Here is a 218,774-nt window from a genome sequence, read left to right on the forward strand (position 1 = left end):
ATCATGGGAGGGGAAGGAAGGGACAAGCAGGGAATGTAAAGGCTCTGGGTCCCGAAGACAGGAATCACAGGTATCTGATGTTTTGATCTTTCAAATCATCTTTAATTAGTTTGTGTAACTGGTATTATCCTTAATAAGCCTTGATCAGTTCAGAATGCCTGCTCACCTGCTTTAAGATAGAGACACACCTCAGAGGTTGGCAAGACCAAGGCCTACTCTGCTAGATTTTCAAAGCTATAGCCAAGGAGCAGCTGGGAAGAGCTCTAAGAGAAGTATTCCTACATGGCAGGCATATTTATTTATTTTTCTCCAGTTATGGCAGCCTGCTGCCTGCTTGCTGGATTTGATGGTTCAGGCACTTGGCTTGCCTGTCTCTTTGTGTTGTGGGTATGCACTGGCAAGAGGTGAGAGATGCTCCAGCCTCAGCTTCCTTGAGTGGCAATAGATCTTTATCCAACTTTGTTCTTGTAGCACAGGTCACTTTCTGGTTCCACAGAGATCCTCTGAGAGGTGTCACTCCTGGAAGGGTGGGGACAGCAGGGGCACACAGGGACCCAAGGAGTGTCAGGAAAATGCTCTTCCATCCAGCCTGGCTGTTTGTTTTCCATGTGAGCCAAGAGAACCTGCTAATGGCTGTTTTCAGAAAATGCAAGAAGGGCCAAATGATGGAGGCTTGGGTTTTTCTCTACACAAACAGCAGTGACATTTTCCAGGCTACCTTGGACCATGGGTGTCAATGGTTTGTGGGCTGACAGGTCCAAAAGCTGGGAAATAAGGATTCTGTGAGTCTTCTGTTGGCTTTATCTAACAGGTACAAAGGAGAGCAGTTCATTTTCTAGGCAATGGTTGCATATTTTCCACAGGAACAGTGGAGCTGCACACCCAGGTCAGGCACTTAGGCTAACCTCTTGCTCTAAAGGCCCTGTAACAGGCAGGTATGGCTCCCTTGTCCCCACACCAATGTTAATTTTGAAGAGAAAAGTTCCCCTGTAACCCTTTTGGACTTTGCCATTTGTTACTTTGAATGTTCTCATTGTTGATATACACATTAAATTCCTTCAGTGTCTCCAAAACTTTAGCCTGAGGACAGACTGTCACCTTGTATTGAGGTTAGACTGGATGCCCACTTCTCCACGTGTTACCATTTGTGCACTTTGCACATGATAGTTCTGGCTGCCATGGCAGAAGTCAGGCAGAAATGTCGATGCAACCCAAGGAGACGGACACATTCCTGTGAAATTGGCTCTGCCCAGGAGCCAGGTCTTATCAGGAAGCCTTAATGAAATCACTGGAAAGAAGACTGCAAAGTCAGTGGCTCCGGGACACAGCTACCCCGGGGTGGAAGGAGAACCCAACTTTCCAGCCTGCCAGCCCAGAAGTGGGTCTCTGGCAGGCTCCTACCTGGGCTCATGGCACCGGGACCACACATGGCTATCCCGGGATAACCAGGCCCTTTCTCCGAACGTGCCCAAAGCCCCAGAGCAGCCAGAGGTCACCATCCCAAACACGGCGCACCCCCGAGGATCCCCAGGAGCCGCTCCCCGCCTCATCCCAGCGCCCGGTGCTCTCCTCTCCTGCCGCCGGCCCCCAGCCCGGCGCATCTCCCCGGGGACCGGCCGTGGGGAGGGCGGCTCGGCGGCGGCAGCCCTCGCTGGCAGGCAGCGGCCGGGGCCGCCGGCAGCCCGGAGCGCCGATCCCGGCCGGTTGCGCGGCCCCGGGGCGGGGCGGGCGGGCGGGGCGCTGCGGGCCGGCCGGGGGAGCCGGCGCTGCTGGAATCGCAGGCTGCCGAGCGGAGCGCAGTGAGGGCAGCGCCGTGTCCCGGAGCCCTCGGGAGTCGCCGGGCTGCGGCCCCGCTCATCGCCATGGAGAAGTACAAAGGTGAGGGGAGAGGGGCGTCACGCGTGTCCGTGTCCCGCGGCTGCCCCGCTCGGGGACCGCCGGGGGCGGCGGTCTTTGCGGGTGACAGACCCGCTGACACGGGCCCCGCGGAATGCTGTCCCTGTCCCCCCCCGTGGGATAAGCGGCGGTGGGATGCGGGGGCAGCTCCCGGGGCGATGTTTCCCGAGAGTGGGAGCGGGATCAGCTGCGGGGAAGGGGGTCCCTGCGAGCGCGGCCCGAGCCCAGTTCCTGCGGCTGTCCCGCCGGTGGGACCGCGCGGTGAGGGCGGGGGTCCCGCTCCGCGGAGGGGAAGGCGGACGGATCGTGGGGACGGGAACTGGCTGCCGGGGGAGGCGATCTCCGCGAGTGGGGCCAGGGATCGGGGTCCCGGCGAGAGGGGCCGGGGTCAGCTCGGGGATGGAGGGGAAGCGCTGCCCGCCAGTGGGGCCGGGTGCGGGGAGCCATGGGGAAGGTGCGGGGCAGAGCGGGCAGGTCCCACCCGGACTTGTGGAGTCCCTGCGTACCTGCCCCGGGCACCGGGTAGGAAGGGAAGGAGAAGGAGGGAGATGTGGGAAAATGTCACGGTTTATCCGATCCGGAGATCGGGACCTTTTTTTTTTTGCCACTTAAAAGCAGCGGCTTGTTGAGTTTCCTGCAGCCGCTCAGTTGTCTGACATTGCCAGCTCCGTCTTTTCGTCCTAAACCGCCCCATCTGCGCGGGCTTCCACCCTCCCAGGCTGAACGGGCACGACACTGAGTGATGTCCTGTGTTCTAAACGCAAAGAGTTTTGGTGGTTAGGGAGAGGGTAGGTGAGCAGCTCCCAGCTTTTTCCCTGGCAGGTCTCATCCGGGCTGGCTGTCACCCACAGCCCATTTATTTCCCCTCAATCAATGGCTCTGGCGCTTCCTGTGTGATGCTGCTCGGTCATGAGCACCGGGACTGGCACATCTCAGGTCCGTGCTGCTGTGGGCACTCTTGGACATTTTTCAAACATGAGCTCTCCTTGCCAGCTGAGGGGGCAGGCGGTGGGATGAGGTGCCCGGGCACGGAGCGCTCGGATGTGTGCGGGTGCTCTGAGATTTCTGCTCCTGCTGATGTGTAAAAACCTCCCCTGGAGGAGGCGGATCCACCACTTGTGCAGCCGCACGGAGTAAATCTGCGGTCAATTTTACCTGTTGAGAGGAAATGTGACTCTCCTTGTAAAATTGTTGTCCTCCTCATGGAACTCGAACATATAAGTGGGGAACTTGGTACTAAACAAATGTATTTCTGCCAGACCCCGTTTAAACTTATTACTGTCAAACTAGAAAGGTTTGCTTAGACCTCAGTAGATGCATTTGAGCTAATAGCTCATTTCCTAATCCTGCTTTGGTGGGGGCTCCATATGTTGAGGTATCATATTGTGTGATGTTAACTTTTGCCAGGACTGTGTGGGTTTTTTTCACTGTGCAATACTTTAGCATTCTGACAAGGCTGGCGCTGTGCTGCCTGTTGCATTTTGATCCTTTTCCTCCTTACAACTGGTGCTTTACAGGCCTGATAAGCACAATAATAACACACTGCAAAAGTGATCTTAAGGATTATACTACAAATCAAATATTGTGTAGTTGGTTTGGGTTTTTTGGGGTCTTTTTTCCATCCTGGCAGGGTCTGCACAATTCCATTCAGTTCCAGTAGCAAAGCAGTAGATTCATTAAGATTCAGCTATGTTTTGTATATTGTCTTTTTAAATATGCACACTGCTCCCTCAGAGCAGCGGGGATGTTCTGCACATGTGTGATGAATAAATAGCGAGCACAACTGACGGCGGAGCCCTGCCAGTGCTTTTTTGTGTTGGTGCTGAGGGTGGGAGCGGGGGTGGTAATGAGGCACTGCCAGCCCTCCGGGGCAGCCACGGGCAATGGCACAGCTGGGTCAGTGCCTGGGAGGTGTCCCCAGTGTGGAGGGTGACTGGAGTCTCCTGGAGAAGGGCTGGGCATGTGGGAGCTGGGAGCCTTGAGGAGCAAAGTGGAGAGGGCAGACAAGTGGGTTGTTATTAATAAGCACGGAGGATTTGTGCCCATTCCGGTGGGGATAACTCGTTGATGCCTTGCTATGGGAAGTCTTCATCCTTGCCACTAGCCAGGCAGAGTGCTCGTGCAGGGAAATCCTGTAATGATAGAGGTGGATGGACTCGAGGAGGGCTGTTGAGCAATGAATTGGTGTTCCGGGAAAACGAATTTGACTACGAGATCTGTCCTACTACTTACGAAATTAAGTTTGCAAGCCTCAGCAAACAGCAGCATCTTTCCTTTAAACATGGGCAGGGATGTGAAATAATCCAGGCTCTAAGATGGCACGTGCAAGAGTCTCTCCTGTTTCAATGGCAGGTGAAGCAGCCACAGGAATCAGGTTGGGTGGAGCATGCAGAGCCAGGTGGAGTGTGAGGCTGGGGCTGGTGGCTGCCAGGGTGGCACCCATGGAGTGGGAAGAGCTCGGGTTGTTGGACTTGCATGGTGGGAAGTAGTGAAGGAGAGATTGTGAAACTCTCCTGGGAATGGGTTTCCTTTCCCAGCCACTGCAAATGAGGTTGCAAGGCCAGCTGCATAGGAGGACACTGCCTCTTGACTCCTCTTAGGCTTTTGAAGCTCTGAAGGGTAATCTTGATGCGCAGCAGGGTTTGTTGTTTTGGGTTTTTTTTTCTCTGCCAGGCCTCCCTAAAGAATGTGAAGATGCTGTTTTAAAAGGCACCTTCTCCCTGTGATTAGGGAGTGTGTGTGAGGTATAAAGAGCAACAGACCCAACAGCCCAAGGAGACAAGAGGGAGACCTGCAGAGAGCAAGTGTGACTGAAGGTGGTCACTGTATCCACAGCTGCGCAGTGACAAGGACAGAGCTGCTGGTCTCTTGCTCTTGCTCCTCCTCTGTTTCCTGTGAGTGCTCTCACCCCCTTCTCATGTGTTCTGCCTTTGAATATGACAACTGTCCCAACTTGTGCTCCCTGCTCTAGGGGCATTGTGGCTTCTTGCCTACTCCTTACCACTCTTGTCTGACATGTCTGGCTGGTCCATGATCAACCATCTGCAGACCCTGGGAGGGGAAGAGGTGCTGAGTGCACTGTTACGATGAGGGATGTGTTGGTGACACCTTCATTTACCTGCCATCTCTGTCAATTCCTCTCAGACTGACGCCCTTGTCACTGCAGTCATGGGTGATGCAGCCCTATGCTCATAGTCTAAAGTGTCAGGTGATGTGAGCCTGGAGGGTTTTGTAAGATTATTACTGTATTTTAAATGTGTTAGAGGTCTGTAATGGAAATCAGAGCAACTTTCAGCCCCGTTCTTCTAAGAGAAGTGTTTGGCATTCATGTTTTACTATCTCTGTTGAGCAAAGATTCAAGCTTCACATTCCTTGTCAGAGGGTCCTTGGAAGTGTTTGCAGTGCTCCCCCAAGGAGATGAACGTTGTTTGCCCATGAAGGAGAGATTGTCTTCTCAACAGAAGCTAACAGTTTAGCATTGATAAGGAGTAAAATGGTGACTTGGTAGAAAGAAGTGTTTGCTTGCTAAGTTAACATGTTTTAACTGGGAGGGGAAAGGGGGTGGGTCTGTTTAGGATTAGGGCATGTGTTCTTTTCCACGTGTTCTTGCACATACTAAGGGATGTGCTTGGGGTTAGACTGAAAAGTGGAGACATGAATGAAAGACATGAGCCCTGGTAACAACCTGAGGTGCTTTATAAACTATTGTTAATCAGAGTTGGAAATGGATTGATTCATATGAACAAGATCTCTGCAGTCATATGTGGTTTCTCCTCAGCTGATTGTCCACACAGCTGTTGTGTTTAACTCATTGTCTTGGTGTGGCAACTGGAGAAAGCAGGGCAGTGTACTGCTCTGTGCCAAATCCACAACTTTCAGCTGCTGGGCTCAGCCTTCTTTAAGTGAAGATGAAAATTAGTGTCATGCATAACCTCATAACACACACAGTAACTCTCACTTATGTGAGAGGGACCCTGGTTGGTTTTGGAGGATGGAACAGGCTCTGTTGGGGAATAGGCAGTAGGAGTGCAAAGTTATTTACTCTGCAGGGCTTGAGGACATGAAACCTTTGTTCTGTGACTGAAACCACAGCCTATCTCAAACATCTGCCATGCCCACTCTTCCAAGCCATCCCACCTGTGCCAGTATAGTACTTCTGTCTCTTCCAGCACAGCTGCATTTCTTGTTTGAACAGGGCACATGAGGATGCTCTGAGTTGTATTACACTCACACAAGGCTCTCCAGTGCTCTCCACGCCAGGACAGGCTCATTGCAGACAGGCTGTAGGGCTGCTGGCTTCAGCCCCATTTCATGAGCAGTGATGGCTCTTGGGAGGTGCGTGTCTAACTGCCAGGTTTGTGCTCCTTTTGCGACCCCCAAAATGATCACTGGGGCTGGCTCTGTCTCTTGAGAGTAAGGGGCAGGGGGACAGTACTCCTGCAGGCCTGCTGCTTTGGGGTCTGTACCCCATCTGTGTCACTACCAAAATTGCCAAGAGCCCTTCTCCTAAAGCCAGGAGAGAAGCTTTCTTCCTAAAAGAAGAAAAGAAAAAACAACAACAAAAAAAAGGAGGATAAAAGCTAGCTCACAAGCTCTGAGCCTTTGGGCATCTGGTTTTGGAATGCTCTAGACAGGGCACAAGCCCTTCCTTTACCTTTGTGTGTAAGCAAGTCTCGTTCCCCTTGCTCCCCACACCTTCACCTCTCCTCGAAGCTGGCTCTGTGTGCCCGGCTGGGGATGGGAGACACTGCCTGAATGAGTTTATTGTTCCTGGGCTCTCGCTGATGGCTTTCACTGAACGCCCACAGCCAGCAGCACAGGGAGTGTCTATGCAAAAATGCTTGTACTGCTTTATGCTGGAGCATGGCTGGCTCTTTCAGCTCCCAGCAGCAGTGGTGGGCTGGGGGCAAGCAGGGAACTGGGCAGCTCGTGTCACCCAGGCTGTGCAGGGCTTTAAAATCGGAATTCTGGACACCTGCTCAGCTGCAATACTTGGTCCTCAATGTTTTCATCCCAACATACAGTACGTATGAAAGATTTAGTGATTTGATTGAATTCCTTAAGATTTCATGTTAAATTCACGACCTGAATCCCAAGCTCCTTCACCAGTGGCCAATGCTGTCCTTGCAACCATCCTCCCTAGATCAAGGGAAATTAGGGATGCTGTTCTTTTGAGAAGTCTTTGTAAACTCTAATTTGCTGTAGCCTCTGGGAAGGCAGGATCTGTGTAATGCAGGGAAGTGCATCTTCAGGCAATAGCAACCAGAGAGCCCAGAGCTGTAGGGGACCTCTTAGGGAACCAAAAATAAGAGGTGCACCTATCATCAAAGGGGATGCAGAGCATGTGCACCCAGGGCACAGGTGTTCCTCTTTGAAGCTGTCTGGCTGAAGCACAGATCCAGAGCCAACAAGTGAATTGGGATCCCACAGTCACACAGCCAGTTGGATGACCTGCATATTATTGTTTACTTCATCTTGGAAGTTGAGTCATTTGTGCTTTTCTTTTGGGTCAACAGACAAGACAGACTGGTCCAGTCTGTGCTGCAGCCTGTCAGCACAGCTCTGTGGGTCAGAGATGTGTCTGACAGGGCCTTGTTCTAAGGAGCTGCTGGTGCAGGTGTTCATACAGCCACTTCCTGGGCTGGAGCTGCTGGGTTGGTGATGGATTGGGAAGGAGTGTCAGTGAACTGGCAAATTCCCTGGCAGTAGCTGAGAGAGGGCATTTCCATTGTAAGAGCTGTGCTGCCCTGTGAAGAAGAGGGGTTAAATTTGGGAACTTCTTGCTGTGTGCTATGGTGCATGGCTAAAAACCCTTGTGTGAGCTGGAGGAATGACTGTAGAAGTTCACAAACCAAAAAAAATCTGCTCAGCAGCGTTTAGTAGGAAGCCCCCAGTCTCCTGGTACCCGACGTCCTTATTTTTATTTTTTTTTTAAACAAATAAAATTACTAAATTTACATGAATCCAGGGAGTGGAGCTTGAGGAGGGAAAAGCCTCCAAAACAAACAGGAGTTGCTAAGGGTGGCCAGAGGAGCTGAGGCTTTGGTGAAAAGCTCTCCAAACCCGGCCGGGGCAGGGGGCAGTCAGGGCTGCAGCCCCCCAGAGTGCTCTGCCTTGGGGCTGTTGTGCCAGGCTGGGAGGTCAGCCCTTGCTGGGGGAGCTGAGAGCAGTTCCTGCCACAGGGAGGGATTGTGTCCCCATCCAGAGGGCCTGTGGTGTGTCAGGGTGCTGCGAGTGCCTGGGAAATGTGTTGGGTTGGTCTGAAGTTCAAAGGACAAGGGCCAGGATTTATTAAAATATGTTTCCCCTCTGCCCGTCCACTGACCTGTCACTTTCTCCATGGGCAAAATTCCATAGAAAGCAAGCCTGAGGATGGATTGGAGCATGGTAACATTGTCTTGGACTGTAAACAGCTCTGTCTGGAAGTAAATATCTCAGAATTATGGGATCAGACTGAAACCCCCACGTAACATACAGACTTGGACACTTGCAATTTAATAAAAGTATTTCCCCTCCTTGGGTGGACTGTGCTCTGTGTTGAATAAAGATTTTCTTTTTTTTTTTTCTTTTTCTTCTTTTTTTTCTTTTTTTATGCTTTGGCTCTGATTAGGATAGAAGTAGAGCACAAAGTGTAGAAAAAGCCTGGGAAATAGGGATTCACAAGTCTCAGCTGGCAGTTTAGCCTGTGGGCTTCTTATTTCTGAGTGTAGGAATCTCCTCCAGAGATAACCAGAAACAGTAGCTACCCCCAGCATTGGTGTGATGCGTGTGGGGTTTTTTTACTTCCTTTTGTGTTATAGGGGACTGAATCTTTTAAGAAATATCTTTAGATTCCTGATCTTCCTAATAATAATGCGGCTTTCCAGAGCTGGCAGTGAGTTTGGGGTGTAGAGGTGGGCAGCTAAGCAGTTGGGATGCTTTTTGAAGAAGTTTGCATAACACTTTGGCAGCAGTGCTTTGAAAGAGGTGGGTCTGAGCCAGGAGATTCTTACAGTTTGTGCTCAAGTTGTGGCTCGAGCCCTTCCCTCTTGGACTGAGTGAGATGGGGAGCGAGTCTTGGTCTGCTGCAAGGAGGGGATCTCTGTCCTGCAGCCTGTGTGTGTTCTGAGGCAGCCAGCCCAGGCAGGTGCTGAGGGGAAACATGTGTGCAGCTCCTGTGAGATGAGATAAGGTATCTGCAGAGAGATCTCTGATCCAAAGTCACTCTGCAGATCTCATCATTGCTGTTTGTCACTGCAAAGTATGACAGCTATTAAGGCTGGGGAGAAAGAGCTGGCTCACAGCTCTCAGTTTCTCTGAGAACTTGAGTTGCACAAGGTTACGTGATGTCACAAGTGGCTTTTGCTGAAAGTCCTCCACAAGTGTGTGTGAAATTTGGGGCTTTCTCCTGCTGAGGAATGCAACCAAGCCAGCTGCAGCCCCACAGCCTTCCAGTAGCACTGTCAGTCTGTCATCTCTGGAAGGAACCCACGTATTTGTTCAGACAGTCCCAGTGCCAAACAGCTCTGACTTCTGATGGTCCCGCTGTGAGTGAGCTGAAATCAGGAGAATGCAGACAGACCTTTTGGTGCCTGCTGGTAACAGGTACGTGGTTGCAGCAGTTAGGGGGCCAACACTTGTGGCAGCAAAATATCACAAGTCTGGAACCTGGGACTGACTTTAAAAGTGGAGATGTGGCCAGCCCAGACTTGTGCAGTGGCCTGTGACAGCTGGAGGCCGTCTGCTGCATCCATCCCATCAGCAGCTTCATCCAGGCTGCTTGGCTGGGGAGCACGTCCTGTCTCCTTTGTATAAATCCAGCATCTTCAAGGATCTTTTGTGTTCTACTGCAGTCTCTAAAAATGTGCCACGTAGTCTCGAACGGTGGGAACGTCTGGTCTTTTTACTGTCATACTTTTCAGACTTCTCCGTGGCTCTGGGGAATGCAGCATCAGGCAGAGAGCTGGGATTGTAGTGTACATACAGTTCCACATCTGCTAAAGGTTTGCCTGATCTTGGTAGCTGCTGAAATGTGGCAAAGAAGAAGAGAACACTCAGGCTAGTTGAGCTCAGTTAGCAAAGAGCTAATTGTTCGTTAGCTGTCTTTACCTTGCTGTGGTTACGTAGGCAGGGGGGTGGGATGCTCATTCATGTCACCCAACCACAGCCAGGTTTTTGGTCCCTGTTGGGAATTCAGTGCACATGCACTGGGGTGCATTTCTTTGCCTAAGATATGAGCTGTGTGTGAAGTTGCATAAACTATGTCCAAGTGGAGAGGCCAGGAAAAGGCAGGGAAGGCTGGCTGATTCCCGTGGTCAGGAGCCCTCCTCCCCCAGCCTGAGGTCACAGACAGCTGGGGGCACACTGGGCAGGGTGGCCCTGGCTTCACCATCCAGTGCTGCAGGGTCTGGAATCTGCAGGGCAGCACGGTGGCTACGTGCTTTTTCTCCTGGATTTTTTTCAGTCCATGTGGGTTGTTTACCTCATCTGGGGCACGTTGCACTTGGTGCCTGGGGCTCCAGGTGTAGCCAGTGCTGGGCCTGCAGGTGCTTTTGGAGTTCAGCAACCTCACCTGTCTCGTTGGAAGATGGTCACAAGTGCCCCAGAGCTGTGAAGTCACCAGTGAAGTGTGCATGTGACTGTTCTGGGTGGTTTTGGGTTTCTCCCACACCAGTGTTTGTGCTCCACACTTACTTGTGTCTTGCTCCTCTGAGCAGCAGTGTCAGGGCTGAATATAGTTTTTGGTGAGCCTGTGCAGGATCACAGTGATCTGAAAGCCAGTGACCTCTGGAATAGGTCAGTCATGTCTGCAGAGCAGCTTCTTCACCCTTCACCCACCAATTCATCCAGCAATACCTCCCTTAGCCAGGCTGTGAGAAAGCTGTAGGAAAACATGAGCACTAAACTTCTCATGATGCTCCTAATCAAGGGATACTGGCTTCTGTCTATAACTTCGGTAATCACAGCACTAAAGAGTTAATAATATAATCAGTTTCTGCTAGCAAGGGCCTGTCTTGTTTCAACGGAAGTCAGCTACCAAACTATTTAGCAAAGCAACACTTGTAAATTATTTACTCTACAGTTAAGCATGGTATTATTTTATATAAACAGAGGTTTTCATAACTGCTTCAACTTTATTCCATTTTCTCTCTAGTAGTCGTGTTACGGGATACACACACATATCCATGCACAGTGTCTCTTGCCTTTCTCTAATGAGCAGTGCTAGCTGATTATGTTATCTAGTTGCCTACATGCCACATCAGTTTAATCTGCTGTAGCTAGAGCTTTGAAATTGTCCCCCTCATGAGATGAAGCGTCTTGAAAACTAAGTTGTCTTCCAGGTATTGAAAGGAATTACTGACTTGTTTGGTGCTGGCTGCCCTGATGCAGTCCTGGACAGACCCTGGAACTGAGTAAAGCGTGTCAGAATATTACCAATGCTCCAAGTGTGGTTTAGCTTATGCTTGAGTCCGTGTGAACTCCAAGGTCTAGGAAAATTCACCAGTAAATCAGTCACAAAGTGTGTTAATTATGCCAACATACACTCTTGACTTCTGGGATATTGAACTGTAATTCTGTCTCTGACTGTGATATGCAGCTCTGGAGACACTGCTGATGTGGTCTGTCATCTGAGCACTTGGATCATGGTGGCTTGTCACGCTCTAAACTCAGTGGTCTCTTGCTTTAATCACCTGTATATTCCAACACACTGATTGAATCTGTTTATATGGGTTACACTGGTCTACACTGAGCCAGTGTAAGCTGGCAATGTGTGAAGCCAGAGCTGGCAAGGATTCTTGAAGCCTGTGCCTGTTGTCATCCTGCACTAGTTAACTTCAGTGAGTGTAGTTTTCCTATCAGGTTATTCAAACAGATGCTCTCTGAGTGTAGAAGAGATCTATTTCTGGAAATTGAAGTGGGAGTTGGCAGAGTGGGGGGAAGTGAAATGGCAATCAAAATTCCCATACTTTATCCTAAAGGCTGATTTCCCACGTCTGGCTGAGAGGAGAAACAAATGCTTTCTAGACCCAGGAGGCTCAACATTCCCTGAAACAGAATGATTTATTTTTAATTCTGATAGTTCACTGCAGCTCTTAAACCGAAAGAGCAGTGACAGTTTTATTATACTACTTAGAAATAAAGGCAGCAAGCTCTGGGCAATGCTGAGGCTGAAAAACTTGGAGTGCTGTAGGAAGGGAGGGCAGGTTAATCCAGACATTTAAGCCCTGCTGAGTCCAGCCCAGCCAGAGCGTGGCCTGAATTGGAGGGGCAGCACCCAGAGGGGCAAGATTTGACTCTGGCTGGAAATCTGTGTTAAACAGCACAGCATTTCACATTAGCGTTTCTTTGGATTGGCTACGTCAGCCTTCCTTCAATTCTTTGGCCTAAATAATGGCATCCCCTAAGCTTATATGCTGGGGTGTTTGTTGGTGGTTTTTTTTCATTTGCTGCTGATGCCATTTCAGCTGTGGTCAGTCTTTTATTCTTGTGATGGTCAGTTCCAGCTCCCACAGGAATGCCAAAGCCATGGGGACTGACAGGAGCACAGATGGTTGTTGAGCACAGAGAACAGTACTTGTGTGAGACGGATTGAAGATCATAAATAGGGCATCCTATTAGTGAGTGCAGGGGATAAATTGGACCATCCTTGTAGTTAACACAGGCTGCTGGCTGTCCCTTTGAAACTGGCATTGCCCCAAAACCAGAATAAGAACCATGGGCTGTTGGGTACCACTTCCAGATCACACATTCTTATACCTTTGGCTGCTCGGTGTCACCATTAAAAAATGTGTAGGTCTGGATGATGCTCCAGTGCTTTCTTTAAGGTATTCTTCTAACATTTAACCCTGATCAGACAATCTCACTCTGACATTCTGATTAGCTACAAAATCTTTGCAGTTTTCTTTTGTTCCCATCCTGGGTTGAGGTTTTTGTTGGAAATGCTCTGTTTCCAGCATATGTTCTTGTTTTTCCTGATAAACATGCATGTCTGTTGGCCCACATTTAGATGAAGTGGGAAGGGCCAAATTAATTCCTGGTGTCGTTCCAGCATAGTCAATGGGCTGACCACAAATTTCAGACTGGGTCTGAAATTTACACTGGATTGACTGCAAATTTTACTCGTTTTTCTGATACATCACTTAACTGTATTTCTGGTGCAGTTGGTAAAGATGCCTTTGAATTTAGTATAATTAAAGGTGATTTGTGATAGAGGAGGGATGTAGAGCTGACTACTCCTTAGCCAAGCAGACATGCTCAGAATTCCAGTTGCCAATAGCACTGACGTGGCTGACCCTTGCTCCAGACCAGGGTCTGGACTGTGTTAGCTATTTGGACCATGAAAGATGAGGAGATTCTACTACACTGGAGGATGCTTTATGAAAATGCAGCCAAATCATCTATGGACAGTTCAGCAAGGACATCTTCACCTTCTCTGATCATCTAGGCTGAAGCCTTTCCAGCTCCTGATGAAATGGTGCTCCTGGGACTACTTGCTTATCCCAGATTCTGGGATGGAATTTCAAATTCTCTTTCACCCGTTGATTTTACGATTGCCTTTCCTCATTCATGCAGTTTCTTTTTGTTGCTTACTGACAAATGTGCAGGCCTGCTCTGCCATCATACTGCCAGAAGGAAGGAAAATGTTCCATTTTGAATATGGAAAGGGAGTTGCTGCTTAGCACAGACAGAACTGGCTTCTAGATGAAAGAGTCAAATACCAAACTGTTTTGTTTCAGTTTGAGCAGGACAGGCTTTGATCTAGAGGAGGTGACTCAGTCAGGAGCAGGGAGCAATTCTTTATAGTGCATTTAGAAATAAAACCTGAAGATTTAGGCTATGATAGCTTTGACACGTCAGTCATAGCATATATTATGTGAAAATGAAAACCATAAACATCTGAAATGAAGTGTGGAGACTTTTCTGAAGAGAGAGAGATAAAAAATAACATTTCTGGTATTGGTTGCCAAGAGTTTTCCTCAAGTCAAAAAGGACTGGGGGTAGGGTAAGATCATTCCTATTGCGATAGGAATAATGAGCAATGCGGACAAAGCAGGAAGGGGAAAGACTTCCTGCAGTGCAGCTCAAGCCAGCGGTGGGGCCAGGATGAAAATTGGGATCTCCTGGCCTCAAGTCAGGCTCCATAATCCATCTCTGCTGCCTGCTCTTCACCCCGCCTCGATGCATCATCCCCTCTGTCACCTTCCACAGCGCTCTGGATCAGAAGGCGGCCGCGGTCAGACCCCGCTCGGTCACTGGGCTGGCTCCACTTGCACAGAGCAGGGATGGGCCAGATTCCTGCTACTGAGCTGCTTTTATCTGGAGCCAGGTGACCGGCCCTGATCAATGCAGCTGTGTTTTGTGGCACTGCAGCTGGCCAAACAAACACAGCTGGAGCACGGCTGGGTCCCTGCGCCTGCTGCACACACACGCGTGGAGCGAGGGCCGTGTGGCGTGGCCAGTGTCCTGGGGATGGGGTGAAACACATCTGGCTCCACACAACAGGCTGCTGGCAGTCCCCAGTGTGAAAGCAAAGTGTCACTGGTGCTCATTATTTCTGCAGCTTTATTCTACATCCAGCCCCTGACCTTCATTTTGTTCTGTGCCAGTGTCCTGTGTAGGCTGAGAGCAAATGGGTCTCTGCCTGAAGAATGTTCCTTGGTTCTTTTTGAAGGCTGCATGCAGGAGATGATGGAAGCTTCTTTGGCACAGTTGCCTTGTGAAGTATCCTGCTGCTAACAGTGTGTTTCTGCTGAGGCTGAAGAGTTTATTTCTCCTCAGTCTCACAATACGACCTCCTCACCTGCACCATCTCTGGCATTAGTTCCCCTTCTCACCAGCAGACAGCTCTTGACTTTTCACGAGGTTATTATTCTGCTGGCTTGACTTGACAGTCTGGACAGTGATGGAGCAGGAGCAGGGTGCAGGGCAGGGAGACAGTCTGTTGGGTAGCAAAGCTCTGTCAGGTGGGCTCACTTGGGATGCTGAAGAAGTGCAGGTCCTTCAGTGATGCCTGGGAGCAGGGCTCACCTGGTCTGTCTTGTACCCCTGGTTACAAAATTTGTTACAAAATAGGAGCCTGATTAGGTGGCCCAGGCTCTGCAGGTTTGGCCTCCTAGAGAGAGAAAAGATCCTTTATGTCATCTAGTTCATCCCATGGTCTGGGAAGCGTACATCTCCTGGTGTTCTCCCAATTTGAATGCAAAATGTTCCCAATGAGGTGACTTATCTCAGTTCTTCTAAGGATTATTCCATGGTCTGGGAGATCCTATTACTCTTATGGGTGTGATGTATAAGGGCATCAGATTCCTCACATTGGATGTATATAATGGAAGAATCAGATAATTTCCTTGCTTGGCATGGCAAACAAAAAGCCTTTTTCACTGATGCCATGGAACAGCCAGTGCTGTGATGTGAGAGCTGGAGACAGCGTGTCTGTATCAGGAGATGTGCTGAGGATGCAGCTACCCACATTGCCTGCTGTCACCAAATCAGAGCTGTCCTGGCTCTGGCTCACAGCCAACCTGCACTCAGCAGGCAGTGGCTGTCCCACTGGAATGTCATCCTGCAGTTTGTCAAGCTGGTGTGAGGGCAGAGGTTGTGCTTGGAGAGGGGTCAGAAGCTCAAGGCTTGAAAACAGAAAGTGCTGAGAGTGTGGCTGGAGGGCAGCAAGGTGCTGGCCTGGCACTGGCTGAGCTTCAGGCAGGCACCAGGGACTACCCATGGCAGGAGGGCTCTCTGCTCCCTGCAGCTCCTGGGGATGCATCCAGGGCAGCTCCTCCAGCCTCTGGCAGGGTGTGCAGGTGAGGGACTGACCTCTGGCAGGTGTGGAAAAGGGCTGTGCCCCCTCCTCCAGGAGGAAGGAGCAGGGTCACAGGTGCTTTCATCCTGGGCTGTGTGGGAGGGACATGGCACCTGCTGTTCATCCTGCAGTAGGGAGGGCTGCAAGCTCCCACATGTCACCACATCCTTCTCTTCCTCTCCAACTTCCCTTTGCACATACCATTATGATGATTTGTTTCGCTGATGCATTTCCAGGAACTAAAACCCATTTTCAAAGACCTGAAGAGGCAGGAGTTCCTTTCTATGACGGAGCAGATGGTTAATTTTATATTTTAATAGTCTTACTCTGAACAGTGGATCTCCTGCCCCAGAAAAGATTTCTTCAACCCAGGGATCCTTCTTTTAGATTGTGTCTTTCCCCTGAGTCCCAGTCGTTTCAATGGAATAGTTTAAAATGTGTTTTTGATGTTCCATTGTTCCAGTTTACTCCTGTCTTGAGTGCATAGAACTGCCTTTACTATAAAAGAAGATTGTGAAAATTAATGGCTTTACCCAGTGGCATTGCACGAATGTTAAAGGAGAAACATTTTCCTGTGAGTAGCACTGGAAATGTGTATGTTCTCCAAGAGACTGGAAATGTGGGCTCCAGTCCTCCAGGAAATGGACTGAACCAGAGATGTTACTGGGGTTTTTTTGAGTGAAGCTGCTGAGGGACCATGCTAGTTTTACAGAGATTCCTCTCTGTTGGGTGGGACACATGCAGTGAGAATTTTCATCTGCAGCCATGAAACTATAACCTTTCCAATCAGCTGGGGTTTTTGGACAACATTCAACTCTCATAAAATTGACATTTATGAATTATAAATAACAGTAAATGTACCTAAATACTTGGGTGCCATAAATGTTATTAGCTACTCTTAATGTATGTTGTAACAGAATGTAACTTCACTCCAGAATTGGTGGCAATCCTTGAAGCTATAAGGGGTGTCCGTACTGCAGTATGGTCATGGAGGTCTCTTAGACAGAAGGAAATTGATTTGATAAACATATCAGGAAACAAAAAACCAAAACATCTATGGAAATTTCTGCTTGCAGCAAAGGCCATATTTCTTAAGCAGAGGACAAAGAGATAATAAACTATAAATTCAGTGGGGAACAAGGAAGTCATGTAGCAACTGCAAAAGATCCAAACATATGGAAAATTCAATTCTGTGGAGAATTAAGTCACTCTTATGTAATCAGGATCAATGGAAATGAGCTGATGTCAGTATTGGACTGGTTTAATGCATGGGTGGAAAATTGTGTTGTCTCAGAGAGACCTGCTAATAGGAGTGGAAGCTCCATGTATGTCGCATGTCCATTAGCTGTTGGGTTTTTTCACCTAAGAGAGGCCTGATCCAAACCCAGCAGAAGTAAATAAGCTTTCCACTAATCTGAAACTCATTTGGGGTCTGAAGGCAGAAGATCTGTATGAGGTGGCAAACAGTAAGAGCCTGGGATGCACATGTACCTCTCATACTGGTGGTTCAGGGTGAAACTTACCCCTTTTTTTCCCATCTGTCTGAACCTTTTGCACTGCAGGTTATCTGTCTGTCCCTCCAGGCTGGGCCACAGAGGCCTTACAGCCTTGGAAAGGCCCTGCCCAGGTAGGGGCCCAAGCCTCCCCGCTTGGTTGGAAGGGGCTCCACCTGGCAGGAGGAGAGAGGGGTGTCCCCTGTGCCCAGGGCAGGGACTCCAGACGTGATGGACACCAACAGCATTGCAAGACTGCCCAAAGACCCTCCTGACCTTCCTGTGGCATGACTGTGATCCTGTGAGACACAGCATGTGGTGGGGAAGGGATCCAGAGCAGAAGAAAAGCTCCTGAAGGAGGGCAGGCAGCCAAAGCACCTGGCAGGGTCCTGTGCTTGAAGATCTGTTGTGACAGGGCTTGGCAGCAGCAGGAGCAGCTGAGCTTGGAGCTTGTCCCTGAAAATATGCCATCGTTAGCCTGGCAGCTGTGCAGGGAACAGCAGAAGCTGCTCCTTGGCAGGAGCATGCTCTAGTTGGTGTCACTGTCCTTGGGAAGGAGGGGCAGCAGTGCATCCTCCTGGGTGTGCACAGGTGTGCTCTGGGCAGCGTGAGGGAATTGGCAGCACAGGAGTGCACCCTGCCAAGGAGCCTCCCTCCTGGAAAAGCTGTCTGGGTTCAGCAGGAGCATTCTTTCTTTGGCCACTGGCTGTTGGGCACTTCGCTGGTCCTGAGAATCCAGCCAAGCATCCTTGCTCCTGGTTTGAGAGCCAGGAGGAAGTTTTGGGGAGGTTCTGAGTGTGGTGGTTTTGTGGGGATTTTTTTAATGGTTGCTTGGGTTTTGATGGCTTTCTCTTCTGGCTTGTAAGTGAGGATAATGGGGAGGACACAGCATGCAAGGGTTTAGTGAGATGTGCATGCTCTGGTACCTTGGACACTGGCAGTGGTCAGGATACTGCACCAGGACTTACTGAAGGTGTGTTTGAGTGATGAGCATCAAGCACATGTTAACTAGAAGAGACCTTCTGCTGGGAAGCAAAAAGGCTTCATGAGAGACTTTTCCCCACATGAAATAGGTTTGGTACTGTGGAGTGTTACTGTGTATGGAAACATGCCTCTGAATTAACAGATTAGGGGAAAAGTCAGCTGTTAAACGTTAGTGGATGGAGCTGTCACATGAACTGAGTGTGTGGGTGGTTTCCAATTAGGAGATGCCAGAGGTAGGGAGAGTAATGAGGTAAAAAGTGGTGGGAAAGTCTGACCTTGACAGTTTCCAGTCCAGTGAGAGCCTGAAGGGCAGGCTGAAGCGAGTGAGGTCTCTAAGTGGGTCAACAGAGTGGAGGACCTGAGTTGCTAAACACTTCTCAAGCACTGGAAAGGGGTGCTGCAGTACCTGCTCTTCCCTGGCCAGGCACTGCTGCTGGTTGCTCTGTGCTGGCTCTGACAGTCAGACCACCCTCTGAGATGATTCATCTGGCCAACCTGATGGGGGAAAAAACACCCACAAAACAAAACCCAAATCCTTTTGTTGCTGCATATATCTTCCCCTGAAGGAGAATTGATGTGGCTCATCATCAGCTCATGGGGGACACCGCTGTAAGTGCAAGGAAGGGCTGAAGCAGTGTAACCGAAGGCAGGGAAAAAGAAGAGGACAGTAGGATCTCACTAGCTCTATGGGTTCCTTGTTTGGAAGGTTTATGGGTCTGTGAAATAACTTTGATGTTTCCCAGAGTGAATTTATTGAAAAGATAGAGGGGACTACGACATGAAGAGACCAAACAGTTCCTTAGACATTTCTTTGGCATTTCTAGAAAACCTGTTGATCTTGACTGAAGAAATATTCTCTGTGATATGGAATAATCCCTCCTAAAATGATGTTAGAGAGGTGAAGACATCCCTGGGGTTGTGAGCAAAGTTAGTGATAGTGTCTACTTCCTGCCCAGCAGCTTTACAGATTCACTGAAAGTGGCCAGTGTCTTTCCTGAGAAACAGCTGCTCAGAATTTTGGGAGGAAAAATATTTTATTCCTCACATTTTGATGGATTTGAGGCTCACCAGCTGTTTGAGAAGCCTGCCAAGGCTCCACACTGTTGTGGAAATGTACAGTAACCGGGCATAAATAGCTCTAAGTCCTTTTTTGGAGCGAGGAGTGAAAATGTCTTAATGCTGGGAAGCTGTTGAATGTCTTTTTCAATGTAGAAATAAATCAGAAGGGAATTGTTCTGCCTTTGCCAACAAATAAACATTTTGAGGAATTCACTGTCCCTGTTACTATAGGACCTCTTGTGCTCTACCCATCGGCTGGAGCTGTCCAAGCCCTCCAAGGCCCTCATGATCTTAATGTCTGTGTTTGAAATACAATTTTCAACCTGAAAAAATGCTTCTTAAATTACAATTTTGGACTGATATATATATATAATCTGTGCTATTTTCATCTGAGAACCAAATTCTCAGAATATTGATAGAAATCTCTCATTGACTTCAAGGAAACTAGGCCCTTGATCTGTCAGTCTGGGTTAAACCAGGAAAGACAAACAGAAGATCTCTGTCAAAATGACTTTGTGCTAGCAAATGCAATTTCTGTGTTTCCCTGAGTAAACTATTCTGATTTGCTTTTTTTTTCAGCTCTCTTCCTATCCCACAACATGGAGAAAAGATTATATGAAGTATTTTGACTGCTGTCAAAGCAAGGAAATTGTTGGCTGTAAATTGAAAAGAAATATGTTTGCCCCAATCTTAAAGCCTGTCTCTGGATGGAAAACGGGATATTTCCTGGCTTAGGATGCAGTTCAGCTGTGGGGAAGGTCTTGTCCAGCTCAAATGTGTGCCCAGACTGGGATGTTATGGTCCAAGGGGGTGGGCTGTGGATGGCTGGCCTAGTAGATAGGTAAAGAACTGGATACGTTTTGGGGATGAAGAAAAAAAAGATTGTGGTTTGTGTTCTACCTGAACTCCTGCCTTCGGGGTGTGCAGAAAAGGCCCTCGCCTAGGGGGGATGGTTGGAGGCCATGTGAGCTCTGTTTAGCCATTTTGTGAGTCCTCCATGCACATCAGGACACAAAGTCCAAGACTGCTCTTTTCTGTCGCCAGGAGCTGCTCATGTGTGGCTCTCACAGTGGGATAAGGATTGAGGGGACTGTCAGTACAGCAAGAGCTCTCCAAGCTGACTTCCTTCCTCTGGTTGGAATAGGTCAGTCTGCTTGTAGCAGCCCTGTCCATCGGTGAGACTCAGAAAGGCTTCTTTAATGTGGAGTGAATTGTCCTCTTGGGATGAAGCTCAGGCAAGAGGCCAAGAGCCCAAGACTTTAACAAAGAAGCATCAACCTGTTTGTATGATTTTTGTATACACTATACAAATCTTCTGAACAAGATGTTCTTCTAACCCCATGAAAAGGAAGGCCAAGAGAGAAAGTCTGATGCATTAGTGGGAGGCATTCAGATGCTGCCAAAATGGTGTGATGTAACTTGACACAGTGCCAGTGTTTCTGCTGTAAACTGAATGCAGGTGAATGCTGATTAAAATGAGCCTGCACAGTACCTATCTGTGCATGTGTTGTTTGATTTAAGGCAGCATCTAGAAATACAGGTGAGGAAACCAGATTCTGTCTGTCTGATGATACATGGGCATTCTTATCTCTGTATTTCCATCCTGAAACAGAAATACAAACGACCCACAGATACACAATGTTACTTGCTCTAAATAGCCCCAAACACACCTTATTGCTTATGTTTGGGTTTTGATGAGTAGACAGCTTGGGAAACTGTTGGCTTTATTTATTACATATTATCATGTCACACTCTTGATGTGTGTAAAACTCCAACAACAAGCTTGGTAAATGAAGAGAGAGCAAGTGGGTGTTTATTGACTTCATTTCAACACTCTCCCATAACATCCTCCTAGGCAAACTGGTGAAGTACAAGCCCAAGGAGTGGATGGTGAGGTGAGGCAAAAACTGGCTGAACTGCCGTGCTCCATGGATTGTGACTGGGGACACAAAATCCAGCTGCAAGCCAGTCACTTCTCCACCTGCATTAGTGACCTGGTTGAGGGGGCAGTTTGTAGATAACACCAAACTAGGAGTGGCTGATGCACCAGATGGTTGTACCGCAGTTAGGAAGGGCCTCACTAGCCTGAAGGAATGAGCCAGCAGGGATCTCCTGAAGTCCCAGAAAGGAGGGCAAAGTCCTGCCCTTGAGGAGGGATAACCCCAGGGATAATGTGCTGGGCCAACCAGCTGGAATGCACCTTTGCAAAAACCCTCTTGGTGGACACCAAGACGAACACCAGTGTGCCTTCATGGCAACAGGCCAACAGCCTCAGGGGAGCATGCATTAATCTGGGAGCACACATCAGTCCAGTCCTGACACATGCTGGTGTTTGATACACCCTTGGTAACAGAGGAGGAATTTTTAAACAAATTTGGCACAAGCCATCCTAAAATGCTTCTCCACAGTGGCACAATCTGTGTCAGTCAAGGGAGTTTTAGCTTCTTGGAGCAGGGCCAGTGTTCCTGTAACACATGGCACAGCTGTGTGGATGAACAGCCATCCCATTCTGCTGCATCTGCTTTTGAAACACTCCAGGTATCTGTGAATTTGTGCCTCTAAAGCTATTTTACAGATGAAAATCTTGAGTGTTGACAGTGTGCTGTCAGGGCTGGAAGATGAGGCTTTTCTGTGCTAATGGATTTGCTGCCTCCCTGATTTTCTCGAAGCACTGCTAAATGTGTCATGCAGAAAGGTGGTTTCGTTAGCAGTTCTGCTTGGCTGGGGGAAAATCACTCTCTTTATTTATTTACTTGCTTCAGCGTGAAGTCTCACTTGGCAGGGCAGTCACTTCCCAGGCCCTCCCAAGCTGCTGTTTTCCATCCCTGTGCTATGAACGAAAGGTGGGCTCCCACCCCTGGCCAGCTGTGGTTGATGTGGGCAGAGCTGCTGGCCAGGTTGTGCTCCAGTCCAGCCAAGCACAGTGTTTGCCATGTTGATCCTCCTTGGCTGCCCTCTGCTTTTGTAGGTCTGGATGTGTCCCTGGGATGCTCCTCACAAGAGTATCTGGCACATTAGGTCTCCTACATGCACTGGAGGTCAGCTGGGAGGGAAGGACTTCTAGTGGAAAGGAACATCTGTTACTCCTTATGTGTGACCACTGTCAAGGTTTCCATCCCTCCAGCTGAGCAGTTCTTCGCCAAAGGCCTGGTAATCTGATTTTTTTGAGGAGGAGAGGGAAAGCTAATCTTCAGGATGATTCTTTCTTTTAGCTGAAAAGAGATCAGTTTTGTTTTAAATTACAGTACATTGAGTCAGTGTCTTTGACACCCAGAGCTGTGTTGGTGGAAAGCTGCTGAAGGGCCTGGCCAGGCAGGATCCCACGTGTCTGCTGTGGCTTTGTGCAGGGTGCACCTTGCAAGGGGCCTTGCACAGCCACTGGTGCAGGATGGTCCGTGCTCGGCTTTGCTTCTCCGGCTGGAGCGTTCCTGCTGGAGGGTGTGCCCAGCAAAACAAATGACATTGTTTTCACATGGTGTAAAGCCACTCCCTGCACCTTCCCCTGCAACAGTGCCCTTGTCCTGGCTCTAAATCCTGAGGGGAAGCAGGGCTGAGTCATCTGGCACTGAATGTATTTATAAATCAGCAAGGCTGGAGCACTGCAGAGCCTGCCAGGAGAGGCCAGCACTTGGAAGATCTTGGCCAGTGATGGTGGGTTCCCCCCACACCCCGTTCCTGTCCTCAGGTTTGGTTATTGACCCAGATCACCAGGTTTTGGCTGTGAGGTGAGCAGTAGGAGCTGGTTCAAGGAAACCATTGATGAGGCATCAAACTGCTGGGCTAATTTGCTTTTTTTTCCCTTACAAAACCTCACATGTGAGCTCGGGGCAGAAACAGGAGCACGGAAAAAGGCTTGCACAGGGGAAGAGCTTTGAAGGTTTGTGATGCTCACAGCTAAGCTGAGCTGGCTGTTTGCACTCCCCCTACAGCACCCAAGGTGCTGGTGGGGGATGCCTGTGCTGTTCTGGCCATGCTGGCTGGTTCTTGCCTTGGCTACAGTCTGCAGCAAGGTGACTTTGATCTCACTTGCATAAGGGTAAGCCAGAGGGAGCACCAGGGCTGCTCCTGGGGGCACTTTGGAGTGGAGAAGCCTGAGCTGTGGCACAGGGAGGCTGAGCCCAGCCTGGTTCTGTGCTCAGGGTTAAGTGGCTCTTTTTCAGCTTCCTCACATTCTCTTCCATCCCCTTTCCTCCCGGAATAACAAAATCAGAGCAGGGAGGTTTGGTTTATTGTGCTGGGTCTCTCCTTCCTCCACCTGCTCTGGCAGCTGATCTCCTCTTAATGAACAAAGTTGCCTGGGGATGCCATTTACCCAGGGGAGGCAGTTCCCCCTGCACAATTGATTTTTTTTTTTTTTGTGCAAACTGCGTGTCCAGCCTTGCTTGCGGGTGCTGTTAGTTCTGTCCATGCTTTCTCTGGAAAAGGTGGTTTTCGACAGAAGGCCTGTGTTTGCAAATCTTCCCCTCTTTCTGGAAGGAGCAGGGTGAAACAGTTCATGATTCTGATGTGATGGAGAAGTAGAGACAGTGGAGGGGAGAAGTACAGAGGAGAGGGATTGCTCCTTCCCTCTCCATATATCCCACGTACGCTATGAGAACAGGGAGTTTGCTGCTGGAACAAATGGGCAGGAAGTGGGAAGTGAATAAAGGAAAGGGCTCCTTCACGTGCTCTGAGTGTGACTGTGGGATGTGCTGCTCAGGCCAAAGGATCCCTGCTGTTAACCTTGCTGGTGAAAAGGGCCAGCCAACTGGATGTGACCTAAATCTGAGCTCAAAGCAGTCAGTCTGCATCATGCCTTGTGACTGGGCAAAATCAACCTGTACGTTGTGCTGTGCTGAGACTCAGGAATTTCTGTGCCGAGACCCCAAAATGCAGACCCTGTGCCCCGGTGGCTGTTTCACTGGTGCTGCCTGTGAATCCACTCTGCTGTGGAACGCTAGGTATTGATTCAGGCTTCTGGCCCAATGGTTTCCACCACTGCTGCCTTGCTCTGGCTCCTCAGGGTCCTGGTTGGGGATTTGAGGCTAGGGGATTTCTGTTTGTTTGTGTAAGAATGTTTTATTCATTTATCCCTAATCAGATACAGTTCTCATCATTGCTTAGCTTTCAGCTATCTTGAAATGAAAAGAAAATACATGTTTGTCTTCCAGCACCTTGGGAGCCAAGGGAAGCCTTAACCAGAGCCAAGATGTAACGTGGCAGTACAAGCACTAATATCCGATGTTCCCCCAGATTTGTAATTAAAAGCCGATGATTTTCCCAAGGTTACCAGAAGGACACCAGCCTACAGGACCCAGTTGTCTGGCTGCCATAACACTAAACCTGTTCCTGTGGCAATAAGCTGATTGCTTTTGGGGTTTGTGCTGATTTTAGGCCTTTTTTTTGGCGTGGTTTTTTTGTTTTTTTTTTTTTTTTTTTTTTGAATGAGTGCTGCTGCACATCTCCCTTCTTCCTGATGCAACCAGGATCTCAGCACAATTTCTTGGCACTGCAGCATCATCCCGTAGAGGCTGCAGGCAGTGCCAGGCGCTCTGCAGGGATGTCGTGAGAAGCAGCCCTGTTCCCAGGGGTCCCTGAGTCCTGATACCCTCCCAGAGATGCACGGGGCCAGTGCAGCTCCAGCGGCTTCTGCAGGGGGCTGGTGCTGCCTCTAGGTCGTTTTTTCTCATAGTATTTTTGTCGGAGGAATGCACCTCCTGACCCACTGCTCGCTCAGCCTGGGAGAGCGGAGTGCTGGGAGGGAGGGCCAGCCCTGCTCCAGCTGGGAGTCGCCAAGCTGCTCCTATTTTGGGAACGGCTGGGTGTTTCCAGGTCCCCTGGGTACGTGCTGGGTTTGCCTTCTTGCCTTTGTTAGTGCTGCTTGGACAAAGACCTAGAAACCAGCTGTGATTTATGATGTTTTTTATTAGGTAGGCAAGTGACGAAATACAAAGCAAGAGACCCAGCTCTCCCCTTTTTGCAGGAGGGATGCCTGTTTGAATGGGAAGTGTGCAGAGTGGGCTGTGTGGGTGCAAGTACCAGCTGGTTTTTTCAGCTGGTTGGTGCTCCTAAGCCTGTGTAGCAAGGGAAAGAAAAGATATTTTTGTTCTATTGAAAATTTGGATCCTGCTTCCTGCCTGTACTGGAAAGGTGAAATATGCTAGGAATGAGCAATGTGTTCTTCTCAGGAGCTCCTCTCCTCTCTGTAGCTGGGTTGGATGCTTTGGGAGGTTTTAAACTGACTAAGCACAGGCATGCTCCTGCCTGCTCTGCTGCTGAGACATCCCTCGCCCTGCCTCAGCATGGGCTCAGAACCCACCACAGAGTGGTGAATTGCTTCAGAGTGAATTCAAGGATGTGCTATGAAGGGATGGAGGTAACCATGTGCTTGACATCTTTAGTTGGACCAGCGCCATCAATAAGTCAGTCACACCAGTGCTTTGTACAGCTCTGCCCGTCTGAGTTGCCAGAAGATGGGCTTGTTAGTGATGGATGATTAGGGGAAATAGATGAGTTGAACACAGCCTCCACATCACCCACACACTGTACTTGGTACATGCAGGGACTAGAGGACTTCTCTTGAAGTTATGTCCAAGTCCCTGCTGAGCAGGGGTAGCCATGGGAATTGTCCCTTTGGGGCTCTCTAACTCCAGCTCCTGGTCTTTCCTGCTGAAAGACTGTCCCAGGCTCCTCATTTCCCACTTCTCGTGGCATCCTGAAAAGTTTTAGTCCAGCACAGCTCCCAGCTGAAGTCCTTCTGGAAACCAGATGTGTCAGCTCAGCAAGACATCCTGCTTAAATATTTCCAAAAAGAAGTTCAAGGTTGCCTTGTGATTCTTGGTTTGGGTGTTGTTTGTTTTTCAACATTGATTTTCAATCTTGTGGCTATCCCTGGTAATTCCCAGCTGCTTTGGACTTTTTGGGCTGATGCAAAAGGGCCAAAAACTCAGTCTGCTAGTGCAGTTAACAGGAGCTGTAAGGGCTTTGTAGCACTCCTCTGGGATGGAGTTGCTGGAGCTGCCCTGATGAATCTCATCCAGAGGAAATCTACTGGGCATGAGGAAGTCTGATCCCAGTATTCCCTCACACAAGTGGATTTTTCTGCATCCTGACCCATCAGGACAGTGTGGGTTTTTCTTTTATTTTTTCTTAGTGAAGCTGCACAGAAGTATTTTTCCTGAAAGTTCCTCGGGTCCTGGCTGGTATTTCTGATCAAAACCAGCCTTTGTGGTGATGGTAGTGCTCAGGAAACCCAGGTCCCCAGGCCTGAGCCTCAGAGGTCGCTGCCTGTGTTTTGCAGGAACTCCTACTCTGAGGAACACTAGCAGCATGTGTACATGTATGTATAGGAAATTACTTAAATGGGAGAAAATGGGAGAGAGCAGCTCCAGAGGTGTTAAGTGTTCAGAGGAGCAGCCTGCGGTGCTGCCCAGTGTGAGCTTGGTTTTGGTCCTCAGTCTCTCCCACCCTTGAGGAGGGCTCTCCTGGTGGGGTTTATTGTTCAAAACAAACAGAATCCCAAAGTCTGGGCTTCCCATTGAACGTGGAGCGGTTTGCGGTTTCCTGTTTCAATGAAGAGCAGCTTGCATTTGTTTTACTTTCATCTTGGTTTTTCTCTGGTGTTTTGGAATCCCCAGAGCTGGACATCTGCATCTAATGTGAGCTGGGAAATTTCTGCACTGTCCATTTGTGCCTGCATAAACCTGGAGTTTCCCTATAAAAGAGTACTCTTCTCTGGGCTTAAGTTCAAGCTCTGAAAAGCTTCAGTGGGGCTGCACAGATCTGTATGAGATGAAGGTACAGCTCCAGTAGATATCTGTGGTGGTTGCACAGCTATACACCCAGACTTGTGTATCCTCCAGGCATTTCTGTGTTCTCAAAGGAGTGTTCTAAACGCCACCTTCCAACTTCCAGTGCAAGTCCAAGAGCCCAGGAAGACCAGCTCAGCTGTCAGCCAAGTCCTGGCACTGACTGCAGAGGTGAGCAGGGGGAGCTGCGTGTCCAATTGCCTTTGACTCATGGCTCAAACACCCATGTGGCTGCCTCTGTTTGGGCCAGGCTCATGGTGCCACTGATACCTCCTGGAGCAAATTTTGAAGTGGTGTCTTTGCTTCTGTATCAAGAAGCTTTGCCGGTCTGCTGCTGTGTCTCAAAATGTGGCACCCTTTGTAGACCTGCTTGTGAGGAGTAGCTGCATTCCTACAAAGATTGTTCTTTTTCCCTCAAAACTGAGTCAGGAGCTTGGGAAACAAAGTCCCCATGAGACCTGTGGGCATAAGTGACATCATAGGGTAAAAACCTTTATTCCTTTGAGATTATGGTTGCCCCCAAAAGCCTGAGGCAGATGGAATCCAATGCAGCTTGAACTAAATACATGAAGAACATTTGAATGCCTAGACGATTTTCAGTAAATACTTCGTGTCATGACATCCTGTGAGCTTCCTCAGAGTGTTACTGGAAGCCTGTTTAAGCTTGCCAAACTCCCAGCAATCTTTTTTTCTTGCCCACTTGACAGATGAGCAATTTGAGATCCTTAACTGCAGTGACCCACCGAGCTGGGAATGGGGCGGGAGGAAGGGACTGGCTGTGCCAGGTGCTGCTGCTGGAGCTCATTCCTCTAACCTGAGTCACCACATCTCACCTGCACCTGGTGAGACAACAGTGCACTGTCTGGCTTTGGAGAGCTGTTGACTCATTTTTGTTGTCTCTGTCACTGTTGAAAATGAACTGTTGAGTCTCTACTGTAGGGAAAAAAAGTGCAAGAAAACGGGCGTAAATGTCTTCAGGTAGAGAACAGATGTTGGGAAGAAATGGCCCTGGTGGAGCACCAACTTTGGCCTCACTCCAAAGCTGCACTTCTTCTGCCCTAGGATTTTATTGCAGATCTCTAGCTTTGGCCTTTGCCTTCCTGGAATTGTTGAGACCTCCTGGTGTAAGGGGCTAAATGCTGAGTTTGTTGTGAGCTGCTTCAGCTTTTTGGGCAAAACTAGAAAAGACATTTCTGCTGTGGCTCTGCTGTTGCAGCCTCGCATTTGTTTGAATCACCAGTTCAAAGCCTCCGTAGCAGAGATCTCGAAGCAGCAGAAATGTAGCAATGATCCTCGGTGACTGGAAACCACTGAGTTCTGTGTGCAGTTTGATCTCTTGACTAACATCACACTTTTCCACTTGGAGCAGTGCTCTTGACCTGGCAGGTCACTCACTCACCAGCAGAGCAGACATCAGTGCTCACTGAGCCTGCAAGCCTTTGAAGCCTTTGCTTAAAAAAAAAAAATCCAACCCTGCAATGAAGGAAGATAAACTGTGCTGTATACAAAACCCCTTGTCTAAGAAATGTCTTATCTCTGAGGGGTTTGCACAAGCCCTCTCTTCTTTGGGAATGATGAAAGCAAGACAGGTATTAATAAGCTGAAAAGAGAAATGGGTGCAGGAGGGATCTAGCTTTTGATGGTAGCATCTTTCTCATGTTTTCAACAACTGCAAGGTTTTTCTGTAAAAATGTTTTGAGACAGAGATATTCATGAAACTGCATTTCTAATGTGGGCTAGAGAGAGCTGGGAAAGCTAAAGAAACTTTTTTGGCAGCAGTTCATCTTTCTTAGCCTAGTGTACTTGTCCAATCTGTGTCCCTTTTAAATTCTAATTACTTCCTCAGGCACCACAAACACTCTGGCCTTGTCACTTCTCCTTTTGAAGTTTGCTTCTCATAATGCAGCCTCTTCTGAAGCGCTCATGCTGTCGGTCAGCTAACTAGTGCAAAACATTCCACTGCTTCAAAATCACTTAATTCTTTTTCAAGTACAAAGAACGGCTTCCCTGCTGCTGCCTGCTGACTCAGGAGAGACAGGTAGTGTGCCTTGTGTCAGCCAGGAGAGCAAGCTCCTGCAGGCTCCTCACACAGGGCGGAAAATGTGCAAAGTGTGAGGGCCGAGGTGGCAAGCAGAGGTCTGGATGCAGAGAGGTGTGTGAAGGGAAAAATACATCTTGGTGAAACTAGTCTGAGCATCAGGGAGTGCTGAGTGTGTATCTTTGCCAAGGCTTAGATTATCAGCCCCATCGCTTGGGTCACGTGCTTTGGCCTGAAAGGCTGCCTGTGGTGAAGGGCAAACGAAGAAAGTGGACTTTTGCAAAATCTCTGGAATATTTAACACAGAGTAGCCTTTCTCAGGTTTGCAGGACAAACTTACCAAGCATTGCCCAAGCTGAGTGTGCAGTTTGATGGAGATCTGATATTTTTGGGGCTCTGATCCGGGACAATCGGACTCCTTTGAGTTTCCCCAGGACCCTGCCCCGATGGAGACTTGATAGAGAGAGGCAGCCTTGATCCAATCGCCAGAAACAGAATTTTAATAAAGCAAAAATAACAAACAAGAAGGCATACACTACATTTGGAACAAACTGGGAAAAGACAGTAACAAGTGGCAAAAAGTAGGGTCCGGGGTCAGACAGGGTTATGTATACATTTCAGTGTGGGGAGGAGTTAAGGCAGGGTCTGAGGGAAGGGGCCCATAGGGGAGAATGATTTGGAATATTAAAATTTCTGCACCAAAAATCAACCTATGGTAACACAAAGAACGAGGAACTTTCTAGCAACAATTTGCATACTTGAACTGAGGGGCCATGTGAGTAAGCCTCCTACTGTACTTAGAACGGGGTTTTCCAGGGCATTAAGCCGAGTTTTTCCTCCTCTCTGGGGAAACCACTCTTTGCAGAGATCCTCAGAGTAGCAGAGAAGAGCGAGAAGAGCTCCTGAGGACTGTGCTGTGCTGAGATGCTGTTTCCAGCACCTGAGCATGGTCTCTGCGTGGTGCTGCATTGTGTGAGCACACCAGCCGGCCCAGGACGAGGTGGATTATGTGGCATTGAGGGTTGTAGCCGTCAAATGAATTTTTCTTGCCTGCTCTTTCCTTCCACTCCCTTTATCCCCCATCACATCTGCCTGCAGCTTGCCAGGGATGGGCTCCCTGGTCCTCAGTGAGGGCTCTTGGCCTGTGCCAGGGATTTCTGCTGCTTTATACCGACACCCAACATTCAGCCTCAAATGCCCCTTTGATGTGCTACTCTGAGCCAGGCACAAAAAGGATGTGGGTGACATGTGCTGGAGCACTGCCTCCAAAGAACTCTAGATAAGGATGGATAATCATGGGTAGGGAAAATGAAATGGACTGTTTTGTTGCTGAGAGGGTCCTATAGGTCCAGTTTGTCTCCTGCGTCTCTGAAACAGTTTCCTGCACTTTCCTTGTCCCTCCGGAGGGGGAAATTGTAGAAGCATAAGTTGTCTTGTCCCACATCGAAATTTCAGACAAATGTTGCTCAAAATGAAGAGGAAATTGAGAGTGAACATTGCTTGAATGCCATGGTGAAGAAGTTTGATGGCCTGAACAGCCCTTGAGAGCTTGGCAGTTCTTGTGCCTGTGTTTTTTGCCTGCAGTTTCTGCAGTGTATGACCTGTTTAGCAGCTTAGCCAGGTGGCTGTGACAGATGTCCCTGCTGAAGGCTGAGATGGAGCTAATCACTGCTCCCTGCCCTTTCCACCTGGCTGCCAGGCCAAGCACTTTCCCCCTTTGGGTAGTTTTTCACACAGGTGCCTGTGAGGTGGTAGCAAACTCCTCCTGGTGTCAGTGTGAGAGAAAGTGCTGTTCTAGGGTGAGTACCTGAAAGAAACCTTGTTTTGGGAGAAACAAAAGATTGTCTGTTTTTCTTTGTAACCGAAGGTAAGTGATGAAGGATGTGGTAGTTACATCCCAATTGCTCTTTGAGGTGGGACTCTCTAGGTGGGAGAGCCGGTGCTTTTTACCCTCTGTAGCAACATAAAGAGGTGAAGCAGCCTCCAGAGAAGATGAATTGAAATCCCTTCAGTTAAGGATCCGCCACCTTGGAAGTGAGGATTAGAGGACAACTGCCCCAGGGATCTAGCCTCCTCCTGCCCCCTCTATTTATTGACTCTTTCCCTGAAACAAATGAGTTAAATCAGTAGTTTTGGTACTTCATCTTATAAACACCCACACTTCTTACTGTTTTCACTGTCTTCTGCAACAAAATATGCCTAGTCCTAGGAATGGGGAGAGTTTTCCCAGTCATTTGTCTTTCCTTCCCCTGCCTGTTTCTTTCTTAGAAGGGCTGGGCAAACAGTTAGCAATAAGGCAAAGGAAATTGCAGCAAACCACAATAGAAACAATCCTTGTGTTTTTCTGAAAGGCTCTGTGGCTTTACCTTTGGGGCTGGGGCTTAAACTCAGAATTGGTGGAAGGAAAGACAGAAGGTTGAGTAGAGGTTTGCAGTGGCAGCCTGTGATCTCTCTTGAGCCATGTCCAAGATGTACTGCTTCTCTTTTCCTCTGGGCCCTCAAGCTGAGTGGCCAGCAGTTTTCTCTGCAAAGCAGGAAGGCTGCTGGGCTGGCTGTGCCTTACCAGCTGGCACTAGTGAGGATATGCATCTCTTTTTGCCTGTGAGCGTTAGAAAACTGTCTTGAGGGCAGTTCCTGCACGCAGGATGCTCCTCGTGTCCTGAATTGCTTCCAGCACTGCAGGCAGAGGGGTGGACTGGCCAGGCTGCACTTAGCACTGAGTAAACAGAGTTCCTTCAAGTTATTACTCTCATTAAAGGTTATTAATTCACTCGTGCCAACGCTGAACTATATTCCATTCATTTTCTGGATGGAAAGCACAGCAGTGTGGTTTGGAGTGAGTGCCCCAACCACAGGGAGCCAGGCACGAGCTGCCGATCCCAAACCACTGCTCCACAAAGGATCCTCAGGTACCAAGGATGAGGACATAAGTGTTTATCAGCATGTAATGCTGAGAAAAGAGAAGTGCCAGCCCGGGTAGGCTATGGCCAAACTACAGGGATGCCTCCAAAGTGTGTTAAGAGGGGGATGAAGGAGTCAAAAGTGCATTTAGAAAAGCTCCAAGGAAGCTGGATTTGCTGGAAAGACTTGAATGCGTTCATCAGCAGTTTCTTGTCAGAAATTTTCTGCTGAATGATGGCAAATGAAAATAATGATCTGACTTTTAAATCTGTGATAGGATTAGTGATACCTTTGGCATATTTATGTAATAGGTTTCAGAGGTTTAACTCTGAGTATTGTTCCCAGTCTGGATAACTGGCTCTCATTCATGTAAACAAAGTGCAAGACAAAGTAAGAAAATCTTTCTTATCCTGTAAATGGTTGTTTTGCTGGTTTAAGAGCTGTCTTTCATTTCCCGTGCCTCACAGTCAGGATAGAAAGGGAAAAGTTTTCCAATTCACATGAAAAAAAATAGAAATGCAGATCTTTGTCCTGGTTTTGCACTGCATCAGCCCCCCTGGGCTCATGCCAGTCTCTGCTGGGGAGGGTGGCAGAGGTGCCATGGGGTGCTCTTGTCCTGAGCCTCCTCTTCCCCCAGGGCTCTGTGAGCCTGACTTGCTGCTGCTCAGAGATGAGCTCAAGTTCATGGTGCAGATGGTAAACCAAGGTTTATTGCTCAGTCTTGGCAGAATTTTGGGTGCTTACCTCTACCTTACCTTATCAGAGGTTCCCCCATGCAGTCAAGCGTCCATGGGTGGTGGGGCAGGGCTGTCACCATGAGTCAAACCAGGAGCCCTCCATTTGGCCACTGCAGAAGTTGTTCATCTCAGTAGGTGAATGTCTCTGGCTTCTCTGGTCCATGAGTCAGATCACACCATGTGGGGCCTGGGTCTGTAGGGAGACAAGTGGGAGCTCACATATCTCCTCCTGCCAGTTGTGGTGTGCAGCTCCAAGTAATGCCACCTGTGTTTTAGTAGGACACGTTTCTGTCACGTGGATGGGCCTGTGTTGGAACATTAATGTTTGCGCAGCCACTGCATAAATGAGGTGGCCTGGGAGAGGTTCTCTTCTGAGCATCCTCTCCAGGAGTGACACTTGTTTTTCCCAAGGCCATCAGTATTTGTTTTTATGAGTGTTGGACAAAGAAGCTTTGCGGAGAAAATGTATTTGGGAGCTTCTTGGCAGCAGGAATTAATAACACAGATGACAAATGGCACCAAAGACTTGAATCCAAATTGAAAACCTGCTGAGTGATGAAAGTGATGTTTGGGATATGAATCAGGGCAGAGCCTCTCTTTCTCTGGACATTGCTTCAGCATTAGGACAAGACTGGTGTTTCCTAACAGGGCACACGTGTCTTGAAACAGCTCATGTGGTGCCCAGCTGCCTTGGTAATCCATAGCAAACAGGGGAGCTGCCTGTCCCTGGGGTGCTGCTCTGCCACCCTGACTTAGTGAAATATCATTTTGGAGGTGTGGGAGAGGAATAAAGGTGGCATCTCTTGAAAACAAGAGTGAGGAATGTCCTCAGGTCACCTGGCAGGTGTGCCTTCCCCTCACAGGTGGGAGAGTGGTGGGTGGGAGCTGTGGCCTGCTTTGGTGGCAGATGTTGGATCCCTGTTGGGAGGTACTGAGTCACTGAGCAGTAGTGACTCATGGCAGGACAGGGTTTGTGATTTGACCTCTTTGTAGTATTACTAAAGCTCATCTTTCTATGCTTGCTAACCCTAAACTGAAGTATAGTGAACATTGGTTTTCTTTGAATCTTGTTAGGAAGGAGAGTGAGCTGTGGTCCTTAGTGATGTCTACAGATGGGGGAATTTGTGGGGGGGGGGGGGGGGGGGATTTTTTCTGAGGGGAACATTGGTTTTGGGGATTTTAGCACTTTTCTCTGCTGATGATTCAGACTTCCAGAGAAAATACTTCTGGTTTGCACGTTGCTGCATCAACGCTGCTCAGTGACTCAGCTTCATCATCCTCCCTCTTGGTGTTTAGGCTTCCAGATTACCTTGAGGAGGATGGATAAGGACTGTATGCAGTGTCTGGACAAGGGATTGAGCAAGATAATTAAGAAAGAAATCTAGCAATCAATAATGATGTTGCTGTAAGCTCTGCCAGCCTACCCTGATACACTCAGGATACTTAAAAAACCTGCTCTGCCCCTGCATTAGTGCAATAGCCTGGTGTGGTCGTTCTGCTTTTCAGCTGTAGGCACAGAGGCCCAGCCCTGGCTCCTGTGGGCAGTGTGGCTTGAAAAGCCCTTTCTGCAGAGGAAACAGCAAGGAAAGACTGGGGACTCCAGGGCTGTGTGTCTTTCTCTCTGACCCCAGAGCTCTTGCTTTTGCTTTCTCAAACATAATTGCTTTCCCCTTGTGCTGTGTTCCTATTGTTTGTTGGAGAAATGATGCCATTAAATCAACAGAGAATGGTGGGAAAATGCTTTGATATGAGGCCTTAGGGCGTGTGCATGTGTGTGTGCTTGTCCTCTCTCAAAAAAACCAACACAACCCTATGTGTATCTGGCAGCTTCCTTCAATTCGTGTCTTGCCTGCGAGAGAGAAATCTATCTCAAAACATATTTGGCAGTGAACCTCCTTTCTTTGTATTGAAGTGGCACAGACTGTGGCTGTTGTTCCAGGGCTGCCGTTCACCATCATTGGGACAGTTCATCTCTCCTTGCATTTTCTCACTTGCTGTTTTGGCAGTGAGGTATCCCAGGCTTCCTTTTTCATGGGGAAGAAGGGATCCTGTGGCTGTGGGCTCAGCAGGCATTAAGGACTGTTGTGTGTCTCTATTCTGCTGCTGCTGTGTAATGTGGACAGGGGTGGAAATGTGCTTTCCTCTGGATTCAGCCGTGGAGAGTGATGAGGCAAAGTCTGCCACAGCATTTTGACTAAAACCACGCTCCAGGAGCCTTGGCAAAGACCTGAGGCGAGGTTCGGGGAGCACGTTTCCCAATCATGGAGCAAAGGCGGCATTAAGGCAGAGGAGAGCGAGGCTGTGCTGAGCAGGCAGCTGTGGGATGCCTTCTTGCACAAGGTTCCAGCGGAGTCCTGTGTGTTTGTGCCGTTTGGTTGAGTGTTTTGTGTGTTTCTTTTTCTTGAAGGCAGCTGTTCTATCCGGTCAGACACCTCTTGGTAGCCCCTTCCTGGGTACAGCTGTGCATTGCATTAGGCAGCAAACAGCAGATGTGCTTTAAGTTGCAGGTCAGATGGTCACCAACCCCTCCAGTGAAGTCAGCCCTGTAGAGTGATGGAGAGGAGAGCAACCCTTTCTGCACAAGGCAGAAATAAACCAAACCAACCAACCACCAATTTTAGCTGGAATCTGAAGGAGTAACGAGGAAAATCAGCAGAAAAGACTCTGGGGACAGAAGGAAATCAGTGGTGGCAGCTTCACAGGAAATGGTGTCTCTGTCATGCCACTCCAGGATTCAGCTCTGGGGCTTGGCAGCAAACGTGACTTCTGCTTTGTAAAAACTGTTGGGATTGTTTTTCTCCCCACTGGGAAAGGAGCCCATCAGGCCCTGCTCTTGGGGATATTTACCTTAAAAACAGTGTTGTCTTTAAAGTCCTGCCCTGCCTGACTTGGTCCAACTTTTTTTAGCTGACATCTTAATTTGAATTGATCATTGCTTACTCTCTTGACTACTGCACTGGTGTTTCTTTAGTTTCTTCCTTTCTGTTTTCCTAGCTGGGTTCTGTCCCAGCAGGAGTTACTGTGTTATACAACTTGTATGTGACCTGGTGCCCTGCACAGTGAGGATGTGGCACTTCTCTGATCCACCCCAGGTCCCCAGCACAGTTTTCCATGGTCTTCTGTGATATGTTGCCATCTGCTGAGGCTTTGAGCATCACCGAGCACCTGAGCACAGACCTGCAGTTTGTAGCCTGGTACAGCTGTGGGGATCTTGTGAGTTTGATGGGCAGCCTGCTAAGATGGCCTGCTCCAAAGGAAGAGGTGCCAGCATCTCCTGGAGTCATCCAACAAATCTGTTTGGCAGTGGGTGACCTCCAGTGACTCACCAGTTGCTGTCATGGAAAGGCTGAGACCCTTTGCAAAGAAGCACATCACTGTGAAGTGTCAAACAGACACCCTCCATTGCATACCAGATGATCTTTAAGGTCCCTTCCAATCCAAACTTTTCTATGATAAAATAGAGCAATATAACACTAAAATGCAAGAGTGCTCAGTAAAGTCTTCTTGTGACATGATACTTTTCATGTTTTGCTTCTCTTCTCTCTTCCTTTTTTTCTTTTTTTTTCTCCTTAATTTTTCTTGGATGCTGTTTCCCACCTTCCAGTGCAGGGAAGAGGAGTCTGTTGTTTGCTCAGCTAACTGAAAAAAGCTTTGTGTGCATTTTCTGCTGCCGTTTTGTTAAAGTTCAGAGTTCCTGGGTTAGAGCTGCCCCTTCTCAATACGAGTCTTGTTCGAACTTCCAGAGCAGCCCACGCAGAGCTGCTTGGGTTCATCTGCTCAGTTCACAGCCCACAGCCAGCCAAACACATTGTTTGCCTCTGTCCTTCCATGAATCATACTTTGCAACAAAGACCAGCCCAGTGCTCCCAACCAGAGTGTGAATCCAAGCGGTGCTGGATTTTAGGTACATTAATAGAACAGTCTGGGTGGGTTTTTTTCCTTTCCTTCTTCCCTGTGAGCACTCATTGTGTCTAAAAATCAGACAGCTTTGTGACAGTGGTCATAACTGTCTGACACTTGTCTGGCTTATTAGGAAGACTCTGATGGGAGTTCTCCAGTTTGACAGTTTTCTTATTTTGAAGGATTTTAGCTTGTCTCGGGATTATGAATTTCGCCTTTTGTTTTGTTTAATCTAGCAGTGATTCTCCAATGAGGAAGTTCATTGTTTGCCAGAAGCTTAAGAGGGGGTTTTTGTGGGTTTTCCTCTGATAAACACAGCACTTCTCATTTTGCTGTGGGGAGATTTCTTTTTTCTACAAGTCATAATTATTTTTTTGTGGGCAAAAAAAAAAAGACTCTTTTCAACAGGACAACAATGGGCTGAGCTTTTTTTTCCTCTTCCCATGAAAAGCAAGAAGATGGAAGGCTGGCCAGTCATTACAGGTGCAAGTGTGAGAAGTAAATAATTGTTTCTGATGGTCAAAACCAAGGTGGTAAACCTGGTCTCAATATGAGTGCCTTAGTGTGCACTCACCTGATTTGTTCTGCTCATCACCCTGGGTGAATGCTGGTGGGGTTTCAGTGTGGTGGGGATGCTTTTCAGAGGAGCAGCTTTCTGGGATCCAGCAGAGACGTTGCTGCTTCCCAGTGTATTTGGATGAACCCTCTACCACCTGCCCTTCCCTGCATTGCCCTGCCAAAGCCAGCAGCATCTGGAGCAGGGCAGAGAAGCTGCATCCCCTGCAGAGGAGCCAAAGCATTGCTGTTCCCTTTTCCTCACTGCTCCTCTGCACGGCCCTGCAGCAGGCAGGGTGAGAAGGGTTGGTTTGTCTGAGGAAGGATCTGCTTTGCTGTTTTGGAAGGTGGCCCGGTGTGGGGGTCATCCAGCTGTTACAGCTGTCACCATCCACACATCTGCCTTTCCTCACAGCTGGGGAGAATGGCCTTCTCTAGCTGTAACCGTGGGTGACTTTTCCCTCTTGCAAAGCCCAACTGTTACTGTAAGACTCCAGATTAGCCAAGGAGGCCTGGGCTGGGTCCTCCTGCTCTTCTGACAGCACTTGCTATTCAGCAGCCTGAATACTGCCTCTGTGCCTGCCTGTCCTCTCTGCACGCTCCTCAGCTGCCCTATTCATGAAAAAAAGAAAGCAGGACTAGAAAGGAGCTGCTTTCTGCCAAAGCAGCCCCTGGGGAATCCCAGTGCTGCCAGCCAGGGCTGGTCAGTGGGAAATGGGGGCTGAAAGGCTGCCATGGGATGTAGTGCATGGTGGAGGCAGTCTGGGGAGGCTGGGCATGGGCAGGTACCTCAAGATCCTCCTCAGGAACCCCTCTGCTCCTGGGGGCTGGCTCTTTCATGATTCACAATGCTGTTATCAGTTCTGCTATCTCTGGAGTTTCCAAGATTTTTGAAGCAGGAAGCTTGGCATGTCACAGACTGCAGGTATTTACTTGGTGCCTGAATGGAGTTGTTTTGTCAGCAGTTAGCCCAGCTCCTTCTTGGAAGGAAGGGTGAAGCCCAAAGTGCCAAACCCAGACTCTGCTTTGGGCAGGAGGGTGGAATATCTCTCAGCACTTCAGGATCCATGGATGAGGGGTTGGAAACAGAATCTCCAGGCTGGGATGTGGGAAGGCTAGTTTATACTCCTGATCTGCTGAAGAATATGCCCATATCCTTGGACAAATCACTTAATCTTCCAATGCCTTAGTTTCCTGTGAGCAAATGATACTCCTTATCTTTCACCTCTCATCTCAGCAGAGGAAAGAGTTTGTCTTTTAGTACATATCTCATTACAGTTCTTTGTCCGGTGGCTGGGGCCCCTCTACCTTGATAAAATAAGTAATTGAATTTAGATTAAATGGTCTAATACAATCCTGCCCAGTGGTTACTGAAACACTTGAATGAAAGTTCATTCAGAGCCTGTCTTCCCATTTCCTCATAAGGCCAAGACATGAAGTAATTAGATGTAGACGTTGGTTGTTATTGTAGCACTCTGACAGAGATCAGTGGTTATTGGTAGGAATGGCTTTTATAATCTAGTTTAGTGGTCATTTACCTTTCAGTGACCCTGGTGTCAGGCAAAACTGGCAGCTCTTTTGCGAGGAATGTGCTTCCTCAATGAGGGCTTTGCTAGCTGTTTCGTTTTTGGCTCCAGCTTCACGTGAGCTAGGATGGACACTGCTTCAATGCAAGAGACTTTCAGTCTGCAAAGAAAGGCACAGACTCCTGCCAAAAGAAGCCCTTTTCAGGGCTGTCCTGCTGCCACTGAATTGCTGTTGGAACAGATCAGTTGTGTTTAAAGCACCTCTTTGCTTATTGCTGGGACCAAAGTTGCAGCCTTCAAACTGAGAGAGCCTGTGGTGGTCAGGGGCAGCCCAGGAGTTTCTGTAAAATGGGTTGCATTGTCTTGGAGTAAAAGAAAGGAGAACAAATCTCATCATCCAGTTAAGTGCATGCAAGAAGAAGAAGCTGGTAATTCTGACTGTAACCCCCACCCTGAAAGTCCTTATTAAATCAGTAAAGATGTGATATGTCTACATCTTTCAAAGTACCATCCTTCCAGGGATGATCATCCACTCACTGCAGATGCAAATCACTCAGGTTTCCCATTGACTGTGATGCTCCTATACCTCTCTCCATCATGTGTTGAGAAATTCCTGCAAGTTTTATCCAGTTGCTGATGTCTGTTGCCATGGAGAAGGATATGACATGAGCTGAGCTGTGATTTCTAATGGTACCCCAGGTCTGTGGCTTTGTAGGGAAGTGGAGTAGGTCATATCCTGGTGCTTGAGGGGACTGGATTCAGCGCAGGTATTCACAGTGACCTTGGCCAAACCTCTTAATTTTTCTGACAATCTGAACCTTACAGGCAATCCCTGTTTTCTGTGAAGGGGGCTGAATTTTTGTAAGATCTGTGAAGCTCTTTGTTTGAGGTGGTGCCAGAAATATTACTCGAGTCACAAAGAAGTGCTATGAGAGTTGAGAGGAGCAATATAGCAGTGGAAAAAAGTTTCAGAAAAGCATCTGAGAATTTCTGTGCCTTATGACTTGGGCTTCTGTCTACTTCTGATCTCTCATCCTGCTGCTCACAGCCATACGATTTTGCAAATACATTCCTTGCATCTCTAACTATTGCTCTGCAGAGCAGGAATCATCTCTTTATGTGCTCTCATTTCTGAACTGCTAAGACAAGGAGAGCAAAACCATGCAGTTTGGAGGGAGAGCTGTTTGTTTCAGGCGGCTTTGAAAAGCCACCAGCTTGGTTTTACCACGAGTGTGCTCCATACATCACCAGCACAGCATGATAGGTCTGTAGCTGAGATCAAGCAGTGACTTCCAGCACTCAGAATCCTGAGATGGTTTAATGCACAAGGGCTCTCAATTGTTTAAGTCCTATTGACCTGCTGTGATAGTGGCTTGCACAGAGGATCTTAGAGACCCTCATTGTATTAATTCATTTTACTTCTCACATTCATCAGTCTCTGATAAGTGTTAGCTTGTTCTCCCTCTGAAAGAATGAATGGTCGGTGGAGGTTATTTTTGCAGGTATCAGGTCTGGGTTGGGAATGTCCAGCTGAGTTCAGAGAGATACTTGCATAGAAGCAGATGGTTTATATACTGCTTCTTGCAGAAGAAGAGCAAAATTAATCTCTCTGGAGTCCCTGAAGTCTGAATCCATTGAGGCCTGACAGAGTCTTTCCACTGACCTCTGTGGCCCCAGGATCACATCCTAAATGAGCTGCTTTGAGTCACTGGAAGCCTGAGTTCAGCTTTGGTGGGCTGGAAAATGTAACCTACTGTATGGGCTGTGCTATTCATAAGAGCTCAACCCTGTGTGTGTGCTAGCTGTGGATGCCTGGGAGAAGAATAAAGTCATTTTCTGCAGTCTGGGCGTGGAGGAGGGAATGGGAATTGTGCCCCCTTCCCCTGCAAACCCACTGTTGTGACATCCATGTGGGCAGCTGTTGGGAGATTACCTCCTCCTGAAGCTTCAGATTAAGTTTAAGGTACCCTTGGTGCTGTTTTTTCTGATATCATCCCTGACACATGAATGTCCTGTGCAGCTGGCCTGACCAGCAGGACCTGACCTCAGTTTGAATTTTCTGATGTGGGCCACTGAAGCAGATGAGTATGGCAAGGCTGTGATTTACCCTGAGGGGTTTCCTTAAACTTGAAAGAAGCAGGGTCCCTGATGCTTTAGAGAAACCAGTTGTGGGTAGGTTTGACACCATTCATGGCTTATTGGCATCCAGTATTATTATCAGCAAATGCTACCTATTTCCTCACAGCTTATGGAAAAAAACCAACCACTTACTGTTTCTTAAAGTGATTCTTGTTTTCACTGGGCTAAACAGAAGCTAGTAAAGACATTTGAGTTAACACAGCATGATGCAGGTGTTTTCTATTCCCTACTGGTCCTAAATCAGACCAGAAGAGAATTAATTTGGTGTTGAGGGTATAGTATAAAGTGTGAATACCTACAAGTTGGTTGGATCCTGTGGAGCTGTTATTGATTGATCTGGAGTCATTAGGCTGTTTTACAGTCAGTTCGGTGGAGATTAATTCAGTAGCAAGTTTTTTCAATTAACAGCTAGCACCATAAACCTTTAAAGTGTAATTTATTTATCAGTCTTTACCCCAGGAAGGTTGCCTGCTGGCTGAAGATAGGTGAGTAGGAAGGTGATGGCTTTCTCCTGCCTTTAAGAAAGTGTCCTTTGTGACCTTAAATGTGGCAGCTCTTTAAGTAGAACTGCTCCGATGCTTGGTATTATGAGTCCAAAATCCACAAGTTAACACTTTTCTAGTTCATGGGTGTGAACTGCGGCTCACCGGGGTTCCATGGGTTCACCCAGTGTGGGAATGCTGTAAGAAAAGGGACAGGAGCGCTGCCCCACTCAAGTTATCCCTCAGTTCCCTGGCGGAGTGCTGAGGAGTCAGTGCCTGGCTTGCTGGTGGCAAACCCAGGCTTCACTGCCCACGTCCTCTGCGGATGCCCAGCCCCAGGGAGCGATGGAGAGAGGTGACCGGGGAGCCTCCAAAGGGGAGCAGCAGTCCCAGCTGGCTTTGGCACGTTTTTCCCACACGCTCTCGTTCTCGCCCGGCGCTTCCTCTCTCCACATAATACTCTGTTATTTCCTCCTCCCGCCCCTGCTGCTAATTAGCCCGCGATAAACTCTGGTGTGAACAAAAGCGAGCAATTAAGAGGCTGGTGCTTCAGCGTGGGCCCTGTCAGAGCAGTGATTTGTTGGTGGCAGGGTGTGCAGCACCTCCTCGGGAGGAAAACAAACCCATTCGCCTGGCTGGGGCTGGGGCTGGGGAGTGGTGTGTCCCAGCTGCTTGCTTTGGGATGCAGGGATGTCTTGGGTACTGCAGGGCTTCCTGAGGCACTGAGAGATGCTGCTGAGTCTGGTGGCTTCAGTTTCACTCGCTACAGCGGTCTCTGTGGTCTTGAGAAATTTGAATTGTGATCTGTGTATGTGAGGAGGTGAGGTTTTGTTTTTGTTTTTCGTTTTTGGTTGTTTTTTTCTTTTCTTTTCTTTTTGGAATACACACATAAGCATTTTCAAATTAGTACACACAAAGGAATAATGGTAGAATGAAACATAAAATTGTTGAGTGGTTTGTGCTGGAGGGGACCTTAGAGATCATCTAGTTCCAACTTCCTTACCATGGGCAAGGGCACCTCCCACTAGACCGGATTGCCAGGGCCCCATCTCTCACAAATAAGGAGGAGGCTTAGAAAAAGGAAGCAGAACCCAGGAGTTTTGGTAGGTCCCAAGCCAAATGAGGTTTGAATGATATTTACCAGGACTCTACTCTAGGTGCATGCATCAAGACCTTGCAAGCTGCCTTCGTGTAATCTCAGCCCTAATGCTCAAAATCTCTTCAGGTTGTCTTTGCTTGAGCCAGAAGTCCTAATGGAAGAATAGGTATTTACATGGGATTTCACTGATGTGTGAACAGGCTAAGGGAAGTTGGAGATTTTTTGGTTTGAGACTCACTTTCTTTCCAAAGCTAGAGGCAGGGTTCAAGCTGGAAAATTAAATATGAACTATTCCTGGGCAGAGAAAGCAAAGGATTTTGGAAAGCATGGAATTAACAGATGTCCTCTTCTGACACACCACCCAGCTGCTTTGCCAACAGTTGTCTCTGTTTCTGTTGTAGCTCTCGAGCAGCTGCTCACAGAACTCGAAGATTTTCTGAGGATACTGGACAAGGAGAATTTGAGCAGCACTGCTGTGGTGAAGAAGAGCTTCCTCTCTGACCTTCTGAAAGTCTACACCAAGTCCAGTGGTACAGATGAGGAAAACCAAGGATGGGGTGGTGGGCTGCCATGGGAATGGCTACGGGGTCTTGAGGCAACATTTTCCTGGCGGCTGGTGGGAAGAGGAGACATGAAAATTAGAAGGAGAAAATGAAACTGAGTTTATTTTTGCAGTGACCTCTAATTGTTTGTGTGAAATTACTGTAGTTATGTGTCCAGCTTTACAAGCAAAGGATTCCCAAGATTCCTGATCCTTTCTGTTTTCCTTATTAAACCTTAAGTTTATTTAATCCACTTTGTAAGATACACAGGATGTACTCTTTGGCCAAGTTAATGTTTAAGTAGAAATTTTAACTTACGGAATTTCCTGACCATAAAGCACTTAATTTTTCTGCTTTTTATTATTGCTTGGGTTTTTTTCCTGCACGTTGCCTCAACCAACGGGCTCTCTCCAAATGTGCTCAGCAGAGACACTTTTTACATCTGCCTTTGTGGAAAAACTTAGCAGCGTGCAAGCAGCATGTGGGTAAAGAGTTCACTTTTCCCTTTGTTTGCAGGTGGTGATGAGGAGTATATTTATATGAACAAAGTGACAGTCCATAAACAGCAGGGTGACCAAGAGAAACAAGACAAAGGTAGGGAGCTGAAGATTAATGGTTTCATCGTGTCTCATGGGATGATGAAGGCACACAAGGTTAGAGCCTTGCTCTGGCAGCTCTGAGGGCTGAAGCAGCTGCTGGTGCAGAAGGGCCATTTTCATAACATTCCCTTGGAAATAGTGGTCCTTGCCAACACTGCAAAGTTATTCCTGGAAGTAGCACTTTGGAGGTCTTTATTTTGGGATAAAAACGTTGCCTTCTAAGGCTTGAAGCTCCAGTGCCTGAAATATTCAAGGAAGCCTTCATGCTTTCTTTGGCCACAAAACAAGTCACTTTTTGCATCTTTGAGACCTTGAAAGTGTATTTGTTGTTTGCTGTGTTGCTCTGCTCTGGCCCAGAGGGTCTGTGTTGTCACAGCCTTGTGAGGCTCACCATCTGCACAGACAGAGCACCTTCATCTCCCAGGGATGTGAGAGTTCTGCAGAGTAAAAGCCAAGAAATTAAACCTAGATAAAATATTCCTTTCCAATTTAGCTTTCCCAGGTTTTGAATTTTTAACACGGCAAAGAACATAATTGTCTAAAAATGTTCTTCCTCTTTGAAGTTCACCATGAAAGAGGTTGCTGATAATTGCATGGAGTGAGAGTATTAGTGACACACATTTTTTAAATGCACACCTAGTCAGGGGCTGGTCCTACCCCAGGCTTTCCAATGCAGAGGGATGAAACAAGGACTCACCAGTGCAGCCTGCTGCCGATGTGCTGGTCCTGCAATAGTCGGGATTGTTAAACTTCCAGGGTTGTTTGTTTTCGGTTTATTTCTTTCTGGTGGGTTTTTTTGTTTATTTGGTTTGATTTGTTCTTTAAACTACCTGCAGCCAAACTTGGCCTAACTTCAAATGCCTCTGAAGACAGGATGTCCTCCCAGTGCAGCCCCAGTGTGACCTTCAGACAGGGCCCTCTGGGTGATGCTGTAATGCTCTATAATAGGATCATACAGCCTCCCAGTAGCTCCCAGCAGCTGAGCAGCAACAGAAACATCTCTTTATGTAAGTTCTCATTTGGGTGGATATAGCAAAGCATCCACCATGCTCAAACACAGGGAAAATTTCATACAATTTATTTTTAGAGGTGGTTCTTTTATTTCAGACTTTTCCCTATCAAGGCCAGGACCCTGCCCACTCAGTCACTCCCTGCAGGACCTGGCACTTCTCTCTTTCTGTTTCAACAACTTCCCTATTCCAAGTAAAACTTCTGAGTTATTTGGAAATGCTGAAGTTAGTGAGACGTGTAGGATCTTAGCCATAGCTGCAGCTGGGTGTAGAGCCCTGATCCTGCCCCTGTGACTGGATGGAGAGGTGCCTGCAGGTTCAGGTTTAGTGGATGGAGGGGATACTGGTGTGGTATTGATCTTCCAGTGATTATGCAACTCCCTCTGTCCCTTTTATCTACTGCAATTCTGTGCCTGTAATGGGATTAGGGACTACACTTTTGTGTCTGAGCTGACAGGACCTCTCATGCTCTGCAGAATTTCTTCCCCACAACAGCTGTGCTCAAGCATGCGCCAGCAGCACAGGATGAATTGCTTTCCAAAGTCCATCAGCTCCAAAAGTCACCCCTCCAAACTTTAAAATATGTGATTTCTGCACAAAAAAATGTATTTCCCTGCTCCTTTTATCTACTTGCAATTTCAGCGGTAAGGATTTAAGTGGAACAGACGCCGCTTTTGAGATGCCTTCCTGTGGCCCAGTAATTGAATTCCCTGCACTGGGTGATGAAGGCACTGTAATTTACTGGATCTCATTTACCTGAGAGATGCTGCAAGTCTCTACCCTGCAAGTCCACAGGGCTCTTCAGTGAGCCAAATGCCATCTCCTTCTGGAAGTGAGCACAAAGGGGCAGGAGTCTGGGAGGTGGGACTGACGGGAAGGGCTCCTGCTGTGGCCACTGTGATCCTCTTAGCCCAAATGCCAGGTGACATTCACTTTTACAAGGAACAGAGAGCACAGATAAGTAAAAGTACAGATGTGAATTTCAGCAGGATTTTGAATGGTTTTTCTTTTTCCTCCCTTCTTCTAAATCCTCTTCAAGCTGCAGGTTTTAGAGAGGCATCTTTATCAGAGGACACCTGCAAAATGTTAATGCTTGTCTAGGGAAAAACGTTCCTTCCCTCCCACCCCAGTAAGGAAACAGTCTGCGATTTGTGATGCTGGAGAAGGAAGGGGTACATCCATCATTGCACTATCTCAGAGGTCATGGGATTTGGGCACTCGTTGAGGCCACCCAGGAGTTCTGTGGTAGGAGAAGAGGGGGACTGAACACAAGTTTTCTGAGCCTTCAGTGTACTCTCCAGATACTAAATCACTCTGCTTTCATCTGCTTGGAAAATCTGACTCTGCAGAGGCAGACACAGATCACCTGGAGGAGTTCTGCTGCCATATGCCTGTACATGTGTTTGTCCTGGGCTGCTTTGGGCGCAGCCCTCCCTTGAGCAGTGATTACACTACTGGTCATGGCTGGCTGTGGTGAGCCACTGTGCACTCAGCTAAGCAGCCACCTTGCAGTTTCCCCTGGGAGGAGGCTGGTGCTGGATCCATTTTTTTGCGAAGGGTAGCAGAGGAACAGACAGTCACTGGCCTGTCTGCTCGCAGCAGCAGGGATCAGAGCCAGCAAGGACTAAAGTGCCATGGGTTTCCAGACACTGTGTAGTGTCTGCCCCTGCTGCTTCTCAAGACCCTTTAAAGTCTCACCAGTGGATCTGGCCTTCACAATTTTCCTTCCAGAATGAAAAACATGCCCTAAAACCAGAGGTCAGCTCTTCTGCTGGGTCTCCCAGTGCCACATTCCTGGCTATGGCCTGAAATGATGTGGTGGCCCTGCAGCCCTGCCTGTAATTGTCACTCTGCTGCCCCCTGAAATAGCATCTTGCTGCTCCAGCACAGCCCAGGGCAGCAAGTGCTCTGCTGGGAGATGCCACATGTCATCTGTGTAATTGTTTCTGCCTTGCAGTGCTGGATAGGAAGAACTCCCTGACCAATGGAGACTCAGGGCTGCATTTGTCACCTCCTCAGAAGGGCCTGCCAGACCTCCCCCCTCCAAAGGTAAGTTTTTCACACCCTTTGCTTTTCACTGCCTCAGCCTGGGGCTCTGGACCCGTTGGGGCTTCCCTTTTTTCACATCCTGTGCAGTACGGCTGGGTGCAAAGACCTGTGCCTGTGTATGATAGTGAGGCAAAGAGTCCTGGTGAGCTTTATTTTAAAAATAATAACAAAACATTGAACTAGGGATTGAACCAGCTGTATATTTCATGTTTGCAAAGACTGTGAGTCAGTATGTGGTTGACCTACTGACAGCCAGGAACCCCTGTGGTTCCCAAGGTGGAGCAGGCAGCTGTGGGAGCTCTCCATGAGTGTGCAAATTGGGCTGTGCTCCCTGCCAGGAGACCCACACTCACTGCACGGCACTCCAGGCTTAAGGAAGGAGAAGTGAGGTTTTCAAAGAAACAGAGGTTGTGATGACTCTCAGCTGTTGCTTTGGAATTATCTCCTGAGTTGTAAATCAGCTGTGGCTGGGCTGCTGACATGATCTTAGAAAAGCCAGGAATTGTTCTGCTGTGGGGTGGTGGGGAGGTCCCCGAGCAGTACCAGGACCTCCCTTGCTGCCAGAGCCTTTCTCAGTTTGGCCATTACCAGAGGTTTGCTCACAGCTGGAGCACCTGGTGGTGTCTGTGCACCGTGTGCTGGTGTAGTTCTGGTTGTGCAGCCCACAGGTCCGTGAGGAGGAGTTGCTGGCTCTGTAGATTTTTCTGCAGGGCAGCTCTAAGTCAGTTAACCACCATCAGCTCTCAGTGGGATGTTGTCTCTGCCAGCAAGCCAGCCCAGCTGCCCTAGACACCTCGAGACCCTGAATGTTGCTGTTCAGTAGTTGATGCAATGTGGGAATTGCTGTTAGCTGGGACTTCAGGATGTGAAAGGAAAGGAGGGCAGGGAGCATGCATGGGGAGGAGGAGGAGGCATGGAGGAGGATGGGGTGGTGCATCCATCAACCATGAAGGAGGATCTGTTCTTTTCCCAGGAAGGAGGATGCAGGGTGAGGCCCCAGGACTTTTGCCCAGGGATCTGTGTGGCTCAGCTGGAGTTAGCTGGAGGAGCTGGGAAAACAAGGGATAGGATGGGATGCAGCTGGCAAACCCTCGGATGCAGTGGGATTGCCTGCAGGGAGCTGCTCCAGCCCCAGAGGGCTCTGCCCACGCAGATGGCTGGAGCTGGAGTGCCTGGTAGCAGTGGCCAGAGCAGGAATCTCTGTTCGGCTCTGTATTTCACAGTGGGCAGGAGGTGGATTGAAGGCACCACTGGGGAAGCAGCAGCTGAGTGTCCCCAAGGTATTTCTCTTGAGCTTGGTGCAGCCCAGCTTTCTGATGAGCAATCAGCAAGTTAAATGAGGGAATTAGAAAAAAATAATCTTCGATTTTAGCTGAGAAGGGCACCTGTCTTCTCTCAGATCTGTGCTTGGGAATTACCTTCTCCCACCTGCTTACTACTGGAGTTAACCTCCCTTGGATGCAGCAGTCAAGTAGCTCCTCCCAGTGAGCATCTGAGTGTCAGTGAGCTTTGGCAGCAAAGATTTCTGAGTGTCCTTCAAGGAGTGGGGCTGGGGAGAGCTTTAATGAGTGGAAATTTCTGTTAGGGGGAAATGGATCTTCCCTTTCTGCATTTGCAGTGCAGGCAGGAGCCACAGCCACCTGGGCAGTGGAGGATGGAGCACAACTCCTTGCACAGAAACTGGGAGGTTAGGAGAGGAATTCAGATTTGATCTATTTTAGTTCTGCAGAGTCTTCTGTGGTTTGGTGACACTCGGGCATCCTGTGCTGTTGCTCTGCACTTGCCTTTGAGGCACAGAAGAAATATGGTGATAAAACTCTGCACAGATTGTCCCTGGCACCCACAGACACCAGCATCCCAACAGGGGTGGCCCACCTGGTTCCCACTGATTCCTTTGGATTTGTCCCAAAACAACCTTTAAACGATGAGTTCTGCAGGCTGTGGCTCAGACATTGGTGACCTCTCCTCTGCTGCAGCCCTGGCACTCTCCCTCTTCCCACAGCCATCCACAGGAAAAGTCCTGTGGTACGGATGCAGATGGCCAAGGTGGTTATATTTGCATGCTCGTTGTGCCATAATGCAACAGGCAAATGATCTGTGAGGGCCAGCATGATTAAGTAACACAATATATAGCCTTTGACTTAAGTTAGAGAGTAAACCACTCCATGTCTCTAGGGAAAGAGGAGACAAAACAAATACGGTCTGGGGCAGCCAAGGTGCACCCTGTTGGCTTTCATCGTCTGTAGGAAACAAAACAGAGCAGCCCCTTCCCTGACAGTTGTGGGATGGTGTCAAAAAAACCCCACAGCATTTCTTTGTGTAGGCAAAGTGAGCTGGCTACACGCAGGAGGCCACCACAGATGGCAATTACAGACACATTTCCTAGCCAGGGAAGGGATTAAGTAAAGCTCTGGAGTGACTGGGTTTGTTTTGGTTTCTTTAATGTAACACATTAGGACAAGAAGTTCCTAAACCTTTTAAGTGTTTAGAGGGCAACTGTTTTCCAGCAGTGCTCTACCTGCCTCTGGAAGGAAAGTTCAGTCTGCTCACAGCATCTGGCAGACCCACGTGAGAAGGAGTTTTAGCTCTGGGGAAGTTTGGGAGGTTGGCAGAGCCATGGGCAGCTCGCCCAAGTGGGAAGAGCCATGTGACTTTGATGTGGTCAGGGTTCCTCGCTCCCACAGGCCCAAGCTTCCCTTTGTGGGCAGCTGTTGGCCAGAAAATCTTTTCCTTCAGAGCTTCCTTTCTGCTTCTGGGCACCGGGAGCTGCTGGTGGAAACATCTGGGGCGGGATGGATGGACAGCTTTGCACCTGCGCTTGATGACGTTGGCATGACCTGTAAATGGACTGATCTTGCCTTAGGCTGCTCTGCAGTGCTGATGCACAACTGGCCCCTCTTCCCCAGGGAGCAATCCTGGGCTGGCACAGTGCATGATTTGTGACCTTCAGCATTGCTGTCCCTGCAGAGAGACCTGTTTTTGTGCCTCTCCTCCTGGGGGGAGAGGGGCTTTAACCCTGGGCATCCTGTCAGGGTTAGCACAGCCCCAATCAGGTCAGCTGAAGCATTGTAAGACAGAGCATCCTGGTTTTTAGATTGCTGGGGGTGGTTTGACCCCGGTGAAGAGCTGGGACACCTCACTGGGGAGCAGGGGAGTGCTACTGTCAGGTCAGGGTGGGAGATGGGATGCCAGGAATTTGGGAAGAACATAAGCTCTGTGCTTATCCTACTGATCATCTGTTCTTGCTGCTGCTCTGCCATCTCATGTCCAACAACATCTGTGTGAATCACCTGAAAAGTAAAAAGTTTGTTTCTTAACTTGAATTTTTTTTCCCCTCATGTATTGATATTTCTAAAGGATCAAGGCATGTTTTTCCTGCCAGCCCTTGCTTATGTTTAGGGAAGGGTTTGGCAGGCACCACAGGGATTTTCCAGCACTTGGACTCTTTTCAAAGGCTTATTTTCCATTGGTGTTGTTTATCCATTTCCTTCATTTTTTGTTAAGAGCACAATAAAGATTCCCAATATAGTTCCTGAAGCAGAGATTTTTAGCTGTTGGTTTCTATCAGTCAGGGACTTGGAGACATGACCAGAGACTGCTCAGGGTATGTTTTCATTGTTCAAGCCAGGGTTGCACCAATTGTCCTCCCTTCTGGTTCCTTGATAAGACAATCCGTAGCACAGAGGGCCATCCCCAGTTACAGTGGGCATCTTAGGGGGGGTCAGTGCAGCAGGCAGAAATCTCAGTTCAGGGTAAGGCTGATGGCTTGCAGTTGCTGCTATGAGTTGATCTTCCCAGGGCTTTCAGCAACATGAGAGAAAGTAATATTTATGGTGCAATTATACAGTAGTTTCAATTTATATTTGAGCTAACTGTACCACATCTAAAAGATTTCATCCACTGGGATGCACTTGAGTGCTTTAAAAGAAAAGGGGAAAGGACACCTCGTTGTTTTGAAGGATCTGTTTTTACCTTAGATCATGTTTCTTTTTTGTGTTTATTCTGCAGATTCTCGAAACAAAACAACCTCCGGTCCCCAAGATTGAATCCCCAGAGGGATATTACGAAGAGGCTGAGCCCTATGACATCTCTGTAAATGGTATATCCCAGCTAAGGGGGTTCTTGTGGGTGGGGGTTCATGTGGGAGATGGAGGACATGAGGTTCATGAGAATCAGTAAATGGAAGCACAGATATTTCGTACAGCTTTTGGGACAAATTTGTTTTCTGCTGCTCGTCACACTTGATATTACAGACCTAATGCTAGCTGGAAATCAAAGACTACTGGATTACTCCAATTTTTACCTTTCCTGTAGAAGTTAGTAACATACTTGGGTCAACATAGCATCGGTGTAAAATGCCAGAAACCACTGTGGGTTCTCTTTGTCTTGGTGGTTTTCTGGCAGATAGACTGCAGTCAAACACAAGTTTCTATTCAGGACTGAGCAGTGAAGCTGTGGTGGCTTGCATTCCTGTCCTGGCACTCTAATTGTCCCCTTGGGGCTCAAAATCCATGGCTCTGCTGGTCTGTTAGGAGTGATAACCATTTTTATAATTGGCTCTTTATTCAGCTCTGTCTCTTGTGGCAGTTTAACTATCTGTGAAGCTTGATTAGAAAGCCACTCTTGGCGTGAGGGGAAAGTGTGTGGGTTCCCTTGCACACACCCACTGCCTGGGGCAGCACCCAGCCGTGTCCTGGAGCAGTGCCACCCATGCCTGTCCCCTGTGGGCTTCCCACCCCTCTGGGAGGAAGCTGCTGCATGCTGAGCTCCCACACTCTCACTTTTTACCATGTATTCCTGCATCCTTTTGTTGAACACCCTTCACTGAGAGATTGCCTTCCTCTGATCTGATAGCAGAGCTGATCTTGTCATCACTTTATAATCCATTTAAGCCCTTATGAGACAGATTATATCACCCCACTGCAGAAGCAGATCTCTGCTCATCAGCCTTGGCTGCAGCAGAGTGTGTGTCATGGACAGAGCTGAGTGGCAAGAGTCGAGGCAAGCAAAGAAGTGAGAGTTAAGGGTGAAAGACTTGGATCTAAACCCTTGGCTGTTGAATCTGAGCTTCACTAGGGAGAAGCTGGGTCCTCTCCAGCCCCAGTGTGAGCTACCAGGCTTTGAAGCTCCATGCCAGTGAACAGGAAGAGGGTGCCCAGCTCAGATGGGAAAAGGTTCAGGCTCATCATGGCCAGGGTGAAAGGTGCTGTTTAGTGCAGAGGAGAGGCCCCTCTGGCTCTGCCCTGTGTTTTGCTGAAAGGCTCTGGGTGATTTGGCTGAGGTGAGGGCTGGGACGCCCTGTGAAGCCCTGCTGCAGCTGGGGCAGCCCAGGATGCTGCAGCCTCATCCCCATGCCTGCAATGTAAGATAAAAGAGATTTTTTTTTCCCCCTGCTGCCATTGGGAAAGTGGATAAATTGTTAAGAGCCACGGCACAAAAAGGCATATGCAGGATTAGCTGCAATACAGCCATGGATCCATGTGCTGAGATACCCAGCTTGTGTTATCCGGGAGCTCCATAAACTCGCCCTCAGTTCAGAGACTTGGCTGGCAGGAGTGATAAGTGCACAGCCAGCTCCCACCTCTGCTTTTCCTTGGTAACCTGCCGCTCCAAGATGCAAATACACCCACCACCCACCAAAATCTAGGTCACTCAGATGCCTAAGGAAATGAGAGATGAGAGCTCTGGAAAAAAAAAAAAAAAAAAAAAAAAAAAAAAAAAAAAAAAAAAAAGGCGAAAAGCACAAATGATGGGAGCCTTGTCCAAATGGGGCAGCTCTGGGTGGCTGGCTGTGGCTGCTGTGATCAGCTGTTGCACCAGCAGGCTCAGTGTTCTACTGAGCACTGTCACAGCTCTAAGTGGAGATAGGAGCCTGTGAAGCCAGCAGAGATGGGACAGAGGATTCCAGTGATTCCTCACCAGTGATGTGTGTGGTGCCTTTGCATCCTGTGATTGCTCAGCCACCAGTCCCCTCTGCAGAGCCCACCACATCCCTTCCACACAAACCTCCTGGTGAGCTACAAAGTGTGTTTTGTGTGAGGAGGAAGGAAGCATCATGAGAATCTCTGTGCTTTTGACAACCTCGTGTTGGAGGTGGTTCCTTGTGGGGTGAGCCAGAAGGCAGAGCAGGGGGAGATGTGGAGCAGCAGGTATGTGGCAGGAGAGCCTGCAGGGGCTCAGAAGGTGAAGAGTGGTGTGCTGTGCAGTGGGGAGCTGGGCAGCGATGCTGCTGCCCTGGTTTGCCTCAAGAGATCAGGCTGCAGCTTGTGGGCAAACCTGCAGGTCCGTGTCTTGCCCTTTGTTTCATCCAGCACAAGCTCCCCATCCCTTCCCCCTGCCCCACCCTGTGCGCTATCAGATGTCAGTAGCACTTTGTCCCTGTCCTACACAGTGATGCTCACTGCTAGCAAATGACCTGGGATCTTGGTGTGACTGCTGTTCTAAAGTCTGGACGTGCATGGCTTTGCCCTGGCCCCAGTCACCCCCCGAACTCTCTATGCCTTTCCCCACAAGCTGGATAGGGAGAGGGTGGCAGTCCAGGAAGCTGCTGGTGGTCTTTCATAGAATCATAGGGACTTTAAAAATCATCTCATTGCAACCCCCCTGCCATGTGCAGGAACACCTTTCACTAGACCAGGTTGCTCAGAGCTCCAACCAGCCTTGCCTTGAACACTTCCAGGGCTGGGGCATCCACAGCCTCTCTGAGCAACCTGTGCCAGTTCCCCAACAAGTTTGCAGTATTGAATTGTTTCCTAAAACCTAAGCTAATCCTACACTCTCTCAGTTTGAATCCATTTCCCCTTGTCCTGTCACTATGAGCTCCTGTGAAAAGTCCCTCTGCTATACTGTTTCTGACACTGTTACAGCATGAGCCTTGGAAGACACCCATGTGTCCCCAAACAAATGGGCGTAGTGAAATCAGACAAAAATAGGAACACCGCTAAAATAAGTGGGTGCACTGCCAAGAAAGGACATCAAAGCAAGCCTCCAGATGGGCTGAGGAGATAGAGGTTTGTGCACCATCAGAGGTGGGACTGCGAGGCGCTGTAGCAAACCGTGGGTGAATTAATTAACACGAAGCAAGCGGGAGAGTCCGCTGCGTGTCGGGGCCCATCTTTCATCAGCAGCATTCCCAACCCTCCGCTGGGGACGCTCTGCCTTTCATTTTCCAGCTCCAGCAGAGGCTGCTGCTTCCCTTCCCTCTTGGGCTGAAATGTGTTAAACCCTTATCGGCAGCCTTTGCATAATTGGAGGGTGCGATAAGGAGCGGAGTGAAAACGGAGAGGACCGACGTGGCTGCCAGCTGAGCAATAATTATTCTGGCTGAAACAGCTCATCGGCCCTGGCTGCTTTTAATTACGATGACGATTCGGTTTTAAAGGGAATTGCCTCGTTTGAGGGGATGGGTTGAAAATGCTGTCCCTGGTTGAAGTCCCAGCCTAGTACGGCATGCAGGGATGGGACAGCCTCACTGGCCCAGGGGATTGATGCCCTTGTTCTCTGCATTTGCTTATCTGTGGCTTTCTCTCTTTGTCTCCCTTTCTCTTTCTTTTTGACTGTGCAGGTCTTTTTGGTAGGCTTGCTGCGGCTGGACCCAGGCCAGGGTTGCAGGTTACTGAGGGCGTTATTTATGCCACAATAACTATGGGTATGGCATGCTTTCCAAACCTGAAGTGCCTATTTTAAACAACAACAACAAAAAAAACCTCCCCCCCAAAAACCCCCAAACCTCAGTTTTAGCAAAGATTGTCAGGTACCTCCCCCTGGATTTGCCTGTTACATGCATGGAGGGTAACCACCTCTCCCTGTCTGTTTCGCACAAAGCATTGTTTTTGTGGCTTTCCCTGTGCTCAGGATGACAATGAAGAGAACTTCCCTAGCTTTTATTCACCTGGTTCTGTCACTGGTGTGGAGCTGATGTGTGGTAATACTGACAAGTGGCTGTTCGGTGAACGATTGAAGGTGCTCCACTGAGGCAAAGGCAGAGTGGGGTGATGATGGTCTGAGCTTCCTGCATCATGGCATTGATTTAGCTCCCTGGGAGCTCATGGGAGGACCCACAGGAAAGCAGAGGCGGATTTAGATAAAGACATCCAAGATTGTGGCTGCCACCAATGACTGAGCTATACAGTTTGGGACTGAGTGAACCTTAGCAGTGACCACAGGGTTGTCACAAGCCACCAGGCAAGTCTTGTCCCAGTTTGCCAGCTGCACCGCCTGGTAAATGCCTTTCCTTTGTGAGCCTGTAGCAGTGTCACCAGCCCAGCAGTTGCTGCAGCTCTTCAAGTAGGGAAGAGCTCATCTCATGAGGAGCCACACTTGTGGTTGTGGTTGATGCACAGAAGAGCATCTAGGGCTTCTCAGGAGTAAGGTGGCAGCCTGAAGCCTGCTGCTTAGGGGGGCACCAGAGACCTCCAAAGAAGGCCAGAGGGGTGGTTAGTAATACCCCAGTGTGGATGAGGAGGGAGTTTTGGAACATGAGGCTCCCTTAGGTATCCTTGCTGCTGCATATGGAAGGGTCCTGTAGCAGTGGAAAGGTTCAGCTTCTTGGTGTTTGTAGGATTGAGAAACACCTACACTTTTACTCCATCTGAATTTCTGCCCAGGGTGCCTGTGGACAAGGTCTGCATAGTGAGAATGCACTGAGGGGGGTAAAGTTTTCCCACAAAAAATGGACAGTTTGATATGTTGAGGCCATGGAGATGATGGGGCAGTAGTATGTTCCATTCAGAGACTTTGAAAGGGAGTGTTTTTCTTTTAAAAAGCTTGTTTAATTGCTGCAGTTTTGATCACTTGAGGGAGGTTGTAGAGTGAAATTTCACTGGGGGTAAGAGTGTAGCTTTGTTACTGCCTCTCAGTTCCTTTTATTTAAAGAACAAATAAACCCAACTGAAACATTCTTCAGTGAAGCTCCTGATGCCTTTTTTCTTCTCTTTCCTGATTGCTTTTCTTTTAATTTGCACCAATCTGATAATGTTAATGTTTATGTAGATAGTAAGATTCAATGAGAATCCAAATTAGATTAAATTCCAGTGAAACTCAACAATATTCCTCCATGCTGTTTGGTAGGACAAGAATGCCAAACCCTACACAAATATTGCTCCAATCTTACCATCTTGCTCTGTGAGCTTATCTTGTGACTTAGAGCTCTAAATGCCAGGAGAGCACTGCAAATCCCTCTGCAGTCAGGGAAAGCATTTTCAGTGTTTTTGATGAGCCTGGTACCAGTGATCAGCTGAAAACTCCAATAATCTGCAATGCCTTAGAGCTGAGTATTGAAAATTCCAACTCATCCTAGTAACATAGCAATCCATTTAAGAGTGGACATTAAAAATGTTGTTACTGCCACTCACATTTGCCACTTATGAGTAATTTTTGGTGCTGCAATGTTTACTTCAAAGCCCCTTGCTGTCCCTTAGATGCTGCGTAGAGAAAGGGACCTGTTGGACCAGAGAGGGAAAGTGAACAACATCTCAAATACAATAGATCATTGCTTGCTGCATGGCCTTGCAAATACCATTTTTACTTCTGTCATTTAGAGGACAAGGGCTGATTTTAGCTTGCTGTTGCCTTAAAAATTGTGCGTGTTTGGCTTGAAGTGGAAAGTAATAAAAGCGTCTTTGGGGGGAAAGCATCAGACATCAGGAAATGTCTAAGGGAATGTTCTCAATTTTGTGGTCAGCTGAGAAGTGTCTTTTGAGTGTTTGCTAACAGAGGCTATTAAACACAAAATACTGCAATGAGATTCATATTGGGCTAGAAAAAAAAAAAAAAAAGGATCTATGAGGGTAATTTTCCTACTAATTATCCACCTGTATTGTAGTAGAGCCTCAAAAGACATGTCCCTGCACTGGAAGCTTGTGCATGTGTGAGCATGGCTGAGGGAAGCGTTGGACTCAGAGTTATTCTAAAAATGGATTTAATGATAGAGCTTTGCTTTTGTTATAGAAGATGGTGAGGCTGTTAGTAGTTCCTATGAATCTTACGATGAGGAAGAGAGCAGCAAAGGGAAGTCTGCAACCCACCAGTGGCCATCCCCAGAGGCCACCATTGAGCTGATGAAGGATGCCCGCATCTGTGCCTTCCTGTGGAGAAAGAAGTGGCTGGGACAGTGGGCAAAACAGCTGTGTGTTATCAAGGACACCAGGTTGCTGGTAAGCAGATCCTCTACTCTCTGTCTGAGATAATCTGGGTTTATGAGCTGAGGAAGCAAGTGGCACCTCAGACCATGTTAATAAGCTGGCATAAAACAAAGTACCCATAGAAGCAATGCTTCAAAAACCGTGTCCTGGAGACTGGGGATCTTATGCCATTTTCAGAAAGAACGTGGGCGTAGGATTGCTGAAGGGGGTACAAGGACACATTTGTGACCAAAATCCCAATCCCCCAAAATGTCTAGGGATACTTTTTGAGGAAACTTTCTGAGGTGGTTGAACAGAAGGGACACTTACCCCAGAGGCTAATCCCATACTTGATCCTGTGTCAGTAAAAGGTATTTCAGACTATATATGCATGCAGTCAGATGCATGTGTACATACAGGGATCTCCTGTGTGTGTTCTGTGCAGACTTTTTAGAACTGTGGGACCTTCTTATGTGCAGTGAACTTAATGCATGTGGCTACATGAGTCAGTCATGGGGTTGAGTTCATGCCAGTGAGCAGGAAGGTTCCTCCTCTGCCTCTCACCTGTTCCCATCCTCCTTCCCCAGTGCTACAAGAGCTCCAAAGACCACAACCCCCAGCTCGACGTGAATTTGCTGGGTTGCACTGTCATTCACAAGGAAAAGCAAGTGAGGAAGAAAGAGCACAAGCTGAAGATCATCCCCACAAACGCTGATGTCATCGTGCTGGGGCTGCAGAGCAAAGACCAGGCAGAGCAGTGGCTCAGGGTCAGTGACACCTTCAGGACTCGTCCCACTGGTGCTCCCATGCTTTGCTGGGAGACCAGATCTTATCTCAGCCCTGTCCTTGTGTGCTTTGGCTCCCTTCCTCACTGCAAGCCTTTATACAAATATACCACTTCATTTTCATGTTGTGGGATGGATTCTTCCTGCATCTTCCTCCTGCCTTCAGTGTGCTGGAGGCCACATGGGGACCTCCCAGCCCAGCTGGTTTGGCAAGGGGGGAAATGTCTGGGGTGGGTCTCCAGCATGAATTGGCTGAGGGCAGGGGTAAATGTAGCGCTTCCCCTGAGACAGCAGCAGGAGGAGGAGGCTCCTGGAGCCCAGGACAGTCACGGGGCTGTGAGACGCCAGGGCTGCCTTTGCTGGCAGCCTCTCCCAGTGACTTGGATCCAGCAATTTCTGCTGGAGGCCTGATGTAACACCAGGACAGTCCCCAGGCTCACAGGGACAGTAAACCATGGGTCTCCCAGGCTGATGTGGTTTTGCCTGTCCTAGCTTGGGGAGGTTAATTGATCCTGTTACTGCAGCTCTCTCACAGACTTTGGCTTCCCCTTCTGCACAGGTAATCCAAGAGACCAGTGGTCTGCTCTGTGAAGGAGGCAGTGAAGGCAACCAGTACATCCCAGACTCGCAGCGTCTCAGTTACCCAAAGGTACATCTTGTCTCTACACACAGAACTGGCACTCAGACTTTCCAGCCCTATTCCTTCAATAGATAGTAGTGTAGGTGCCTTAATTTTAGGTAAACAAAGACTGATTCGAGTGAGACCAGACAGACCCCTGTGCTGCTGAAAAGGAGCATTCTTGGAGCCATCTTTATTATCCTTTGCATCTTAATTTTGTTGCCAGATCTTCCCTCCCAGACTAACTCAGCATTTGGCTACCCATTATCTAGGACAGCAGCTGCTGTCTCATCCAGTGGGATGGTTGTGTTCACCAAGAACTTTGCGGGGGACACAGACCCTTGGATGCCAGGGCATAGGCCGTCTCTAGTCCAGATTTAGGTGACACTCCCCTGGGACCAGCTTGTTCCAAAACAGTGGAGGACAAAGAGACTTTCCTAAGTCTCTCATGGATACCCAAAATGGACCTGTTTGGGCACCTGAGTGGTTCCTATGCCCATGCCCCCTACAGGGATTGACAATTGCCCCCACCAGCCAGGCTGCAGGGTAGGAGGCTGTAGGGTGGCACCAGTGGTGCCACTGTGTCTCCTCAGAGGTGAGCCGGCTGGGGTGAGGATGTTCAGGAACAATGGGAAGGGCACAGTGTGAGTGAGCTGGCTGGGGATGTCTGGGTGAAAGCATCTGCTACAGAGAGAGTGGGACCTCATAATATGGGAGAAGGGGGAAAAGGTCCTTGCAGCACGTTCTGGCTGGAAGAATGGGTCACCTGCATCTGTGGAGCTTGTTCCTGGTGCTTGTTGACAGGTGGAGGTTTCTGAGAGATACTCTGCAGCCTCCGAGAGCGGGAGCAGCACCGACGGCCACACCGAGACAGCTGAGACAAAAGATGGTAAAACTTTGTCCTGGGAATAACAGGGAAAACAGGCCCTTGACCCTGCATGGGGCCAGGGCTTCTGCAGCTCCTGCCACTGCCACCTCAAACAGACCTGATGAAAGCTGTGTATGCCTGGGAATTTGATATTCTTATCAGGATTACCTGTTGATTCCATAAGCTTATTCACACACTGACTGATGTGCTCAGTAGGAGAATGTTTAAGATGCACGTAAGAATGTTGATCAGAATGTTGAAGAGGCTCTTTGGACATAAACTTTCCTCCCTCCCACCTTGTGTCCCTGTTTTAGAGAGGAAAAGACTTGAATACAGTAAATGTTTATGGATAATGGTTCTTAATTGAATTTTTCGTGGTGTAGGAAAGGGAAGGGAGTTTGGTACCTGCCCAGCAAGAGCTGTGCAAACACCTGCCACTGCTCCTGCAGTGACTGGCCTTTGGTCAGAGCCAACCCACGTGTAAAGCATTACAGATTAGCATCTTCCACAAATCCCTAACTGATCTTACTGGTGCCGTCTTGCTCCTGAACTCCCTGGGCTCTGGACTTTTCCAGCCTGTCCCTGAGTCTCAGGTTTGTCCTCTGCAAGGGATGTGTGTGAGGTGGGGGCAGGACCCCCAGCTGAGACAGCAGACTGGGAGCTGGGAAAGCCATGCAAGTGTCTTTTTCATTTCTGGTAGTTAAGAAGAAGGGCACAACTGGCCTGAAACTCAGCAACCTCATGAACCTTGGGAGGAAGAAGTCCAGCTCCCTGGATAGCCCAGAGAGATCCCTGGAGACTTCAAGTAAGTGGCAGCCTGAGTTCCTCTGCAGGGATTTGTCGCAGGGCTGGATCTCAGTGTGCAGGGCAGAATGAACACGAGGCATCTTCCTCCTCAAACATGCCTGTGCCAGCTGGTCCTGCCAGTAAACCCATGCAGACTGTGGTGACTGTGGCTCTCAGGGTGGTCCAAGAGGAAGGGTGGGTAATACCAGACAAGTGCACACAGGGCATTTGTGCTGACCAGGGTGTGGGAGCCTGCAGGGAGAGTTGTGAGGGTCAGCTTGTATTTACCACCTGGGACCAACTTTGTCCAACCATCTGCAGCCAACTTGCTGCTCCAAACCTATCCTGAATTTCAAGGGTCTCATTTTCAAGATTTTTACCCTTCTCACTCTGTTTTGGATGGATAGGACAGCTTGTCTGTGTGCTTTTGCTCTTTATTGGTGTCTGTGGTTTTGAGTTGCGTGGTGATCTCATAACTTACCCATTAAAAATCCCCAGGCACACAAATTAATATGGATTAAATGGAAAATGTGGCTAAGTAAGCTGTGCTTACTTGCAGGTTACCTGAATGTGCTGGTGAACAGCCAGTGGAAGTCACGGTGGTGTCAGATAAAAGACGGGCACCTCCATTTCTACCAGGACAAGAACAGAAGCAAGCTGGCTCAGCAGCCCCTGAGTCTGGCAGGTTGTGAAATCATCCCAGAGCCGAGCCCTGATCATCTTTACTCCTTCCGCATCCTGCACAATGGGGAAGAACGGGTTGTTTTGGAGGTAGGGTGTATATCTCCGAGAAAGCTCTGCTTAAAATTGTCAGCTTGGGTACCTCAGGGGGTCTAAATCCCAGCGAGTTCTCCAGAGGAACCTCAGTCAAACAAAACAGAACCTGAAGAGCTGGACTTTGGTTCATCTGCCTGTGGTCACCTAGGATGTGTCCCACCTCGCTGGTAATCCAGGCTGTGTCTGATGCTGGCACCTCCAGAGGGACCATTCAACCTTCATCTTCATCAGGCACTCACCTGAGGGTGGGACTTGAGGTTCTCTGGAGATTCCCATCTCTCTCCCCTGACTGCAGGATAACCTTGGATAATTAAGTTCTGTGGAGTGCATTGCACATGCGTGAAGAATGCACTTTAGGGATTTAAGGCTGTGGTTAGAAGGAACAGAGAACTTCATCTTTTGACAACAGAGCCCCAAAGCCATGGGTCACACATCCCAAGTAAGCCTATCACAGATCTGCCCCTGAAAGTGCAAGTGAATTCATCTCCATCTGTTACTTTCCTTTGCCTGCATCCAGAACTGTTTATCTCTAATCTTACTTCTCTCTGACGACAGCATGATTATAGTAGGAGGTGGACAATGTGAGCAATTTCCTGTATTTTTCCAGTGGGTGGAATATTTATAGCTAAACAACTGACTTCGAGGGCATGCCATGAAATTGGGAGATGTTTTTCTTTAGTTTCTGGTTCAGGTTATGTCTGTATATAAGAATTTTTGCCCAATTACAGATGTGAAGAAGAGGTGCTGGGAAAATTTACATTTTGTGAATGGAAGAGTCTGTACTTTGTTGGGATGTCAGACTCAATGTCAGACTCCATGTAGGGACTGGCTGGCTGGCAGGCTTCCCGGGGACTGAAGTCTCTGCTAAATAAAACAGACTGAAAGCTTAAAATATACTTTCCAGTTTGGAAAGTGTATATATATTCACTTGCCCTGAATTTTGCTTTGTGGTTACTGCTCTGACTCCTCAAATCAATGCAAAAAGTGGCTGCATCAGCCAACTTCTTCTTGCTTCAGGTGGAGCCCCCTGCACTGGGAGGTGCATGTGGCAATTTGCTAGAGCTGACTTCACGGCACAGAATTTAACTCTTCATGTTGCAAAATGTCAGACTGCTCACTGCAGCTGGGAGTTGGGTACTGACCATGTTAAAGCAGCAGACTGTTGCTCTTCCCTTCTCCTATCCCCTCTGCAAAAAACCTTGCAAGGGGTTTGTGCTTTGGCAACGGGACCTCGCAGGCTCGGGTCTCCTTGCCTCTGTTTGGCAATCTCATTGCTGCACTCTGCTGGCGCAAAATAAAACCCACACTCTTTCCTCACCCAAAGCTGCTCCCTGCCAGCATCTCTGACTCCAGGGACTTCTCTTACTCTTGTAGACAGCTGAGTCAGACCACTGAAAGGAAAATGCAGACTGACTAGAAATTTTAGGAAGGAGCAGAGCAAAGGACTGCATTTATGTAGCTGCCAAATTTTTGAATCAATCCATACATAGAACTGTACTTTTAACGCAGCCTCAGGTTTATCATAAATACCCAGCAGTTCATCTTTCCCCTTGGAAGCCCAGGGGATTGCCAGCATGCTTGCCTACCCAATCTAAGCCAGCATCAGCCCTGTGAGTGCAGAGGAACCACTGCTGCAACCTGTCCTGTCTGTCTGCTCACCCTGCAGGCAAAGTCCTCAGAGGAAATGGGCCACTGGCTGGGCCTCCTCTTGTCGGAGTCAGGCTCGAAAACAGACCCAGAGGAGTTTACCTACGATTACGTGGACGCAGACAGGGTTTCCTGCATTGTGAGCGCTGCAAAGAATTCCTTCTTGTATGTCACTGGTAATGGGTCTGGGCTGGGTGGGGCTGGTAGAGGGAGAGCAGGCCAGATCAGGGGGCTCTGCACTTGTGGGAGGTTGGCTCTCGTGGAAATAGGTGTTAAATTCACAGCTGCAGCTCAGTCACTTTATTTTGGGACAGGAGAGCACTTCCTGTCCCACCAGGGTGCATCTGGCCTGAGCTGCAGCTTGCCACGGGGCACCTGCCTGAGTGACTGTTGCAGAAGCAGGTTGGGCTCTCAGCCACACAGTCCATGATACCACTGGGGCAGGGTGACTGAGCTGCTGTGTCTGAGGGCTGGGCAAGAAAGGAAAGAGCCAAAGGGAAATACAGCCCCACTCTGGTGGGTGCTGCTTAACAGGCAGCAGCAGCAGTGACCACACTGCTTTGTGTGGCTCTGCCTTCTCCTCTCCTGCATCTGGCTGCCTGGCCTTGCCCAGACATCAGGACTGCTGTTCTCAGATGTCTAAAAAATGCAGCGCTGCAGAGCCATGCAGCAAATCCAGTCCCCCTGATGGGATGTCCTGGTGCCTGTCCACAGCCTGATGCAGAGGAAATACTCCGAGCCCAACGCCTACATCGACAACCTGCCCAAGGGCAGGGTGCAGCAGGACGAGCTGTACGACGATGTGGATCTGCCAGACCTGCCTGTGGTAAGACAGATGCCCTGCTGCAGGGAGCTCTGGGGGGGCCATGGCAAACGTCTGGCCATGGAGAGTCTCCAGAAGTTAAAGGGGGGGCGGGAGTTTCCCAGCAGTGGTGAAGTAGATTCCCAGCCCCTGGAGAAATCCTGGCCTTTGCAATGGAGCAGAACCAAGTGGTGGAAAGGAGTTGCTAAAGGAATGGGAGAGAGGTTTCCAGAAAGAGGCTCTAGAGATCCTCAGGCAGCTGGGATAAAATTCCAGTTTTCATCAGCAAACAGCATGGATTATTTGGTGATAGTGGGGTTTTTGGAGCCTAGCCTTTCAAAATTCCATTTTATGCCTGTAAGAACAAGTCCTGTGTGAAAGGACAGGAACAATGGGTCATGCTGGGAATGGGACTGTTACCTCAGGAAAGGCAAATAGTGTGACAAGGGTTGCTGGATGTTGAACAGTGTGATCTCCTTGCATGGGGCTGCTGCTACCATCAGAGAGACCTATTGAAGGAAAACAGGAAGGGCTTTTCCTTCAGTACTTCAAAAAGCCCCCTGTGGAATGATGCAGAGACTGGCATTTTAGTTCCTCTAAGATTTTTGGAAAGTACTCCAAATTGCCTGAGATAGTGCTGCTGTGCGGGGAGATGTTTCTTGTACTTCTGGTTGCAGCAGATGGTCTCTTTTTCAGGAGGAAGTACCCAAGAGTGAGAGCAAACTGGAGGGGGACCAAGACAGAGTGTATCTGGATCTCACCCCAGTGAAGTCCTTACTACACTGTGCTGGCAAGATGTCGTGCCAGTCTTCACCCCTCAGCTCACCATCTCTAGAAAGGGCAGCCAACAAGGCTGCCCCAGAGAGCACAGCTGAGACAGCCCCCGCGGCTAAGGAAGCTGAGCCCTGTACTAAGGCAACAGAGACCTCAGAGCAGGTACTGTCCAAACCTTGATGCCAAGCCAGGCTTCATCACTGAGCCAGTTCCCTACACCTCATCATCCCACTTCATTTCTCCTTTCCAGAAACAACCAGAGAAGCCAGAGCCTGAGGAGGATCTGCCACAGGTGCCTGCTGTCAAAATCCAGACCCAGCCGCAGAACACTGCCTTGCCCCAGGTGGCCCCTGAGGTGCCAGCAGGCAGAGTACCAGTGGGCAGCCCCCAGCTGGTGCCTGCACACCGGCCCAAGATGCCACTGCCAGGTGAGTGTGCTGCTCAGGTGGCCCAAGGGCACATAAAGAGAGGTGGTACCCTGTGGTTTGACTTCTGTGTGCTGACTCTAGTGGTTGGTGACTTTTCAGACCTCCCCTTGTTTCCTTTCCAAGCACCTGAAAAGGTTTTCTCCCTCCTGCTTTTTTCCCCTGACTGAGTTGCTTGTTGGTGGGCTGTGTTTCCAGCGGCAGCAGTGGAAACCAAGCTGGGCAAGAACAGGACAGAGGCAGAGGTGAAACGGTTCACAGAGGAGAAGGAACGGCTGGAGAAGGAGAAGGATGAAATCCGAGCTCAGCTCACCCAGCTGCGCAAGGAGAGACGGGAGCTGAAGGAAATGCTTGGTGGCAGCACAGGTAGAGGAGCAGGGCAAGGTGGGATGTGTGGAAATGGGCCAAGGTGGGGCCATGGAGAAAGAGGGGGCAATGAACCTGGTCCTCCTGGGACCACAAGAGGTGGGGGGAACCTGGTGCTTTGAGCCAAACCACGTAACCCAGACTGCACAAGGCAAGAGCCACAGTCGCTCTTGGGGCAAAACACAAGGAAAGCGTACAGGACATGCCCTGATCCCTGCTCCCCTCAGGAGCTCCCCAGGTTCCCAGCAGGCACCAAGATGCCTCTCCCTTCACAGACAAGAGCCTGGAGCAGAGGCTGAAGGAGATAGATGAAGAATGCAAAAGGAAGGAAAGCCAGAGGGTGGACCTGGAGCTGAGCCTGGTGGAAGTGAAAGAGAACCTGAAGAAGGCAGAGTCTGGCCCAGTGACACTGGGGACAGCAGTGGACACCACACACCTGGAGAACACAGCCCCACGGGTATGTGGGGCACCCCTGGCATGCCCAGCAGCTTTCTGGCAGCTAGGCAGTCACACAGTCTCAGCCTGCTTAAAAATGTAATAACTAATAATAGCATCATTAGTGTAACATGCAATCTTGTATAAATGTATAGCTTATATGTATTTATTAATTATTACATATCATATAATAATGTAATAATAATCTAATGAGGTAATAGCAGTAATGGGGAAGTGAAAGGTGGATGGGGCTTAGGAGAGTGGTTGTTTTAACCTGGGGGACCTTGAGCAACACCCTCCAGAGCCATGCAGGTCTGGACTCGGATCCTTCTGCACTTGGCTGAGCTAAGGGATGGTTTTTGCAGGAGATTCAAGCATCTAAATTCCTTCTTGGGAACTTGTTTCCTGTGAAATTGAGATCTCCACAACCTGCACCCTGCTCTGTATCTCTAGTTCTAGAGTCCTCAAAACCCAAACACACCACAAAACCCCCCTGGTGTTTTTTTTTTTTTAAATTGACATGTCACAGAAGGAATGTGCCTCGGTGGGAATGGGGTGACACTGTGACTAGGAGATGGTGAGAAAAGGCAGCAATCCCTCTCAGTAGTCTGTAGTCATAACTGTTTCTATCATTTTTGTTGTAGGTTCAGGCAAAAAGTGCCAGTCCAGCAAACAGCGCAGAGAACTCACCGGTCAATTCAGCAACAGCTTTGAAAAACCGGCCTTTATCTGTTATGGTCACAGGGAAGGGAACAGTCCTACAGAAAGCTAAGGTAAAGTACAGCAGAAAAATCCATCTGGGACAGCCACTGCTTTTCCTTTCTGGCAGTGGAGCAAACTGGCTGTGGGGGGGTCTCATGTCTGGAAAACACCCCTGACCAACACAAGAGCATGTCAGCCTGGTTTTCCTCCAGTCTTTTCACCTGCGTTTGCCTTGCCTACAATTTAAATGAATAAATATATGCATTGTTTATAACTTAAAGATATAACCCACCCTGCAGCCAAAAGCACTTGGGGACCAGAGGATCACGTTGATCCCGTGCATATTATGGCTATTGTGCCTTGCCTGATTTGCATTTCGACTAATTTGCCTTTATTCCTTGGCAGGAATGGGAGAAGAAGGGAGCTAGTTAGAAGCACGTTGTTCAGAGATGGACTAAAGACTCGAATTGCCCACGCATGGCCCAGGGGATTCAACCATCTGTCAGTGGAGGTTGGGTGTTCAACACCACCACACACCAAGTGCCTCCTCCACGTCGCGGCTCAGACGCAGCACTGGGGTCACCAGCTGCTGACACGAGTTATCCCAAATGAACTTGCTCTTTCCAGACAAATCCCAATCACGTAGCTAAAACAATAACAACCAGTGGCAATCCTTCCATCAAAGTCCTAACCCAGTTGATGTAAACAAGAGTTGTTACTGTACATAGGGGTGTTTTGTGTATTTCTACTCTGAAGGTTTATCAATGAGTTATTAAGGTTTCTATATTAGTGACTGTAGTGGATTCAGAAGGGACCTCTACTATTCCTCAGCCTGGTGAGTTTGTACCTGTCCTGATAAATTGGAGTCGACTAAAGTCTCACCTGTCTTGCTGCCAGTCATCACTCAGTTGCATTTCATCCATCTTTCAGTCAAGGGCTATCCCCACATGTGAGCAATGCTTCAAACACGAATGAGAAGCACACAGCAGCCTGTCCAGGGCTTTAATCAGTGTCCTGATGCATTCCAGCATTTCCTACCAGCTGCAGGTTGGCTAGAATATTGAGCTGCTCACCTTCTCCTGCCGTAAGCTTTGTTAAAGACTGGCAGCACCAAGAGCGCTGGGCAATGAAGATCTGCCAGGCAGATTCAGTTAACTTTCTTGAAAATCTTATTTCACCTGAGGAGTTCTGGGAAAAAAAAAAAAAAAAAAGTCATATTTGAGGGCTTGCTCAGATGTTTCATGGGAAAGCTGGATCCCACTGTATCCTTCAGGGTTTGCCCTTTCTCAAGAGAGGGGAGGTAAAACAGTCCCCATGCTCCTGCCCCAGCTGTGATGGTGTCTGATCCTCACAGAGCTGCAGCTGAAGACATCCCTATGCCCCTGTGTCCCTCCCCACAGGAGGGCTGAGCAGCCTGCCCTGCAGTAGGGCTGCCCTGCCAGGGCTCTGCTGAGCTGCTGGCCATCTTGGTGCTGTCACCCTTATTTCCTGATCATTAATACTGCATTTGGGCCCTGGCAGTATGGCCCACAAAGCCCAGCCCTTCTCTACCCTAGCCAAGCTTTCTAATGAAAGATGTTGGATATTTGGAACTGCTAAACTTAGAGACTGAAATTTGGAGGGTGGTAGTGGGTTGGCAGAAATCTATGCACTCCTCCCCTCCCTGTGACCTGCTGACATGTCTGATGACCTGGAGACACCTCTTTCTGTGTCCTCTGATGGCCCTTCCGAGCCCAGGCTCAGTAACTGGGTTGACTGAATGAGGCTGGGGCTGTTTTCCCACCTTACAAAGTTAAAACAGCACCAGTTCCCAGGATGGGTTCTCCCTGGGGTCCCGTGGCTAAACCAAAGCTGAGGTAAAGGCAGACAGGGAAGATGTTCTACCTTCCTCACCCTTGAAAATATTTGACAGGCCTGAGACCACCTCAGGGCTGTTCTTTCTTCACACAAAGGCCAAACAGCCAGTGGGATGCACAAGACTGTGATACCCAGAGCTGGTTCTGGGCTTGCTTGCCCCCACTATAGAGCCAGGGTGCAGCAAAACACTTGGTCAGGGTGTCCTGGAAGAAAGAGAGGTGACTGTGCTCCCATTTTTTTTACTCTTTAGTTTCCACTGTGGTGCAGATGGAGGAATTGCTAATGCCAGGCCTCTGGAGCCCTGGCTCAGGTTATCCCTGTGCAAGGTTTTGCACATAGGAAAAAATCATGCAAATAAACTGCTGACTCTTCTGGTTCTTCCTGGGGACTTCCTTCTCCAGAGCACCAGAAGGCCACAGACTCCACGAAGCTTTTGTTTTTGCCCCTGATGAGCTGGCAGGAGCCCCTCTGCATACCCTAAATATGCGTGTAGTGCCATGCCCTCACTGTACACCCCACTGTCATCCTCCAGGAGTTGTCCAGACATTTCACAGTGGTGCTGAGACAGCGATGGACAAGAGCAACTCTGCTTTCCCCTTCACAGCCCAGTGAGCTTCAGTGCTCCTGCTGGGATGCCTCCATGAGGGAGTGGTAAACATAGGCAAGTTCTGAACAACACACTTTCCCCAAACAAGAAATGTTAAACAATGTCTCTGTGTCCCCATTGTTTTCCTAACTCGAGGCATTTCCTTTGTTGTAACTGTGACCTATAAAGTGGCGCTTTAGAGGGTTTTATAATAAAATGTTGAGTATATTATGTTACCAGTCGTTTTTTCTCAGAAATGGGGCTTATCCCTGCTCTACTTTCCAATAGATTTCAAGTACATCAAATCACCGGCACCATTAGTCACTACAAAACCTTAGCTATGCAGTCTACAACTGCAGTGAACTATAGCTTAAACAGTAGCGATTGCACCATCAAGCAGAACAATTTTCAGAGATCTAACCCATTGAAAAATAGCAGCAACCCCGACAGTTTACATTAATACCTGGAAGAGATTCCTGCCTGTATCTCTGCAGCAGTCCTCTTGCACAGAAACAGCAGTGAAAAACCTTCCATTGCCTTCCTCTGGCCACTAGATAGCAACTGTGTGCAGGCTTACTGCCTGCTGCAGTCTCCGGGGGAAGTCCAGGATGGGCTTCAGCTGGAAAGGAAGGAAAAAAGTTATTAAAGAAAACAGCTGAGGCCTTTACAGAATGGACACCGAAACAGACACATCTGTGAAATATCTCTTGGTGGCTCCACTCCCACAGAAGGCTTGGGGAGGCACTGTAGCTGCAGCACAAATTCCTGGGCAATTCCCACTGCCTGCTCTCTCCTAGCTCACCCCTTGACACAAACCTGCCAATGAGCTCTTTAGTGTCCTGTCAGCCTCTGAGCCCAGGAATCCCCAAATAAATCGATTTGGGAGAGCTGGTTTTGTTTACTGAATGCACAGCAGCTGCAGCTGCTTTTGTCCTGCCCCATCATGGTTGCCCCTTTGCCTATGGCTGCTTTAGAACACCCCTCTATCAGCTCCAGCTGATAAAGTTACTGCTTTGTCAGTCATTCCAGTGCAATCCTGTGCACACTGCAGCCAGGCCACCCTGGGCCCTGAAGTGTCCCAAGTGTCCCAAATGTTCTTCTGGAGGGACATTTCCTGCTGAAACCATTTTTCTTAGCGAATTTCTCGCTGAGGTACCTCCACATTTCTTGCTTTGGATACACAGAACAGCCCGACAAAAGCTCCTGGGTGTTCCTGACTAGCACACCAAGGTTGCTAGTGGGCGTGTTGATTTTCCAGTAAGACAGATGTCACAGATTTTAAAGGAAGGAAAAAAAAATTACCTCGTCCCAGTAAAGTTGGCCTGAATATTTATGTAAGATGTCCCAGGTATGAATCAAATTAATTTACTTCTACTGCAGGGTGAGATTGCAGGGGGTTTTGAAGCTGGAGAAGCCAGCTGGTTTTACAGGGAGCATCAGCAGATCTCTCACAGGCTGACCTTGGTATGCAGGGAGAACGGCACAGTGGGATCAAACCCCAGCTTCCCTGCTGCAGTCTTTAGAGCACAGGTGCCATCCAACATTTACTTACCACAAACAGGCATGGTTTTGCTTGCTAAGGGAATGTAAGGCTAAAGGGGGTGAAAATCGCGGCACTTACTTTAATCCCTTTTTTTTAAAGGAGAAACAAGCTCTCTCCTGGAGTCAGCACTGGCCCAGGACCAGCCAAAGCTCACCCAGCAATCCTCCAGAGTGAAAGTAATTCACAGCTCCATTAGTAACAGCAGCCCAGACACTAATGACAAGCTGGCACAGACTGCATCCTCTGAGCTCCTCTGATGCCAGACAGGATTAGTGCTGGCTTTGCAAGGACCCCACCTCCTCAGTGCCTGTGCCAGCCTCAAATATTGACCCAGCCTGAAGGGAATTAGCTCCCATCAGGTAAAGTCTCATTAAATATTTCTGATTGAATCAAGGCAAGTCTTTGAGAGTGAATTTAATAAGGGATCATGTCAGAGATCCAAGCCACTTACCTACTTACTTTTTTTTTTAAATTAAAATTTATAAGAGAAAGGGCCTAGAAATTAGCCAGGAACTTCAAGTCAAATTTTCAAAAGAAAAATAAAACAGCTCCAAAAAATGTCCAGCAGTGTTCTGCTTGCCTGTGGGATCAGCAGATCTCTCCAAGACCATCCCATATATCCGAATTATCAGGCTGGCTTTCCCCGTCTCCTCCCAATGCCCCATGACCTTCTTACCTTGCAAAGTGCTTTGTCTCATGCAAAAGGAGAGCTGGTGGGTGCTGCTGCAGAGAGAGAATGTCTGAGCATCTATGCAAGGGTTCAGGAATCACCTACTTTCAAGAGGAATGTCAGGAAGAAGGTCACAGTTGCAGCACATGTAGATCCCTGGCATGTGGGGTTCCCTGGGTCACTCTGGGCATTGAGACCTCAGTCAGGTGTACCCAGAGCCCAAAAACTGGGTTTAGAAACCAGCTTTCCTGAGCTACTCCGTGAGTTTTCAATCTCTCGATTCATCTCTACTTGACAAACTGATGCACAGGGATAGATAAATCCTGTCCAGCATTAAAATGTTGTCTCCAGCATGAGATTTTGCAGTCTGTGCTTCCTGAATCACACAGAGATGTTTGTGTATCTGTAAGTGCTTAAAACCATTAGCCACAAGATAAAGTACTCAGCAGCAGCACTGTACAAACTGCCCTGCAAATAGCCAAGGAAAAGGCTTTAAGCACTTTTAGAAGGCCAGGAACGCATGTCCCAGCTCCAGAGCTGTGTCCCAGGCAATGTAAATACACTGCAGTTGGAGAGGGCAGAGGACAAATGCTCGTGAGGAGTGAGCTAATGATGCTGTTAGGCAAACGATTGCAGAGAAACCCCCAGGGAGCTGCACACTCACCAGGACAGCAGGGTGAGGAGTCCCTCGGACCCCTCACACAAACAAGGATGCACAAGGAGGTCAGGGAGACTTTTGAGAGCAGCCTGGCTGGAATCCAGCCAGCTCTACAGGCACTTCTGCACCATACCAAGAACCACGTCTTTGGTGTGAGTCTGATCAAGCCTCTTCTCCACACGTGAAGAGAAGACTGACAGGTTAACAGCAGAGGCAATGCTGAACTACAGCCATGCCTAAGCAACATTAATAGATTCGTTTCCCTTTGTATCCTAAATACAGCCCTTCAACTAAGCCTCTATTCTGCTGTGCCTTAGGACACAGACAATCTACCAAAGTGACAGTGAAAGGAAAGCAGAATTTCCTCTTTCTCCCAGCCTGGTTTCTCCCACAAGGCATGACAGTGCTTCTCCTGTCTCAGTGCCAGCTTTCATCCCTGAGAGTGCTTTCAGACCATTCTTCTTTTGACAACAAACCTGCTGAGCAATTTGTGTCTCTCTTTGTCCATCTAATGTTACTATTCAAACACGGGGCCAGGGCATCTGGGTGAAGGGATTTTTCTCCTGCTGGGAACAACAGACACTATTCTCATGAGCACTGGCAGTCACAGTCCATATCTCTGCCTTGGCTCTCTGCAGACCTGGCTGTGCTCTCCTGAGGTGACAGACACCATGGGAAAGTCAGCAGACAGCAAGTAACACATGGCTCCCAACACTGGGAACCATGGGCTTTGGGGGAGCAGTTATGTAAATTTTATGGGTTTGGGGGAAAATTGACCCAGTGATGAGGTGAGGCTGATGCTCCAAAGGATGCAGGCATGTGGCCAAACTGTCTTTATAGACATGAACCAGCACAGCCCAATGAATTTGGGGAAGAAAGCAGCATGAACAATATATGAAACAGAATAAAGAACTTGTAATCAGTTCTCCTTCCTCTTCCTCTGTCTTCCTGCATGTAATGAGCAACTCACTCCAGCACCTGGCACCATCTGTGTTATACCCCTTCAGCAGGAGCTCCAGAATTGCTCAGATTTCTACATATTTTTAGATAAACTCACCGATCTCTCAAAATCTGTTTAAAAAAAATCTCAAAACAATCACGACCTTAAGACCTGGATGAGGAAATGCAAAATGCCATAAAGAAATACTTAAACACAAATATTTACTTCAATTATAAAAGAAAGAGAGTGCTGGGAAGCCCAGTTTGTGCAATGCAGGAATTGGGAATGGTGTTAACACAGTCCCTGTGCTGGAGCAACTCCATCACTGCCAAGGGCAGTGCAGGACAGTGCCTGTGAGTGGCAGAAAGTGTTTCTGGATGGAGAACTGGAGCACTTGGCACATCTGTGTCAATGCCTCTGATCCATATGCCTTTTGCTGTGCTGGAGGGCTCTGGAGAAGTGCTGCGAACCCCTTGGATTCCACTGCACATGGGAACGTGGAGGCAGGGCTGGAGATCTCGGAGAATCACCCCGGACAACTCCTGTGGCAGAAGAGAAGCACAGATGTGGGATGAGGGCTTTAGCACCAAGGGATAAGGTCACATACAGTCCACAGCAACCAAAGAAGCATTCCCTTAGCCTGAGCTGACAGATGTTAGAGGCCGAAGACTGGAAGTCAGAATTCCTGGGCTCAGGTAAAAAGCAAAATATTGGGCAAGGGAAAAATCTACTTAAATTGAGAACTTCATGGTTTGGGCACAGGGTCACCTCTAGGGAGCCAGAGACTCCCCACCTCCTGGCCATTGCTCCCCTGCTGAAGAGAAGGAAGGCAATGGGGTGGCTTTTACACCATGGACAGCATTGAAAGGAATAGCAAGGGGGTCGGCTCCAACAGAAACAGCTCCCTCCCATGAAAAGAGAGTCAAATCTTTCCACTTGGGGAACCTAGGAAAGATTGTTTCTTCTAGCAGGGCAGAGGGAAAAGGGGAACAGAACAGAGTGGACAATTTCCAGAATTATTAGACCTTCTTGGGCCCCCCTCACAGCCAAATCACTTAGTGAAGGAATAAAAGTGCACAGCTTCTTGAGAGAAGCCCTTGCTCCCCTCAGCAGCCCAAACCTCTCCACTTTCCTTAAGACAGAGACCACATCAGCACCAAACAGCTGTCCAAGAGTTACAGCCACTTCTCTGCTCCAGGGAGAGGTGGAGATGTGGGATCAGTTGGGAGGGGCTGCTGATCTTACTGGTCTCGCAGTGGGGCCCTTCCCAGCCGTGGCACTGGCAGCGGTAACTCCCTGGCCCGAGGATGCACACGCCCTGGTTCATGCAGGGGTTGGGCTTGCACAGGTTCACGGGGCTCCGCGCTTCTGCAACAGACACAAGCACAAGAGCAGCCTGAGGCACAGCTGCATTATCACTAGCTAAGACCCACATCCATCAGGAATGCTACAGAAAATGTCACCAAGGGCTAATGGGACTGGAACAACATATAAACATGGCAGAGGTTGCAACTCTGTCTTGATACTTTAATCTAGAGAACAGAATGGCTTTTCTAGGTGTCATAATCTGGAGGAGAACATTCTAGTAAAGCTTAAAAGAGTAACTTAATGATAGGCTGGGTATCACAGAAAAGTAAAATAGAGCATCTACAGAGCTGTGAGCACCCCCAAACTCCCCACACCCAGGCATGGACAATACAGAGCAAGACACATGCCCTGCTCTAACAAGTTCACAATCCCAAATGCCACTGAAGTTTAAACCTCACTTTGCCCCAGAGAGGATAAAAGTTTCCACTAGAGAGGAATAAGGAGAAGTTGCCAGTTGGGAAGCGAGGATGGCAAGAATGGAAAACAACACAGGGAAAATTTCTGGGCTTCTTCTCTCGGGGGTTTGAGAGAAGCCTGCAAGCACAGCCCAAGTTATTAGCCCTGTTGTTATGAAGTATGTGACAGCTTTCCCAACCCTCTCAACACAACAGAGTCCAGCTGTCAGCAGGGCTGGCAGTGTTCCACACTGCCTTGCTGCCAATACATTAGGTTAAGTAGCAGCATCCCAGAGGAATTTGCTTCCAGTCTGCTGGCAACACCACTGCGGTGCTGGTGAGGGTGTGAAATTCCTCTGCTCAAAAACTAAGTGGTGTAGAGCTTCTTGCCTTACTTTTTAGAAAAATCACAGAGAAAACAGAAAAAGGAGGAGAAGAAAGAATACAAACATTATCCCCTATCTATCAGGGAGCTTTCTACAGCTTAACAGATGTTGTGCTCATTCTCCCTCTGCACATCAAGTCTCAACCTATACCTAACACTGCCAAATTATAACTGATTTTTTTTTTTTTGACAGTCCTAGACCTGAGATATATCAGTCTTTCACTTCAGTTGATTTTATGGGGAACCAAGCCAGGTTCAAAAACATTTCTGTCATCATGGTATTTCTGAAATGGGGTCCTGCCTGGTAGAGTATTCACAGGGATGGACACTTCTGCCTTCATTGGGCTGGAAGAGCCTCTGGCTATGAAAGCTGGATCTCTTGGACACACCACTCATCTTCCAGGTGCTGCTGTTCCCCAGGGAGCTGTTTCATGGTGCATGTGTCCACCTCATCCCTCCAGGGATGCTGCACAGAATAACCTCACAGTCCCTGCTTTGGGGAATCATTCTGCCACAAAACCATTTCTCTGAACTCAAGCCTGCTGTTAACATACCTTAACCAAGGTTCTTGCACTTTGACGATCCCAATAACTTGTATTTCCATTAATCTTGTTCATATATATTTCATGCTTGGGAACTTTTCTCCTGAACTCTGGATCCTTTTTCTCTGGACTCTTTACAGGTGAGCCTCAGAACTAATACCATATATCAGGTATACAGAAGCAGGGTCTGTTTCCCAAATACTTTTATAATGAATCATATTTTTTTTAAAGTCCTTTCACAGACAATGATTCTGTTATTAAGCCTTGGACTTGGGAGTAGAAGACTGAGTGAAGGGCTTATCTTTACATCACCCTTGGTCCCTATGTAGTACAAAGTGTGATTTACCTGCACATGAAATGAAAGCAGCAATTCAGTCTCAGGAAATGATATGTTATTACTCTGACTCATTGAACCTTGTCTCTTCCCCTTCACCCCTGGCGTCTTAGTTAATTTCAAGGTACAGTACATTGCTTTTGTAATAACACAGCTGAAAGTACCACTGCAACAGAAACAAACTGAAAAGCTCCAGGTAGAAACCATCTGCAGGGCCTTCCAGGAGGGCACCTCCTCACCCTAAAGAGATGATGCTGGAGCTCTTTCTAAGCCTGAAGGAGACACAGGCATGCCCAGAGATGAAAAGGACCTCTGTGCTGAAGCTCAAACATGCTGCTTTTGATCTTATAAACATGTTAAAACATAACAAAAGTGAACAGGTAGCTGCTAAACTTAGGCTATTCTGAATGAGAAAACAAGGCATGATATTTTAATGAGGAGCATTTTCATCACTGCTGTCTGAAAACTAGGGCTGCTGTCCTTTCTGAAAAGCTGATTTCTAGACAACATGCAAGTGTTTCTAACTTAGTGTTAGAGCCATATTTTTTCCCAGCTGAGGACTGGCACTCATGACTCAAAGTTTTGAAGAAATTTCACCTTTTTTTTCAACCCTCAAACATGAGTTTTTACACAAATATTTGAAAATTCTTCCCTTCCACTTTGAAGATAAGGATTTGATCCTACAAATAAGATTAATCATAATTTGTCTGAAGGCCTAGTTTAACCATCTCAATGCTTCAAAATGGACAGATTCTGATTTTAAGATTAAACACAGTGCAACACAAAATCTCGAAAGCCCACATCATAATTTCAGTAATGGAATATTAAGGATGAACAGGAGTGATCAGGTTGCAGACTCACCACTTTACAAACACATAGTCACAAACCAGTTGAACAAGAGAGCAGAGACATCACTCAGGGACCAGCACAAAAAAGGGGTCCCTTAAGCCACCCACCCAGCAACACTGAAGGGGTACAGTAACACACAGCAAATTCCACAGATTTAAAGGAACATCAGAAAAAGAGCAAACTTCTTTTTCTTTCAGAGAAAGCAGAACCTAGATCTAGCAGGGCTGGAAAGTATGGAGAGTATGCCCACTCTCACCCAGAATCTTAGGAAAGTTGGTTACTAATTCCTCCAGGATTGCTCAGGGCAGTCATGAGATCTCTGTGTCGTAATTTCCCCATCCATAAAATGCAAATGATAGTATCAAGTTCAGTCAGTAAAACATCTGAAAACCTACAAGAGCAGCAGCTGGTGGCACTGACATAGAGAGTGATGACTGGAGGCTCTCCTACCTTCACAGATCCTTTCGATGATAAGGCCTTGGTAAAACTGCAGGTCTCCATAGGAGGAGATGTGGACCAGGTAGGTGGGAGACCCAGCAACTCTCAGCAGCATGTCCCTCTCCGTGTCCCCAATGACAACCACAAACACCAAGATGCCATTGTGCCTCAGCTGCTGAGCTGGGGCAGCTGCATCCTGCATGCCACCTCCATTGGTGAGCAGCACCACCACCTTGTTGACACCAGGCCTTGCTCCCCTCTGCACGGTCATTACATCGCTATAAACATGCAGCAAGGCACTGCCGGCAGAGGCTGAGTCCCCGAGGAAAGGCACCTGGTCGATGGCCTGGAGAACGGCAGAGCTGCTTGTGTGGGTGTCCAAAGCAAACACAGTGTGAGCTTTGCTGCCATAGACCACCAGGGCAATTTGGGTGACATCCCGGTTGATAACGAAGTGCAGGCAGCTGCTCCTGACAAAATGCCTCAGACGCAGAAAGTTCTCCAGGCCAACTCCAGATGAGGCATCCACAGCAAATGCCAAATCAAGAGACTGAGCCTGGCAGCCTGCGGAAAGGAGCACAAACATGGCATCTCTCAGAATATGTATCTATTCCTTTCTGACTGACAAACAGCAGTGACAGGAAATCATGGGCAAAATTCAACACTGCTGATCACCGATTGTGAAGGGTGGTCTATGTCTCTTTCACACCCATAGGTAGAGACTCATCACAAAAGTCATTCTTGGAAGGTTAGTCTCTGGATCTGTGACTGACAAACAAAAACAAGGACGTTCATCCTTCTGTCCTTCCCTCCTCCCTGATGGAATTCAGGACACACCTCTGCACGGTTTGGCAAACTTGTCCCACAATGCCCATACCACAGTCTTACCTTCAGGATTGCCCACACTGCAGATTTTTCTCTGCAGTTCTGGCATCCTGTTGAGCAGGTCCTGAGGATCCGAGTAGACAATGGTCTGCTGTGGATTGCCAGTCACTGTGGTCAGCTCTGACCTCATAAAGCTGCTGCCTATGCCAATCAAGAAGAGATTTTGGTCCTTTGCATACTTAGTGGCTTCTGCCACCGAATCCTGGGACTTGGAGTCAGTGAGCAGGACAACCACACGCGGGAGATCATCCTGCACATCTGCAAAGACTGGGGTACTCCTAAAACCGTGCTGTGCAATGTATTGCAGGGCTCTGCCTGTCAGGGTTCTTCCTCCACTGAAATTCAAGGCATCAATACTCTTCATGAGACTGAATGCATCCTTGTGTGGGCCCAGTTCTATGGGTATCTTGACATCGTCGTCATACTGGGCCACCCCCACGCTCATAGGTGAGTCCTGGCCCACCATGGCCTGGAGGAATCTCTTGAGGAAGGCCTTGAAGCGCAGGAACCCTTCCAGCGTGACCCCTGCTGAGCTGTCCACCAGGAAAAGGAGATCCACGCCACACTCGAGGCTCAGCTTTGCTGCTGGAAAGGGAGAAGGCAATTAGTCATTTGCAGGGCAACCCCAGCAAGGGCCTGCTGGAAGCCTTGTGGAGAGGGGACGTTGTGTCCAGTAACCCAAACATTTTGCCATTCATATCATGAGCTGGAGGACAAAGGAGCCGGGAGCAGGCTTTGTTTTGGTTGGATGCCATATAAGCCTTTAGAGACAAGAAATATCTATGGGAGTTCGTGAACTTTTGGATGGCAAACTTCAAATCAGAAATTACAACTCCACTCTCTTAGTGCTGTGGGCAAAACACTCTGAATGACAAGACCTCATACTGGAGAAAGGAGACAGTCCAAGCACCAGATCCTCATGACACGCTAAGACACTTTGAAGTCAGAACCTTGGTTCTAGGGGAAGTAAATACAAGGTGCTTTCTAACGATCAGGATGATTTTTTACATTGAACCCCCAAAACCAGGAGCTCCTGCTGCACCCACATGCGCTGGGAGGGAACCAACAGACACATCTATGTCTCTCCAAGTGACTCTGCTCTCCTGATCCCATGGCATCTGCATTTAGACACAAAGGCAGCCGTGCCAGAGTGGGACTGTCAATACTGGTGCTCTTCACATCCACATGGTGTCTGAACAGCAGGACCCAGTCACTGAGTCTGACACAGTCATGATCATCATGAGAGTAAACTCGGCCTGCCTTTTGGAGAAAAACCCAAAGACTGTGTCCCCACCCCTGCTGTCCCCAGGGTGGCACAAAGGGCATCACAAAGGCAGGACTCAATCAAGAGGGAAGGAGACAGAGCACAGGTTCACACCTACCACAGTGGGCATCTCCTCCATACCCCAGCAGGCAGAGGCAGTGGTATCTGTCCAGTCCCTCTGGGACACACGTGCCACCATTCTGGCACGGCTGGGAGTCACAAGGGTCTAAACAGGACAGGGAAGAAAAGAACAGGTAGTCAGCAGGGAGCCTGACCCTCCCCATCCTCTGCCAGCATGAGCATCACTGTTAGTGGAAAAAGGGTCACAGCTCTGCCCCTCTTGCTAGAGTTTGAACTAACACAGGGCCTTGTGTACTCTCACCTCCATGGCAATTTCCATTTGGGATTGCTCTCCAACAGGCTGTGACAAGAAAACAAACCAGACTCTGACTTCATTTGATTTGGAATAATGCCAGTGACACCATATTTGTATAAACAGAGAATTGCTAAAGGTCCTGCAGCCCTGACAGATTTTCAGCAGCCACGAAAGGGTCAGGGTCTGGCCTGCTGCTTGGACACTGTTGTACTGATAAAATAAAGCCACTGTCACCTGAACTTGCTAAAAGGACTGAAGGACCACAGCTATTTTAGCAGTCACAGAAATAGGCTGGCAATCAACACATGCCGGGCTCCCCACTAATGCTGCTTATGGTGCCAAGTATATGACTGGAGGCATCACTGCATGCTCCCCTGCCCGGAGAACAGTGACTCCCTGCAGGCACTGGGAAGCAGTGCAAGACTCAGCCCCCAGGACATGAACAAATAAGGATTCACTAGCTCCTCAAGTGGAGGAGAAATTACTGGGAGACATTTTAATCCAAAAGAACTCTAGTCACAGATACCCATGAGATACAAAAAAATGGATTAAATATTTACTGATCACAGTCTCTCACTCAGAACAAAATTTTTGAGAAGTGAAAGCAAACCCTCGTCTTTTTGTTCTTTAGTTATTCTCTTTCCTGCTTCAAAAATTAAAGTTTTGGAGAGGAAAATCCCACCTGGACACACAGTTCGGAAGCATCTGGATGGGTGTTTAATCAAGACTCGTTTCCACCTGAAACAGGAAGAATAAGACCTGCCATGAATTTAAATATTAACAAGGTGCCTTCAAGGTGGACCTTGCTGTGTTTTCAATGGAATGAATTTTCCTTTGAAAAAGCAGGTTTTTGAAACAAGTATTTAAAAAGAATCACAGAATCACGGAATCACTAGTTTGGAAGAGACCTTCAAGATCGTTGAATCCAACCCAGCCCTAAACCTCAACTAAACCATGGCACCAAGTGCCACATCCAGTTTTTTTTTAAACACATCCAGGGATGGTGACTCCACCACCTCTCCAGGCAGACCATTCCAATACTTTATCACTCTTGCTGTAAAAAAGTCTCCTAATATCCAACCTATATTTCCCTTGGCGCAGCTTGAGACTCTGTCCTCTCATTCTGTCAGCTGCTGCCTGGAGAAAGAGACCAACCCCACCTGACCACTGCCGCCTTTCAGGAAGCTGTAGAGAGTGATCAGGTCACCTCTGTGTCTCCTTATCTCCAGGCTAAACAACCCCAGCTCCCTCGGTCGTTCCTCACAAGGTTTGTGTTCCCAGCCCCTCACCAGCCTGGTTGCCTCCTCTGGACACGCTCAAGCGTCTCAACGTCCTTCCTAAACTGAGGGCCCAGAGCTGGACACAGCACTCAAGGTGCGGCCTCACCAGTGCAAAGTACAGGGGAGTAATGACCTCCCTGCTCCTGCTGGCCACACCATTCCTGATCCAGGCCAGGATGCCATTGGCCCTCTTGGCTACCAGGGCACACTGCTGGCTCATGTTCAGCTGCTGTCCCCAGTACCCCCAGCCTATAGCACTGCTGGGGGTTCTTGTGGCCAAAATGCAGGACTCAGCACTTGGACTTGTTAAACTTCACCTTACTAGACTCTGCCCATCCATCCAACCATTCCAGGTCTCTCTGCAGAGCCCTCCTCCCTTCCAACAGATTGACACATGCTCCTAGCTTAGAGCTGTCTGCAAATTTACTGATGAAAGACTCAACACCCTCATCCATGTCATCAATAAAAATACTGAACAGAACTGGCCCCAGCACAAACCCCTGAGGGACAACACTAGTGACTTGCTGCCAGCTGGCCAGTCTAAATTAGATGGTAAAAGAAAAAGCATAATTTCATCAAATCTACCCTTTTGGTTTTGAATTCAACTGCAATTTTTACATTTTAAGATTATTATTTTTAAGACTCAAAAAATGACTTTGTTTGCTTGCTTCTCAGCCAATGATCAGAGCAGAGACTCTTCCTAGGACTAGAGGAAGTTTGCATGAGCCTTCTGAGGGACCTTCATCCCAGTAAAGAGTCAAGGTCAGATAAAAGCCTCATTACTGTATTTGTTGTCTCTCAGCCCCACTCATATTTAGAGATGTGGGTGCCCAGCTCACCTGATGAAAGGACACAATGAAGCCTGCACTGCATTGGGCTGCTTTGAGCCTTTCCAACACACATAATTGCCGGCCACCTCTTTCACAGTCTCCAGGGTCCTGCGTTCACAAGGGTGGGACTCAACTTTGCAGCCTGTAGCAAAGTAAAAGGCAAACTAGCATCAATTACCTGAAAATACAAAGGCTGTAAGAGAAGAGAACCGTTTTCAACTACCTGACAACAGACTGGGCAGAGCTTCCAAGAGCCTCTGTGAGACCCCAGAGAAGAAATTTCCTGTTGAAAAGACCACCAGCCTACTCCACTTTCTGGGGACCTCAATATTCAGCCTCCATTGCTTTGCTGTAAACTCACACTGCTGAGTTCATGGTTCAACTACAGCTTTTCAGCCCCTTTGGTGCCTTTATCATTCATGTGTTTGATTTTCTGCTACCTCTGGACCACTCTGGTTCTAGCCTTTCTAATTCCTGCAAGCCCCAGGTGCCTCCCCTTAACACACAGCCAAGTCCATTAGAAAATGTAACACAACTGTGTTTATCCCTCTATCCCCCGTCACATGAGCAAAAGCCATTTTCAGAGGTGAACCAGGATGCAGAAAGATTTAGGATCCTGCAGCTTGGAGGTATTTGGAGAGCATGCCATCCAGTTTGGGCACCAGAAGCAAGTTACCTCGAACTGCAACACATGTCAATTCCCCTGTATGCTTCCTGAAACTGCCTTATCTTCTTCACTCAGTGCCATGTCCAGGCTAAAAGCACGGGCATGGAGGTGGGGCCAGCAGGGTCACCTGGAGCAGTGGCAGTGCAGACAGGGTCACTCAAGGTGCTGTACAGGCCGTTGGCAGCATCGTCAGCATCTCCAGCAAAGAGCAGGTGCCGCTCAGGAGGCTCGCTGGCCAGCACGTGCAGCTCCTCCCACCTGCCGAGCAAGGCATGGGTCAGCTGCTCAGTCTGCCCCACAAAGAATTAAGAGTCAAATCCAACCCTATGCAACAAACAGAGGGTTGATGCAAAACCATGACACTTCAGCTTCCAAGATCCTGGCGTGTTTAGTCTCAGCCAGCAGCATAGCTCTAAGTGGAAAGGTTTCCTTCATCAACTCTGATGCTCCTTCTACATCAACCACCAAGTCAATGTTTCCCCCATGCCAGCATTACCCTGCAAATTCCTTTTTCTCATGGTTTAAGTATCGTATTCCCCAATTTAGTGCTCTCACTGAAACCAGGCTCACACTTGTTTTCCCTCTCGCCTCCAGCTGGAAATGCAAAAGGCAAAGATCATGAACTAAGAACAATTTACTGGGAACAGAAATGAGATGAGAAATCAAGCAGTAACAGCAGCAAGAAAAATATTAATAACAAAAGGTATAAGACAAAATCAGTTTATTTGGAAAGCCTGTCCCAATACTGACTGTTTTGTCCACCACACTTCCTCCCCTCCTCGGAAGGAAGACCCTTGCTCTCTGAAGGGAGAAAGTTCCAATCCCCCACCCCTGGCAATGATAAAGTTGTGTAGATTATCTCCTAGATACATCCACAGCTACAGCCCCTCAGTTGCAGGAAAAAAAAAAAAAATCAACCCTCTTCTGGCAAAAACTAGGACACCTTTTCTCTTTCCGGTACTCATATCGAGCCAGAGATGACCCCTCACTCACCAGGACTGGCCATTTGGCTAGCTGGGTGTCTGCTGCCCGCTCTGGAGAGTTTCCTACCTTGGAAATTTGATTCCCACCGCAAAAACTGTGATGTGTCTCTCCTTCACCTGCATTGCAGGCACTGCAGTGCTGCCCTGGGACTTTCCATCCGAAATGATAATCAGGACTTCAGGGACACTTGAGTTCCTGCCACCAGGGAAACCCTTGTGGAGAATGTACTTCAGAGCCTGACCTGTCTCTGTGCTCCCACCTCTAGAAAGCAGGGAGATATAATCAGAAAAGAAGAAATAAAAATTCCTCCCCTGCTACTGAGTTTACCATTTGGTTTTCAAATTTTTACCCTCTGGTAATGGGAAACATAGCCTATTTCTGCTTGTTGCCACACAACATATCCATAGGGATGTCTAATCTTGTCATTCTTATCTTTCTACCCACTGGTGCCATCTATTTGCCCTTATGTCCCTTCTCTCCAACTCAGAGTGGTCTCCAAGAGACTTCTAACATACAGCGGAGTCTTTCTACAATTGGTGCAGTAACCAGAACTCTTGGATATTTGAATTTTATTTCCATCTTTGACAAATGTCTACAGCTTCTATTTTTCCATCTGAAAATTGTGGCAATTTCAGCTGTTGAAGGGGTTCCAAGCATGGCCCTTTGTGAAAGAGGCGGGTTGTGTCAGGGTCCTGGGTGATGCAGGACATTGTGGTGCCCAGAGGCCCTTTGTGACATGGCACAGCCCTGCCCTGCCCTACCTGGGGATATCTTAGGAGCACAGAGCCCTGGGCAGCTCAGTCCCGTGAGAGCCACTGGCTCAGGAGGAAGGAGCTCCCAGGATCCCTGTGCACCAGACAACGTCAGACATGGAGGAGGACAAGGTGAGCCCCAACTCCCAGCCCTCCTAGTCCCTTGCCCCCCGGCTGGCAGATCAGGCCCTCCGTGGGCAGTGGCTGAGGGCAGGGGGCAGCGCAGGCCAGCCCCTGTTGGGACACTGAGGAGGAGGAGGGGGCCCTCGCCCTCATGGACGAAGACTGGGAATACAATGTGGATCAAGAGCTTTCCCAATGGGGAGGCGCTACCGGCCGAGAGTTTTGCATCTGGGAAGAAGTGACAGTCCAACAGTTTTGCCAATGGCAAGAAGACGTGACGATCCAGGAAGTTTCCCCATGGGGAGTGGTGAGACACATAGAATTGCATCAGAGGGAGGTAGGTGTGAGAATCCAGTGGAGAGATGGCACACAGGAAGAACTGTATCACTGGGAAGAAAGTGAGACAGTCGAGGAGTTGTACCAGTTGGACAGAGAGGATGAGACTTACCAAGAGCTCTCCCAGTGGGAAGGGGATGCATACCAGGAACTGTCTCCTTTGGAAGAAGAAGTGCAAAGCCATCTGCTCATGTACCAGTGGGAAGGAGACAAGAGAGAACCAGAGTCGTCTGAAGTGGGAAACAACATGGATAAGGAGCTATTGAAAGGAAAAGACTACAAGGCCCAGGAGCTGCCCCAATGGAGTGGAAGGAGTGACCAAAAGCTGCCCCAATGGGAGGGAAGGGTCAGCAGCCAGGAGTTGCCCCAGTGTGCAGAAGGCATCAGTTACAAGATATGGGACAAACCCTTGCACCCAGAGAAGGACGAGGATGCCCAGACTTATGTCCAGCAGCGGCCCGGCTCTCCCAGCAGCGTGGGCACCAAGGTGGCAGGAGAGGCAGCCCGTGAGCTGCCCAGCGCCTCTCCTGCCCCGGGGAGGCCCACAAAGGACAAGCCGCCAGCTGCCGCTGAGGAAGAGGAGGAGCTCCCCGAGCCTGTGCCGGCAGAGGTGGAAAAGGCATCAGGTTCTCCTGCCCTCAGGGAGAGGGTGCCATCGGCAGCGACAGAGAGCCCAGTCCCTGCCCCACTCAGGTCCCCAGGCTGCAGCCAGGCTCTGTTGGACTCAGCAGGGCTCATCAGCAGGGAGATCGTGCACAAGGCTGTGCTTATGATCCAGAGATCTGGCCAGCAGCCAGTGGAGCAGGGGGACCTGAAGCAAAGCATACCTGCTGAACTAGAAGCAGCAGTTGCAGGAGGAAGAAGGGAAGAGGGCCCCATCTCTGCCCTGCACAGCCCCTTCAGTCCCCCCAGCCCCCCGTCCAGCCCACTGGGAGCCCAAGCCCCCAGTGAGGAGCAGGAGGAGGCAGACAGGGGATCAGTCCTGGAAGAACAAGAGACTGAGGAGGCTGCCTCAGCTGGGGAGTTTGAACATTCTCAGTGCGAAGATGAGGAACAAACAGAGATGTCCCAAGGAGAAATCAGCAAATACCAGAAAGGGTCCCAAGGGGAAGCCTCAACTGAGCAGAAGCTGTCCCCAGCAGAAACTAGACGCTACCAGGAAGGATCCCAAGAGGAAGCTTGCAAGCAGGAACTGTCACTGAAAGAAGCTGGTAGGTTCCAGGAAGGGTCCCAAGGGGAAGACAGCATCGAGCAGGAGTTCTCCTTTGAAGGAGCTGGAAGCCACCATGAGCTCTCCGATTGGGATGAATGCATGGCGGAAAAGCTGTCCCACAGAGATGTCAGTAGTAACCAAGAAGTTTCTGATTGGGAAGAGTCCTTTGGCCAGGAGGTATCCAAAGGGCATGGCAAGAGACCCTCTGTGCAGTCCAGCTGGGAAAATGACACTGACCAAGACCTTGCTCAGTACAGCTGGGAACAGAGCATTGTTCCCACAGCCTTGCTGCAGGAGGAGGATGAGTGGAACAAAGTGAGTGTCCTCGAGATATGTGAAGCAGTTATGCCTGTCCCTCAGGAGGATTGGGTTGAGTATGGGGCATCTGAGCCGTGCCCCCGAGGGCTGCTCTCTGCCTCGCCTCCCCATGTGGAAGCCCAGCCCCTCAGCCAGCAGCAGGCCCCCCGCAGGAAACGCCTGTCCCGCCTGCAGCGGCTGCTGCAGGTGCTGCAGAGGAATCTCTGCTTCCTCTGCCTGCCACCACCGCCCGAGGGTTAGGGCCCACTGCCGGCCCCAGCCCGGGCCCTGCAGATGGTGGCTGGCCTGCAGTCTCCCCCGGGTCTGGGGCAGCCACGCGGGCTGCCTTTGTCTGGATGTGGCCCTGCAACCCAAGCAATCCCCCCAGCTGCTGTGGAGCATCCCAAGCTAATCTCCGCAAGAGGAAATATTACCCATGTGGCCAGCCCCAAACCAGCACCTGTGGGAAACGCTTGGTGCTAGGTGACTCAGTGGTGAAGGCCACAGACTCAACAGGGTGGGAAGAGACCTTGAAAGTCACCCAGCCCCACCATCACCCTGGCACCACCTTCATCATCCCAAAACCTTGTCCCCAAGTGCCACATCCAGACAATGCTTGAACACTTCCACAGATGGACTTGAACACTTCCACCACCTCCCAGAGGAACTTCTTGCAATACCTGACCGCTCTGTCAGGGAAAAATTGTTTCAAATTTTCCATCAGAACCTCCCCTGATGGAATCCAAGGACGTTTCCTCTCATCCTAAAAGGATTACATGCTGATCCTTTGGGATTTTGTCCATGAGAAACGGGCACAGAGAGATGTTTTTCCCAGGACTCCACTACACACTGCCTGACTTTGACAAACACAGTTTATCCAAAACAGAGGGAAGTTGGGGTTTAGAAATAATAGCCGTAGTAAAAAAACCCAAACAAACAACCTAACATAAAACACAAAAAACCCCCCTCCCCCCAAAAAAACCCACATAAAAATAATAGGAATAGGTCCAATACAAAGAAGGTTAAGAAGATGAAGAAATAGTAGTAGTAAATAAGAAAAGAATTAAGCATAAGAATAAGAACAAGAAAAGAAAAAGTAAGAATAATAAGAATGAGAATAAGAACAAGAAAAAAAGAATAAGAACAAGAATAGGAACAATAAAACGATTAGAACAAGAAAAAAAAGGAATAAGAATGAGAAAAAGAATATGAATTGGAAAAGGAATAAGAATGAGAAAAAGAAAAATTAATAAGAATGAGAATAGGAAAAGGAATAAGAAAGAGAATAAGAAAAGTAATAAGGACAAGAATAAGTTGATGTAGAAGAAGAAATAGTAGAAGAGAAGAAGAAGAAGAAGGTGGAGAAGAAGGAGAACGAGGAGGAGGAGGAGACAATGAAGACAATGACTAATAAGAAGATGATGAAGAAGATTATGAGGACGATGAAGACAATGACAAAGAATAAGATGAAGACGATGACAAAGATGATGATGAAGATGAAGAAGATGAAGAAGACAAAGGAAAAGAAGGAGGAGGAGGAGGATAGGGATGATAATAATATGATTTAGAAGATGAAATAGTGGTAGTAGTGAATTATTGTTATTATTATAACAGTAATATCAAGTTGAAATACATAACCACACATCCTCTAGCATCACAGAATGGTTTAATTTGGGAAGGACCTCAAAGGTCATCTAGTTCCAACAGATTCTCTTCTGCTCTCTTTCTCTCTCTCTGAGACTTCTTTCCTATTTCTAGCTCTCTCCCTCACATTTCTTGTAAATAAAATCTGTTTATTTACAAGATGTTAAATAAAATCTGTATGTTGACATCATATGGTCTCACTTGCACTTTCATTCAGGCAGAGGCATCTCTCCCCAAAACACATTCTCTGCCCAGCCTGTCTTCAAAGCAGAGGTTCTCCAAACCTCTGTGGCTCTCCATTGCTCTCCGCTGAACTCATTCTAACACGCCCACATCCTTCATATGCTGTGGCCTCCAGACAGGGATGTAGTGCTCCAGGTGGGATCTCGAACAAAGGACTAGAGGGCCACAATCACCTCCCTCGACCTGCTGCTCCTCACTCCTTTCCATGCAGCCCGGCCCATGGGTGGCTTTCTGGGCTGGCAGCACAGATTGCCAGCTCATGCTGAGCTTCTCCTCCCTCCGCACCCCAAGTCCTTCTCCTCAGCCCCTGCCACACTCAGCTTCTTCCCACACATGCCCACATGCCACAGACCTGGAGATAATAAAGCCACTAGAGCAGAGTGAACATTTCCAATTTGTCCAAGGAGTTGTGCTATAAATAACTTCCTGTGATTGCCCTTTAGGACTGCTTTTATTGCTGTCCAGAGCAATCCAGGGGAACCAAACCACAAGTATCACTCCTGCCCTGGAGTATTCACGTTCTGTGTCTGCACTGACACAAACACACCTCATTTGTTTTCTGGACACGTATCCTTTGCTCTAGCACCTGATTCCCGATTTCTTTGTTCTAGAAAAGTATTTCATCCTGCCCAAGTTCACTGTTTATCTGTCTACCCTCTGATTTGCACAGAAACTTTTTTCATTCTGTACTTGCCAGGCCTCTTTGCTTTGAACTTCTTCCTCCTCTGGACTCCATCATTTCCAAGCATACTCAGTGACCATGTGTTCATAGCAAGTCCAAATTTGCCTTTTTCTGACCAGATGTCTGTAAGATGTTTCAGTGAATAGTGCTTTGCATGAGGAAAAATGCGCTGAGCATAGTCAGTGTAGTGACTAAATCTTGATGAACTCAGTACACTGTGCCCATGTGAGACCTGATGACTGGAAAAAGTTATTGAAGAGTTCATTAAATTCAATTGCTTATTAATTTACATTTGGAGCTTCACTGGGTTTTGGCACAGTGGAAGTGTGTTTGAGGTATTACTTCAACAAGGATTTTCTGAAGTACCAGGAGATCTGGACTTTACCTGCTGTCTTTCTTCAGCACTTAGAAGGTTTCTCTCCTGTAACCAGCTGCTGACTTATATGAAAGAAATTCATATGAAATTTAGCTAGAGATTACCACAGAGTATGGCTGGAACTGGCCAATGAATTCCAAAGCTATTTGGACAGCATTCACAGAGAGAGACCGGCAGTCTCCAAATAAATCACAAAAGCTTCACTTTAGTCTTGTTCTGCCTCCTTCCAAGTGCTGTCAGCTCTGGGCTGAAGTCAGGAAATGCCTCACTGGGCAAAGGCTCATCAGAAGCACATCAAGGAGCCTCTCAACCAAGATGCCAAACACCCATTTTTTTTTTGATAAGCCAACTGGAACCCATCCATAACTATTTTATCGACTTCAAAATGTCAGCTTTTCATTTAAACTAGATGAAATAGCCAGGCAAAAAGTCCTTATTTCTGTTTGATCTGTCAGCATCCCTCTGTTGTCATCAAGGAAATGCAGTGCCAGAGAGCAAAAGCTGCTTCACTTTCTCTGCTCTCACAGACTTTCAACAACAGCCAGATAGGGGGAATGCATCTTGTTTTCTGTAAGTTTTTCCTGTAACAGTACAGAAGAGGTTCTCTTGATTTGCTAAACTCATCAAAAGAAATACAGCAAAATACAGCCGACTGATCTTGCTTGAAAAATGCAAAACTGATCACATTTGCTTGCAATATGTACAACATCCTGAGAGCAGCAGATATCCATGGGAAATGTAGATCTAACCCTTAGTTCTAATGCAGATCAGCTAAAAGAGTAGGCATCCACAGGCCTTACCAATACCCCATCTATCATAAAAACAAGTGTTATTTTGGGGTGATTGTCAGATCCTTGATAGATCCAAATGCATTTCTCCGAGATGAAAAGTTTGGATTTTGAGAGGGTCTAAGGACAGCTCTTCTTTGGACTTCTGGCTCCATTTCCTGGGGTCATGGGAACATATCCAAGTCTTAACATTGAGGAAGAAAAAATGTTTCCATCTGAAAACCTGATCCTCCTGATTTCAGTAAGCACACACAGATATCTACAGACCAGTAGTTGTCACTAACTCACAGGACAAAGGAAACTGTAACCACCAAAAAATGAAGCAGCACACTGTGCTGCCTTAGCACAGCCATGAGGGAACAACATGTTTGCTTTTCTATGGAGAATGTAACCCACTGCCTGGCTCAAACAGACAGAAAGACCTGGAAAACTCTCTATTTACCATATTGTAATAGGACACTGAAAACTTTATCCCCTATCAACTTTCGCTAAGGTAGACCAGGTTTCACATTTTTAGTGGATTGTGGATCATGGACCACAGTGTTCATTCACCTCCCTCCCTGGAGACATCACACTGTTGTAGGCACAGCAGAAGCAGAGATTTTTAAACCACAAGAACCCTCTCAATCCAGAGATTATTCATAGCCCAGAAAAGAGAGGAGCTGTAAAATAAGCTGACCTGAACACAGTCCTCTTGATTCTCTCTTTCACTTCTTGTTTAGTTAGATAAGAATCCAGTGGGAATTCAAGATGGGGAGTTGAGCTAAACTGTATCATTCCCACACGGACCTAAAAGAAAAGGTTATGAAAGGTTATGGAAAGTGCCTGTGCAAGGTTTACTCTTTGGTCAATTGACAAACTTGGGAAGACTAAATTGTATAGAGGCAAACTTTTGCTGTTGAGCCACAGGCACTCTAAAGGAACTTAAAAATAGAGCAGAAACTCCAGTGTTATCTATACAGACTATAAACAAGGCAAAAAAATGTTTATCTGGAAACAACTGCAGCCTCTGCTGCAGTTAGAGGCAGCTCAGGATCTATATTTATCCACTCAGAGCAGTTTGCAGCCTTGGGGGCAGTTAGTTCATAAATAACACCTTCTACACCAACTCATTCATACACTGTGCAGGCAACCTTTCCATTACTGAGAGCAGTTCCCGCTGGCACTGAGCACAGCAGACAACACAACCCAAAACTTTATCTAATAGTTCCTCTAAAACCATTTTCTGTAGTTGAAAACATAAATAGACTAAGCGGTCCGTACTGGGCAATACATCCAAAATACTTCACTGAAGTCTTACAAGAAGTATTATGGAATGTGATAATTTCAAAGGTGAAAAGACTCCTAATTGTCAGTCCAGTCTATGCAAGGATTAAGTGAAAGGCTAGTGCAAAGATGGTATTTAAAAAACAAAATGCCCCACCAAATCTGCAAATATTAAATATTCCCTGACACAACCTTCCCAAAGACCTGACATTTATTTGGAAAGTCTCTGGCATGGAATCAAGTCCAGCAACTGTCCCAGCCTGCTTCAAGGCCCTCAGCTGAGGTAGTGTTGTGGGACGGATGCACGTCTGGAACCACAGCCAGTCTGGCTTGAAATCCCCTCAGAAGAACCCCAGGATGTGCCATTCATGCCCAGAGGTGCCTCAAGGCTGACTCCAGGGAGCAAGAGCTGGAACTACAGCAGCACAGCACCCATCTCCTTCTGGGGGAAGCAGAGAAAGCAGACTATACCATTTACATCTGTACAGAAAGGTGGTTAACTTCCCTGAGATTAATTTTGCAGCTTTCCAAGGAAAAGCAAGAGAAAGATTGAACTAATCTATGAGCTTCCAAACCAAAATAAAATGGGTAAAAAACCCCAAATCATCATCTTTAACCTGAAGGATTATGTCTTTTCTCACGTTCAAAAGGAACTGCTTAAAATCTGAAGAATCAAGAAGCATCGTCCAACACTACTGCTTCACAAAGTACATCTTTCTGAATAAATATTCTGCCCTCATTGCAGCTGGTAGGTTGAATTTTGCAATTTCACTCAGCATGTTACCACTGGCCTTTAGACACACTGCCAAGCTGTTTGAAAATTAGAGGAGATACTCCTGACACTCACTCTGTCTGGATGGATGTCCAAGGCATCACAGAGCTTGCCTGCAAAGTGTTTGGACCTTTCAAAGCTTCCTTTGCCAATGCTGTAGGAGCCATCCAGGAGGAAAAGGACGTCTAATGAGGCAGAGCACTGCATCACTAGGAGAAAAAATATATATACACTGTGAAACTGTGCTTTGTTAGCCCCACTCTCTGGAAGCAGGCAGCCAAGTGCTGAAAATCCAGACAAATTGCAGAGGATGGACTGGAGCAGCCCAGTGTTCACAACCCAAAGCCCATATGCACTCCTGTTCTGGCCTGCAGCAGCTCCAGCTCAGCTCTCAGTCTGCCAGACTCACCTCGGAGCTCAGAGCCCCAGCCCAGTCTCAGTGACAGCACAGGAGCAGCCAGTGCAGGGAAGCATCACCAAACACAGGGAGAGATGCTCTCTCAGAGAGGACACAGAGGGAGGGAGGGGTGAGCAGCAGGGAAAGGGAGCCCTGCCCAGTGGCACCTGCAGGCTCCCCCAGCCCAAGGCACAAGGGTAAATCCAGGAGGCATTTGCAAAGTCTACCAAGGCCCACAGAGCTCAGTGTGTTTCATCTGCAGTACATTTTTCAAAACAGGCTTTTATTTTCCTGAACATGAATTCGCTGAACAGCTCCCAGGCACTGACAGGAACACTTTTCATGAAAATCTGCCTTTATCTCCTCTTCAGAGATGTGTCTTTGTATCACCCCCACCTGCACGAACATGGCTGCTTCCAAATGTAAGTTTCTGAGGTGCTTTCGCTGCAGTGGAAAGCCACAATTTCACTGACATAAATAAATGAATGGCAGATTGCAGACTATGAAGAGTCATTTTCAAAACATTTGAAGGGAAATTTTAAAGTCTCCTCTGCAGCATTTGCCAGAATCACCTTCAAGGGAAAAAGAATCCAGAAGTCCAATAGAGATCAAGAATACCAACCCCTTAAGAGCTGTTTTGGTCATGATGTAACTCTACCCCTATTATTATAATCTTCTTCTTATCACTACTTTTTCTAAATCATTCCTGCTAGCCAAAACCTGAATTTATAATTAGCGTTTTCTAATACCAGATTACAGGGATTTAAAGTTTTGAGGCATTCCCTTCTGGGTCACTGGTTCTCCCAAGGGGGCACACAGCCTTGCCCTGGGGCGCTGTGTTAACAGAGGACAAGCTGCAGCACAGCCTCCCTGCCAGCGCCGTCCTGGCTTGTCAGCCTTGCCCTCGGAGCTGCAACAGGGCTGTTATCCCTGCCTAAGCATGCAGAGAGAAAACTGCAGAGCCCCCAGAGTGGGCTCAGCATGGAGAAACACCCCTCAGGTGACTGCGCAGCTCAGGGGTGCAGTGCAGCTCTTCTGCAGGGATTGGCAAGCAGGATGTCTGCAGCCCACCAAGGGACTCTTGGGGATGTGCAGCAGGGAGAAACACCCAAACACCCATCCTCAGGATGGGAAGTCTGGGTTGAACACATGGTGCTACAGGATAGAACTGCAGGGCATAGGAATAAATGCAATATATCCCTTGACAAACAATAGAAAAAAATGGCTATCAGGAGAGAATTCACAACAGAGTTCATCAGTAACTGATTGCAAGTACAACAAGGGAACTGCAGGTGAACATGTACTGGCCAGCCAGAGCTCCATCACCCCTGCTCCCAGCAACCTGACTGCTGGCTTTACAGCCTGAAAAAATTACCCACATAGGAGGTTTAATCAAGTCTGTAATTAAACACAGCTCTTTAAATCAGGATTGCTTGGAGCAGGCTCTGAAGGAACTGACAGAAACACCATCCAGTTGGCAAATAGCCAGTTTGGGACAAAGAGAGTAGATCACATCCCAGGAGAGCTGACACCAATGAGGAAGGAAGCCAGGCTAGGATAGAGGCAGCCACAGCGCTGTGATTGCCAGAGCATTGCTGGGGACTTCAGAAGAAGCCCCTGAAGAGGGGCTAATAAATGTAAATAACTACAACAACAAAAACTTTTAAAAACTCAAAACAAAATGCACCAAAACAACCAAACAAAGAGGGAATTCAGAAATAAAAAAGACTTGCTTTATAAAACAAACTTACACTGGGCAGCAGCTGAGATCTTGCCAATCATCTCCTGGCCAACGTGGATTTGTTGTATACCCAACACCAGCAGAGCTGTGGGATCAAACAGATAATCATCCGTGAACAAGACATACAGGATTTAACCTATGACAGCAAAAATGCTGGTTTGCTGCATAGGTTTCACAGTTGCAAAAAATAATTTGGTGACACAGCAGTGTATCTATGTCAGGAAATTCCTTCTAGCAGGAACACAGAAAGCGTGACAAATGACATGACTCCAGCACACAGGACAATGTCTCTGCTTACTGCATGCAGGTACACAGTGCAAGAATGAGAGCTAGGCCAGTCTTAGGCTTCTGAGATTACAGCCATTAACATTGGATAGATTTATGTACTTTTAATATCATAACATCAGCTTTTCCCACATCAGCTAGACACTTTACATCCAGATCAGCCACGTGTTCAAATTCTCAGAAAAGCTCTTTCTTCACGTATTATTTTCTCCCCTTTCGTGTGAAACTGTGTTTCAGAAGTTTATCCCTAAACCTGCTGGAGAGGCACTGACTTGGCTTTCATTCCTCAGAGTGAAGGACTCCAGCTGGAAATAGGGTAGCACCCGAGACAAAAACTACTGATGCAAAATGGCAGCTTGAAACATACCTTGGGAAAGCAGGAAAATGCAGATGGGCTCAAATGACAAGAGGTTCATGGTGACAAATCTGGAGGGAGAAAAAAAAAACAAAACAAAAAGAAACAAAAGAGGAGAGGAATAGAAATCCAATTCCTAAAGCAAATTTCTTTACCTGCAGCTGATCATCTTCTTCCCAGGTGTCTCAGGTAATGAGCTCAGAAACATTTTGTCTGAGGGGCAAAAGTAACTCTTGCCCTGGGGAGAAGGATGGGTAACAGATAGAAGGAAAAACCATGAAAATGAGGGAATAATAGTAAAGGAAATCTCTCAACAGACTCCTCTCCTTCCCCATCACATCCAGAGTGAGCAGCCCTGGCGGGGAGGGAGGGAGGGACAGCCAGCCCTGCCTCCCCTCCTCTCCATGGCCACGCAGACCAGAACTCTCCTTTCCTCCCTCCTCTGTGCACCTCCCTTTCACAGCTGAGTCCCACCAGAGCCCCGTGAGCCTGGGGAAGCCGGTGCAGAGCCGAACGGAGCTGCCCCGGGGCTTCACCGAGCACAGTCCGAGCCGCATCCCCCCGACCTGCCCACCAGCCCCGGCTGAAACGTCCCGTCCCCGTTGTAGAGCCAGCACAGGGGACGTGTCCCTCGCCTCCTGCCTCGAGCAGCGCTACTGCCCATCCCCATCACGGCTCTCCAACAACACTCAACCCCAGGCTCTATCATATTTTACACGAACTGGCTTTCTGGGGACATGTTTTTATACATGACTGTCCGGCAAACTCAATTTTCTGCTCATTTTTCCTTTGAAATCAGCAAGGCTGCCATCACATCATAGGTAGATTTCAGTGGCACTTTCAAGCATGCCCAGATTTAGACCAAATGTATCTGTTAGAGCTCTTGGCTTTCTATTTCAAACATGTATATTTATTTTTTCTCCAGATTAAAAGCACTCACTAGACCAGATTCCTGATGGGTCTCTACTCCTGTCATTGCAAAAGCAAATTTTCTTCACATAGTTAAAGACAAGTAATTGTATTTCTTGATAACAGCTCTATTCATTGCTTTTCCAGAAAATGGGGGGGAGGGGGGGATTTTTCTCAGGAAAGACTTGTCTCTGCAGCAAATGATATATCCCTCACATCAGACAAGGCAAGATGCCTAAAGAAGGCCATGCTCAGTTACCTGCATGGATACAAAATGAAGAGGGGATTAAGAAATCCCCTCTGGGATCACCCCACTAGGGATTACAGACACAATAACACTGTCTTGCAGTGCCAGGTGCATCAAGCATCACCCTTCAGCACATCCTCCCTAAACCCCCACCACATCCACAAATCCCAGGCTTGGCTTAATAAAGGGATTTCAAAGGATTTCAACACAAAACATGATTTCATTGGGGAAGTCCCAACGTGTGTCCCTCAGGAGCTTCAAGCCCTGCAAATGCCACAGAGGAAAGGTCATTCTTCTGCTATGCCTCAAGGACATAGTTCCTAGGAGCTATTTCCAGAGTGCACATTACCCAGGACAGGCCCCTGCTTGCAGTCAGATGTGACAAGTGTTGCAAGATTTCACATCGTTTTCATACAAAGCATTGACAGGTCAAGATGTTTCTACAGTTTGGTTTTATCTTGGGTTTAAATCAAGTAATCTGCAGGGTGAATTCTTTGCCTTTTAGCCCATCCAGACTCTCAGCAACAGGAATTGAAGGAAAGCTTCATTCACCTGCTGCTCATGAGCATTAGCCCAGGATTAGCAGCAGCAACCTTAGCAGCTTTGCTGGGGGGGTGGGGTGATGAGTGAAGGACATTTTCATTTTATCTTCTCAGCCATTAAGATAGGGAATTTCAATAATGTCTACCTCAATAGTGAGTCAAAAATATTTGTTTTTAAACCACACTAAATCAAAACTCCTATTTTTTTTACCCAGAGTCTCACTTGGACACATGAATGTGATGGCAACTGACTCAAAGCTAAATAAGAGTTGTAAGCATGTGTCCTGTCTTTGGAGGAGTGAGACCAGAGACAGGAAATAGGTAAAGGGGGAAAAACTCTTCTTGACAAGTACCTTCCCAACATGTCCTTCAACATTGCAAAATATCACTCATTTTAATAGGGGAGGAAGCAGGAAAGATTACACTGCATATTCATTAAAGTATCCTTAACAAGCCAAGCAGCCTCCTGCCACTGCTGAGGAATGGCCCCAGCTTGCTGAGGGGAGCTCACTGCTATGTGCTCATCTGATGTTCAGATGTAGGGAGGAAAAGAGGAGACCAATCTTCCTGTCTCCTTTTTCAGTCTCTCTCAGCTTGTTTTCCATAAGTGAATTTTACTTGTATCTTCTTGCCAAGGTTTGGAGGCAGTGGGCAACTTCTGTCGGGAGCCCCACGCATCCCCTCTGCCCAGCCACAGGCATTGCTTGGGGGCAGCTCACAGTGGGATCTGAAACTGAAGGAGCGAGAAGGAAGACAACCGGGAAACGTTCAGCTTCTCCTTAAAACAAACATCACAAATTTCAGTCTAAAAGTTTTGACAATGTTTCTCTCCAAGGGATAAACAGGATTAAATTTCCAGAAGATGCTCTGCAAAAGCAGTTTATTTATTCTCCCCCACCCAGTTTTGCAGCGAGGGAGTTTTGAGAGGCTCTTTTCCCCTGTGCAATGAAGGCTCCTGTACACAGAGACCTTGATCTTGCAGCACTGCTCACATGGGGTAATGTCAAAATCAGCTTGCTGCAGATCAGATCCTGTATGACCCATGGGTTACATAATAAAAAACACTTTTCTGACCTGAGAGCTTTTGCTGAACTTATTGGGTAGTTTGTTCTGACAGAAGTGCTTATGCTACTGACTTTGCCTGTGGCTAGAGCAGCAGGAGTGTCTCCATGAAAGCGTCACTTTTTAAATCTTTTGCCACGTGCAAACCCACCCAACGGAGCTGGAGCCTGCCTCAGCATAACAAGCACTTGATGCTTGCAGCAGTAGGCAGCCAGTGTGGATGCTGGGAAGAAAAGTTTTATGGAGTGGCTGACAAAAGGGGAAGAGTGTTCTGCAGGAATTTGGTGTCTTAGGACAAACAACAGCATAAGAAAATAAACAAGCAAGCAATATAATTACATTGAGATTCTAAAAGCATACATGCAACTTTGTCACACATCCGACTGAGAAGTCATTCAAGGTTTTGGGTTCTGGAGCAATTACTGTAATTGGTTTTGTCACCCCTCACCTGAGCTGTGCAAATCTGGGCAGGGAATCTCCAGCTGTGTGCGTGGCCTGACCTGCTCTGCCTTGCACCAGCCAGAAACATCCACACTTGAGGTGGATCAACTACTGATTTACCAGTGGCAGGAGCAGATGTGAATAGTTCCCAAAGAATGGAGTGGCACAGCCATCAGTTTCAGTGATTCCCTACAGCAGAGACTGAAGGGTGACAGGAAAAATCATTTTTTAATGTCTCTGGCATTCAATGTAGCTCTCACAATATGATGCGTGCTGAGAACATCTCATACCTATCCCCAGTTATGGAACCAACCCCAATGCTCACCTTATCTTCCTGCTGCATCTCTGCGAGCCCCAAAGGACAAGCCACAGCCTGGGAATTATCTCCATGGTATCACTCCCACAGACAGGTACAAGCTGTTACCTGCATGCATTTTCAGGACAGTGCTCTGTGGACCCTTCCTAAAGGAGAGTTCCTAAAGGCCCTACTTTAGAAAGTAGGGATCTTCCACGTGGTTTTTTGGGGGTTCTTTTTTTTTAGCGGGAAGGGAGAAGGTTGAGTTTGTTGGGGTTTTTTTAAGAGCTGTGATAGGGTCAAGAGAGATCTACTTAGTAAGCCATTCCATCTACTACTTATTCCACTTAGAATCTTCCTGGAAGACCCAGACAACTTTATGAGCACACACTGAAGATGCCATGGTTGACACCCCAACACACAGAAGATGAAAAGTGGGTCAAAACACACACTGCCTGTCCAGCGTCCAGTGCAGTCCTTGCTGAATAAAGTGGGAAAATCTGATTGTGTGAATGATTTATCTCACAGTGATGCCTCATCTTTACCATGCAAAATAAACAAAAAGGGTACTCTCATTTATTTAATGAAATATCTGGACACATTACAGGTGTAATCCCTTCAGTCCTTCCTTGATTATCAAGTCTTGATCAAGTTGTTATTGTGTCCTTTGCAGAAAAATGTCTATTACAGACATGAGACACAACCTGTTGGAAAGCCTGCCCTGGCAGGCTCAGCACTTCCCCCTGGCCGCACCCCAAAAGTGCTAGAAACAAAATAATTAAAGCACTAGAGCACGGGCTGAGTCTGGTTTCCTGCGGGGGTGGGTTTTTTATGGTGGGGTGTTTTTTTCGGTTTTTTTTTTTTTTTTTTTTTTTTTTTTTTTTTTTTTTTTTTTTTTTTTTTTTTTTTTTTTTACTAACGCTGCGTGGCACTGTTTATTGGAGTGAAGAGATTCACGCCGTGTTCTGGCCAGGCTGCGGCAATCCCCGCACTGACCTCGGCATTCCCTGCGGGGGGACCAGAAGCCGCACAGCGGCCGGGGCTCCTCCAGAGCCGGGCCAGGACCTTGGCTCCAGAACCGGCCCTTTGGTGCCTCCTGCCCCTTCCTCCCTGTCTCGGGCTGTACAGAGGCTCTGAGCCGGCTGCCGCGTCCCCGCGCACCCTGCCGCCGGGACAGCAAGGTGTCCCCACCGCCGGGACAGCCCGGCCCGCGGGGAGCCAGCCCCGGCCCTCTCCGGAAAAGCTCTGCCGGGCTCCATCGCCTCCCCCCGGGAAAGCTCTGCCGGGCTCCATCGCCTTCCCCCGGGAAAGCTCTGCCGGGCTCCATCGCCTCCCCCCGGGAAAGCTCTGCCGGGCTCCATCGCCTCCCCCCGGGAAAGCTCTGCCGGGCTCCATCGCCTCCCCCCGGGAAAGCTCTGCCGGGCTCCATCGCCTCCCCCCGGGAAAGCTCTGCCGGGCCGGGGAGGCAGTGGCCCGGAGCAGCCGGGCGGGGGCTGCCCTCGAACCTCGCTGCACACCCGGCTCTGCTGAGCCAGCGAACCCCGCATGGCCCCTACGCTCCCAGCCGGAGGTTTAAGATGTTCTCAATTCAAAAGGGTGGGAAAAAAGCTCTCCGAGTCGCACTTTACCTTTTCTCTTTTCTGCACGGCCCCGGTGCACCTGAGGGGGCTCTGAGCCGCCTTCTCCCCACGTGGATTTACCCGCGTTCGGCTGTGACAGCCTCTCCTCCACATCCACACAGCCTGAACCTGTAACTGCGAACCACGGGGTGGGGAAACAACCCCAGGAACACCCACATTGCTGTAGGTTACATTTAGGAGGAATGTTGGTGTATCCACTCCCCCAAAAGACTCCGTACAGCCAACACTGTCAGCAGCCCTGGAGCACAGCCAGCAGGCCTGGCAGCAGCACCCAGCGCTACAGCCACACATTCTGCCTCACAGCAGCCACAAAGCAGCTTCATATAGGATTCTTTTTTGGGGTTTTTTTGAGAATGTTTCCCCTAATGCTTGTTTTTCCATAGAAAACTATTCCTGACCTGGGAGTAGAAGTACCATATTCACACCTACTACACCGGGAGGAAGGATGGAAGGGGTCTGTTTTAAAAATTATGTTTTGTTATTATGCTATTATTATTATTACGTGTCAGTACCAGTAGTTATACAGAACTGAGTTCTTTTAGTCAAAGAAGAGCTTGCACACCCTCTTCCCACACAAAATCTAAACAGAGATCAGTGATTTTTTAATTGTACCGGCAAAACACAGCCTTGTGTCTATGTAGAGTAAGGAAGGGAACACACCAAGTGCTAAATAAATAATTTCAGTCAAGCCCAGTAGGCAAAGCACACTCAAGTTACTCCAACACAGCTTCATAAATTAAGATTATCTTGTAAAGATAAAAAAAGCCTTGTTGTTTTGCAGTGATAGGTAGTTTTTAATAATTTCACACTATTTCTCTTTCAAAAGTGCTGTTATTCTCGACTTCTAGTTCACTTTTGTTTTTCTTGCTCAGAAGAGAACAAAGAAATTTTATTTGCAATAGCAAATGTATGCTACTGTCTAAGTCTAGAAAAATATAATCCATAGGTGACAGTTCATCACTTCAAGAAAGGATTTCAAGTAGAGATTAAAACTAGCTGAGAAAAAACATTGCAAGAGGAACCCCAAGACTACATGAGGAACGCCACTGGGTTTCCACTTTTTGCTTGATTTGTTCCTACATCAATGCTCCCAAGAGTTCATCGGAAAAGGTGAACCAAGTATCTGAACCACATGAAGTCTTCCTTCTCCAATTACTGCCACGTGCCTTTGTGAAACACCAACCACTGCTTTCCAGTTTTGTTTTTTTTCCCAAGGAGAACAAGCAAAGATCCACTTTTCCTTTGTCCTGCTTATGAAATGAGTTTTACCGCAGTAGACAAAAGCATCTGAAATGTAGCAAGTGCTCAGGAGACAGAAGATGTGGACCAGTGAACAAGAGGTGTGAGAGTACTAAAACATCAGTGAGGTGCTCTGCCTGGGGGCAAATACTTGTGCAAGTCACTCTGGTCCCAGGGAGTCAAAGGACATTTGACAAAGCCACAACTTCACTAAAACCAGGGGGATGAACAGAAACTGAAGTGCAAGCATTCATCTAATTCTTAGCTACTGCAAGAATATGGATGCAACAAAAACTAAAAGGCAGGGGAAAAAAAAAAAACTAAGGCAATTTGAGTGCAATAAAACATTAAGTCAAAGGAAAATATTTTGCAACAATTTTAATCTCAAGATTCTTCCAATCTGCAAAAGCCCAAACTTGAAGTATGCGTTTTAAGTGGACAAAAAGGCTGACCCTGCAGTTTTAATCAGCAAATGTCTATTGTGTTCCACAAAGAATAATCTGACATTCCTGAATTAGTCAGAAATGACAACTAGGCATTCAACTGAAGAAATACTGAAAATCTCTTAATAATTTGATTCAGTATTTTGGTCATAGCCCAGAATGGGTCTTTTTTATTGTGATGTAAAAACTTCATGGTGTAGAAATCCTGATGATGTAGCTACACACAAAACAGCTTCAATACAATTCACTTCAAAATAAGATTCACGGATGCACATCACATACAGCATTGATGCTTTAAGTGTAAAGAAAGAACTGTACACATTAAAGTGCTTACTGATTTTAGGGAGAACTACCTGTATGCAGTCCAAAACAGCACTCAACCTTTAAGGATACTGAAATCAAATTAATGAAGAACAAATCTCAGTCTAACTTCAGACCAGGAATCAGGTTGAAAGACAAGTAATCAAAGAGACACAGTTTTCCAAGTAATATAAATGGTACAAAAGTTAAGTGAGCTTTACAATTACAATAATTTCAAATTCAAGGGTGCAAACAGACTTGTAATGGCCATTCCATAAACTTCTGTGCATTCAACAAGAAAATACAAGCAAAAAGTATAGTAGCACATGGTGGAATAGAACAAGAACAGAACAGAAATTTTAGCTTGCAGCTTTGCAATCCTCTGAGTTACATACTTGTGTCACAGTAACAATCATGCAGGATAGATGCAGGTACTTAAACAGCACAGTTTCTACAAAGTGACCCTCACTTCTTAAGCTGATGCTCTTGATCTTCTAAAAAAGGAACTGCAGCAACTTGGTGGACACGCAAATGAAATGGTGCATGTCAGACACTTAGCTCTCCAACAGATTTTTCATATCAGTGAATCCATCCGGATTTCCAAACTTGTTTAAAAGGAAGAGTAGAACTTGTTTATGCTTTTCAAGCTGTGGAAAAAGCAGAAAGAGTTAGAAGTATACCATTCTGGTTTTTCTTTTATTTTTAACTGCTGATTTCAGATCAGGGTAGATCTTAATACAACAAACTCAGCTAAGCACCATATCAATTCAATAAATATATTTAGTTCCTTTCTGTTGTAAAATCTTCTGGAGGGGGAAAAAACAACAGAATTGTAACTGACTTCTTGTCCATGTATGTGTTCCTCCTCCTTTCCTTTCTCCTGAAGCAGCTTCCTCAAACCAAATTGATTAAATACTCAAATTAAGATTGAAATCAGCATCTTAAATTAGGCAACAGAGGAAATACCACTCCTGAAACTTCAAACTCTAAAAAATGAAGTAAGAGCTGTTTGTGGGGCAAAGTACAGACTAATGAAGTCTGTGTGCTCTAAACACCGTCCTCCCTCAGCTTCAGAGTGCTCTAATTACTACTGTATATAAAAAAACCCAGAGAAAAAGTGTCAGGATACATTTCATGAAACTTCCATGTTTCAGTAGCTATTACTCCTCCTACTCCCATTTTCTTCCTACACAGGGTTTCTTTTGAACTCTGGAAACATTAAAAAGAAAGTATTGCTTGGAGTGAATCTTACTTGCACTTTTAATTCCGTGCAGCAGCAGCTGGTCTCGCCTCCGTTACCTACAAAAACCAAAGTGAATGAGCAAAATACACACGTACATTCCTTCCCTAATTTAAGAGGTAACATGTAGCATTGTCCAGGATTTTTAGAAGAGAAAGTCATTTAGCCACCCCCTGTGCTTACAAGCCCTTCAGAATAAGTAAACTGAAGTAATCAAGCTAAAGTATGTACCTTGATGTGCAGGGTGCGAGTTTTCAGCACTGCAGGACCTGACCAAACCCTCCTTTAGCAGTTTGTCAGCTACATTCACAGAACCATTGTCAAACTGTTTCTCCACTGTGACTAAGTTAACATTTCCATTAATCCCTTTCACTGTAATTGTGACATATTGCTTCAATAATAGTTTTTTCAACTTGTCAAGCACTAATGGAGACCACTCAGCTTTCTCTATCCCTGCAAAAAAAGGAAAATCAAGTTTGTTGTATAAATAATTCCTTTAAGCTCTAACTTGAATCGTACGTACATGTTTTGGAAAATATTATGCTAAATTTTCCTAATACAAATAGCTTAAATTCTAGACATGATGAACTAAAATCATGTTTTCTAAACCAGCTTTTACCATGTTTACCAATATACAATTTCAGAAGATCATCATTTTGTTTACCAGTATTAAGGAATGAACACCACCACCTGTTCTGGTGGTATAATTTATAATGTTATTATTATTATGTTATAATTATATGAAATTTATAATGTTCAAGAAAACCAGTCAGGGGTTTTTGGGGTGGGGTTTTTTTTGCTTATTTTGGGGAGGCTTTTTTACCTGCAAGTGAACATGTAATTGTCTGAAAAGGCAGCTTCAAATAGGAATCTGTGATTGGCAGCACCTTTGAAAGGGGTAAAGTTTCTGTGCTGCCATAGTCTCCATACAGTACTTTCACTGCAGCTTGGGAAACTTCCAGAACAACAGCCCTGTACCAATTGCCATTGCCTGAAAAGATTGGGACAAGAATGGTCATGTCTGAAGAATCATCTTATAAACACAGTTTATCCTGAGAATAAGAAACCATAGAGTTTTCCAGAAATTTTTAAATACTGTGGTGGATATATAAAAGGCCAATTGACAAGAAGCACAGTTAAGAGATCCATAAGCACTTTCAAGTTGTTTTTCCTTTGTCTAAAGCAAAAATGAAAGCTGTGTTTTACACTGGCCAAGGAAATGGAAGGACAAACGATTGTCTCACCTGAAAACTGAGCACAACAGGCTTCACCCAGTTTTGGTAGGAAGGGCTCTTTGTTACAAGATCTACAATAGTCTTCCAGTGAAATCAGCTCCTTAAGGAGCTTCTTTTGACCTAGAGAAAAAACCCACATTCACTAACCACATCTCAGTACAATGAAGAGCATACTTAAGCCCTCCTGCTCCCACCTTTGATATAAAATATAATTTTTTTATATTTTCCTACTGTCCAAGATACATTTCCACACAGTTCAGTTCACCACACACATTCATTTTATTAACTAGCTTGTAACAGTGACTTCTTACTGCTACTAGGAGCAATGAACACTTTTTCTTACCTTTATTTGGAGCTGGTACAGCATAGAACAAATTTGGGCTTACAACTTCTGTTACCCAGACAGACATGGTTTCATCTACAGCCAATTCAATTGACTTCCAGTGCCCAACTGAGGTTGCTAATAGAAATAGCAAGAAAATGCAATGTTATCACTGTCCACCAAGCATACATACATTTTAAGGAAGTGTTATTTGATATTTAGAATAAGTTTTTCAATTTCAGACACAAATACATTATCTTCCCTTCAGGAAGACAAATCTAAACCAAGATAAATTATCCTAACTTTGCTGTTCATAAACTGTTGGCATATAAAAATAGCTCAAGTAAAAAACACCTCAGAAAAAATAAGATCCTGAAAAGCAAACATGAGAAAAGTTTCAGTCATAGAAAACTTCTAATTCTCTGATTCCCACAGAGTCAAACAACATTCATTTGAGACAAACACAGCTATTTTTACCTTTCTCTTTCTGTCTGTAATGCCACCTGCAGGGCAGCTGGTGTTCAACTGTAAAAACTGACAATATAACCAAAACTATGCATTGATATTAATTGTAGTTAAAAAAGAAAATAACAGTTAAAGATTGGAATACTGAAAATTCTTTTTAAATCTAAAAGTTAACATTCCTTTAATTACCTTTTTGGTCAACAGACTTGTCTGGGAACTTATTTTTATCTCGTAGAACTTCTTTTACAACCAGATTTTCTGAAGTTAGTATCTCATTGATCGTTTTTGGACAATCTGTGGAATTGTCAGTAAGCACTACACCTGCCCCATCCTCAGAAATAGAAGTTACTGTGGCTTGAAGCTCTAAGCCTGAAGTGTACATATGAAATCTTTTTGTAGCTTCTGGATTCCATTTGCTATTTCCAGGCTTTATACCTAGGAAGTAAAATAACTGTTAAAATATCTCCCTTCATTAATATTAGTTTTCCTCAGCATTATAATTTCCTTTAAAAAATTTCTTTAGAGCATACCCTGAAATATCAAGGCCACTTTTACTATCCTAGGGCAACACATTGTCCTTCACCCTGTTAACTGCTCTCCCTCTTCCTCCTTTTTTCTAAATGCCAACATTTCCTCAGGACTCCCAAGTTTCATCTTCTATATTTTATGATTCAACCAAGTAAATCCTTAGCACAAACAACACCAGTAAAACTGTTTTTGAATCAGTATAATCAGACCTTTTTATCAAAGAAGCAGACAAAACCTATGTGTTTTAAGAGTGGGTGGGTGGGGGAACAGCAAAAGACACTTGAACAAAATGAGGTTTTGAGCTTATTCCTGTTTCCACATTTTTCATTTTTAAACGAAGCAGACAACATCAGAAAGAAAGAAAAATTCTGCAGAATTTTGAATGGTGTGGAAAAGGAATTTGCAGAGCATTGAGAAACAGCCAAATACAAGTACAAATACAAGTACAGTGCCAAATGAAAGAGAACTGAAAGGCCAACTTGCTTCATTAAAACAGATTAGCTCCCTTGCCTTCAAAAACTTTGAGCAGTAAAGTTGAACAAAAGCACATTTACTCCTAGTAGGGCAACAACCAAAAACCAGAAAGCACTACAGGATGACGCAGTGCTAAACAAGCACCCTTTGACCAGTGAAGTAGTAAGTGAAATCCATGGAGATCACTCCAGAGAATTGGCAGGAGTTCAGAGAAGTGAAAGCAAACAAACAAATCCAAAACTACAGAATTACAGAGCTCTGCAGAGTATTCCCTGACACCACCTCCTTCCCCCAAAGCAGCAAGTCTCTAAAAGCAAGAGCCCTTGTAAGAGAAAGTTCACAGGATTCACCTGAGAGCCAGCATTTAATGGCTTGAAATGGAAGTTTCAGGAACGAGGATGAGATCTGGCGGATATTATCCAGTAGTACCTCCTCAGTATTTCCATAGTCCACAAAGCTCACTCGAACACTCCCATCTGAAGTGACATTTTGCACCACCCCACGGTACCAGTTACCATCCTCTAATTTTAGAGAAGATTAAAGAAAAGATTAATAATTACTTCACAAATTTGCTAAGTTTACCAGCCTTCACTTGTTAGTAAATAAAAAAAATTCTTTGCTGTCCTCTGCCAATGTAAACTATCAGCTAATTTTTAATGCTCACCCTATAAAAACAAAAGCATTTTAAGTCTGTTACTTGCCAGAGTAGAAAGCACAGCAAAGGTCTCCAATCTCAGGCTCAAAAACATCTGGAGGTGTTTTCTGACAGTATTCAGACAACGATTTGTTAAGTGAGTTTAGAGCAAGTAACTCTGAAAAAACAAGATGAGATCAGTGAAATGAGCTGACTTAAATTTTATCAATGCTGTTCACTCTACAGTTTCCTTGTTAACTTTCAAATGCATTCCTTGACTATGTAAGTCAATGAACAAACATCCCTCACTTTTTAAGAGCTACCCCATATTTTTTGTTTGAATGCCTTTAGCTCCCTCTTCAGCCACTGAATTTTGTCACATTCCTTTTCTAGCACTTAAAAGGCCAGTGGCAATCAGAAGTCTTTATACAGGCTTCTGATAGAGAAACAAGACTACTTTTTAACTAATCCAATAGGAAGTCACATCTCAATGGCTGCACTTTCATTATTAGATCTCTTTAAGTTTTTATAAATTACAAGAGCGTACTAGAAGAGAGCTTCAGTAAACACTGTCTTGGCACAGGGAACATTTCTCTTATTTGCTTTTATTAACAGAATCAATAAATCATGAAGGGTGGAAAAGACCTTCAAGATCATTTAGTCCAACCATTAAGCCAGCACCACCATTATCACCCCTAAGTACCATATCCAGATGCCTCTTGCACACTTCCAGAGGCAAGAACTCTACCACCTTCCTGGAAAACTTATTCCAATGCCTGGCCACTCTTCCAGTGAAATAAAATTTAAGATATCCTTTGGCTAGGTTATGGTAACTCTTTCACTCTCCTCTACTGCTTATCTTCAACATTTTCAGATTTCAATACCATGATCCAATTTCTTTGTCACTCCACTTGTATTCTTAGATAAAAACTCCAGAGGAAAGCCTTCGTGCTGTAAGCTGACTTGACATAGTAGTTCATTAGAACGATAATAAATGACAAATCAGAAAGAATTAAGCTGAATAAACTTACCATGGCTGTTTGAAATCTGACAGTAGAATTCTCCAGGATTGTACATTGTACATACTATGACGCTGAGTGTTTGGTTAAGAGTTAATTTAATCCACTTGCACATTCCTTTGTTCGTTGTGTCCTCTAGAGAGGACAGAGAAAAGCACAGAATTAAAAGAAATTAAAGTAACTTTTACAGGAAAAAAAAAATAATCCCAAATGCTTATTCCCATCCTCGAATTTCTTGTTATAAACTGTCCAACAGACTAATTACCAGTGAGAGCCTCTTTGCAGACTAAAACCAAGTAAGAAAAGCATGCCAGCTGTTTAATGCATTTCTTCATTATCAAAAAGAGCAAGCCATAGATAAGAGGGAAGAGTAACCACACAGAAAGGTAAAGACTAGTTGGCAACAGCCTGGGCAAGAGGGACACTGGGGAACCTTGGTTCCTGCAAACTGGGTAGGGAGCATAGAAGAGGGAAACTACTGTCACCAAGGCTACTGGAAACAGTCTAAGGAGGAAGAGCAAAAAAGATTACTAGAAAGACTGGTTACAGAAATTTACACTGTATATTATACTCAGGCACCTGAAAGAAGCTTATGGACTTGTGAAGGCTGGACTTGATGAGCCAGACTGAAAAGTTTACTAGACAAGAGCTTGCATTCTCTGTGCCCACTCTAGCAGGAGGTTAAATAATGCCAGTGCAGCAAGACGTGTTCATACTCACCATTGGCTTGCTCAACATCACTCCCTCTGGCTGCTGGTAGGGCCATGCTCAGTTTCTCAGCTGCCCAGCCTTCCTTGATGAGAAGGCTTGATATATTTACTGCTGGGGTACCTGATGCATCTGTAAGCTCCACCACAGATCCAGAACTCTCTTTATCCACTACTTTTACTGTCAACACTTTGTCTTTCACCAGACTTTTCATGTAAGAAATACCTTCTGAGGTCCATGTTCCCAAGGGTGGCTTTACACCTAGAAAGTCACATAGTATGGAAAGGTTTGAGGTCAGTCCAACTCTCATCAATGTGTGGACAGGTAAAACAACTGCCAGTACATTCTGAAATATTTGTCACATCTTGTAGATATGCCATGAAAGTTAAGAATTCTGGAAATAATGCCTACCATTACCTCCATCCTTCCCCATGTTTCAATGTGAGATAACTACAGGTGTGATGGTTATGTAATACCACTTGTTGTTCCCCTGTCTAGTTTGAAACTTTCATACCTGCCAGGCTACATCTTATGGCTTGAGCTGGCAAGTCCATTAAGCTTGGAATTATAGGATGAAGTCTGGTCAGTGGAAGAGAGTCAGAATTACCATAATCCATATAGTCCACTAAAACTGTGTCTTCAGAAGCATAAGCTGTAACAGCAGCACGATACCAAAGGTTGTCTTCTAGAAAGGAAGATACAGACGTAATGTCTGAGAACACAATTTTATTTTTTTTGACAGGCCAATATAAAAATACATCCATCCCAGAACAGCTCAGGACTACCAGGTGTTGGCTAAGTAGCATTTTGAGAAGCAGTCTATCAGAGCAGCATCATTACATATAATCCCATTTGTTCTGTGCTTCTTTTGGGGACTGAAATGTCAAAGATATACTTATTTCCAACCCTGGGGAAATAGTACTTAGCAACATAAAAAACACAAATTTTCCATTCTATTCTAAATAATCTGAATCCAGTATTAAGAGTTTGCTCAATAAAGGGACATTTTAAATTTGGTATTTTACAGATATCGTTTTTAAATCACTACCAAGCATTATCCACAGCCAAAAACAAAAACCAAAACACTCTATATGAAACATTTCTGAACATAATTACAAAATGCATCTTTTTGGTAATAAATTTAAGTGACATAACTTAGTATTTGCACTCCATTTTTACCTGTGAACTGGGCACAGCACACATTGCCAGCAGCAGGACGGAAAGATGGACTACTGGGAAATTTGTCACAGTATTCATTAAGAGATGCTTCAAGCTCAGCAAGTTGACCTGATGTTAAAACACATAGGGTTTGGAACACAGCCTGTCTTGCAACCATTGTAAAATAATTAAGCTCAAAGCCTGGAAGAACATCTTGTAACCTAATGGAGATTATTTCAAATGTTTAGCATTGATCAGACTAGGGCTCCTCAATCATTAACATCCAAGAGAGAGCCCTCATGTGTGTCAGGGAACAGACAGGGAAAACCAGTGATGGATTTTTTCAGCAAAGTGACAAAGTTGATGCCAGTGCAAATTGAAAGCAAGCTAGTGGAGGCATGCCAAGAAGAAACCAAGGAAGACAGCTCTTCCAACAACAGGCAGATGATGAGGTAGGCCACTTCTTCCCAAAGGACACAATTTGCTACTTATTACCCAGAATGAAAAGGCTGCACATGGAGACAGATGAAAAAATCACCTTCCTCCAGCCACTGCGTACCAAAGAGAAAAATGCCTAGGAAAAATACTAGGAATTCTACATCCCATTTCCAACCCATCACTTACGGGCATTTTGCATCCGCTGACAAAAAAAGGTGTCAGGATTTTTAATGTGAGAAACCACACCAGAAAATTCATCTCCGATACTTAAAGAGACAAACTTGGCAACTGAATCAGCACAGTGAGAGAAGTCTTCATCCTTGGGGAATTTTTTTTCACTTCCCTTTGAATGGTTTTCTGATACTGCACATAAAAAAGAAAAAACGGTTGCCAATCAAAAGCTAGCTGACTTCGAAAATATAAACATACTGAAATAGTTTATTCTTTCTATTGATACTTTGGATTTTGATGGCTCCTGTCCTATTATGAAATTAATGCTCACATAATAACCACTATACAAATGTTATGTACTATTTAAATATATATGAGCTAATGCCAGTAGTGACCTGAAGGAAGCTCCATTAGCCAACATTTTTAAGTCTAGAGTGATGCTAGTGAGCAGATAGAATATTATGCAGCCCAGAAGGACTTAAAGTTCCCCAAGTTCAGTTTGATTTGCTTGCTTACCGTTTGGAGAGTCTCCTTTGGCATCACATCCTGAAGTTAAAGGAGGCTTCATTTCTAAGGGAACTTTATTTAGGCAATCTTCTAAAATACAGATACAAGAATAAACGATTTATCATACAAAATAGCCATCAGCTAGTTTCACTTCAGAACCACCCCCTGAGCCAGATCTATATCCCTATCACAAGGTGAGCATGTTCTACTTATTTGTTCAGCACTTAATGTTTAAAATGCAAAACAAAGGTAATTTCAGAGCAGCTCAACTACTTGAGTTCTCTGAGCACATTCACAGCTCCAAGACTGTCTGACTTCATAAAATGAGCAAAGCAGTAACAATCAACATTTACCTGCAGCCCCTAAAGACTGTGGGCTGAAAAACTGATCATAGCTTTTCAGACACAAGGATTCGTAACTTACCTCATTATTTACACCACTGAGTATGGAATGATTTAGTTGAGATGTCTTTGTAAATTCGGGTTTCTCAGCTATTACATACTCCATACCTGATGCATGAAGCCGTAGTCCTAACTTTCAATACCATTATGTTGCTTTGATTTTTTTAGTTTTCTGATGTTTGCATTTTTTGTAGTGGAGTTTCTCACGTTTCATGTAAGCTTAGCAAGGTATTTCAGGCACTGACATTTTATGGAAAGGTGAAATAAAGTAGAATTGAAAAAAAAAAGTCAAGGGAGTGGTTGGGAAAGTGACAAGAGGGAGGAGGGCAAAAGAAAAAACACTCATCTTTTACAGGTGTTAGGGAGGGCTGTTTATTGTGGTAGGATTTTTACCCACACAATCAAGCACTTACGAGAATCTGGAAGAACAACATCTACAGCAAAACTCAACCTCACTTCCTCCTGTAATATATCAACACCAGTTAGTGAATAGTGCTTTCTCATGAGCTGTGGAAAAAAAAGCTGGCAATGCCTACATCACATCCTTCTCCTTTTGGAACATAATGGGAAAAGAAACACTTAATGGACTGGAAATAATTATAATTGGAACAAGAGGGGATAGTAGATTATTTCCCCCTAAGTGACTAAATAATTAAGGCCTTCAGAAATATTGCCTTGCATATTAAAGCTGCTTCAAGTGGGGCTTGAAGTGCAATCAATTCAACTACCTTCTGCACTCTCTTCCAAAGAACTGGCAAATTAAGGTAAAAATAAAGAATCCCCAGAAGTTGAACTACCCTATTTAAAACAAGTACAAGTTATGTTTAATATGAAGCTGTTCAGCTGTAGCTCCTTAGAGTAAGGAAGTTAAGAAACACTGCAGAGATACACAGAACATCAATGAAGAACAAGACTCACACATTCTCCTGGAGACTCACACATTCACCTCCTCACACCTGTTTTACAGGACAACTCAGCTAAAATTCCCAGTTATAACATTCTCATAAATGAGAAGAAAAGAATTCCACCTGCTTTCCTGTAACCTTAACACCCCAGAGTAGATTACAGCTGCTGCTTTATCTGCTGGCATCCATTTTTAAAAAGTCTAATTTAATGTAACCCACCTTAATATCATTCAACATGCAATCTGAGCTCTCTTCTACAGAACTTTTGAGAGCTTCAAAAGGTGAACAAGATAAAAAAGCCCCTTTCATTCTTTGAAAATAAAGTGACTGCAAATTTTTTATTCATATTGTGCAACCATTTGGTAAAAGGGCCCTCACCATCAGTTGATCAGTTTCATTAGAACCCAGTCACAAGCACACACACAACAGGAACTAACAGGATGAGCTAACAGAAGTCCCATGACATGTAGCTTCCTTTCTAAATTCCTTCAAAAAGTTAAACAGATGAATAAGCTACTTCAAAGAAGTACATGACAAAGGAGTTCTACAGGCTAGCTGGAGGTTTGCAAACTTATTCACCTTCATAGATGTGATCCCAAGAAAACACAAAGAAAAATCAAATCCTGCAGAAGAGTTTATAGGAAAACTGGAAGAAATGTTTGGCTCAAAGTAAGATCAAGAGATTTCAACACATTACAAAGGAGAACTGTGTCATCTAGTTCCTTCCACAGCAAAGAACAACAGCTTACCTGCATCTGTTACTGTAAAATACATTAAATGTATTTCTCTAATAAATTTCCAAGGCTCTAGGTCAGCTCATGATTTTGACACAGAAACAAGACACCAGAAGTTTTCTGAATTGGACACAATACATCTGTATTCTAAGTGCTTCTAAGAGCTCTAGAAGTAACAATTTTCTGAATGCGTCCCCCAGTAACTTTTCGTTTGAAGCACTGATCTTTCTAAAAGGAGGAACTTGTTCATTTCCCATACAGGTTAAATGAAGCACACTGTCACTCACTCACAGCAGATCCATTCAAGACATAGTCAAAATCGTATTCCATACCTTAAGACAAACTTCTGTCTTGGATTTGCTATTACTTAAACTGTAATCAAAGAAAAACATGTCAACTTGAAGAACCGAAGACTGATAAGTAGCATTAATAATACAATCTACTTGCAAATAGATAAAAGGCTGTGCTCATAGTATGTGATTTTTGCCACCCCTTATTCCTCATTCACTATAATGCAGAATTACAAATAAGGTAATATGTAATAATGACAGGCATAAGATAATGCAGTTCTAGCCTAAGAATAAGCAGGACATTTTACTGTAACAGTGCCTTCCCATGGTCATTTATGTTGTAGTGGGAAGGACGTGGTCTTTCTGTGAAGATTATTTGGCAGAATTTCCAACAAACTTACTTCTGTTTAATGGGATCACAAACTACTCTGTGTGTTGGCCAGTCTTTTTTCTGACAATCTGCAGAGCAATAGTATGTTTGCAGACACTGTGAACATCTGAACTTCCCTAGAACAAACAAAAAAGATGAGAAGTCTGAGCAAAACACGTGTTGGAAGGAACAACTGTTTAAATAACTGCTTTACAAAAACAACTTCCCTGCAATTCTAAGCAAATAAAAATAGGCATTTGTATTCACATACAGCTATCAGACATTGTTGCCCCAAATGTCCCAAATTCCTTCTACTTCTTTTTTCAAGGAAAAAAACCCACGACTTTTGATAAGGAAATGCTGTCTTCTGCTTGTCAGTTCTGTTACTCCAACTATGTTCTGAACAGTCTGTACTTGTGTCTGAGAGTTAAAAATATACATCCATTTAAAGACATTCCTGAGCAAACCTGATTTAGTTTCACTGATAAATGTACTGTATGTCACAGACTACAGGACAGCACTTACCAAACAGACCACAACGACGGCAAGTGCCCCCTTTACGGGGTGGTACTAATAAACTCAAGAAACTCTTATCACAGTGAACAGAAAAGGCACCCTTGGAATATTGCCATTTCTTTGGCTTCCCATTTATCCAATTAGAATGTGACACCTGTGGAAGAAAAACTCAAAGTCATTCTTACTGGAAAGAAGCTGCCCGTTAGGGTAGAAATATTCTAATATACAAAAATATGACAAGAAAAAGAGACAAAACTTCTAAGTTCTAGAAGGAGAAATACATGCTGGTAATTCCTGCCATCTAGAAATGCTCAGAACACTTGGGGCAACTATAAAGTGAAATAACTCACAGTATTTTCTTTATCAGATGCAGCTATGCAGTTCTCTCTACCAGTTTTGTCTTCCATAGAACTTCCTAGAAGCAGAAGTATTTGCAAAAGGGATCTGATTAACAACGCTAACACATGCCTATGTTAAGGAATATTTGCAGGAAGAAACAAGGCTCTTGGCTACTCCTACTATTCTGCCAGCCCATTTGAGTGAATGGAGATGCCTGGACCATGACACACTCTGGAAGTCACTTGTTTTCATTCTGATACCACATTTGTTCAGTAATGCAATCAGTGGTATTATTAAAACAACAGTTTCACCTTTTGTGCTTATCACTCAATACTGAGAAACAAAACACTCTGAAAGCAGAGATTCTGACTTTCCAGTGAGTGCCTTATAAACCCTCTGACTTTTTCTTTACCAAACAATTTTTAGAAGACATTAAGCTAAGCCTGCATATCAGTATAGTAGGAACTCTCTTTATAAGTGGGCAACTCATCCAGCTACAAAGAATTTGTTTCTGTTCTAGGCTACACATGCCATTCGCATCTTGTCCCAGCCTGGCAGGCCTGTCGAAGGTCTCCACTGAGACAGCACAAAGCTTACGTGGCCTTTTTTTTCCCACCTGGAAGCAAGTTAATCCTGTAAACTCTGCCTGAACTACAACTCTTGCCTGACATGAAATCAAATTCCATGAGCTCTCCAGACCTAAGGTGTTTTTACATAAAGCTAGTTCAGATCTCCCAAAGTGAAGCCTTTCCCTCTCCCCCGCGTGGAGTAAGAGAACATGGATCAGACAGTACTGAGGCACTTAAGAAGCAAGAAACATTGCTGAAGGAACTCCAACTCCCACATATCAGTCCAAATTCCCTAACACTTCAATTATCCTGGTGGGTTTTTTTAGTTTCTGAGACATTTCAGCAGGCAGAAGTTTGGATAATTAGTAGCTGTATTTATAAGCTATACTCATACTAATGATGTACATCAATAATAAAGCATATACACAATCACAGAGGAATAAAATCAAGATACCTCTGTCAAGCTTAGGACAAAGTCTCTCTTTATTGCACTTGTGCTGCTGTTAAAACTTTCTGTACTGTTTCTACATTTGCCAAAAATACCCTCTACTGTTTGCTTACAAAATATTGGATTTTGTTAGATATTTCAGAAACTCAGCCTCAAAACTAAAAGTTTTCAACAGTAAGTTTGTACCTGTGACCCTGTTGCTTAAATCTGCATCTGCAACTTCATTATGTTGAAGATTAAGTGGTTCTGCCATCATGTAAAGGTTACCATTAGAGTATAACCAAAGGTGGCTGTGAGCCAGGTAACTGCAAAAGCATGGATTTAAAGATTAATTCAGGTAGGCACACAAATGAAAGCATTTTTGGGTCATATTCTGAAGATATATTTAAGCATTCACTTTGGAAGGCTAATTCTCTACCATCTATTTCTTCTATTTGCACAGCAAAACACTTTCTGCATTAAAGAACTCAACAATGAATACTGCAGATTGATGAAAATTCCTTTAGGAGAGGATCACACCGACAAACGGGAGTGACCATCAACACCTGCAGGTGAAGCTCGCTGTGTCACTGGAGGAGACACCTCGCTGTGCTTCTGTTAAAGAAGTTTTTAGTAATAAAAAGCACAGGCTGCACTCCTGGGCTCCTCACGCCCGGGAGCCTGAGGGGAGGCACTGCCCGAGGGGAAGCAGTGCCCTGGGCTCTGCTGAAAGGTGTCTTCAGCACCTGCCTTCCAAATGCTAAGACGCAATAGAATTGCTTTAAGTGAAAAGTATAGGAGAAAACAAACCAAAACGAAGCTGCTAATAAAGCAGAGTAGTCTTCGAAGCGACGCTGCGAACCAACTTCACCAGAAACGCGCTTTCAACAACGGCAACTAATTAAACAGGTGCTATTAAAATTAAGTCATTTTGAATAACTCAGAATAAAATTAGACAGCCCCGTCCCACGGCCTCCAGCCAAGCTCGCAGCCACCGCGCCACCTCCGGCCCTCTCTCCCTTCAGCAAAGCGCACACCCCGGGCCGGCCCCGGCTCCTTTCCCGGGGGAAAGCGAAGAGACCACCGCCCGCCCCTCTCTCCCCGCAGAGCAGCGCTCACCCCGGGCCGGCCCCAGCCCCTGTATCCCCGCAGAGCAGCGCTCACCCCGGGCCGGCCCCTGCCCCTGTATCCCCGCAGAGCAGCGCTCACCCCGGGCCGGCCCCTGCCCCTGTATCCCCGCAGAGCAGCGCTCACCCCGGGCCGGCCCCTGCCCCTGTATCCCCGCAGAGCAGCGCTCACCCCGGGCCGGCCCCTGCCCCTGTATCCCCGCAGAGCAGCGCTCACCCCGGGCCGGCCCCAGCCCCTGTATCCCCGCAGAGCAGCGCTCACCCCGGGCCGGCCCCTGCCCCTGTATCCCCGCAGAGCAGCGCTCACCCCGGGCCGGCCCCTGCCCCTGTATCCCCGCAGAGCAGCGCTCACCCCGGGCCGGCCCCTGCCCCTGTATCCCCGCAGAGCAGCGCTCACCCCGGGCCGGCCCCTGCCCCTGTATCCCCGCAGAGCAGCGCTCACCCCGGGCCGGCCCCTGCCCCTGTATCCCCGCAGAGCAGCGCTCACCCCGGGCCGGCCCCTGCCCCTGTATCCCCGCAGAGCAGCGCTCACCCCGGGCCGGCCCCTGCCCCTGTATCCCCGCAGAGCAGCGCTCACCCCGGGCCGGCCCCTGCCCCTGTATCCCCGCAGAGCAGCGCTCACCCCGGGCCGGCCCCTGCCCCTGTATCCCCGCAGAGCAGCGCTCACCCCGGGCCGGCCCCTGCCCCTGTATCCCCGCAGAGCAGCGCTCACCCCGGTCTCCTCCCCGCCGTCCGCGCCGCCCCACGCGGGCAGCAGGGCCGGCCGCTCACTCGAGGCGCACGGGCGGGAAGAGAGGAAGCAGCCGCCCCCGGAGGCCAGGCCCGTCTCCAGCCGGGGCCGGCGGGTCCGGGCCGCCCATCCCGCCCCGCCCAGGCGGGACCCCCGACCCTCAGGGGCGGAGCGGGGCGTGTGCTGCCCGGCCGCTCGCTGCGCCGCCATCGCGGCCCGGGAGGAGGGAGGAAGGTCGGAGGGGTCTTCTACTAATCCAGGTTACTTCGAGCTCCGTTAGGCCTGGCCTTGAGCCCTTCCAGGAATGGGGCATCCACAACTTCTCTAGGCAACCTGTGCCAGCACCTCGCAAAGGGTTTCTTCCCAATATCTAATCTAAACCCGTCCTCTCTCAGTTTGAAGCCATTTTCCCGAGTCCGATCGCAACATGCCCTTGTAAAAAGTCCCTCTTCAACTCTCTTGTACCTTTAGGTACTGGAAGGTGCTCTGAGGTCTCCCCAGAGACTTCTCCAGGATGAACAACTCCAGTTCCCGGCCTGACCCTATAGCTGAGGCGCTCCAGGCCTCTGAGCATCCTTGTGGACATAATTACCCACAGCTGAACCAGTAACGCAAGTTTATTTCATACAAGTTCAGGAAATGGCTGTGGGAGCTATGCAAAAAGCTGAGATTTGATACATAAAATCGATGCATTTGTATTTTAAAGTATTTGAATTTTGCCCTGCAGCCGAGAACATACATCACTTCATCTCCCATTTCCAACCTATTCTCATTTTCCTTTGTCCTTTTTTCCTCTTTCTCTTCTGTACAAGGTGTTTTTCCCTTTTCTTCAACTTTTGTTTCCCACCTCCATGTCTCTATCTTCATGGGAAAATACACTTCATCCTCAAGACTGCTGCAGGTTTATGCTGCTAGTCAGACGTGATCTCAGGTGTTCCCAATGCCGTGCAATTAAGCTTTCACCAAAAACTAAATTAATCTGATCTATTTTAGTGCCTAAATTGTTGTACTTATTATTGAAGTGCAGAAAATCACTGATGGATTTTATTGTTACATGTTCTGTACAGCAGGGAATAATTATCTCTGTTCACAGAGAAGTAGCTGAAGCATAGCTATTTTGCCTTAAGTCATTTGGCATCTGGCTGTGACAGTGTTTCAGTCTAAATCATCTGTATTTAAGTCTAGGATCCTGTCTGCTAAACTAAGCATTCTCAAAAGTGAAAAACACATCTGAGGACTGCTGAGTTTTCTCTCAGTGCTTTAGATACCGCCTACTAAAGTCAGAGGAAAGGCTTCTCCTGGCTTACATGAACCTCCAGCCCCTAGCTCTAGCCTGAGCAGAAGCTGAGTGGATCAGAGGCTGCTCTTACAATGAGAAGGAAAATTAGGTGGGATTTGGTGGGATGTGGTGGGATTTCAAGAAATCGACTTGCCAAAGCACTCAGCATTGCATATCAGAGTAGGCACACTTGTTATGTGGGAGATTGCGAGGAGACAGGGCAATCATGATCCTGCCGCCTTCATCATCTCCCTGCCCCTTGTCCCTCTGTCCCTAAGATTAGCCCAGTAATCTTCATGCCTAGGAAGAACTAAGAAGTAAGGCACTAAGAAGTACTTCTCTGTCATTCAAACATCTTAAAAAAAAAAAAAATTAGGCTTTCTTCTAGCTTAAAACATCTAGACAAGGTGACCCAGCACCCTGTCCAGCTGAATCTTAAAATTGCCCAGTGCTGGGGAATCCACCACTTTCTTGGGAAGATTTTTCCAATGGCTGATTTTTCTTATTGCGAAGCATTTTACTCCTGTGTCTAACTGAAATCTCCCCAGAAGTGATTTGAATCCATTATCCTTTGTCTTTTCCATGGGAGTCCATATAAAAAAAAGGATTTTCTACCTTCTCTGTAGCCACCCTTTAAATACTGGGATGTGGTGCTAAAGCCTCCCCTGAGCGTTCTCTTCTGACAGCTGAGCAAGAACATTTCTCTCAGCTGTTCTTTCTATGTCAAGCTTCTCAAACCTTGATGTTCTTTGTGGCTCTTCTCCGGTCCCTCTCCAGCCTGTCTAAGTGTAGTAGTGACCAAAAGTGAACACAGCATTTCAGGTGTAGCCTGGCAAGCACTGAGTGGGGCAAATACTTCTTTATCTGTGCTGGTGATGCCCTTGTTGAGGCAGCCCGCATCCTGTTCACTCACGGTGAGCTGCTTGTCCACCAGGAACCCCAGGCCTCTTTACGCAGAGCTGCTCCTCAGATGGGTAGATACCAGCCTGTGCTGCACTTTGGGATTACATTTTTCCACGTGCAAGATGTTACACTTGACCTTGTTGAACTTAATAAGGCTCTTGTTAGCTCACTCTTCCAGCCTATCCAGGTGTCCCTGCAGGGTAACTGAGTGTCAGAGGTGACTGAGGAGACTGCTCTTAGCATGGAGGCTTATCAGGAGCGACATCCCAGGAGCTGCACCAGGCTGGTGTGACTGGCTTGCAATTGTTAGCAAGAGCTTTGGGCTTACTTATGTGTAGGTTCTGCAAAAACTGTGCCAGTGTCACTAACTCTAGGATCTAAATGCCTAGGAACCAGCTGAGATACCACCATGTGCTGCACGCTGAAAAAGGACAGTACGAGCAACATATAATGAAAATAATTTTTTCTAATTGTAACTTACTCAGAGCACTTGAGTGATCATAGTCACCCTTGGGATTTACCATGTACATTTTTACATGTGATGGTGGTGGCAAGCAGCTTCAGCAGAGATGCTGTCCTTACCTGACACATGGAGGGAAGATGGGGCTTTTTGAATGGTGCTCCCTGAAGACCCCTGGCAAACTGTTCTTGCTCAGAATAAAATAGTTACACAATGAAAGTGATTCCCAATGAAGAAAAGAATAACTCTTTATGTAATTTTACTACAATGTGAAATGCGGGAATCAATTCAGCCTGCAGTAATTACATTACAACAGACCAACCCTCTAATAAATACAGAAGATGGGATTTGGGCAAGCTGGACTCTGCTGCCAGCTCCTCCTCAGCAGTGCCAGACATGGCCCTTTGACATCAGTGGTCTCAGAGGAGTGTGGGGTATCACTCAGCACATCTGCTGTTTGAGCCATCTCATTGCTCTCCCTTACAGTGGAGTTGCTAACACTTCTTTAGTTGAAGGAGAAAACAGGTTTGTAAGCCCTTTCAGTGGGCAAAGCTATAGAAATACTCTGGATAATTAACAAATGTCATCTGGAAACTGAGCAATTAGATGAGCACTTCCTTTTCTTTTTCTTACATAACAAAGCACGAGCCAAAAGTCAGAACTACAACCTTTTGAATATGTGGGCCAAATTCTGCTTCTGCCTCTGCAATGCAGAGCTTGTCTGCAGCAGACAAGTCTGTTGTGTAGGACTGTCTGTCTTTCAGATGGTAAGTTCTCTCACTCAGGAATTGTTTTCCTCAGTATTTGTACATGCCAAATAAGAGCTATGGCTGGCTAATTAAGAGGTACAGTAATTCACTCTGATTTAACACGCATGTAAGTGGTTTGGGGAAGGTCTCTCTCTGTCACCTGTCATTATCATTCCCTAAGTATCTATGGCTGCCTCCTGGCTATAAGATACTCTCCAGATGAAAATTCAGCTTTAGCACAGGTATTATAAAAGTCAGGACTGTCAGCATCAGTTCTGGGACTAGAGCTCTGGGGAGTCCAGCTGAGTACAAAAAAATCCTTTTCTTCTGCCTTTAAGGAAGAACTCCACTAACCGGGCTCTATTTTCTTAACCTGATTTTAATCCTTCTCTAAAATATGTCCAGAATAAAAGGAAAAAATCAGATTAAATTCTACCAGGTCTGTTGGAACACACTAAACCACATACAGGTAACATCAGCGTGACTGCAGACAAAGTGTACAGCAAGGTAAAAACACAAATCTTAAAAAGACTGGGGCCAGAGTGTACTGATGTCTCTGCAGTTGTCTTTAAATAACTAGAAGACCAAATAAGAAAAGAAGCATTTGGGCACTGAAGTGACTGTGTTACAGAGCAGCAGTGTGAACTTTGCAGCTCAGCTGCAGAACAGCAGCAGTAGTGGCAAAGAACCCTTTCTGAAAGCAAAGCTGAGACTTGTGCTGCATGGCAATTAGCAAGTGAGTGTTGCATGGCACTGCTTTCTGAAACAACACGATTTTTACTTATCTCTGTTCCACACTTGATTTTTTATGTATTTTTAGCAAGATGGAATGCACAGCATAATTTGATCAAAGCAAGAGCTAGACACTTGCCTTTCAAGTGTTATTTGGAGGTTAAAGTTGAGAGCACAAGTGTTCTCTGCAACCTACTTCCATTTGTGCTTTCAAATTAATGTTTTTAAAGACATATGCCTTCATATGACTGACTCCTTTGCTGCTTTAGAGGTGATGGCTAGGACATTGTGTAGTTACCTGAAGCAGTATTCCCTTTCCCAAAATGATGGACATTGAAAGATTTATAGTTATGATAGCAGTGAAAGGTTTACAGATTGATTTTCCTCAAGATCCTGCTGTTGTTTTTAAGGATCAGTTAAAATGTTTTGTCCTGGTTTCAGTTGGGATAGAGTTAATTTTCTTCCTAGCAGCTGGTACAGAGCTGTGCTTTGGATTTAGGATGGGAACAATGTTGATAATACACTAAGGTTTTTAGTTGTTTCTAAATAGTGTTTACACTATTATCAAGGACTTTTCAGCTTCTCATACCCTGCCAGCAAGAAGCTGGTGGTGGGAGGGAGGGGGAAACACAGCTGGGACAGCTGATCCCAACTGGCCAGAGATGATTCCATACCAAATGGCATCACCCTTAGTACATAAACTGAGGAAAAGCTGACCAGGGGCCACAGTTTGGGAACTGTCTGGCCATCAGTCAGTAAGTGGTGAAGAATTGCATTGTACATCACTGGGTTTGTATATATTATCATGATTATTGTTTTATTTTCTGTCATATAAACTGTCTTTATCTTGACCCACAAGTTTGAGTCTTCCAGTTCTCTCTCCTGCCCTGCTGGAGAGGGCAGTGAGCCAGCAGCTTTGTGGGGCCTAGTTTCTGGCTGGGGTAAAGAACAGGGTTCAAGGAGCATTTTCCAGGACCCCCAGATTTGCAGTTGTGGGTCTGAAATTCCAAATACCTAGAAAGAATATGGAGAAAAAGAACTTGCTCTGAAATAACTCTCTCAGTTAATGTTTGTAAGTGAAGTTATGCAGCATATTCTACTTTGAAGGTCATCCGTGATACAAACTGAAGAAATCATCACTGGGTAGGTGATGGTTTTATTCATGTAGGTATGTGTATGCTTGTATATGTATATAAAAATAAATTAGCCAAAATAAAGGAACAATCTGATCTAATATCAAAGTTAGCCTTGCTATGAGTAGGGGATTGGACTAAATAATTTACTGAGGTCCCTTCCAACCTGAATTTTTCAGTAATTCTATCTTGCTTTTCTATCGTTATGTTGTTTTTTAGCTGAGCAGCTATAGCAATAGCAACTCATACAACTGCTTTCACTTAACAGCTTGTCTGCTAAGGTATTTTTTCAATTTATTAAATTTTATTAAATAAAATAGCATTTATGCCATGCTCTGGATTCCAAAAAGCTTTGTGTTCCACTGAAAGACTGCTGATTCCAGCACTGAAATGTAGACAGATTTTTGATGCCCAGCAAAATTTCCACTATTTTTTTTTTAATCCAGTCAGAATAAGGAATGAAGTCCCAGCAGGTGCTAAGTGAAGCTGTTTATTAACATTACTGGATTGACTCTTGCATGGCATGTGGGTGGAGAGGGTTGTGCAGGGGTTGGTTATGGAGAATGAGATGCTGTGTACTTAAGGAAGAAGAGTCTGTCATTAGTAGTTCACTGGATCTTGCAAAAAGGAGAGGCATCTTTGTAACCATCTTTCTGAAAACTGCTGGGGTGAAGAATCCCTCCTGCAAGGCAGCTGCTCAGGGCTGTGGTTTTAGATAGTGCCATGGAATGTCTGACATGAGACCCCTTGTTAACATATGTTTAAATAAGAAGAGAAAAAAAACCCCCAAACATCTAGATTGAACCAGTTTTTAGGCGCATGCTTGAAATGATCTTGTGTGAAATCACAGAATCAATTAGGTTGTAAAACACCTTTGAGATCATCGAGTCCAACCTCTGACCCAACGCCACCTTGTGAGCCAGAGCACGGCACTGAGTGCCACGTCCTGGCTTTCCTTAAAACACCTCCAGAGACGGTGACCCCACCACCTCCTCGTGCCGTCCGTTCCAGTGTCTGATCACCATTTCTGTGAAGAAATTCTTCCTGATGTCCACCCTAAGTGTCCCGTGGCGCAGAGCGCACTAATACCACAGCACTATGTTCTCTATCCTGCCGCTCGCAGCTTTCAGCACCGCCAGCGGATCGCGGGCTTTCGGGGCGCGGGTGGGAACGCGGCAGCAGCGCCAGGGCGAAGGAAGGCGGCGAGATGGGTTCCGCGACACCTGCTGGTCCCGGTGGCGGCCGCGATGGCCCGATCGCCCCCGGCCCGTCCCGAGAGGCAGCGCAGGAGCCCCAGGAGCCGCAGAGACCCCAGGCCCCTCAGGGACCCCAGGCCCCTCAGGGACCCCCGGTCCCGCAGGGCCCCGAGCCCCGCGGGGCTGGGCCGGCCCGGCCGCCCGGGGCTGCCCCGATGCCGATCCCGCCCCCGCCGGGCCCCGCCCGCCGCCGCCATCTTTGTTGATGTGTCAGCGCGGCGGGCCGGGCGGCCGGCGGGGAGCGGGGCCGGGCAGTGCCCGCCATGGCCGCGCTGCCGCCGCCGCCACTGCCACTGCCGCTGCCCGACTAATGACCGGGTGAGGGCCCGCGCCGCAACGAGGGCGGGCAGGGCGAGCGGGTGAGTGGATGCTCGGAGCCGGCGTCCCCCAGCCCCGCGGGCACTGCCGGGCTCCTGCAGGGGCCGGCGCGGGGCGGCCGAGGGCGCCGGCACTCGACGGGACGGGACGGGGCGGGCGCTGCCCGGCGGGCTCGGGGGGGCGGCGGCGCCGCCGATCCGCTTCGCTGTCGGTGGGCGATAAGCCCCGGGGGACGCGGCCGCGGGGGCGGGGGCAGGACGGGGGGGAGGCAGAATTCCCCGGGTGGCGGGGAAGTCTCCCCGTGCCGGTGGGGGCACTGGGCTGGCAGAGGTCGCGCCGGGGCCGTGGGCGAGGCGCGGGAGGAGGGAGCGGGGTGACAGCGGGGCCGGGGGTGAGGTCCTGCCATAGCAACTCCTCCCCGGGCAGGACCTCCGAGCGGGTAGCGCAGGCTGCTGTGCTGGCTCGCAGTCCCTTTGTTTCTGTACAGCTTTCTTCTCGGCGGTGTTAATCGGCTTGCGCTGTTTCATTGGCCGCGTGTTGGTGCTGCTGTATGGGTAAATAATTAGATAACGAAGCCCAGCAACTGTTATGAAGGTTATTTTTTAGAGCCGGCTGCGGTGTTGCGGTAGGGTACGTGTCCTTGTCTTTGCCGATAGTATTTGTAAAAGCTGTTTGCCCTTCTGGGTTTGAAAGAAGGACTTCAGCAAAATGGTTATGATGTAGGCTTGCAGGTTTTGGCTCTTGTCCCGGAAAATAGTCTGCACAGGTGAGTCTGGTACGTGTGTACTTCCAGCGAGACTCTGTGCAGACCAAAAGAGGATTTCTTAGGGAATTGAAATCTGTGTGTAAGATGAGAAGTATGACATTCAGGCTTTAGTGCTGGTTTGCTTTATCTTCTTGCAGAACTGCTTTTCAGAAGTTAAAATGTTGCAAGCAGAATACACTAAAAATCCAGGTATGGCCGCTGTCTCAGTATGTTTTGTTGTATAAGGAAATTGTTGAAGCTGTGAGCCAGAACTGTGTTTCGCTATGGGCAAGGAAATGTGATCAGTGGCTGCTGTGAATGCTTGTGTTGCCATTGACTTTAGGGAGGAGGTGGTTAAGCTCTGGAGATAAGAGAAACTGAAAGTATGAAGATGTTTCAGGAGGCTGCTAGATGACATTTGAAATGTCATTCATTTTATATATAAAAAAAGAACTAGTTCTCTATTACCGTTGAGCTCTTCTTTTTCTGAAAAATCTTCAATTATCTGCTCTTGCTTGGTTTTAAAACAGTATTTTTCTCTCATTTTATAAGATTGGATTTGGAGTTGCAGACAGATGTTTGTTGGCATTGTGATGTTCACTGTTTAGAACTGCTGAGAAAAGGACTGAAGAACCAAATACAGAGAATGGTTAATCTGGTCCTAATTAGCAGCTCTGTTGCTTAATGCTACCCGAAGCTAATACTGAATTTCCTGAAGCTGGCTTTTAAAAAAGCTATGAAAAATAGAAAGGCAGTGTTTTTCTGGATTTAAGAGTGTCATTAATTAGGCATGTTAAATTAGTAGATGTGGGCTCCGGGAAGCACTATCCTGTAATTAGTTCTGGGCTCCCTTGTTCAGAACTTATTTTCCAGTTGCCAAAGACAATTTTGGGTAGCCTCATGGATAATACTTACCTTCAAGTCATAGTCCAAGACCCTCCTGCCTCAAATTGAGGGTGAAAAAAAAATCTCATCAGAAACAAATCAGTGTCAGAGTAGCGGGGAAAATCATGACCCTAATTTCAAGAAGTACATGGAATACTGATACTGTAATAATATTGTCTATAAGACTACTTCTTAGATTAATTAACAGAAGTCAGTCTCCTGTAGAGCTCACTGTTAACTTTTTCACATCCTTAAAGGATCAAACTGTTTTCAGGGGTACTTGAGAAACTCTAGGAAAGGCAGGTTTGAAAACAGTAGAACACTACTGTCCCCCAAATGCTGTTTTTCAGTATGTAGTGACCATACAGACAGTAATTTCACAGATGGAATTTTACAGCCTTTTGCATGTTCTGGAAACAACATTTGGAAAGAGCCGTTGAAAGCAAACATTCTGCAATCTCCAGTGCCAAATATGCCAAGATCCATATCTCACCAATGCCACAGCACTGCAGGTTTGTAAGATGGTCTGCCAGAGCTCTGGCTTCTGTGGTGTGAACAAGAATTGTGGCTCTGCTACAGGTGTAGAAGACCTGTCATGGAACGTGTGCCTTGTCCAGGTTGTGTACTCAGTCATAAATTTGATTTCTTCCACTCCCTTAAGACATTCTTCTTTGCACAGGTGACGTTTTCAGTGTCAGAAGGTGAATGCAAACAGGGTTCTAGTAAGGACAGAGTAAGGTTCTAGTAAGGACCTCTGCTGTTGCTGGCATTGCATTCATTGGTTGCTGAAAGAGAGACTCGTTTTATTGACTTGGAAGAGTAAGAGTTGTTCTGTGCTAATGACAAACAGAAAATTGCAAGTCTGTTTGTAAGCCCTGAGCAATCCAAGCCTCATGTGATGTTCACAGAAAAAGGATGCTGTTGCTAATGGGTTGTTTTCCCCTGGTACATGAGCTTCCAGTGTTGGGGCTCCTGTGACAAAAAATAACACCCTCAGGGTGTACCCCATGACTTATGATGGGAGCAAATCCTGCCTCACTTGTTAAACCTTAACTGATGAACTTTATTTTGGAGTTGTGCTGTTGACTCCAGACATGGAGTTAATATGACCATAATATTAACCATGAGTTTGATAGAACACCTGGTACTGCCTTGGTGGAATTGTATATTTCTGTTCAACTCTCTTAACTTATGATGCAAGCAAAGGAAAGCAACTATAAACTTTGTGTAAACCTTGTCTCCTAAAGTACTTGTCTCGTGTTCAAAGAATTGATAGAAACGCTGAGCTCTGCACCTTGGCACTGCCATTGGTTTTTAATGAAGTCACATTAAAAATCTGGGAAGAATAATTGAGTTCAAGTGTTAAACTGATGAAAGCAAGGGAATCCTGTGAGTACCCACTGTGTGTAGTCACTGTTCCACTCCTTCCCTTCGGTCATGGGCATCAAAGCAGGTCTTTGTGTGAGTGGAGTCAGAAGCTGTGTCAAGTCCTGCCTGGGCTGGAGGACTCCATGTCCCAGTGTACAGCCAGCTTTTCCACTTTTATTTCATCTTGGGCAAAAGTGAATTAATATTGGGACACCTAGTGTGGGTGGGACTCTGGTATGTTTCTTTTGCTTCCCGCATGTCTTCTTTCTTTTGCTGTCTGTAAATACTGGGTGGCTGGGAGTGTGTGAGATCTTCTGGCCACCCTCTTTTGGTATGGAGTACAAGCAGTGGCCATCAACATCACCTCTTCTTAAGCTTAAGAATTCTGTCTTTTTCTTAGGCAGTGTGATGCTTTCCAATCGAGTTCATCTCCTTTTCGTGTGTTTCATGACTTGGGTGACTTGCTGCTCTGATTAATATTGGATGTGGAATTGTAAGCAAATGTATAAACCTGAATCCAGAAGGGCTCTGAAATTCATCTCACATTAGATTATGTAAAATGCCTGGGGTTTTTTGGACCTGTTTCCCCCAGTCCCTTTCAATTTAGTTCAAATCTTTGATTTGTCTCTCTACACAGCTGCTATATAATAGAGCTGCATTATGTATCTTATGTAAACCAAAACTTCTTTAGCAGAATCCTTTTTTTTTTTTTATTAACAAATTTCAGTTGAAAACAGAGTTATCTCTAGTACTTGAGCTTCCCTGTTTTGCAGTGTTACCTGGTGATGTAATGCTTAGTCTGAGAGAGTAATTTGTGACAGAGTTCTTGTGAAAGATACCATGCAAAACACAGGTATTAAGCTGGATATTAACTGGAAACAATAAGGAAGTGTGTTTTGCTGATCTCCGTGTTGACTGGTAGACAGTAGCTATGGAAAAAGTAGCCTTAGGAAAAAGGAAATAAAAGCTTCACCCAAAAAGTGAAGTAAAACGATGTGGTCAGCCTGTCCAGATTAGTTTAGGTAAAAGTATTATTAGGATTACAGTGAGCTAAAACAAACTAAAATTTTTTTCTTCAATTTTGTTTTTAGTCTTATTGTCATGTAAAATTGTTACCAGGAGTTCTGATGCAATGCCAGGTTGGCACTTATTTGGAAAAGCATTTTAGTTTTCCTAAGTAATGATTATTGTGTAATAAATGTATGAAAAGTTCTTGAAGAAAGGCATTTTGGGTTTTGCAATGAAAAACACAACTGTAAGAATATAGAAATGTTTTTGTACCCCAAAATTATTCTATAGCAATCTTCTTGGGGTGTCATTATACACGTGGTAGCACATAAACTGTCTTAACAGGTTCATCTCTTACCTGAGTGTAATAGGTTGGAAATTGAATTAAAATGGCAGCCAGTTCTAACAGTTGTCTGGCTGTTAATGGTTACTTTAATATCTCTGGCTTAGGGTAATGTCTTTAAAGATAATAGAAAGTACTTTATTTTTCTGTTGTGATTCATCTAAGATTGTGTTTTTTAATGGAATATTTTATAGCATGATAGCTAAAGGAGACAAACAGACCTTTGTGGAGCAAACTGTTAAGGCAAGTTTTGTTCTTTCTAATACATACCTAGGTCATTTGTGAAGCTTTTTTACTTTGGGTTGCTGGTTGCTTCATGTGTGTGTGACTTGTCAGGAAAACTCTACAAATCATTATTTTTCTCTTCAGTATTCTTCAGCCAATAAATCCTAATTAAGTCTTTGAAATACAAAGTCCATCTCCGGTGTTACACTGGATTATACTGCATCTCACATTAACTCTTGAATTTGCAATTGAACTGGCTAAAGCACTTGTTCTCTCCCTTTTCGTTGCTCAGGAACCTGCAAGAGGGAAATGGGTCTGTAACTGAACTGTTCAAATGGTGCTCATGTGCAGCTTTTACTTTTAGTGGGGTCTTTGAGCATCAGAGCTTTATCATGAAAGTCTTTTGACTGTTGACATTTCAGTCATATGTCACTTCATTTCATAGATGCATGAGTGGAAATGTAAGGCAGTAAAAAAAAATCTCTTTAGCAGAGCCTTTAGTCTGTACTGCAGTAATTGGGAAAAGAACCAACCTGTTATTGCACTATGAATGATAAATGTGCTTTTGGTAAAGTTATGTATTTATCTTTGCTTCATGAGCTTCAGTAGCTGCTTATTTGAAGAGAGCTGCTTCCAGGATGGCATTCTGCTTGAGTGTAATGAACCATGTATAAAAATCAGTCTGAGGATTGGAATTTAATATTAGATATTCTTTAAGTCAATGAATAGGAGGCAGAGTAGTTTAAATGGTGGAATATATATATTGATTCTGAGTTGGCATATACACTAGCCTCCTTTTTAAAATCATAATTGTTGTTGAATAACAACTTCCAAAGGTTAAATGTAAAACTGCTGTCTCAGGACAGATGTAGGACATTGCTGATCTTTATGAGAATTTTTGAAAATCATGTCAGAAAAAAGGTAGATTTTGAAACACTGCTCAGTATGACTGAGTAAAAGCCAGTCCTTGCTTGCATGTGAAGTAAATGTGACGATTCCATTCCAGCAGAAAGAGCTGAAGTCTCAGCTCACCTCCAAGTTGTTGCTAAGATGGGGAACTGCTTGTGCTCAGTACTTGTACAGGTCAGGACACAGAGCACAGTAAGACATAGTGGACATTTCATTTGTAGCCGAGTCCAGTCCACAGGTGTGTCTGAGCAGGCTGCTGAGAGCTTTAACTGATAGTTGAAGGGCTGGAGTAATGGGAGAGTGATTTACAATGTGAATTGAGGTGTAAGTGTGAATCTTCAAAATAGCTGTAAACTGCACATAACTTCCTCTTGCAGACTCACACGACTGCGTTTTAATTTGCTATTGGGTGATACAGGGAAAAAAGTCAATATTTTCTTTGCTGTTAAAATTTTATGAGGATAATGCTTTTCATTGTTAAAAAAAAAAAGTCTTCCAGACCTCCCAGTTCTAGATTTAGCTGGTAGTTTGGAGTTTTTTAGTAGCCTTTTGGTGTGTGTAGGTTGGCTTTTTAACCTTTAATATTTTATTATTGGATTATCTTCGAAAGATTGTATAGCTAAGTTAAAAGTATTTCTTTTTTCAGCTATAGCATGTATCAATGAACAGGCCTCATGATTGGGGAGGGTTGTTAGAATGCCAGAGTAATAAAAGTGAACAGTTCCTGGTATCTCTTCAGACCAGCTACAGTTTCAGGTGCTTCAGTGCTCTACTTTGGTTCCTGAAGTATTGCAGTTGAACAAACAGGGCAGTCATTGTGAAAGCATTACATTTCTGCCTGGGTTAGCTGGGGTGTAGAATTTTCTGTTCATCTAGTACTGGGCTATGCAGAGAGAAACCCCACAACTTTCTATATATATAGGCAACATATATATGTGTGTCTGCTTTCCTGAATTCAGTTTTGCCAAAACTGCAGTGATTCATCGATGTCTGCATGCAGCACCTTCAGTATTAAAATGGAGCTATTTTTAACCTTCTTGCTCCCACAGCACTGGGATCAGCCAGCAAACAGAAATCTCTATAAACCCATAAACAGACATTTCTGGTGGAGTTGGAGAGATGTTTGTGGAATCAGTTGGATTATGTTACTGAGAGCAGTAACAGTGCCTGGGACAGACAGCTGGTTGTTTGAGCTGTGTGTTACTGCCCAGTCTGTTGGTGTGGTACTGGGGAAGTCATTATTTACTCTCACTGGGGAGTCTGAGGATGTTAAGAGTAAACCCTTTTTCTAGCTGTCTCCGTAAGAAACTCGAAAGGACGAGCATCCCTTCTCCTGGTGTCTGACCCTGAACACTAAACCTGAACTGCAGAGTTCAGAAACCAGCAGCAGTATGGAAGGAGCATTTGAGGAGACTGCTGCTTAAGGATGTTTGCTTGGATTTTTATGATGAATTTCCAGTGGAACTTATCTTCAGAATGTGCCATATTGGAAAACAAAATAAAGAGTAACAGCAGCAATTTTGTGAGTTATCATCCAATTCTTGACAAAGAACCAGGAAATGTGGGTCACAAATTACAGCATAAAGAGAATTGCTCTGAAGCAATTTCAAGGGCCTTATTTTCTAGATAGGTTTTTCCTGTAAATACATGGACTTTGTTTAGAGGTGTGCAATCATTCCTTAGCAAGTTTACAGCACACACTGCAGTGACAAAGCAGCTCTGAGCCCTGAGGTGACATCAGTATAAGTGCAGTAGGGACTTCTGGGAACTTGGGCTGCTTGTGTTGGTGTCACCAGGTTTTTCTGTCACTGAGCTTCTTGCCAGGCCATGTCATGGTACTTGGGACACTGCTGAGTGTTGGAGTCATCTGCCTGTGACTGATGGAGCCCTGCATCACTCCTTTCCTTGTCCCCTACCTGCTCTCTGAAATACATCACAACTGTATGGCAGCTTTGAGTAGTTTTGAGACTTTAGTGTATTCTAAAGGAAATTTGAGTGCTCTGCTGTGACCGATGTGAAATGGAAAGAGGAAAGCTACCTTGTAGTTCTGTTTAAAAATGGGCTTGTTTAATATCTTGTAAAACCTGTCTAGATGCTTTTTACATATCCAGAGGTAAAGAGCATATATGGTCTGATACGAGAACTGCATTTTCATGATTTTGTGGATTGCACATGTACTTTTTTGTAGAGTAGGTGACTCCGTCTTCATCAGTCACTGTGCTCCAAGGCCTCTCTTAGGAGCACAGCCAAGAGTGGAAAACATCTGCCCAAAGATGATGCAAAACCCATCCTTGTTGAAAGGAGCTAAAATAATTGACTGCTACTGGCCTTTATATTATGTGATATGTAGTTGAATGTGTCTGGTGTCCAGTAAACTGCATTTACTCTATTAAGTTCTTACTACTCCCCTTTCAGAAGATTTTGTGCCTCAAGAGTCACTTATCTCAATGCTCTTCACTTGCATTTCAAGCCTGGGTTGAAAAAGGTTTTGTATTTGCACACAGCTGTGAAGCATTATTCCTTCCTGCCCTTTTTTGCCCCTCTCTCTGCAGTACTTTTAGGCATTGAGGTGTAAATTTTTTTTTTTTTTCTTGAAGCAGTGATTTTTGTTTCTCAGGACCTTGACCTTAAGTTTGCTTACAGAACCACCCCAGGCACACACTTCTGTCATTCTTTAATCTGCTTGTTGTAAAGAGCCCCATTGTGGTAGTTACTAGGTGACAAGGCACACTTTCTTTTTTCCCCTTATTAGTGAAGTCTTCTACACAGCCACACCTCAGTGAAAATATCCTCTAGTTGTCATTTAATGGTTTCTTAAGCTGTAGTCTCACATATATTTTGAAATTGGCTGACACGAAGTAATTTCCTCCTTCTCAAATATTTACAACATAAGTATTGAGAGTTTGGGTCAAATTTTATCCATTTTATGAAATTAAATGCTAGCATTAATAGTCCATCTGCTTAGGAAAGGCCTTTGTAGTCAGGGATTTAAAAGAATCACGTTTGCATTCAACAGGAAGATTGAGAAGACAGGCGGTTTGAAGTGGCCTAATACTGAATTAAAACATACCAGAACCTTGGCACGTGCCTGTACTCCCTGGATAGCAGGCTAGAGCTGGGGAAGGTGGTGTTCCTAGTTGGAATTAGCAATACTGCCATGGTGGGAAGGATTTTCAGCCAGTACAGTGGATGAACAGCCAAGGGATGAGGGTGCCAACAGCTTCCTTAAAAAGTTAGGAGTGTTCGTGCTTTCAGCAGAGGAAAGAGGAGGAATGAGTGTTACAGAACCTACTTTTCTCTGTGCCGGTGGATGGACTCTGAAGTCAGAATTTGCTGTTACAGCATAAGCTTCTCTGGGCTGCTGCTGAAGGTTGTCGCTCTGATCTTTTTCAGCCTTCTGATGTTTGTAGTGGAGTTTCTCACCGATTTTCATGTTATGATAAGTAATGTTATTGTAAACTGTTCTTCTTGTTTATCGTTCCTCTCTTGAGGAGGGACAATTAATGGACTTCTAGTTTGACAGGTGTGGTTGGAGAGGTGTCAACCTCGTTTGTCCAATCCATGGTCATTGCCCAAAATCAATATGAACCGAAGTAAAGAAATAAACTGCCCTCTTTTTGCCCTGCCGACTGACTGCGTGTGTCCTTCATTTCGTGTCCTATAGCAACAGAAGGTAGCAACAGGAAATACTTTTTTTCTTCCTTTTGTTGGCATGTTACAGAAATATGCATTGAGATTTTTGATGTTCTCCCAGGATAATCAATACTTACACTGTGTCAGATACTTCCTTGAAGAGCTTAAGTGACTCATTGTCATATTTGTTCTTATTTTTCTCATTTGGTTAGCAGTTAATAGAAGATGTTTCTGGTGTATAACAGAAGGTGAATTAAAAAATTGCTATTTCCTGAGTCTTTGCATTCCCTGACATACCTGGGAGGCATTTGTATTCAAAAGCTGGTGTGCTGTTCATGCGCTCCGTTGGCAGGCTGTCTGCTCCCTGCCTCTGATTCCACTCAGTTGTGCAATCAGCAATTCCGCAGATAAGCACATCTTAGTTTAAGTCGTGTGATAAATGGATGTAACCCTTGCCAGTACCAGCCTTTAACGTTGTGTGTCCTGTGCCAGCTATTTAACTACTTACTCATTTTAGGTGTTACATTGGAACTTGGAGATCACATGCGCTGGTACAGATTTAAACTTAGTTTTGTGAATAATGAAATGTATGTATGCTCTTTGCATCTTTGAAGAGCACATCTGTGATGAGACAAAACAGTGGCTGTTTTTAAAAAGGGCAGATACGGTTTTGAAGGGTACAGCTTGCCTGTATTCTGATGTATAAAGAGGTGTTTTGCAAACGTGGCTGAGCTGTGCTCCTGTTCCTCGTTCCTGCTGCTCTCATCACCAGGAGCTGAGTTGATGTATTTCCACTTTTATGCCTTTGTGTCACTGCACTGGGGGAGAAAACAGCCAGCTGCCTCCTCTGCTGTGGAACAGGAGCGTGAGGAAGGTGTGTTCGAGTGTCAGACTAATTGTGAGCTGTAAAACAGAGGAGGATGACTGGTCAGACCAGTCCAGCCACGGCAGAGAGTCCTGTCCCAGCTGCAGAAAGGGTCACAAGGCAGTGACAGAGCTGTTGTCATGCTGCCCTGGATGGACGGCTGTCATTCATGGATGGATGTGTCATTCCTGGCATGTGGGCAGGCAGGCTTGGGCTGGGCCGCTCGCAGGGTGCTGCTTTGAGAAGCTCCTGTGGAACAAGCAGCAGAAGGGACTCAGAGTTCAGGGTGAGGCAAACATCACACCTCTGCCCGATTGTCCAGATCATTGTCAGGCCTAAGGAAGGAACAGTTTGGGTTGTTGAAAGCAGTAGTTTTGCAAAACAGTGCAAGAAGCCAGAACTTCGCTGTCACTCAACACACTGTGTGCTTGTTTGATGTTTAAGCATATCATACATAAGCCAGTTCACATGCTTCAGTCAAGATTTGCCTTTTTGGATTGTTTTTGATGCCTACTGAAGACATCATAAGTGGCACTAGACTATTTTGTTTCCTTGATGCACTGTACATAACCTTAGTACATCCCTGCTTTTGAGAAAGTAATTTGTAAGGATGAATAGGGTAATATACAAGATGGATATTAAACCTGGAAAGGCGTGGAACTTCTATCAGGTGGTGTCCAAATTTTACCTGGAGCTTGATGGATTTGTATGTTTGATGTGAAGCAGTCAAATATTAGCATGTTTCATCTCAACTGGCTACTGGTAGACTGGCAACGTTGATTCTTTTATCCCACAAAATGTTCTGCTTACAAACCATGAGCCTTTTCTTTACTGACATCACTGCAGTTTCTGTTTCTGGCATTGTATAGGAAGCCTCTGTTACATTCAGTTGCCTGAGGCTGGCAGAACAAACTTTGAATATTCAGGAGACTTTTGAATATCAGTGTGAATTTGCATTGACAGCTGCTCCACGTGAGTTCTTTGTCTGCACATTTCTGGTGTGAAAGTAAACTGTGATCCTGTGATCAATTATTTAATTTCTGTTTAAGAGTTAGTAATTAGAAAGTAAAAGCTAATATTATTCAGTGACTGTAGGGGGTAAAAATCTGTGTGTCATGCACAGGTGCAGGCAGATTTGGGCAGATAAGGCTAAATCCAGTGTATTGGAATCATAAATACTGTAAACTTACTGTGGTAAATTATATTCTAGGTACTGCTGAAAATTAAAGTATGACTGCAGGGAACCCTGAATCATCATAATTTACTTTTCATGTTTTAACTGATTTGTATAATGATTACTCAGATTCCTCATGTGTTTGATATAAAACCTACACTTTATTTATGACTAATAATAACTAAGTTATTGTGGATATGGAGTCAGTGGCTTTTTTTTTCTCTGTGACTTAGTTGTGCAAATAATTGTATTTCTGCTTCCACGTAGATTAGTCTTTGTAATACTAACACACGGTATTATTTACAGAAGGAAGTAACACAAAGAAAAGAAAACTTAGTGACCTTCCCAATGTACTTTCTTAACAGGGCTGTATTTTTCACTTGTTGCTTCCATATGGAGAAAAATACCCTCCAGTTTTCTGACTGGACTGGAAATTTTACATGTAACAACCAACATGGAAGTTCATGTATCTGATTTTACCACTCCCTTTCTTGTGGTAAAGGTGAACTGCAGCAGCTGGGCAGTCACAAACAGGTTTCAAGCAGTAGTACATCAAACAACTGCACGTTTTGAGAGGTTCTGGAACACTTCAGAAGGTACTTTTAAAAACGCTTTAAAAAACCCCCCCTCTGATCATTCCAGAGAAAGCATCATCAAGAACTTGGACTGGAGTAACTACTAGAGAAAAAAACAGTTTCTCAGCTTTATGCTAATGCAGAATCTTTTACAGCTGAGTGTGTGGATTATAAACTACTTTTGACAAAAGAGAACAGATACTAGAAGGTGTATTTTTCTTCCATCTTATCTGCATCATTGGCAAATTATCTTATGATTATTGATTGTTTAAAGTGCACTAGTCTGAAAGCATTGGTTTTTAACAGCATTTTAATTAAGTAGGATATAATGTGTTCTCCTACTGTCAAACTGAATACTTTTTCTTGCAGTTATGTTCACTTTTACTTTCACGTTGAGACTGTCAGTTAGGTTTGTTCTGTTTGAGAATGACGGAAGTACATTGTACCAGAACTTTCATTACTAGCAGAAGTTACCAAGGGTAGATGGGTTCCAAAAGGGCATTTGTTGGGACTGCACAAACCAAGCAGTGGGATTTGCTGGTTCCAGTGCTGACCTAGACATAAATCTTTTGAAGCAAAGGGTAATCAGGGATTTTATTAATACCAGAGAAGATCTGTTTGTGGAATGGGGAACCCTTGTCACCTTGTATAGACTCTCTCATTCCCCATCTGTGCTCCTTTATACCTTTCCCTTACCACTTGTGTTCTGGTTGCTACTGATTTGTACTGGGTTACAGGCTGTAGCATTGAGGATTTTTTTTTTTTTTTTTTTTTTTTTTTTTTTTTGCTTGGAGACAAAAAAAAGGAGAAGGTGTCTGCTTGTTACTTAAAAAATGTGTGATTCTCATTTGCTGATTTGTGACTCTTGTCCAGTTGTGCTGTATTCCCTTCCACACTCTCAGCTGAATGCTCAGTTTTCCATGTGCTTCCCTCTTGTTGACTAAATCCCAGCTGTAGCCCAGATGTGGGTTTCAGGTCCTTTTGGGAGGCATTCTCTGGGATGTTATTTCCTGGTAGAAAAAGCTGGGCTGGAGTTGCTTTTTGTGCCCAACAGTGAAAGGTGAGAGTGGCAGCAACTGGTGACAGGCAGGCCTGATGGGACTCAGAAACTCCTCTGTTTTAACCACGTGAGCCTCAGTAGGAAGTGCTGGTTAGTAAGGCGGCACTCAGGGGAGTGGAGTGAGGCCAAACAGCACAAAAGGGATTTCCTTTCAGGCTGAGGCAAAGGGAAGGGCATGGAGCAAGTACCTGAGCGGCTCAGATGGTGTGGCTGTGTAAGGGAGAGCTGAACAAGTCAGAAAGCAAGGATGGAAACAAGTTTGATGTGGCAAGTAAGCACTTCCTTTGAGGTAGCTCTTGGAATAGCAGAGTTGAATTTATAAATGAAAAGTTTGCCTTGTTTATAAATAGCCTAAGTTATCCACTGTACTAGGATAGGGTTGCATATGAAAGTTGGGACTGCTGTAATGAATTTCTCCTAATGGAAATAAGGGCTTCCTGTGCTTGCTAAAAGTGCCAGTAGTCTTTTCAGATACAGGGCCATCTGGGCTTCCTGAAAAACAAGATACAGTATTATATCCAGGCTCTTCCATAATTATTCTGACTATTTGGATCTCAATATGGTGTCCTAGTGCTTCTAGAGAGCTTCTACTGAGCTTTTCAAGTTCTTGCTCTGCAAGCTACTGTTTGAGAGAGCAGATCTGCCACAGACCATCTGTGCTCTTCCACAGGGGATTTTGGTTGCTTGAAAACAGATGGGAAAAGAGAATCTCACCCCCATCCTCCCCCAGTCCCTTAGTTTCCTGGGTACAGATGCATTTTGCTGTGTGGATGCTCGGTGAGGGAGGACATGACAGTAAGAAATTGGATATTCTGGCTGGACCAGGGAGTCACCCTATGTTGTAAAAATGAGTAAGTCAAGATACATTGTTGCTTTCAAATCATGTGTAGGGAAGTGAAAGCTGTAAGACCCTGAGTGCTTAATTTTTGGGGGTTATTTATTGTCATGAAGTATTTTTTAGAAGTGATTACTTGGAATTTTTGTGGGTTTAAATGGTAGAATTATTATTTTGAAAAAATTCTGCATTTTTATTGTCTTGGCATTTACTATCTCTCTGCTTCCTGTTTTCTATCCCTGATTTCTCATCTTTTCTTAGAAAAACTTGCATTGGAGCATTTACTTAAAACTTGGACAGAAAGATCAACAAGCTCTGTATAACATATCTAAATATTTTTCCACTTGGAATTTTACTTTCTAGTAACCTTTATTTCCCCTATCTCAATCTCTTTTGATATTGTATATAATATGTTGTGATATTATATATTGAATTCTCCATCTAGATTTCCAAAGGAAGATTGTGGAGGAATATTTACCAGAAATGCAGAGCACACTGGAGCCTGTCATTGTGTCAGATGATGCCTCTTTCAAGTCCCCAGATAATGAGGTGGCTGATAAAATGCCTGGAATGGAGGAGTGCCCAAGCATCAGTTGCACTGGAGGTGATGCTGCTGTCTTGGAAAGGGAATTGAGTTCGTTGCCCTCGGATCGGGATGCAGCAGCTGTTGGCACCAGCAGCAGTGGGGCCCCAGCAGAAGGACAGCAGCAGTGTGGAGGGACAGACTCCTCTGCCAATGCCTGCTCTGAAAGGAAGGCAGAAGGCTCCACAAAGCCAGAACATCTACCCAGTGAAGAACTTGAACGACGTGATCCAAAAACTAACCAGACAGAACAATCATTAATGGAAATATTACAGGACTTAAGGGAGGAATCTGACTTTGTGAAGAAATCAGGGGATAAAATCTATTCAGAAAGCCCTTATGACACAGACTGCACAAAGAAGCTTATTTCCACAATACATCAGACTTCCTCACAGGAGGATTTGCTAAAGGAAATAGAGTCTGAACTGTTATCCACAGATTTTTCGAAGGAGCCAAAGCTCCCTAATGGTGTGCAGAAGGGTGAACATGCCTTGGCTGTGTTTGAAAAATGTGTACAAGATAAATACCTGCAGCAAGAACAAACTATTACAAAGTGAGTATTTGAGTATCTGCATCATAGTTTGGAGGTTTGTGCTGAACAATTTTGGCTGTGTGTTGTATGCACCTGCGTGCAACATTTTAGTGTGAAGCAAATTGTCTCAGGTTGGTATTAGGATAGTTAATGAGCTTTTTAAATTTGTTTTTTCAGCAAGGAATCATTTTTACTTGTGGTATGTACTTGTAAATAAAAGTGTGTGCTTAGATGTCTGAATTCTTGCAGGATTTGGCAGGAGCTGAATAGCCAACTGTGTCATTGAAGAGCTTGCCAATGTCTAGAATTACTTAAATACTGCAGCAGTAATGGTGATTTAAAAATAGTCCAGGATTCATTCAGTCCATATGTGTCTGCGGAGAAATGAAATCTTTGAAAGTACTAACTCTCACAATGGGCATTTCATTTATGTTTAAAATTGCTTGTTTCTTTTTCAAGTAGTATTCAATCTTCTGTCATCATCCAGAAAAGTTGTTAATCAGATGAGAGTATTGTTTGAGTTGGAAGTGTTGTGCAAATAGTAGTTTATCTATACACATTTTATAGACGGACTTCTGAAATGCATGGCTTCTGAGTGTTGCTATAATGAACTGGGCTTAGTAGTTGTACCAGGCAGTATTCAACAAGACTATTTCTGTTCATCAAAAGCCAGTTCATTGCTTGATTTCATGATTCCTTACTTGGTGTTTAATACTTTGTTGTCTCTTTAGAAATGTTTTTTTGCTAACAGAATGTAGCCTCTAACTTAATATTTATTCCTTTTTGCAGAGCTGGGAATGAGTGTCCTACTTTTCATATAAGACTCTCCAATACCATGCTATAGGAGGACATCGAAGGAAGGGAAATCAGATAGAGGGAGAGAGTTCCAGTAGAGAAAGTATTTCCTTGCGCTTCCCCAGTTAACCTCTGACAGAAACCATCCATGTGAGGAAAGGCAGTTGATGACAGGAAAGCTGGAGAATGCACAGTTAGACATTCAGATGTTATAGAGGAGGAGTAGGAATCTGAAGTGGTGGGTGTGTAGAGAGGGGTAATTCCAGGAGATCATGAGCTAAAGAGTTTTACTTCAGTGGGGTTTTTTTTGACCAATTACTTCCTTAGAGACAAGTGTTTTTATATATGTTTATGTTATATATACGTACAGAAGGCTTTGTGAAAAAACATGTCTCTTCTTTTTGGCCGGCTGCAATCAGCTGACACTTGGGGACTCACCTCAAGAGTGTGAAACTGCTGCTGTACATTTTGTGTTTGGTCCAAAGGGCATTCTGGGTTGTGTTTGTTTTGCCCCTTACTTTATGATCAGCAGAATTTCTTGTAGCGTCATTCTGGAAATAGCCCAGTTGTCTCCTGTGGTCTAAATAAATGCATGAGCAGCTGTGGCCTGAATTAAGAATTTGTAATCCTGGAATATTCATTAATAGATTAAAAAGCAGCTCACAAGTGCTAAGGTCTCTGTAACTGATGGTTTTGAATTCCTTGTAATTTAGGAGACTAGTTTGTTCTGAGATTCTTGTTTTCAGCAAAGGGGTGGGGAATAAAGGGATACTTAAATATCTTTTTCAGGTAAATGCACGCCTCCCACAAATTCATGCAATTAGTGGCCTAAATACCCACTATGTAATAGTGTGTGCAAACATGTAAATACATTTGAGACTGTTTATTCAGCAGTTCTGATAATGTTCTAAACTTCTGAGTTTTATGCTAGAATGTTAAACTAGGTCTGAGTTGGCTTCAAGCAGCTGAACTGGAACTATTGCTAAAAATTGAACTTTATAAGGAGCATGAGCACGGATACTTGTTACCTACTTAGGACTTAAAAAATCAGGATTCTGTTTCTTTCCAGGTTCTGAACTTCCATGGGTACTCTGAGAAATCCATGAAATTCATAAAATCTCCATGTTTTCAGACAAATGACTGGTGATACTGAGTGGAAGTTACTGTCTTCCAGTATCTTAAAATTACTAACATTTAGTTTTGTAGTTTCGTAGGGTTACCAAATGTCCCACGTCATTATGGACCACAGCAACCCTAAAATGCTGGAAACAGGCAGTTTCCTCACAAGGAGGTTGCTGCTTGCTGTTTTGGAGTTAATTCCACATGCACAACATTATTATTTTTTTTTTTTTTTCTTCTAAGGCTTTCATAGATTTTTTTTAGGGTTTCTGGCTTCCAATAAAATTGCAGATTGAAGAGCAAAACTCATGTATCTCAAGATTGAAAACAAGCAACCAAAAAAACCCAGTACTGATATACCTTTGTTTTGTACCTTGTTTTAATTTTTTTTTTTTTTTTAACAGATTGATTAAAGAAAATAAAAAGCATCAGGAACTGATTTTGGAAATTTGCTCAGAAAAGGACAACTTGAAAGATGAATTGAAAAAACGAACAGAAACAGAAAAGCAGCACCTCAGCATTATTAAACAGGTAAAGATAACAAATCAGAAGTGCCGATTAGTATTTCACCTGTGTATAATGTCACTGTTATCACTGTTGAACAGGACATCATCCCTGGTAGCACAGAGAAGGTGGGGATGCCCATGCTTATTATCCTCAGCTTTTTAAGAGGCTAAATCTACTCTTGTATTCCAAGAAATTATTTAAAAGCCTTCAGTGAATTTGGATAAACCGATTTTCCGGATTCACGTCCCTGAAGTGTTCTGTATCTGGAAGTCTCTGCTGTGGCAGTAGCAGGTACTAAATACAGGCCTTTGCTCAGGGGCTTGTTAGAACCGCAGCAGGCCAAGGAGGACCATGGTGTGTGCAGGGTGTAGGCTGGTTGTAGTGTGGGAGGAAAAGATTTCACAGCAGGTGTCACTGCTTGTCTCTTATCAGCTCTCTGCTGATGTCCCTGCAGCTGCCTGGCCAGCTGTATAAACTGATTACAGGTTATACTTGGAAATTCCTCAAGAGAAACATTTGAAATACTAATTTCTGTTTGTCCAAGTGCTGGTGACTATGCTGGTTGTCAGGTTTCTTTGTTGGTGTCTGCATCACACAGAAATCTGTTCACAGAGCAGGGTGTCAGGCTTGAAGTGTTCTAGGGGAATATATTCCTGTAATATATTCATATATTCATGGTTGATTTCAGAGAATATTTGAAAATCAATGATGTGATTGAAAATTGGTTATTTTTAGGCTACAAATTGGAATTGCTTGTGCCTGAATAAACCAGTATGAGCAACTCCCTCGTTTTTTCTTGTCTGCATTTCCATGGTAGCTCAGTCATGAGTCATGTATGATTTCATGAAGTTTTATCATGCAGCAATTGCTTTATTCCATTCTGAAAAAAAGTATTTGTGAGGGTGTTTGTGATACTACATGCTTGCAAGTGATTTTAGAAAATATTCTTTTGGACTGTAGTAGTTTTATATGGCTGTTGATAGCATCTGGAGCTGGAAGAGACATTGCAGTGGAGCATTTTCATTTCTTCATTTGTAATATTTGATTGTTGGAATTTCTGTATTAGTGCTTTATAATAACTTCTATGTAAATGAAAGCTTGACTGCACTCAAGGCTCTAAAGAAACTGTACCTGCCTGCTTGTACATGTGAAGCTTTTTCTCTGGAAAATGATGCATTTGCAGAGCTGAACAGAGTGTGGTCAAGTCATGGTGTGGTAACAAAAGCAAATTAAGTGGTTCTTGCCTCCTTCACAGCAGCTTGGGATTGCACAGATTTTACAGTACCTATCCTGAGATCCTGCCCCTTGTCCCCCAAAGCAAACAAAACCCCCTAACCTGGGTGAGTTGGCTTTCCCCTGGGACAGGAGGAGAGTCACGAAGCACAGTTTGAAAAACGTTTGGGCAGTGTCACAGCCTTTGCAGCCACCACGCTGCTCCTGCTGGACTTGGCAGGGAGCACACTCCGGGAAGTGTTCCAGTTAACACTGGGGATTATTCTTCAGCTGGATCAGGTCACTCGCTTGGTTCACTAGGTGGCTAAAAAAAGTGCCAGCACGATGACTAAGCTCATCTTTATTTGCTGAGTGATTTTTCAATGAATTAATTGCCAGTCCAATTCAGTATGGATGCACGGCTGCTTTGCTGGCATGGTGAAGGATATGGCACAAGGGTAGGAACAAAAGGGGTGGAAGGTGAAGCAACCTCAGATAGCAGCCAGCTCTGCTCTGGCAGCTCAGCATTTGCTGTCAGTCTGGTTTTTTTGTAGTAAATTACTGTGCCTTGTGTTGTACTTAATTTGAAGCATCTTCACTCTCACTGAAGATGAGAACCGACATCTTTCATGCTTTTACTAGTCATGCAAGGCTAGATGTTGATATGGGTGGTTGCAACTTGACAAGTGTAAAATACAGGTAAATATCTGTTCAAGCATCTAATTTTGTGTGAAATATGCCTGCCTGCATAAAACACGATCAAAGAGTTATTTTCCTAATAATTATATCATGATGTTGTATTTTAGCTGGAAGCAAGAATAGAAGAGCTTAATAAAGAAGTGAAAGCTAGCAAAGACAGACTTGTAACTCAAGATGCAGCAGCCAAAAATACTATTCAGCAGTTGCATAAAGAGATGGCCTTTCGAATGGAACAGGTAATATGGAAAAACTTAAACTATTGAACATCTCTATTATTGAACAAACTTGGTTCTTGTAGGAAACATGTTGGATCACTATGTAAGACAAAATTCTCCAAAATTGGAACTCCTTGTGTGCAGTTATATAGGCGTTTTTGGTAACTGTCAGCAGTGAATTTCCAAATAGCTGTTAACACTTCGGAGTGCCTGATAACTCTAATAAAAAATCCCTATTTTTATATGTACTGAATTCATCCATCAAGGAAATCTCATTTTCTTTACCTGTAAGCTGAACTTGATTCAAAGGGAGCTAAAAGATGGCAATAGCTTTTTTCAGACAGGCTGTCAGAAAATCAATATTTTTCTCAATTCCAGCACAAAGCTCTTATTTTGTCTTTATGTATTACTGAAATCTGGGATTTTCTTTTTCCTTTTCAGTATTGTATTATGCCAAGTATTTTTTCTGTTGCATGTATTCTAAAGCTCAGTGTCTGATTTTACTTTTTTTTTTTCTAATTTGAAGCAGAACTTGTTAGTGCTGGGGTGGAGGGAATCTGTAAAAGTAAGCCCCTGAAAGGGAGCCAGCTGAAAATTAAGCCACTGGATAATGCTTGTGCAGTTGGCATGTGGATGAAGGAAGACAGAGTACCAGTACTGAGTATTTGCAAAATCATTTTGTTCCTAAACTTTATACTTCTTTTCCTCTAAACAAGAAATTTCTAATGTGTTGTTAACTCATTTGAAATGTTCAGTGTGATGATGCAACTGCTTAGATACATATTTACTGTTAGAAGTAATTTCAGTCCTTAAGAGGGATTGAATGTTAGTCTTTGTCAAACTGGAGCTTTTGAGTCCTGCCTTGTTATGGGGCTCTACTGCAATGCTAAAAATATCACTGTGATATTGATTCATTGTTGATATTTTTCAAGGCAAACAAGAAGTGTGAGGAGGCTCGCCATGAGAAGGAGACGATGGTGATGAAATACGTCCGAGGGGAGAAGGAGTCACTTGACCTCCGAAAGGAAAAGGAGGTCCTGGAGAGGAGACTGAGAGATGCAAACAAAGAAATAGAAAAGCTCACAAATAAAATCAAACAACTTTCTCAGGAAAAAGGAAGATTGCACCAGCTCTATGAAACTAAGGTACTCCAAGTACTGCTGTGTGACTCGATCAAAAGCACTGTCAGAACAACCTTATCACTTGTTTGCTGTTGTGCTTGGTAAAAGAAGCCTGTTCTCATTTAGCTTTTGCTGCACAGCTGTGAAAGTGTCTTTCTTCCAAGGGAGGGGGAAAAAGTTACTCAGTTCTCATTGCAATCTTCTTGAAGTTCTTTTTTATATTTCCCTCAGTATTAGTTTATGAAACATTAGGAATTTTTTTTTGGTGAAATTGAGAAGACAGTTGCAGATGTCTAGATTCTGAAGTAATTTCTAGCTTCGGTTTTTTATTTAAAGACTGCAATGGTGTTAAATTATTGCGGCCTTTTTTTGTTGTTTCTCAATGTTTTCATTCTGTATTTCCTCTTTTGTACTACTAAAAATTGATAAAAAGCAATAGAATAATGGAATTTTTCATCCAAAATTTTGCCACTTGTTTTTAGAAAACAGTAAGAGATTATTATAAAATGATCCAAGTCTTTTTGTATTGTTCTTCGCAGCTGTGCTTTACAATTCTATTTCATGCGGAAGATCCAAAAATTAATAATTCACTAGAAACTACCCTTCTGAAGCAAAAATCACCTCTGTGGTGCTTTGTCTTTTCACAGATATGCAAAATTACAATATACTAACAGTAATGCAACCTTACCTTGCTATTCAAACCACAACACTAATGGGTTTTTTTTTCCACTGGATTAAAACATTATTGGGCATTCTGAAATGTGTGCATGATTTTGCAAAACCCAGACATTAGGGAAAAAAAACAACTTGATAACTGGACGAGAGTTTTGTTGTTGTAGAAACACTGGATCATTTAATTCTATAAAAATCTTATGAAATTTTCTCAGGATGGTGAAGCCACTCGACTCAACAAAGAAATAGAAAAATTGAAAGAAGAAATCAATTCTCATGTTATCAAAGTAAAATGGGCTCAGAACAAATTGAAAACAGAACTGGATTCACACAAGGTGGGTGAAGCGGTGCTGATATCATGACATGAAAATAGAGTGATGTAGTTTTCACAATATTTACTTTTTATGTACAGTTTCTAATGTGTTTGTTTAATTTGAATACTTGCAGCAAAAGTCAGAATAGTGCTCTCAAATAGTGAGACTGAAATGGAAATGTTGAAAGGATGTGAAGGGAGGATGTACTGGGGGATTCTCTTTAATTTGGTCATCAAATTTTAATTTGTTGCAAAGTTTGTTTTTTGGGGAGTTATTTGTTTTAAATGACTGTTATCTTAGTTTTTAAGTGGTAGAATTAAACCTCCTATCTGAAAATGTGCATGGCATATGAAGAAGAGATCCTTTTGTTGTGCTTTCAGTGTTGGGTCAAATGGAATTACATAAATTAACAGCTGAATGGAAGCAAGGGGGAAAATAGTGTTGGACTTTTTGTTTTGTGAATTCTTTTCAGACTGAAAATGAAGTTTTATTAAGAGAAATGTGCTTTTCAGATGAAGTTAAGTAAATGGGTATTACTAGGTTTAACCCATTCTTTTAATTACTGTTTTTGTAGGAGACCAAAGATCGCCTCAAAGATGCAATGACAAAATTAACTGAAGCAAAAGAAGAAGGAGATCAGATAAGGAGAAACTGTCAAGAAATGATAAAATCCTATCAAGTAGGCACATTTTCTCAAGATCTCAAATTATTGTTTAGTGCCTGAGTCTTCTTTTTAATTTCTTTCTAGCTTGAGCTGTAGCAGGGAAGAATTATCCTGTGCAAGCTCCAAAGCTGAGATGAATAGTGACTGGTTTTTTACTTTACTGAAAAGTTGTTAAATAAAAGGGAAAATGTTTATCTTGATTGGCATGCAGCATGGGGGTCTTTCCTGGCATGGTCAGGATTATCAGAGATGTACTTACAGGAAAGGCTCAGTGATGTGAAAAGCTGTCTGTGCACTCATAGAATAGAAAGGAAAACATAAAACTCATATTTCTTCAATTCCTTTAGGAGTCAGAAGAAGTTAAATCAAATGAATTGGATGCAAAATTCCGAGTAACTAGAGGAGAACTAGAGAAACAAATTCAGGAGAAGTCTGATCACCTGGAGGTAAATACGTGGTTAAGAATTCCATGAGATTATAATTTTGAGAATCTTATTTTAAGATGCTTATAGTTATGCCAGAATCTTTGGGGTTTGCCTTTTTTTGTTGTCTAACACTAAATCCCAGGTGTCTGCCCCCCAGCATTGCTTTTTTGGAGGATCTCTTCAGGTACTACCTTGGATTCACTTTTTAAAAACAAAGTTAGGGGAAAATATGATATAGTGAAGGTGAAAGTCTTGCTTTTCTTCTCAGTTCTTCCAAGAATAAAGAAGTTTTGGGGTTTTGCTTTCCTTTCTGAAGAAGTTAACCAAGCCTTTGGGGTACCTGTTCTGCATCAAGCCCTCTCAGCTGTTGTGGTGGCCTGTATTGGCCTAGATTTTTTTTTTTTTTTGAGGTGCCACTGTGCATTTAGTTTTCTCAATGAACTTTTTACCCTCTAAAAAGGTGCATCATGCAAAAATAAAAGAACTGGAAGACTTGAAGAGAACATTTAAGGAAGGCATGGATGAGCTTCGAACACTGAGAACAAAGGTAAGGTGTGCTGATGGGAGTGGGGCTGAACACACAGTACTGAGTTTTTGGAACAAGAATACATTCCATTCCTAATTGTACTTTTACTTTTTTGGGAATAGACAGTGGGGTTAGAGATTGGCTGGCATGAGACTAGAAAGGACGCCCAGTTGTTCACTCTGGATAGCCTTTTTTAGGGAGTATGAGCTGATCTGTAACACAACAGTGTTTTGCTTCATGGTGTGCTCCTCATTTGGCTGAAATGTTGAGAAACATTTTAAATTTGTGATCCTGCAAATATTTTCGATTTTCTAAATTTAGTGGAAGTAAAATACTTGTGTGCTTCTCCTACCTGTGAAATGAGTTTTGAGTCTGGTAAGGAGGTTGTGCTGTCCATAACTTGTGGGCAGTCTATGGAATAGCATGCCAGTCCCTCTCTCCAGAGCAGCTCAATAGCCCTGGGGAAAAAGGGAGGAAGGCATAGTAAGGGGTTGCCTTGGTAACTGGGGAAACATCATATCTGGGAACCCTGATTAATTGGGCTGATAAGTTTGAGCCTTTGGACAAAACAAGCATTAAGCACACTTGTTCAATTTCTTGTTTGTTTTTCTGACTCAATTTGATCTGAAATACTTTGGGATATTGTTCTAAGTTGGTTGGAATCACTGTAAAATTAGCACATGAGCTTTGTACAACAGTCTAGACATATGGTCAGAATAATTTAGCTCTGAAGTTTGTGAAACTAAATAGTTTCTGGTTTCATTCTTTTTTTCCATTTAGGTAAAGTGTCTAGAGGATGAGCGCTTAAGAACAGAAGATGAGCTATCCAAGTATAAAGAAATAATAAATAGACAGAAAAGTGAAATTCAGAATTTGCTGGACAGAGTCAAAACTGTAGATCAGCTGCAAGATCAACATCAGAGGTACAGCTGTGCACTTTGACTAATGATTTAAAAGATTATCTGAGATCTATTTGTTTTATTGAAGTTATTTATGCTTTAAATGTATTGTAATTTGAAGAATGCCTGTCCTGATTTAAATCAGTGTTGCTAATACTGAAGATAACCTTGGTGGCCTCTTACAAAACAAGGGGATTGAGATTGATAATTCTAATTTAGTGTCTGTCATTATTAGAATAACAAGTGCCTGATTTCCAGCATACTCTACAGGAAATTACCTTCTAGGTGTCTGCTCAGTGCTTGTTTTATTGAAAGATGGAGGGGAGCAATTAAACTGGAAAGATAAATTGCTTTAAAACTGTGATGGATGAATGCAAGTACTTAATGAAAAGAATTTTACTTACTTGACAGATGCTGTATTGCAACAGTATGGGGCACTTTTCTTTCTAATGGACTGGAATTCATTCTGCAGTGTCAAAGTTTGCTCATTTGAGAATGTGAGGGAAATAATCTCAGGGGAGGGCTGGGCTCGTGTATGATCCAGGAGTGTCTGAGCATGGTCCTGTGTCTGTGTGGTACATATGGACTGGGATATACAAATGCTGGCCACTCTGCTGGTTCCAGTGGTGTTGCATAAATGGAGCTAGATAAATGTCAGATAGGCAGAACCACCCATGTGTCTGTCCCTCTCACGCTGGTAAACAGTTCTTATTTTTCATTGAGAAGTATTTCTGTAATTATAGTCCTTCTTCAGGGTTTACCAAATCAACCACTTTCCATTTGCTGTGTGCTGGTCACCCGAATTGTCATGGTGTCTTTCCAGGGAAACTGCTGTGGGCTAGAAACTACTGGAGCCTACACCTGCATCAGTAACAGTTCTTTTTCACTTGGAATCTTGCCAAATGAATTAAAGTGACTGTGATCAGAGTGTGAAACTACAAATGTGTGTTTCCACCCTCTCAGTAGTTGAGACATGCTTAAGTGTGTCTCTCATTCGTATTCAATTTGGATTTTTTTTCAGTATCCTTCCCATGCAACACTTATTATCCCTACATTAAATTTCATATTGTCTTTTATTTCAATTTCAAGGCAGACATCCTGAAATGTATAAAGGCTGTGTTACAAAGGGAACATTCAGCTATCTTTGTTCACTGGAGAAATATGATTTTAGGTTGAATGCTGGAAAGAAATTAATGTGTGATCTGGATACTTACCACCTCCAGTGTTCCTTGGTCTCCTTCATTTGTAAATTTTTAAGGATAAGCTAGACATCTCTTTTAGAATGGTCTAAACTTTTAATTTTGTCTGATCCAACCCTGTCTGCTAGTCAGAGATTTCTTCTGTAATGAAGCAAGGTATTTGAAAATGTAAAATACAAGCATACCCTTCTGGCACAGGTTTTTAAATGGGAACTATAGATGAGATACTTTGCAGCACAAGTGATTGGGTCTTGGCTCTTCTTGGAGAAACATATCATTGCAGGATTGTTGATTTAAAGTGAATTGATCCTCCTCATAATTACAGTGTCTGTCAGGAAATTAAATGAGATGTGTGCTCTTGCTTTGTGTAATTTTAATTTTGTTTTGAAATTTGAATATACACACTCCCTGTGAGAAGGGTGAGTTTTTTTCTGATGTTAGAAAGTAAAGTTTTAGAAGAGGTGTATAAAATCCTGTGATTGTAGAATTAATGAACTAATATTGCAAGTGCAAATAAGAGGGATGTTTTTAGTCTGTAACATTTTTAACAGCTATTAAATTTTGGAATTAATTTCCAACACTTTCTGTAGAACGTTGATAACTGAAGATGCAGCATTTTTCACTCAGATTGGATGTGATAGATCAAAAGTCTCCTAATGGGAGTCTTTCAGTAGAAATAAAAACTTGTTTTGTAGAGGGGAAGGACTTATTTTTGGGGGGAGGAGTAGGGGAGTAAGACTGGGTCTTTGATTCAGAGCTGCAGGGCTTGGATAAGGATGTGTCAGGAATTGCCACACTGCTGTCCTAGGGAAATCCAAACTGGAGTATTTCCCTGTTTCTTAAAGATAAGGCCTCTTACAGATTGGCCGCCTTTGTTGGGTTTACAAACCTTCCTCTTACCTACCAGGTCTGGATTTGAGAGTTTTGTTTGTACCCTGATCTGAAGGTCATATGGAGAAGTTGAATATGGAGGGATGGCCTTCCTTGAGGAGCTAATGCCTGAGTCCTTTACAGGATGCAGAAATCTGTTGTTTCAGCACTGCAGCATGTTGTGAAACGAAGTGGAAACTCCCTTGACATTTAAAATGACTAACAGATACCCCAGGGTCATTAATTGTTCCCCTGCCTTATTTGGATTTGACCTGAATGCTTTTATTGCAATGAAGCTACATATCTTTAGGCTCAGGTTATCACTAATGAGATACAATTGTTTTGACAGAGATGAACAAGAAATCAATGCTTTAAAGGAAGAAATAGACGGTTTCAATTCTCTGGTTGCTGATCTTCAGAGGGACATTGAAGGTAGTCGGAAAAGAGAATCTGAGCTATTGATATTCACTGAGAAATTAACCAGTAAGAATGCACAGCTTCAGTCTGAAAACAATTCCTTACAGAGCCAGTTGGATAAGCTTTCTTACAGTGAAAGAGAGCTGCAGAATCAGCTGGACTGTGTTCAACAGACTAAAGATGATCTGGTGAGTACAGTGGGCAGCTTGTTTTTGCTCTAGTAAGATGTCTGATGCAGATAAACATGTAGCACATGAATACCACCTTGTATCTTCACTTACCTGTCTGTAATTTCTCCTTGAATTTGCCGTTAGTAGCAGTGGGATGTGAACACCTCATATTCCCAAGCTGAAAGAAGTCCTGAGGCACACTGCAACTGGAATGAGGAAGTGTCACTGTGTTGCTCTTTCTGGCTTTTTGGGGGCAGAGAGTTGTTCTCTCTGCAGCTGTAATTGAAACAGACAAAAGGTTCTAATTTGCCTGTGAAATTCATTACTGTAAACTGTTCCTCAGGTCCTGTTTGTACTATGAGATAAATGTAGTTTTTAATAAACTTAGTGAGTCATGGAAAGTAGTGTGGCTTTGTACTGTATCATGTAGATATTTTGGAGGTAGTTGAGGAATCTTACTACTCATGTGAAGTGCTGGTGTTCAGCCTAAATAATAAATGTAAAGTGTTAATGATTCCCAGGTGAAAAGTGCATTTAGGGATGTTGAGCATGCACTATGGTTGGGCTAGAATTTTTTTGTGTGTGACTGAAAATAAAATCCCTATTTCAGGCCGTCAGGTTACAGAAGGAGGAGGATCAGCGGAAGTCAGAGGTTGAGACCCTGCAGGCTCAGCTGGCCTCAGAGCAGGAAGAAGTGTCAGCACTGAGGACCCAGGTGGATGAGCTGAAGGATGACCTGGCTACCCAGAAGCGCAAGCACGCAGCAAACCTGAAAGACCTCACAAAACAACTTCAGCTAGGTGGAGATTCTTTTCACTTGAGTCAGCCCCATCTCGGAGCCCTTCAGTGTCTGGTAGACACTCAGGTCCTGTCGGTGTGTGCTCACTGCTTGAATGTCACCCTGCAGGCTCTCCCTGTCCCTGAAGACAAGGAGAGTGAGCAAGTTAGACCTTGTGGAAACTGCAGTTACAGGCCTTTGTGTTAATTTGCAGTCTAAAATATAACTTTTGAACTGGGCTTAGACATAAAATGAATTATTTATTTCCAAAGAGCTTAGTCTTTGTTATGATGTATCTGACTACTGAAATGTCACTGTAGGTATATGTAGATCCTGATCTGTGTAGGAGTGTATTCAGAAGTTGCCAGAAGTTTCCTATTTGCTGACTGTATCAGGAATTGCTGGTGACAGTTATTTTTTTAGTACATTAAACAGAGCACTTCAGTTTTTAAAGCTGGATATGGAGACACTGATGACTAATTTTGTCTACAAATAGAAGTCATCAAATACCCAACAATGCATAAGCTCTGAATGCAAATAGATTTGAAGATAATGAAATGTGTTTGAAATAAGAGATCCTGTTGCACTGTGCAAGACAAGTTCCATGTCCCTTTTTGTGCATATAAGAACAGCTGTGTGCTTTCCCTCTTGATCCCTAGTGAGTGAGTGGTGCTTCTGGCATAAGTACTGCTGTAGTGATACACTTACAAGATGCTGGAATAGAGTTGCCGATATCAGTGGTAATTTACATGGCAGACCTAATCAAAAGTAAAATCGAATTGAGGCCTTACTGGTCCCAGTTAATCCTATATATGACATTACACCTTCAGCTGGAAATTACAGCACTGTGTAGGGATCATGGTGAGTGTTACATCCAGGCACTTCATGGCTGGGGCCAGAGAGAGGTAGGAAGCTGTTTGGGTTTTATTTTTCGTTACTGCCATTGTCTTTCAGTTGTCATATCATGTTAAATTAGTGCAGGTGATTAAAGGTTCTGTATGTTGGGTAACACTGTAATTTTTAGTTCCTACTCTGCTCTTGGTAATCATAATTTTGTTAATACTTTCAGCACGAAGGAAATTGGATCAGATGGAAAATGGTAATTATGACAAAGAAGTCAGCAGCATGGGGAGCCGTTCCAGTTCATCAGGTAATGGAGCACATAGCAGGGCTGCCAAACAGCCCTTCAGTCTTAACAAGGTTGCCACAGTGTGCTTCCTCTTTATGTGGTTTGTGCATATGCAGTGTGTGGGCAGCCTCCCATTAGAGCTGACAAAATAGCCTCTAAGCAGCAAAATGCATTTGACTGACTGCAGTTGTAGGTGCCTGTTATGTGATTAAAGTGTAATGTTTATATATTTTGGTTCTTTTAAAATACCTGCCTTTTTTTATTCCATTGCTTTTATGTTTGGAGGAAGCTCAAGAGGACTCCAGTTTATAGAGGACCCTTTTACATGCTGCCAGAGGCAAAATAAAAATGAGCAGTGGCTTCCAACATTGTTTAATTGCCCTATTGACAGTTGCAACTGTGTAAATGAGAAATCAATTAGCATCATTAGAGACATCAATGGGTTTATGTAATATTCATTACTTTCTATCCAGTTAGAGCTAAAGGAGTGATCTTTGGCACTGAAAATAGCATGTTTCCTTCCTCAATATCTTCGGGTTTTAAGTTGAGTTGGTTCTGTCCAGGTGTCCTGTAATCTCCCTGTGTGAGATAGACAAATGCTTCGGAAAAACAGCAGAATGTATAGAAAATACTGCGAGCTCTAAGGGATCAGTGCTGCAGTGTTTATATGTAGGGCTTTTGTGAGTCTATACAGTTTTCATAGTATTGTAATTTTAGTTTACTCCAAGACACACATTTAAAATCAGCTCAGTCCTGTGCCAGGTAAACGAACATGAAAGTGTTTAAGTGGGAATAAGCCTTCCTGAAGGGAGCACACTAACTCCAAAGGCAGTGCACCCACAGGAGGGGACTGCACCGGCTGTCCCAGCATGTCACGTATAAACACTGTAAGGATCCTTTAGAGAGAACCCCACTAACACAAAGGGAAACTGGCATCCTGGGTAAAGTATCCTCAGCTCCTGGCAGGTGGTGTGAGTGCATGCACTGCTCTGCTGGGGGCACTTCACCTCGTGTAAGATCTGAGGGAGTTTTTACAAAAGCTGATGTGTTGGCAGGGTCCCTGAACGCGCGGAGCAGCAACGAGGACCGGTCACCTGAGAACACTGGCTCTGCAGTGGCTGTGGACAGCTTCCCAGAGGTGGACAAGGCTGTCTTGGTTGAAAGAATACTGAGGCTGCAGAAGGCACATGCTCGAAAAAATGAGAAGATGGAGTTTATGGAGGATCACATTAAACAGCTGGTGGAGGAAATCAGGAAAAAAACAAAGTATGTTCTGTCTTCTGTTCAGGCAGGTTTTCAGTGTTGAGCTGATGCACTAGACAAGTATTCTGGATTTTATGTAAAGAAAAGTAATTGTCTAAATGAAAATGTTTAAAACAGTAAAAATACTGCAGTGACAGTAGACTTTGAAGATAGAATTAGTTTTGGGTTTTATTTCTTATCTTTTCCCAGCAGTTATAGTAATTGCCAGGTTTTTCTCTATTAGTACTATTACTGATTTTTTTCAGGAGGAATAAACTGGCACAAGTGGGTTTTTGGTAGCAAAATGGTCAGCAGGTGGCTGATTTGAGATGGACTGCTGCCACTGGCTAGCAAAAGAGTCCATTCTCTCCATGTGCTTAAAAGGGTGCTGATTGTGGGTTTTTTTGGAAGGAGAATCTGCAATATTCCAGATGGTACTCTGGTATATATATCAAACAAATGATGTATCTGAGCCAAAGGTGGTCAGTGAGACAATGTGTGAGACAAAATTCCACTTAAATAAAAATCTCATATTCCAGGAAAATGTGTGGAACTTCAGTGAGGAGGGTAAGAAATGCTGGCATAAAGCTGCTTCTGGAAGGTACACTTGCCTGTTAAGAACAGCCCCTTGCTTAATGAGTCCATGCATTTATGCCCAGCTGGTACCATTTCACAGAAAATGATTACAGCTTGGGAAGACTCTTGAGAAGTGACTTTGTAATTTTTTTCTCATGTGTAGAAAGCTTAAGATTCCATGTCTGGAGTCCTTCAGCAAAGAAAAGTAGACTTTTTACCAGAAAGATCTTTCTTGTCCCAGTAACTTTTCAGAATACTTTTAAATAAGTAAATGCTGCACATTGTAGTCTCTTGGTTTGCCAGCATTTCCTGTATCACTACTGGTATCCCAGGTTTTCCTCTGGCATAGAAATTGCAGGAGTAAACTTTTACTGCTTTTTTTTGGTAATACAGTACTGCTTGAAAGTAAAATTACTCATGTCAGGAATCTGAAGTTATTTCAGCATCACACTCTTCTCTGCCTTGCAATGCTATGATGTTGTTTTTTTATTTTTTTATCCTCCAGAATTATTCAGAGCTATATTTTGAGGGAAGAGGCTGGAACCCTCTCATCAGAGGCCTCTGACTTCAACAAAGTTCACTTGAGCAGGCGTGGTGGGATTATGGCATCTCTGTATACATCTCACCCTGCAGACAGTGGTCTCACCTTGGAACTCTCCTTAGAGATAAACAGAAAGCTTCAGGCTGTGTTAGAAGATACATTACTGAAGAATATTACGTTGAAAGTGAGTAGCTGTGCCAGTTCTTGTGCACATTCTTGTGGTTCTTAGATGCTCCCTTCACTGCATGCTGTGAAAGGCTTTTAAGAAGTCAGCTCATTGTGATTTGGTGCCACTGATAGCATTGAGGCTAACCGGGGAGTTTCGTGACATGATGCCATGTTCCTCCAGTTTGGTACCCTCAGAGTATGCTGCACTAATGGGCTGCTGCTTGAGATAAGACCTGGAGTGCCTGTGCCTTCAGCAGGGCAGGGTCTCTCCATGCTCTCCCCTGGGCATGTGGAACCAGGAGCATGGGCTCTGCCTGCCTGGCCCTCCTGAGCTGCTGGGGCAGCACCTCTGCTGCCACGGAGAGCTGGCAGGCTGGAAAATGGTGTGCAGGCTGCCAGCTGGGCTGCAGGGTTGTGCACAAGCTGGAGATCTCTTCCTGAAATCATCATTTCCCTTAAATGCTTAGGGGAACTAGCATTCTACCTTCTGGGCATCCTGTGGAGTACTGGTAACTGCAAAAAAGGACTTGCCAAGAGCTTTGAGTTTTTTATTGAAATGAGTTTGGTTTTTTTCTGACTCTAATAATTTGCATTTGTTCTGGATACTTGAAAGTATCAACCTGCTGACATAAACACTAATTTTGACTTATTAGTGCATTTTGTGCTGATGGATTAATTTCCCTGTATAACTTACCTTATCATTTTTTTCCCCCCCACAAAGGAAAACCTGCAAACTTTAGGAACAGAAATAGAACGGCTTATTAAACACAAGCATGAACTGGAACAGAGAATAAAGCAGACATAACTAAAACTTCTGGGGACTAACCAATGTGAAGATGCAGCAGAGGCAGGTGCTACAGACCACTGTGTTTTACATTCTGCCTGCCAGCACAAGCATCTGGGTTTTTGCAAAAGAAGCCTTTGGCCACACAGGCTCACTTGTGTGAGAGATCAACAGGGTTTGGCATCTGTGTGGTTCTGACGACCCAGTACCCCAGAGCCTGAGGTACTGCTGGAATTCACTGCACACTACGTTTATCTGAAACTTCTATTTGAATTACAGATGCTTTGCAGTGCAGACTGTTTGGAGTGAGTTGCCATGAGATTTTAATTTCTGCACTGTGTAATTAATCAGTCTCTTAATGATGGAGCTTGAAAAAAAAATAAAGCCAATTATGTCTTAGTTGCTATTGAACATATCCAGTGTTACTGAGCTTTAAGGGCTTTCAGATGTTTATTTCCTTTCTTGCATATTATTTCTGATCTTTGGGTTGATTAAGCATTTTTGACATGTGCACGGAATAATGCTTTATTACAGAAGTTTGGGTTTTAAGTGGTGGCCATGATATTGCATATTTTTTGCTTTAGATTAACATTCAACTGGTCAATTTCTTTATTCCAGAGGAGTGAAACAACAGTAAAACTAAGGAGAATTTGAAAGTGTTCTGATTCAGTTCTTGAGTTCATTTAGTTGAAAGCAATGTCAGTTCAGCAAATCTTGTAAACCCTTGATCCTTAGACATGTGGATCAAAAGAAGTTTGATACCAGATAATTGGTTAATAAAGTTCTCTGGGCTTCTGCATCACTAACAGCATTTAAGGAATTTAAGCTGCCCATTGTAAATCTATGTAAGTATATGCACACTTGATGATTGCATCTGTTTTCAAAGACAGGTGGAAGCTAATGAAACTTTCTCATTAGCTAGTGACTAGACTAACTAGTGACAATATTGGTAAGAAATAAGAAATAGATCTAAATGGGATTCTAATCCATTGTTGGGAAAGTGGCACAGAAATCTGTGCAACTCCCGGATTTTACTGTCGTGAAGAATTAATTGATCAAAGTAACTGAAAACTGTTGCTTAGTCCTTCAGTGGCTGAGAGGGTGATGGGGGAAGTGACAAAGTTTGGTTTAGTCACAACATCATGTTCACATTTGAATTCCAGGATAAGTAATATACAGGATCTGAAATATCTTTATTCCAGCAGTAAATGTGTAGTTTCTGTATCTATCACCTTTTGACCAAAATCAATTGATCAGATCACCATGTAAATACATACTTCAGGTTTTTATTAAATACTTGAACTTCCTATTGCCATGTAAAAAAGAGTCAATGTACATTTACAATAGCAATGCTTTAGCTACTTTAATCAAAAAGGGGAGTGTGGGGAGAATCCGTCTTACTGCAGGTACTGTTTGTGTTGTACACAAAACAAGGGACCTGAATTTGGCAGCACAGAGAAGGATAATTGATCAGACATCTGGGTGACTTAGGGGTGTGAACTCCATTTTTAGATGCCACTGAGTTGCCTGGGCTTTGTAATAAAACAAATTGAGCAAAAGAGCCTAATTTGGTTTGAATAGTTTGGTTCAAGACAGTGGGACTTCCTTGTTAGTGTAAAGGTAGGCATCTCTGACAGTCCTTGTTGGGATCAAGACCTGGTTTGTGGACCAGAAAGCTTCAAGAGTCTGGGATGGCAGGTCCCTTCAGTGTCAAGGGATTAAGTATTCCTTTGGAAAGGGAGAATGGGAGCAAATTGTTTAAAACTGGAGTAAGCATTATATAGAAACTGCAAGCCTTTAATCTGGGTGGGTTTTTATACATCTATTTTTCTAATTCCTGAGAGCAATGGTTATCTGAAACGTTAGGAAATTTGGGCCAGTCCAGTCATGGGACTACTTCTGCTTTACTGTTGTTTAAGTGCTGTGAAGAGGAAAATACCTGGCTCTGCTGAAACAGATTTGTCACAGCTTCCAGGAAGCGAACAGACAGTTGCTCATGACTGAGCTAGGATCTTCTGCTGAGAGAAAGTACTTTAGAACAATTTGCATGCTAAAACATAGCTTAGCTCTTGTATGTTTGTGCTTTCATGCTTTAATGTACCAGATCTCTGGATGTTTTCAGGCATTCAGCTGAATGACTCCAGTATTTTAGGTACCATGTTAATACTGTAATCTTTTAATGTATGTTCTCCAGGTGTACAGTGTGAATGAAGGAGGGGTGTGGTGCAGATGGAATCAGTGCAATGGCTTTGTGGAAATTCTTATTTCTTTTTGGTGTGGTTGTTTCTCCTTTTAAGTTGAGAAACCTAGTTAGCTGTCCTCCTGCCCTGCTGGAAATGCTGCCTGCTCTTTGTAGCACTAATAACTTCTCAGACTTTTTTTTCCCTTGGTTATGGAGACACACAAAGCAGCCAAAATACCACTTTGTTTGTTGTGCACGGTGTTTTCATGGACCAAAGCTGTCATTCACAGGGGTTATTTTAAACGTATCTTAGAGATGGAAAACACACTCTGGCTTGGACATTGGCCAGTGACTCTCCAGTCACCCTGGGGTGTGATGAGTACCTGATGGGGTCAGCCAGCAACTTGGCACAAGGATGTTCCTCCTTTTTGAGAGGCAGTGATGTATCAGCCATAAAATCCTGCTGGCCCCGTTTCCTTGGGGTGGCTTGTCAGGAGTGTGCTGCTGTTGGTGCAGGACTGAGAGCACTTTCTATGGGAAGGTTTTTCTGTGGGGTGGCTCACACAGGTGAGCACCAGCTGGTGCAGCGTGGGTGCGAGGCTTGTGTCATGATCTCATCCCACTTACCCTTGTTTTGGAAATTGTATTATGAACCTGAAATTGAAAACTGTCCTCAGATAAACTGAATTTTAGAGACAAATAGGTAAATTCATAAACTAATCGTGAAGGCAGCCTGGAGCATGTAGCTAACATGCCTGTCACTGAAATTCAGTGTCCGTTAGATGTGTAATTGCCACAGGCTGCTTTTGAAAATTCCAAGCTTGTGGCTGGTTGTGTCTTACAAGCTTAAACATCTGTTTCTTAAATACTCAGGGTGCTCTTTTGATTTAAACATCGCACAGACAGATGTTAGAGGCCCTACAAGAAAGCTGCCTATGCTTTTCCACCCTCTGTAAAATCCAGCACTGTCATTGTCAGAAGCCAGGCCCTCTGACCTGAAGAATACCATTTTATGCTATAGAAATCACTGGCTTGCTGCCATACAGACTTGTGCAATATTTTTAATTATAGTATCCAGAAAACTGGAGATTGATTTCTTCCTTGAACATTTTCTCATTATCTTCACTTGTTGCTGGCAACACCTCTAGTATCTCTCTTATAATATTTTTAATTGCAATGTTTTGGTTCATAACTGAAAAAGAAAAAAATTAAAAACTATATGTCTGGCTTCCAGTGCATCAAGTATAAAGCTGAGTGTCCACATGCTGCAGAGACCTGAATCTAGGCAGAGGTCCAGAGGGCAAGGCCTGTCCCATGGGACCCTCACCCTTCCTGTGCCAGTCACTGTGACGTGATCACCAGCAGCGGGTGGCACAAGGAATCAGGTCCACCCTGTCTCACCTGTCCAGGGACAGGTGCCTGTGTTGCAGAGGGAGCTGGGTGGTATTTAGAGCTTTTCCAAGATGGATGGGTGTTTCCTTCCCATTTTCGTGTTCTAACTGAAACTGTTGATTCTTCCAATCTATGTGTGTAAGTCCTATACACAGAATGTCTGTTGATTTAATTTTGTAGATACCTGTTTCTGTATAAAGTTTTCGAAGGTATTGCTATACCTTGTGTACATACTGTACTTTGAAATAATAAACATACAAATGTATGAAAGCCTGGCTCGGGTCTGGTTTATCGCACTGTTTGCTGCTGCCCGGCTCCAGTTGTGCTGGCAGCTCTCAGCGCGGGGTGGCAGCAGGGTCTGCTGGGTGCTCATCCCTGGCGAATGGGAACTCTTGGTGCCTGTAAACACTCGGCTGGAAGCAGCTGGACTGTCTGCAGACTGTTCTGGCCCCCACCAAGACTCTTCTTGTTGCCCTCGAGTGCCTCTTGCTGTCGGCAGGGGCTCCGAGCGGTGCTGCGGGGTTCTGCCCCTCCGTGCTGGCCGCCGGCCCCTGCTCGCCTATTGCAGCCGGTTAACAGGAGGTGGCAGTGCCTCTTCTCCGGTACTGCCGCGGGGAGGAACAGCGCAGCCAGCCGAAACACCTCTCCCACTCTGTTCATCCCTGGCGAATTGCGGTGGACAGGCGAGAGCTGTGCTGCAGATCAGGACTGCAGTGCCTGCAAGTGCCCTCGGTGCTTTTCCCTCCCATGACGTGAATTTTGGGAATCCCACAATCCCAGCAGCAAGGACCGGTTCCTTGGCTGCAGCTCCACGTTTGCTCCTCTGATTTATTTATTTATTCTCTTGTAGAGATCTAACAGAGTTTGGTTTTTAGCCATAATAGTATTATTTCATAAAAATAGTAAGTGATCTTTCTGGTTGCTGGCAGTGCTTACATTAAAAACCCAGGAATGGGATTGATATGGGTTGTCCTGCCCTTGCAGGGAGACAGAAGAAGGCAAAAAGAATACTGTGAAGGTGATAATTTATGGAGTTTATTTTAGTATCTCCCAGAATACCTTAAATGAGAGAATGAGGTGTTCTGTCTTTTGCTGAAATTTAATGGCAAACAACCGCAAGCTTCCCAGGACCAGGCCAAGGGCTCCCAGTGATTTTTTCTGGCTACAGTTACCTGCAGGACTCTATGCTGAAATTGTTTCACACCTCAGTTTCACAGAACAGTTTTTCTTCCAGCTTTTCCACTCATAGCAGGTACAGTTGCTGGTGACAGATGTGACCAAAAATCAAGGTTTATTTGTGCTTCCTAAGTATTTAACACTGCTGCTTGGAAACAGCCTGAAGCTAAGCTTCCTCAAATGCTAATTTTGGCTTTGGTGCTATTTGCAAGTTGGCCGTTTGGCAAACAGCTTCCCACCCCTGGTTTTGGGTCTGAGTGTGAGCCTGACCCAGCTGAGCTCTGTGTGCAGAGGAAGGGTTCTCATGGCATATGTTAAGTGCCCAGTGCTGAAGGAAGCCAGGCTGATACTGCAGCTACTCTGTGATAAATATCTAACCAAATGCTAGCAGTTCTCTTCTCTGGCTGATTGTGAATGAGGAAATCATCACTGCTATTTCTCTCTCTCTCTCTCTCTCTCTCTGTTTTATTTTAAGGGGATTTTTAATAGCGAGCTCTGCTGGAGGTTTTGTTGTTGCGGTTGTTTTTAGGCTATTTTGCATCAAACCACAGTGGGTCTGTGCCAGATTTTGTGAGATTTTTACATGCATAAATGTAACTGTTGCAGTAGCAGAGTGCTGCTGAGCAAGTTGTTCTCATCTAAGGTGTATAAATATGCTGTTAGATGTGTTTGTTGCTGTTCTGCTCCAGTGGATGCCCCAGAGTCAGGAAATCCTCTGGTCCAGTTTCACTGGGCTCTTGACCACGTGCAGCTGCCTGCAGATCTCGGCAGGGCTGCTCAAATGCCTCAAGTGAAGCAGCTTGCTCACTAGCAGGTTGATTCCTATGAATGCCTAAGAGCTTCTTAAGAAGTTTCTATTTTAAAATAATCCTGAATGAGAGGAGTAAGGAAAAGCAGCAAATCAAAGCACAAAGTCTGTGAGCTGTGACTGAAGTGCACTGGTGTTTGACACAAGGTAGGTGAGGACAGCCCAGCAGGCACTGCTGCCCTCTCTGGGGTGGTTGGTGTGTCCTTAAACACTGCCCTGGGCCATCCAACCTGCAGTTCTTTGGGAACTGCTGCTGCCTTTGGAGATGGATTGAAGCAGGGTGCAAATGCAGGGCAGTTTATTCAAGCTGCGATCTACAGCAGACAGAAGGGCTTGTGAGGCTGCACTGTGAAAGGAAGTGGTTAAAAGATCTCTGAAAATAATAGATTTTAAATTATTTTAACTCTAGTCAGTGCCTGGCACAGGGGAGAGGAAGAAGGTGAGAATTACTTATATCAACACTGTGGGTAAAAGCAGCATATGCCTGTAAAAACAGACCTTGTGCTGGTAAGCCTAGACCTGTGTTGTGGTCCTGCAAACTCTCAGAAAACTTTTCAAGTCAAAGAGGTTGAAAAAACCAAACCAAACCTGGGCTCAGAGCTGTGACCTGTGCATGCTGTGACTTGTGGCTATCAACTGCCCTGGCTTCATCTTAGTAATTAGAATATTGGAGCAATATTGATTGGATGGACCCTAGAAAATATTTAAGGGCTACAGCCCTCTTCATCCATGAGGTAAAATGAGAATGAGCTGCTGTCAGCTTCTCCTGGGTTTAACATGTGGAGTGACACAGGCTGCTGACAACCAAACCTCTAATGCCCTTCCCCTTGCCATGTATCTGCTTTGACCCAAAGCTTGCTCAGACCCTTGGGGGTAGCTGGCACAGGTTACAGGACTGTCCCACAGTGAGGTCTTTGCCTGTCCACCTGCTCCTGAAACTGTCCAAGCAACTCCTGGTGCACTGCAGGTAATGGCTCAGCCTTTTGAGGCAAACAAGGATCTTTGTTTTCCCTGGCAATGCTGCTCTGTGACCTGCAGGTTGTCCACGGTGGTTGCACAGCTCCCACATGCTCTGTGCTGCACAGCCAGAGTGCCTTGAGCGAGGCAGGGCAGCTGGCAGTGAAACCCATCCACAGCTCCAGGTAAAACCTCCCTCAGAATCCACAGCCCCTTGTTTTGCTTGGCTTTAATCGGACATTCCTGGGATCTAGAAAGATCCAGCTAGTGCCAAGCAGGTGTTTTCCATCAGCAAGGATTGGCAGAGGAAAGCCTCTCCTTCACAAACCAACCTGCTAAAGAGAGCAGCCATCAGTCCAGGTACCTGTGCCTTGGACACTGTGCTTGGGAGCCCTTGTGGTCTTTCTGTCCAACGCCAATACCAAATGCATCAGGAAGGTCTCCTGCCAGCAGGGAATGACTACCCTACAGGTGCTTCAAAAACATGGGCACACCTCTAAACCAGGACCTGGCCAAACACAGGTTGGGTCGAGTTACCTTTGCTCCTCAGGCAGGTGAAGCCCTTGGAAAAGAGACGTGGCAGATTTGGCAGTAGGCCTGAAGCACGAAGCTCGCAGATCACTTTGTTTTGTTTACCTGAGTTATGTCAAACTATTTCCCTCTCTCAGAATTTCCTTGCAGTCTTCCAAAGCTGCTTGTTGATGCTGAAAGATCAGTCAACTATTTCAAAGTGATTTGACCTTGCCTGGGTTGGTGACAAAGCCCAGGCCTCGCGGGTAGTGGTCACCTTGTAATGCCAGAGCCACTCTGGCGTGTCTCCCATTAAAGACAACGTCCAGGCAATGCCAGGGCACAGTGGCAGGTGAGCTCCCTCCCACTGCACTGAAGAGAGTGTGATTTAGCTTCCCTTGGCTTTGGTGGTGGCTGAAACAATAGAAATGTCCCCAAAGGCCAGGACTTGCAATCCAAGGGATTCTCTAGAGAGCAATAAATGGACGTAGTTACGTTTCATTAATTGTGTATCAGAGCAAACACTGGAAAAACACCAACCAACCAAAGCACTGAGTTTACCACTGACTGCTGGGGGGAGACCTCTGCCAAGAAAGCAGCCTTGGATCAGAGAGCAAGGAAGTGAAGTCCTTCCAGAGGATGATTCAGAGCAGGCTCATGGGCTCCTGTGCTGATGCCCCGCCACCACTGTGCTGGATGAGGCACAGAGGAGTAGCTCCTGTCTGGCCATCATCCTCTGTGTGACTGCCTTGGGACCAGTGAGGAGCCTTCCTCAGACACACAGCTGCCAGGGAGGTCAGCTGGGGTTCTGATCCCTCATATCATAGAATCAAAAAATCATTTGGTTGGAAAGGGCCTTAAAAGCCATCTATTTCCAAGCCTAGTGCCATGGGGGCACCTTCCACTGGACCAGGTTGCTCCAAGCCCCATTCAGCCTGGCCTTAAACACTTCCATGGATGGGGCATCCACAACTTCTCTGTTCAACTTGTGCCAGTGCCTCACCAACCTCAGAGTAAGGAATTTCTTCCCAATATCTAAAAAAACCTGCCCTCTTTCAGTTTGAAGCCATTCCCCCTTGTCCTATCCCTACAAACATTTATAAAAAGTCTCTGTCTTGTAGCCCCTTTAGGTTGTGGAAAGTGATCCAACTTCTCCCTGGAGCCTTCTCTTCTCTAGACTGAACAATCCCAACTTTTGCCACCTGTTTGCATAGCAGGGGTGCTCCAGCCCTCTGAGTATCTCTGTTGTCCCCCTCTGAACTTTCTCCAAGAGGTCCTTATCCTTCTTCTGCTGGTGCCCCAGAGGCGGATGCAGCGTTCCAGGTGGGGTCTCACCAGAGTGGAGCAGAGGGGTAGAATCTGGCCTGCTGGCCACACTCCCTTAGATGCAGCCCAGGACACGATTGGCTTTCTGGGCTGCCAGCACACACTGCCAGCTCATGCCGAGTTTCTCATCCCCCAGCACCCCCAAGTCCTTCTCTTTGGGATTGCTGCTTGTCCCCAAAAAAAGGCCTAAAATCAACATACAGGGGAGGGGAAGGAAACTGGCTAGCTGGTTTAAGACTGAGGGATGGGGAGAAGGAGAAATATTTATTTTAGCAAGGCCACCCTGGCACAAGAGCAAACCCTAGTTGCTTTTGGAATGTCATGGCTTTCCTTCTCCACCACAGAATGAGCTCAGGGTGCTGCGTGCCCAGATCTGGAGTGCAGCTGACAGCATGATCTTAAGTTCTCTTTGTTCAGCCCTGGGGCATCCAAACATGCACTTCTGAGCGGCTATATGTGAAAGAGGAACAGCAGAATCTCTCTTTGGAAATGTGGCACAGAAATGGCTTGCACAATCAATCGTATTTACTTTGGAGGTTCCTTCTGAGAAGTGTCTGCCTCTTCTGGTCCGTGTGTCGGCTCACAGCCCCTTCAGTTTTCCCTTTCCCTCTTTCCTCTCCATGCTTCTGGGAGTTCACTGCCTGTGTGGGAGCCAGGGACCCCAGCCCCTGCCAGACCTCACTCAGCTTCGTGATTCCTGACATTGTGTTTCCTCCAAGGAGCAGGACGCAGCGGTGCAGGGACCATCCCTGGGCAGAGAGCACAGAAGTAGAAGTGCATGGGCAGGGGGAGAGGAAAGGAAGATGCAGATTCTAACTTCTGATGGATTTAGAGGAGAAAGAGGTTGTTCTGGGGGGAGATGATTGCTTTGTCTTTCTTTCACAGACAGCACAGGCAAGAAATATAATTGGTAATATATAAGAAAACACAATTCTCAACTGGCAAAACATACATGTACTATTTGACTGTCAGCTCATACAAGGAAGGGCAATTTGTGTTATAACAGTACTGGGAAGAAGAAAAGGTGAGGATTTGCATGAATCCATCAAGTGCCCTGCACTACTGTTTTAGGATACCTGTGTTGCTGGAGATGGCTTGAAAACAGAACTACCAGGAATAAGGAATAGCTTTGCTAAACAGCTCAGGAAAAAACTATAATCCCAAACTCATTCTGTTGTGAAGATGTGCATCCAGAAAAGGACAAGCAAAATGTGACCACTCAAAAGTACCTAGATATCCTTCCAAGTTCCTCTGAAATCCTTTGGACAGCTGCTGACAAAGGTCTGAAAATGACTGATACCAAGCATATGCATCTATCATGATGTGTAACACTGCATCATCATTTCCTGATGATCCTATTTTCCCGTCCTTATCCCTTTGTTGCCCCATGTGAGGGTTAGAGCAGAAGCATTTGACGACCAGGAATGCTGGGTTTTGCCTGCACAGGACAAATTCTTCCTGATCCTTGCAGGCATCTTCTAGGCACTGCTGTCATAATGAAAACTTTAAACTTTAAAACTTTAACATGTAGTACAGTAACAACTTTAATCCAAGTACTGATACATGAAGATGAAAGGAGCAGAGGAGAGTGCTGGCCATTGTGGACAGGCAAGGGAGGAGTTGCAAAGCCAGTCCTTTGCAGTTTGGTCTCGCAGGGGCCAGCGCAAGGTGCGTGAAAGGGGAAGCGGCGTGAGCAGCCATCGAGTGTCCGTGTCTGCAGAGATGCCCTGGCTGCAAAGCCAAGAAAATCAAACCTGCAGCCAAGAAAAACACCGTTAAAATGATGCAATGACATAAGCTGAGCGCCGCTCGTGGAATCCAAACTGCACGCAGAACAATCAAGAAGGAAAACACCGACGACATTCGCTTGTGTAACAGGGGTGTCGACCTCCCAGCTGGCAGGCAGGCAAGGGCACAAGTGCAGGCACAAGTAAAACCAGTATTAAGAAAAGGGACTTGACCTTACTGAAAGCATCAGCCAGGCCTGTCCCTTAGGGGTAATACTGCAGCAACCACAAAGACTTCATGTTCAGGTTTGTACATTTTAAACTGGTTATTTTATAATCTGCAACATTTAAAAACCCCACTAGGACAAACACGTCTGATGACGAGAGCAAGGCAAGAAAGGTGCAGCTCAGCACCAGGACACTGCCTCTTGCTCAGATAAAAAGCTGGATAAGGAAATGCTTAGCATTTCTTGAAAAAAGAAAAAAATACACTTTACCAGGGGATCTTTGAGATCTGTGTCAGGAGGGGTTGTACCTGTAAGATAAGTACTGGTGGTTGCACTGCAGGTAGGACACAGGTGTGGGGTATGTTCTCTAGATTTCTGCCCCATGTCTTTTACAGCTCTGAAAATGTTGTAATGCCAGCACTATGTATACTGGCAATGCAGACACGTTATAGAATAGCCATGAGAAAATGCAAATGTAGATCCACACAAAAATAAAAACATTCTGGCTCAGACCCAGCATTAAATTATGCTAAAAAGCAGTGAATAAAAATTTCTTGGTCAGGGAGTAAAAAGCATTTTGTTCACTCATCACCCCTTATTAATGGGATGTGCTTCTGGGGGTTCTGCTGATGAGTAGCATTGATCATGCCTCACAGCTTCATCTGTATTTTAGACTTTAACATAAGCAACATGACCCAACCCCTGATAAACAGGAGAGAGGAAATAGATGCACAACACAAGGTGCTCCCATCAAAATCTCAGTTCCTCTTAAAGCACAGAGAACTTACAGTGTTGCTCCAATGCAAACATCCTACCCAAGAAGCACTCCCTCAAATCGGGAAGGAGAGGTCATCTGGTGCCTTTAGACACAACCTTCAACTGCCATGTCCCCAGGATCTCCTGGTGAGCCCTGGCCTCACCCTCAGACAGCGGGATGCAGCAGCAGGCTCATCTGAGGCCATTTGTGGTGGACCCAGGGCTGGACTCACAGCGCTGCCCTCACCCCACACCCAAAGAGCATCTCTACAAGGAGGCTCTTGCAAAGAGCTTTCAGTGGAGCCTCTCCACAGGTTCAAACCCACAGACAAGTCACTTCCCACCCTGCCCTCCTCTTCCCCCTAAAATGTCTCTTTGCTGGCAGCTTTAGGACCTAGGTCTGCGAGTGAGAAAGAAGGAGCGCCCAGAGTCATCAAGCTACAGAAAGTCCCCAAGAACAAAAGATTAATTTAAATGTCCTGGCTTTGAGCAACTTTGGCCGTTAGACTCAGGAAATCTTCATCAGTTGTGCGGAGGAGGAAGCACCTGGAAATCACGGAATTAATTTGAAGAGATTGCTTTCTGGAAAAAAACATGTGTCAGTCCCCATTACTCAAGATTGCAGGGGCAGGGATGGGACAAGCCACACGTGGTGTGCGAGTACGCTGGATGCCAGTCCGGTGACATCAGCTCAGCCAGGCGTTTCCTCAAGCCAGAGGCCCAGGTCAGCTTGGCACCAAGGCTGGCACGGAGCAGGGAACCATCACTTCCCCACAGCCCCGCCTCAGGAGGAGGGGTGTGGTCAGGAATAACCAGAAAAAAAGGAGAAGAGAAGGTCTTGAAGGGAGGGTCTGAACTTCTCCATGGATGGGGAGCCCAGGTGAAAGTCAAGTCCCATGGAAGATACAAGTCTTCTCTCCACAGCCCCACAATCCACACGTGAATTCAGCAGCTTGTGCTATATTTGACATAACGGGGAGCAATGCAAGCCCTGCTGCTCATTACTGCTCACTGCACAGTAAGAGCAAAGCCACGAGGTGACAGCTGCAGTGACAGCAGTGACCAGCCAGGGGGGAGCCGGGGTGTGCAGTGCCCTGGGTGTTGTGCGGAGGCGTTTGGAGGTGGCAGCAGACCCTGCTGTATCCCTCTCACTTCACAACTGCTCTTAAAAACATTGAGTTTCAAGATCACTTATCCTGAACTCCACTCTCCATGCTGAAGACACTGACCCTGACCCCTTTAAAAGGGGATGTATCCCACCCCTTTTGCTAAATTTGCTTGAGTCCTTGCAGCCAGAATGTCCACCTGGTCTCATAGCTCACATTTAGGATGTTTGCAGAGGCAAATCAAGTGCAGCAGATGCTGCCTTGGTGTCATCTCTGCACACTCTACCCCAGCCATGCTGAAGTGCAAAGCCAGGACAGGGCTGAGTTTTGTTCTCAGTACAGAGGATCCCAGGAACAGCAGATTTTGGGAAATCAAAGCCAAGAGATTTTTCTAAAGGGGGCTAAGGGCATGTATCTCACTCATGAGTTCAATGATACTGAGAGGACAGGCTAGTGGCCAAGTACCAAACTAGGTCAGGGAACAAGCCCTGATTTCCCATTGCAACATGCGAAAAACCATTGCAGACCACAAAGCCTCGCCTTTGGGGGGGTTGAATGCAGAAATGTTCCTCCCAACCCTTGTTTCGGCACCATGGTGTGCCCAAGCAGTGCCACATTCCTGCACGGAACCAGTCAATGCTGCACCTGCAACAGAGTTCAACAAGCTTCAGCACAAAGCTGAACATCATGTGTGTGGTTACCACCCTTGTGCTCCGAGTGCCTATAAATAGGCTGTGCATGAATTCACAGAAACAGGGTGACAGGCTGCTAACACCATTTGGGTCGTGGCCTGTCGAGCAGTTGTAACTCAGTTGTGCTTCCTGGCTCTCCCCTTCCTTGTGTGAGGGGCTGCCTTAGTCCACAGCTGCCAGAGACAAAAGCCTGTTGTTGCAAGTCTGAGGTGCGTCAGATAAAGGAAATGTGACAATCATTCCTCAGTTTATCCACAAGGCCAATTTCACCTGGCAAACTCTCACTGTTTGGAGCAGCACCTCTGTGCTGGAATGGAGGGGAGGCAGAAGCAGTGCTTTTCACTCTCAGGAGGAAGGGCATCCAGACCAGGGCCGAGACTGCCCTTTCTCCTCTCACCCCAGACTGTGGCCTCAGAAGAGTTGAGCACATTGCACCCACCTAGCATGAGGTGATGGGGGCCCAGAGAAGGGCAGTGCCAAGATGGGCAAGTTTCTTCTTCCATCTGGCACAGCTCAGGATGCAAAAGGAGCTGGTGAGCACAGGGAGCCTCTCAAGCATCTCTAACCTGAGAATCTGCCTCTCTCTCAGATCAGGAGCATTTTGTAAAATGCAGCCACAGGCATTTTCAGTTAAGTGGTCATAAGTTTTGAAGCAGTTGGACATTTATTGGAAGAAGTGTATGATAAAAGCCTTCCCACCCCCATCCCTCCCACGCCTACATTTGGATTCCATGATTGCTTCCTTGTTTGAAATGATTCAGCAGTAGACTCTCAGATAATCTCCATCTGGTTAAAAATAGTTGCTTGCCTCATATGGCTTTAGCATGGTACTGTCAACTCTAAAATGTTCCACCTTCCAAAAAAGTAGAGTGAAAAATGAAAGTGAACTTTCACACATCATTAGTCTCTGCAGCTAGACCTCCAGAGCTCATTCCAAACTCATCAAAGGAGGAGAGGCGAGCTGGGAGGGCGGGCAAACAAGATGCTCATGTTACCGCTTGATGCCCTGTGGGTCCTTGCAAGGCTCTGCCCTCTGCACACAAGCAGCCAGGAAGATGGTTTGCTCATTTCCCAGAACAAAACACCAGCTTATTTTCAAGAAACATTTATTTGTCGGGTTTCTGGAATGTAAGATGAGTTTAGTCATCGCAGCAGGATGTCTTCTGATATCTGTTGGGGGTCAGTCAGCCAGTTCCCTGCTCCAGCAGGGAGCCAGTACAGCCCAGTTAGCTGAGGAACATTCCACAGTCACCCCATAACACTGAGGCAGGAGGCCACGAGAGCCACCAGTCCTCTCAGACACCTCACAGCTCCTCTTCTCTGTAAGCATGGGGATCAGTGATGGGCTAGCACGGTGTGGCCAGCAGTGCTGAACTGCGTGTGCTTTGGGGAAAACATGGGTAACTTTGTGGCAATAGTGGACAAATGGTGCAGGTGGATCATTTCACTTGGCTCCCTGGGTCGCTGGACTCTTGACGGTGTTTACATTCAGGCCCAGCTGCAGGAGGGTGTGTGGTGGGATCCTTCTGCCACAGGGGCGTCACAGGGAGGGGACACTGAGGCACTGCAGAGTGATAAATGGAAATTGTGTCAGGTGCAGCCCAGGAGGGGACAGACAGCACCTCTGCAGTGCCCTCAGCCAGCTCCTGGTGCTCCCACCCAGGGAGGGAAGCATAGCACAGAGGGAAAGCCTGAGCCGCAGTCTGCCCCACTGGCCCCTGGACAGGGGTGGGACAGCAGCAGCAGCTGTACTGTTCATCCTGGCTTCTCCCATTGCTGAGCAGTGAACAGGCTTGATGCTATGCACCTGCTCCCAGTGCTGAAGAGATTCAGAGAAGCCAGAGGAGGCACAGAAGCCTCCACTGCTTTTCACGGCACACTTCACAACATCAGAAGCTGGCTCTAGAGGCTGTATGACAAATTGCTGGTTAGGACCCACATTAATTCATTTTTTCCCTCAGAGTTACATTTGCTGTGCCTGCAGAACCATCCTCTGCTCATTTCCTCAAGGTGATATGCTAACTCCTGCTCCCTGGACCATGGCAATCAGCTCGTGCTGGAACACAATCAAGCCACAGATGTCGGCCGAGGGAATCACAGGGACTCTGCACTGCTGAGCACCAGGGCACAGCCTGGCCAGCTCCACTGGGGTAGGATTCCACCCCAGACTCAGAGCGTGAGCCAAGTGCTGCCACAAAGACCTGAGTGAGCCAAGTGCTGCAGACTGGCCGTGGGGTGCTCTGAGCACCCATCTCTGGCCCAGGCAGCGCTCTCAGGTGCTGCTGCTGTGTCTGCGAGTTCCAAAAATACCTGTCACACTGCCACACAGCCTCATAATGGTCACTCCATCCTGAGCCTTTGCTCTGGGTCACTCTTGACAATACAAGGGATGAGTCTAGAAATTAATTACTCCTACGGAAAGGGAGAGTTTTGAAGAAGAGCAGAAAGGGACCAAGCGTCCCCATTTTGGATGCCTACTCGTGTACCAGACCACAGCTGTGTTTATGGGAAGAGACATTTTCACATGCCAGTAATTTTCATGCACACCAGGCCTCGTGCAATTTTTTCTGTCCATTTACAATATTATGTATTTTATATGATAAATTTGAAGTGTGGCTTTCGTGCATGAATGACACCGTTTCCATAATATTTTTTCATATGCAGAGACATTTTGTTTTGATCTCATGGGGCATGAGTCAACTCCTGTTTTGAAGCCACTGGAGTCCTTCCAGTGACTTTCCCAGAGCCTGGCTAACTGGGAAGATGAAGCCTTATGCATTGTAGGTGCAAGCCAGCAAGCCCTGTCGAGGCTCAGGGCAGCTTGGTAGAGCAGCTCAAATAAAAAAGGCTCAATCAAGAAACTATGTCAATAGCATTCAGTGTGCTCGGTGCAAAACCAGAGCCTCTGCCCCAGAAATGCACATGCTGCAGCATCACGAGCCCCTGGGAGAAGTTGGCAGCAGAGAGTGTTCAGCTTTGCAAGATCCACAAAGTGCCCATCCAGAACAGGTGCCAATCTCAAGGCTGCAGGAGTCAGGGTCAGCCACAGAACTCATCTGAGTGGGACAAACATGACCCTGGGTTTCCTGGATTGCCCAGGCCAGGCTCTGCACCCTCACAAAAGCAGCAGCCCTGTGAGCTGACCTGGCTGCTCGTGAGTGCTGCCTGCACAGCAGAGCTGGGGCCAGAGCTGCCACCATCTCCTGTGCAGAGCCCTAAACATGCAGGGGTGTCTCCCATGAAGACTTTCCAGAGTCCCCGTGCAAGTGTGGGATCCCACACAAATTCAGGCATGTGCCCATCCAGTACACATGAATTTTATTCCTGCTTTCTATGGACTGCTGGAAGAGTCGTTTTGGTTTTTGGTAGGAGCAAGGATGGGAAATAACAGGTTCCACAATTTAGCAAAATTCTGGTGATTTGCCTCAGCTCAGAAAGATGACCCTGTTCTGTGGGGTCAGTAAGGAGGAGAAACAGACTCTGGAAGACATAAAATGAGCAAGAAACAGGTCAGGAGCCCAAAGCTACTGACTAAACATCCTCACTGTTTACAAGGCTTACATGTCCAGCGCTGTGTCAGTGGCACAGGGCTGACCAGAGGGCTTTGTGCCATGCACACAGTGCTCCTGCCAGGCAGCGAGGGGCACCGTGGAGAGGTTCTGGGCAGCAGTCACCAAGGAGGGCCCAGCAGGTGGTAGCCTCTGCCTGGCTGTGCTGCCAGTGCCCTCCACCACCGGCCCTGCTGAGGAAACCCCACGCGGTTTGGAAAATAGGTGAAGTATTTTGTGTTTACGAAACAACTCCTAAGAGTTTGAGAAGGGGACTAGCGGTGTTTACACACAAGCTGGACAGACTCTAACACGGTGCATGCTCTGTTGTGTCAACTCCTGCACCTGCATAAGATATTTTAAAATATCCCCGTGAAATGAGGCAGCCAAACAACTGGGTCCAATCAGCTCTGCCTGTGCTCCCACTAGAGCCACACTGAACATTTTTTCTAACAGAGCTGTGGGATGCTGTGGAAAACCTGCTCCCCAAAGACCCTTTGCTCCTGTCTGGAGTTAAGGCTGGCCAAAAGCAGGGTGCGGGGCTGCAGGGGAGCAGGTGCTGCAGCAGCCTGGGTGCAGAGCTGATGGAGGGCTCCTCCAGAAGAGGGGAGACCTTGGGGGGAGCCCAAGTGTTGCAGCACTGCAGCCCACTCCCTGCTGGCACAGGGAGAGCAGCAGCTCAGCTAACACCACCTTCACTCCCTCTCAGGCAAAGAGGAGTCTTGGCCAAAGAAGAATGAAGTTGAAGCACATTTTCTTGTGCTTTCCCAAACCACCAGAGTTACCAATGTGCTTCTCATTGTGTATTTTGCTTTCTTATGCCAGAGAGTGCCTGGTTCCCTTCTTAGCAACACAGGTTCTTTTTTTTTGTACCATTTGCAGAAGGTCCTGCCTGGCCTGTGTTTGTTTGTGGAGTGACACCAGGACTCAGTCCATAGAAAGTTGTTGACCTGGGAAGAGGCAGCTTCTAGAATTCGAGGGCTGGGCAATTTCTTGGAAACTGCCTTATCAGCACAGCTACAAGCTGGAGCTTTAACAACCCTGCACGTCCCTGGTTCCTATTCCTGCAGTTCAGTGTCTATATCCTGTACACACGTTTGTTTTGTAGTTTGCTATTTAAAACAGCTTTGGGGCCAGATTGTCACAAAACCATGAAGCCAGGATCAATTGCTTTGCTGATACTGAAATCAGGGGTCAGGGAAGTCCCAAAGCAAACCAGTAGTGCGGAGCAGGTGTCTGTGCACAGAGGCTGTGTGAAGGCTGATTCCAAGAACTTCACGTGCCCTTCCTTCACTGCTGGAGAAGGGAACAGCACGGGGGGGTCAGGGGTTGTTATCAGCAGAGCAAAAGGTGCTGAAATAGGAAGAGAGAGACATTGGCTTTGCATGGCAAGGACATTCACCAGGGTGCAGGCTGGTCTGAGAGCAGTAGAGCTGGGCTGCGAGGGGATGGATGAGTGCAGCACTCCAGGGATTTAAAACAAAACCTGACAATACATTAAAGTCTGCTGGAGGCATGAGCGTGCACTTACCCAGGCACAGAGCTGCTCTGAGGTTTCAGAGTCATGACAGGCTGGGTCACTGTGAACCCCCAGGATGTCTGTAATGCCTCAAACCTTCCTGGCTAGATAAAATCTGGAAGCCCAGGCAGAGATGCCACCCCTTGTCCTCCTCCAGCTCCTCTGCCAGTGCTGGCCCAGCTAGGTTTTGGGACAATGCACAGCTGGGCAGTCTCCATCCCACACCTGTCTGGGATTCTGGGGAAGGCATCTTCCTGGGAGAGCGGTAGAAAGCAGGAGCTTTGCGTCTGGGATTCAGCCCTCATCCCTGAGGGGCAGTCTGAGTGAGAGCCTCAGGAGAAGCCAGCCAAGCCCACCTGGCCTCACCTGCCCTCAGCAGGACAGGCTGCTCCGCAAAACCAGCACCTCCCTCGGAAACAAATGTCCACAGAGCCCCAGGCATGCAGCACCTAAAACTTCACCTCCTGAATCGCTGCTGTGATAATCCTGTTTGCTCTGTCTTAGTGACCGGAGAGAACCATAACCAAGGAAAACAGCAGGATTATCCCCCAGCACCTGTTCCCACTGAAAGGATTATTATAGCTGGCTGCGTCAATGACGTCCTCTGGGCATCACCATGAAAGCAGCCTGAGCGACATGGCAACCCACCAGAAGAAGACCTCCCTCTCCCCTTCTGCATGCCCCTTTCCTGGGTATTTTTGGCTTCTGGAAGCTCCTCACAAAGGCCAGTCTATAAAGACACAAGTGTCAGTGTTTTCATGTCTGCAGAACACAGACTTGCTCTCCAAATAGCTTCATCTTTTGTTTCTCTGTCTAATAGGGAGGCAGCATGAGAAGTATGGGCTGTAAACTGCAGGGCTGAGAAGACAGACAACAGCTTTAAAACACTTTAAAACCAAGCTGTTTTTTCCTTGTTTTTTTGTTGTTCCAGCACAGTATCTGACCCACTCACCTCACAACACGATAGGGCTCTGTTGTGCTGCATTTACATCTACAGTACAATGGCAGCTGATGTAAGAGCTATTTACTGCAGAATGAAAATGATTGATTGCAGAAAGAGACATCTTCCTCAAAGCTGTTTACATGGGGAAGCAGGAAAATTGGAGAGGGTCCAGAAAAATTTTGAAGGGACTCAGCATGCAACCCTCCTGTAGATGGAGGACTTGTGTTTAAAACTCACCTTCCAGACATGAAACCCGCCCCACTGTGCCCTCTTGGCTCCCTTGTGGGGTCACCTGGAACACCAAGATTTGCTCAATCACTGTGAAATTGCCAGCGGGCTTTGCAGCAGTGCCCTGAGGGCTGGTTCTGCCTCGGAGAGGTGCTGCAACTGCCCCAAGGCCTCTGTGACATGACCTGAGTCCTCTGTCCATCAGTCTTCTCATGAAAATCCTTCCATCTCTTAAGCAGAGGCCTTGGAGAACAAATTACCACAGACACAATTTTTTTTTTCCTATAATGGAATGTAACATTAAACTAAACACTGGAACATGGAGAAAAACAAAGCAAAAAAACCCAGGGAAATAATCCTTAGCTTCTAATGATTTTTGCAAAACATTGCTGAAATTAGGTTTTATAGAAAAAAAAAGTATTTATCATATCTGTCAACACTGGAAAACCATGGTTAAAATAAAACTTTATTTTAAACTCTGATTGTGATCCAGCAGTGATATGAAATTTATAAATAGCTTATCATACACCACAGTATGAAAAGTACACTTAGCCTCTTGTTATTGAGACAAATTCATTGTTTTATACGAGACAGGAATTAGCTTTACCCTTCTGACCATCAAAACAGAGAAAAAAGATTAAAACCGCAGGGAGGAGAGCAAAAACAACCCACACATCAGTCTCCTGTGAAAAGAACCACAGTAAAATGGTCCCTGTTGGAAAAGGCCAGCCCAGTGCTGAAGCTTGTCTCCATCTGGGCTGAGTCCAGGCAGTACCAGGCAGCAGAGGCCTCTGATCCCCTCCGTGGTGCACAGGATTTCAACCTCTGACCTGCATAAAAGCTGTTCTCAAGCCCTGAGCCAGCCAGGTCCCCAGTTTAAATCAGTTACAACGTGGATGGGTGGCTCTTTCCAAAGCCTTCACCCTGTTGTTTTTGGCTGTGGCTTTGACAGGATGGCTGCGGACAACTCCTTGTGCCAGCTCAGCTTCAAAGCAAGGAAAGTCCTGTGGGCCCTGGTACCAAGTACAAGGCACTGCAGAACTCTTCAGTAACACAGGGTATAAACTGGGCATTAGGTCTGACTCTGCAGCTCTTTCACCTGGAATTTCCACAGGGCTGATGGTGCTGATGCCTCTCCTGTGTTCTTGCCGTGGGGCTTCTCCTGGTGCTTCCCAGTGGTTCAGGTACCATGCTCAGCTACAAAGAGGCAGAGCCTGCCTGGGTTTTTAAGGTGCCCCCTGAGATCTCTAAGCAGCCCCATGTCAGTGGTGCCTCTGCCAGAGGGGAGCAGCAGCTTCCAGGTGAGAGAGGATCAGAAGAATTCTCCTTGGATCTTACAGTCTTGGAACCTCAGACAGAGGAAACAGCATGCCTTTATCCAAGCTTCATTAATATCCCATTAAAAAAGATAAATATTCTTCATTCTTGGGGCCAGGCAGAGTGAGTGCGCTCTGCTCTGGCCGTGGCTCTGGCCACATCCCAGGCTCCGTATGTGTGTCAGGGGGATGCAGACGATGGGCTGTGACACAGCAGCACAAATGCAGCCCCATCAGGATGCTGGCTGACTGCAGAGCATGCAACAGCACAGCCCTGCTGCTCCTGCACACAATGCAGAGGCCATCCCTGAGGTGGCAGGGAGTCTGTGACCACAGGGTGGCTGTGGAGAACGCTGTGGAGCAGCTCAGAGAGGGAAGAGGGGAAGCTGGTGGCGGGAGGCTCCAAGCAGCAGCAGCCAGGAGCCAAATTGTGACATGAGGAGATAAGGCTCTTGATGGATAGACCTCAGAAGGTTTGAAGGGTTTTGTTCTTCTTGGATAAGCGGTGAAATATTCACACAGATAAGCTTCAGAAATGCATCTGATCTGAAGCCCTTTGTGTCTTAAAAAGCAGGGCTGGAAATAGAACAAGAGAATTCCTCTGTGGCTTTTGTGGCTCCTGGTCTTCCCTTCCCCAGCACCAGGACGACCAGAACTACCCACACAAGCAAACCAAGAGTCAGGACAGCTCCAACAGCCAGACCTTCCCTGAACCTCAGGCATTCAGCTGTGCCTGAGCACCAGCCTAGATGGGGGCTAAAGGCAGCACTGAGGATGGCCAGCAATTAACCTGCACTTGGAATTGTAGTGCTTGAGCGGAGTGCTTTTGGAGGGTGCATCACTTCCTTGGAAATAAATTAGGGTCCTGTACTCTACTCCAGCAAGTTTCCTTGTACCATAAGTTGTTTAAACAGTTTGTCATTATGCATTTCCCATTCAGACAAAAAACAGACCACAAAGCCTGAGGCACCAAGGCTGGTAGGAAAGCGGAAATCCTGCTCCAAGTGGGCAGAGAGCAGCTCCCTGGCTCCGGGCAGCGCTGGCAGACCCAGCAAAGGTTTGGGGCAGGAAGTAGCGATTTCTGGCTCTGTAGAAACCTTTCAGGTTCACCTTTGAAATGTGACTCCCGATCAGCTCTGCAGGGTTTGTGCCTGAGCATCCCCCAGCTTTGGCGTGCCTTAGGGAGGAACCAGATCCAAACCCCGAGGCCAGAGCATCAGAGGGCTTCCAGCAAGCCAGAGAGTCCATTTAGGGTCCCATTTAGGGTGAACTCATCTCTTCCCCTGTGTCTCTCCCTGGGCTTTTCAATTTGCCATTTGTAACTTTGCTCTAATGAGTCTCCCCATCCACCCCCCAGCTTTAACCTCTTCCCTGCCAAGCCGTGTCTGGAGTTTACAGGAGAAAGCTGTTTATGTTAAATAGCTTTGTAATAGTTTCCTCCTCCGCCACCTCCCTTCCTTCCCCCATAAAAGCCCTACGGCATGTTTGGCAAAGCCTGTAAACAAACAGGAGGGTTTGGAGACCCAGCAAATATTTGGTGAACCCAGTGGGGAAATAATGTCTTTTTTGAAGGACGTTACAGCCTGAATTCATAATAGTAGGAAACTAGTGTTCACCCTAGGTAAGGAATTGTCTGCTTGCAGCTACCAGGCATAAAATACAGATGCCCATGCAGCCAAAAGTCATCACTGGGTGCAGGGGGTTAACCCTGTGTTTTCCTCCCCGGTCAAGATGGTGCTGATGGCAGCAAATCTTTCTGGTTCCTAATCTCCAAATACTCGAAGTTGTGACAAGTGGGCAGGGAAAGGAGGACACAAAAAGGCAGGAGTGTTTTGAACTCACCTAGGCTGATGAACAGAAGCACAAGGCAATGAAAATCCATTAGCCTGACTGCTCCCTGCAGAGGAAAACCAGGCACACAAAATCCAATTCATTATTCTCTTTCTTATTTAACGCTAAGTAAGTCATTGAACTTTACTACTTGATCTATCCATTTTCTTTAGTAGTAGGGCTGCAGGAAATCTTTCTCTTCTCAAAGGGGGTTTCAAGTTTCTCACTGATATCATGTAAAAATACTTGGGAGTGTATGAGTAAAAAATAACTGCATTTCAAAGGGAGCTTGAGCCATGCAGATAATGATAATTTTTCTTCTCTGAAGCACAGAACAGAAGAGTGGAGGCCCCTGGGAGCTGGGAGCACCATTGTTCTTCTTCCAGGCCATTATCTGGAGACAGACTCTGAGATAGACTCCGATGAGGCCATGGGAAGGATTATCTGCTCGGAGTGCTAATGGCATGCATTTGACAACATCAACCATTTAATTTATGAGGTGCCTTGCAACCTAAAGGCAAAGAAATTCATACCATGCAATAGCCCAAACACATCCGGTGCAATTAAAAATTGTCTGGTCCAAGCCCAGCCTGCTCTACAGCCCCACTTACCTAATTACAGCTATGTAGAAAAGTTCCACCTTCCTAAAAGGCACCTTACTGGATTTTCTACTGTGATGGCAGCGTTATATAACAAGAAATATATTAATGGAAACTATCCAGCACTGAAATCATTCCAGCCTTTTTATCATCACATTCCTTGCTCCCACATAAGTGAAGTGTGCAGGAATAAAAGCAGCTAAACATCATTCACCAGCAGACAGGATGGGGATTGCTCACAAGCCCCTAACAGCTCAGTGGTGCCCATGGGTGTTGGGATTCTTACATACACTCTGGGCAAACAGAGCTGCTCTTCCTGGGGAATTATTTTTCCACTGTCCTTGGCTTGTGGCCATGTCACCCTCTTGCATTTGAGGACAGTTTAGTGCTATGACCCACATGAGTTGCTCTTTCAGTTGCCTTGGTCCCAGTCTCTTTCAAAGGTTTGTCCAATGCCCTGTGCTCTGGTTTTGGAAATAATCAGACTTAAATAATTTTTTTTTCTATTGCACCAGCACTTGTAAAAAACTGAATTTATTTTGACTTTTCACGTACAGTGAGAAGCTTAATGGCTTAGTCACTAAACCTCTGAATAGAATATTCTGAGCAGCTTCTGAAAGGGAGGGAAGGTTTGGGTGGCAAGTCCTCTTTTTTCAGCACCAGTTGAGCAAAACAATGGGCCAGAGAGGGCTGGTCTGAGTCTCAGCTTCTGCAGCTTCACCACCAGACATGAGATTTGTGATCACAGTGATGGATCCAAATCAGGGCTGCTACCAAAACAGAGATCCCTAAGCCATCATTCTGCATCTTCCTATGCCAATTGTTACCCTTGTCTGTGCTGGGTCAGCTGAAACAAACCTTGTCTGAAAGGGCTGTTTTCAACCACAGGAGCCCACTGCCCATGCAGCACCACAGGCAGCAGAGCCAGGCTGGCGAGTGACACATGCAATGGGGCTTGAGGGCTGGGGAGGAGAGGGGGCAGGCACCCTGGCTTGGACGGGCTGATGCTGAAAACCAGAGGCATCTACCCTGTTGCCAGAGAGCTGGTAACTACCTGTCAAGGAAACAGGAACAAAACCTCTCCCGTGGATGTTCTCAAGGTGGTTTAGAGCACTGCTATAACGCCTGTTGTCACCGGCAATGGCTGCAGCAGCTGCCTTGTGCTGCATATTAGCTGAAAGCTCCCAAAAGCCCGAGTATTCGACACAAGCTGTTTTGTGAGCATCCCCACAGATGCTCCTGGATGCACCGGCAGTGTCCTAGTCTGGCGACGGGAACCTCCAGGGTACCAGCGATGCTTGGGGTCGGGGCTGTGTGAGCAACAGGTCCCACACCGCCCCTGCTGCCTGCCGTGCCCTCAGCGAGGATGAACGCTGCCTGCCAGGGAACGCTGCCTGCCAGGGAACGCTGCCTGCCAGCGAACACATCCCACACCGCCCTCCGCGTCTAAGTGAGCTAATTGAGATTTTATTTGACGGCTCCCAAGTGAGCATTTAGGGGAAGAGCAGACAAACAAAACACCCCTGGCTGAAGGCGGGCTCTGCGAGCGGGCGAGCTGTGGAACAATGGGAGCTTGGTGGGACATGTCCCGGTTTACCTGCTCCACTCCAAGAGGAAGCGCTCCTCCCTCCACGGCACAGTGCGGGAGTGGCGCAGGCTGGCACTCACCTTCGTGTCTCAGGATATTTCTGGGGTCTCTTCCGCCGCTCGGGCCGGTGAGAGGGACACACATTAAACACCCGAAAGGGAGCAGAGGGAGGTGACTGCGGGCACCGGGAGCTGTCTCTGCGGTGGCTGCGGTGGATGGGTTTGTCCATCACCACGGCTCGCACAGGGTGTGCAGCGGCATCTGTAACCCTCACCGGGCCAGTCAGTGCGGGGCTCTTCATCTGCACGTGGAAACTTCAACCCTGAGCGCTCTTCTCCCTTCCCCACTGGGAATTCCCTGCAGGGGTTTTTCTTGATTCCTTCTTCTTAACGAGAGGTCTCTAAATTTTGGCAGCAGATCACTGTTCAAATTTTACCACGTGGAAAAATCTTTTGTAATGAGATACTGTGCTGTCCCTGCAATTGCTCCTTACAGTGACAGAGTCCCCCTCTAAAGGAGGGCACCTTGCAGATTTTAAGGGGGCTGCAGCACTCACCTGGCCCTGAAAAATGGCATGTTGGTAGCTGAAATTTTTACACATATAGCACCTACCGAGATTTTGAGCTCTTTAGTGACTCTGTTTGCCTCTTTAGTGTATACACTTAGATCTGCTTTTCAAAGCATTGTGCCAATGGCTTAAGACCAATTACCAAAATAATTTTAGTAGGAAGAAGCCAAATATTGTGGCTTTGAGAGAGACACTGGACCAGGCTTGCAAAGGTACATCACTGCCTAGAGACACAAAACAGTTGCTAATGGCTAAGGCACTGAGCTAGTAGAAAATCCTCATTAAATCTCATTAAGGACAACAGGATTCGGTGCATTACACAGGATCAGATGGGAAGGGTACACCATTACATCTGAGATGCTCTGCTAATCATGGCAATGGCAGAAGTCTACAAATGGTAAGCTTCTGTTTTCTTCTTTAGGTTGTGAACCTGGAGGTCAAGACTCATTTCCTATTTGTCTGGGAATTTTGCACTCTGGTGCAGCCAGTATTCATAACTCTGAACATCAATCCTGAAAGGAATGGGTACAACCAAACCCAGACACTGCCCAGCACCTGGTACAGCTCATGTCTAGATTCAAACAGCTGCCAGGACACAGACAAAAAAAAACTTGTACTGCTGGGTGCTAAGGCCAAGCAGGCAAACCTTACCATGAAAAACCTGGAAACTGAGTGAAGCGAGGCAGAAAAAAAAAGTTAGCTTGTGAAGCAAATGTGAGTACCAAGCTGCTGGTTTTGGTGAACCAGGAAACTGATGGCCAGTTTACACAACAAACCCAAACTCCGCTCCGTTTCCAGCACGGCCGGCCCGATTCTGCGGCCGGTTGGCAGAACAGAGGCTGAGTCAGGGCAGGGGCACCCCGGGCACAGCTGCACCCCGCCGCCCCTGCCCGCAGCGCTGCCACCCCCCGAGGCCACGGGACATCTCCCCTTTGGCACCACGGAACCACCAGGAGGGTGGCTCCAGACTGGGGGACAACTCCAGGTCCAACGAAACTCAGGTGGAGCCACTCGGAGAGGAGGGGGAGATGCTGAGGGGATCCCGTGTGTCTGCGGCTGGCCAGCGAGCTGCGTGGCTTTACATCAGCTGAAAGCTGCTCAGGTGTGCTTTAGTCTGCTGCTGTTATCCACAAAGAAGAAGAAAAACTTCTAGGAATGTTTTGGGCATATTTCAGCCGCCAGTCCTTTGGTGGCATGGTCCTATATGGAATGTCTGACCTTTCACACTTCTCAACCTGCGTTTCCACAGTGCCTCTGCCTGATGTATCCCTCTCCAAAGCAATTACACTTTAGCAGTAAAAGGCAAACACCTACAGCATGGCCAAAGACACCCCAGTTTTCCTTTCTGCATTGACAATCATGTGTTTACTCACCAGCATCACCTTTTTTATCCTTTTCCCATCTTGTTCACTTTTCCCAGCAGATTTTGACAGGCTGGAGTTACTGAATTGCAGGGATAAATCACCTGCTGTTACCATGGGCTGCTCCTCGTGGATGGGCAGGCATACAAACACCTCAGAGAAAAAGCAGATCGATTTCTCCTGTGGCATGATTGACACAAATATTGTCAATCTTACATTATGCGTGATTGTTTATATAAAGAGAAAGAATCCTTATTTCCTCGTGGGGCGTTTGGGCGTTTGGCAGGGTCTGAAAGCGAGTTAGTGGTGCATAGGCTAATGCTCCTCGGGGAGAGTGTGCTTAGTGCTATTGCAGGAGATCACATTAGTGCTCTTGACACAATCAAACAGAAAGTCCCAGCTGAACAATGAGTTTTTAGGATGCAAAGTGAAACGTTAGGAAGGTGTGTACATCGCCGTGAATTTGCTTCACCTTGCTTGTTGGTGTGGTGGTAACACAACTATTTTTAGGTACAATCCTTCAAACAGAACATGACTTCTCCTTTCTGATGAGTACAAAGCTGGCTGCTAGTCAAAGGATAATTATTTCCCAACACATCACCTAACACACACCAGCAAACAAAACATTCATTATTTGAACTATCCACCACTAACTGTTGTTTAGCAGTTAACATTTTCTCCACGGCTTTATATAGGACTAATTGCTGCAGCTTCATTAGCAGAGGTCATTTGCTGTTGGTAACAATACTTTTCTGGAGATAGTCTCTCGTATGAGATTAGATTATCAGGTCAAATTCTGCTCCCAGTGGCAATGATGCCTGACCGCATTTGGCCTCACAAAAGTCTGCTCTTTTCAGCTCATAGCTGCCCAATTTCCAGCCCTGCAGCTGATATACTACATAAAGGAAGTAAGTGCACTCCACCAGACGGGAAATTACAATAAATTAGGAGAGTGTGCAGCACAAGGAAGGTTTGCAAAATAGCCACTTAAAGGTTATTAATAAAACTTGAGCCTCAGATAGGGTTTAGGAAAAAAAAAAAAAAAGCTGATAAAGAAGTTGTCCTTATAGTTGAGGACACGTGGATACCCAAGAGGGAAAGCAGCTTCTGCATAAGAACCAGTGCAAGCAGCAACTCGAACAGCCAGCTGACGCTGTCAAATCACAGTTCAGATCCTAAGCCACCTTTTTTGCACATAGTTCCATGCTGCTTGGAGCTATAGACAGTGGATGCTGAGGGCTGCAGTCTCAGAGTGCAGTGGATTTGCAGGAGGGCTTCTGTGCAGCTCTCACTGGTGGGGAGGGCCTGCTACTTGTCTGAAACAGCCTCAACTTCTCCGAGCACACAGAGAGCTGAATCCAGTCCTTCAACCTGATCTATTCCCATTCAAACACGTGGAGAGAGGCAGCCTCCTTTTCAGAAGTGCTGAGCAAACACTGCACAGAGTGCGGCCGGCGCCTTGGAGAATCAGGCGTCTTCCATGTGGAAGTCTCCAGGCATCCTCGCCAAATAATTTTGGTCCTGGCAGCTGCAGGAGATTTTCTCTGAGTGGATTTCTGCTTTACCTGTGTCTCCCTTCCCTGCAGGCCTGTGGCTCTTGGCTGCTGCTCTCCTGCCCACGTACGTGTGCAGCCGCATGCCTACCACCTTTTCTTTCTGACTTGCAGCTCCAACTGCTAATCCATGTCTGGTTTTCGTCAGAAAAAAATATTCATCCTGAGTGTTTGACTCACTGCCTCCGGAGTATTTCAGCTGCCCCACAGCGCTTCTCAGAGTATCCATCTCTGCAGAGAACAGCCTGTTCTGAGTGTGATCCACAGCAGACTGCTCGCCAGCAGCCTCCCCTTCCCCACACACGTGTGTGCCATATGTCCTGCTCTGTCCTCACTGTTATTGTGCCACCACTGCCTTTTCCACGCCATGCAGGATGGACTGGTATGCCCTGTGCAGGCTGCCAGTGGGATTTACTTCAGCTGTCTATGAAGGCACTCAGTGTGTCAGCCTCCAGACTCTTCCAGCAGGTCGTCAACTGGCAAAAAATCAACAGCAGATGAATCCTGACTGCTTTGCTGACACAGCTGGCCTTTCTGAGGTCAGTGGGCTAAACTCTCCTGCCTCAGTGCCATTACACTTGTTCAGGAGGTGCATCACCCAGCCCAGTTCTTCAGCAGGGCAAGTTCTGGCCATAAATTTCCCACCTAAGTTGGACCCTGTTGAGACAAAATTGTCACCACTTTTTAAAGTCTAAGGACAGAAGTGTTCGGATAGTTAAAACTGAGTGTGTGAACTGATTTATGAGATGACGATCCAAGTCCATTAGGCTGTCCTGCTCCATGCAGTAGGCACTGTGCTTCCTCAGGATCCAGCACCCTGCTGAGGCTGAGGGCATGACAGCCACTTCACTTCCCAGCCAGGACCCTGCTGGGGTCCTGTCCTGCTCTAGCCAGCAGGCAGGGACCTGGCCCTGCCCTGGCTCCGTGGTCCACAACATGCACAAGGGGAGCAGTGCTGTCTCCCCATCCCATCCCATCCCAGACATGCACAGCCAACATCTCGCTGCTGGCATCAGACATCACCATCCAGTGCACCCTTTTGGTCCTGTTGTGTTTGCTGTAATCAAAGATAAAACCAGATCGGTTTATTTTTAATAATTTGGTGGCAGAGTGACAGAGCCCACTTCACTTAGCTCCTGATCTGATGTCACCCCAGCATTTTAAGGAGCCCATTTCCCAGCAATCAAGGGCGACACCATTAACTGCAGCTCACATCAAACTTCAGTAACGTGAATGGAAAAGTATTATTTACTTCTCCAGTCCCTTTATTTTGCATTTGCATAAAAAGAGTAACGTTTTTCCCCACATGAAAATACAACATTAGAAATTGCAAAGGACAAATTCCTTAACTTCAAAAACAAAGAAAAATGAACAACTGGTTTCCAAAACAAACTGCAAGCCACCACCCCGAAGAACTCGCTTTGGGAAGTGCTGTTCCTGGGAGCTGACATTTAATTAAACTATACTCCTGAGTTTAATAAAGCTAAAAAATTTGCAATTTTATTCTGCACTGTCTTTTTGTTTCTCTGTCTGCCATGTATTCATTTCAGTAATGAAAATCTTTATGAAGCCACAAGGATAGAGCACACCTTCATAAAGCAATAAAGAAAGACAATCTTTCGGAGCAGGCACACTAAGCCGCAGCACTTCTGCTCACTTTAACTCCTTACTTAGAGCAATGAAAAATATAACATTCAGTTATCACGACCTGCTTGGGCAGGATCAGGCCTGCTGTCAGCACGAGGTGCACTTACTCGTGGAGTGGCATGTAATGTTTAGAGAGATTTCTTTCTCCTCAAGACCATTTTAAGCTTTCAAATTAAGCGTCCTCTGTAATCTTAAATATTCTGGTCTCCTGACTCCCAGCCATCTACTCCTATGACAATAACAACATAAAAAAAAAAAAAATAGAGAAGAATATCTTCCAGAAAGGAATAGTTCAAGAAAATGAGTATTCATTATCAGAGTGGAAACACCTTGTCTTTAGCCATTAATTTAGCCATTAATTTTTTCCCATTAATAAGGGAAGTCAGTGGACCTCAGTGCAACAGGAACACAACCATACTGGGTTTCAAACAGGTTTTTTACAACACTGTGTCAGGAAAAGCCATTAGATTAAGTTGTATTGGTAATCTGAGCCATCTTTGGAGAAAAACAATTGCTGTTCTTCCCATTATAGGTTGGTATTGTTTCAAAACCTATAGAGACACACTTGCTTGTGCTGCAATGGTATTTATTGCACATAGACCAATTACTTACACAGTAGTAAATTGCACCAAAGTATAAATATGTTATAAAACACACATAGAGAGGAAAATGGAAATGACACACAAGTGCTAACATAACAGCAGATTCACGTGGGCATTTGGAAGTAAAAATAAAAATAATAAAGTCTCTTAAGATATTTTAATTTATAATACGGATATATTTACAGTACCTGCAAAAAATAATATTAAAAAAGTCACTCTCTCAATAAAACTATAGCAGATCAGACAAAACCAGAAATCAGGTTCAGGGTCGGTGTTACTTAAACCTCCGTTTCCTTTTCAATCTGCATGTGTGTATGTGTGTGCAAGTAACATCTTCAAATAACTTTACAACTCTTTAACACTGTGCAAAAAACGACTTTGTCGCCAGTAAAAAAAAAAAAATATGTGCAGTAAATTTTTGTTGCCAGGATTCTCCCCTCTCCCCCGGTTCATCTGTAACTACAATGAACAAACTGCAGAAGGCTCCTCACACCCTCCCCCCCCTCCCCGGCCCTTGTCATAAAACCCTATTAGTGGTATGTAAATATGCTGTTTAATATAAACATGGTCCGTTCATTCCCCTGTACAATATGCACAGTTTGAGGTAGAAGTTTCCTAGCCTGACTGCTATTGTCTGGCCGAAGGAGATAAGCACAGTAACTCACTGCTGGCTGATGCAGAGGGAATAAGCATAAGAATATGGGTTGGGTGGTTTTACCCCCTTTCAAAATATACCAGCGCTCCTCATCGCTCATCATTTTCTCTCTCGCTATTCTGCAGACGAGGTGAGCACGGCTACTCCGAGATTAAAACTCATCTTGCCGGCAGGTCTCCGTCTTGCCGGCCACGCTCTGTGCCCGGAGCACCTGCAGCACCGACCCCGCGCCTCCCAAAATCCCGGTGCCCTGGGAGAGGAGAAGATCCCCGGGGCCAGGCGGGGGTGGCCGGACCCAGCTGCGGCCGGACTCGGCCGCCAAGGGCCAGCACCACCCGCTGCTTCGGCCACCAGCACGGTCCTGGGACAGTCCCCCGAGCGCGGGCGCTGCCGCCAGTCCCCGCGACAGCGCGTCTCCTAAAGACAAGGTGGCTGTCTCTGGGATGGGCCGGTTATTTCCTTTGTTCTCCGGTCAGTGGGTTTCCTGTTTTCTGTAGGTTCGGATGAGGTATGTCGTACACCAGTTCACCTGCTTTTATTCCTAAGTAAACACCCGCACTCCCCCTGCCAAGGCAGGGATCGTTTAGCTCGGCAATAGCATTGCCACCAGGCAGCTGCCGGGGATTCCTCCGCTCCTGCGCGTCTCCCTGCCTGCCTTTCCCCCCTGTCCCGGCTCCGACGCGGCCCCCACGCCCCCCCTATACCTTGGACTCGGAGTCGGAGGCTTTGCTATGTCTCTCGTCCAGGCTGGACTCGCTGCCGCCCCGCGTACCCCCGTTGCAGTCGGACCAGGTCCCGGCCAGGCTGCGCTCGGGGGAGCCCACGGTGCTGATGAAGCCCCCGGGCAGCCGGGCCAGCTCCCCGCCGCCGCCGTGCAGCCACCGGTCGGCTTTCCGGCGGCAGCACAGCAGCCTCTTGAAGGCCTTACGAAAGTCGGGGCTGCGGCAGTAGATGATGGGGTTGAACGCGGAGTTGGCGTAGCCCAGCCAGTTGAAGAAAACGAAGAGCCAGTCCGGCACCAGGTCCCTGTTGAAGACGTTGACGATGTTCACCAGGAAGAAGGGCAGCCAGCAGAGGGTGAACACCCCCATGATGATGCCCAAAGTCTTGAGGGCTTTCTGCTCCTTCATGGCCATGATGCGAGAGGTCTTCCGCTTGCTGGCTCTCCCGTTGCCGAGGATGGGCTGGTGGTGAGGGTGAGCGGGCAGGGGCGTCTGCGGCTGCTCCTGGCTGCCGTAGAACCGGCCCTCGCACCTATCGATCTTCCTCATCTGCTCCTTGGCCTCTCGGTACACCCGAAGATACACAAAGATCATGATGAGAAGGGGGATATAGAAAGAAATTATGGACGAGGCGATGGCGTAAGCCCTGTTGGTGACGAAGTCGCAGCAGCCCGGATCCTGGTAGCACTCCAGCGCCTGGGGGTCGTCATCCCGCCACCAGTGCATCATGATGGGCAAAAAGGAGACCAGGGCAGAGATGGCCCAGACGGTGCAGATGATGCCCTTGGCCCGACCCTTGGTCATGAGGCTCTGGTAGCGGAAAGGCGAGGTGATGGCCAGGTAGCGGTCGATGGCGATGACGCACAGGGTCTCGATGCTGGCAGTCACGCAGAGCACGTCCAGGGAGGTCCAGCACTCGCAGAGGAAGGATCCCCAGAGCCAGGTGCCCCGCACCACCAGCGTGGCCCCGAAGGGCACCACCAGCAGCCCCATCACCAGGTCGGCGCAGGCCAGCGAGGTGATAAACAGGTTGGTGAGGGTCTGCAGCCGCTGCGTCCTCCCGATGGCCGCGATCACCATCACGTTCCCGGCCACGATGAGCAGCACCACCAGGGCCATCAGCAGGCTCATGCCCACAGCCCACTGCTGCGACAGCAGCTCGGCGGCGGGCAGCTGCCGGCTCCCGGGCGGCACGGCCGTCACCCCGGCCACGGAGCGGTTCTGGGGGCCGCAGTCCGGAGGCAGCCACCCATCGCCCATGGCTGTGCGGGGCGCTCCGGCCGCCGCTCCGCACCGCGCCGCGGGCAGGAAGGCGGCGCCGCCGCCGCTGCCACCGCCCGGGGGCTGCCGCATGGCCCCGCGCCGCGCCGCCGGACGGGCCCGCCCCGACACCGCCCCGGTACCGCCCCGGTACCGCCCCGGCACCGCCCCGGCACCGCCCCGGCACCGCCCGCCGCCAATCGGCACTGGGGGAACGGGACTGAACGGCCCCGCCCGCGCACCGGCGGTATCGCTGTCCCTGTCCCTGCCCCTATCCCTGTCCCTCTCCCTGCCCCTATGCCTGCCCCTGTGCCTGCCTCTATCCCGGCCCTTATCCCTCCCCTTCTCTCTGCCCTTCTCTCTGCCCCTCTCCCTTCCCCTATCCCTTCCCCTATCCCTGCCCTTCTCCCTGCCCCTCTCCCTGCCGGTACCCCGCCCGGAGCCCCGTCTTTGCTGTGCCTGCGCTCTGCCTGCCCCGCGGCTGCCGGGCACGGAGCCCCCTTCCCGCACGGCAGCGAGGATGTCCTGGGCATGGGGTGTCTGTGCCCCGCAGCCGCGGGGCGGGCAGGGGGCGCGGGCAGGGTGGGCTCCTACCGGCTCTGGAGCAGAAGTTACTTCTCTTTACCCCTGGAAAAAGCAAAATGCCAGCACTGTCAGCATCATTCTCCACTGGAAAGTAATTGACATCCCCACCCGTTGGATGTCCCCATCATGGACAAGCATCGCGCTCGCAAGCCCCCTGTACCCAGTGCCTCCTCTCCCAGCCTGGGCAGCCCCAGGGGCCCCATGTAAAACCCGCTGAAAGGGACGATGCTGCAGCTCCGTGCAGGAGCTGCGGCTGTCGCTTGTCCCCTGCGTCTTCCCATGGCGAATCCTCTCGTCCCCATCTCCTCCAGCCCTGCCAGACCAAGTCACTGCAGGGCTGGGAGGTGGGAGCCCCAGCTCCCTTTTCTCTGCTGTATTGAGCAGGTCCCTCTGGACTTTTAAAAATGCATGCAGTAGCTTTTACGCAGCCTGGTCAAAACCACTAAATCTAGGGACTGCTCTGAGTATTAATGCTGTTAGTACCATTATTTGGTAATGAGCAGTAAAGTACGTGAGACATCAGGAGGCTGCAATGCCCAGATTATCAACTGAGCAAATCCCTGCCCAGGTCCCATCCCCTACTGTGAAACCTGCTGCTAGGAACTTGTTTGGTTAAATTTCCATTTACCTGTGTGGCTCTCTGTTCTGCTCTGGAGCTGTAAGACTTCATTCTACTGCATTTTACTCCTGTTTTAAACTTATTGAAATAATGTGGAGCAACCGCTGAGTAAATGAGAACAATGTCCCCTCTCTCCTGCCTTTTAAATCATTGACATGTCTTTGCAGCAGCACCAAATGTTCCCCACAGCACTCTGGGAGCAACTGGAAGGCACAGTTATTTTCTTCCCCCTATATATTTATTCTGCTAAGACTGCTCTGCTGTTTCAGCTGGCCCATAAAAATCCCTTCTAGGCTTAGGCTTGATTTACAGGGTCACAACCTGGCAGAAAAATTATTTATTTATTTACACACTGTTTATTTAACCCTGACTAAAGGCCACACACCAGCATGGACCTGCTGCTTGGCAAACCATTCCCTCATGTTCCCATGGACTTCGCTTTTCGTCATCTGCTGGACCAAAGCATGACCCTCTTTAGTGGGAGGAGAAGGAGGCATGACATCTTCAGGAACTGAGGGAGACCTTATGGCAAATGAAAAGCAGAAGGATTGTTTCTAGGAGTATTTGCCCAGGTCTGGTAAGTGTAATCCTGATCTAAAAAAAAAGTAATAATACGAAACCAGGTTAGTGGAGCTGTGGGATAGAAGCAATTTTTTCTTTTCTACATTTAGCTGGAACACTTAAAGTAAGTACGAGGCCCATGGTGCATCAGCTCACCAAAGCTTCACAGATGAGATGCTTGGATGAATTTCGTGAATGCGTACAGTCCATTTCAGCATAAAATCAGCCAGAAAAAATTCTGATAAAATCTTAAATATTTTTCCCAAGATGACACTGAAGCAGTGGTGGGGATAGGCTGCAGCTGTTTTACTTGCTATTCCTGGAGCACCATCCATCTGTCATCTGTCCAGAACCATTATTGCTGTAATATCTTTATACAGTTAATAAATACCATAAACTAATAAAATGCCAGCTCTTTGCCTACCAGGCTGTCCTATCAGATCTCCAGCAGGAGGTCTCTTCCCACCATAAGAGAAGATAAGCTTAAAGGCTGGAGGAGTAAAGGAAATTATTAGCAAGTATGCAATAAAGCAGAAGACACATAATTGTGTGCTGCTTCTCCGTGTCTTTGTTGGTTCCGCACGCGTCAATCTGGAATGTCAGATCAGAGCTGGAGCCAGAATGTCTTTGGGAAACAATGCATCTCCAAAGGAAAAAATAAGCAAGTTTACAGAGTTCTGTACAGAACATCCCTCTGGCCCTTGCAGCACAGACCAGCCAAATATCCACTGTAGGCTTAACCCCTTTCAGAGCACTACCTTTTGCAAATCTCCGTTAACACCAAATTTCCTTGGCTTTTTTTTTTTTCCCTTTTTTTCATTTCAGACAGCTCTTCAACATGATTTAAATACTTCCCTTTGCATATTATTTAAGGATGTTATGTTAGGTCAAGAGAAGAGCTTGCAGCACTGAAATGATTTGCTTCTACTTGCTCTCCAAATCACAGTTTTTAATGAGCAACTAATTCATTTTTTCCTCTAGAAGTCTTAAAAAAAATTAAAAAGAAAGCCCAAACTGTCAGTAGTTATTAGGAGAGATCAGTCTTATATTGCATAAAGGATAACAGGTAGATCCAATGAGAATCACAATGTATTGCATTTGAGGAACCCTGTTGGCATGAGCTGTGAAACCTCAGCATTTCAGGAATTGAAATGGGCTACGTGGGTGCCTTTTTAAACATAGTCCTTTGAGATGCTTTGCACAGCTTCCAGCTTGTCTTCATGTGCCTCCCTCCATGCAAAATAGATTGCAAGATGAGGGTGCTGTTGTAGGGTTCTGTCCCTACCAGCAGCACTAGGAATGGGATGGGAGGTTGGGACCGGTGCGGGTCGCTGGGACTAACTCCTTCCTTCACTGTAGCTGTAGCAAGGGCAGTGGATTTGCTGTTGCCAGCTTTGACTTTCTGCTGTAGGGCATCCTTGAACCTCCAGGGCTGCTCTGAGCTCTGTGTCCCTCATGATGCCCCTTACGGCCCAGAAGGACCTTGCCCAGTCTTGGTCCAGCCATGCCTCCATGAATCAAATTCAGGGACCACTATTATTAACATAATGCTCTCTAAAAAGATGAGCTGTTTGTTCTCTTAAGGCATTAATCAAAGCCCACTGAAAAGCCTGGAAATCCTCCCATTGATTTCAGTGAGCTTCATATTGTCATTCCTCCTCTGGAGAAAAAGAACTACCTAAAAGCAAATTAAAAATGCATTCGCTGTCCCTTTTTCTTTCTGCTGTCTTCCTAAATCTCTTTGTAAATGTACCATGTATCTGATAAATCATTTTGTGTTTGCTGCCTGGACAGTTGACTAAAACTTGTAGGAAAGCAGGTGAGAAACAACTCTGCGAGTCTTCCTGTGAAATGATCAGGCTTTACTCTCTCCCTGCTGGCCCAGGAAGAAATCGTCTCTTGGCTCTATTCACACTGGACATTTGTTATTAGAGAAATAGAGACATGATGGAACATTGCCACAAGATCCATGTCTCTTGTTTTTAAAATAAACATCTTGGCTTTGAGTTGACGTTTATTTTCCATAAATGTCTCGGCTTCAATTTGGCATTTCAGCAGCAGCGGGAGGCTGTTATCCTGTGACAACACACAATTCCATTGACATTATCTCCTGAGCACATGTGACAGTGCTCCAAATACTGTATGTAGTTGATTTTAGTTAAACAATATCACAAAAATATAAAGCAAAGGTATCAAAGAACAGAACTGGCCCTACTCTCCAGGCCTATGCTGTGTTTGTGACACTAATTCTGCGGGGAATGCTGTGTACCAGTGTGAGCTACCTTTGGAAGCACACCCTGAGTTTGACTTTGGGGGTCCAAAGCAGTGAATGCTTATTAATTCCTGTTCACTCAAGGACTGTGGCTGATGTGATGGTTAGAATGTCAACATTTTGAAAAGCTCCAAACCAATCTGAACACACCTAAATAAATCCTGATGCTCTGGAAGACCCTGTCACAGCAACCCAGCCATTGTTTAGAGTATTTTTGTCATCAGGAGACTGTCTTACAATCATGCTGATTCATTAATTCCCTCCAGGTGATAAAAGAGATGCAATATCTTTTTCTGTCTCTCTCTCACACGCTGAGCAAAACAATGCTGAAGAACAGCCAAGTCATGTTTCTTGTCTCCTGGAATCTGTGTTTCATTGCTGCTAAAAAGTCAAATTTCAGAAAAAGGCTGAATGGTGTTTGACCAACACCATTCAATTCTCCCAGAATGGACTTTATTTGCAATCTGGACTAATATTAATCTGGAGCAATATTAATGTGCTCATTAATCCAGATTACAACTGACTTTAATTGCTTAAGTTGCCAGGTCTTCCTGTCTGCATCCCCCTATACTCTCTTGACATTCTGACTCTTCTACAGAGACACTGGCACTGTGAGAAAAGGCTGCCTCTTTTTTAAGCATCAGCAATTCCTGTGAGAAGGGTGGCAAAACATTTTACAGCAGGCCAGAAAACCCTGCAGTGGCCAGAGCCTTTGTTTATACAGAGAGATTGTGGTCAGAGATGACAGCAGAGGAGTGATGACTGAGTCCTCTGAGATTCTATTCCTGCTTCAATGCATACTGGCTGTAAGAAGTTGCCTTATTTCTCCATCCTGACGCTTACCCATCCATAGGATGACAGTAGCGTGCTTTGGGAAACTCCATCTCACATGTTACCTGGAAAAAAACCTGGTGCTTTAAAACCACATCTTGAGGTCTGGGCTTGATGGAAAAGCACAGCAGCAGTATTTCGGTGTCCAGCAATACGCCGGGTGGTGAAATGTGGAATTCAGACACCATTTCTTTCCCCTTCACATCTTGGATAACTAGAGCACATAAACAAGTGCCTGGAATGTTCAAAAAGACTCATTCAGTATTTTTGGATGAGTGGGAAATCTGTATCTGTGTTCTGAATGGCAAAAGACTGACTCCAGCAGTGTGGCTGAGGGGTCAACTCCAGCTGGCTGTGATGTAGGTGATGGTTGCCACTGATTTACAGGTCTGGGCAGCCCAGTGCTGTTGGCCGAGTGTCTCCAGATGGAGCACTGAGGCCTTGGATTCTGTAGGAACATGGGTTAGGGCTCCCACTGCAAGGAAATACATTCTGGATTTTTTTTTTTTTAAGCAAGAAAAGTCAGTTGTGGTTCACGCTAATTTAGGGCAGTACCATGGGAAAGATCTCTGAAGAGCTGAGATTGTGTCACTACATGTGAAAAAGTTAAATAGTTGTTCCTTTTTCTGTGGAACTAAGAATGCCTTTAGAAGGTTTTGGGAGATTCTGAATTGCAAATTTTAGGTTTGAAACCTAACTTTTAGGCAGTTTAAAATATTCAGTGACAGGTTTTTTCAGTGACTGCTTTTTTTTTGGTGCAAATAAATACAGGATTAGCTAAAAGAGGGAGATGCATCAGTGTTCGATGGGAGTTTTGCAAAGCCATGCAAGGCTGCTATCAAGTAGCATAAGAAAACACAAATATTAACAATAATCTTAGAAAAATATTTTGCAACAATTTTAGTTTAATTCTACATTGTTTTGGTTTTTTTTCCTAAGCTGTTGCTTTGTACCTCTGATAAATGTCTTTGATACCTGCTTCTGGAAACTACTGAAAAAGTTTAAACCTCCTTAACATCAACCTCAGATGTAGTCAATGCCTGCCACTGAGTGAAAACTGCTGGGCTTCAATCATCACAGAATAAAAGGTTGACTTGCACCAACCTCACACGTGGGTGAGCTCATCTCTTCAGGGTAATGCACTGCCCTGACTGACTGGCAGACCAGCTGAGCCTCTGGCAAGTGGGGAAGAAAAAGTGCTGGAATCCTGTGGTACCTCCTAAACACATTCCCAGTGTTTGAAACAATGCTTACAGTGACACATCTGCTGTTAATAACCTCTTCTCACTGGTTATGGGACACCTCTGCTGAGACCATTTCTTGGTGGAACTGGTACTGCTTCTGTGGATTAAGCCTTTTGTCACCTCAGCATCTTCTGCTTTTCAGTAGTTGTGGACCACAGCATGCACCTTTTTTTAATTTATTCAGTCTGTCATAAAATCATTTTAAGAGGGTGATAAATTGCCTCACTTTTCACCTGCTTGCTTATCAATTTGTAATTACAAATTAAATTATAATACTCCAGCTCTGCAAGTAACATTTCTGATGGCAAATCCCCTTTTAGGTACCACCTACTGGGAAATATCTCTTCAGTCTGCATTTGGCAACAGGCACCTGGAATGGTAAGGTGAAGTGCTCAGCATTCCCCTGTTTCCTGAAGATAAAGTGGATAAATGTGTGTTCTGTACTTTTGGAAATCTGGTTTAAAGCTATCTACATCTTTCAGTAAGATAATTATGGTCTTAAAATGTAGTTTTAACTAGGAAAAACAAAAACAACACCCAAGTTGAAGTGACCCTTTACTCAGTGAGTCTGATTTTGGTCTGTCTTTCTTTTCATCATGCCTTGTCGCAGAGTATTTTTTGAGCTAAATGACAGTCCTGCATGCAAACCCCTGTGTTGTGCGGGCACTGGAGCCTGGCGATGCTCCGGTCGGGAGATCCGGTGTCACTCCAGGGCTGGCAGCTCCAGCCAATCCTTTCCCTGTCCCTGACACCCTATGCCCGTGGTGCCAGGTCTCCAAAGACTTTATCATGGCCAGTGAAGCCACAGCACCGGCAGGACTGGCAGGGTGCAGGCTCTGATCCAGCCGGGTAGTGCTAGGTCAGATTTACACGGATTTGGGGAAGATTGCGCAGGACTCAGCCCCTTGCAGGATGAGGCCATCAGGGAACTTCCCCCACACCCAGCAAAGCCTTCCTGTTAGAATCCTCTCTGGTTTTGTTCAGTGTCTGATGAAGCAAAGTTATTATTGAGTCTTAGCTCAATTTTTTATTGTAAGAACCTAATGTTGAAGTCAGTTTAACCAGACCTCCCCCACCCTCTTCATTAAGCAAGACATTAAGTAACAAACTAATATCTCACTATGTCTTTGAGCTAAGTTCATTTATAACCAAGTAACATAAAGGACACTTGCAATGAAATTCTCGATGTGCCCGCTTCTCATATACAATGATTTTGGACAAAAAGGGAGATTAACCTTTTTATTTTTAATGCTTTTTCTATTAGCTGTTAGACTTAATGCCTATAACTCCCTCATATCTGAGTAGCAAAATCTTGCATCTGCCAACAAATTAGTAATGCATTAGTAACAAAGCCTTAATTGTATCTAATAAATACTCTTTTTGCTCTCTCTGGGCTTTTGTAAATCTGAATAGCTGTGAACCACTTTGCAGTCCTCATCTGAAAGGTCTCCTGTAGACAGAATATTATGACTATTTTAAATATAAAAGCTGTTACTGAGGCACCCCTGTGTTCAAGCTGTTCTTGACAGTAACCACAGGCTGCTCACTGCAGCCTTGCAATCTGAAACTGCTAAGCTTGTAGTTAGCTCAGCTTTTGTCACTCAGCAAACACCTTGTTCCTTATGATTTATTTATCCTTCTGTTCTGCAGACTGTCCAGGAATGAGTTTGGGACTTTTTACACATTAATTATTCATAATGATTCAGGGAGATTCTTTATGCACAAGCATTTCAGGCCACAGGCTCTCTATGAACTCTTTGCCTTCCTGATGTCTTTGCGTATTTGCTGCTCCTCACGCATTGTCCACAGAACTCATGGATCACTGCAAACCATATCACGTGGCATTGCTTTTGTTCCCCAAAGCATGAGTCTCCAACCCATGGGAGGCACTTCTGCAAGGAACACAGGAGGTCTTCTGACGTGAGCATTAGGCCACCTCACTGTTTCCCAGTTCTAGGCACCTCTCATACAACTGTTTCTGAAACCACATATTTTTGGACACTGAGTTGGGCAGCTGGCACTGCTGACAACTTTTTACTTCAGTTGCTACTTGCAGTTGTACCACCGAGGGGTTGGTGGTCTGGGTGAGGTGGGAGAAGGACTGAACCTGGCCTGCGATACAGGAATGCCCTCCTGCAGACTTAATCCCATTCATTAGGTCAAAGTTAGGAAGGGAATCAAAGGGGCAGACAGGACAAATGACTTTGCCCAGAAGGAACATTGCAAGGCTGGGCTGTAAATGGCAACTTTCAGCATCTCCGTTGGTGTTCGGCCTGTGGGATTGGTGCCTCTGATTGCAATGAACTTGTCTTTTCCTCTTCATGCCCATTTCCTGCTCTTATTACTCTTGGCACCAGCTACCATACCATGAAAAGACATTCTTGTGGGAGCAGGACTAAGGGGGCAGGGCCCTTGTTTCTCTCAGTGAAAATGTCTGATAATCCTGACGTGCTGCAAGGCCTCTGGGGAGTGGTGGCTGCACTTGCACAATCACCAGGAGCAGGAGTTACATTCAAGACATAAAGTAATCCCTCTGCTCTATTGAAAATAGAGTAGCAAATAAACACCTGGCATTAGCCTACTGGCAATGACTGTGCCCAGGTTTAGGTGCCAACTTTTAGAAATATGAGAGCCTAGTGGCATGATCCCAAAAGCAAGCAATGAGAACAACCAGAGGCCTTGACACTAGCTGGAGTGGAAAGACTGAAAGAACTGTGTTTGTTTACTCCAGAGACATCACTAAGGGGACACAACGGCAGTGTAAAATGTTCCTGCAAAGAAGAGAGGAAGAAACTGTTCTCTACTGGATACAGGAGAAGAAGGAACGGAGATGCATTACAGCAAGAGCCATGTAGACTGCAGTGGAGACAGCTGGACTCGTGTCTGGGATGGCGGGGAAGTAACTTTATGCAATTAAGTGAGGTCTCAGGTTAGAAACATCACTGAATTTTAGAGTTTAAACTTCTCTTACAAGTAGTAAAGAGAAATGTTAGTTCTGGCTGTGCTTCCATTCTCTTTGAAGAAGCCTTTTTGTCTAATGAGGGAGCCCAGCTTCCTACATTAGCCAATTCATTTAAGTGCCTGAAGTTAAAAGGGATGAATCTGGGCCTCAGTGACTGGCCTTTAGCCTATGGCTCATTCTCGGACCCTGTGGGTCCTGTGTCACTGTCTCCAGTTTCTGCTTTCATCATTGCCTTTCAGCTCCTTTGATGCAGCAAATCTTTGCTTCACAAAAGCTTGAACAACCTTAACATTACAAGTTCAGCATTTGTTTACTGTGCTAAACTTTAACTATTTGCCCTTTGAATATGTACATTTGATTCTACAGGCTTTATCAGCAAAACCATTTTCCTTCTAGAATAATTGATAATGAGGAACATTTTGCCTAGTGGGTCATATTCCCGTGTAAGTGCTAAAAAGCAGATAAGGGAAAAGAGGTTTTAGTCTCAAAGATTCTTTAGAAACACCATCAAGTACTGCAAAAAAAAATAGAAAAAGATGCCACAGCAACACCTTAATAACCTGACTGTCCCACCAAGTCAGAAGATGTAACACTAACGGAAGTTTATCTATAACCTCATTACTGTGAACTAAGGCAGTACTGAGGCATGGTCTTGGCTGTTTGACACCAAACACTGTTCTGTGGCAAAGATGCCCTCCCCAGAAAAATCATACTGGCCTAAAACACTGGAGGTTTTACATTTAGAAAAACTGAGTTCTTTCTTAAATGCTCTGTTTTCTGGGTTTTTTTGCTTGTTTGTTTGCTGGTTGAATTTTTTTTCCTTGAACTTTTAGGGTGCGCTTGCTTTGCTTTTCATGTTGTAAGCCAGCAAGAAAACAGAAGGTGAAGGTCTTCAATGAGCTTTCTCAGCTGAGACTGAAAAAAGTATGTAACTGATATTTCAAACTGGAATCAAAACACTTGTATTGGAAAAGCTTCTGAAGCATGACAGAAAGTTTGTTACATGGCATATGTTATATCCAGGCTTCCATGGTCCATTCATGGCAGGAAGGGAGGCTGATGGGCTGATGGAATGACTGCAAAGCATCACGATGGTGAAGATGGTGGTGATGGTGATGATGATTCTAACCTGTCTTCTCAAGTCTTTCCTCCTGTTGTCTAATTGCAACCAGGCCTGACAGAAGACAAAAGATCTCCAGTAGAATAAGTTCCTATCAGTGTTAATGAAAATACTATTTGGGCAGAGTGAAGAAAGCCTACCAGTGCCTCACTCACAGAAAGGCAGCTGCAGAGCTTCTTTCACAGGAGATATCCAAGAACGCACACGACAGAAGTATATTTGAAATGAAGCTCCCCACAGATTTAATTTTCAGAGGAGTAATGAAAGGATATGGTTGGAATTATGGCACTTAGAGACTCAGTTGCTCTATTGCCACCTACTCCTCATCCCTCAGCCCCAAGTACTTTGAGCCCCTTTGCTTCCTATCAACAAATTAAAACTAAAGAAAAGTTAAAACACCACCCAGGAATTACATTTCTCAGTCCTGTGTTTATTCTCTACAGCCAGTCTTTACTTCATACTCACTGCAGTTATTGTTACTGCAATAAAATCAGGACCAACTTTTTAATTTTGATTGCCAGCTCAACCAGGTCTGCTTTATCCCGTAGAATCAAACATTGTTTTTCTTCCAGCTCTTTAAACAGTGAAGCTCCTGGGCTCAGCTAGACAGTAGCTACTGCTCTCACACTGCTGTAAAGGCATGAGCTGTATCAGAGCACAGCTTGCTCCTGCAGCTGCCTTGGCTCCAGAGGGGTGTTTGTGTCAGTGAACTAATCACACATGACTTGGACAAGAGGCAGGCAGGAGCAGATAAGGGGCTGTTTTTGCAGAGCCCGTTCTTTGTCCATGGCTGTGTTTTGGTGAATGAAATCATTGCAGTGCAGACAGCAGTGTGACTGAGCAGGAAGGGAGCCTGCTCACCCCTTAGTTACAATCCCCACTTGGTTATGTGCTCCCAGCCTTGGACATTTAACCCTTATGTGGCTTCTTCTCTAGGCAGTAAAATTTTGTGTAAGAACAGTGGCATGTTGTCTGGAAGTGGTGAACTTTAATACCTTTAAAAACAACATAGATACTGAACAAGCAGATACTTAGGAAAGAGAAGCAAAAACTTCCCCAGTATCTTCCTCATATGTGTGACAGAATAGGAAGAAATAGCACTTTTTCTGTGCAAGATTTGTCCCTCCAGTATGAGTGGGAAGCCAATAACTTGGATATTTTTAGTCCCAATGCCATGAGTTGCTTATGGCACAGAGTAGTTCCAATACAAAAATTATATGCTGTATCTCTTCCCTAGATGCAGCATAAATAAACAGTTCCCCCATCTGTTGGTTTGGTGAGTGAAATGGAGATGGTCTGTCTGTGGGTGCTGCCTACCACACAGGGACTTGATGCCCAGCAGGAGCCATTCCCAAGAATCCCAGCTGATGAACTATGGTTTGCCTTGCTGGGCTTGAAAGCAGGTGTGCCTTCCAGGGAGGACCTGGTTTTGAAATTTTAATTGACTGCATGTGTTCTTAATTTCACAGGAAGATGATTGCAGGAAGGAAATGATCTAAGGTGAGCTGTGAGGGGAAAGAAAATTAGCACTGTGAGACAGATAACAAACCTGGCGTGCTGCTGGAGAGGATTGCTGTGAACATGGACGGGGAAGAGCTTCTGTGCAAGGGAGTGAGTTTAGCACTTACTGGGAGATGTCCTGAAAAATGGCTTTGGACAAGACACCTGAACATAGCTAGAGCAGCTGAGAAAGAAGGAGGAATATCAAGAAAAACTTCCTGCTGGTGTGATCTTGTAGGCTGTGGAGCAGTGTTAGATAAGCAGTAGAGATCCTGAACAGATCACAAAGCAGAACACAAATTGGATCAGTTGTGCTCAAGCAGAAAGGTAAGAGCTATTCCTGCCTTTGGAAATCAACATAGCAAGGACTGTCTCCTTTGAGACTAGAGAAGACTAGAGATTTTATTTTGTGTAAACAGAAAACCCAGATGAGCTGATCCACACAGTTCACTAAATATGTCAGGCTGGACTCCATTGTTCTTTATTGCTTGATATGCCTTTCCTGGAAGCTCAAAAATATGGCTCTTCATCAATTAAGCAATGCTGGATGGAGTCTTAAAACCTTGCTCAAGAGCCACATCCAGAAACTCAGGCAGCTGGTTGGACCTGAGCCACTGGGTTTTGGCTTGAAAACAAAAAAACCCTCCTATGAACTGAGAGATCTATTACTATCAGTTTGTCTTTTGTCTGAAATGAACCATTATCTGCTTGCTTAGGATCGAAGGTAAATAATTAATGAACACAAGACAGAAGGAAAAAAAGGATCCTTTAACAAGAGAACTGCACATTTTGAGGCAGCCTGTTGTCAGGTCATGGCATGGCATTCCTATGTCACTGGTCTGAACAGTGACAGGGAGAAAAAGGTTTAAACGGTGGGAAAAGGTTTTAAAAAATGAATGAGCTCAGATTTTTTTTTCACAGACAGCCTTGCAGTGATGAGCACACAGGGTCTTCAAGCTGTGACTGTTGGATTTGTACACTGTCCCTTCCACCTAGCCAGCCTGAGTGGATGGAGAGCACTTTGCTGTGGCTCACACTTAACATGTGCAATTATTAGCACTTTTTATGTGTTCCCTTCTACATCTCTCAATTTATCACCTCTTTTACATTCTCAGGGCATAGACTGTACTATATATGTTTGACCCACAGGTCCTTCTTGCACCTTTCTCGGTTGGATGGGTTGAGTGTGGTGTCGCAGACATGCAGAAGAATCAGTTTGCAGGTGTTGGGTCAGGCTGGAATAGCTTGCCCTGTACTACTGTCCCTCAATACAGATAGAAAACTTTGGATCACCTCAACAATAACAAATTATTTCTCTCTAATTATGATTCAAACTCAGTGCTACCTTGCTCTTCAACACAGTGAACTCTCTCAAGTGCTTATTGCTGTCCTGGTTACCTTTCCCTCACTGCATCAGCCATGCAAAGAAACCCCATTTTTTATCACATTCATCGTCATGACAACACGTTTGTGTGCTGCTGCTTGTCATTTTATAGCTCTAAAGCTGAGGAAACAACACTGCTGTACTCCAGCCCCATGAGCCTCAGTACTTTATGCTCTTGTTCTGCCCTGAGCTCTTCCCTGAACTCGTTTGAACTTCTGCTTACTTCCCTTTCTCTAGGGAAAACAGGAGGAAGGGGCCAAACTGTTAAAGCATGGGTGATGTCAGGGTGGGCCAAAGGGGGAATGAAGGGAGAACAAGAAGTGAGACTAGAACTGGAGACAAACCTCTTCTGGTGTAACACTGATGTACAGGATAATTCCTCCCATCCTCTTCCCACTTTGGATTCATAAACACAACAATATATTTGGGTAAATCCATTGTCTTTCAACCTTCCCTTTGATGCAAGATGTTACAATTTCATGCAGAAAGGAATCCTACTTTCTGAGTAACTTTTTTATTTCTTGTCCTCAGATTCTCCATTGGTAACTGAGGAAGCAATTTTAGCCTACTTTAATATGGTGTTTGAGACGGGGATTATGCTTCCATGGGCCGGGGTTGTCTTCTGATAATGAGATCCTGGCTAGCACTATGTTCTGGCTGGGGTTCTTCTAAGCACTAAAGACCCCATCTAAATTATGGAAAAATGCCAGTGATTATGTTGATAAATAGGACAATCCCAAAGGGTTTTAAATAGCACTTCACAGCTTTGACAAGCTGCCTCAAAATTTCCTTGCAAATGAGAAAGTTAACACCTAGCTGGGAAATTTATTAAAATTGCAAATGTTAATTTGCTTCTGGCTTGACTTGGATCACTCATAATCTACAAGAAAATTGCACAGGGAGATTTGACCCAAAACACTGAATTATTTGAATACTTCCATTTCAAGAGCATCTGAGTTGTTGAAAATGTTACTGGAAATAATTATGTTCTTTAGAGTATATTGATCAGAGCCTACCTTGGTGCTACAGAATTCTCCAAAGTGGTCTGATGGATATCTCCAAGGACTTTACTTGTAATCACTGCATGGAAAGTTCCTGTTACACAATTATACTTTATACCTGAGAGAACTAGTGCCTCTCCTGGCACTTGAAGTGCCACAGCAAAAAGCACTTGAGACCACCTTCTGTGGCAAAATAAAGTTGTGCTTGACACATAATGATATGTAATTGGAAGTGGAATTATCTCTGAGAAAAGAATATGCAGCCTTAACCTTCCCCCCCCAAACCACTCATGACCATAGGACTGTTTCCTGCATTACTAAACAGATCACAAAGATTTGTGTTACTTTATGGCCACTGAAAGAGAACTGAAAAGTCTTTCAGACCCTGGCAAGTGAAAGGGGACACATGATAAAATCTGTATTTAAGATTAAGACAGATAGAGTGTCCTTCCTTTGGCCTGATCCAGTGAGGACATAAATCAGTCATGACTCTGAGTCTCTTTAGCTAATTTGGTACCTCCACCTACAGCTGCGGGGTTTGGGAGGGTCCTGGGGTGCAGTACCTGTAGCTGTCCTTACCTCAGCTCTCCTAAATCCCACTGCAGCTCACCAGGGTGACAGAACAGAGTCAGGCAGGTGGATTGTATCTTATGGTGAGTTTCTTGCCATCCCTATTTTCTGTAATTTTGTATAAATGCAACAGAGTTTGGCCCAGTACAACTACCTGGGTTGAATTTTCCCAGCCCACCACAAGTCCTGCCCCTTCAGGTACATGACCTAGTTTGTTCCCATACACCAGGGACACACACATCATCCCAGGGGATCTGCTCTCCAGCTCCATCCCTCTGCTGGGTGAGGCCATTTGTATTCCAGGACTCACAGATCCTCCCTCTTAGCAGCTGATGTTACTTCAGCGTGAATAAAAAACAAACTGGATTAAGCTTGGTTTTAATTAAACATTTCCTGCTTTCACAATGAAAGTGGAAAACACATGTGGGTGTCTCCTCACACAGTGTGAAGGACAAAACAATGCTCTGTAGGAATGGTGTGGATGTTAAACCCTTTGGCACATCTTGTCCAGATCACTTTCCTTTGAACTTAGGCTGGGAGGATATACTTAAGATGTTTCCCTCCTGTGTGTGTCACAGAGTCCTACACATGATGGGGAGAAATGAAGAGTCATGCAGGCTCTTTCAAACAGAAAGGATTCTTCACAAAAAGGGTCTGTTTCCCCTAGTTCCTAGCCTGGGAAGGAATGATAGGATGTGGAACAGATTCAGTCTCAGAAAGAGGTGTGATGCTTTGATTTCAGAATGGCTGTAGGGAATCTATTGTTTCCTGTAACTCTGTGTGTACAAATTGTAAAACTTCTACCTGGGCAAAACCATTCCCGACTGCAAGATTCCTCTTTTGCTGCACTCTCACCACTTACCAGTATCTGGGACCACATCCAAAGGTACCTTTCTGAAATAAAAAACTGATTTAGAGGGAGATACACAGGGGCAGTCAAATAGCAATCACAGCCTGATTGACTAGATGGGCTACAATAGATATGGCTCCACGTGACACTTTATAGGCTTGCAAATGTCATGGAAGTGGTAAGGAACTCTCACATGGGAGTCTGTATTTCCTAAAAGATGTGGAGTTAGTGGTTGCATCTATTGCATTTTTGGCTCAAGTCCCATAACTGGGCCCAAGCTCGTTGCTCATGTGAACTGGCAGTGCTCTGGCACTGGGCTGGAGTGAGTCGGCCCGTGGAGCGGAGGGATTAACTGGTGGCACTGAAGGTCACTCAGAGATGTTTTCCTTGGAGTGCTGCCTTCTTCTTTCAGTTGAGGAGCCCTGTGGGCAATGAATTAAAATGAAGACACACTGTGGAAGTACATGGAAAACACCCTGTTCTCCTGCACAGCTTGTGTGGATGCAATTGGTGGATGCTAACTCATTTTGACTCTGAGAACTCAGGCCCAAATTCCAGCATGGCAGGCATGGAAAGCAGGAGAAGTGGCCTCCTCTGGCCCATTGCCCTCCTCCAGGACAGAAGCAGCTTTGCTTTGCTGTTCTCACCAATTCCCACTTGTTTTGCAGAATCTCTTTTCATGCAGATTCTCTGGCATCCTCAAGAAATCTTCTGCACTGCTTCCCTACAACTTCAGCCAAAAGGTTTTCCCTACTGTCTGGATTTCCCGTGTTGCAGCTGATGCTTCAGCTCAGATGTTCCCAGCCCCATCTGGAGCAGTGTCACTCCACCAGCCTCAGGACCTTTCCAGCCTGGGCAGCCCCACCTGCTGCTCACCTTTCTACAAAGGGACAACATGAAACTCAGCCTGTAATTCAGTTTTTCTCCTTTTCTGCAGTTAGTTTAATTATTTATATTCTGCTGCAGTCCCTTCAGAATTATCTTTTTTCCTACACTTGTGGGATTTTTTCCTATCTGCCAAGATATTTTGGCATTTTAACTGTGTTTGATTTGCAGCCCTTCTCAGTTTAGTGGCCTCTGCAACTGTAGTCTCTCTTGGTGGAATTGTGAGGTTTGAAATCATCTGTAGAGCAAAGCTCTGAAATTGGAAGTGAATCTGACATCCAAGTTGTATGGCTCTCCTAGAACCCAAGGGGTTTTGGCTGACCTTTGTCTTTTAATAGCTTGCATTAACATCAAGGGCCACAATTGCGGCCTGACACAAAACTATTGTTGGAGATGTTTGCACTTTCCTAATAGAATATAAATGTTCTCAGAAAACAAAACTCCAGTGAAGCTTCATTAGAGCACACTAGTGAAGCTCAGGGAACGGAAAGAGTCACCAAAGGCTTTCAGGTATGAACGCTTTTTCTTGTCTGCTTGTAGATTTATTTGACTGCTCATATTATGATCTTGGCACAGATAAAAACCCCATTTGTGTGTGATCAGGAAGCAGTACTTACTACCTCATTGTTGGACTCTGCTGCAGGGTACAAAAGCATATTTCTTTCTTCTGCATGCAGATGGATATTCCTGAGTAAGGTAGATTATATCCAAATATTAAGGAAATAACTTCCAAGAAGAATATCTATCCTTCCTGGTACTAATCTTGATTTTACTCTTTCTTTAATTTATAAAGGTTATTTACTATTACACTGACAAGGCTTAGTGAGATGTGCAGCCCTACACTGTCAGGCAAGAAGAGTTATTGTGACAGCACAAGCTCTAACACCATGCATCCAGCCCATCAGTCACGTTTCCTGAAACACCCAATGAAAGAAAGCAGTATTCTATCCACTTCCTCACTGTTTTTACTCAAAATAAGTAGAAAATAGATGAGAGTGTGTGAGGCCAAGCAGACTGAGTCAATGCAGTCCTGCCTGCAAACTCCTTGCCATGGAGACAGATCCATTGCAGTGGCAGATGATGGTGGCATTATGATAACATCCATTCCTGTTAACAACGTGCTGCACTTCCACTCTTGTTCCCTGGGATCCACTTTCCCTCTCAGTAAGGCAGGTCCTGGGGCAGGGACAAAGGTCTGAGCTCTCCTCTCAGGTTACCCTAATGCCCCGTGTCTCCTTGCCGAGTGGCTGAAGAACCTGACTCAGAAAAAAGTTTGCCCGAGCTCTGTTGACCTCTGTAAAGTCAGGATAAATTGTGCCAGCAGAAGCTTTCTCAGGACTCTTAAGAGGAAATAAACTAGAGGATTACTGGGAAAACTGTACCAATATTCATAGAAAGGGCTAATCTTGAATATGACTGGCTAAAGGAATTGCTGGCAATGGAGAGTAGCAAAAATTAGGAGTCTGTCATGAAGAACAATCTGTCCCGGCTCACCTTGCGCTGGTTATCTTGAGAGCTGTGGACTGAGGAGATGATGCTGACCCAGTCCCATCTGGCAGGGCTGGCCTGGCTGTGGTTTAGTGCTCTGGAGACAGCACTGAAGGAGTCAGCTCAGGAAGCCCATTTGCCCTTTCAGATCAACTTATCTGCTCTCCCTTGAGCTGTCTTCTCATCTGCAGGAGGCCGCAGCAAATTGATGGAGGGAGGAGGCAGAAGATATGTGGTGTCTGAAGACACACAAGACCTTGCCCATGGCTCATCAATGGTCTCAGTGAGGCTGAGGAACTGAGGCTGGGAGGAGAGAATGAGAGCAGAGGAACTCTTGCAGTTTTCGTTAGAGTAGGGCCCACTGAGGTCAGTGTAACACAAACACAGGCAGGGATAGCTATAGCTCCAAATTAAGATGGAAAAACAAAGGCTTAGTAAATGTCCTGAGATACCCCAAGTCCCATCAGAACTCAGAGGCAAAGCCAGGAAGAGAACTTTTCCAATGATTGATGGTTCTGTTTATTTTTAAAAATTATTAAAATCTCTCCAACTCCCTGCCCCACAAGTTTCTGGAATTTGATGTAAAGAAAACATTTAATTTCAGATTCAAGCATTGTAGGATGTTCTAAAACCTATTTTCTTGAACAAAAGGGAATGAAATTTCTAAATGAAGACCTATTTCCAGCTGGAAACCAAATGTTCTGGCTGGAGTTGCCAAGAGGAAAAATTTCAGCTCTCACCATTTATTGTGGTTTGTTATTCATGGACAGTTGAACACAACTGAGACAAATTCACAAAACGTTTACGTTTGCTGGCAGGTCTCCTGATGCTCTGATGAGCCCCATCATGAGGGGCTCCTTCAGCTGTGGCCTGCCAGGACAACTTGTTTAATCTACTGTTTTCCAGTTGGCACCTGCCTTTCTAATGTTGTTACCTGGGGCCTGTATCACTTGACAAAGCGGCAGCAGTAGACAGGAGCCCCTGTGTAGCACCTTTCTAAACCTGGGGGCTCTGGAAATCCTAAGGGCTGTCTGTTCTGGGTGTGTATTCGGTAAGGGTTGTCCTGTGTGAGCTTGGGCTGTGCTGTATAACCCATGGCAGCACTTGCCCCATTTGGGCTGGGTGTCACTGCCTAAAAATGTGCAGCACTGGAGTGCCGCAGTCAGAGGCTGCTGTGTGGTCAAAGCTGATTTCTGGCCGGGTGGAACCTGCAACTCAAGAAGTCCCCAGCTGGCTTGAGTGTGTCATTCCAGGGGCATTTGCCAGTTGGACTGCCCACAGGCTAATTTAGCTATGCCACGACTTATTCTGTATTCAGTGAATGTCTCCTAGGCATTCAAGAACCTTCAGCTTCTTAATCCAGGGAAAGGGGAGATTAAACACCTGGTAGCCCATATCTTTATTAGCAGTTTCATTATTAAATGATTTTTAAAAGAGAACATGAATCTTTTTTGTCACAAAAATATCCCCACAGTGCTAACAGAAACTTATTATTCTGGATATTTGGGTAGAAGGAATGTTTAGCAACTCTTTGCAGGTGCAGGTGGCTTGACGGAATTTAAAATGACATAAAACTGTCTCCTCCTTTAGACAAATCTTAAAGCTATTTATAGCTACTTATCTATTATGTTGTAGCCCTTCCTGGCTGTTTATAACATCATGTAGGGCACCACTGGGAGTTACCACGGCGCTTGCAGGGAACAGAACACAAGGATGTGGGTTCTGGCACTGTCTCCATTTTGCAGCACGCTCATGCACACACACGCACACACACTTCCAGTGCCAGTTGCTTGCCAGTACAAAAGAACAAACTCCCTGGTGTGCCTAGAACATCACCTCTTCACATCAGCAGGGCATTTTAGTCTCTGTGATTTATGCCATGCTGCTGCAGGCGAGTGCTGGTAAGATATCTCCTGCAGACGGGAGCAAGAAACCCTGCATGACACACAGCAGCTGCAAGGGGTTATAACAAAAGTGCATTAAAGTTTATATCAAGCTTTCAACAGCTTCAAGGGTGTTCTGTACACGCTCCTGGGCATGTTCGTGTCATAAGAAACATCAGGAAATTGAATAGAACAGAGACCTTCATCTCTGCAGAGAGAGTACAAAAACTTGAAAAAGGGAAAAATGGGTTAAGTTGTATGTCCAACAACTGTTCAAGCTGCTCACTGTCCAAGAAGAGGGGAAACACGGACTTATACTTTTAAACATGGACATTTAGTTTGTTAACATACTCTTTATTTTTATGCTTTTTTATTTTCCTATCTGTAATGCAGAAGGAACTTAAAACAGAGGAACTGAACCTGCTGTGGTGTCCACTGTTGTTTTCCTTCTCTGACCATTTTGGGCAATGATACAGATAAACAGAATTCACTGGAGTCTGGGTTTAAGCTCCTGGCTCATGTTCCCAGGACTGTTGCCAACTTAATGAACTTTGCCCTGAGCTCTGTTTGGAGTTTTCACCCTTGGTTTGACAAAACGTGAAAGGTATTAATGACCTGATGGCTTAGTGCTTTTCATCTATAACATGAAGCTTCATAAACAAAGGGCCAGGTTCTTTTTAATAGTCCAGATCCTTAGCACACAAGTCAGCTTTCCTTGCACAGGGACTGGGTGAAGATTGCTGCCATATTCCTCTGATTCTGTTCCTTCTTGTGTCAGGATGGTTCACCTGTGCTGCCTTTGATCTGTCAGAGCTGCTCCATCTTACATTGCCCTTCAAAGGCAATAAAAGGCCAGAAACAATTCAGTCTATGAGCAAGCCGAGGCCATGCAGTTCCCATAGCCTCCCACAGAACAGAAATTCTCATTTTACTCCTACACAGCTGGGAGGTCATCCGTTCCCTGAAGAGACCCACACAAGGCTAGAGAGTTGCAGCAGACAGAAACCATGACTTTGCACAGGAAAGTCCTTATTTTCTGGGCTAAATAAAAAAAAATATACTGATATTTCTTTTAAAACTCAGAGTTTGGTTACGAAATTAGGCTCATTATTTCTCAGCTTTATGGAACGGATTGTACATTTGGTTAACCCAATGTGTAAGCAATCTTGAGTTTGCATCTCTGAAATGTAGTTTGTTTGGGCACTCAGAGACTTGCTTTCATGGTGAATACCATGATCATTTGCCACTTGCTTGAAAAAAAAATCTCTGTTAACATATTACCAAGAGGGTAAAATCCAGGTATGTTTCTCTTATAAGGGGCACATGGCCTTATTTTCATTGCCCAGCCAAGTAAAGAGCTGACACTGCCCTAAACATTGGTCACAACTACACGGAAAACCCCTTATTTCTGGCCACATTCCTCGGGTAACATTGCTGTAATTCTTAATAATGAAATAGTCTCGAAACTTCTCCTGAGACATGAGTAACACAGGCAAATCCTACTCTCTGCAGTTGTAGATAAACCTAGGAGCTAAAGCCCCCTAAGTATCTGGGAATTATCACCATAAAGCCTCGTCCTGCCTTTTGAGTGCAAGGAAATGGGACCTGCAATGGTTGGTGCTCTGCTCAGGTAACTCAAATCAAAGAGCCTTGCAGGAATGGCTCTTCCTGGACATGGCAGAACTACAGTAATACAGACTTTTTTTTTTTTTTTTTTTTTTTTTTTTTTTTTTTTTTTTTTTTTTTTTGTTTCCTTTAAGGCAAAGATGATTCAGAGATATTCTGGTGTGTGAGAATAGCTCAGAGATGTAATTGGCCTTCTGTGAAATGTTGTGCTTGGATGTGAGGAAATTGAGACTCCTAAAATCAGCAAAAGTTGGTGTGACATGAAGCCCATGCTCCTGGCAAGACTTCCAACAGCTACAGAGAGCTCTGGGGTGAGGACAACCTGACAGAGCCCATGGGGAATGATGCTGTCTGCTGCTGTGGGACACAGCTAGAAAGGGAACTGCTGGGAGCACTCCATGGGAGATCATTGATTTCCTGCTGTATTTCCCAGCTTATCTGAACTTCTGGGCTCACTTGTGTGGAGAAAAGGTGGGAAAAAATACAGTTAGCACTTTTCATTTGTTTCACCAGCATTAAAAAAAAAAAAATCCACATAATCTCAGAATAGCAGAAATGATATCAGAGACTTTACAGACAGAAGGAGATATCTGTTCCAGGCCCCATTACATTTAAGTGGATTCTTTTCCCTAAAGCAATTCACATTTTCTTCAAGTTAGCTCACAAAGTGGAGGTGTTTCCCCTGTACAGCACATGGAGCAGAGGATGCTGAGAGCTCATTAGCCCTAAGTGCTGTGTAGCTCCACATCCATCAGCGTGCAGGTGCTTTCAGCAGAACTCAGCTGCACTGTCAGTCAGGAAAAGGAGAGTTCACCAGAAACCAGCAAATATTTAGGAAGATGTAAAGATAAGAGGTTAAACTGGGGACTGGAATAAGACATAAATGCTATCAGATATAAAGAGGAACGACAGATCTGCAGAGAAAGGTTTGGAAGGTCCTTCCAATTACAAGTCTCCACAGAGCCCAGAACAAAAGGGCCACAAGACCCAGCTGGGGATTGTCATTGCTATCATAACTCTTCCACCAAATACAAGATTACTTGTCAATGAGTTATCTCACCTCCAGTCACACTGTCTTTACATAAACAACACTTTATGCAAGCAGAAAAGTGTGTTATTTATTAATGATTGTGTGGGTGGTGACATTTTTACCAGCACCAAACCTACAACTAAAAATTCCCCTTTCACAACAGGTTTTTGCTGCTGGTATCTTGAAGTTGTTCTTCACATAACATTAAGCTTTTAATTTCTATCATGAACAGATATTACCCAAGCTTATGTAACATCAACAATCTCAGGTCAAAGAACTTGAAAGAGTTTTAAAAGCAGGACTTGGCAGAGAGTTAAGTTAGATATCCTTAAAGTCTACAAACATAGAAGTTCTAAGAATGCACATATGTATTTTCCATTCTTACAGCACTTCCCACCTAATGCTAAACTCTGCCTGGCTCCCTTCTGTTAATGAAGATTTAATTCCTGGCACATATTTAGATCCATATAACATTAATAAGAATAACTAATAACAGCCAGGTCTAGAGATTTAAGCAAGATTAACAAAGGGTTAAGGCTGTTTCTATGCAGAAGGAGTAAACCCCATGGTTCTTTAAATGTAAATCTAGATCCAAGCACTTATAAAGTACCATGGATATTCTTTTGGTCTGTCTTTTCCATAGAAAGGAAGTAGGTACCACACTTGCTGTGGGGCTAATGGCTGAGAATTCCCAGCCTTAGCTCACATTTTTATTATGTGTGCAGTGGCAATCATGCAAGATGCTCTTGGTGCACAAAAAAAAGGTCTGTCCCAAATAGTGTTCTGCATTAAACCAGCTTACAATGAGGAGGAGAATGAACTGAATTCAGCTGTCACTCTTAGCAAAGTGTGGCTGGGAACCTTTGGTATTAAGGATAACAACAGTCACTAAAAAACAAGCAGTCACAGCCCTTCCCCAAAAGACCACTTCTGTGACTTTTTGGATTGCAGAGAAATGTAAAAACATCATCTATGAAGATAAAATATAGGCTTTCTAAAAATACATTTTGATTTTACGTCAAATTTTTTGATGTGCAGAAAGTGTGAGGGGAAAGGCAGCACATTTTGTTTGCTTGATGTCTGTATACTTACTGTGCAATTAGGCTCTTTTTTTTGTGATAGAATACAAGGTTACTTGGAAACATTTTTGCAATTTCTGTTGAACTTGTGAATTGTGCAGTAGAAACTCAGTTACAACAACCTGTAGATCTTTGAAAAGCGGCAAGTGTGTTTTTCCGATCCAGTTCTATTTATAAAAACAACCAGCAGCTGGTGAAAAATGAAGTCTGTGTCTCTCACACTGCCCCAGAAGTTGTGAACAGCAGCTAAATGCAATCCTGACAGGCCACAGAGATGCTGTGAGCCAGAATCTGCATCTGTTCACTTCTACCCTGTGAAATAGATGAGTATGAAGGCAGGGAGTGGGAAATCTCTTCTGGCCCTTTCTTTGCCATTTGTTCCAAGGAAGTGATGGAGGAAAACTAACTTCCTTAAACTAAAGAGGGCATTTTGAAGGTAGGAGTGTGACAGGACTGATTCCCTTCTTTCTGGCTGAGGATTTGAGTCTTTGGAATGGCGCTGCAGGAAGCTAAACTATTTCCACCCTTGCAACACTGAAACAAAATTAGAACATAATTCAGAAGCCTTAATTGGGATCCCAAGTGGCTGTTGCCCACACAGCTTCTTCAAATTGGAAAAATCCTCAGAAGAGCACAGGAACACAAAGGAGTACAGGAAGGCCCATACGGTATAGGAAGATGCCTTTGGACTTTGCCTCACCTCCTCCCACTTCAAAAAAAGGAAGTTAATTTGCAGTTTTACTTTTCATTAGCTAGTCACTGTTTGCTACACCTAATCTGTACTTGATGGCATGGATGTCGCATTCTGCAAAGTTAAAATATCACTTATTTCACTAATAACTGACTTTGCAAAGCTTTACAATGTCACTGCTTGCCGTTTTAAAAACATACAGGTATCCTGAGTGCTCCTTCAAAGGGAAATCTGAAGGTCTGTGTGGAGTAACAATAATATCACCATCACGATGTTTAAACTGCAAGACATGAGAAGTTAGAACCAAAATCCATTGCCCTTCTCCAGTTAAAAAAAAAAAAAAAAAAAAGTGAATATGAGTTTATAAAAATCTCACATGACTCACTGAAGTGCAGGGCAAAATTTATATCCTGCAGACAGGATACAAGAGACTTTATAATATTGCAGTGAGCTATTTTCATCTCAGTGATTCTTCTTGCAACCTGGGCCTCTTTCTGCATTCAAACAGGAGCCTGGAAGCCTGGCATGCTGTCACTCCACAGCTTCCTGGGCCTGCTGCCAGGTCCCCAGGGCATCAGGATGTATGGTTAGAAGGCTAATATGATAAATACAAGAAAACTCATCATGAACATAAAACCTGTGGCTGACACTGTGGCCTTGCTGTATTGTGCAGTCCTCGTGCCAAATCCCTGGACCTCTGTTTGCCTCTCACCCACTGACCACCCCTTGGATAAGCTTTTTATTAACTCACCTCAGCTCTGGGTCTGACAGCTGACAACTGCTGTGCCAGCTGCAAAGGTTCCAAAGGCATTTCTGATATCCAGAGCTGCACACAGCACTCGCTGTGCTATGGGGAAACATCACAGGGAGGTGATAGGAGCCACTCCTTGATCGGTCAAAACTGCGTCAGGGTGAGCTTAGACTAGACATTAGACAGCTTTTCTTTAGAGTCGGGATGGTCAAACACTGGAACAGGCTTCCCAGAGAGGTGGTTGATACCCCAAGCTTGTCAATGTTTAAGAGGCATTTGGACAATGCTCTTAATGCCCTTTAACTGGGTCAGCCCTGAACAGGTCAGGTAATTGGACTGGATAATTTTTGTAGGTCCCTTCCATCTGAAACATTTCTATTCTATTCTATTCTATTCTATTCTATTCTATTCTATTCTATTCTATTCTATTCTTTCTTATGCACATATGCCAAATAAAACTAAAAAGAGACTGTGAATGCATGATTAAACATACGTGGAAAATGTGTTTTTGCTTATCCACTTATGCTGAATAGAGAAATTTGTTCTCACCCCTGGCTACCTGACATCCAATGTACTCATTTTCCATTTTCCATTTGCAACATGGAGAATTTCCACCGCTCCCTTCTCTTTCCTTTAATTGTAGTTGGTTTCATGGTGTCTTAGTTACCATTACTCACAACTAAAACCATATGAAGATGCACTGTGAGATCCTTTAATTCCACATAAACTTTTCACAGCTTGGCCTCCCAAGGATTTATTACTGACTGAGTCGTGCTGACATGTGGGATGACTTCTGCTCACTGAAGAGCTGAAGACTTGAAGGAACTTCAACACAGATTTTCACATGTGCTTCTGACACATTTAATAGTTGAGGATCCATCCCCACAAGCTGTAATTCCAGCCAAGGATGGGATACTGATTCTGTGTCAGGGCTACACCAGCACCTCAGGCTGTACCAGTCCTGTACAACCCCAAGATGCCAGAGGAAATATCAGCTTCATGTTGAGTCAGTGTCACCTCGGGCTGTGCCTCTCCATGAGGCTTCACCAGGAACCAGAAGTAACTTCCTTCCAGTTTTGTATGGCTAAAAGACAGTACCAAGTCAGATTGGGTGTTAAGCTTTGTGATTTAAGGCTCTGGTTTACAAATGTACTTGTACTGTTTTATACACACAAATCCCTAGGAAAGAAGAGCCAAATCCTCCTCTCCCCCAGGGTAAACCTTGTGCCATCCAAGGTGCCAGAATTCAGTTTTCTTTGGATTTGTACTAGACAAAGCAGTATTTGTTCAGTGTTTTTGCTGTCTGAGACTTATTTCTTTCTCGTGTTTGCTCCATCCATCTTTAGTAGGAGTTTAATACAGTAAACTAAGTAACAAAAGAAAAAGAGCTGCTGCCCCAAACTACTCTAAACCCAGCAAGTGTCCTAATTCCTTCACCATCTCACTTACAGCTCCCCATATGGTAATATTAATAAGGGCAAACTCCTAGGGGCTTAAAGGGCAATCAGTTTTTATCAATTAAAAGAAAATTAATTTGTCAAGTGGGCTGACAGGGAAGTCAATCCCAGCAGTTCTGTAATCCTACCAGGGCAAGGTCCCAACTTTGTGGCAGCACTAATAATGTGGAATCTGCTGAGTTTATTACATTGCTGGTATGTCAGACTTAACTAAAGAAGGAAAAGAGAATAGAAATTTATGTTGGCATCTGCCTGCTAAAAAGATCAGCAGTAGAGCTTAGGCATTAAGGAGTAGACAAGAATAGAAAATAACCCCAAATTGATATTGCCTGGATTGCTCATTATAATTCAAGAAGCTCCCTCTGGTCTCCTTAAACCTCCCCATAAAATCCTGACACATAAAAAGCAACACACCTTATGGCTACAGATGATAATCTTCTAGTACTGCATTTTACTTTAGAACAGGAAGAAACCAGAGATAGAAGATTTCTTTGGCATTTAAGCAGGCTTTTAAATCATAATGGGGTTCTCTGCAGCTGAACTTGCTTCTTTAAGGTTCTCTGAACATTTCTTTTGGGAGTGGGTGCCATTAGGGAGTCCTCATGCTAAAATTGTATGAAGACATCCTCTAGTTATTCTCTGACCCCTCTCGGACTATTAAATGGAATGAAGGAAGTTACTCCTCAGGATGACCCAAGGAATCCACATAGAAGTAGGAATGGACCCCACAATTCAGCTCTCAGTGCATTGGTCTGGATGTTCTTGTTTTTTTTCTGGGACATAATTTTTTATTTATAGGGCAGCAATGAAATCGAAAACCAGTCCATCCCAAATCAGCTACATGAGCAGTCTTTGATGTGAAAGAGAGGATCTTTATTTTTGAGACCTCTGCCATGCCAATAATTTGGGTTGTTGTCTGGATCTTTTTAACATATTTGCCTTTATCTATGATACTGTTTTCAGCCACAGGAGTTTTCCTACCTGAATGAAATATTACCTTGAAGCTGTACAAAATCACACTTCTTACAAATGGCAGAAATTGCTTCATTGACACAAGACCTAGATTGGTTCAACAAGGGTTCTAATATTTCAGCCCTCTGAAAAGTACATCTTGTCTTTAAGAGAGAATTTATAGCAAATTTGTGATTTAGTCCTCCCACAGCATCATATATAACCAGCTGCACATGGGAAAATTCTCCAAAGGGTGACAAATCTTTTCTTGTGGTAACTGGGAAACCTTTAGCTTCTCAGCATTAGAAGCATGGAGAAGAGTTCACACAGAGATTGGCTTACTGCTGAAAATTCAACACCTCCTTGATATTTGATGCAATTTTTTGCCTGTCACTGGGCTGTTCTGGATGTGTAAAAATAAATAATAATAATAAAAAAAAATCACTCCAGAAGCACTATAAATGGGCATACAGAAAGAATTTCAGTTTGTGTAGTGGGATGTTTCCTGGATGAAGGCAGCATGTGCAGTGCTGCAGATGATCTATGAGAAGAAGAAGAGCCTAAAGAGATCTGGAGATAGGAGGCAGGAAGCTTTGGAGGAACAGAAAGGCAGGTATCAAAGCAACCAGCCTGGGAACAGAGAGTCCCATGCTGAACAACTCCTTGTCTGCTTGGCTGGCACTGTGGCTGCAATCACGCCGGCGTTATACCGACACTGGCAGTGAGCACAGAAAGGCTTGGCATTCCTTTTCCTTTACTGGAAAGGGATATCATGAAAATATGGCAAAAAAATAAAACCCTAGGCAGAAAAGAACAAGCCAAATCCTGAAACATTAAAAACACTTTCCTACTGAAATTTAAAAGTGTACCATAATTGGAAAAAGAAGAGAACAACCTTCAACTGATCCAAGGAGTGATTGGAAGGAGTGAAGAACTGCAGAGATACTATCATTTTCCTTCTCTTTCTAAAATATAAATTAAAATTCATGCATATCTTTAGAATTTGTTACTAAACCAGAACATAAATATATCTGACACTGCAATCTTGCTACTTTTAATCATACTAGAATAAACACAAGTCTTAGGCACTTGGGGAAATGGGGACTTCACAGAATCACAGTATGGTTAGGGTTGGAACGGGACTCTGGATGTGACCTTGTCCAACTTCCCCTGCTCAGAGTCCCCTAGAGCAGTTTGTCCAGGAACATGTCCAGTGTCTGCTTCAAGTGCCATGTGAATTTCTGTGATGGGGATCAATACTGGCATAAGAGTTCTCATCCTGTTTCTCACTTGAGCCTTCTGGTCCATTTGTGTACAAACTCTGCTGAGATAACATGATGCTCTAGATCAGCAGAAGGAACAAGAATGACAATGCATGTGAATGATGTTTTAGGACATGAAAGAAAACACAAATCAGCTTTTGAAGTCATTACCTCTGAATTTTCAGCATGTAAAGGAGAGCATGCTAGCCCTCAGATAATTTGTTAATTTGTTCTTATAAAAGCACACAGAACATTTAATACTGCGTCAGCCAGTCCAACTTGCTCCATTTACAGCATCAAAGGGACGTGAACTTGAACCTCAGCTGAAACAGAGACCATTCTAGATAGTGCCCCAAGATTAAGCAATGTTTTGAAATCAAGTTCAACGTAAGTCTTCTGTTCTCTGTGGAGCAAGTTATCACTAGTTCTGCAAACAGAAAAAAATATCTTATGTTTCCCAGAGTAAAAAGGGTCTCACAGACTGAGAATGCAGCCAAAATCAGAACAACCTCACTGTATATCATGTTTATTTCAGCTGTATATCTTGGGCTAATGAAGTAATCACTTTTGCATTGGGCAGAACCACAATATTTGTACAGTTTCAGGCAACCAAGTATTTATGATGTTACTGTAGATGCAAACATCTTTCAGAGGCAGAAAACATACAGCACAATGAATATTTTTCCCCACTTGAAACAAGGTGAAAACTGAAGAGGCTGAAGAGCCATTGCATTTTAAATACCATGAAAAGGATTGGTGCTTTTCACATCTATATTTAGCAACAATAAACATTGCACACAGAGATTCACAAACCTAAAGAGGGTACTGAAACCCTCTTGTGCTCTTGTAAGAAATATAGCAATACCTGTTCTCTCAGCAAGGAAAAAAGGCAGCAACTGTTCAACATGAAGCTGGAGACGTAACAGTTCCCCAGGAAACTATCTTGTGGTTAACACGGGTATTAAAAGACAGGTTTAATTCATAAATCGTGTTAGAATCCCACACATCTTTTCTATTCTGAAGGTCATGATATGAGTCAAAATTTCTTCACGTTCTCACCCAGTTTGAAGATACTAGTTGTCCAAAAATCAGGAGCCAGAGGCTCTTTGAAGGGAGAGACCCTGAAGCTGCCTGCCTCTCACACCCAGCCTGAGCCACATCACCCAAAGTCCTGGACAATGTGTGCCAATTCACGTGGTGGTGCACTATCTAGCATGCTATAACTCCCACAGATCTCAAAAAATGGTTGTCCAAACACCTTTGTTTTGCCTGGATGCAGATGAGGCACTTCCTTGCATGTCTAAATTAGTTAAAGGAGAACACAGAATTGCCGAGATGAATCAGCACTGCCAGGTGTGGTCACTTGTTTTTCACCTGCAGGTATTCAAGTGAATACACAAAATTCTGGACATGCCTCCCAACGTTGCTGTCAAAGTAAAAGAGTTGTTCTGAGTAACAGCGTGAAACAAAATCTTTTACTAAATTTAACCATGCATGTTATTCAGTATTCTGGTGCTTCACCTTTGCCGATGTACAGAGGTATGACCAGTGTGCCTGGTGACTCACACCAAGGGACCAGAATAGAATCCATGAATTAGGTGAATGTTTATGGCAGAACTTGCCAGCAAGGTGCCTCATTCCCAATTCTAGATAAAACTCCAGCCGTAGTTTGTAATGCGGTATCCAATTACTCTGAAATCTGAAAAACTGTGCCTTTATTAAGCTTGTCTCAGCTAAAAGTTGCTATTTCCCTATCTTACACTAGCTGAACATCCACACGGGTCTTCTATTATTGCAAGACTGTCAGAAATCTCTCAGCAGGAGCAGCAAACGCCAGTGAACTGTAGAAGCGAACCATCCATTTCTAATAGCATACTGAAGGAGTGTGATAACTTGTTGAGTAGCTTATCAGGAAACTTTCTTACATGATAAATCTCTTCAGTCTTTCAAAAATATGGAGAGACTGAAATGGTTTGGAGAAAACAACTTATGTAATGCAGATCTTCCCAGAACCGTCAGAGGTTTTCAGCAGGGTTTTTTCCTCTTTATTACCAGACCATTGCTACAACTCTCCTGAGAAGACTTTGCACATCAGACCTATGAGCAGTGCCATTGTGAAACAAGGATACCAGTTTAAATGTTTTCCATCGTTCCAGGTACTGAAACAGCAAGTTTCCTGCAGAGAATATTCTGGTTAGTTGCAAAGATACTTTGATTAGACTTTAATTTGAAAAATGTTTTAAATTAAGCTAAATATGGTGGTAATAATCTTCTAAAAAGGCAATGCACTGAAAGTTTTTAAATCTGTGAGTATAAGGCTAGGTTTATCTTTAGGCTGTTTCTTAGGAAGATGGCACCTGGATTCCTCTTAGAAGAACAACTACATCCACAGATGAAAAAGAACTACTGAATCCTTCCAGAAATCTCCAGAAAAGTGGAAAATGCCTATCTGACATTCCTAGTGGTTTTAAAACACACAATGTGCCCTTGTCTTTTTTCCATCTCATGGGTTATTATGAAAAATAAGTAACTT

General features: G+C 45.7%; 5 protein-coding genes and 1 long non-coding RNA gene across 18 annotated transcripts; 3 read left to right on the forward strand and 3 right to left on the reverse strand.

Moving 5' to 3' along the window:
• Positions 1–1,766: 1,766 nt before the first annotated feature.
• AFAP1L2 (actin filament associated protein 1 like 2) lies at positions 1,767–68,357 on the forward strand. 6 transcript variants are annotated; one of them, XM_066190888.1, is made up of 20 exons: positions 1,767–1,878; positions 42,778–42,906; positions 43,435–43,512; positions 46,485–46,576; positions 50,585–50,675; positions 54,141–54,224; positions 56,525–56,730; positions 57,285–57,464; positions 58,042–58,131; positions 58,906–58,990; positions 59,670–59,774; positions 60,315–60,526; positions 62,199–62,344; positions 62,894–63,005; positions 63,678–63,917; positions 64,006–64,183; positions 64,379–64,546; positions 64,822–65,003; positions 65,626–65,754; positions 66,089–68,357. In XM_066190888.1, the coding sequence occupies exons 1-20, from the start codon at positions 1,863–1,865 to the stop codon at positions 66,113–66,115; spliced, it is 2,550 nt and encodes an 849-aa protein (XP_066046985.1). In that variant the 5' UTR covers positions 1,767–1,862; the 3' UTR covers positions 66,116–68,357. The 6 variants fall into 6 exon arrangements, with proteins under 6 accessions (XP_066046985.1, XP_066046979.1, XP_066046980.1 ...); XM_066190882.1 differs by lacking the exon at positions 54,141–54,224 and having other exon boundaries at positions 1,768–1,878; XM_066190883.1 differs by lacking the exon at positions 54,141–54,224 and having other exon boundaries at positions 1,768–1,878; positions 56,528–56,730.
• A 3,835-nt stretch (positions 68,358–72,192) lies between these two features.
• On the reverse strand, positions 72,193–99,049 carry VWA2 (von Willebrand factor A domain containing 2). Its single transcript, XM_066190565.1, has 15 exons — positions 98,929–99,049; positions 93,960–94,042; positions 93,817–93,875; positions 93,175–93,249; positions 91,102–91,235; positions 89,668–89,777; positions 82,601–82,795; positions 81,678–81,808; positions 80,893–81,025; positions 79,456–79,511; positions 78,516–78,623; positions 77,137–77,718; positions 76,261–76,812; positions 73,183–73,305; positions 72,193–72,479 (listed from the first exon to the last, which is right to left on the reverse strand). Exons 1-15 carry the CDS (start codon positions 99,031–99,033, stop codon positions 72,346–72,348), a joined length of 2,580 nt encoding a protein of 859 aa, XP_066046662.1. The 5' UTR covers positions 99,034–99,049; the 3' UTR covers positions 72,193–72,345.
• Positions 99,050–99,696: 647 nt separating this feature from the next.
• Positions 99,697–116,265, reverse strand: TDRD1 (tudor domain containing 1). Of its 5 annotated transcripts, none has more exons than XM_066190889.1 (22): positions 116,212–116,265; positions 114,580–115,284; positions 113,388–113,452; positions 113,047–113,191; positions 112,553–112,658; positions 112,194–112,233; positions 110,636–110,684; positions 109,831–109,911; positions 109,330–109,506; positions 108,727–108,834; positions 108,062–108,232; positions 107,560–107,808; positions 106,852–106,974; positions 105,888–105,998; positions 105,537–105,707; positions 104,374–104,619; positions 103,741–103,857; positions 103,407–103,517; positions 102,986–103,153; positions 102,394–102,615; positions 102,175–102,221; positions 99,697–101,569 (listed from the first exon to the last, which is right to left on the reverse strand). In XM_066190889.1, exons 2-22 carry the CDS (start codon positions 114,647–114,649, stop codon positions 101,477–101,479), a joined length of 2,670 nt encoding a protein of 889 aa, XP_066046986.1. In that variant the 5' UTR covers positions 114,650–115,284; positions 116,212–116,265; the 3' UTR covers positions 99,697–101,476. The 5 variants fall into 5 exon arrangements, with proteins under 5 accessions (XP_066046986.1, XP_066046988.1, XP_066046987.1 ...); XM_066190891.1 differs by having other exon boundaries at positions 114,580–114,698; positions 116,212–116,226; XM_066190890.1 differs by lacking the exon at positions 116,212–116,265 and having other exon boundaries at positions 114,580–114,698; positions 115,183–115,481.
• Positions 116,266–122,940: 6,675 nt separating this feature from the next.
• CCDC186 (coiled-coil domain containing 186) lies at positions 122,941–158,680 on the forward strand. 3 transcript variants are annotated; one of them, XM_066190895.1, is made up of 16 exons: positions 122,941–123,100; positions 137,130–137,820; positions 140,118–140,244; positions 142,239–142,367; positions 143,279–143,491; positions 144,355–144,474; positions 145,028–145,132; positions 145,465–145,563; positions 146,003–146,089; positions 146,849–146,991; positions 149,386–149,641; positions 150,234–150,423; positions 151,471–151,551; positions 152,586–152,796; positions 153,854–154,073; positions 154,779–158,680. In XM_066190895.1, the coding sequence occupies exons 2-16, from the start codon at positions 137,168–137,170 to the stop codon at positions 154,860–154,862; spliced, it is 2,718 nt and encodes a 905-aa protein (XP_066046992.1). In that variant the 5' UTR covers positions 122,941–123,100; positions 137,130–137,167; the 3' UTR covers positions 154,863–158,680. The 3 variants fall into 3 exon arrangements, with proteins under 3 accessions (XP_066046992.1, XP_066046993.1, XP_066046994.1); XM_066190896.1 differs by having other exon boundaries at positions 122,941–123,059; XM_066190897.1 differs by lacking the exons at positions 153,854–154,073; positions 154,779–158,680 and having other exon boundaries at positions 150,234–150,497; positions 152,586–152,676.
• Positions 158,681–184,969: 26,289 nt separating this feature from the next.
• On the reverse strand, positions 184,970–187,732 carry ADRB1 (adrenoceptor beta 1). The gene has a single exon (XM_066190898.1). The coding sequence runs from the start codon at positions 187,730–187,732 to the stop codon at positions 186,356–186,358; it is 1,377 nt and encodes a 458-aa protein (XP_066046995.1). The 3' UTR covers positions 184,970–186,355.
• Positions 187,733–193,626: 5,894 nt separating this feature from the next.
• Positions 193,627–199,294, forward strand: LOC136293835 (uncharacterized). 2 transcript variants are annotated; one of them, XR_010722263.1, is made up of 4 exons: positions 193,627–193,685; positions 194,072–194,129; positions 196,483–196,680; positions 197,547–199,294. It is a non-coding gene; the product is annotated as an uncharacterized lncRNA (long non-coding RNA). The 2 variants fall into 2 exon arrangements; XR_010722262.1 differs by having other exon boundaries at positions 193,633–193,719.
• The last annotated feature ends 19,480 nt before the right edge of the window (positions 199,295–218,774 follow it).

This window comes from Chamaea fasciata, unplaced genomic scaffold (genome assembly GCF_029207755.1).
Source record: "Chamaea fasciata isolate MVZ Bird 193981 ecotype frontalis unplaced genomic scaffold, bChaFas1.0.hap1 SCAF_9, whole genome shotgun sequence".
In the NCBI taxonomy this organism is placed as follows: Eukaryota; Metazoa; Chordata; class Aves; order Passeriformes; family Sylviidae; genus Chamaea; species Chamaea fasciata.

Bases quoted from the DNA above. Each gene is read 5' to 3' on its own strand.
- VWA2 (XM_066190565.1), bottom strand. From the start codon at position 99,033: ATGTGGAGGAGAGGCTGTCACAGCCGAACGCGGGTAAATCCACGTGGG. The intron at 89,778-91,101 runs GTGAGTGTCAGG...CTTTTCTTTTAG, and splicing joins TGGACATCCATCCAGACAGA to GTCCGTGTGGGAATGATACA. The intron at 76,813-77,136 runs GTAAGACTGTGG...TCCTTTCCGCAG, and splicing joins CAGTGTGGGCAATCCTGAAG to GCTGCCAGGCTCAGTCTCTT.
- CCDC186 (XM_066190895.1), top strand. From the start codon at position 137,168: ATGCAGAGCACACTGGAGCCTGTCATTGTGTCAGATGATGCCTCTTTC. The intron at 145,133-145,464 runs GTAGGCACATTT...CAATTCCTTTAG, and splicing joins AAATGATAAAATCCTATCAA to GAGTCAGAAGAAGTTAAATC. The intron at 150,424-151,470 runs GTGGAGATTCTT...TAATACTTTCAG, and splicing joins CACAAAACAACTTCAGCTAG to CACGAAGGAAATTGGATCAG.
- ADRB1 (XM_066190898.1), bottom strand. From the start codon at position 187,732: ATGCGGCAGCCCCCGGGCGGTGGCAGCGGCGGCGGCGCCGCCTTCCTG.
- TDRD1 (XM_066190889.1), bottom strand. From the start codon at position 114,649: ATGATGGCAGAACCACTTAATCTTCAACATAATGAAGTTGCAGATGCA. The intron at 113,192-113,387 runs GTGAGTTATTTC...TTTCTTCCACAG, and splicing joins CATCTGATAAAGAAAATACT to GTGTCACATTCTAATTGGAT. The intron at 107,809-108,061 runs GTATGAAAGTTT...GTGACTTTCTAG, and splicing joins CATAAGATGTAGCCTGGCAG to GTGTAAAGCCACCCTTGGGA.
- AFAP1L2 (XM_066190888.1), top strand. The intron at 56,731-57,284 runs GTAAGCAGATCC...CTCCTTCCCCAG, and splicing joins TCAAGGACACCAGGTTGCTG to TGCTACAAGAGCTCCAAAGA. The intron at 60,527-62,198 runs GTAGGGTGTATA...CTCACCCTGCAG, and splicing joins AAGAACGGGTTGTTTTGGAG to GCAAAGTCCTCAGAGGAAAT.